This window comes from Phacochoerus africanus, chromosome 8 (genome assembly GCF_016906955.1).
Source record: "Phacochoerus africanus isolate WHEZ1 chromosome 8, ROS_Pafr_v1, whole genome shotgun sequence".
Lineage (NCBI taxonomy): Eukaryota > Metazoa > Chordata > Mammalia > Artiodactyla > Suidae > Phacochoerus > Phacochoerus africanus.
In genome coordinates, this window is record NC_062551.1 from 146,505,413 (window position 1) to 146,739,085 (window position 233,673).

Genomic DNA, 233,673 nt, shown 5'->3' on the forward strand with positions numbered 1-233,673 from the left:
GAATGCCTGAGGGAAGATAAGAAGGGACAACCAGGCAGAAAGGGAAACATGTCCCTCCCGCCTCCCCCGAACTTTTTTCATTTTGTTAGCTGTATGCTGCACTTAAGAAAGGCTCCCTGGCTGCATCTGACCTAATCTCACATCAAATATCACTGCTGTATGCTGTGTGCACAGGACAGACATGGGTTTCTTCCTTTCAGCTGCTCTGGATCAGTGCAGTAATCCTTGGAGGGGTTCAAGAGGCACCAGAAGAGCAGTGGGAATGAGAATGAATCTAGGGTTTGCTTGCTGTTCTAAAGCTGGGGTGCCCTTGGGAGCTGACTGGGCCCACATAGGCCAGCCCAGCCCACTTAGAAAGGTTATGTATGTATCAAGTGAATATACAAAGCCAGAGACCCACACTCTCTTTGGCTAATTGTTATTAACAGGCACTGTTACCTGAACCCGATTTTTCTAACTAGCCTCAGTATATTAATTTACTCTTTCTTTCTCTTTCTGGCTAGATATCCCAGGCGTTAATGCCAAAGTCCACCGCATGGCGCCTGATTTCTGCTCTGTGATTTTTCAAGACACGCGGCAGATGGCCATTAGTTGCCAACAGCATAATGTCCAAATGCCCAGGCCCATCCAAATCCAGCTCCAACCTAACTCTCTAGCCCAGTATCTTCTCTTCATAAATCTTTACTCCAATCATCCAATCCCCTAAACACACCCTGTGATGCTGTAATACTTGACCTTGGCTCCTGCTACTTGCCATCAAGGCCATCCAGCTGTTCTCAACACTGTCCAAAATGTTCAAGGAGATTAGACATGTCTTCCCACAGCTTGATCTTGTCACAGCCCAGGACACAGTCAACTCCACGCTTTATCCACATGGACTAAGCCCTGGCTCCCCTAGATTGGCCCATGTGGCTCAGCAGACCCCAGGTTTAGAGAGAATCGTCACAAACCAGGAGGGCGAGGACCATGTTTACAGAAGTAGCCTTTGGCACAGTTTGGGTGTTCATGAATGTTAACAAAAACTTTCTGAATTAGCTGCCAATGTGCAAAAAGTCGATTAATCCACATTATTTTTTTAAGCTCAATTTCCAGCTTCTTTTGAAATATCAGCAAATATGGCATCTGAGCTTACCTTCTAAATAGCAGAAGCCAACCAGCACTGAGTAGCATCTGTTCATCTGAAGTTTCATCTAAGGCTTGTCTCTCTCTCTCTCTCTCTCTCTGTCTTTTTGGCCAGACCCAAAATGCAGAAGTTCCAGTTCCAGGGACTGAACCCGTGCCACAGCAGCCACCAGAGCCACAGCAGTGAAAGTGCTGGATCCTTAACCCACTGAGCCACCAGAGAACTCCCCAATGCCCTTTTTCTGTTCTCAAGACCCTATCCTTGTTACATTTCATCAGCCTGTCTTTGTAATCTCCTCTTGACTCTGAGAATTTCTCAGACTTTGCTTGTTTTCTATGATTTTAACAGATTTGAGAAGGACTGGGCAGGTACGTTAGAGAATGTCCCTGAACTGGGTGATGACTAAGATTTTCTATCGTGATCAGACTGGGGTTATGAGTTTCTGTGAGCAAGACCAGCGAGATAAAATGCCATTTTATCACAGCAGACGGAGAAGAGGAACTATTGATGAATGCAAATCCTGATCACCTGGCTGAGGCCGTAATGGTCAGATTTCCACACTGTGAAGGGTTTCCTTTTCCCCCTTTCCATGTACCTTTGGGAAAGAAATCACTGTGTGCGCCTGTACATCAGGAGTAGGGAGTTATGCTCCGCTTCCTTGAGGACAGAGGACCTACGTAAATCATCTGGAATCCTGCACAGACTTGTCTATTCTCCCCTAATTACTTATTTATTTATTCAATCACTTATATCAGTATGAACTCATGGGTATTTATTTTATACCTTGGATCATAATCCACTATTACTTTATTTACTTTGTTGTTCAAAATTGGCCATTGAGAACTCTTTCCTTCAGCTCCTGCTTCCCTCTAACACATCCCCATAAATTTTTTTTTTTTTTTTGGCCGCATCCACAGGATGTGGAAATGCCGGGGCCGAGGATTGAACCTGTACCATAGCAGCGACAGGAGTGATAACACTGGATGCTTAACCCATTGGGCCACCAGGGAACTCCTGACACATGCCCATTATTGTGGGGTTTGTCTTTTTCTGAGCACTTCCTTATATTCTGATGCTTCAGGCATGTCTTCAGGCACAGCAGGCTTATCTTTTATTTCCTTCCCTGATGCCAAAATCAGCCTTTTCTCCTAGAAGACCTGGCTCTTTTTACTGGAGAATGGTATAGAAAGAAAGGCGTGGTTGCCAGTCATCCATGTTATATATTTTACTTATTGACAATGCCTTAGACTGGTGAGGGTGCAGAACTGGGACTCATTTATTGCCATTGGGAATCCAAGATGGTATAGCCATCGTGGAAAACAAAATGGGGCACTTCATTTATTTTTTTATTTTTTTAGGGCCGCACCCATGGCACATGGAGGTTCCCAGGCTAGAGGTCGAATCGTAGCTGTAGTTGCAGGCCTACACCACAGCAACATGGGATCCAAGCCACATCTACAACCTATACCACAGCTCACGCAACGCCAGATCCTTAACCCACTGAGCAAGACCAGGGATCGAACCTGAGTGCTCATGGATACTAGTCAGATTCGTTAAAACCACTGAGCCACAACGAGAACTCCAAAATGGGGCACTTTATTACCAAATCAAACACACACTATTCAATGCAGAAAAACCTCTCCTCAGTATTTAACCACATAAAAAGACTCAGTGGCGTCTCAGACAAGAATACAGCCAGTGCCCCTGCTGATATCTCTGGTCATTGTGCAATGTCACTTGACTAAACAGTGTCTCTCTAAATTACTTGAGAAGACATAATTTTTTTCTTAGTAGGAAGACAACTTTATCCTCAGAAAGATTTAAAATTAAGCACTGAAATGTTGAAGAGAATCAACCCCATAATATCAATGCTTTATATTCAATCTTCATATTCATGTACTTACAGTGTTACAAGAGTTTCACTTGTTAGAGTGAGCAGCTTAGTTTAAAAAATGTCTTTGAGCTATTGAATTCGTTTCCTACTTTAAGTTGATATTTTCTTATTTATTAGTAAGAATGGAACACTTCTCAAAAAAAAGAAATAGGTTCAACATCTTTACAGGTTAAAAACTGCTAGCCGTAAAACTGCTAATATACTGAAAGAGTTGCAGTTAAAAAAACCTTGCAATTGGGTTAATATAATCACCAAGAGCTCCACAGGAAAACAAGTATTGACTGCTCCTAGTAATAGTGAAAACAAGTATTGACTCATTATCTTCACATTATAAAAGACTTCGAGAAGGAAGATAAAATTACTGTCAAATCCGCTGTTATCTTACCCAGCCTGTGTTAGATACATGAACAAGAAATGTCATTTGGGAGTTGCTGTCATGGCTCAGAGGTTAACAAATCCAACTAGGAACCATGAGGTTGCAGGTTTGATCCCTGGCCTTGCTCAGTGGGTTAAGGACCTGGCGTTGCCGTGTGCTGTGGTATGGGTCTCAGATGCAGCTTAGAAGCCAAAAGACAAAAAAAAAAAGAAAGAAAAAAAAAGAAATGTGATTTGGGGTTAGGAGGGCAAAAGAAGAATAATACTTGGCAGCAACTTGGCCTCACATGCCAGGGTTTTAAACTCTCTAAGCAAGTGGCATTTCTTTTACCAAAAGCAAAGTTCGATTCTTAGTTAATTTTTTTTTTAATAGGGCCACACCCATGGCATATGGAGGTTCCCAGTCTAGGGGTCAAATTGGAGCTACAGCTGCCAGCCTACACCAAAGGCACAGCAATGCAAGACCCTTAACCCACTGAGCAAGGCCAGGGATCGACCCTGTAACCTCATGGCTACTAGTCTGATTTGTTTCCGCTGAGGCACAATGGGAACTCCAATTAAACTTTATTATTTGTTTATTGGCTTTGCTCAAAAGTGCAGTAAACACAGCCAGGGGCATCATTTAGAATCTCTAAGGCTTGGTAAAAGGCGTCAAACCTGTGCACCTCTAAGGAGGGTTAATTTATACTCGGTTTTCATCCATAGAGTTACTGTACCTCAGATGTACCTGGGATGCCTCAGTTACACCTATTATCCCGGCATAATACATGGCACCTATTTCCACTATCAAATCGTCCCTGTTAGGATGGCAAACTCTACCCTACATTTCTAGCTTGCTGTATAGGTTGGCATTTGTAGAGTGCAAAATTACTACACTGGAAGTTAGAAAATTTTGGTCCAAATAACAGCCCAATTAATTCTTATCTAAAGTTGGAAAGCCCAGATATTTTTCAAGGGATGCTGCTTTTTTTTTTTTTTTTTTTTTTGGCCACCCCAAGGCATATGGAGTTCCCCAGCCAGAGATCAGATCTGAGCCACAGTTGCAACCTAAGCCGCAACTGCGGCAGCAGATCCAGTGGGTGTGCCTGGCCAGGGATCAGATCCAGGGGACTGTGCCAGCAATTGAACCTGCATCGTAGCACCTGCAAGACAGCATCCATGCTGTTGCTGCTGCTTTTTCACAGTGTTACATGGACCACAGGAAGGCAACAGCTTTTGAATCCATAAAGAACTAAACAGACACATTATTATAACAATAAAGTAAGTGGGTAGTAACTCAATGACAATTGTAATAGAATACAAAGAATTTTAAATGTAGCTCAAGTGACAATTGTAATAGAATACAAAGAATTTTAAATGTCGGTTAAGTGACAGTTGTAAGGGAGTACAAAGAATTTTCAATATGAATAGTTTTTTGACCCAATACCACATCTCTCACTTAAAAGGATTCATTCTTTCCTCCTCTCCCCTCCTTCCTTTGTTTTCTTCCTTTCCATATGTTTGAGTCCCTACTCCGTGCCAGGGGCTATTCTAGGTGCTGTGTGAAGAAAGTATGCCAAAACAAAAGACTAAGAGGGAGCCCTTTTCCACCTCCATTAACCCATTCAATCATTTCTTTTTTTTTTTCTTTTGTGTTTTTCCCAGGCTAGGGGTCCAATCAGAGCTGTAGCCACCGGCCTGCACCAGAGCCACAGCAACGCGGGATCCGAGCCTCGTCTTTGACCTACACCACAGCTCACGGCAACACCTGATCCTTAACCCACTGAGCGAGGCCAGGGATGGAACCCGCAACCTCATGGTTTCTAGTTGGATTCCTTAACCACTGCGCCACGGCGGGAACTCCATTCAATCATTTCTTCAACATTATCAAGTATTTATACCCTATCCCTAATACTTAAGTTTTATATCTTTTATTCCTTTAGAACTTGTATGTTCTGCAATGAAATTTTGAAGTTTTTCCCCAAGGAAGTATTGCACATTTTTGGTGAGATCTATTTTGCTAAGTATAGACTATATACATATATAGTAGATAAAAATATTCAATTGAAATTTGGAAAATTGTATGTCTAAGTATTTGTTACTGGCATGGAGGCATGCAGTTGCTTTTCATATTGATCCTGTATCTAGTAAGCTTGATAAATGTGATTTTTTTCCTAATAATTTATAGATGGTCTTGGATTTTCCTTTCTTTTTTTTTTTTTTTTTTTTGGCATGGCATGGGGCAAGAGATCAAACCCAAGCCACAGCAGGGACAACCACAAACCCTTAACCTCTAGGCCCGGGGAATTCAATCTCTTGAATGTCCTAAGTAAATAATGCCATAGGCTGCCCATCATGACTTGTTTATTCCTTTTTGGTCTTTCTACCACTTACGTCTCTAGGACAGCCACAAACAAGTGCTAACATGGTTAGTCATGTGGTCAGAATGGAACTGTTGCTATTGTTTGCGTGTCTATTCCTGCCTTACAATACAAGGGCCTCAGGATCAAGGCTGATGCCTCCTCTTTGAAGGCCAGTGATTCAGAAATTGAAGGCCGGTGATTCAGCCGCCTATGTCCTTGTATCACAGTCTCCAGTCTCTGGTCTCCGTGTGCCATTGTCTGTGTAGAGCAGTCCCTCAATGATGCGGGCTGCATCTGTGGAGCTGTTCTCATCTTCCCCAGGCACATGCACTTGATCGTTACACTCCCAGAGTGGTTTTTTATTTGCTTTCTTGTTTGTTTATTGAGGCACATCACAGTGGGAGATAATAGGAAAAAAATATTTATGTATCTGCTCCTGGTTCTTGGCACAGAGCTCCTAACACCCTTGTAATTTCCTAAATGATAAGAATCCTAAGAATTATCTCTTGGTTTTTTGGTTTTCGGTTTTCCCTCTTCAGCTGCACCCACAACATGTGGAAGTTCCAGGGCCAGCAATCAAATCCAAGCCACATCTGCAACCTACGCCACAGTTGCAGAAACACTGGATCCTTAACCCCCCCACCCCACCCCCCAGCACTGGGTCAGGGATCAAACCAGCAACACCCCAGAGACAAGTCAGATTGTTAACTCACTGTGCCACAGCAAGAACGCCTGTTTTAATATTTGGTCTTTGAGGAGTTCCCGTCATGGTTCAGTGATTAACGAATCCAACTGGGAACCATGATGTTGTGGGTTCCATCCCTGGCCTTGCTCAGTGGGTTGAGGATCTGGCATTGCTGTGAGCTGTGGCGAGGCTCAGATCCCAAGTTGCTGTGGCTGTGGTGTAGGCCAGGGGCTCCAGCTCTGATTCTACCCCTAGCCTGGGAACCTCCATATGCCGAGGGTGCAGCCCTAGAAAATACAAAGAGAGAGAGAGAGAGAGAGAGAGAAAGGAAGGAAGAAGGAAGGAAGGAAGGAAGGAAGAAGGAAAAGCAAGTAGCTCCCAGGGCTACTGAGAGGGGGGAGAAGAGCCCCCTTCTTTACTGTCCTATAGGGATTTTTATCTCTTAAATGTGGGGAGGGGCACCAATGTGAGTCCAGAAAGGGGTGGTTTTCTCGCATTGGCCTTGCTCGATTACCTATATCAGTCCTTGTCCATTAGGGGTTTTAGGGTTGGAAATGTCCCATAAGTCTTATGGTTTCTTTGTCCTTTTCTTTTCTTGGATTCCCATTCCTCTCATTCCTTTTTTATCAGTTTATCATCAAATTCACCATTCCTCTCATCCCTTTTTTAATCACTTGAGGAGTGGGGTAGAGATCGGCATTTCCTATAGTAAACAAAGCCTGTGGGGAATGCGCCTTTCCTAGAATAAACAAGGCCCCGTGGGAGTGTTACTCCCTGGAGCCCTTAAGCCACGATTGTTAATCAATATCCATATCAAAGAATGTATTGGAGCCCACGTTCCTATACTGACTACCTGAGTTAATAGTCTGCCTCACATTAAACGGTTTACATAATCCAGATCTAAACATCATCTGGCCCCTTACCAGATCAAAGCGGAATGTTATCTTTAAGGAGTTGTCTTGTCGATGCAGGGAGAATCCTGCCTTTTATGGTTGAGCAGGTATTTCTGCCAGTGGGGAGGTTTGCTCGAGGCATAATGCAGATATACAAATGCACAATAGGGGGGGAGAGAGGAAGCCAAAGGGGAGAAAACACTTTTTCATGTTTAAAATTTTCTTATCTTGAGTTCCCGTTGTGGCTCAGTGGTAATGAACCCAACTAATATCCGTGAGCACGTGGGTTAGATCCCTGGCTCTGCTCAGTGGGTTAAGGATAGGCATTGCCATGAGCTGCCCTGTAGTTTGAAGACTTGGCTCAGATTTGGTGTTACTGTGGCTGTGGTGTAGGCCAGCAGTTGCAGCTCTGATTCCACCCTGAGCCTGGGAATTTACATATGCTATGGATGCAGCCCTGAAAAAAAATTTTTTTTCTTGTCTTGCTGATAGGGATGGAGTAGGCACAGGTAGTTGTGAAAGTCCCAGTAAAGGATCATAGATAGAGAGGGAAATCTAGGGGATGCTGGGAGATCACTGGAAGTTAATAAATGGCTCCCAAAAGCTCTCCGAACCAGGCAGGATCGCTTGACTAGTGGAAGTGCGAGAATTGCCCCAGGTCATTGGGTGGGGGATGGCATGAGGCCGGCATTCAGATTCAGACCTAGGGCAGGAGTTGAGGACCGCCCTTCTGCTCATTTGAATACACACCTTACCAGATACCAAGGAGGAGCTTCTACTCCCAGAAAGGAAGAGGCGGTCTTTTCCAAACCCTGCTCCCCTTGGATGATAAACCTGTGGGATCTTTGGGGCAGAGCTTCCGTTCCTGCCCGCTTGCATCTCTCACCAGTGTCCTCTCTTAAATCGATTTCTTGCCTATCACTTTGTCTCTCATTGAATTCCTTCTGTGTGGAGACATGAAGAACCTAAATCTCAGTGAGTCCAGAGACAGGGTGATTGGTTTTTGTTGCTGTTGTTTTGTCTTTTGTCTTTTTAGGGCCACACCCGCAGCATATGGAGGTTCCCAGGCTAGGGGTTGAATGGGAGCCTACGCCACAGCCACAGCAACACCAGATCTGAGCCAAGTCTGCGACCTACACCACCGCTCACAGCACTGCCGGATCCTTAACCCACTGAGCAAGGCCAGATATCGAACCCGCAACCTCATGGTTCCTAGTCAGGTTCATTTCCACGGCACCACGATGGGAACTCCAGGATGAGTGATTCTAATTTAAATCTAATTTACGGGTTCAAGTCCCAGTCTGGGTTTAGGCTGGGTTCAGGACGTTAGCACTGTCAGTTTCATTGCCATAAAATATGAACTCTCTTTCACAATCACATATGGCAGACTTTCCCCCAAAAAGTATTTCCAAGACTTCCACTGGCCTCATTGTCCATTTCACTCTGAATTCTTTATCTTTACCTTGTGACTTACACCAGCCATTCGCTCTCTCTTGACCCACATTAACCTTAAAGACATGCAGGTCCCTGTGGGGCTCCTGGGCACAAAAGCCTTTCTGTGTCCCCCATTTCTATTTTTAGGATCTGGGCTTCACTCAGCCTTCCCTGAGTTCCAAGGGGCAGGTTCAAACAGTTGCTGATCAGGGAGGAGAGGGGATGCAGAGACAAGGAACACTCCAGCAACAATAGCAAGCTTGGGGCAGGGTCCTGGTTCCCCCTCAAGGGATACTCATAATGTCATAGGCGTATTATACTCCTCAAAGAAAAGATTGTATTCCTTATGCTCCTTTTGTTGTTTTTTTTTTTTTGTCTTTTTGCCTTTTCCAGCGCCACACCCGCAGCATATGGAGGTTCCCAGGCTAGGGGTCGAATCGGAGCGTAGCCACTGGCCTATGCCAGAGCCACAGCAACTCGGGATCCGAGCCGCGTCTGCAACCTACACCACAGCTCCCGACAATGCTGGATCCTTCACCCACTGAGCAAGGCCAGTGGACCGAACCCGCAACCTCATGGTTCCCAGTCGGATTCGTTAACCACTGGGCCACCACGGGAACTCCCTCCTTTGCTCCTTTTGGAAATGAACAGCCTTGCGCCCTTTTCTTGTGCTTCTCCCTCACTTGATTAAGAACCTGTGAGTTAAAGATAAAAAGCACCTGATGTTTTTCAGGAACTTTCCTAGTTTTTTCTAATCTCTGATCAATATGCCCTTTTCACAAGTATCGTCATTCTAGAAAAAGGCAAGATGTGACAGCACAGAGGACCGCCGCCAGAATCACACTGAGAACTCCCGATACCAGTTTCCATGACTAAGATTCCCTGAGAGAAAGAAGACTGCGTATTTGCACCAACCCTGATTTTTTTACCTGAAACCCTGTTTTTCTCCTTTTAGTCTATGAAACTTCTAGCAATTCTTGGGGGGGGGGGCAGAGGGAGGGAGGCACAGTCTTTAAGGCACAAGCCAGCTGCAGCCTCCTTTGCCTGGCAAAGCAGTAAAAGCTGCTTCACCCAATACTCTGTCTCCGTTTTTCTTTTTTTTCTTTTTTTTTTTAATCTTCTTAGGGCCGCACCTGCGGCACATGAAGGTTCCCAGGCTAGGGGTCAAATCAGAGCTACAGCTGCTGGCCTACACCACAGCCACAGCAACTCAGGATCCCAGCTGTGTCTGGGACCTACACCACAGGTCACGGCAACGCTGGATCCTTAACCTACCGAGCGAGGCCAGGGATTGAACCCGCAACCTCATGGTTCCTAGTCGGATTCGTTAACCACTGCGCCATGACGGGAACTCCCTGCCTCTGGTTTTCTATTGAGGTTTCGGCAGCAAACCCAGCAGGCAATCATTCTCCTTTTCTTCAATCCCCGGTTCCCGAGATGTACTAGGACACCCGTCAGAGCCAATGACTGTGTGTGGCACAGGCTTGAGTGAGTCTGGGTGAGGGAGGAAGAAGCCAAAGGGTTTCACCCCTGCCCAGCAAACAGCTGAAATGGTATTCTTAGTTCTCAAAGTCCTTGGACTGTCATCTTCAAAGGAGCACCGCCCTGGCCCTGTTTTAGCCTCAAGCCCCAGCCTTCCAGCCAGGATGTCTCACCTCCTTCCCCCAGACTTCCTCTCTTCCGGTATATCCTGGAGGCCCGCCTCCCCCCCCCCCCCCCCCATTCCCGTACTCAGCCCAATTTCCTCTCGTTTTGCTATGCAAAACCTTTCAAACCCCTTCCCCTGTGCTGGGTCCCCGCCCTCGACATTCAAATGGCTAGAGTTTAAATAAACAAAAAAACACTTTCTCCTCAGAAAAAATGGGCCGCCAGCCACTAAAAGAGCAATTTGCCCCTCTTCACTAAGGAAATTAAATAAATGCAGTCCAAAGATAAATACAACGAAATCACGTTCCGTTTATTGGCAGTTTATGCGTAACCAAGTGTGAACCCTTATAACAAATAAGCATAAATCACACGGAAGTTACTTTAGAGTCGCCACCAGGGGGCGGTAACACCAAAGCATTTGTAAGTTTCAGGACCATCTCCTACCTTCACCCTCCACAGCATCCCCGCCCCTCCTGCTAAATCAAATGTTAACCTCCTCAGCCCTCCGTGTCTCAGGAACAGACAACTCAAGTGGTCGCTGCTGGGGATGTGGAACACCAAGTGCATCATTATTAGGACATGGTTTGGGTTATTCTGGTTTTAAGTAGCATTCTTTGCCAACTTTATTGAAAACATGTTTTCATGAGAACCCATCCCATTCCACCTACTGCCGGCTAAATTTATCTCCACAGAGTTTAACAACAGGGCATGATTAATTAGGGACCCAGCCATTTCCTGAGTACTGTGGACATAACTGAGTCTGTAACGGTGATTCACCATCACTGCTTTAACCATCTGTCCCTGAATAACATGCATTTGTTTATGTTTTTGGGTTTGTTGATCTCTTTTTTTCCTTCTTTCAAAGACAACACAGTTAATTTGGAAAAGCAAAACTGCTTAGTCCTCTCTTTCCTCCAAAAATTGTTTAAATTAAAACACAAAAGAATCCCATTAAGAGTTAAGTCATCTTATTTTACTTCTGCTTTCCTCTCATTTTTAATTCCTCTAGTGGTTTCTCATCTCTAAGCAAGAGTCAAATCCTCACAATGGCCCGTAAGGCCCATAGGGTCTGTGTATCCCCTCTGCACACTATCTTATCTGCTTCCATCTCCCCCTAGGTACCCCTTGCTAGCCAACAGGCATGCTCTACCTCAGGACCTTTGCACCTGCTTATCCCTCTTCCTGGGTCATCTTTCTCCAGTGCCACCCCATAACTGCATCAGTCTTCCTTCACTTCCTTCAAATGTCATCTTCTAAGTAAGCCTTTCCTGGCCGCTGTATCTTACATGAAAACTACCATCACTCGCTCATACCTATGTGTACTCTCTATCCCCTTCCTTCCATTTTTCCCTTCTTTGGCCACATCCACAGCAGCCAAAGTGAAAGTTCTCTGGCCAGGGATTGAACCCACACCCCAGCAGCAACCCAAGCCACAGCAGTGACAATGATGAATCGTTAACCCACTGAGGTACCAGGGAACTCCTTCTCTTCCTTCCTTTATTTACTTTTTTTTTTGCCTTAGCATTCCTCATACCTTTTACTTATTTTTATAATTGATTCCCTTTTTCTCTACAAAAAAAAGTGAGTTGCCTGGGGGTAGGCTTTTTAAATATATTTTGTTCAGTGCTATATCTCCATAATTTTTGGCACAGAGTAGGAGCTCAACAAAAATTTATTGAAAGGGTGAATAAACAAAACAAGCAAACAAACGAAAAACAGAACTGCATGCTAAAATAATCCCATCATGTTTGTGCCTTCTGGTGAGCCACATCTCTGCTCAATTGTCACCTCAATCCACCCTATTTAAGTAGCCCTTCCTGCAGGTCAATCTCCATGCCTTTATCCTGATTTATTTCTTCATAACATTCACCATTGTCAAGTTTTGGTACTCAAATGTTTGTTTATTTTAAATAAATTAATTAAGGATAATGTTTGGCCAATTATCAGTACATCCCAGGGCCAGTCAAGTTAACACATATGATGATAACCATCACATGAGATCACCGTTGTGCCTTAATTTCTGGAATAAAATTCATACTTATGACCTTAGACTCACTTTTCCAACCCACTGTTCAAGACACATCCATCAGTAAACCTGATGGATGAAAAATGGAGAAGAGAAGGAAAAAACTTGAAGTTTTTTCATCATTTATCCAAAAAAAAAAGAAGAATGAACCCAAGCATTCTGTTTTTAAAGCAGTGCTGAAGGTAAGGGAATATGCTTTTTTTAAAATTATTTTTCATTATTATAGTTGATGTACAATGCTGTGCCAATTTCTGCTGTATGGAAAAGTGACCCAGATCTCACACACACACACACACACACACACACACACACACACACACAGGCATTCCCTTTCTCATATTATCTTCCATCACGGTCCGTCCAAAGAAACTGGATATAGTTCCCTGTGCTGTGCAGTAGGACCTCATTGCTTATCCATTTTAAATGTAATTATTTGCCTCTGCTAACTCCAAATTCCCAGTACATCCCACTCCCTCCCCGCCTTAGATACCATAAGGCTGTTCTCTGTGTCTGTGAGTCCTTATGTTTTGCAGATAGATTCATTTGTGCCATATTTTAGATTTTACATATGTCATATTTTACGGTATGTATCTTTCTCATTCTGACTCACTTCACTTAATATGAGACTCTCTAATTGCATCCTTGTTGCTGAAAATGGCAATATTTCATTCTTTTTTATGGCTGAGTAGTATTCTTTACATATAGGTACCACATCTTTTTTGGGCTTTGTTTTTTGCTTTTTAGGTCTTTTTAGGGCTGCATATAGAAGTTCCCTAGCTAGGGGTCAAATCAGAGCTACAGCTTCCAGTCTATACCACAGCTACAACAACCCTGGATCCTATACCACAGCAGCTCACAGCAATGCCAGACCCTTAACCCACTGAGCAAGGCAGGAATTGAACCTGCATTCTCTAGGACACTAGTCCAGCTCATTACTGCTGAGCCACAACAGGAACTTCTGGATACCCAGCCCAGCACAGTGGTTAAAGGATCTGGCGTGGCTACTGCTGTGGTGTAGGTCAAAACTATGGCTTGGATCCCTGGCCTGGGAAATCTATATGCTGCAAGGCAGCAAAAAAAAGGGGAAAAAAATCTCTGACATAGAGCATGCAAATATTTTCTTAGGTCCCCCAAGGCAATAGAAATAAAACAAAAATAAAAATTGGGAGCTAATCAAACTTACAAGCTTTTGGAAAGCAATTGAAACCATAAAAAAAAAAAAAACAAGGAATGGGAGAAAATAGTCACAAATTGTGAAACCGACAAGGGCTTAATCCCCAAAATATAGAAACAACTCATACAAGTCAACAACAGAAGACTAAACAACCCAAACAAAAAATGCGCAAAAGATTTAAATAGACATTTCTCCAAAGAAGATGCACAGAATATGCATTTTTATTTTATTTTATTTTATTTTTCTCTTTTCTAGGGCCGCTCCTGTGGCATATGGAGGTTCCCAGGCTAGGGGTCCAATCGGAGCTGTAGCCACCAGCCTACACCACAGCCTCAGCAACTCGGGATCCGAGTCGCATCTGCGACCTACACCACAGCTCACGGCAACGCCGAATCCTTAACCCACTAAGCAAGTGCAGGGATCGAACCCGCAACCTCATGGTTCCTAGTCGGATTCGTTAACCACTGTGCCACAACGGGAACTCCAGAATATGCATTTTTAAATATCAACAAGACAGTGCAAGAATTCTATCTTACACCATTCACAAAAATTAACTCAAAATGGATCAAAAACTGAAATGTAAGACCTGAAACCATGAAATTCCCAAAATAAAAGAGAGACAAAATCCTGACATTGGTCTCGGCCATGATTTTTCAACTAATGTACCAAAAACACAGACAACAAAAACTAAAATAAACAGTTGGGACTACGTTGAGCTTCTTTACAGCAAAGGAAACAATAAATTGAAAAGGCAACCTACAGAATGGAAGTAGATTTCAAGTGTTCTGTGCACGCGAACACACACACACACACACACACACACACACACACACACACACACACACGGTTAACTAGGGGAGGTGGTGAATGCCGTTACTGAGGTTGATTGTGATAATCAACACACCATGCAAACACATATCAAAACATCATTTTAGGAGTTCCCATTGTGGCACAGTGGTTAACGACTCCAACTAGGAACCATGAGGTTGTGGGTTCGATTCCCAGCCTTGCTCAGTGGGTTAAGGATCTGGCATTGCCCTGAGCTGTTGTGTAGGTCGCAGATGCGGCTCGGATCCCATGTTGCTGTGGTTCTGGCTTAGGCTGGCGGCTACAGCTCTGATTAGACCCCTAGCCTGGGAACCTCCACATGCCGCAGGAGCAGCCCTAGAAAAGGCAAAAAAATAGACAAAAGAAAAAGAAAAAAAATCATTTTATACCTTAAATATATGCAATTTTAATTTTTGAGGAATAAGTATATTTTAAAAATCTGAAGAAAAGAAAATATGCCAAGTGCAAGAAGCCAGTCACAAAAGATGATATATGGTATGATTCCATTTATATGAAATATCCACTCAAGGCAAATCCATAAAGACAGAAAGCAGATTACTGGTTGCGCAGGGCTGGATGGAGTTGGGGTGGGGTGGGGGCAGGATGAGTGGCTGTTATTGGGTACAGGATTTCTTCTGGAGTGATGAAAATATTCTAAAATTGATTGCAATGGTAGTTGCCCAATTCTGAGTATATAATATTAAAAACTATTGAATTACACTCTAAATGGGCAAATTGTATGGTAGGTGAACTATGTCTTAACAAAATTTTTTTGAGAAAATTTTAAAAGTTTAAGAAAATTAAAAAGCACAACAAATATATATGTTATGTATAACTATATATTTATATAACTGTTTTAGATAGATAAATATCTGTCTGTGAGTTAATTCAGTTATCAAGGCACTTTTTTTTTTTTTGTCTTTTTAGGGCTGCACCCTGGGTTCCCAGGCTAAGGGTTGAATCAGAGTTGTAGCTGCCGCCCTATGCCACAGCCCCAGCAATACCAGATCCAAGCTATGTCTGCAACCTACACCACAGCTCAGGGCAACGCAGGATCTTTAATCCACTGAGCAAAGCCAGGGATTGAACCTGCGTCTTCATAGATATGCGTCATATTCACTTCCACTGAGCCCTGACAGGAACTTCTTTTTTAACAAGTGGCCACACCTGCAGCATGTGGAAGTTCCCAACCCAGGGGTCGAGCCACAGCCACTGTAGAGCAACGCCGTGTAGTTATGTCATGAGCCACAAGGGAAGTCCAATTCAGGCTCTATTTATTTCCCATCTTGCCAAGTGTCAAACCCAAAAGAGTGCAAAGGAAAAACTTGAGAATTTCTCATTGGGTTGAAAGAGGCAAACTTGAAAATCAATTAAAAATACCTTTAATAAGAAGCCACAGTCCTAAATTACCAGGGATTGAAAATCACGATCTAATCTCTTCAAGGAAAATAAACCTATTTTTAGCTAAAGCTACTTAATCTTCTCCACCAACCCTTCTCTAAGAAAGTCCTTATCAATTAAATTGTCATTTCATATTGAGTTCCTACTATGCGCTAGCTATATTTGTGCAAATTAAAACATTTCTCAGTCCAAATAAATGCCAACCAAAATCAATTCCACCTGATAAAGCACATGAAGTTAAACTCTATTTGCTAATGCTGCCCAGAAATACATGCGTTCAGCCGTTCTCAAAAAGCTTTTGAGCACCTGGATAATCATTTGGGTTAGCTCCAGTGCAACGGGGTTTATAATCCCACTGATCTGGTTTAGAATAAGACTCTATAAGAATTGACCGTCTCGGGAGTTCCCGTCGTGGCTCAGTGGTTAACGAATCAGACTAGGAACCATGAGGTTTCGAGTTCAATCCCTGGCCTCTCTTAGTGGGTTAAGGATCCAGCATTGCCGTGAGCTGTGGTGTAGGTTGCAAACACCGCTCAGATCCTGCATTTCTGTGGCTGTGGCTCTGATTTGACCCTAGCCTGGGAGCTTCCATATGCCATAGGTGCGGCCCTAAAAAAAAAAAAAAAAACTGAGCTGGATATTTCATTGTGTTGCCCACCTAAGTGTAAAGTTAAATTCTTAGTAGCAATTTGGTAATACCAACAGCATAATGCAAAATGCCCATAAGAAAAAGTTCCCAAGGAAACTTCTCTGGTTTAAGTGTCCATCTGCATTTTCATTTAGAAAGCACGCTGGATGTATGGAAAGACCTCATCTGGAGGCTGAGAATGGATATATCTGAAGAAATAATGTACCAGAGTTCCTGTTGTGGCTCAGTGGTTAACGAACCTGACTAGGATCCATGAGGATATGGGTTCAATCCCTGGCCTCACTCAGTGGGTTAAGGATCCAGCATTGCTGCGAGCTGTGTTGTAGGTCTCAGACTCAGCTCGGATGCTCAGATCTGGCATTGCTATGGCTGTGGCATAGGCTGGCAGTTACAGCTCCAATTCGACCCCTAGCCTAGAAACATCCATATGCCGCAGGTGTGGCCCTAAAGAAACAAAAAAGACAACAACAAAAAAAGAAATAAGTCATGTACCTGATATTTAAACATAACATCTTCTCTCTTCATATTTAAAAAAAAAAAACTTTCCTTTTTACTTTTCTTTTTTGGCCAGCTAAATGTAATTAAAAAGTTCTTTTCCAGTAATTAGAATTGGGAAGTTATTTTCTTCTCTGTGCTTCCTAAATGGCTCTTTAAAAAATTTCCATTTAGGTGATCAGTCAAGTTTCATCTTCCTTTTTTTTTTTTTTTTTGCAGAAGTAGAAAACAAATGTCTGTTTTTTTTAAAAAAAGAACTAAACTTGAGAAGAATTTAAATTTCAAGCCTTTCCCCACATTGAAAAAAAAAAGGTGTAACTTTGTAGAAAATAAATTTCAATTCGTTTCCCTATGGTCATCGGGCATAGTGCAAAATTAGTAGATGACCATTTTGAAACAAATATTCATCTTCAGTACTTGGCATGTAGGCAGAGTGGCCTTAATCTTGAAATTACTCACTTGGGAAAGAACACACTTGAAGACCTGGCACAATGGCTCTCCTCTGTTGACTTATCTCTTTACTAAAATTGGATAATTACAGCTGTTTCATATACTTCCAAATTAATTATTAGATATTATTAAATCAAAAGTTGCACATTCACTTTTTTGGTCCTCAGTATAACTAAATAATAGAACCATATATTCAAACTTAGCTGGGTAATTTATGTAATAATTTAAAGCATAAATGCGTCTGTGCTTCTGCCTCAATACTTACATATCCTCTGCAGTTAAGAAACACATTTTATCACCATCTTCTGTAAGTTGCACCATTCTTATAGCTTTCCTTCCAAAACTATGCTTGTTCCACTGACAAATCTAGAATTCTTCAGTGCTTCTCACTCAGCACTGCTGCAGCCTCACCCTTTGTGGTTCCTTGGCAATGCTCTTGCTACAATCCACTTGCTGCTGATGGAAATGAGTCAAATGAGCTTTAGACACAGGTTTTAATGGGATGCTTAACTTATTTAAGGTACCACACTTAGTATTTGCTGTGATTCTCACAGTGGGACCTAGGCTGATGCTCTCTGGTCCCATCCCAGATGGGATGGATCACCTCTGTGATCTACTCACTTTGCCTGTGCTATGGAGCGCCTCTGTGATCTACTCACTTGCCTGTGCATGTGTCTCCTGTTATGGAGGTTTTCCGTCACTCTGAGACCATCTAGGCACAGGCTCTGAAACAGAGTCCCCACCAAACAGTGGCATCAACACTTATCTCCTCTTTTTCTGTAGCTGAACAATAAGGGGAAGTTGAAGGTTGTGGAGGAGATACACTGGCTGTCTGAAGGTGGAAATTTTGACCTGTCTTTGAGGGATGAATGCAAGGTGTCACATAAAACATATTTATGAGGGCTAATTAATGGCATAAGTAGCTATAGGATTAATATACTTCCCATAAATTCAAAGTTTAGTTAACGGAAAATTATTTTAAATATGTATACATATATAAATTTATGTGTGTATATGTGTTGTATGTATATATGTATGTAAATAAAACATACATCAAAGAGTAAACTTTATTATTCAGCAAAATAAATGAATTTCCCTGTCCTGTGTCTACACTCACCTACTTGGTGATCTCATGCTGTCTCATGGTTTAATTACCTTTCGTAGGTAGCTGACTCACACATGTTAATCTCTAGCCTAGATTTCTCTAAATCCTGTCATCACCTCTCCACTTGGATGCCTAATAGGCATCTCAAACTTTGCATGTCCAAAATCAAAGCCTCTGACGCTCCCTATTGTTCTCCGTTTCCCGGAACAAAAGACCTGGAGCATTTCAGAACTTCATATTACTGCACATCCCACAGGCGCTCCATCAGGGAATCCTGTTGCTTCTAGTTTCAGATTATATCCAGAATCAAGACATTACTCATACCTTTGCTGCACCAGTGGTTTAAGACATTATGGTCTTACTTGGGTCATTGCTCTAGCCTCCTAACTGGTCTCCCTGCTTTTGCCCATTTCCCCCTTCAGGCTAGTTTCACCACAGCAGTAAGAGTAAGAGCCTGTAAAATATAAGTCAGATTATGTCACCTTGCTGCTCCATTGACTTCTCATCTCACGTCAATAGTAAAATGACAACCCACTTGAAAAATGGACAAAGGATATGAATAGGCATTTCTCCAAAGGTATACACGTGGCCAATAACATGCTCAACATCATTAGACATCAGGGAAGCACAAATCCAAACCAGTACAAACTGTCACTTCACATCCACTGGAAGGGCTCTACTCAAAAGGACAGACAAAAGAAGTGTGGGCAAGGATAGGAAAAAGTCAGAGCCCTCCAAAATTGCTGGTGGGAATATAAAATGGTGTAGCCAGCATTAGAAAATTTTGGGAGTTCCTCAAAACGTTAAATATTGAACTACCATATGACCCAACAAATCCATACCTAGGCATATACCCGAGAGAGATGAAAACATAGAACCACAAAATAACTTGCATATAAATTTCATAGCAGCACTATCCATAATAGCCCCAACGTGGAAACAATACAAATGTCTGTCAACTGATGAATGGATAATGTGGCCTATCCATACAATGGAATAGTTTTCAGCCATAGAAAGAGATGAAATATTGATAAAGGCTACAACATGGATGGATGAACCTTGAAAACACCATGTCAAGTGGGAAAAAAAATCACAAAAGGCCATATATTGTAAAATTCTATTTATAGAAAATGTCCAGAATAAACAAATCTATAGAAAGAGAGTGTAGATATGTAGTTGCCAGGGGCTGAGGGAAGGGGAAATGAGGAATGACTGCTCCTGAGTATGGGTTTCTTTTTGGGGTGATGAAAACGGCTCTGAAATTAATGGTGGTAGTTGGTGGTGATAGTTGCACAGCTTTTGAATATACTACAAGCCAGTGGACTGTACATTTTATTTATTTATTTTGGGCCACATCTATGGCATACAGAAGTTTCTGGGCCAGAAACCAAACACCCACCTCAGCTGCAGCAACCCTGGATCCTTATCCTGCTGCACATGGGAACTTCCTGGATTATACATTTTCAAGGGGTGAATTGTGGAGCGGGGGAGGAGGTGAATTGTGCAATAGGTAAATTTCATTTCACTAAAAACACAAAAAACAAACCAACTTGAAGTGGAAATAATCTGAATTTTTTTTTTTTTTTTCTGTGTAGGGCCACACCCCCGGCATATGGAGGTTCCCAGGCTAGGGGTCCAATGGGTGCTGTAACCTCCAGCCTGCGCCACAGCCACAGCAACTCAGGATCTGAGCCGCCTCTGCGACCTACACCACAGCTCACAGCAATGCCAGATACTTAACTCAATGATCGAGGCAAGGGATCAATCCTGCATCCTCATGGATGCTACTCAGATCTGTTTCCAGTGAGCCATGACGGGAACTGCACAACTTTTTGATTATGCTGAAAACTACTGACCTGCACATTATAAAGGGGTGAATATTATGGTATGTGAATTGTATTTCAATAAATCTGCAAATCATAATGAATGAATAAATTCTTTGACTACAAAAAAAGTTAAAAGTGTATCAGTTATTCCCAGGCTTATCTTTTGGAATACCTTAGAAATCCAGCCAATAACAAAATAATTCAAATTTTAGGGTTTAATTTACCAGCATTGTCATTCTTCTAGACGTTATTTATTATTTTAAAAGTTATTTTCTGATATTTTATTTATTAGATTTTTTTAAGTTTAAAATTTGGGGGGAGGAGTCCCCAGGGTGGCTCTAGTTGAGAACCTGACTAGTACCCATGAAGATGTCAGTTCGATCCCTGGTCTTGCTCAGTGGGCTAAGGATCTGGCATTGTGGTGAGCTGTGGTGTAGGTCACAGAAGTGGCTCAGATCTGGCATTGCTGTGGCTGGCAGCTGCAGCTCTGACTCGATCCCTAGCCTGGGAGCTTCCATATGGTGCAGGTACTGCCATAAAAAAATAAAATAATAAAAAAAAAGAAATTGGAGGAGTTCCCGTTGTGGTACAGTGGAAACAAATCTGACTAGGAACCATGAGGTTGCAAGTTTGATCCCTGCCCTGGCTCAGTGGATTAAGCATCTGGGCGTTGCCGTGAGCTGTGGTGTAGGTTGCAGACAAGGCTCGGATCCTGCATTGCTCTGGCTGTGGCTTAGGCCAGTAGCTGTAGCCCCGAACCTGGGAACCTCCCAATGTCTCAGATGTGGCCCTAAAAAACAAAAAAAAAAAAAAAAAAGGAGGGAAAACACTTCTTTTTTTAAGAACTCCTACATTGTGTGTAGAGACCCATAAAATGTAGAACTGTCCCTGATTACAGCAGTGATCAAAACATATAAAATACTTGCCACACAGAACATGTTATGGGGTGAAAAGAAAAATTAAAACTAGACAAAAATAAACTACATGATCTATGACAGGTGCCATGGGGGGAAATACAAAAGGGAAGAGGAATAAGCAAGATGTGGTTCCTTTTGATTTTAGATTGTGTGGCAAAGGCTTGGCTGTGAGATGTTTGCGTTCCGACCAAAGAGACATGAGAAGGAGAGCTGTGTGGATGTGAGGGATGAGTCAATCTCTCTGCACATCCTTAATTAGCTCTTTAAGATGTTTTCTAGAGGCGTAAAGTTGGGTGGAAGAGGATGCAGCTTTTTCATGGTGCTAAAGCATCTTTCTTCTCACAGTAATGTATAGAATAGGTGATTAACAAGAACCTCCTGTCTAGCTCAGGGAAATCTACTCAATAGGGTGTAATAACCTAAATAAGCTAGATGGGAAAAAAAAGAGTGGAGATATAAACCTGCAGCTATATATACAGCTGCTCTCTTTGCTGTACATCTGACACTAAAACACCAAGTCAACTATATGCCAATAAAACTTTTAAAAAATTATTGAGACTGCTCTTCCCCTTGAAAATATGTTTTCATCTTCTTTAAAATTGCTAATTTATTCAGAAAAAAACACCCCAATCTCATTATTATTTTTAATCGAATGTATGTTTAAAAACTGATGATACTGGGCATTCCCATTGTGACTCAGCGGGTTATTTATATATATTTTTTAAAACCGAATTTGTTTTCGCTTTTTTTTTTCTTTTTTTGGTCACCCTTGGGGCATGCAGAAGTTCCCAGGTCAGCAATCGAACCCACGCCACAGCTGTGACCAGAGCCACAGCAGTGACAAGGCCAGATCCTTAACCTACTGAGCCACCAGGGAACTCCTGACAAGGTTTATTTTAAAAGGAATCATTCTCTGGAAGCCTGGCTGGAGGAAGAAAATAAATAAATAAGAGAAATAGTTCCCATCATGGCTCAGTGGAAACGAATGACTCGTATCCATGAGGACGCATGTTCGATCCCTGGCCTCGCTCGGTGGGTTAAGGATCTGGCCTTGAAGTGAGCTATGATGCGGGTCGCAGATGTGGCTGGGATCTGGCATCGCTGTGGTTGTGGTGTAGGATGGCAGCTACAACTCCAATTGGACCCCTTGTCTGGGAACCTCCACATGCAATGGGTATGGCCCTGACAAAAAAAAAAAAAAAAAAAAGGAAAAGAAATAAACTCATCCTCGTCATATACATATGACTGAATTCTAAAGCAGTCTGGGGGCTCTTTCACACCATGCTTGGTGTGTGTCACTGCTCTACTGCAGGAGCATGACCACCTGAAAGCAGATTGTAACTCATGAGTTACACTGGAATTCTTGCAAATAAGGTACTTCACGAGGCAGAATGGCAAAAATTTAAATGCACCACTTATATTCAACTACGGAAATAATATTCCCCAGTTGTGAACTAATTACTCTACTTTAAAATTACTAGCGGAGGTCTCACCATGGCTCAGTGGTTAGCAAACCCGACTAGCATCCATGAGGACTCGGGTTCGAGTTAAGGATCAGTGAGTTAAGGATCTGGTGTTGCCATGAGCTGTGGTGTAGGTTGCAGACACAGCTCAGATTCTGCGTTGCTGGGGCTCTGGTGTAAGCTGGCGGCTACAGCTCTAGTTAGACCCCTAGCCTGGGAACCTCCATCATATGCTGCTGGTGTAGCCCTAAAAAAGACAAAAAAAGAAAAGAAAAGAAAAAAAGAAAAGAAAATGACTTAGCATGCTTATAAATATTTTGGTTAAATTATGGTGCAAAATCCGAATTTGTCCAACTTTGAAAAGGCAGATTTTTTGTGGTATCTCGTAACTATTTCTCCAAGAGGCTAAGAATGCTATTAAGGTCAGGAAACATTTCAGCCTCTAGAAGAGTCGTTATCCAGGGGATACTTCCGAGGTAAAGATTTCTTGAGGACTGTACAGAAAACTTGTGGGTTCTAAGTGAAGGGAAAGAAACAACTATGAAATGCGGGACCAGCCGAGAACACATCCTGCATAAGAGGTGAGATGGGATGGGGTCGCCACTGGCCCAAAATATTACCATCCTTCTACAAAAGGCTGGAAAGCTGTTTTCGCTTTACTTTGAAACACTGCCTTTTGCCCTTGTAAAAATGCAGCTGCAGCTCTGCACGGTAACTGCTCCAGGCAGGCACGGCTGTGCTCCAGATGTAGAGAAGACGTCATGGTCATTCACTCTTTCTGGGAGAGAGTACAATCAGCCTGCTTTCTCCTTAAACACCACAGATCAGCTGTAGTAAGACACGTGCAGTAGGGGGAGGAAAAAGGGTGAGCTGGGAATACGAAGAGCCTCGGGAGGAGGGTAAGGCTAGGAGGAGGCTTCCAAGTCAGGAGAGGAGGCCAGAAAGGAAACCTGAGCGCCAGGAGCAGTAGGGGATGGAAAGGGGTGCAAAAATTGGAGTAAGAAAGACCTTGGGGGAGTTGCCGTTGTGGCTCAGTGGAAGCGAATCTGACTAGCATCCATGAGGACGCAGGTTCGATCCCTGGCCTTGCTCAGTGGGTTAAGGATCCAGGGTTGTCATGAGCTGTGATGTAGGTCACAGATGCAGCTCAGATCTGGCATGGCTGTGGCTGTGGTGTAGGCCGGTGGCTGGAGCTCCAATTCAACCCCTAGCCTGGAAACGTCCATATGCCACAGGTGCGGCCCTAAAAAGACCAAAAAGAAAAAAAAGAAAGACCTTGATCTTAGGAAAGGAGGCGGACATTCACACTTTCCTTTCTTCAAACTGGGGTCACCCTACCCTGTGGCCAAGACCCAAAACTCAGGCAGGTACCTTGGGTGTTAAAGATCAGCTATGATAGGTTTAGCCTTCCTCGGAGGGCTTGGCCTGGTCATCTACTCGCCAATTCATGATATTGTTTCTGTGGGAAAAAGTGTTTCGACGTGTAAGCCAGTCGTGTGGAATGTGAGAGAGAATCCTTTCATAGGATGACATGCTTGTGGGCAACTCTTTATGGGCGTTCTCAGTTTTAGAGTGTAATCAATGTCCTTGGAATTGCCACAATACCTTCTATGGTGCAGAGGAAAAAAACAAACCCAACTTTTTTAAGGAAGAAAAATGCTATTTGTGTTACCAAGATGAACCTTCTGTACTGCTCACTCACCTACAGCCATCCTTCCTACTGACCTTGATTACGTCAAGGATATTTAGGTGCTGCAGAATGAACGCCCCTTTCAGACACAGAGCAAATCCAATAGTCCATGGCTTCAATAAACCACTTCATGAGGAGGGAATAACGATGAATATCCTATATGCAAGTACTTTGTATCATTCTGGAAATCTCTCTCTTTTTTTTTTTTCTTTTTTTGTCTTTTTACCATTTCCTTGGGCTGCTCCCGTGGCACATGGAGGTTCCCAGGCTTGGGGTCCAATCGGAGCTACAGCTGCCGGCCTACGCCAGAGTCACAGTAACGCCAGATCTGAGCTGCGACCTACACCACAGCTCACGGCAATGCTGGATCCTTAACCCACTGAGCAAGGCCAGGGATCGAACCGGCAACCTCATGGTTCCTGGTCAGACTCATTAACCACTGAGCCATGACGGGAACTCCATCATTCTGGAAATCTAATCAAGAGACAGAGCTTTAAGACTACACATTAAGGTTACCTTGGTTATTTAAAATGTGTATAAGCAAGAAAGACAGTTTTTGTAAAAGACAGTATACATGAAAAAGTATTTCCATCCTAGGAAAAGAAAAGCTATCACAAGCCAACTACACATCCAAATGGGATCTTACAACTAACTTATTGCTATTATTCTAATGCAGGACAGATTATTGCTCAAAATGGCATGTTTCAGAACACGAAGATTTTTCGTTTTTTTGTTACCTTAAAGCAAGGCAACATCAGAAGAAAGACTTCTAAAATGAAACTTTTGTGTTAAAAGTGAAATTTATTACAATACAGCAAGTGCAAGTGTTGTTAAAAATGCTGGTTAAAATTATAAAGTGTCCATATGATTTTTCTAATATAAATACTGGAAATGACAATGTCAACAATTTTACACATACATGGAGTAGAGAAAACATAAAATCATGCACAAGGCTAAAATACCACTTTGCACATTCTCCTTTCAGGTATCTCATCTATCGTCTCATCCCAGCATCATTCCAGAAAAGGAAGGGGTTACAAATGTCAAGGTTTCAGTGTTTTGAATGAATGTCAGTTTATACATTAACAACGGTTTGAAATCATTGCTTATATTCTGATCAAGTGGTGGTTCTATTTCCCACATTTCCCTTTCTCCATAGGTCTTAGACAAAAAGCTGAGCTAGAAAGACTGATTACAGGACTCAGCATGCCATGAATTCTCAACGATTCACTTAAAAGTGGCATCGAGTGTTGTATTTTTTAAAGCCACAGGACACAAAAGACAATAAGTACATCAACATGTAGATAAAATTAAGCAGCTCACCCTCCGCTTGCTTACCTGGCCTCATGTCTCTAGAAAGGAGAAGCCAGAGCCACGAAGAAGTGAAGGCAGATCAAAACTGCTGGGAGAGTGTGTTTGGGTAGGGAGGGAGTTGGTGGGGTTGGTGGGTGAGTGGGGACCAGCATAGCCAACTGGGGAGAAATGTCAGATTATAAAGGGAAACTAAACAGTATCACTAATCCACTCTTCCCTGGCCTGCTAAAAAAGGGGGCTGGTTCCAGCCCAGTCTCCCTACCCTGTCTCCCAGTGGGGGCTCTGGGCCCCCAGCCACGTGAAGACAGCTACGGCCTTTCAGACAATGAGAAGCCACCGCTGCTCCCTCCCGAGAACACTTCACAAATTGAGGAACAGCCTATAGGTTATAGTTTGGACATTTCGTCAATGCCAAGGAGCCTGAATGAGGCCTCAGCCTAAGGGGCCGGGGGAAAACAGTTCTAACAAGCAGCTAACGACCAGAAAGGTTACGTGTTTAAGCCAAGGGGAAGGCCATGCTTATTCCACCAAGACAGCGCTTCTCCAACTTCAACGTGCATGTGATTCACTTGGGACTCATAGCAAAGTGCAGTGGGTTGGGGGCGGGGCCTCAGGTGCTACATTTGTAATAAGCTCCCAGGGACCACACTTCGAGATGCTGATGATCTTGGCCTATGGACCACACTCTGAGAAGGAAGAGCCTACGACACAAAGAGGGAGCCACCTCTGCCTCTATGGGCCACAGGTATGTCTTGGGAGTCCCGAGCAGAGCTGAGAGGGCCCCAGTGTTACGTGCCTACTCAAGCACATCCCTGGGCAAAAGGCAAACAGGCATCACAGGACGGGAGCAGCTGTCTTTGAAGCTGTGTTAACATATTCTCCGAGAGCACCTGTGGCTATGTGACTCGCTTAACAAAGAACATAAATTCGACTTGAGTAAATGGAGAAGTCTATTGGCTAGGACTCAAACTAACCTTTTCCCCAGGGAGTCCTTCTTCATGTGAACATGATTACAAAGGTATAAAAAACCCAGCATATTAAATTCCATAGTAAAAGGCCACATGTGCACACATATACATATAGTATAAATTCTAAGAAATTAAACGCATTTTATCAGAATAAAGCACGTGCTACCACTGCTCCCAGCTAAAATCATCTCCTCTTCCAAATACAAGGAAAAAACCTTGAATTGTAAGGAAAATGACTGCATTGCCCGCCAGCACAAGACCACAGGCTCCCCATTTGATCTGAAACACAAGAAAAGAGGATTAAGTCTTCACTTGCTTTATACCGTATTCTTTGCAAACCTCTTGTTATTTTCCGCATTAGAAACAGCCAATGAAATGTTACATAAAACTGCTAAAAGGCTTAATAACATAATAGGCAGGCGACAGTGAACGGTTCGGTCATTAGTGTAATTACTTTGTGATGCTTGTTAATTAAGTCTGGAATCATCCTTAACATTTGCCCCATTAGATGTATTTCTCTACTTGTTTTCAGTAGACAATGACTGCCTTAAGTAAAATACACGAAGCAAGATTACAAAGAGTCCAATTACAATACTGGATATCGAAAGTTCTGCAGACATTGCCTTCTTTTATGAAAATAGGAATTGCGGAGTTCCCGTCGTGGCACAGTGGTTAACGAATCCGACTAGGAACCATGAGGTTGCGGGTTCGGTCCCTGCCCTTGCTCAGTGGGTTGACGATCCGGCATTGCCGTGAGCTGTGGTGTAGGTTGCAGACGCGGCTCGGATCCCGCGTTGCTGTGGCTCTGGCGTAGGCCGGCGGCTACAGCTCCGATTCAACCCCTAGCCTGGGAACCTCCATATGCCGCGGGAGCGGCCCAAGAAATAGCAAAAAGACAAAAAAAGAAAAAGAAAAGAAAAGAAAATAGGAATTGGAGAGTTATGGACTGACTTGTTGTTTTCTAGGCAAGGAAAGATTTTTAAATAACACTGTGGGCAAAGAAAGAGAGCCTTCCAGCCTGGCAGATGGTTTTCCCAGACACATGAGGATGAGAGCACCCTCTAGCGGGCAATTTTTTAATTTAACCAATAGAAAACATCAATGAAAGTTTCTTCCTAAAAACCCTCTTTGGAAGGTAAAAATAGAAATCTTTAGAGCACAAATGAAGTACTAGTCTAAGGCACAAGGAGAATAAGATCACGACAGTCCTACATTCAAACACCTTCCATGCTTCCCTGCTATCTAGACAGTCCAAACCGGCCTGGCATTTCAGACCCTTCCTGACCAGGCTTTCCCAGCCTTTCCAACCTCAATCTCAACCACTCCCTTTTGGATCCATCATATTGGACTGCCCTTTATTCCATATATTGCATTCTCACAAACTGCACTTTCACACTTGGGTGCCATTCCATATAACAGCCCTCCCGACTTTAATCAAAACCCTAAGTATCCTCAGAGGCCACGTCAAATGGCTGTTGTAATTTCTCTCTTCGTGGTGCTCCTGTGGCTTTCTGATCATTTCCATTTCTTTTCTGGTCATGTTTCAATAACCACACAGATTACATATATCGTATACTTACCCATCGGGCTAGTTTCTGTGCTCTTTGAGAACAGAGAGAGTATCCGGTTCTTATGCCTAGTTGCCTAAAAATAGCATGTGTTCCAAAGATGTTGACTGTATGAGTAAATAACCCCAAATAAGAGTTTCATGTAATTGGGGGAAATAAAAGCAAACAGTATGGAAGACAGTGAATGTCGAAGAATTGAATAAATTATACCCCTAATGTGCATTTTGGAGACAAACAGAACAATTTTATATTGGATATGGATGAAATAGAATGCTTATTTTAAGGCAAGACAAGAAAAAGCTAAACATAAAAACACATACCCCTAATGTGTATTTTGGAGACAAACAGTACAATTTTATATTGGATACTGATGAAATAAGATGCATATTTTAAGGCAAGATGAGAAAAAACTAAACATAAGATTTTACTCCCCTTTAGAGTGTATGGTGCACTAATCACACCTTAGGCGATGACCTTCCTTCTTAATCTCTAAAGGGTCACAAGTGCTTAGGAGATAACCTTCCTTCTTAATCCTGTAAGGGGCCACGAGGACCCATGACCCACTACTCCCTTTATACCTGCCAATCTGGAGTGTGTAAACTGTCAATAATACATCATTGGACATGTAATCCTTTGTCTCAAATGTTTATGTAACTGTGCTCTGACCACTAACAGACTAGTCCTCAGAGCTTAATGCAAGACTGTCTCCCAAGTTGTAATCCTCAGGTCAGCTCAAATAAAATTTTCCATTTTCTTTCCTAGGCTAACTATTGCTCAATTTTTTTGGTCAACATTATGAAGATGTCATCTTTTTCTGGCTAAACCTCTGGCCCACCGAAGTTCCCGGGCCAAGGATCAAACCCATGCCACAGAAGCAACCCGAGCTGCTGCAGGGACGACATCAGATACTTAATTCGCTGAACCACAAGAGAACTCCTAAAGATGTCACCTTATTCACTGTATCTTCTAAGAGCTATACAGTTGTTCCTCAATACAGGCTTACTGCGTCGAGTTGACCCCTGTGTCCAGGATCCTATTTGCAGAAGAATCTGGTATTATGCAGCGTGATGCTGTGATTTATAATAAGAAATATATATTTGGGGAGTTCCCTTCGAGGAGCAGTGGAAACGAATCCCACTAGCATCCATGAGGATGCAGGTTCACTCCCTGGCCTCACTAGTTGAGTTAAAGATCCAGCGCTGCTGTGAGCTGTGGTGTAGGTCGCAGACACGGCTTGGATCCCGCAGTGCTGTGGCTGTGGTATAGGCTGGCAGCTGTAGCTCCAATTAGACCCCCAGCCCGGGAACTTCCATATACCATGGGTGCAGCCCTAGAAAAGAAAAATACATTTAGTCTTCATCTTCATTTCTTGCACAGAGCTTCTAAAACTCCTGGAATTTCCTAAGTGATGAGACTAATAAAGGTGACTTTTTTTTTATCTGAACAAGGTGACTTTTGGAAAGCATCTAAGAATGGGAGTTCCCATTGTGGCTCAGTGGAAATGAATCTGACCAGTATCCATGAGGATGTAGGTTCGATCCCTGCCCTCGCTCAGTGGGTTAAGGATCTGGCATTGCTGTGAGCTGTGGTGTACGTCACAGATCCAGCTCGGATCCCACATCGCTGTGGCTGTGGTGTAAGCCAGCAGCTGCACCTCTGATTCGACCCCTAGTCTGGGAACCTCTGTATGCTACAGTTGTGGCCCTAAAAAGACAAAAAAGAAAAGAAAAGAAAAGAAAGCACCTAAGAATGGAAACCAGTTTCGTGAGGAGACAATCATGCGATGAAAGAGAACTTTCAGTCCTGCCCCGCTAACTTCCAAGGCAGGGGAGGAGGGAGGAGGGGGGAGGAGCAGCGGCTGGAGGGGGACCTAATCTCCACTGGCCAATGGTTTGATCCATCATACCTGTGTAATGAAGCCTCTGGGTTGCTGATTTGGGGATTGGTGATTTCATGATCGTACACTTGGAGAGGACATGGAAACTCCACGGCCTTCCCCCCACACCTTGACCTCTGCATCATACTTCCGGGCTGGTTCAGAGTTATATCCCTTTATAATGAACTGGTAAGCTAGTGGGTAAATGGGTTTCCTGAGTTCTAGCAAATTTATTGAGCCCAAGGAGGGGGTCATGGGAACCTCTGCTGGGGAGCCAGGCAGTCAGAAGTATAGGTAACAACCTGGGCTTGCAATTGGCCTCTGAAGAGGCAGGCAGTCTTGTGGGACAGAGCTCTGACCAGTGGAATCTGCTGCTACCTCCAGGTAGTCAGAATTAAATGCAGTTGTGGGACACCCAGCCAGCAGAGAATTGCTCCTTTTGGTGTGGGGAATACCCTCGAGACACACACGCGCGCGCACACACACACACACACACACACACACACACACACACACACACACTGGCATTAGGTGATCAGGATCCATGTGGATGTTTGTTTTGGAACGAGAAGAGTATTGTTATTGCAGTGTTTGGGTTGCCCTACCAGAAGAGGTAAGGACAATGGCAGAACTATTGCAGCAAACAGCTTGAAGGAGAAAAAGCAAGAAATCACTTGGTCTGGCTAAAAATTGCACGAGGAAAAAAGAAAGCCTTCTGAAAACCTGGCCCAGATACTGACAGGTAGATGTAGAACGGGAGAATAAAGAAACTAAAAATATGTCTGGCTCTGAGCATTAAGTCGAATAAGCAATGGAAATGAAACCGTGGTTCCAGACACAGGCAACAAGCGGGGCAAAAGCAATAAACAAAACTTACCACAGCCACACGAGCAAGAATAACGGGAAATCCAAAGGCAGACACAACAATTCCAGTAGTGAAAAAATAAGCCAGTTCCCGACAGGCACTACTTGTTGCATCGGAGTCATACGTTGCTCTTTTGGCAATGAAATGGGGGATGGGAGAGAGTGCGTGGAATACCAGGACAAACAAGGGCCAGTACACACTGTTGGTTGGACCCAGAAGAAACCCAAAAAGAAAAGTTACAGTTACATCATAATTAAAGATACACGACTGTTTCAAGGTTAAGATGGTTTTAAATGTCTAGGTCAAAAACATCTTCAGGAGTTCCCGTCGTGGCTTAGTGGTTAACGAATCCGACTAGGAACCATGAGGTTGCGGGTTCGGTCCCTGCCCTTGCTCAGTGGGTTAACGATCTGGCGTTGACGTGAGCTGTGGTGTAGGTTGCAGACGCGGCTCAGATCCTGCATTGCTGTGGCTCTGGCGTAGGCCAGTGGCTACAGCTCAGATTCGACCCCTAGCCTGGGAACCTCCATATGCCCAGGGAGTGGCCCAAGAAGTGGCAAAAAGACAAAAGAGAAAAAAAATTTCGTCTTCGGTTGTCAATATTAGTCAATGAGATGATTTCTACCAGGAACAGATAAGGCGTAGCGATAAATAAAAATGACTAGCCTATGAATACACGGGTACTTTATGTTGTGTTAAGAAACCACTACACTATGTAAAATCGAGAATCTTTACCGTTTTCTGTATTACTGAGCTGTAATTTCTTTGGGGGCAGAATCTTAACTTGGTCCTCTCTGCTGTCCCTGCTGAATATAAGCACAGTGCCTTGCACATGCTAAGCCCCCAGACACCTTCTGAGTGTGTGTAGGTTGAAAATCTTTCAAGTGCTTGGAATAACCCCTAGATTCCTTGCCCCCAGCGACAGTCTCACCAGATCTGCCCAACTTCTTCCATTCACTCTGCACCACCTTCTCTTCATTGAGTGAATCTGTAGCCACACCAGCCTTTCTGTTCCTTAAACACTCCTTCTGCCTGCAATGCCCTCCCTCCCCTCATCAGCCTGAGAAACTTACTTATCCACGAAATCTCAGCTTAAAGACAACCTCTTCTATGCAACCCTCCCTGGCTCTCCTAGGAGAGCTCAGTTTCACTTTCTCCAAGCTTTCACTGTACTTTGCACATATCTCTACTAGAGCTGTCATCCTACGGACTGGACTGTCTGCCTGTCTCTGACTCATGACTAGAACTGAAAGCCACTTGACGACAGGACGGTGTCTCCCCATTCTTGTATCCCCCACTGGTCCAGAGGAGGTTTTCAATGAATGCCCATAGCAGTTTTAGTTTTATTTTTTAATTTTTTTAATTTTTTTGTCTTTTTGCCTTTTCGAGGGCTGCACCTGTGGCATATGGAGGTTCCCAGGCTAGGGGTCGAATTGGAGCTGTAGCCACCAGTCTATGCCAGAGCCACAGCAACGCAGGATCCGAGCTGCGTCTGCCACCCACACCAGAGCTCACGGCAACGCCAGATCCTTAACCCAGTGAGCAAGGCCAGGGATCAAACCTGCAACCTCATGGTTCCTAGTTGGATTCGTTAACCACTAAGCCACGACGGGAACTCTTCATATCAGTTTTAAAAAGAGCTTTTCTCTGCACAAACACAACTGACCCAGGAAGGGACTGGGTTCAGAATGTGGGCTTCATTAATTCCTTGGTTAGAGCTTGTAGATAAACTGACCAAACTCTCTAACATCCATATGAACAGTGACAAAGACACAAAAAGAATAGTTCTCTTTGAAATGATAACTTACCCATAATCCTCTAAGGCACATCCCAGCATAAGAAAAGTCAGCCCAATAGCCCCACTGAAGGATAAAGCCACAAGAGCTGTGAAAAATAAAACCAAGAGTTGTAGGTCCCAGGATTGTGAGGGGCTGGGGGGAGGGAGAGAGGAATTGGGAGTGATTCTTTTGGGGATGATGAAATATTCTGGAATTAGGAAGTAGTAATGGTTGCCCAATTTTGTGAATATGCTAGAAACCACAGAATTTTTCACTTCAAAAAGGTTAATGTTCTGGTATGTGAATTATATTGCAACTTTAAAAATGTTAATTAAAAAAATAAAAGAATGCCATGATTTCCTTATTTCATTAGGTGATGCTACATTTGCTTAGGAAATGACTGCCTATGTCCATCACTTTTAAACCATCAGGTGGAGGAAAAGCTCAAGCATCTCCCCTACTCAACCCCTAATGTATGAACCCCCTCAATATTTGTCCCAAGAGGCCAGCTAGCCAGTGGATACAATTCCAGGGAAGGGAAAGTTACTATTACCTGAGGCAAATCATTTTATTTGGATAGTTTTTATTTTTTAAATTTATTTTTAATTAAAAAAATTTTTTTTTTCTTTGTTAGGGCCAGACCTGCAGCATATGAAAGTTCTTGGGCTGGGGTTTAAATGGAGCTGCATCTTCGACCTATGCCGCAACTTGTGGCCACACCGGATCCTTAACCCACTGAGCGAGGCCAGGGATCAAACCTGTACCCTCATGGATGCTAAGTCGGGTTCTTAATCTGCTGAGCCACAACAGGAACTCCCAGACAGTTCTGAAATGCTGAAAACTCTTTCCTTCCATTGTAAACCAAACTGCCTCCCCAAACCACAGTGCTGCAAGAATTTGAAGACTGCTTTCATGTCTTCACAGAAAATGCTTCCCAAATGGGATCCACTGGACATTTTGAGGAGGTAGGGACGTGTTTGTTTTGTCATGGGGCTGAGTGGGAGATGGCATATCAGAATTGTTACATAATCTTGGGCTCTGAGTCACCAACATGGGTTCACATCTTAACTCTGCCACTGACCGGCTGTGTGACCTTAGGTAGAGGCCGAAGCGCTTTCAATCTAATTTTCCACCTGTAAAATGAGAATGATGGTGTCACTGTATTAGGGGATTATAGGAATTAAATGAGATAATCTATGTAAAGTGCTTGACAAAAGGAAATGCTCAGAAAGCAAAGCTGGGAGTTCCTGTCGTGGCGCAGTGGTTAACGAATCCGACTAGGAACCATGAGGTTGTGGGTTCCGTCCCTGCCCTTGCTCAGTGGGTTAACGATCTGGCGTTGCCGTGAGCTGTGGTGTAGGTTGCAGACGCGGCTCGGATCCCGCGTTGCTGTGGCTCTGGTGTAGGCCGGGGGCTACAGCTCCAATTCAATCCCTAGCCTGGGAACCTCCATATGCCGCGGGAGCGGCCCAAAGAAATAGCAAAAAGACAAAAAATAAAATTAAAAAAAAAAGAAAAGAAAAAAAAGAAAGCAAAGCTGATTGATGTAGGTATCTGCTTTTTTTTTTTTTTTTTTTACTGTTAGGGCCACATCTGCAGCATACGGAAGTTCCCAGGCTAGGGGGCCAAGCGAAGCTGCAGCTGGCGGCCTACACCACAGCCCCAGCAATACTGTGGGATCCAAGGTGCATCTGTGACCTACACCACATCTCACGGCAACTGAGCGAGGCCAGGGATTGAACCTGCGTCCTCACGGATACTAGTCAGGTTTGTTATCACTAAGTCATGACAGGAACTCCTCTGCTCACTTTCACAACGCTCTTTGCTAAAGGTAGCAATCAAAAGCACAGTACAGTCTATTATCCAAATATCCTTCTGAAAAAAAAAATCCTTAATGTTCAAAATTGATGAATTTTGATTGCTTCCTTTCACTTTAAGAGGCCATTTGGGAGACTTCCTTTTTTTTTTTTTTTTTTGGTGGTACTTATGGCATGTGGAAATTCCCGGGCCAGGGATCAAACCCATGCCACAGCAGTGACCCAAGTCGCTGCAATAACAACGCTGGGTCTTTGACTTCCTGTGCCACAAGAGACTTTTATAGGACAACACCAGGGTGATTTAAAAAACATCTGGAAATATACAGAAAAGCAAGATTGTTATATTTTATATCTGTTTTCCATTTAGTACCTGACATTTTCGGGGGAAAAATGTACAAAAGTAACTTTTCCCATAATATGTCACTACAGATGATCTCGTCCTCCTTGGCTTTGTCGCCTCCCTGTGCCTGACAACCTGTGCTGGTACCTCCTCTGGGAGACCATTCAAAGCTAGCAACCCTGACCTCTTCTCGCTGTTCAGGGTCCCCAATCTCTCCAAGTCCACGATCGAATCTCCAGTTGAGCTATCTACCCCTTTTTTCTTTTCCAGGACTTGCATCCTTTGCCATCCCTTAAACTTGTAGCTAGCCAGGAATCCAACTTCATCTCTTCTGTCACTCCACACTCTTGCTGGAACACCGCATTAAAATCAAAGCTCCCCAGTACCACAAGGGCCCGGCGACACTGATGCTGCAGCCCAGAGTAGGTCCTAAGAACTAGGGCTCTCCCTCCAACTCCAATCTGGACTTCTCTGTCTGGGTAGCCAACCAGGACCTCAACTTCAACATGTGCAACACTGAAACCTTCCCACCTTCTTCTCCCCACACATGTCTTTTCTTTGAAGGTTCTATCTTGAAAGACCAACATCAACCCTATACTCTATTTCCTAGAAAATCAGTAAGTCAGGGGCACTCAACCTCCCAGTCTCACTCAAACCCACTGCTAAAGACTGAGTGATTGCGTCCCCTCCCCAACCCCACAAATTCATATATTAAATCCTAAGGCCCAGTGAGATGGTATCAGGAGGTGATGAGGTCAAGAGTGGGATTAGAACCCTTATAAGAGACTCTATAGAGTTTCCTTGCCCCTTCTGCCATGTGAGGACACAGCTAGTTCCTGTCTAGGTAGTAGGAAGCCAGCCTTCACCAGACCACAAAGCTGCTGGTCCCATGATCTTGGAGATCCCAGCTTCTAGAACTAAGAAATACATGGGTGTTGGTTAAGGCACCCGGCTTAGGGTATTTTTGTTATAGCAGCCCTAAAGCACTGAGACCACCACCTCTTCTTCTCTTAGACGCCCAGCTGCTGCCCCTGTGTAGACCTCTATCACCTCGTGCCTGCCTTCATCTCATGACTCTTCCAACCCACCCTCCACACGGCAGTGATCTCTCAAGTGCATCAAGCTGGTGTCAACCCACCACAGTTGCTTTCACAGCCCACGAGCTATTCTAGCACTCGAGGTGCACCTCGGCCCCATGTCACATGGGCTCTCCACTTCGAATAAACTCTGCCTTCCCTCCATCCTTTACCCGTTGAAGCCTCATTGGTCCTTTGAGATTCAGACCAAGGATGGCCTCTTTTGTGAAAGTGGTCCTCTTCCTCCCTGGAGCAGGGTTCAGGAATCCCATCTGTATTAGTTTCCTAGGGCTGCTATTAATAATGAACCACAAACTGGGTGGCTTCGAAGAACAGAAATTTATTCTCTCACAGTAATAGAGGCTTGATATCTGAAACCAAGGCGTTAGCAGGGCCATGCCCCCTCTGAAGACTCTAAGGGAAGTCTCCTTCCTTGCCTTATCCTAACTCCTGGTAGCTGTCTGCCTTCTTTGGTCCTCCCTGGCTTGTAGATGCATCATTCCAGTTTCTGCCTGTCTTCATATGGTGTTCTCCCCATATGTCTCCATGTCTAATTTTCCCTTTTCTTATAAGGATACTAGTCATTGAGTTAGAGCCCATCTAACCCAATGTCATCCTAAATTAATTACATTTGTAAAGACCTTATTTCCAAATAAGGTCAAGTTCACAGATCCAAGGTAATTAGAACTTGAACACATTTATGTAGGGGCATCGATCCACAGCTATTTGTGTTCTCATTGTACCCTAGCACACCTTAGGCATTTAAACAGGAGCACAATTACTTCCAGCTCTGTCACCCAACAATAACTTCTCATTTAACTCTTTACCCCAAGCCTCAGGCATAAAGGCATACAGTAGTCCTTCTTTAAAAGATGAACTGAATTACCTGCAAATGCTTCCTTTTCGCAGTCCTTTTTCATTTCATAGCCTATCTTCCTTTGTACCGCATCACAATTTCTAACACATTCATAATAAGTAGTATTATTTGATAGTTTTCACGCATGACTAAACACAGTGTAGTCCTGATACTTGTCACTTGTCATCTGTTTTCTGCACTGGCTTACTTTTTTTTTTCCTTTTTTGGGGGGGGCTTTTCAGGGCACATGCCATACTAGTGGCATATGGAAGTTCCCAAGCTAGGGGCTGAATCAGAGCTACAGCTGCCAGCCTACGCCGCAGCCACAGCAATGAGGGATCCTTAACCCACTGAGCCAGGCCAGGGATGGAGCCCACATCCTCATGGATACTAGTTGAATTCATCTCCGCTGAGCCACAATGGGAACTCCCTGCACTAGCTTCAAATGGTTATATTACACAGAGGACAGTGTCCAAGTAAATTATGTTTACTAATTAATGCCACATGTAAAAGTCAGCCATAAAATGCGTCTTCTGCTAACAGCTTACACACACAGATAAATTTCATCGTAAACTCATGCCTGGGTACAAATACACCCGGACGAATGTTTAGGCACATGCCGATTAACTGGAGAGGGAAGATCTTTGGGTATAAATTTCAAGGCTAGAACTCCAACGTAGAAACAAGTTATGCTACTCTATTCAAAAGATCAGAAATCAAAAGGCGTCCTACCAAACCAAAAGGATGACTTCCGACCTCTCCCCAGTCACATCCCCAGTCCCTCTGAAGGCACGTAGATGAGGGAACTGGTGTTTTTGGTACCCTCTTTTTTAAAATCAAATGCCCCATCCAAAAGCAAGTACAGCGCAAACACTATCTTCTTGTCTGTCCATAAATGAATACACACTGATAAAAGAAGCGATCAACGTGCACCCACTCTCTACAGTTACGAGAAACATAGCATTTCAGGGTGCTTTCTGCTGACACCCGCTTGAAGCCAACTCTGCCCAACTGGAAAAATCATTAGGAACAACATATTTCAGTGTCCCAATTCCGGGAACACTGGAGACAATGGCTCCTCTGGAAGAAATGGGAAACTCAGCGAAGTTGCAGGAAAAGGGAAGAGAGGCGTTAGGATGGACATGTCAGGAAGTGAAAACCTAGTTTAAAACTCGGCATAGGAGCGGGTGGGACGACGCTCCAAGGAACTGGGACGGAGCAGGGAGGTGATGCCTCCGCGGCTAGCCAGGATCTCCCAGCGAGGGCTCCGCGTGGAGCGTCCCGGAGACGCGGGAGAAAGCACTCAGGCTAGCAGTCTTGCAGAAAAAAAGGTGAGGTTGCCCGAAACACGCCTCCACCCGCACCCCAAGGGGCCAAGGGAGCAGGAGAGCTCCTTCCCACCCAGAGAGGCGAGCAGGGTGACTGGTCTGGGGGAAGCCGTTCCCCGCCCACGCGCTGAAGGCGCAGCTCCAGGCTTAGCCCGGAGCCGAGGCACAACCCCACCAAAGGACCAGCGAGCCGGGGACCTCCGATGTACCTTTAACGCCAGCCATGTCTCCCGAGTTGGGGCCGCGGCTGCTTCCGGTTTCCTGCCGCGGCCGTGGCCCCCGCCCAGACCCGGCCCAGGGCCGTACCTTAGGTCCCAAGCCCGCCCCGCCACGCATAGCCCCACCCCTGCTGATTCTCCCTCGGCCCAACCACTCAGAGCCCCGTCCTTGATGGTCTCCACCCCCAGCCACTCAGAGGACCTTCACTGCTGGTCCCGATCTCCTCCCGCCCGCCACTCAGGGCCTGCCCCTGCTGGTCCCTATCTCCTCCGGCCGGACCATTCAGAGCCCCGCCCTTAATGGTCTCCACCCCTCCGCCTCGCAAAGCCCCGCCCCTGCATGTCCCCCCTCCCCCCAACCATCAAAGCCCCGCCCCCGCCGGACCTCGCTCTGTCCAATCAGAGCCCCGCCCCTGCAGGTCTGGCTCTCCTCCCGCCCAGTCACTCAGAGCCCCGCCCCTGACAGTCCAGATCTCCGACGTAGCCACACAGAATCCGCCCCTGCTGGTACCTATCTCCTCCAGCCGTGCCACCCAGAGCCCCGTCGCGCTCTCTTAGGGTTACCCCGACCTTGATCTCCGAGCTCTCCTTCTAGGTCCTGAGCTTCTGCGTAATTCCCGCCCTGGTTCATCCTTTACAGAAGAAGGCTCAGAAAGGATAGGACTTGCCTACTTCACACAACTCTTTGCGGGAGGTTGGATTATGGGCCACTTATCCCTCTTTCTAGCTGAGAACCCCACCATCTTACGGTGCTGCTCCTCTTCGATTACTTTTTCTTAATTTTACCAGGATTGAAAGATCAACGGGTTCGTGGGGAATCCGGCTCCCCTTGCTACATAAGTACAAATTTTCACCACCTTTCAGGCTCACTGCTCTGCTTCCTTTCTCAAAACTGTACATTGAGCACATTATTGTCAACTTCTCTTTCCCTATGTTGAGTTAAAGCATTCAGGGAAAACTCTCCACGGCCCCAAACTGGAAGCCTGGATTTCTAGCTACCTTACTGAAACGCAAAGCTGCACCCAGGAGGAAGCCTCTTTCCCCTGATTGGTGAGAATTTCCTATGGGGTCAAATCTCCTGTTTCCCTTTTCATCCCCAAGCACCCAGCCTTGTCTAGGAAAACTATGTAAGGGTTTCTTGGAACCTTCCACGTCAGCCTGAGGCCAGTCTCATGAAGGAGAAATGATTTTGAAGAAAAATGACCTTACTTCAGAGGCACAGCTTGGTCTGAATGCCTCAGGCTTAGAAGAAACTGAAAGATGGTGAGATGCAAAAAGATAAGGTGTTTGCTCCAGGGTAATGACGAGAATCAGAAAAATGCAGAGACAGTATTTGTCTCCAACTCTCCTTTTCAGTTTATGAAGCTCTTTAGAGAGAAAACCATCTTGCCAGAGGTTTTAGCCATCTCCTGAGAAAATCTGTTTTCCTCTCGCCAGTTCACTGAAAAATTGTTCTTCCACTTACCCATTTTACGTTTCCCCAAGAATAAGTCACCAAAAACAGAAAGTAAAGCCTTAGAAGCTGAGTCCTATCCCTTAACTTGCTGTTAGTACGTTACTTGGAAGAATAAGATCCATGTCCTCCGTCACACTGCCTAGGACTACAGAGGACTTTATGGGTAAATTTTTATTTATTTATTTATTTCTATTTTTTTTATTTTTAGGGCTGCACCCGTGGCATATGTAAGTACCCAGGCTAGGGATCTGATCAGAGCTACAGCTGACGGCCTATACCACAGCCACAGCAATGCAGGATCCGAGCCGCCTCTGCGACCTATACCACAGCTCATGGCAACGCTAGATCCTAACCCACTGAGCAAGGCCAGGGATCGAACCTGCATCCTCATGGATACTAGTTGGATTCGTTTCCTCTACACCACAACGGGAACTCCTGGATAAATTTTTATATTCTCTCCTTCCATCCAGTTCTCTCACACTAGGAACCAGGTTTTACTATCTCCACTTTACAGATGGGAAAACTACGGCTCAAATAGTATCTCATCGGTAGGGAAGCTGAGCTCAAGCCTCCACATGTTAAATCTGAAGTCAGACAGGCCAGCACTTGAACGGTTCCCCATAGTAGATCTTATGCACCAAGAAGCCAGGAACTGCCATAGTGATTAGAAATAATAGTCCTTAATGTTTAACAGGACAGTCAAATCCATTCAATCATTTATTTCCCTTACATATCTATCAGTGTTTTGCATGCAGTATGTACAAAATGCTGGTCAAATTCACAAATACAGTTCACCTATGTAGTATAATCTTTCCTTAACCTTCAGAAAAGATCTAACTTCAAACCTTAGCTCTGGGTAAATCTCTCCAGGTTTCCATTTCCTGAGTGAGGATTTGTAAAACCTGCCTCTCAGAACTTTTTGAAAATTAAATGAGAAAAATTTATATAGGTAAGAGCACCTAGAGCAGTGCATGCAAGATAGAGGCAGTGGCTCCCAAGTCACTGCTTAAGTTAAATGCAAGTATGATGCGGCACTATCGAAATCAGTCAGTGTTGGTTTTCCTCCCTCTCAACCACCATTTCTTTACACACAGCCAACCACTCCCTTTACAGAACTTACAGTGGAAGTCTGCTGTTTTATGTATGCAGCTCTCTATCAGCCCAGGGAGAAGAAAAAAGGACCAAAGCTGGAGTTCCCATCGTGGCTCAGCGGTAACAAACCCAACTAGTATCCATGAGGACACAGGTTCGATCCCTGGCCTCGCTCAGTGGGTTAAAGATCCGGCATTGCCGTGAGCTGTGGTGTAGGCCACAGGCACAGCTCAGACCCCGTGTTGCTGTGGCCGAGGCGTACACCAGCAGTCACAGCTCTGATTGGACCCCCTAGCCTGGGAACTTCCATAGGCCGCGGGTGTGGCCCTAAAAAGACAGAAAGAAAACAAACAAAAAAAAAGCATAAACCAAGAAATCCTGTCAGATTATGTTTTGGTGCAAATATATTATAGGTTTTTCATATTTTTTCCTCATAATTTTTCGTAAAAGTGAATCATGTCAGAAAGTATAATTCAAGCTTGTCATCATATTCCTGGGTGCAAAAATAACTTACATTTCTACAAATATTTTCGAGCCTTTTAATATACATTACAAATATTTTAGACCGATCACATTTTGAGTGTAACATATTTACAAAACAAAAAATATATTACAATAAATATGAATGAAACAGTGAATCTGATCAACAACAAGCTCTGTCACAACCAAGATATTTAAAAGGAATGCAAAGACCTGTTGGTCTGCACATGTTAAGAGTTTTGAGATAAATAGAGGTCCAGAATTATAGTGTATCTGGAGAAGAGATAGGGAACATCCCAAATTTAAGTTAGGTAAGATTCTTTCTCATTGCTAATTATATAATGTTTAATGATGTTTTAAACTGTGAACATTGATGAATTATCCAAACATGATACAAAGCTAATATAGTTCTATCATTTCAAAATGTACGTGACATTCACATAGCCTTTTAATTATTATCATTATATACTGTAGTTCACACAATATCTACAAATGTGAATGAGAAAAAAAAGTCACAGCAACGTGTCTCACATTCCAGTTTTACATAAGACAAGCACATACTGCATCAAACATTATTTTATAATATGTTAATAAATAACACCTAGGTTTTTTTTTATGGTTCCTTTGAACAGTTTGCAGCTGTATATTTAAAAAGAGAACATTTTCTGTGAGTTTCACATTGTCAGCAAACCGTAACATAAATAATGAACCTTTTAATCAAAAAAAAAAAAAAAGAATTAGAAGAAGAAAGGGACAAAGAAGAGAAAAAAAGCAGAGTTGTGTAGAGAACATAAAATATTTTTGACATGCTGCTTTTCCAGTAGAGTTTGCAATAAGAAAGAGAAAATAGAAACAAAAATGATTGTCTTTGAAAAACAACCTTTGAAAGCTTTACACGATATTGAGCATGAACCTTTCCAGATTAGCATGGAAATCTTTTTGCCCACCTGCTTTGCATACATACCCCCTGCACCCTGCATATACACACACCCAAAACGATCTACTAACGTCACGGGGAACAACTGCTTACCCCTCAAAATGAGAAACAGTCAGAGCACTGAACTGAAATACAACCAGTGTGAAGTCTACAAAGGTTTCATTCTTGCTTTGCTTTCTGTGGACGTCCCTGTGTCAGCGATGTTCCAGTAGACCCCCAACAACTTTTAAATAAACGCCACTGTCATGACTTCAGGGGTCGAATTTCATCGGGTGAGAAGAGGAACCTGGCCCCTCAAAAAGGCAAATCCTGACAAGCCATCAGACATAAGATCAGCTCTCTGACTGCAACTGCCGAGTCTGGTGACCAATAGTCAGTGTTGTCATCTGTTCTCTTCCCACAGCCGCTCACAAACCTGGAGGACCGTGGGTTCCTATGAGACACCCCCCTACCCCGATCCATTGTGAATGTGCGGAACTGCTTTAAAACCTGCTCCCAGCGAAGAGCGTTTTCTCCGCTGAGCCAAAGGAAGAACGGAAGCCTTATGGCAAAATTAGAAGTAGAGTTGTTAGGAGATTAAAGACTTTTTCTTCAAGCAACCGTGAGTTTTTCTAAAGGGAAAAGAAGGCAGCAGTCCAACTTTCTGACCAGGAATACAGATTCCTACATCCTCAGGGTCCAGGTTTTCTTTAGTCAGCATTTTCACTACCTTTCAGCATATCCAAGAAGTGTGGGTAGGAATCCCTGGGTTGTAGGATAATCACCTCTCCCCATGCATGTTCTTTTACACCTTTAGCCCTCCTCTTGACCAAAACAAGCATACAATATTATGCTATAGGCCATGGGCAATTTCCACTAAAAAAAAATACCTAGTGGTAATGCTCCTGGAGTTATTTAAATTACATCTTTCCAAGAAAATCTAAAAACCATTAGTTAAAATCCATCCCATAATCCTATCATTGCAACTTTTGCTCATTAATCCTATCCCAGACCACGAGATGGGTGTTATGCCTTTGGGGGCCTCTATTTTCCATCCCCCACCCCCCAATACTGAGCAGGCTCCTCAAAGGGCAGGCTGGAATGTGGCAAAACTCTGCAAGGTCATCTAACTAAAAGTTCTTCCCTGCTTTGGTCCTTTTATGCTGGGGACTTGAGAAAACAAACCTCCTTATCAATGAGGAATTAATTCGCAAGGAACTTAATTTAGTATTACCTACACGTTGCTGGAGTTTTTGGTTCACCTGTGAAAAACCTCAGAACTGTGACACACACTAGGCATTAGCACAGATCTGCAGCAAAGATGGAAAAGCTCATAAACTAATACAAGGGCTTTTGGCCTTGATTTTCAAATTCGGACCAGGCATCATTGAGCTCCATGAAAATCATCTTCGCATATTGTTCATAGGGTTGCCCGGTAGCCTGTAGAAGAAAAACAAACACATGCAGTAGATACCAGACCAAAGGTTTGTTTACATTAAAATTTTCACTGCTAATATGTGGGCTCTATGTAATTGAAATGTTTTTTTTCTATTAGGCTGTTTCTCTCTTTTTAAAAAAAATGATTTTATTTTTTCCATTAGAGCTGGTTTACAGTATTTTTAATTTTTCCATTAGAGTTGGTTTACAATTTTCTACTGTACAGCAAAGAGACCCAGTCACGCATACATGTACATATTCTTTTTCTCACCGTATCCTCCATCATGCTCCATCATAAGTGACTAGATATAACTCCCAGTGCCATACAGCAGGATTTCATTGCTTATCCATACCAATGACAACAGCTTACAACTTTTTTTTTTTTTGTCTTTTTGCCATTTCTTGGGCCGCTTCCCAAGGCATGTGGAGGTTCCCAGGCTAGGGGTCTAATTGGAGCTGTAGCCACGGGCCTACACCAGAGCCACAGCAATGCGGGATCCGAGCCATGTCTGCAACCTACACCACAGCTCACAGCAACGCCGGATCCTTGACCCACTGAGCAAGGGCAGGGATAGAACCGCAACCTCTTGGTTCCTAGTCAGATTCATTAACCACTGCGCCATGACAGGAATTCCCAGTTTACAACTATTAACCCCAGATTCCCAGTCCATCCCACTCCCTTCCCCTTCCCCTCCCCCTGGGCAACTGCAGGACTCTCCTTCAAGTCCATTAGTGTCTTTTCTGTGCAAAGGTTCATTTGTGCCGTATATTAGATTCCGGATATAAGTGATACCATAGAGGCTCTTTCCCTTTTTATGGTCCAATCCACATGATCTTAATTACTACGGCCCCCCACAAAGCCCTCCCCCTAGAAATGCACAGATGGTAGGAGTAACCAGTCACCGAGTAGGTAACAAAGAACTTACTGGGCAGCCTAAGATGCATCTCCTTTCTCCAGAATTATCCCCCACATGAGAAAGGTACATGACAGCCTATCTCCAAGTGATTAGCTGTATTCTAAAAAACCCATTTTCTCATTTCTAAAAAAAAGGTTTTGGTGACCCACCACAAAGGCATACAGTTTCTAGATTTTTCTGGGCTGTTTCTCTTGCTCTTTGATTCACCAAAACACATGGTCTCTTTAATTCTCCTCAGATTAGTCACACAAAAAGTGTGGAGAGATGAAAATCAAATACATCAAATTCAAGCATGTGTTCCCAAGTCACAGCCTCACACCATGGGACTGGTTATCATCCATATGACAGCAAGTGACCCAATTCTGTCCGGGAGGTTTCTGGGTATCATGGTGACCTCACCTGGGTCACCCAGTAGTTGAAATTTCTGACGATGTAGAGCCTGTGTATGTGTACATACTTCGATGAAAATATAAACTGGCCCTATCAATATGGTGATGAATTTAGTTCCATTCTGAGTATTCTGTTGCTTCTCGCCAATTTTCCCAACGACATTCTAAAGCTTTTTCACTGTCATCCTAGCTAACTACACTGCTGCGTCTCTGCAGGAGGAAATTTTCCTCTGTCCAGCCCTTAGCTCATCCTTAAGTCAGGATACACTTCGTATCTGATCCTTAAAAATTAGTCAGTGGTGAATCTTATACCTAAGGAAAGCCCCCACACCATTACGTGCAATACATAGTCTGATTTCTTTTCTTCTGCTTCATAAAGTATAACTATCTGTTTAAATACCTGATTTGAGCCCACAGAATTTAATTTATATAAATGGCCTAAGAAGCGGCAAGTGTGATGGAAGTGTGATGTTTTGAGACGTGCTTATAACCTCATGACAGGAGCGCCAGAAGAGCGATGTGTGGGGGCAGGTTCTACTCACTTTATCTGGGTGCACCACCAGCACGGCCCTCCTGTACACCTTCTTCACCTGCTCTGGCGTGACCAGGTCTGCCATGCCAACTGGTTTCCACTTCGTCTCCCCAGCCCACAGCACGGTGTGCATCGTGGACAGAAGGGCTCTGATATTTCTCTCTTTGCCTTCAATCCATTCCAAGATCTGTAAACAAGAAGAATAAAGAAATTCAAATGCTGGAGTTCCCTTCGCGGCTCAGTGGTTAACGAACTCAAGGTTCAATCCCTGGCCATGCTCAGTGTTAAGGATCCAGCGTTGCCGTGAGCTATGGTATAGGTCACAGATGTGCCTTGGATCCCACATTGCTGTGGCTGAGTGTAGGCTGGCAGCTGTAGCTGGGATTTGACCCATAGTCTGGGAACTTCCATATGCTGCAGGCATAGCCCTAAAAAGCAAAAGAAAAAAAAAAAGAAATTCAAATGGTTTTGAATCCAGAGGGTCTCCTCTCTGACTCTGAAAACCCCTCCTGCTGCAGCAAAATCTAGTACTTATATACTCCAACCTTCCCGCTACCTGGAAGGCTTTTCCTCCTCTACCTCCTTCCTGCCCCATCTTGCTGGTTAACTCCTCATTATCCTTCAAAATCCTACTCAGGAATTTCATATTCTCCAATCTTTCAGGGTTTGAATTCCTTCCTCTCTGGCCCCTGAGTTAATGACTCGCTCCTAAAATATAAGCTCCATGAAGGCACATACCATGTCTATTTGGGCCACTGCTATCTGCTCTGACTAGCACAGTGTCTGACACTTAAAAAAAAAAAAATGCCTTGAGGAGTTCCCATTGTGGCTCAGTGGGTTAAGAACCTGACTTATATCTATGAGGATGTGGGTCCAATCCCTGGCCTGGCTCAGTGGGTTAAGGATCTAGCATTGCCGCAAGCTGCAGTGTAGGTTACAGATGTGGCTCAGATCTGAAGTAGCTGTGGCTGTGGCATCGGCTGGCAGCTGCAGCTCTGATCCGACCCCTAGCCTGGGAACTTCCATACGCTGCAGGTATGGCCCTAATAAAAAGCAAACAAACAGGAGTTCCCGTCGTGGCGCAGTGGTTAACGAATCCGACTAGGAACCATGAGGTTGCGGGTTTGGTCCCTGCCCTTGCTCAGTGGGTTAACGATCCGGCGTTGCTGTGAGCTGTGGTGTAGGTTGCAGACGTGGCTCGGATCCCACGTTGCTGTGGCTCTGGTGTAGGCTGGTGGCTACAGCTCCGATTCGACCCCTAGCCTGGGAACCTCTATACGCCGCGGGAGCGGCCCAAGAAATGGCAACAACAACAACAACAACAACAAAACATAAAAATATAAAAGCTGTGGTTGAAAGTAGAAGGAGTCAGTGGGGGAAGCCAGGAACCCCACCTCCCTCAGACCTCCTCTCCTCTGCCTTCCCAAACCTCCAGGTCTAGCAGGAGCGAGTAATTCCCAGGCACATTAATATTTCTCTATCAGCAAAGAAAAGATCCTGGGGGCTTCAGCTCATCTGGTGTAAGCAGGGACCCAATGAAATACTGTGGATGCTGGAAACCTCACACAGCCCCTTCTACAGGTTCATCCCACAGTGACAGCTCCGCACGCATAATAATCGCCCTGGGTCAGGGGCGCACCCACCTTTAGTTTCTCAGGATCCATCTCCTTAGCCATTTCCTCCTTTCTCATCTCAGCTATTGTTCGAGGCCCCTTTTTGTCTTTGTGGGCATTAAAACCTTGACCAGAGAGTAGGTCTTCAAAGTCAGCTGCTTTTTGTTTCCCTTCTGCAACATAATAATTGAAAAAGTATTATAGCTTTTACTCTTAAACACAATCTATCATTACATTACCAGACACGGTGTCTTCAAGATGCTTTCACATCCATTAAGCACCTGAATCTTCTCACTGACCATGTGAGTAGGGCATGAGATTGTCATGTCCACTTTACAGATGAGGAAAGTGAAGTCTAGGGAACTTGAGATCTGTTCACAATCAATACCAGGGCCATGGCAAAGCCAGGCCTCAAGGCTGGATTGTTAGTAGACTCGATCTCACTCCATAATGTCATGTCCACTGTTCCACGTTTTTATACATGAGGACACACATGATTCTACCCCCGTCCCCACTCCCTGCCAGCACCAGTCATACAGCTAGTTAGTATCAGTGACGAGACCGAGACCTGCGTTTGGGTACCTAACTTCTATGCATGCCACTGCTTTCCTGCCCACACTCAGATGACACTTTTAGTCTAACACGGTGCTGGGTTTTGCTAAGTCTAGTTTTGGCTTCACGATCTTTCTCAGTCTTTTAGGAAAAGAGGCCTAGGTGGCAGCAAAGAGCAAAGCCTCTGGAGACAGACGCCCCAGGTTTGAATTCCAGCTCTGCCACCTATTAGGGATGCGACTTTGGGGCAAGTTCCTTACCATCTCCATATATGTCTCGGTTTCCTCATCTGTAAACCAGGCATGGTGTTACTACTGCTACTACTTACCTCATGAGGTTGTTGTAAGAACTGATATGTTAATATTTTTAAAATTAATTTTTTTTATTCAAGTATAGTTGACTTTCACTGTTGTGCCATATGAAATTTCTGCTGAAGAGCAAAGTGACCCAGTCATACCTATACGTACGTTCCTTTTCTTATATTATCTTCCATTGTGGTCTATCCCAAGAGATTGGATATAGTTCCCTTTGTTATACAGTAGGATCTCATTGCTTATCCATGCTAAATGGAACAGTTTGCACCTACTCATCCCAGATTCCCCATCCATCCCACTCCCTTCCTCCTGCCCCCAGCAACCACAGGTCTGTTCTATATGTTTGTGATATATAGATAGATTTGTAGATAGATTCATTTGTGCCATATTTTAAATTCCACGTATAAGTGTTATCATATGGTATTTGTTGTTCTTGTTCTCAGATAAGTTAATATTTTAAAGTGCTCAGAACAGTGCCTGGATATTTAAATGTTAAACAAAACCAAACTGAGGCAAAACACAGGAGTCCATGCAGTCCATACCCATCAGCCAAAGCTGTTCTCTGAATTGAAACCCACCTGCCATCTCTATACTATGAGGCATTCTGAACATAATTCTCACACACACACACACACTATAAGCTGAGTGCTCTGACTAGGGGTTTTGACTGTCTTGTTCACTGCTATATCCCCAGTGTTCTCTACACTGAAGATGCTCCATAAATTTCTGCTGGTTGCAGATGCTCACCCCACATCTACTCAAAATAAAAATGGAGGGGAAGCCACATGACTCTATGGAGTTGTCCAGTAATATCCATTGCTAACCAAAGAACAATCATGATGTTACCTTGGAGTTCCCATCGTGGCTCAGGGGTTAGTGAACCCAACTAGTATCCATGAGGACGAGGGTTCGGTCCCTGGCCTCGCTCAGTGGGTTAAGGATCTCGTGTTGCCATGAGCTGTGGTGTAGGTCGCAGACGTGACTTGGATCCCGTGTGGCTGTGGCTGTGGCTGTGGCGTAGGCCGGAAGCTACAGCTCCGATTCGACCCCTAGCCTGGGAACCTCCACATGCCGCAGGTTTGGCCTTAAAAAGTCAAAAAGACCAAAAACAAAGAAACAAACACGATGTCACCAAAAGGAATCCCAGTCATGTTAGTGTTGTGAGAAGCCGCCTGTGGCACATCCAGTAGAGTGTGGTGGTGAAGGGCAGGGGTTTGAGAGCCACAGTGCCCAGGTTCTGACCTTGGCTCTGTCACTGCCCAGCTGTATGGACTTAGGAAATGACTTTGTTGGTCTCTGTCACAGATGCTTCAACCACAACGTGTTGGTTTTGAAGATCACATGGAATAATACATGACAATTGCCTAGAATAGTACCTGACTCAATAAATGTCAGCTACAGCTACTAGAAAAAAAAGTAGAATTTCCCTTTTCATATCCCATGGAAAGGCCTGTTTCCTCTTGGGTCCCTAAAAATTTCATTCCTGGGTATAATCAAACTAACTGAAAGCTAAACTATATCATAAATAGGGCTTTTAACAAACTCAAATTCAACCATCCCTGCTATGCAATATATATTCTTTTTCACTCATTATCAAGAATCACATTTGAAAAAAAAAAAAAAATCCCATCCAGAGTAGCCTCCAGCCTTGGATGTTGGGCCATTTTCGGTTCTTTTAACTTTCTTCTCAGAAGAGAGGAAAAAACCCCATCACAGGAAACACAGTGATCTCAGGCACATCCCCCAACTACTGAATAATCAAGATCAAGTGTCTAAGACATGTCCACTCCTTTAATTGGGGTCCAAGGGCAAAGGTGAATTTTGTGCTTGAAGGGGTCCCAAACTTTTCCGTCTATGCCCTCCTCCAAAGGGGTGATAGCTTCAAGATTCATCCCTCCCTCCCTCTCATCCATTCAATTTTCATTCGGTGCCTACTCCACGCCAAGTACTATGCTAGGCACTAATGGGAACAAAGCAAAAAAAGACCCAGTGTCTGCCCACCATTTGCTCTCAGCCTGGAGACACGTGGACCAGCAGCACAAACCCAGGAGCTCCAGGCACAGCTGGTGGAGAGATCATGCTGTGTCTCTATGATGAAAAGACTGCCTTGGTGCCTGATTGCTGGTCCAGCACAGGTTCAACCCCTGGCCTGGGACTGTTCACATGTTACAGGCATGGACAAAATAATTACGTAAATAAATAAATAGAGTTAACATTTTAAATACACCTAGCAAATATTTATATTATAATAAATTTCCCATATTAAAAAAAAAAAAAAGACTGCCTTGGAATTGTTTTCAATCTTCTTCAGACACACATACATCCGGGTACCCTACAGTCAGGCTCCCTGCCGTCATCCTTACCCACATTAGCTGATCCTTTCCCACGTTCGTTCTGGCCCCCAGGCATGGATGAGAAGCTCACGTTGTAGTTGGGCCGGTGCTGGGGAGAAGCGTGGGGCATGCTGGGCTGAGGCTTAGACTGTGTCTGCTGCCAGTTGTAGCCACCTCCCTGCTGCCACCCTCCACCCATAGGCTGGGGAGATGCTTTCTGTGGGGAGCTGAGGGGTGGAAATCCTCCACCCAATCCAGTTGGTGTGGAGGGCTTGCTGGCAAATGAAGAACCACCTACAGAGAAAAGAGAGAGAGAGATGGTCATGCTCTTTTGAGTCGCCTCTAACTCCTGTGGCCCGAGATACTGTGTGCAACGACTTCAGTGGAACATCCCTTGACTGGTAGCACAATTAGCCTTCCTCTTTTTTCCTTCTGTCTTTTTAGGGCCACACCCACGGCACGTGGAAGTTCCCAGGCTCAGGGTCAAATCAGAACTGCAGCTGCCGGCCTACACCACAGCCCCAGCAATGCGGGATCCAAGCCACATCTGCGACCCACACCACAGCTCACGGCAATGCCGTATCCTTAACCCACTGAGTGAGACCAGGGATCAGACCCATGTCCTCATGGATCCTGGTCGGGTTCTTAATCCACTGAGCCACAACGGGCACTCCTAGCCTTTCTCTTAGTTAAAGAAATTGCAGGCATATATTTTCTTCATCCCCACAAAGACATTTTTAGGTATTAATAACCCCATTTCTTCTTCAGAGGAACAAACTGCAGCTCAGACCAGGTAAGTGATTTTCGCAATGTCACACAGCCAGAAAGTGGCAGGACTGGAACTTGAGTCTAAGTCTCTGACTGCCGAGCTGGAAGAGTCCTTCCCCTGTGCCACTCCCACCCTCCTCCCAGATTTTACTTCTTCACTGGAGTAAAGCTACCAAGTGACAAGAACTAGGAGTAAAACAAAATACATTCACTCATGAAGGTGCGACTTAAACCGTCAATGATCAGGATTATTCACTGTCTGCTATAAACACAGACATGGTTAGTGCCCAAGAGTAAACAAAGATGTTTTGAAATGTCATCAATAGGTTTCAATTTCACACGACCTGCATTTCGTTGCAGGAGAGTAAACACAGCCTACACTCTGACACCTTTGAACAAGGCAAAGAATCTTTAAAAAATGATACTACTTTGTGCTGGGAATTTAAGTAGAATCATGAGCCTGTAACGCCTAACCTTTAAGTACTCACTGAATATAGGCTGGGCTGTTTCCAAAATATGAAGACCAGTTTGGGCTCATGTTTAAGGAGATAAAATAAGAAACCGAAATGTGGTGACCTCCAGGAACCCTTTCAGGCACCAAGCCCAAAGGAACAGTGATAATAAAATAACATGCATATAGCTCTCTAAAATTTAAAAAATATGTTTATGAATATTACTGCCTACAATCTACACAACACCGTAGGGAAGTAGGTAGTATTACTGGCCTCACTTTATTTATGTATTTTTCTTTTTTTGTCAAAATTACCTTTTTTTTTTTTTTTTTTGGCTGTGCACGTGGCACACAGAAGTTTCTGGACTAGGGATTGAGCCTGAGCCACAGCAGTGACACTGAATCCTTAATTGCTAGGACACCAGGGAACTCCTGAAATCACTGTTTTTTTAAAAAAAAATTTTTTTAAAAAGTTTATACAATTTTAAAGGTTACTTTCCATTTAGTTATTACTGGTTGTAATTACAAAATATTGGCTGTATTCCCCACATTATACAATACAAAGCCTATCTTACACCCAATAGTTTGTACCTCACTTCCCCCCCATATTGCCCTTCCCCCACTCCCCACTGGTAACCACCAATTTGTTCTCTATGAGTCTGCTTCCTTTGTAGTTATAGTCACTGGTTTGTTATATTTTTTAGATTCCACATAAAAGTGATATAATACAGTATTTATCTTTCTCTGTCTGACTTATTTCACCCAGCCTTTCAAGTCCATCCATGCTTCTACAAATGGCAAAAATCCATTCTTTTTTATGGCTGAGTAGTATTCCATTGCATATACCACATCTTCTTTATCCATTTATCTGTTGATAAACATTTAGCTTGCTCCCATATCTTGGCAACTGTAAATAATGCTGTTATGAACACTGGGTGCATGTATCTTTTTAAAGTAGTGTTTTTGTCTTTTTTCAGATATATACCCAGGAATGGAACTGCAAGGTCATATGGTATTTCTATTTTTGGTTGTTTGAGAAACCGCCATACTGTTTTCCATGTCTGGCCCCACTTTATTTTATTTATTTTGTATTTTTCTGTCTTTTGTCTTTTTAGGGCCACACCAGTGGCATATGGAGATTCCCAGGCTAGAGGAACTCTAATCAGAACTCTCTAATTGGAGCTACAGCTGCCGGCCACAGCCACAGCCACGCCAGATCTGAGCCACGTCTACAACCTACACCACAGCCCACGGCAATGCTGGATCCTTAACCCACGGAGAAAAGTCAGGGATCGAACCCGCAACCTCATGGTTCCTAGTTGGATTTGCCTCCACTGTGCCACGATGGGAACTTCTGGCCCCACTTTAAAGATGAGAAAAATCAAGGCTCAGAGAGGTATGCTGACATACTCATGATCACACATCGAGTTTATGGTGATGGGACTGACTACAGGCTTCTCATTTCCAAATGTCATGTTTCATTTGCTGCGTCCATAATCTCTGACTCCTCCCCAAATCTCTGAGTCTTTCACTACAATTTATCCCTTCCTTACTGTATCTTCTTTCTATAGACACTGTTCTTCTGTTCTGATCTGGGTTCTTCTTTCCTTCCCCACTGGGAATGTGTGTTACAACCACAAGACTTGGAGCCAATGTGAGGTTGAGTCTCTGCTCTAACACTTACTCGTGCATTCTTGCACACATTAATTCATTCATTCGAATATTCATTCATCAATATCTGTTGAGCATTACTCAGTACCAGATACTGTGCACTGGGATGATAGCTGAAAAAAGTCTATAAAGAACCTTCGCTCTTCTGAAGTTCAGTGAAAAATTTACCTCCTTGACCTCGGTTTTCTCACCTGTGAAATCAGAACTATGTCTGCATCACAGGTACACCATAAAGGTACACCATGGCTCTGTGAAAGTTCTTCCAATCCCTGAACTAGGAGAAGAAGAGGCATTAGTTTAAAGTAATGTAATTTCATATGCCCAGAATGCACCACTATACCATAAAGGCTCTACAAATACTTAATAACAGGAAAGGATAATGACAGAGTTGTACTTTGGTTTTGCCTCCCATCAGTCTCTAACTTAGATCATGAACCCCCTCTTTCTTGGCCCCAGGCTCTTCTGCCAACAACCCATCAACCTATACCTTAGGCTGGGAACGCATTCTGTGTTGGGATTTCATGTTATATTTTAAGGTTGCTTATGATCTTCTTTCCAAATATATATATGTTTCTTATGTTAAGATTTAATAGTATATAGCACAGGGAGATCTACTTAATAGTCTGTAATAACCTATATGGGAAAAGAATCTAAAAACAATGGATATATGTGTAACTGATTCACTTTGCTGTATGCCTGAAAACAACATACCATTGTAAGTCAGCTGCACACCAATAAATTTTAAAAATAAAGAAATAAATAAAATTCAATATAAAAAAGACCCTAAGAACTTAAAAAATACTTCCATATTCCAACGACACTGTCATTTATTTGTTCATTTATGAACCACTACTGAGCATCTTCTACATGGCAGGCTGCAGATGAAAAGGCAGATGCTGACTCTGACCTCAAGCTGCTCATCAACATTAAGCCCTTCCACGGAGTTCCCGCTGTGCCTGGAATGAATATGACTAATATCCATGAGGATGCGGATTAGATCCCTGGCCTCGCTCAGTGGGTCAGGTTTCCGGTGTTGCCACGAGCTATATGGTGTAGGCTGCAGACATGGCTTGGATTTCTTATTCTATGGCTGTGGTGTAGGCCAGCAAGCTGTAGCTCCGATTCGGCCCCGAGCCTGGGAACTTCCATATGCCATGGGTGAGGCCCTGAAAAAAAGAAAAGAAAAAAGAAAAAACAAAACAAACAAAAATGTGCCCTTCCAGAAGAATATTTCCTACCCATGTCTAGAAATGCCAATTTTTAATGCCACTGAAACAGAGAACTGACAGAAGTACAAAACAGCAGCTAAACCCACAGGTCCCTGTTATCCTCATTAAAAGCAAAAGCAGCGGTGGTCAAATTTGGCTGTGCATTAGACTCACTGGGAAACTATAAAAACTCTCTACACCCAAGTTACAGCCAAACCAATTAAATCAGAATATCTATGAAAGAACTAAGCTGTTTGTATCAGAATTGTTCCTTGTGAAAATTCCTTAAGGACAAGGATACTATCTTTCTGAATTGCAGCTATCTAAGTTGGAAGTTTAATTTTTATTCTAAAGCAATTGCCCTGGGGTCAAAAATTCTAGCCTGCAGCCTTGCTTATATACCTATATTCTATATGGCTTGAGGAAAGTCACTTCTCTTTCCTAAACTGTGTGACTTGAAAAATGGGGAAAGTTAAGAAACTATTTTCAGAGTTCCCATCCTGGCTCAGCAGACAACCTGATGTTGTCTCTATGAGGATGCGGGTTTGATTCCCAGCCTTGCTCAGCAGCTTAAGGATCCAGAGTTGCTGCAAGCTTCGGCATAGGTCCCAGATGTGGCTCAGATCCGCTGTGGCTGTGGCTGTGCCTGAGGCATAGGCCTGCAGCTGCAGCTCCAATTCAACCCCTAGCCCAGGAACTTTCATATGCCATAGGTGCAGCCATAAAAAGAAAGGAAAAAAGTGGAAAAAAAAGGAAACTAGTTTTCTCCAGTAGTTTTTAAGTTATTACATTTCAAAAACAACAAAGAACTCTTGAACTCCTCCTAGCAGGTTTGTTGTTGCAGTGATATGGATGCAGTTATTCTGAAAGTATTTTTATTATCTCTTAATGTTGAGATCCAAGGAAATGGAAAATACACATATGGAACAGGGGAAGGCAAGAAAGAGCCCTGTGAAAGTGGATTTAACTCTCTTTTTTTGGTCTTTTTGCCTTTGCTAGGGCCGTTCCCGCGGCATATGGAGGTTCCCAGGCTAGGGGTCTAATCAGAGGTGTAGCTACCAGCCTACACCAGAGCCACAGCAATGAGGGATCCGAGCCGTGTCTGCAACCTACACCACAGCTCATGGCAACGCCAGATCCTTAACCCACTGAGCAAGGCCAAGGATTGAACCTGCAACCTCATGGTTCCTAGTCAGATTTGTTAACCACTGTGCCATGACAGGAACTGCTGGATTGAATTCTATATATGTGTTTCTATCCACTCATCACCTACCTCCATTTCCTGAAAGGCAGAGCAATGGTACCCACCTCAGTACCAAGGAGTATACATTCTGGCTTCTAAATACCCACAAAAAGGGATGAGGATGCTTGGAAACGCCTGATTCCAGGACTGGTGTGTGAAAGTTCAAAACCAGCCTAGAACATCTTAGTGAACCATAAAGAAAGTTCTTAAAATGATAGAATCGACTATAAGCTTTCGGAAGGCAGGAATTTTGTTTTGGTTTGGTTAGTGTGGCGAATTCGTTTTTTCTCAAACAGTGTTCGTCCACAGAAGGCAGTTAATAAATAGCTATGGAATGTAGAAATGGGTAAAAAAATGAAGCATGAATGAGACTTTATTTGAAGGAGAACTTCATCTATTACATATGATGCTATTTTAAAATTTGAAATTTATATTACTATAGTAAAAAGTGAAAATAATTCTGAGCGTTCTTAAAATAAAAAAAGATCTAAAGAGTATAAAAAGGAAGGGTCATGACTCTGACACGATTCTGGCAAAAAATAAAATGGTAGCCACGTTCTCATTCCCTGCAGCTAATCTGGCTCTAAATGCCTCCAGAGGGCTGAGAAACTAAACCATCGACACGGCTAACTTAAACCTTTGTGTCAAAGCGATCCCATCCTTATATAGCAACTCTGCACTGCCCAGAGCAGGAAAAGGAAGAAGGAAAGGTTTCAGAACACGCTCGTTCAGTGAACTACTCCTTGGTGAAGTAGTGGTGAAACAGTTTGAGAACCTACATACTGCATCCCCGGGAGCAGCACCACAAACACTGATACTCAGAAGCATTTGCAGTGTCTGAAGCCCAGGGAACCCAGTGTCTCTAAAATTACTGCTCTTGAAACATGTACCCTAAAACAACAATTCACATAGGATGAAAAACAGTTTGGATACACTATACAGAGAGCCCATTTTCTGTACTGGAATTTTACAAACTGAGCAGAAAGCACTGTTGTCAATGTGGGGCGGGGGGGGATATAGTGTGGGGATCTCATGGCGACTTCACTGTCAGGCAGTGCACGGTTGGCCCCAAGTGGCACAAATCTACCTGACCAGCCTCGTCTCTCTGCTTTTCCTGACACATTCATTACTTCTGCTGCAGCCAAACTGTATCACCAGAGGCTCCTGGAAGTTCTAACTTTATTTATGCTACTTCTCCAAAAGCAGGCATTGAAGAAACAGATTATTAGGGGTGGATTCCAACCCAATATTTGAGGCCTGTTTGCTTTTCTTAAAAGTCAATCTCAGGTTTTAGAGTAGAGCTTAAGAATACATATGATTTTAGATCTCAGGTAGCAATACCAGGTTATTTTAACATCAAAGATTTAGATTTGAAGCTTTGGAGCCAGAAGTAAATGTTCTTTGGAGTTTCCATCGTGGCTCAGCGGTAATGAACCTGACAAGTATCCATGAGGACTCGGGTTTGATCCCTGACCTCACTCAGTGGGTTAAGGATCCAGTGTTGCCATGAGCTGCAGTGTAGATCACAGATGCAGGTCAGATTCTGAGTTGCTGTGGCTGTGGCGTAGGCTGGCAGCTGCAGCTCTGATTCAACCCCTAGGCTGGGAATTTCCATATGCCATGGGTGTGGCCCTAAAAAGAAGGAAAAAAAAAAGAAAGAAAGAAAATAAAGGTAAATTTTTTTTATATCTTAACTTGCTATGTTTATACCTAATGTCCCAAGGTCGGCAAAAGGATCCAGAGTCTGGGGTTTGTTCTGATGGGTGGGAGTACCATGTGATGAGCCAGTTGGGCTGGTGGCAGCTGACTTGCTTCCCATTCCAAAACCTCCTGAAAAAAATAATATGATCATTGAAAATGAGTTTATCGTCTGAGGCTGAATTCTGAAGGTCAGAAATCCAGAGTTCTCGCTCAGCTTGTCTCTAAGGGCAAATTTGGACAGGGTTTGCAAAGACGTTAGACCTTGCTTCCCTCACTTAAGTGAATACTGGCCTGGAACGGGGACAGGGAACAGAGAAGGCATGTCATTTCCTGGCCACCCCTGTAAACTATTATGCTTAGTGTTTACCTTACATGCAATCTGACTTCATTCTTTCCTATGGGATTTGGAATCAGGTCTGAACTCAAGTTCGGCCACTTCCTAGCTGAGTGACCTTTGCATGTTGCTTAACTGCTCTGAGCTTCAATATCTTCTCATTGGTTAACTAAGGAAAGAGCAATTGCTTTAGAAAGTTGCTGTGATAAACATATTGTGTGTGTGTGTGTGTAACTTACACTGTGTCAGGAACACAATCACACTAGATGACTCTCGAGAAATACACTACTAGCCACGAGAAATAGAATTTCATATTACAGACAAATCCAGCCCTAAAAAAAAGTCCTTGGTGAAGAAGGAAAACAATTTAATTTATGTAGCACCTACTGTAGGCCAGAAAATTTCATATAAGTCATTTCACTTAAACTTGTACACCTGTGTGGGATAAGAACTATGAACCCCATTTCACAGATAAGAAAACTGAGGTTCAGACTTGTGAAAAAAATCTAAGAGTTCCTAAGTGGTTGAGTTAGACATATACCTAACTCTATTGTCAAGGCAGACATTTATCAAATGAGACTTAGAAAAGCTAAACAACCTATAACATGCAGCATTATCATGGCATCAAGGCCAATGTGAAAAGCCCTTCCAGAATGTAAGCCTCTAGGAAATTTCTTGGAGGGGCTATTCCACTCTGTAAGTACTCACTTCACCTTGGGTGAGGGACTCTGCTTTAGCAACTGGTTAAATGTACACAAAATTAATCTGCTGACCTTTACCTGGTTTAGTATGCCAATCCCAACCTCCTGCGACATCTGGCTGAATGTTCACAGCAGGTGTACTCGAAGCTGCAAATGGGGAGAAAAAAAAGAATCAGGACAAGATAGCTCAGAATCCTCTTTTCTAGTTCACGCAGGAAAATGCTCCCTCTCTCACGAGGCCTCATGACCTGTCAAGGTCCCAAGCGCGTCATTTCTGCCTCTGAGCTCTCCCCACCTCCTGCAACATGGACAGTTTGTGCCTTCATCTATAGTTACAGGGAGACCACACACTCTTTGTCTCTGTTCCTTCTTTGGTTTACCTTTATTTTACCTCCGTTTCCACACTTTGAATTATAACAGTGCATATCTGTCTCTAATACATTGTGAGTTTCTTTCTTTCTTTTTTTTTTTTTTGTCTTTTTGCCTTTTCTAGGGCCACTCCCGTGGCATATGGAGGTTCCTACGCTAGGGGTCTAATCAGAGCCATAGCCACCAGCCTACACCACAGCCATAGCTAATGCCAGATCTGAGCCACGTCTGCGACCTACACCACAGCTCACGGCAACGCCGGATCCTTAACCCACTGAGCAAGGCCAGGGATCGAACCTGCAACCTCATGGTTCCTAGTCGGATTCGTTAACCACTGAGCCACGACGGGAACTCCCGATTGTGAGTTTCTTGAAGGCAAGAAATAATCTTATTCATCTTTGTGTGTCCCACCTTTACACTTAACACAAATCAGTGGGCAAGTTAAAAAAAAAAAAAAAGTGAAAGGGAACTTAAACTCAGTTGGCCTTAAGGTGGCATTAATAAGTGTATGAGAGGTACAACAACTGAGAACGGAAGGTTCATTTTCTCCTCTGCTGTGACAAGAATGGAGAATGAGGAGTCAATCAGAACATGTACTGGGGACTGACTAGATACCACCCACCATGCTGGTGTCAGGGACGTATCCACTGTCACTCAAAACAAGCTCACAGCGGCTTCAAAATAGATCATTTGGACCCCTCTGAAAGTTACACGTGTAGAATTTAAAAGAAATGTTCAGCTAAAGAGAATCAGTTGTGTTAGAGGAGTGTATACCGGTAGAGTAAATTTTTTCTGCATCTAAAAAATCCGAAGAAGAAATGGGATGCCATGAGAAATAACCTCTTTCTAAGGCTCTTCTAGGTTCAGTTCATAAAATCAATGAGTACAAGGCAAATACTAAACTGACATTGTGAGTAGGATTTAAGATCCAATATAGAACCCACTACCACCACCCAAAGGGTCACCAAAGCACCAAGATTCGCATGACCAAGCCTTACCTTTTCCCGTTTTGTTTGCTTAGTACCAAGACATCGTGCGCCTTCTCATTACTGAGTTAGAACACGCCGCTGGCAGAAATAACAGTTCTTTCCCTTCTGTTTCTCCCTTGTCTTTTTTTCCCTAGCAGCCCATGAAAACTGAGGTGTACATTAGACAATTTTGCTAACATTTGCTGTTGGATTTCCTTTACACTCTGCCCTCAGTCTCATACCCAACTAGGATGCAGAACGACGAATCAGTACTTCAATCTAATTACTAATCCAAACCATAAACCCTTATGACCTCCTACCACATGCAAGGCACCACACCAGGAAACAGAGAACTAGAGGCCACGGTGCCTATCCTCAAGAAACTTAAAATCTGTTGGAGAGAAAGGAGTAAACAATACAAGGGTAATTACCCAATATTTTCAACCTCTATTCTGCCTTTTATTATGGTTACTTATTTAGCTTTCTTCTCAATTGATGCCCCACATGAGTATTCTGCTCAGAGTAGATGTCCAATAAATATTTGTAGTCAATACATATTTGTAGAACTCAAAGGCAATATTCCTTGATTGTCAGAAGAGACTGCTGGTGCCTTGTAGAAACTGGAGGTAGCCCATGTAACCATCCAATCCGACATCTGAGTCTCCCTTGTACATGGAGATGATGCAAGGGACCCACTAACAGTGGAATAAGTCCCTTCTCAGCAAGGATAGTGGAAAATTCTTTCACTCACTAGCATTTTCACTCAGATCAAAATAAAAAGTATACCACAAGGTAGTAAGTCAACCATACTCTCAATAAAATTGGAGAAAAAAAAGAAATGTAGCAACAAGATAAAGGAGCGCTAACTGGCTGAAACTGGGTGCAAAACATCTTCTAACCCGCTCACAAGAAAGAACCTCGTCCAGCACAGCCATGCCAATGTATGAACATCTATACCCATAGGACATAAAAGGTGGTACACATATGAAATCAGTAAATTCAAAGTATTAATGTCAGGAAGATAGATAACCCTATTCACAGCATCATTATGCATCAAAGAGACCTGAATAGAAAAAAAAAGGACTTAATTTATTTTATATTTACTCATTATATGGAAAGACAGACAGATAAAACCTACTGCGTGCCCATAATTCTTCTAGGCACTAGGGAAACATTCATCAACAAAACAAAAACCCTGCCTTTGTGAGCTCCTGTTCTAGTGAGAAGAGATAGACAACAAAAGAATAAAAGACACACAAGAAAATTAAGTATACTGGGAGCTGACAAGGACAATGGAAAAGAAAATGCAAAGTAAGGGCACAGGGGATGGGTTTCCATGTGAATGGAGCAGTCAGAGAAGGTGACAGCTGATCGAAGATCAAAGAAGTGAAGGAATGAGCCATGCTGATGCCTGGGGAAGGGGACAGCCAGTGCAAGAGCGGAGAGACCAGTGTGTCTAGAATGGAGAGCGCAAGAGGGAGAGAACAGCAAAGGAGGTCAAAGCCCTGGTCACAGAGGGCATACCCAGGCCATTTTGAGGACACTGGCTTTCATGCTGCGTGAAACAGAGTCATTGTGAGCACAGCAATGACGTAACCTACATTTTAAATACTTTGTGAACAAAAACATCAGCTTTAGGGAGTTCTGACTGTAGCTCAGTGGGTTAAGAATCTGACTTTTATCCATGAGGATGCAGGTTCGATCCCAGGCCTCACTCAGTGGGTTAAGGATCCAGCATTGCTGTGCGCTGTGGTGTAGGTCACAGACATGGCTTGGATCTGGTGCTGCTGCGGCTGTGGTGTAGGCTGTTGGCAGCTGCAGCTCCGATTTGACCCCTAGTCTGGGAAGTTTCATACGCCACAGGTGTGGCCATAAAAAGGAAAAAGAAAAAACAAACAAACAAACAAACAAATACGTGGGCTTTAACCCATCTCTCTGCATCTTTCCTCGCAGGGTAGTCAATTTCCAATCAGGAGATTCTTTTCAGTGGGCACTAGTCAAGGATCAGCAGTGAATTTCTTATATGCTGTCCTGTGAACCACTCCAATAGTTTGAGATTTAAGACCAATAGGAAGTCAACCATAAAGGCTGTTCCTGGACTGCTTTCTCATTTTCAATCATTGCAGTTTGACCAGTGTTGCACAATTCATCTTCCTTTTGCATGTGCATGGCTTCCGTGAAGTCAAGCTTATGACTGGACTGCATTCTCCAGGGTGGCTCAGGGTGCCTTCCCTAGTAAGTACATTGTCCTCAACATTGAGTGGAGGCCAATGGGGTTCAATATCCTTCCATATCAGGAATGAGCTTCGGTTCTCTAGCCTAAAGCCATCTGTCTTTCACTGAAGAGCTTCAGATTTTGTTTGTTTTTCTTTTCTGCAACCTACACCGAAGTTTGCGGCAACACTGGATCCTTAACCCACTGAGCACAGCCAGGGATCAAACATGCATCCTCATGGATACCATGTCGGGTTCTTATCCACTGAGCCACAACAGGAACTCTAAGAGCTTTAGTTTAAATCAGTGTTACCTAAGTGATAGCTTTTTGCTCTTACAAATTTTCTTTTTTTCTTAGGGGGGCACCTGAAGCACATAGAGGTTCCCAGGCTTGGGGGTTGAATTCGAGTTGTAGCCGCTGGCCTATACCACAGCCAGATCCAAGCTGCATCTGTGACCTACACCACAGCTCACAGCAACGCTGGATCTTTAACCCACTGAGCGAGGCTAGGGAGCAAACCTGCAACCTCATGGATGCTAGTCAGTTTCATTTCCGCTGAGCCACGATGGGAACTCCTGCTCTTACTAATGGATGTGACTATGATTCTTTCTATAAAACCCAATTCTCTAACATAGAAATATAACGTGGGCCATGTATAACTTAAAATTTTTCTAGGATTCATGTTAAAGTAAAAAGACACTGGTAAAATTAATTTTAATAAAATATTTTATTTAACTCAATATACTCAAAATAGTATATTAAGTGACCAATATAACAAATATTAATGAGATATTTTACACTCTTTTTTTGTATGAAGTTTTGAAATCTGGCATGTACTTTATGCTTAGAGTGCATTTCCAGTCAGAATGGCCACATTTCAGGTACTCAATAGCCACATGTGGCTAGTGGCTTCATATTAGATAGAACTAGCATAATGTATCAGAATATTGTATTCTAAACTGTTCTGTGGAATATCAATTTTGTAGAATGCTCATCATATCAGATTTTATTAATTTATTAAGACTTTTTCACTTTTCAAAGACTTCAATGAGTATGTATCATTCAATCAACTAAAAGTGGCAAGTTTTGTCTTTTTTCACTGTATATAAAATAAGGTAATGTCCTACAATCGGTGGTGCCCTATAATTCTGTGCATGCAGCTCTGACGCAAGGAAAAAAAAATTCCATAGTCAAATTAAATTTTAGGAAAGCTGCGTAAAACAAAATTAAGCAGGCTTCTTTACTATAGAATATCCCAGAAGTTTTAATACGTTAATGTGAATTTCCAAAAGAGAGACACATCATGTGGCTTTTCCAAAAAACAAACAAAAAAATCCCAAAACCACCTACAGGATGCTTACATAGCTGAGCACCTACTGATATCTTGTGGAAAACCATGTAGCACTGAACACAACATAAAATACTTCCTTACCATGCACTGTAGGTGAAGGACTTCTCGTGGGCTGAAGAAATGGGTCACTGGATGCACTGCCTGTGTTCAGAAAAGAACCCAGCAAATCTTGACCGGATGGCTTAGAAGGTCCTCCAAAGGGGTCAAACGCTGCCCCTAAACAACAGGAAACAGGTGTTTCTTTGTCTTATAAGTTTGTTCATTCAATAAATATTGACAAGCTGTCACCTTTACAAGGCCCAAGGCCAAATACTTGAAATGTCAGGATGATGTCTGCCTTTCGGGGCTGCTCCATGGGCCCATCCTATCCTTTTTTTGGGGGGGTCTTTTCGCTGTTTCTTGGGCCGCTCCTGTGGCATATGGAGGTTCCCAGGCTAGGGGTCGAATCGGAGCTGTAGCCACCGGCCTACGCCAGAGCCACAGCAACGCGGGATCCGAGCCGCATCTGCAACCTACACCACAGCTCACGGCAACGCCGGATCGTTAACCCACTGAGCAAGGGCAGGGACCGAACCCGCAACCTCATGGTTCCTAGTAGGATTCGTTAACCACTGCGCCACCATGGGAACTCCCTATCCTTTGTTTTTAGGGCCACACCTGCAGCATGTGGATGTTCCCAGGCTAGGGGTTGAACTGGAACTGCTGGAACTGCTGGAACTGCTGCCAGCCTATACCACAGCGACAGCAACGCAGGATCCAAGTCACGTCTTGGACCTACACCATAGCTTAGAGCAACACCGGATCCTTAATCCACTGAGCAAAGCCAGGGATCAAACATCCTCATGGATACCAGTTGGGTTCATAACCTGCTGAGCCACAATGGGAACTCTACCTATCCTATCCTTAATAATTCCTCCAGGGTTAAAAATGGAGCCCAAGGATAATCTCTTTGTGGACAAAGGAGAACTCTGATTTACCTGTTGGCTGAACCATAAACATAGGCCTTTGGCTATCTTAATAAACATGAAATAAGTCAGGCAAGCTTACGGACTAATAGATGAATGATGAAACCATGCCTTCACCATGGGAGATGCTCAATGAATGAATTGTGCTCATATTCAGTGAATTAGTGAACAAATACCAGGCAGGGGACTCTGTTGTTAAGGCTAACAATAGAAAACCTCGCTGTCCAGATTTTGTTTAGTTTTGATTGTGTTTTTAGTGGTCTCTGGCTCATTGAAGTTAAAAAGAGAAGAAAACGAGTGTGACAAAGCCTGAGCTCTCATTCCACTTTATGTCCTATGAAACTAAAATGTTTCCAAAACATTGCCTGTCAACCACTTGCTAGAAACTAGATGCAGATGTAGTGAAATGAGAAGTGTGTGCACGAACCAGACTAGAACAAAGTAGGCAGAGCTGAGGATTCCAGCAACAATTGCATAACATGAATATTGTATCATTTCTCTAGGGTTCACAGTGCCTTGCTCAAAGAATCAGCTGATCTTTAATATCTCTAACATCTTGCTGTCAGAGCCGTATTATCTTCATTCTGTAGACAACGAAACTGAGATTCAGAGAGCAAAGTTTCTTGGCCAATATTAAGTAAATAATAAGGCTGGACTCATGCTCAAATTTTCTGACACCAAATTCCAGGAATTACCCAAAGGCATCTTCCAGGCGTGGAATGAATGTGATGAAAAATCACTCGGAGCAGCGTGTATTTAACTGGCCTTTAATTTCTCATTATTGGACAAGGGACAAAATTCCCCTTAGCTCCCTGTAGTAAGATGTCAAGCTAATGGGCTGACTGCTTCCTGGAGTGGGAGTGACCTATTTTAGGATGAGATAACTAGAATCAAACAAGTTCATGAATAAATCCCATTATCAAAACCCAGGTAGGATATACAATTTAATATGTGTTTGGCATAATGCTATCCCAACTTCTGCTGGGCAGCAGATTAGCCTTGTGTAGCAGCAATGAGTCATCATCTGTCAGGGACTCTGTTACATGATTTATATCCCTTACCTCATTTGATATTCACAAAACTTTATCTCTTCTATAAGATGAAAATACTGAGATTTATAGAGTAACTGTAAGAAGACACTGGGTAAATCCCTCTTTACCTAAGGCTTTTGTTTCATTTTGTTTGTTTAGGGCTGCACCTGCAGAATATGGACATTTCCGGTCCAGGTGTCAAATGAGAGCTACAGCTGCCAGCCTATATCACAGCCACAGCAACGCCAGATCCAAGCCATGTCTGCAACCCATATCACAGTTCACAGCAACACCAGATCCTTAACCCACTGAGCGAGGCCAGGAATCGAACCCACATCCTCATGGATACTAGTCGGGTTCGTTACCACTAAGCCACGACGGGAACTCCCTTATCTATACCTAAGTTTGAGGTCAACAGTAGAGGATGCTAAAACCTTCTATTACTTGGTACACTTTTAATAGCAACATGAGTTAAATTAGCAGCATTCTCCAATAACTGAAAGTAAACTTCCCAACACGAGAGCTCAAAGTGGAGTCTTTACAACAATGCTGATAGATAAGTATTACCCCAATTTTACGACTAAGAAGGCTGAGATTTTCCAATAAGGCTACACAGCTGGCATTCTACTTCTTCTTGGAGGACAGAATACTTGAGTTCCAGCTCTCAGGTGGCACTAAGCAGTTGTGTATCCTCGGACAAGTCAATCAGTATATCTAGGTCTCAACTTCATTGCCTATAACTTGAAGCACAGATTGAACCAATGTCTGAAAGGCCGCCACAAGCTCTGACACTGGAACACAACCACCTGCCTGGGACTATGACGAGGTCACTGAAAGTTACACAAGGTGCATGGTTTTAAAATGTGACCATCAGAGTTCCCATTGTGGCGCAGCAGAAATGAATCCGACTAGGAACCATGAGGTTGTGGATTCACTCCCGGGCCTCATTCAGTGGGTTAAGGATCCAGCATTGCCATGAGCTGTGGTGTAGGTCGCAGACACGGCTTGGATCTGGCGTTGCTGTGGCTGTGGTGTAGGCCAGCAGCTGTAGCTCCGATTAGACCCCTAGCCTGGGAACCTCCATATGCTGTGGGTGCAGCCCTAAAAGGACAAAAAGATGAAAAGAAAAGAAAAGAAAAGAAAAGGTGACCGTCAAATACTACACTATCTTGATCTTGGGGACTTTTTTTCCTCACAGAGCTTCTGTTCACTTTGGTGAGTAAGAACCGCTGAAGTATAAAGGAAACAGCCTGGGATTCAGGGTGCCATCACTCTGGCTCCATCAATGATCAGGGTAGCAGCCTGAGACTTAGCACCTACAGTCCAGGATTCTGAAATTCATTCATATAAAGAATGTAAGCAGTGAGGTCCCACCATATAGCACAGGAAACTACATATAATCTCTTGGGATACAACATGATGGAAGATAGCATGAGGAAAAGAATGTGTGTGTGTGTATATATATATATGTGTGTGTGTGAATGACTGGGTCACTATGCTGTACAGCAGAAATTGGCAAAACACTGTAAATCAATGACACTTTAACAAATTAAAAAATGCCTCCAGTTGAACAACCATAATTCAAGACCATCCCCAAGCCTTCTGAGAACACCAAGGATGAGTCTGCGAAAGAAAGTTTCTAAAGGTTATCACATGCCTGGAGAGTTGAGACATTCCTCTTTCCTCTTCCTAAGAGGATGCCATCTTGGTTACTGGCGACAGTAACGAGGGCAGCTGGTTCTTTAGAGGCTATAAGGGACCTCTGCTTTACCCAACTCCACTGTCTTGTAAATGTCAAAAAAAAAAAAAAAAACTGTGGATGACAAGTCACAGAAAGGGTGACTTGTCTGCGGCAATGAGCAGAGTGAAGTGGACTGAACCTCTTGGGCTGAAACTCTTTAGCTGGCACTAACTGTTCTGCTCTACCAGCTGTGCTGCTGGCAAAAGTCCCTTAAATATACGGAGAAGTAACCACGTACTTCTCTGTTCAAAGTGTACTTGGAAAACTACAATTCCAGGAAGGCATTACAGGAAAACCAAGGGCAACTGCTGGAGCCAAATGGTCTAGTTTTGGACCCTGGCCCCATCAATTTCTAGCTGTATAAAAACATGCTACTAATTTGACCCTAAGCTTCTATTTCCTCAGTTATCAAATGGAGATAATAACAACTCATATTTATTGTGTTTTTATAAAGACTAAATTCATGGCTCCAGTTAAATTCTAGGTTTGGCAAACAGTGAGTACCCTACAAATAGTAGCCATTTTTATTAATAATAACTCATCGACCTGCACCTCCAAGCAGAAATAACTGAAGCAGTGCAGGGATTAAAGCCCTGAAAAAAAAATTTAAATAAAGTAAGGGTGAGGCGCTCCAGTATTCCCTCTCAGACTGGCCTATCAAAATGGACAATATTTCTATTTCCTCTTGGGGTCCCTATTTATTTATTTTTTGTCTTTCTGCCATTTCTTGGGCCGCTCCCGCGCATAAGGAGGTTCCCAGGCTAGGGGTCTAATCGGAGCAGTAGCCGCCAGCCTACGCCTGAGCCACAGCAACGCGGGATCCGAGCCGCGTCTGCAACCTACAACCACAGCTCACGGCAACGCCAGATCGTTAACCCACTGAGCAAGGGCAGGGACCGAACCCGCAACCTCATGGTTCCTAGTCGGATTCATTAGCCACTGCACCACGACGGGAACTCCCCTTGGGGTCCCCATTTAAATGAAGATATAGACCTTTCGGGGACTTTCAGGGAGATCAGGAAAAAATCCAGATTATTATTAGGAAAGTTCGATTCCACCTGCTTGGCCCCAAAGCTATAACTCAACCCTGAGAGGTAAGCGCAACAGGGAAAAAATTACCTTCTCCGGCTCTTAGAGTTGGAGATGCGGAGGTGGAGGTGGCCGACCGGCGTGGGGTCGACTGGGTGGACGTCGGTCCGCTCGGATGAAACACGTCTTCCATCCCCGACGGGCCCGCCTGAACGGGACCGGCCGCGCCTCCACCCCCAAACAGGTCACTGAGAAGTTCGGAGTTGGTGGGCGGAGCCGCCGCCGAAGAGAAGTTCTTACTCACTGCAGACCCTTCCAGACCCAGAAGGTCCACATCCTCAGGGGGCGGAGGGGCTGCTGGCTCCTGATGCTTTTTGCTGGGCTTTCTGGCTCCGTGAGCTTTGTCGCCATTGGCATTGCCATGCGGACTGGACAGCGTCAGAAGTTCATCATCCGACTGCTCACTTTCCTGATTCACTAGGGCAGCGTGGTCCTCCTCGCAGAAGGATTTCTCCGATTTCTGATCTAAGGAAGACCAGTATGCCAGGACACAGTTAGTGAGACACCAAAAACGTCTGCCTTTTGTTAGCATCTATGCACATAACTTCAGAAAGAGAGAAGGAGCAGCCTGAAAAAAAAAAAAAAAAAAAAAAAAAAACCCCAGTGCTTTTAGACCCTTAGCAATGAAACACAGGAGGTATTTCACCTTACACGGCCACTACTGTCTGTCAAGCATCTGAGAGGCAGTGTAGCATGGGGTGAAAAGCACAACCTCTAGAGGCAGCCGGAGTTTGAATCCCTTCTCCAATACTTACTGGCTCCGTCACATGGAGAAAGTTACTTTACTTCTCTGTGCCTTGGTTTTCTCCACAGCGAGATGGGGAAAAAAATCAATAGAACCTAGCTCACGTGAATATTGCGAAAATTACATAAGATGATAGATGGAACGTGCTCATATCAACAGTAAGTAGACTTAAGTGGTTTTTATTTTATTCTTTTTTCTTTCACAGCCACCCCTGCGGCATTTAGAGGTTCCCAGGCTAGGGGTCAAATCTGAGCGGCATCTGCCAGCCTATGCCACAGCCACAGCAATGCCAGATCCGAGCTGTGTCTGTGACTACACCGCACATCGAGGCAACACAGGATCCTCATCCCACTGATCGAGGCCAGGAATCGAACTTAAATTGTCACAGAGACAATGTCAGGTTCTTAACCCCCTGAGCTGCAAGGGAATTCCTTTTTTCTTTTTTTTTTTTTTTTTTTTGATCTTCTTTTTCCCAGCACTACACGAGGTGCTTTGGGAAAAAAAACCCATTATTTCCTAGTCCTTTGCTGCCTTCCTTCACTGTCTTTTTCTTCTCCATATGCCCTGCAGCCAAAAGCAAGGCCTTTCTCCCATAGTCTAGAGCAGTAGCAAACTCCACACCTAATAAGGGAATAGAGGAATGGCTCTGCTTAGCCTGGTCCTTACGCCAACCAACCGGGGAGAAGATACTTTCTGCATAAAATGGGCAGCAAGATAGAGGCCTCATCTGGTCCAGGAGTAGAGAGGCTGGTGAGTGACTTTCCAGGCCCTCTCAGAGAGAGGTCTCAATATGGAACTTGGTTATTTACTGTCAAGGAGACCCACATTCCAAACCGAATGCAGATCCACATCCCTCATCCCCAACTCCGAAAGGCAAAAAGCTATAAAGAGGAAAGGTTTCCCCAAGCGTGGCACAAACTCAGTGGGAAAAAAAAATCCGACTGGAAATGATGAGAAAGTATTTAGATTTCATTGATTTCACTCGAGGTTATGTTTCACTGCAGACATTCTAACATGTTTGATTAGATGTTTCTGAGATGCCACCGTGGGGGCTAAGTGATACGCAGTTTGTGCACCAATTTGCCTTTCTAACGTGCAAAAAAAATCTGCACTCCTAAACCCATCTGGGTCCGTGGGGTTTATCTGAATAAAAAACTGTGCAGTTGTGCCAAAAACCTATTTCTTAGCCTGATAAGAATGATTTCTAAATTATTCACTAAAACAGCAATGGAAAGTAAAAGTGAAGTTCGATTAAAAGTTATGTGAGGGACTTCCCATTGTGGCACAGAGGAAATGAATCCAACTGGGAACCATGAGGTTGTGGGTTTGATCCCTGGCCTCACTCAGTGGGTGAAGGATCTGGTGCTGCTGTGAGCTGTAGTGTAGGTAGCAGACGTGGCTCAGATCCCGTGTTGCTGTGGCTGTGGCGGAGGCTGGCAGCTGTAGCTCCGATTCAACCTCTAGCCTGGGAACCTCTATATGCCATGAGTACAGCCCTAAAAAGAAAAAAGAAAAAAAAAAAAGTTACATAAGGAAGAAAGATAGATGAAGGGGAAGCCAAGAGGGGGCTGGGAAATCCAGAATTCACCGGGTTTTCCAATATTTTTAAATGTTTTTGATCCCATTTCTCAGTAGATGATTCTGAAAATAAGTCTATCAATTCAAAGGAATTCCATAAACAATTTTTCTACCAAACACGGAAAACGCCGAGTAGGCAATGGGAACATTGTCTTATGTTTATACAACAAAGGAGGGTCAAGCAAGAGGATTTTAAGCACACCATCACCCCAGCCAGTTTCCTACTCTCTTCTTAGAGGAAGTCCTTACTATGGAAGTCTACAATGAACCTTGCAGTTAACCTCAGCAAACTCTAAAGCAAGGATGGCAAATGGGTACCGATCAGGACACCAGTGCCAGCTACTGATGGGAGCAGTCTGAAGTGACATGTGGGGAAAAGATTCTAAACGCAGCTCCAGGTTTGGCAGAAAAGGATGCTGTGTTTGAGCCCTATTTCTGCCACAGCAGTCAAAGCAAGTAGCAGATGTGGCGTAGGCTTGTAGCTACAGCTCCGATTCGACCCTTAGCCTGGGAACTTCCATATGCCATGAGTGCGGCCCTAAAAAGACAAAAAAAAAAAAAATTAAGTAGCAGAGATATGCAGACAAAGTGTTTGCCTTCCCTGCACCAGGGAGAGCTCAGCTCTTCCTTGCTAATGGTTAAAGCCCTGCTGTGGTGGTGGGGAAGGACGGGAATGCCAGGTTTTCTATTTTTAGAGTATTTAGTTAATGGCAGGAAATTGAGTCCTTTGTTAATTTCTTTGTGCACCAACAGTGTAAAGGGAGATCCTAGAAAATACCACAATTATTCATAAACCCAGGAAAGATGTGATCCAAAATACTGCCTAGACAGGAAAGGTTGGGTTAACCTAAAGATGACTCAGTCTAAGAGCATCCATGAAGCTGAAAGTGACTCCAAGGAATAATCATCTTTAGAAAAGAATCATGCAACTTAACCATCAACCATGTAACTTAAAAAAAATGCTTGGAAGTACCTTGCCAACACAGAGTGGAAAAGAAGCCACCCTGCCCAAAATGTCTGGGGTTGTCTGGAGGAATATCTATTGGAGCCTGTCCTGCAAAAGACAAAAGACATCAATGAAACACAGGAAAGAAACAAGTCAATGTTATAAATAACACAGAGGCTTCATCCTGGAAACAAAACCACCAGGTTACTCATACCTCCTAAGACCAGAGTATCTTGGTGCTCCTGGTGAGAAGAGAAGAGGATGCTGGGGTTGACATCTTTCGTGCAGTAATGTTCCCACGGTGGGGTTAGGTCTATCATTTTGTCGTGGGGCTGTAGTTCTACATCCAGAGTCACCTGAAATAGCTGAGGATATTTTTCTGGCACATCACATGCATCCAACTCAGGCCTAAACAGGGATTGAAAAGAATAAGATCAGTGAAAAACAGTGGAATGGGTCCAATGTTCAGCACGGAAATGCTTGAAGGCTGGTTTGTGGGTTAACTCTCAAACTCATTTCTATGGAAAAAGCAACCATTCGCCTGATATGAGACTTTACTTTTCTGAGCCTTGGTTTCCTTATCTAGAGAAAACAGAATAATGCCAATTCCCAGAATTTAGATACTACTGCATGTGAATGTGTTCTAGCCAGCAGGGAGGAGAGATTCAGCAGATGCACCAGCATAGCCAAGGCAGTTGTTAAAATAGTGAAATAGGTCCATAGCCACCACTGTGAGCTCTTGAATGTGCATCTCTCACCTGACCCCAGCAACTCCCACCCAGGACGCCAGCTTCAGCCACTCCCTTGAGTTCCCTAGACTGCAACATAGTGTAGTAGAGCTAATGTCTGGTACACGGGGTGCCCCAGGACCCCACTTCAGTGCTATGGCGGTCATTCTGATGGGTCACTGCTCATATCACATGGCTGACTTCCCTGCCTCCCCTGCTGTAGAACACAAAGGGATGTGCAGACGCAAAGTATCACAGCAGTGAAACTTTGTTCCCTCTTTGTTCACTCTTGTTCCCTCACATTGCGTTTCACATATTTTACACCTTTCCATAAGAAGTCTGATCCACTTGTGTTTAAGACAAACCACACCCAACTGAAAGTTATATAAAGCGCAACCAGCCTCTGTAAGTTGCTAAACCACTCTTCACAATCCTGGACCACAAGATTGGGGGGGGGGGGGCGGTTGGCGGGTAGGGAGCTGCAACACAGTACTAATGAGCCTTGGACACTTGACTCCCAATATTCATAGCTATTTGGATTGAAAAGGGGTTTGGGCCCACGGAGAACTCACTTGGTGAACTTTAAAACTGTTGTGTCCAGTGGAATAAACCCAGTATGAAACTGAAGCTGGAATATCTGAGTGTTGGTCACCTAAAAATAGGAGAGAAGCTCATTACAATCAATCAGTGAAAAGGGAGTCTGACCAAAAGATTTTATTTTGGGGAGTCATACACCATCAAGTGCTTCCACATCCAAATCTTTGTTTACTATGAATATTAAACAAACTCCTCATCTGGAGCTGGTCCGGCTGCATCTCTAGCCTCTCCTCTCCATGAACTCTGCCTTGGCAAGACCTGTCCTCATCTGCTAATGCCCTATGTTCTTGCGCGTTGCCAAACCTGGACTCATTCCATTTCTTCTGTCCAGAATGCCCCTGCTCCAAGCTGATGAAGTCATCCTTAGAGGCCCACCTTGAACGGTCACAGCCTCTGAGGCCTTTCTGAGGCACTTGCTGGATGAAACGAACTGCTCCCATGATGGCAACTCCTCCTACCTCTACAATGGAAATGGATATTTTACACTTGTGAATTTCCTCTGCTACGCTAGGCTCCTTAAAGGCAGGGATGCAGTCTTATTCTCATCAATCCTCACTCCTAGACAGTGACTGGCACAGAGCATGCACTTCGCAAAAATTTGATAAATAAAAACACAGTGACTTGCTATTAACATAGGGGGCTTATATCTTTTCAAGTTAGTGTTTTGATTTTATTCAGATAGATATCCAGGAGTGAAAGTGCAGGATCATAGGACAGTTCTACTTTTAATTCGGGTGGGGCACGGGGTGGGGGAGTGGGGGTGGGGGGTGGACACCATATCAGTGTAGCAATTTGCATTCCCACCGATAGTGTAGTAGGGTTGCCTTTTTTCCACATCCTTACCAACACCTGTTATTTCTTGTTTTTTTTGACAAAAGCCATTCTGATAGGCGTGAGGTGATTTCTCATTGTGGGGGTTTTGTTGTTGTATCTTTAATTTTTTTGGCCGCACCCGTGGCATGTACAAGTTCCCAAGCCATGAATCAAATCCGAGCCACAGCTGCAACCTACACCACAGCTGCAGCAATGCTGGATCTTAACCCGCTGTGCCAGGCCGGGGATGGAACCCCAGTGCCTCCATAGAGACAAGCCAGATGATTATCCCACTGCTCCACAGCAGGAACTCCCTCACTGTGGTTCTGATTTGCATTTTCCTGATGATTAGTGATGCTGAGCATCTTTTCATGTGTCTGCTATCTATATTTTCTTTGGAAAAAAGTGCCTATTTAGGTCTTCTGCCCTTTTTTTTTTTTTTTGTCTTTTTGCTATTTCTTTGGGCCGCTCCCGCGGCATATGGAGGTTCCCAGGCTAGGGGCCCAATCGGAGCTGTAGCCACCGGCCTACGCCAGAGCCACAGCAACGCGGGATCCAAGCCGCGTCTGCAACCTACACCACAGCTCACGGCAACGCCGGATCGTTAACCCACTGAGCAAGGGCAGGGACCGAACCCGCAACCTCATGGTTCCTAGTCGGATTCGTTAACCACTGCGCCACGACGGGAACTCCTTCTGCCCATTTTTAAATTGGGTTGTTTGGTTTTTTGATACTGAATTCATAGCAGCATCATTCACAACAGCCAAGATATGGAAGCAACTTAATTGCCCATTGACAGATGAATGGATAAGGAAGATATGATATATATATGTGTGTGTGTGTGTGTGTGTGTGTGTGTGTGTGTGTGTGTGTGTATACACATATATATGAATATGAATATCATCCAGCAATAAAAAGAATGCAATCTTGCCATTTGCAACACCAAAGATGGACTTGAAATGTATTATGCTTAGTGAAATAAGTCAGATAAAGATAAATATTGTCTGTTTTCACTTACATGTGGAATATAAAAAACAAAACAAATGAACAAATATAACAAAACAGAAACAGACTCATAGGTACAGGGAACAAACTAGTTTCCACAGGTGAGAGGGGTTAAATAGGTGAATGGGAATTAAGAGGTAATTATATAAAATTACCTCTGCCAATTATAAAATAAGTTAACAAAGATGTAAAGTACAGCACAGGGAATATAGCCAATATTTATAAACTGTGAAATGCTACATAATCTGTAAAAATAACAAATCGCTATTTTGTACATTCAAAACTAATATAACATCTTAAATCAACTGTACTTTGATAAACTTTTTTAATACAAATACTTGTAGCATCATTTGTACTATCCAAACAGTGGCAATAACTCAAATGTCTGTCAACTGATGAAGAGATTAAGAAAAGATGTATAACCATACAATGGAATATTATCTAGTCATATAAAGAAGTACCGATATATGCTACCACATGTTTGAACCTCAACATATTAGGCCAAGTGAAAGAAGCCAGTCACAAAAGACCACATATTATATGATTCCATTTATATGAAATGTCCAAAACAGGCAAATTCACACAGACAGAAAGGAGATTCCTAGTTGCCCAGGGGATGGAGGAGGAATGGAAAGCAGCTGCTAATAGGGTAGAGTTTCTTTAGTAGGTAATGAAAATGTTTGGGAATTAGGTGGCAATGCTGTACCTAATTGAAAATACTGTAACTTTTTGAAAATACTAAAAACAACCGCGTCGTACACTTCAAAAAGGTGAATTTTATGTTTTGTGAATTTTATCTCAATTTAAAAATTAAAAAAATATAATTATCTCATCCCATATCCTTAATAGAAATATCTCCTCTCATATGGTAGTTCTATTTTCAGTTTTTTGAGAAATCTCCATACTGTTTTCCACAGTGGTTGCACCAGTTTACATTCCCACCAACAGTGTAAGAGGGTTCCCTTTTCTCCACACCCTTGCCAGCATTTATTGTTTGTAGACTTTTTGATAATGGCCATCCTGACTGTTATAAGGTGGTACCTCAGAGTAGTTTTGATCTCAAATAATTAGCAATTTTGAGCATCTTTGCATTTTTTTTTTTTTTTTGGCCATCTGTATGTCTTCTTTAGAGAAATGTCTATTTAGATAGTCTTTCCATTTTTTGATTGAGTTTTTTTTTTATATGGAGCTGCAGGAGGTGTTTGTATATTTTGGAAATTAATCCCTTGTACTCCTGGGCATCTATTCAAAGAAACCCTAATTCAAAAAGATACAAGCACCCCATGTTCACTGCAGGACTATTTACAATAGCCAAGACATGAAAGCAACCTAAATGTTCATCAAGAGAGGAACAGATAAAGAAGATGTGGTACTTATATACAATGGAATATTAATCAACCATAAATAGATGAAATCATGCCATTTGCAGCAACATGGATGGACCTAGAGATGCTCATATTAAGTGCAGTTAGTCAGACAATGAAAGACAAACATCATATATCACTTATACGTGGAATCTTTAAAAAGGATACAAATGAACTTATTTGTAGAGCAGAAACTGATTCACAGACTTCGAAAAACTTAAGGTTGCCAAGTGGTTGGGGGAGGGATGGCTGGGGGGTTGGGAGTGGCATGTGCACACGAGGTATATGGAATGACTGGCCAGTGGGAACCTGCTGTGTAGCACAGAGAACTCTACCCAGTATTCTGTAATCATCTATGTGGGACAAGAATCGGAAAGAGAATGCATGTGTGCACATGTATGACTGAATCACTTCGCTGTACAGCAGAAATGATCACAACACTCTAAGTCAACTCTACTTCAATGAAACTTTAAAACTGAAAAAAAAAAAATCTCTCTTCTCACACGGGTCCAAATGGCACACTATTAAAAAGGCACAGTTTTCTAAAGAGCAAGCTTTGTTCTTTAGTTGTATGGCTGCTAATCTTCTGGCAAAATCATCCAAGGAAGTCAAAACCTCTGAGTCTTAGGTTCCTCCCCTATAAAATGCTTTTTCAGATTCTAAAACTGAAGTCACTCAAGCCCAAAGTGATGTAAAGAAAAGACTCTGAAATACTCCTATTAAAGGATCAGCTTCGCTTATGTCATGACTCTTTCTGACACCGTACCTTAGCCTGCAGCCGGCTTCCAATGGTTGACCTCAAGTGATACATGGAAACGACCACATCTCCTTGCACAGTGATGCTCAAGGGAATAAAGATTTTCCCATCTTGGACACGGTATTCTCTTTAAACAGAGACAAAAACAGATACTGAAAGTCTGATTTAGCACAATAACACAGGTAAACAGGTGCAGTCCTCTGTGGCTCTAGCCAAGGCACCTATCTGCCCAGGTCTGACCCAGGAACCATTTCCATCTTAAACAAAGTCACGAGCACAGCCAGTGCCAACTGGGTGCAAACTCATTCTGTCTCAGGATGCCCCTGGGCTTATTAGGCCATCTCCTCCCTCTCCATCCTATCCCGAATTCCAGTTAAATCAACTGCCCATCTGCAGGAATCATTTTTCTTAAATGCATGTAGTCCTGATGTACTTGCCTTTTCCAAACTTTTAATTTATAGGTGAAATCAGCAAGAGAACAAAAAAATCCTGCCAAGATCAGTATAGAAACAGCAATGAAATGCTCTGTGAGGGTCTTAGATACCAATCCTGAAATTCAATCTATTCCAAACCAGTTTCATTTTCTGTTATCACCCACTCCCTTCTCTCCACACCCCCTACCACCCCACTGGCACCTGCTTTATTATAGATTCTATCACTTCTTTAATTAAATCACCATATACCTAGCTGCTCACCTAGAAACCTCACTTATTCCTAATTCTCCCATTACCCTCACCAATTCTTATCAAGGGCGTCTCCTTCTTAAATGTCCAGTCTTCCACCCCACACCACTGTCTGAACCTTCAATATAGTTCATGTTAGTCCTTTAGTTGATCTCACCATTTGAAGTGGGGGCTAAGGCATCCCTTCATTTAATTGTGCTTTTCTATGAGTAACACCCATGTTGAGGTTTTTTGTTTGTTTGTTTTGTTTTTCTTTGTTTTTTTTATATCAGCCATTTCACAGGATGTAGTCCTCAAAGGCAGAACAGGATCCAAGTTAAACAGGAACTGAACGGTTCACAAGAGTAAGTGAAAAAAAAGTATCATGACTTACTTCATTCGTTCAAAATCTGCACAGGTTGTATATATTTTGGTTTCTCCAATCAGTACATCACAGTAAGGGCGACATCCATTTCTCTGTTTGTTGAAGAAAGGAACTGGACTGACAGTGATCGACTTAATTGTGAGAGGCTTGAAGTGCGGACGGTAAGGTTTGTCCGCCAGAAGGTCACACATGTAGCCCAGGTACCTAAAACAGAAGACGGACATTCTCTTGGTGTTGACACACTAGAAGAAATAAGCCATCAATTTGCTATCAAGTTTGTTCTCATATATTATTAACCTACCATGAAAAATTTATTGTGTTAATTTCTCCAGCATTAACTGGCAAAAGAGAAAGCTGCCAATAATTTAAGAAAGCTTTTATCTAGTGACACTGTTGCACTTACCCCCCCCTCTCCAAGAGCTAATAAAGAGGTGTTTATTAAATGAAAAAGCTTATGGGAGGTTTATACTAGTTCAATATTTTAACATCTATTTCTATTTGATCTAGCAGATTAAATTTACGTTAACTGGCTCTGGGGAAAAAAAATCAGAATTTATCATCACAATCCTTTCTTAACCCAAAAAGGAAATAAGGAGATGCAATTTAAATAAGAGAAAGAAGAAACTTGGACTAAAGAGAAGATATTATGCCAATTATCTTAAAAAGTTTATTTTTTCCTTTTTTAAGATACACGATGCCTAGTAGATGCAAACTATTGCATTTGAAGTGGATAAGCAATGAGGTCCTGCCGCGTAGCACAGGGAGCTATAGCCAATCACTTGCGATGGAATATGATGGAAAACATTATGTGTGTGTGTGTGTGTGTGTGTGTAACTGGGTCATTTTGCTGTATAGCAGTAATTGACAGAACATTGTAAATCAACTATAATAAAAAATCATTTTTAAAGATACGTGATACCAATTAGACCACATCTGCACCTACCCTGAATCTAGGTACTTTACCTCCTGTGGGATGGCGAAAGTCCGATTCCTGGTCGCTTTGCGTAGAGCAGTCGAACAGCTGGGCCAGGAGTAGAGTAGAGATTACAGAAAATGAACATAGCACCAACCAGAATTGATGATGCTGCCCGTCCATCCTATCAAAGAAAATGTATAAACGTGTCATAAACAAGGACCAGTCAGCCACTCGACACTGAGAAGGCTGTCCTTGCAATTAAAAAAGAAGATTAAGGGCAGGGAGTGGGGAGGCTGGTGTGAAGGAGAGACATCTTCATAACTGGAGGTGCTGTGAATTCAAAACTGTTCATTTGAAAACCATAATCTGTCCCAGCTATTCAAATCCCAAAGCAGCAAGGCAAGATTTATTCTTAGGACCCAATTGACTCTCTACTAACTTAAGAAGCCCAGCAGTATAAATTTGATTTGTATATGTTTACTAAAAAATAATCTAGTAACTAACAGTTGAGATCTCAGGAATTCTGACTGAGGTCTCCGAAATTCCATCATGGCTCGGCAGAAACGAATCTGACTAGTATCCATGAGGACGCAGATTCAATCCCTGGCCCTACTCAGTGGGTTAAGGATCCAGCATTGCTGTGAGCTGCGGTTTGGGTTGCAGACATAACTCAGATCTGGCGTTGCTGTGGCTGTGGTATAGGCTGGCAGCTAAAGCTCCAATTCAACTCCTAGCCTGGGAATTTCCATAGGCCGCGGATGCAGCCCTGAAAAACAAAGAAAAAAAAAATTTAAAGAAAACACAAACAGTTGAGATCTCTAGGTTTAGGGCAAAGGTAAAGAGTTCAGGAGTTCCCGTTGTGGCTCAGTGGGTTAAGAACCTTACATAGTGTCTGTGAGGACGCAGGTTCAATCCCTGGCCTCACTCAGTGGGTTAAGGATCTGGCATTGCCACAAGCTGTGGCGTAGGTTGCAGATGCGGCTCAGAGCTGATGTTACTGTGGCTGTGGTATAGCCCTGCAGCTGCAGCTCCAGCTCCTATTCAACCCCTGGCCCAGGAATTTTCACATACCACAGGTGTGGCCATAAAAAGAAAAAAAAAGGCAAAGAGTTCTCAAGATAGGCAAAGAGTGAAATATGCTGTGTGTATATTTTACCCAAAGTATGCTCCTAGATTGATATAAAATAAAGAACCCTCACCTGACTCAACCACATTCAATAAAGAAATACATGCAATAACATTCCTGGGAATTTGGGGTTAATAGATGCAAACTAGGAGTTCCCGTGTGGCGCAGTGGTTGGCGAGTCCTACTGGGAGCCATGGGGTTGCGGGTTCGGTCCCTGCCCTTGCTCAGTGGGTTGACGATCCGGCGTTGCCGTGGGCTGTGGTGTAGGTTGCAGACGCGGCTCGGATCCCGCGTTGCTGTGGCTCTGGCGTAGGCCGGTGGCTGCGGCTCCGATTCGACCCCTGGCCTGGGAATCTCCATGTGCTGCGGGAGCGGCCCAGGAAATAGCAACAACAACAACAACAGACAAAAAGACAAAAAAGACAAAAAAAAATAGATGCAAACTATTGCCTTTGGAATGGATAAGCAATGGGATCCTGCTGTATAGCACTGGGAACTACGTCTGGTCACTTGTGATGGAGCATGATAATGTGAGAAAAAAGAATGTATACATTGTATGTGTGACTGGGTCACCTTGCTGTGCAGTAGAAAATTGACAGAACACTGTAAATCAGCTATGATGGAAAAAACAAAAATCATTATTAAAACAAAAACACACACACACACACAAAAACCATTCCTAACCAATGATGAGCCAACTTTTTCTAAAATATTTTATTTTTGGCCATGCCTGTGGCATGCAGAGGTTCCAGGGCCAGGGATCAAACTTGCACCATAGGAGCGACCTGAGCTACAGCAGTGATGATGCTGGAGCCAACCCACTGAGCCACCAGGGAACTCCCTAGAATACTGTAAGTGACAGGGAGCTTCCTGCTACTTGAAGGAGCCCAGCCCCATTCACAAAGTTCTTTCTTATACCCATGTTGAGTGGCCGTCTATCCTACTCAACGATCCTCATTCTTCCGTCTTTCAACACAAAGAGTAAACCTAGTCCCTTCTCCCCGGGACAACCTGTCACATATTTGAAATACTCAACTTTGCTGTTTTTCAAATTGAAAACACATCTGATCTGTGCTGGTTAATTTTTTACTTTTTTTTTTGGTCTTTTTTTGCTATTTCTTGGGTCGCTCCGCGGCATATGGAGGTTCCCAGGCTAGGGGTCAAATCGGAGCTGTAGCCACCGGCCTACGCCAGAGCCACAGCAACGCAGGATCCGAGCCGCGTCTGCAACCTACACCACAGCTCACGGCAACGCCAGGTTGTTAACCCACTGAGCAAGGGCAGGGACCATACCCGCAACCTCATGGTTCCTAGTCGGATTCGTTAACCACTGCGCCACGACGGGAACTCCTGTGCTGGTTAATTTTATGTGTCCACTTGATTGGGCTAAGAGATGCCCAGAAAACTGTAAACCATTATTTCTGGGAGGGTGTTTTTGGAAGAGATTAGCATTTGAATCAGCAGCCTGAGGAAAGAAAGCCAACCTGTTGAAGCCCAAACAGAACAAAAAGGCCAATAAGGGGCACATTCTTTTTGTCTTCTTAAGATGGGACCTCCATCCTCTCGGGTCCTTGGACATCAGAGCTCTTGACCTTGAAGCCTACACCAGCAGCCTCTTGGTTCTCAGGCCTTCAGACATGGACAAAATATTACCACTGGCTTTCCTGGTTCTCCATCTTGCAGGAGGCAGAATGAGGGATTTCTAAGTCTCTGGAATCACTTGAGCCAATTCCTATAAGAAATCACCTCCTATATACATATGTCTCTACACCTACCCTATTTGCTCTGTTTCTCTAGAGAACCCTAAAACTCAATCTCTTCAATTATTCCTCATTTGATGTTTCATTTCCAGAGACATCATCATGTGGCGCATTTCCTCTGAACAGACTTGTTTTATGACAGTAGCTTAAATGTGCTGCCCAGATGGGACATGTAAGATATAAGATGTGTTCTGAAAAAAAACTAGAGGGGAAATATCATCTTCCTTAATGTGGTCAGAACACTATGCTTTTATTAACATATCTCCAGGCCAAACTAGTTTAAATGCAATCTAAACCACACCATCAGCTCTTATTGATCTTTCTATCCACTTAAACTGTTAGTTCTTTGTTTTGTTTTGGTTTTGGGGCTGCACGTGTGGCATACGGAAGTTTCCAGGCTAGGGGTCCACTTGGAGCTGCAGCTGCCAGCCTACACCACAGCCACCGCAACGCCAGATCCAAGCCATGTCTGCAACCTACACACAGCTCACAGCAATGCCAGGTACTTAACCCACTGAGAGAGGCCAGGGATAGAGCCCACATCCTCATGGATACTAGTTGGGTTCATTACCGCTGAGCCCAACGGGAACTCCTAAACTGTTAGTTCTTATTCAGATGATGTGTTAACAGGCAAATATACTTCATCTTTTAGAAGCAGAATTCAGGACTCTACATTTATCTTGTATTCAATTTCATTGGTGGTTTCTAGGAAATGACCAACCCGCAAACATGTTTAAAATCCAGATTCACTATGTGACCCTCCCAGTCTGAGAAAGCTGCTAACTTTGATCTTCACATTTTCATCAAAGTTGTTAATTAAAGGGGCAACCAAAAGCAATCTTCTCCTGGGAGGATGCTGATCCATTAATCACTTATTTTTGGAAGCAATATTCAGCCAAAATTTGATTAAATATATTACAAACTGGCTCAAATTTCTCCATCTTAATTATCAGAAATTGGGAAATATCTGCCAGGAATCCAATAACTATCTCTACTAATCTATTAGTCGTGTTCTAAAAGTTCAGTTGGTTTGATCTAGGTGTTCATAATGAACCGATGTGGATTCCTTTTTTCTAAGAGTTTAAAATCATCTGTGCAAAAATTGTTTTAGAATTTCCCTTTGAATTGCCATCAGCCTGTAACTTTCTGGGATAAATCTCCACCAGAAGAAATTTTCCTTCTTCTGGGGAAAATTCCTCTCCTTGCTTATCTGGCATCTTCTTCCTGTTTCCTTATATGACATAAGGAACCCATAATCACTTTTCCGTGCTTTTAGCATTCTGCCACATAATTTAAGTCTAGAGAGTGGATTATTTTTAAGTACTGTGACACTCTTTTACCATCTCACTACCTCTCAGCTTGGTCTTAATTTCATTGTCACTCCCTTTCTATTGACATTTGATCCCCCAGTGAAGGAGCAAAGTAAAGGATTTAAGCCTCAAGCTTTGCTGTTGTCTTTATTCCAAAGACACTTTTTTAAAAAAGACATTTTCCTCAATCTTAATTCTTTTTTAGAATTTAGCCTTTCAACACTCTTTTTTTCCCCCCTTTTCTTTTCTTTTTTTTTTTTTAAAGGGCAGCACCCAGAGCATATGGAACTTTCCAGGCTAGAGGTAGAATCGGAACTACAGCTGCCAGCCTATACCACTTCCACAGCAATGCCACATCCAAGCCTCATCTGCAACCTATACCACAGCTCACGGCAACACCAGATCCTTAACCCACTGACCAAGGCCAGGGATCAACCCAATGTCCTCATGGATACTAGTCAGGTTCATTACTGCTGAGCCACGATGGGAACTCCTCAACACTCTTAACAGGTTTCGTGGCTCTTGGATATGTATTCCTTACTTTTTTCTGTCACACAGCTCTTTTTTAAAGTTGCATTAGTTTTTTGAAATTAAAAGATGAATATATGCTGTATTTTTCATAAAGCAGCAGTATATATAGGATAAAAATAAAACCTCCTACCTCCAGCTACAATTCCATTTCCAAAGACTTGGTGCAAACTTCCAACTCATGCATGTCCTTTCTCAGTAAGCCCAGAGAGGAGGTTATAATGTCTTAACCCTTTGTCTGCCTCTCCTTTTTTCTTCTTCATTGAGTTTTTATTTGCTGTGATTGTAGCATTAGAAATGGAAGTCTCTGGTCTCTCTTAAGCCATCTTCCCTTACAAAGACCTAGGCTCTCTGAACTTTTAGGAAGTTCTTGCGTGAAGAGAAAAATCACCAAAGTGCCTAAAGGCTGCTTAGTCTCTAAAAATAATCCATCCTATTATACAGTCTGTTCTGCCTCCAAAAGGAAAGCCCTTTGGCCTTTCATATTAAACTTCGACAAATACCAAGTGTTTTTCCTTTATTGCAAGAGTGTGGGGATGTGAAATGGAAAGAAGAAAAAATGTTCCGCTTTCATCCCTCTCTTAGCCAACTGGCTCTCAAGAAAGAGGGGGGAAATCAGCAGCGAAGACTATAGCAAAAAATACATGCTAACATTTACAGAAGTAATAAATAGCTCCAATATTTATGCTCCACTTCCATTCCTATATTTATTTGTTCATGTATTCAATCACTTATTTAGATCTTTCATATCTGGGGTATAAAGGTAAAAAGGCATGGTTCTTGCCCCCAGGATACTCATAGTTTTTTGGGAAAATAGACAGGTCCCTGGATTATGATGATGAAGTATATTAAATGCCACCAAAGACATTTAGCTAGACAGAGGGAATGATCATACTCTGAAAACACTTGAAAAAGTTAGCAAGATTTTTCCTAAAGTTGATTTTTAAATAACAGGCAAGAGGCCTCCAGAGGGAGGGTTGGGGAAAGGGACTCTAGGAAGTCAGTGGTCAGAAAAATCATCAGTCCCACAGCACAGTGACAGAAAACACAGTCAATCTATGTGACTACTTACAAGGCGTAGATGCCTTTTCATTTTTATTCAAACATAAAGGGAAGGAAAAAATATGCCCATGTGTTTACGTCAATTCTATTCATCCAAAGCTCAATGGCATTGTTGCCTGGGCACCCACAGCTCTTGTTTCTACCTCTTTTATGACAGCTAGTACATTCCAGAGCCCTGTATTATGTGGGTTGTATAGGGTGCTGCCTCTCCCTTGTAGTCAAGCTTTAAGGCAAGAATAATTAAGTTTTCCCCTCATTTTTATATCTCTCACCTAATCCTTAAGTAAAGTCTTGATAAATGCTTATTCAACTTAAGCATCATGTGCCCACCAGTCTATGAAAGGTCATTTGTAGTTGACCAAACCGCCACAAATGACAGCCACAACCGCCGCAACCAAAGGTTACTCACCAAGCAGTGGACAACACAGACGTTTTTGGGATTCTGTAGTAGCCAGTTATACATATTCCGACACACAGCAAAGAGGTTGTGCAGACTGGGGGCCTGCCTGATGGGCCAGCTGCATTCTGAGACCTAAAGGAACACAGCAGAAGGAAGTTAATTCCCCTTGTGACTTCCTCTGCACGAGCAGGTATCATATGAAACAACTTCTGTTACTGATACTACATTCCCCTCCAAGAGAGCCAGGAAGAGTTGGGAACAGGGTCCAAACACCAAGGAAGAGGTGTTTAATCCAGTACTTTTTAAAAACTCAATGAATTTTATTACATGTATAGTTGTACAATGATCATCACAACCCAGTTTTGTAGCATTTCCATCCCAAACCCCCCAGCCCATCCTCCCTACCCCCCAATCAGTCTCCTTTGAAAGCCTTAAGTTTTTCAAACTCTGTCAGTCAGTATCTGTTTTTCAAAGAAGTTCACTGTATCCTTTTTTTAGATTCCACATTTAAGTGATAGCATATGATGTTGGTGTCTCACTGGCTGACTTCACTTAGCATGATAATTTCTAGGTCCATCCATGTTGCTACAAATGCCATTATTTCTTTCCTTTCTATGGCTGAGTAACATTCCACTGTGTATATGGAATCCAGGTTTCTTTTCAATTAAAAATTATTTTTCACTAAAGGTGTGAAAACACATTTTGAAAGATGCTTTAAATTAAGCTAGATAATTAAACTACATACTTGGATTTTCAAAAATTCAGCCAGGTTACACTGAGTTTAATTTCTACTTAGTATAAAATGTTATGACCTGCCCACTAGATGCTTCATTATACGGTTATATTATAAACCCTGCACTATCCCTAATTTTATCCCAGCTGATAAAAGTGAAGACATGAAAAGTACTGCTGAGTGAGTCAAAGATATGCTTTTCCAGGAGTCTTTATTTCTTTCTCTTTTAATTAAGGAATCCACAACTGCATGGGGGCAACCTTCAGCATTTTCATTCATCTAACATATGTGTTCATATTAATACATTATAGGACATCATCTATGTTCCCAGAATTTTGCTAGGATCTGAGCTGTACAACTATCATATAAGACAGGTACTAATACGATCCCCATTTTGCAGATGAGAAAACTGACTCTTTGAAGTTGTCTAAAATCACACTGCTGGTCAGTACCAGCATTGCAACCCCTGTCTTCTGAATATAAGTCTCTCTGCTCCAAGAGTATGCCAATTAAGATTATTATTTGTCCACAAATAACAAATGCTGGAGAGGGTGTGGAGAAAAGCGAACCCTCCTGCACTGTTGGTGAGAATGTCAATTGGAACAACCACTATGGAAAACAGTATGGAGGTACCTCAGAAAACTATACATAGAATTACCATATGACCCAGCTAGCCCACTATGTCATATATCCAGACAAAACGTTCCTTGATAAAGACACATGCACCCACATGTTCATTGCAGCACTAGTCACAAGAGCCAAGACATGGAGACAACCTAAATGTCCATCAGCAGATGAATGGATTAAGAAGATGTGGTATATATATGCAATGGAATACGACTCAGCCATAAAAAAGAACAAAATAATGCCATTTGCAGCAACATGGATGGAACCAGAGACTCTCATACTAAATGAAGTAAGTTAGAAAGAGAAAGACAAATACCATATGATATCACTTACATCTGGACTCTAATATTTGGCACAAATGAACCTTTCCAAAGAAGTGAAAATCATGGACTTGGAGAACAGATTTGTGGTTGCCAAGGGAGAGGGGGAAGGAGTGGGATGGACTAGGAATTTGGGGTTAACAGATGCAAACTATTGCCTTTGGAATGAATAAGCAAGGAGATCCTGCTGTATAGCACTGGGAACTATATCTAGTCACTTATGATGGAGCATAATGTGAGAAAGAGAATGTATTCATGTATGTGTGACTGGGTCACCTTGCTGTACAGTAGAAAATTGACAGAACACTGTAAACCAGCCATAATGGAAAAAATAAAAATTATTTTAAAAAGATTATCATTTGTCTCAAAATATTAGGGATGAGCCTCAATTAGATATTTCCTAATTTAACAATAAGGAGAAGTTTAGATTTAAGCAAACTTCATGACTTCTCTAAGCATTTCTCCATAAAATGTTGTGAATGAACCCACCTAGCTCACAGGGTTGTAGCCATTACATAAGAATGTATTTCAGGGAGTTCCCGTTATGGCGCAGTAGAAACAAATCCGACTAGTATCCATGAGAATGTGGGTTCGATCCCTGGCCTCACTCAGTGGGTTGGGGATCCTGTGCTGCCATGAGCTGCCAGTGTAGGTCGCAGACTCAGCTCAGATCCCATTTTGCTGGGGTATAAGCCAGCAGCTATAGCTCTGATTGGACCCCTAGCCTGGGAACTTCCATATGCCACAGGTCCAGCCCTAAAGAGCAAAAAAAAAAAACAAAAACAAAAACAAAAAAACCCAAGAATGTATTTCAGGGACTTAGCTGCTTAGCTTAGTATCTGACATATACAGAGTGATCAATCAATATTGGCTATCATTACTACTATTATTTTATCAGGTGACTGTTGAAAGCCTTAAGGTCAGATAGAAGTAGCTATGTTTGGAAAAATGAATGTAACTCTATATGGCAATGGTGTAGACGGAAGGGTCAGATCATACTAGGCCTTGTTAAGAACCGAGAGAAGTATTTAAGGAGAGTGACTGCCAGAAGTGCATTTCCCAAAGACCTCTCAGGTCCAGTATGGAGAATGGATGTGGATGATAGAAGATGAAGGTCAGAGAGAAGAGTCAGGTGGCTACTGAGGAATCTAAGTAAGAAAGGACCGTAGCTTAGGCTAGAGGAGTAGCGATGGGACTCATGAAGACTTGAGAGATTCAAGAAACAGAGAGGAAGTAGAAGACTTGAACACAAGACTCGGTGGTTGATCACAGGGGGACAAGTGTAAGGGTATGCTTAAGAAAGAGATGGGAGGAGTTCCCACTGTGGCTCAGCAGTAACGAACCCAACTAGTATCCATGAGGATGCGGGTTGGATCCCTGGCCTCGGTCAGTGGGTTAAGGATCTGGCATTGCCATGAGCTGTGGTGTTGGTCACAGACACAGCTCAGATCTGGCGTTGCTGTGGCTATGGTGTAGGCCCGAGGCTACAGCCCCGATTCGAACCCTAGCCTGGGAATTTCCATATGCTGTAGATGCAGCGCTAAAAAGACAAAAAAACAAAAACAAAAAAGAGAGAGAGAGAAGAGGAGGAGTCAAGGATGACTCCCAAGTTTCAGGCTTGAATGGCTGGACAAAAGGATGGCAGGTCCTACTGACGGATGTAGGGAATTCTGGAGGAAAAAACAGGTTTTGTATGGATGGTGTCGTCAGAAAATGCTCTAGAACATCAACACCACTGGCCTAAGAAAACCCAAAAGTCACAATGGTTTTTTTCCATTTAATAGTGGGGAAAGAGAGGCACCGGCAATCTGTATGGTTCACCCCTTTCTAGTAACCAGATAATAATTCATCAAAATATAAATGAGCTGTGGCTGTGGTGTAGGCTGGCAGCTGCAGCTCTGATTTGACCCCTAGCCTGGGAACTTCCACATGCCATGGGTGCGGCCCCAAACACCCCCCGCCTCAACCAAAAAAATATAAATGGGGAATTATCTGTGGTCTCTGTAGAGCTGACATCTGAAAGAAAACAAATGGAGTGTCTCTCTCTTTGTGGTTGCCAAATGGGAGAATGAGGTTCCCATTCTTTTTTGGTCAGTTGGTAACTTTTTTCCTACAAATCGATTGTGGGTAGTATCAGGGGACATTCCAGGTTACTAATTTTTCTAGACCTATGAGAATGACAAGGTATAGTTTGTTAAACAAAGTAGCTGAAATGCCTACCAAAGCCAGCAAACAATCCAGGGTGATCCAGTATTGGGCCTCTGTTGATTTAAACTCCAAAACTGTCTGTGCTCCTTTCATCCAACAGGATTTAGGGCTGTTTCTGACCCATTCTTTACCCTCAAGTAGATTCCCCCTTGATGTGTTCTCAAAGAATGGAAATAATCTATTGATTAAAAATAGAGTAACTACGAAGATACATTTTGCCCATCAGGAGAATTGCAAAACATACATTTATACAAGCTGTTTCCTGCCTGTGATGTTCTTTCTTCCCTTGGTAAATTTCTCCCATGCACCAAATCCCAAGTTCACGTGTTTCTTGTCTCTGACAGTTTCTCTGACACCCACAGGTAGAAATGCCTAGTCAATTTAGTCATCTTTGTCCATTTTTCCCTATTATAGCTTTTGTCAGTAGAGCAGCATGGTTAAACCCACAGGTTGGATTTTCACCTCAGCTTTACCACTTACTACCTGATTAACTCTGGACAAGTTACTAACCTCTCCAAGCCTCAATTCCCTGGGAGTAAAGTATAGACAGCCATCACGAGGTAGGAAATAGGCGTTCCCGTCATGGCGCAGCGGAAACTAATCTGACTAGGAACCATGAGGTTGCAGGTCTGATCCCTGGCCTTGCTCCATGGGTTAAGGATCCGGCGTTGCCGTGAGCTGTGGTGTAGGTCACAGATGCGGCTTGGATCCCACGCTGCTGTGACTGTGGTGTAGACTGGCGGCTACAGCTGTGATTAAACCCCTAGCCTGGGAATTCCATACGCTGCAGGTGCGGCCCTAAAAAGACACAAAGGACAAAAAAAAACCCCAAAAACCAAAAAACAAGGTAGGAAATAAGGAGCACAATGGAAACACACTAAGTCCCAGCTTATTGTCAAGCTCCACTCAAATTGACTGTTTATGTCCCGTCTCCCCCTCCAGATGCTAAGCTCCAAGAGAAGAGAAGCCATTTTCCATTTTTGTAACCCAAGCCCAGTGTCTACGTGCCAGTCCAATGGCAAGCAGGTGTTTGCTGAGTGAATGAATGAGTGAGAGAATGAAGGAACGAACTCTAACTGGCAATCGCATAGGAAGATTTGCCTTTGTCTACATGTACAATATTTTGAGGAAGGGATATCTTGAGAATCAATGTTGTTGTTTTTTTAGATTGCAGCCATGTAAAAGTGTAGGAAATTTGTTTCCCCAGGCAGCATTGTGCAACCTTTTAGAGACTGTGTGTCACCCATGCAAACACTAAATGTCAATATTTATCACGAGTCTCAGCTAAAAGCTGGCTAAACTGTTCTTAGTACAATAGGCTAATTGTTCAGAATCATTAAATCAATCAAGTAAATAATATTAATTTAAAGCACTCCATAATTACATATTTACTTGATATATAATTATACACCATTAAGCAAACATACAATTAGAATTTTTTTTTTAAGCATGTGCTCTGTCTAGAGGGGAAAAGCACTAAAGCATAAATATCGGCAAAAAAAATTTTTTTAAGGAATTCAATCCCTGCAAGCTATTTTTGTAGCTCTGTGAGGTTCGTGGCTTTGTGAAATAAGCACAGTCCTTGGGCAGGTGATACTTATGATGCCGCCTCCAGTCTCTCTGAACCCCTCCTGGAGCTGCAGAGCATCAGAAACGCCATATGGATTACAAGCTGCCATGAAACCACCCAGTGGGAAAAGAGGCCAAAGCAGCACGAGGGCCGGCTGCCATTCGATTTTCATCTTTCTGTCTCCCAAGCAAGAGAGGAGAGGACTGAAGCATCCCATTGGCTGAGCAGAAGAAGAAAAGGTGCTGTGGAGAATCAAGCTGAAGAGCCACAGCCGGTGTTCTAAGAATCTGACACCTTTTTGGGAGGACAGGAGTACTTCAGACAATCATTTATTTGTCACTGTATTACTAAGAATGTCATCATTGCTTCCCCTTACTGAATGCTTACTCTAAGCCAGACACTGCTATCAGATGTATTTCTTACAGCAAACCCACAGAAAAATGTTCTAAGGATTTGTGAGATAGACATGCTGATTGTCACGTCATACGGGAGAAAACTGAGTTTCCAAAGAGGTAAAGTGACTTACCCAGGAAGAGAAAGAGCTGAGGTGTGAATCTAGGGTCATATTTAAAATTCGAAATGTGTGCATATTATATGAATTTCACCTCAATAAAAAAAAACAATAAAAATTTGTATACTGTTTGATGATGATTAATTACAATTCCACCTTACATTTGTGAGATGGTTATGGTATCAAGTGATGGCTTTTTTTTTTTAACCAAGGTTAAGATATTCAATTCACTGAAGCCTACAGAACTAGAATGGAGGTGCTTTCTGAACCTCTGGCCCCCACGCCAGGGATTTTTTTTTTTCTCCTCCATTATTTTCTGTCCTTATACTGCTGCAAAGTAGCAGAGGAGAGATGAATATAATCTATAAAATCACTCCTCTATGGCCGATTCCCTTCACCAACCAGTGAACCAAAGCAGAAACAACTGGGAGCTATGGTGACCTCTGAAAGAAAAAAGAAAAAAAAAGAAAAAGAAAAAAGGTGACCTTCAATCAATCGTAACCCCTTTTAAGACACCCAAGTTGACCATATATTTTCCTAAAATTAAGTTGTTTGCAAAAGAGAAAAAAAAAATCCCACAAGATTATACCATTTAGAGCTAGTCAAAAATGAAAGAAGATTCTAACAGAGCCAGCTGAATTCTCTTTTCTGTGCTATGAACAGGGCTCCCTCAGCATCCTTTCCTCCTGGTTGGGGAGAGGGAGAAGGAGGCTCAAAGGGGCACTGGAATAGCATTACTCAGAAAGGAAGAACTTTAGGGCAAGCCAGACTTGCTGGTCATTCCTCCACTTTCCATTTACTGCCAATAGCAAAACTAGGAAATGTGTAAAGAAATAGTTCCTGACATTCTAGGGTGTCGCTATTACAAGCCTTCTGTGCAGAAACAGAACTAGTGCTCGTGCACATACACACTCGAATGAATGGGTACAGTGTTTATTTGGGGGATGATGAAAAAGGCTTGGGTGTAGATACTGGTGATGATTATACAACACCATGAGGGTATTTAATGCTGCCGAAGTGTACACGTACAAATGCTTTAAATGATATGTTTATGTTATGTGTGTTTTATCATAATAAGGAAAAAACGGGAGTAGAAGAAGAGGGCTAAAGTCTCTGAAGCCCATGCATGGACCTAACTACACCGTGCTTCCATGGCTTTTGAACTCAGATTCAGAACATCTCGTTTAGATGATACATCTCCATTGGTCTCCAGGACTTGATTGTCAACATCAGGACTTTTACTTCCTCAGGGTGGCTACTGGCTAAGAAGAAGCAAAGCCCCCCTGATATTCTGTGCCTCCTCTGCAGTCCAGAATAGGTATGCTAGCCCTCTGAATGCAAGGCTACCTGCCAGGTTTTGTTTTGAGTCAAATCTTTTCCTAAAACTGAAAATAAACACAGAGTCCTATTTTAACATTCTGTTACATATGCAAATATTGAAAAAACTGCTACTTAATTATTTCGTGAGTCCTGTCAACTCATGTGGCTTCTCAGCATAAAAACTAATCAAAATACAGAATGATGCCGCTCAGCAAAGTAGAATCTTCCTGGAAACAGCCTGTCTTCGTTACCACCACCCATGTCTCCAAACACACATAACATAATACAAAGGTAAAGTGAGGAGTTCCCATGGTGGCTCAGCAGAAAGGAATCTGGCTAGCATCCATAAGGATACAGGGCCAATCCCTGGCCTCGCTCAGTGGGTTAAGGATCTGGCATTGCCATGAGATGTGGTGTAGGTTGCAGGCCTGGCTCGGATCTCACATTACTCAGTGGCTGTGGCATAGGCCAGTGGATACAGCTCCAATTTGACCCCTAGCCTGGGAACCTCCATATGTCACAGGTACAGCCCTTAAAAAAAAAAAAAAAAAAAAAAAAAGACCAAAAAAAAAATTAAAAAAGTAAAATGACTGAGTTCAGGATTTAAGGCAGAGAGATATATAGACAGAGCTGGACTCCTGCCAGTCTTGTGTTTGGTGTTTTCAACACTGGTATTTATAGAAGCCTTGGCCATCTATATTATTAAAATAAGATTTAACTCCAGACCTAGCACTCCAGTGGTCTGGAAGGAAGAGAAAATGGTTTCAGTGCTTATACTCTGAAAGATGAGAATCAAGAAAACTTTTCTACATCATGCAACAAGAGGCAAATCAATTTGCAGTGTGAGTGCTGAGGAGAGAAAGGATTAGGTGCTTGAAAAGAGATGGAATCACATCAAAAACAGAGCTAGATGAAAATACTAATATTAAGGCTGTAGGACTATCTTCCTGAGATGCAACTGAGGATTGAGGGTGCTAGTTCAGAGGGTCCAGTTCCATCCTGCAGAATTCGAGGACTATCTGGCTAGAGGTGTGGTGCAATCCTGCATTTTGGAGGAAGAAACTGGAAAAGTCTATGGCACGTGGCAGTCCTCCCCTTAGCGAAGTTAGGCAAACAGAGAAGCGGTAGGAGGTGTGGCATGGGTGGCCTTTCAGGGAGTGGGCGCAGCTCATGCCAGGAGACTATGTGTCTCCTCTGGTGAGAACATGGGTTCTTGGGCAGTGGAGAACAGTGAACGATGAAGCCAGAGAGGCTCAGAGGCCAGATCGTGAAGAGCCTGGTAAGACCAGGTCTACAATTCACACGGAGAAGAAATAACCCTACTCCTTTCACCTAGACAAGACTTATTCGTGCTTCAAGGTCCAGCCCTCACCACTGTCTCCCTTCACTAAACTCCCTCAGAAGGTACTGTGAATATTATTTGCACCTGTCTTTAGAACATCCTGGCTTCTCTCTCCAACTAGGCTTAAATACCTTGAGAACAAGAACCAAATATTTATTTGATATCTACGTGCTCAACAAATTCTTGGCACATTCGTTCTTCTGAGAACCATTTCTTAGCCATGCCAGGCTCCATTCTAGATAGAAAAGAAAAGAAATGTGCTCCTGCTCGTCTAGTGCAGGTGAGAACAGTCCAGGGCAGGTGTTCAATATGCAATTCCTCATCCCTTTGGTCAAAGTCTTGGGTCTGGTCACAAAATATGTAGCTATACTAATAGATGCCTTTCTTCAAATGTCTTTATTGAGATTGCAATCTCTTTATAGAGATTGCTTTTATAAGCAATCTCTTATCTAAATAATATGAGACATCTTTATATGCATGAATGCTTCTATCATGATATTAAGTTTTCTTTACTTTCAGAGGGAAAATTTTCCAGACTATCACAAATATCTCAAGATTAAATGAAATTTCTATGAAGTATGGTGCAAGATGTTCCACAGCCCTTCAGTTATGAAAAATGATGGTGCTGAGTCTCCAAACAGGACAAAAAAAAAATCAATTCAAAAGATTTGCATCCGAGTTAGAAATAGAACATCTACCCACATCTTTGTTTGATGTTAATTCACTTGCTCTGAATTAGGTGCTAGATGGAAAGAGTGGGGAGGGCAGTTAATTACAGGGAATTTTAAGGAGCTGCATTTAAAATCTCCATTATAGAGTAGGAATTTAAACCAAACCACTTCAGAATGGTTTTACCAATGCTTCTCAGAGAATGGTCCCCAGGGAACAGCAGGAGCGGCACTCAGGAAGTGGTTAGGAATGCAGCTTCTCACCTCATCCTGGGCTGCTGAATCTTTCCCAAGTGCTGGGCCCCAGTGTTTCCAAGCCCTCCAGAGGATTCTGATGTACACTGACGCTTGAGAACCCCTGGCTTACCTCTTGCCTCTTCTGGGAAAACGCCGAGAAAAGAGAGTCCTTCACAAAACTCTCCTTTATCCATTGAACACGAGGGTAGGAAACAGTCCTAGAGAACCTACAGACGAACCTCCTTATAGTTTTTACAGATCAGGAAACTGGGGCCCAGAGATGACCAATGGCAACTGACTTTGGGGGCAAAATGTGTTCTGGCATCAAGGCTGAGATCCTAGATACACGGTATGTATGCAGAACCAGCTACCATTTTGCATATTTGAAATCAGGCCCCACTTTTAAAGGTTCTAATGTGTAGAAAACCCTTTCTACTTATCAATAAATCCAGATGTAGCTGCAGCATCAGTCATATCTGAAAGCTAAGTCAAAATATTTGAGAATGTTCTTGAGAGAGAAAAAGCCTTCTTTTACAGAGTAAATCAACAATTCAATGGCCAGGAGTTCCCAATGTGGCTCAGCAGAAACGAATCAGACTAGTAACCATGAGGGCATGGGTTCGATCCCTGGCCTTACTCAGTGGGTTAAGGTTGCCGTGAACTGTGGTGTAGGTCACAGACGCAGCTCAGATCCCATAGGCCGGGGGCTGCAGCTCCAATTCAACCCCTAGGCTGAGAACCTCCATATGCCTTGGGTGCAGTCCTAAAAAAATAATAATAACAACAATAATAATAATTCAATGGCCAGAAATAATCAGGCTCGATGTCAAATTCTAATCAAAGCCAGCACTCATACCTCCTTAACTAGCCTGGAACTAGAACTATGTCTCTGCTGTAGTTCCAAAAGCTCCTTCAGAGAATAACCCAGGTTTCCAGGTAATACTGTCAGCCCAGAATAATGGCTACGAATACAAGCCTGTGGTCTTGGGCAAGTCACATTACCTTTCTGTGCCTCGGATTCTCCATCTACTGCAGAGAGCTGTTGAGAGTTAAGGAGATGCGACGCTACGTGTAAAGTTCCTGGCATGGTGCAAATGTCTAAGAATGCTGCTGCTGCTCTCACCGCTATAAATATCAGCAAGAGTATCACCAAACGTACAGTGTGGACTGTGTATGTGCTAAGCCTCACTTACGAAAGACAGACCTTTACCAAGTGGCAGGAAGCTGTGTCCACCAACACTGGGGTGTCTCTACTAGTCTAGCCCCACTGCCTCACTGTCGTGCCTAATCAGCAGTAAAGAAAGGTTAAAGGCACTGCGCTCCAGAACAGAGGCGGCCATCTGCCCTATGGAGCAGTTCAATCTCCATCTGAGCCTCATGGCAACCAGCCCTAACGGAGCAACCAGCCACCACTGATTTGAGGCCCCCAAGAAGACAGTATCTCCTTGACAGAGAAAATATCCTTACAACCAAGGAAAAGCTTCAGAACACCTCATCATAGACTAATAAAATGTTGTGGACAGAAAAGGGTCCAGCATTCACAGTGCTTCAGCTCCATGTGTCTAAGGACAGAGGCTCTGAGCTCTTAAGGGGGAAAAACACCTTGGTATGTCTTCAACCTGGTGATCAGGGCTAAGATTCCTTACCCTGCTGTGAAACTTGGCAGTTCGATAAGACTTGGGCGACAGGTTGTACACCGTGTAGTGGTCAAGATGTCTGGAATCCAAAAAGCTTCGAATGTCATCAACCTGATTCCTGAATCCTATGTCAACACTGTCCAGAGGAAAGGACATCACTGGGGAGGGTCACACAGAAAGAAATTGGTTAAATGAGTCTGCTGTCACCATGGGCAGCCACTGAAAGCTGAGCTATGGGGCAGGTAATAAACATGAGAAACTTACCAATAATTCTGGAGGTAACATAAGTGAAGTCTAAATCTCCCTTCGTGTAGCTAAAAGCAAGACAGGAAAGGACACTGGTTAACATGATCCAAATGGGCCAAGATTTCTCTCTCAATCACTTGCGCATCGTGACCTGGGACATTTCCATCCAGGAGGCATATCCTGACTTCCCTCAAGGCCTCCTCTCTAACGAGGGGGCACTGTTGACAGAAGACAAACCACACTCCAAGCAAGGCAGCCCAAGACCCCTTGCAGATGCCACTTTACGAAGTAATCCTTCTTGGAACAGAAAACACTGCTCATTTATTAACACGGATTGTACCGGCCACTTTGCCTACAGGAAAAGTTCCCATAAATGTCAGTAGCTACAGGGTGGGGGAACGTGATGGAAAAAGAACAAAAGGCCCTTTTGGGGTCTATTCATCCCTAGATGGGGATGGACAGTAAGGGATAAAATTACCTTTGAATAAAGACTAAAATAGTGATTAATATATCAGACTTTCACATTTGAACTTAGAATTTAAAACCGCAAAGAATATCTATGAATTAAAAAATGAGTTCAGAGTTCCCATTGTGGCTCAGCGGGTTAAGGGACCAACACTGTCTCCATGAGGATGCAGGTTTAATCCCTGGCCTCTCTCAGTGGGTTAGATGCAGCCATGGCTACAGCTCCAATTCCACCCCTGGCCTGGGAACTTCCATACGCCAGAGATGGGGCTGTAAAAAGAAAAAAAAAATTAATTCGTATGGTCTGCTTGTAAAGTTTTATACAGTAGAAGAGTAGAAAACCTCTTGCAATAAATAAATGTTAAAGGGCTATTAAGATACAAGAACAAAATTCTGTTTTGATTACAATCCTTAACTCTTGCTTATTTGGATTGTACATGCATGATTACCTCATTTAATTCTCAAACCACTTAAAGACATAAATCTGACTAGGGTTAAAAAGGCAAGCTCAGGAGTTCCCATCATGGCGCAGCAGAAACAAATCTGACTAGGGACCATGGGGTGGTAAGTTCGATCCCTGGCCTCGCTCAGTGGGTTAAGGATCTGGCGTTGCTGTGGGTCTGGCCTAGGCTGGCAGTGGCAGCTCCGATTCAACCCCTCCCCTGGGAGCCTCCATATGCCAAGGGTTTGGCCCTACAAAGACAAAAGACAAAAGACAAAAAAAAAAAAAGGCAAGCTCAGAGTTCCCATTGTGGCTCAACGGTGATGAACCCGACTAGTACCCATGAGGACTTGGGTTCAATCCCTGGCCTCGCTCAGTAACATGGTGATGCCATGAGCTGTGGTGTAGGTTGCAGACATGGTTCAGATCTGGCATTGCTGTGGCTGTGGTATAAGCAAACAGCTGTAGCTCTGATTCAACCCCTAGTCTGGGAACCTCCATATGCTACAGGTATGGCCCTAAAAGACAAACACACACACACACACACACACACAGAGGCAAGCTCAATGAGGGTAATTAATTTTCCTTAGGTCACATGGTTAATAATGGCAGATACTGCATAAGAATCCAGGTTGCTAGATTCAAAGGCCAGGGATGGACGACTGTCCTTTAATGTACCAATGAGCTGCGTCCTCCAACCTGTGCTTGTAGCTTCTGAAGGATTCAACTTTTTGGCTTCAATGGCGATCCTCAGGCAGTCAGATCCCATGCAATTACATCACAAAATTGACAGTCTGAGCCAGAAAAGCAGTGGGTCGGGTAACCAGATCCTTTAGGAGCGGGGAGGTCCATTAACTTACCAGGGAAGGACGCACATACCTGGTAACAGACTGTATAACTCTGGAAGAGGTGTCTTTGAGGGTGTCTTTCAGGTTGTCCTTTAGGTTACTAAAGAGCCTCCCTGCTCCGCCCTTCACCATGTCAAAGAGACCTCCCCCATAGCTGGGCTCCATGTCTGGAGACGAGGCACCTGCAACAGAAATCGGAAAGAGAGGTAATGGCACAGACTACACAGGAGGCCAATCCCTCTTTGTTCCTAAAACACATGCAGACCATCTTCGGGAGTCTGGGTCAGATCTTCCTGGAAGTTCTGTCATGCTCCCAGAACTGATGGACTCTGGGTTACAGCAGTGTTGCTGGTCCTCAGAGGAGACCAAGGAGAGTCCCAGGCACAGAACCCTCCAGAGCTGCACGTCCAATTGCCTATGTGCCAGCTGAGCACTGAAAATGTGGCTGAAAATGTGTCTCGAATTGAGACATGCGGCGAGTATAAAATACATACCCAGTGCAAAGACACGGCAAATGCAAAATATCTCATGACTATTTTAACAATGATTAGATGTTAAAATGATAATATTTTGGATAGGCTGAATTAAATTGATTCTACTATTACATTAATTTCACCTGTTCTTTTTTACTTTTTTCACATGGATACTACAACATTTTAAATGGCATACATTTTAAATGGCATACGTCATCTGCATTATGCTCCTTTCAGGCAGTGCTGATCCAGAGCTTCTGCAGACAAAAACCAGTGGTCAGCTGAAAAGTGAGTCCAGGGGCCTCCCCTGCCCCTTGACGATGTTAAGTGTGTTGGAAGACTCCTTCCACAGCTGTCCCGCAAAGTAATAATTCACTTCCATCCTGGGAAAATATCTTCTGAAAAGCCTTTACAACAGCTTTTAGGCTGGATGATGCATGGTGGTTACTGGTGTTATTTGTCAAGGATGTCAGGGTTGTCCTCCCTGAAAATTTCATAAAATTGCACTTTCTGGCTCTTTGTGATTGGCTCTATCCAGAGTTTCTCAACCTCGGCGCTATTGACAGTGAGGCCACATACTTCTTTGCTCTGTGTGTGTGTGTGTGTGTGTGTGTGTGTGTGTGTTGGGGAGGGTATGGGGGGGCAGCAGGGTGGGTCCTATGCATTGTAGGATGTTTAGCAGCATCCCTGACCTCTAGTCACTAGACAGCTCCAATAGCATCCCCCCTTCTCCCAGCTGTGATAGCCAAAAATGTCTCTAGACATTGGTAAGATGAGCCATTTGAAAACCAACACTCTAGCCTGGGACATGAGTGAAAGTGTTGTGAGTCACTTTCAGGATGGAGCACTTACCTGTTAGTAAGAGATTCTCCACTGCTCATATCCTCTCTCTCTCCCCCCCTCCCTCTCTCCACAGCAACCAGCAAGTCTTGAGATTGTGACTGCTCTGTCCAGGACTCCTAGGTCCCAGAGTAAGGAGCCTGTGGCAGAGCTCTCAGCTGCTCTTTGATGAACAGGTTGCCTGAGTAAGGAATACCCCTTTACCGTTAGAAGCTCCCCCGTTCCCATTTTGAGACTGTTACCATAGGATAACTTCACTTGTCAAGACTGATACAAGAAGGAGAGGTCCCGTCATGGCTCAGTGGAAATGAATCCGACTAGGAATCATGAGGTTGCGGGTTCTATCCCTAGCCTCGCTCAGTGGGTTAAGGATCCGGCGTTGCCGTGAGCTGTGGTATAGGTCGCAGACGCGGCTGGGATTCTGCATTGCTGTGGCTCTAGTGTAGGCCGGCAGCTGCAGCTCTCCGATTAGACCCCTAGCCTAGGAAGCTCCATATGCTGTGGGTGCAGTCCTAAAAAAGACAAAAAAAAGAAAAAAAAAGGTTGATACAAGAAGGAAGCAGGAATCTGTGAGCAGAAGCAAATGTAAACAACAGCCAGGCAGGCTGCACAGACCAGCAGTCAAGGGCATGAGTTGCTACTCCTAACTGTAAGGTCTTGGGAAGTCACAGTCTTTCTAAGCCTTTTGCTTCTTGTCTGTAAAATAGGGACAAAAATGGTGCCTACTCCACAGGGAAACATTAAAGGAGTTCATCTTAAGCTATTAGCATAGGACCTACCACATTTAGGGGTCACTAGATTGCTGCTATGCTATTACTCTGCCACAACCTGAAATTCCTATGTTGATGATATTTTTCATCTTTGTTCACTTTTCAACTCTATGACGACAAAGGGCAAGAGGACATCTCTTCTTCTTAAAAAGTTGTGATGTTTGTAGTATATATACTTTGAAATATGCTCGAGGCAAGCTCTCTGGGTCTCAGGTATGGTGGAACACAGGAAGTTACTGAGCTCCCAAGAGCATACCTCTATGACTTTGACCCTTGCTGAATGTGGTTCCCGGGGACAAGGAGGATGCGTAACTATCTTCAAAGGTGATCGGTTATTTTAAGTGCCAGCTAGATGCATGCATGTGGACACTGGTTAAATGCGTTTGTGAACAATCTAGAGAAAATTTAAAAACAAACACAAAAAGATGGATCTTGGAGTTCCCAATGTGGTGCAGTGGGTTAAGAATCCAATAGCAAACGCACCCTCACGCAATGCATAAAAATAAACTTAAAATGGCTTAAAGGCAAATGTAAGACAAGATACTATCAAACTCCTAGAAGAGAACATAGGCAAAACATTCTCTGACATCAACCGTACAAATGTTTTCTTAGGTCAGTCTCCCAAGGCAACAGAAATAAAAGCAAAAATAAACCAATGGGACCTAATCAAACTGACAAATTTTGCACAACAAAGGAAACCATAAAAAAAAAAGACAACCTATGGAGTGGGAGAAAATAGCTTCAAATGATAAAACTGACAAGGGCTTAATCTCTAAAATATACCAACAACTTATACAACTCAACAGCAAAAAAAACCAACAACCCAATTGAAAAATGGACAAAAGACCTGAATAGAAATTTCTCCAAAGAAGATATACAGATGGCCAACAAGCACACGAAAAAATGCTTAACATCACTAATTACTAGAGAAATGCAAATCAAAACTACTATGAGGTACCACCTCACACCTGTCAGAAGGGCCATCATTAACAAGTCAACAAATAACAAATGTTGGAGAGGGTTTGGAGAAAAGGTTGCCCTCCTACACTATTGGTGGGAATGTAAATTGGTACAACCATTATGGAAAACAGTACAGAGGTACCTCAGAAAACTAAATAAAGAACTATCATATGATCCAGAAACCCCACTCTTGGGCATATATCTGGACAACACTTTCCTTGAAAAAGACACAGGCACCCATATGTTCATTACAGCACTATGCACAAGAGCCAAGACATGGAAACAACCTAAATGTCCACATGGATGGATTAAGAAGATATGGTATTTATACACAATGGAATACTACTCAGCCATAAAAAAGAACAAAATAACGCCATGTGCAACAACATGGCATTCATACTAAGTAAGTCAGAAAAAGAAAGACAAATACCACATGATATCACTTATATCTGGAATCTAATATACGGCACAAATGAACCTTTCCACAGAAAAGAAACTCATGGACTTAGAGAACAGACTTGTGGTTGCCAAAAGGGAGGGGGGAGTGGGATGGACTGAGAATCGGGGATTAATAGATACAAACTACTGCCTTTGGAGTGCATAAGCAATGAGATCCTGCTGCATAGCACACAGAACTATATCTAGTCACTTATGATGGAGCATGATGAAGGATAATGTGACAAAAAAGAATGTATATATGTGTGTGACTGGGTCACTTTGCTGTACAGTAGAAATTGACAGAACACTGTAAACCACTGTAATGGAAAAAATAAAAATCATTAAAAAAAAAAAAAAGAAGAAGAAGAAGACTAACAGCAACGGCTTGGGTCACTGCCGAGGCACAGGTTCAATCCCAGCCCAGCACAGGATCTGGCATGGGTTGCAGCTGTAGTTTGGATTCAATCCCTAGCCCAGGAACTTCCGTATGCCACAAGTTCCACCAAAAGAAAGAAAGAAAAGGAAGAAAGAAAGAAAGGAAGGAAGGAAGGAAGGAAGGAAGGAAGAAAAGGAAAGATAGATCCAATGTTAAGTATTCTTACAAAACAAAATACAAACACAAAAGAACACAAGAAAAATTTTGGAGGTTGTGGTGACAGCATCGCAAGTATATATATGTCTAAACTCATTGGATGTATACATTTCAGTATGTGATTTTTTAATATCAGTCATACCTCAATAAAGCTAAAAAATTAATTGCAAGAGAAGGGAAAGTTGGAGGAGGAATCTATAGGTTAAGATGTCTTGAAAGACAAATCAACCAAGGACAATGCATGGACCTTAATCCAAACAAACTATAAAAAGTTAGTAACATTTATGGGCAATTGGAATTTCAACAATTAACTGGGTATTCAATACTAGGAAGTTACTGTAAATTTTTAGGAGTAATAATGATATTGTAATCATGATATTGCTACATGTACCTTTTGTTCACTCAAAGTAGGCATTCATTACCCCATGGGGTAGTGGCTACTAAGGTTGTTTTCTCTAACAAACAAGATGGTTCTGAACACATTGGCTTGACTCCCTGTGAGAGATCTCCCTAGGTGACACCTAGGAGTGGAAATCTGCTAGTAGGTAGGATATGCACATTTTCAAACTTCTGGACATTAACCCATCATTTTCCAAAGTAGCTGTATCAGTTTATACTCCTGCTAGCAGTGCATAGGAGCTCCCCTCATTCTACGTTCTCTTAAAATATTCAGTATGTCGACTTTAACATCTTTATCAGTCCGGTGAGTATGAAAATATCTTCTTTTGAGATTTCCCCAACTTCCAGTGAGGTAACTTTTATTGTGTTTACTGGCCAGGCAGCGGTTCTTTAAATCATACTTCAAATATCTACAAAACCCCTACAAGCCATTTAGAGGTTCAAACATATACCTATAAATATATGATGACAGCTAGGTATTTACATCCTGATCACAAGCGCTTCCGATGCCTAAGTCACCATGAGGCATCTATTTGAAAATGAGGCTGTATTAGAAATTGCAAAGAACAATGCAGGTCAATAAACAAGTGAACAAATACATGGACAAACACTGATAATGTCTACACTTACAGAGCTCGCCCATGCTTGGAAGGAATGGAGGTTCGAAGAAGAAAAGCCACTCACCTAAGATCTCAGCTAACGAGCAGGAGAGCCAGGGATTCAAACTCAGGTCTGTACAGTTCCAAAGCCTAAGCCGCTTCTACCACTGCACAGCCTTCCCCGGCTCCGTGTCAGCCCGCAATTCTCCCTGCTGGACTCAGGACGATCCTTACCTGCCTCACACGCAGCCACCCCTCTCCTATTCCTCACTCTCCTCCACCTCCCACATGTACGCCCTTCATCTGGCTGCTCCCAGCAGATGTCCTCTCAACAAGCTCTCTCATAAATCATTGCATCTGTCAGACCAACCAAAGCAACCTCATTACGCAGGCAGCCGAGCCTCGGTCACCCCAACCGCTTCACAGCCCTAACTAATTGCTAGGAGCTAGTTTGATGAGCAGCTCCACAGGCTTGGGCTAGAGCTACAGATCTGAGAATGTTCTCTGGTCTTCTGCTTTCCTATGACATAGGGAGTATTATTTCTCTTTAAACACATCCACGTATAACAATGTGTATTGTCTTCATTTTAAATATCGCAAGGAAAGAGCAGCATCAATGCCTGTAATTCTTCACATCCATCTTGTCACCCCTCAAGCCTGAACACCCTTCTTATATATTATTGTTCTCAGATATGACACCAAATTGATCATCCAGACCTCTCCCTGACTCTCAACTTCATGCTGGAACAGAACTCCTAGGCCCTAACCTATTAAAAGATATAAATATCCTGATTATCTGAAAATCAGACTCTCACCATCACTCAGGCTGCATGCTCTGTTCATTAGAGCCTTGGAACCCTGCAGAAACCAGAATCATTTGCCAGAGTTACAAAGCCTGTAACCTCCATATACCCAAATTATATGTCAAACTAGTCAGGACCCAAAAAAAGAGAAGAGGGACGCAGTCTGATTTTGCCCTAACCGTTCTCTTAGGTGGGTATTCTGCCTCTCCCTAATGAGGTGCGTGAGTGTCGGAAGGACAGATTCTCAAAAGGATACTGGAGCTCAGCCAGTTGAGGGAAAGGACAGAAAGGCTTCAAAAAAAATGACACAACAGAGGGAAACAGAGGAGTCAGAGCGTGATATGCAGGAGAAAAATAATGAATAGTAGATCAGGAGTCGACAAACTAGGGCCCATGGGCCAAATCCAGTCCACTGCTTATTTTTATATAGTCTATGAAATAAGAAGGGCTTTTACATTTTTAAATCATTGAAGAAAGTCAAAAGAAGGGTAATATTTAATAAGGTGAAAAGTATATCAAGAGCAAATTTGAGTGTCTATAGTTAAAGCTTTAGTAGAATACAACTACATACATTTACATATTGTCTGTGGCTTCTTTCTTGCTATAATGGCTGAGCTGAGTAGCTGTGCAGAGACCTGATGGGCCACAAAATCTAAAGGACTTACTATCTGGCCCTTTACAGCAAAAGTTTTCTAGCCCTTGCACTAGATGTTTGAAAGATTTGCATCCTTAGGAATCCCGATCTTGTCACCTCTGACACTTTTCCAAATGCTTCAGCTAAAATGGCCTCTAATAGGAAGAAGACACGCTGCACATATAAAGGGTCTTTGGGGACTTGAAGGCCCAAGAGGGTGGGAGTTGAGAGGTCAGAGTTGAGAGAGCATGAGAATGCCACCCAAAGACAGAGAGTCCAGGTCTGTGCCTGTAAGGCTCCGGGTGTTCTTGTTCTGTGATGTCATTTAAAAATCGAAGCCCATCAAAGACAAGCACCACAAAACCGCACTCTGCCCCATGTGTCTTTTCTATGGATGTGATACACAAAGTTTTTTGTTGGGATTCCTAATGTTTAGCACACTAGAAGCGGCATCCCATGTCTTCCAAGTCATGGGAACTCACCTGCTAGGACCCAACCTGTTCTCACTCACAGAGTGACATGAAATTTCTATCTCCTGGGAGAGAATGTTTCCCACTGAACTGTTAGTTAGTTGTTTGCTCATTTACTTATAAGCTTGATCCCCAAAAAAAGATCTGAGATGATTCCTTGGTTATTTGGAAGAAAAAAATAAATACGTATTTTAAGAAGACTAGCAAAATGTTAAGGCTGGTCTTACCTGCCTTAATGTAGCTAGAAATATAAGAAGAGGAGTTCCCATCGTGGCACAGTGGTTAACGAATGTGACTAGGAACCATGAGGTTGCGGATTCGATCCCTGCCCTTGCTCAGTGGGTTAAGGATCCAGCGTTGCCGTGAGCTGTGGTGTAGGTTGCAGACACGGCTCGGATCCCACGTTGCTGTGGCTCTGGCGTAGGCCAGTGGCTACAGCTCCGATTCAATCCCTAGCCTGGGAACATCCATATGCCGCAGGAGCAGCCCAAGAAATGGCAAAAAGACAAAAAAAAAAAGAAAGAAATATAAGAAGAGTGCATCTGGCCACTTTTCATGAACATCTTACTGATTTGTTGGCTGTGGGCAAAACACCATGAGAAGGACTGTGAAAGAGGAAGGAAGATGTAGACAAAGTTCTTACCCTGGAAAAGTCCATGATGCCCAGTGCTCATTGCCCACACACACTCCCACTGCTCATGCCACATATATGCTTGTGACACCCTAGGCTGCGTATAATTTCCCTTGGGAATCCTATCATGAGCTGCCATTAAGAGAAAAAGAAGGGATGCAACAATTTATCAAGAAAGATGTTCACTGGAGTTCCCGTAGTGGCTCAGTGGTTAACGAATCCGACTAGGAACCATGAGGTTGAAGGTTAGATCCCTGCCCTTGCTCAGTGGGTTAAGGATCCGGCATTGCCGTGAGCTGTGGTGTAGGTTGTAGACGTGGCTCGGATCCTGCGTTGCTGTGGCTCTGGCATAGGCCGGCAGCTGCAGCTCCAATTAGACCCCTAGCCGGGGAATCTCCATATGCCGTGGGAACAGCCCAAGAAATGGCAAAAAGACAAAAAAAAAGAAAGAAAGAAAGAAAGAAAGAAAGAAAGGAAGGAAGGAAGGAAGGAAGGAAGGAAGGAAGGAAGGAAGGAAGGAAGGAAGGAAGGAAGGAGGAAAGAAAGAAAGAAAGAAAGAAAGAAAGAAAGAAAGAAAGAAAGAAAGAAAGAAAGAAAGAAAGAAAGAAAGAAAGAAGTTCATTGTTGCTTACAATGCAAGAGACATTTAAGGAAATACTCTCCCAAAGTAAGAGAATTAGTTAAGCATCTCTAACAATGCCATATAATTCACTTTTAAAATCACTTTGTAGACGAGTACAGATGCTCACGAGAAAAGGCAAAGTGAAAGGTAAATAGGTTATAAAACATGCAGAGTACAATCTAATTTTTGCAAAAGAAAAATATTTCAGTTTGGAGAAAGAATTCAGATGATTTGGTACACATAAAATAAAAACAATAGCAATTCAAACTTACTGAATGCCTACTATGTGCCAGACACTAGTCAAAATTCTCTACAGGTAGTATTTAATCTTCACCGCCACCCTATGAAGGTGATACCATGGCTACTTCTAATTTCCACATGAGGAAACTGAAGCAAAGACACATCAGCGACGCACCCCGGGTCCAACAAGTAGAAGCCAGGATGTGTACCCAGGTCAGCTGCTCCAGAGACCAGGCTATCAGCTACTGCACTTTCAAAATGGTTACAGCAAGTATATCTAAGTGGGAGAATGATAGTGATTTTCGTTGCTGGATTTATGATGCCCAGAGGCCTTGAGTAGCCCCAATGCAGATCTTTAACTCTAAGCAGGCTGTGAATTTGCCAGGAACACCTTTCCACTTGTGACTCTTTATCTAAGACCTGAGACCCTGCTTTGTCATGGTAGTAACTGCCTCAGCTCTGGTGTAACTACTCAAGAGAATCCAGTACCTTAAGAGCAGGGAAAAGACGGCAAAGGACCCTTGGCAACAATTTCAGTTCTTGGGACCCTCGGCGGGGCCTCGGGGCCTCCACAAAGACAACTGCACAGAGCATCACCCTTCCCATTCCTAGGAAGTCTCTGTCATCTAGTTCTAGCAACTGTCAGTCATTGCTCCATAGTGTTCAGGATCGGCCTGTACAGGGATAACTGACACTCTGAATTTTGGCACGATGGTCACACTCAAGCTCATTCACAACAAAGAGGCACGTTCCTCAGTAGTGATTTAAGTGTCATAAAGCTACACATGTCCTTTCCTGGCTTCTCCAAAGTTGGCAATTACGGGATGGAAATTCCCAAAACTGGAGTTCCCATTGTGGCTCAGTGGGTTACAAACCCAACTAGTATCCATGTATCTGATTCGATCCCTGGCCCTGCTCAGTGGGTTAAGAATCTAGCACTGCCTTGAGCTGCGGTGTAGGTCGCAGCTGCAGCTCGGATTCCATGTTGCTGTGGCTGTGGTTGTGGCATAGGCCACCAACTGTACCTCCAATTTGACCCCTAGTCTGGGAACCTCCATATGCCGCAGGTGCAGCCCTAAAAACAAAACAAAAAATTCCCCAAACTAAAGAGGGACCTACAGAGATGCACCATTACTCCTCTGCTAGGAAAATACTATTTCTCCTCAACAGCACTTGGCAAGGGTCAAAGAACCAGTGTCGTCACCACAGAAGGCTTCTTCATCCCTGTTTAGAGCAGATTCTTCAGCTCTTGGCTTCCCACAATTCAAGAAATGGATCGCTTGGGGATAATCACCAGATACATCACAGAAAAGCCCACTAACTTGGCTTATAAAATCCAAGACTGTTCAGGAGTTCCCATTGTGGCTCAGAGGAAATGAATCTGACTAGCATCCATGAGGATGCGGGTTCAGTCCCTGGCCTCACTTGGCAGGTCAAGGATCTGGCATTGCCGTGAGCTGGGGTGTAGGTCGCAGACACGGTTTGGATCTTACGTTGCTGTGGCTGTGGCATAGGCCAGCAGCTGTAGCTCTGACTCAACCCCTAGCCTGGGAACCTCCAAATGCCGAAGGTGTGGCTCTAAAAATAAAATAAAAATAAAACAGGGGAGTTCCTGTCATGGCTCAGTGGTTAATGAATCCGACTAGGAACCATGAGGTTGCAGGTTCGATCCCTGGCATCACTCAGTGGGTTGGGGATCTGGCATTGCCATGAGCTGTGGTGTAAGTCGAAGACACAGCTCGGATCCCGAATTGCTGTGGCTCTGGCGTGGGCCGGCGGCTACAGCTCCAGTTGGACCCCTGGCCTGGGAACTTCCATGTGCCTAGGGTGTGACCCTAGAAAAGACAAATAAATAAATATCAAATCAAATCAAAGACTGTTTAAATCTCTAGATTCCACATATAAGTGATATCATATGATGTTTATCTTTTACCGTCTAACTTCACATAGTATGATCATCTCTAGGTCCACCCATGTTGCTGCAAATGGCCTTTTTTCAATCTTTCTTTCATCCTAGTTGAAGGAAGCTTAGAGAAAAGAGTATGGACTTTGGGGAGAGAGGTCTTTGATTGGAGACTTAGTTTTTCCACTTCAAATCTGTGGGAACTGAAGCATGAAATTTTACTCCTTTAAGGCTTCTTATCAATTTATAAATTGGAACAAATTAAGAAAAAAAAACTTTTCCACATGTCTCATGGCATCAAAAGGACTAAATGAGATCATGTATGTCAACATGATTTTTAAGTAGTGAGATTTTCTAAAACAATCAGGAATTTTTATTTTAATTCTTAGAAATTCAGCTCTCATGTAAATGAGTCCTCGGACTGGATTAGAGATAATAATTTCACGGAAAAAAAAACTAAGTGAAAAAATCCAAATAACAAATGCTGGAGAGGGTGTGGAAAAAGGGGAACACTCCTACACTGTTGGTGAGAATGTAAATTGGTACAACCATTACGGAAAACAGTATGGAGGTACCCCAGAAAACTAAATATAGAACTGCCATATGATCCGGAAATCCCACTCTTGGGCATATATCTGGACAACACTTTCCTTGAAAAAGACGCAGGCACCCATATGTTCATTGCAGCACTATTCACAAGAGCCAAGACATGGAAACAACCTAAATGTCCATTGACAGATGGATGGATTAAGAAGATGTGGTTTATATACACAATGGAATACTACTCAGCTATAAAAAAGAACAAAATAATGCCATTTGCAGCAACATGGATGGAACTAGAGACTCTCATACTAAGTGAAGTAAGTCAGAAAGAGAAAGACAAATACCATAATATATCACTTATATCTGGAATCTAATATACGGCACAAATGAACCTTTCCATAGAAAAGAAACTCATGGACTTAGAGAACAGACTCGTGGTTGCCAAGGGAGAGGGGAGGAAGTGGGATGGACTGGGAATCTAGGGTTAATAAATGCAAACTACTGCCTTTGGAATGGATAAGCAATGAGATCCTGCTGTATGGCACTGGGAACTATATCTAGTCACTTATGACGGAGCACAATGGAGGATAATGTGAGAAAAAGAATGTATATATGTATGTATGACTGGGTCACTTTGCTGTACAGTAGAAAACTGACAGAATACTGTAAACTAGCTATAATGGAAGAAATAAAAATCATTAAAAAAAAAAAAAAACAGGGAGTTCCCATCGTGGCGCAGTGGTTAACGAATCCGACTAGGAACCATGAGGTTGCGGGTTCGGTCCCTGCCCTTGCTCAGTGGGTTAACGATCCGGCGTTGCCGTGAGCTGTGGTGTAGGTTGCAGACTCGGCTCGGATCCCGCGTTGCTGTGGCTCTGGTGTAGGCTGGTGGCTACAGCTCCGATTCAACCCCTAGCCTTGGAACCTCCATATGCCGCGGGAGCGGCCCAAGAAATAGCAAAAAAAAAAAGACAAAAAAAAAAAAAAGAACTCTAACAAAAGAAAAAAAATTAAGTGAAAAAATAAACATTTGCGGTGCCAAACAAGAGGTCAGGCATAGGACAAAGCCACCACAGTCCAAATATGGGGTTCAACTCAAAATATGGGGTTTGGCTTCAACTTCTGCTACTCGCTGGATATCTAGAGCCCAGCAAAGTTAAGTAACTGATCAGGTCTTGATTTCCTTATCTGTAAACTGGAAGCTTTAATAGAATCTCACATAGGATTTCAGCAAGGAATATATAAGACAAAGTTCTATGAACTCTTAGCACATTCATGGTATGCTGTGTACACTTTAAAAATGATAACTACAAGGTAGCTCAGGGGAATGAAAAGAACAAAGCCATGAAAATGCTGTCTCCAGCAGTTAGGCAGCCTCAGGGGAAAAAAAAAAAAAAGCCATACTGCTCAGTTTCAGGGTTGATGAAGACAGACAATAGGAACGTGTGTGACAAGGACAGAATCTCTTTCTGGAGCTTCTGCTACAGCACAAGTAAATTCACTTTTAATAGTTCAGAATCATGAGTGTTTCACAGGGCTGAACCTCTTTATAACTCTGGGGTTTCCTCTTCCCATCTTGAAGTGACTCGGTACTTAACACCGGGAATAATTATGTTCTGTTTGTATGACTAATATTCAGATTTGCACGAATGCTGGGTTTTGAAATACTGAAATACCTCTACGTTATTTGGCACATAATATGACCTATGAAAACTACAAGTCACTTGATGACATTTTGCACAGCAGAGGCCTTAGACATGGAGCGGTCTGGTAGCTGCTCAACAGACCATGGAGGCAGAGGCCTGGGTGTGTGAGGTGTCCACCCAGAGGCTCCGGAGGAACTCAGCACAGGCCACAAAGCAGGTGGCATCAATGATTTGGGCTTCGAGGGTCCAAACCACATAGGATCCTCAAAGTGCATCACAGTCCTGACAAGTCAACAGCATGCTCAGTACTCCTAGGGATGGAATAAGGTGCCAGGGCCTTTGTGACAGCCAATTTAACAGAGATACTGGAGTTCCTGTCGTGGCTCAGTGGTTAACAAATCTGACTAGGAACCATGAGGTTGTGAGTTTGACCCCTGGCCTCGCTCAGTGGGTTAAGGATCCAGCATTGCTGTGAGCTGTGGTGTAGGTCGCACACATGGCTTGGATCCAGCATTGCTGTGGCTGTGGTATAGGCCTGCAGCTGTAGCTCCATTTTAACCCCTAGCCAAGCCAGGGAACTTCCATATGACAAAGGTGCAGCCCTAAAAAAAAAGAAAAAAAAAAGGATATTGTTAGTTTGGTTCAACAAATATGTGAGGGACTCATGGCATGCCAGGGGAACAGATTTATCTCGAGAGAGCTTTACTCCCCAACACTTGGGACAAATAAAGAGGTTCATCCTTATGAAATCAAAATGATCAAATCTATTTACTGAGATTAGAATTCTTGATGGAATTCTGAAGAAATAGAAAAGGTTCTGCCCAGCACATGGCCTCTCAACTCCAGGAAGTGAGGGACCAGAAAATTTTTTCCCTTCTTTCTTTAACCAAAAGGTCAGGGCTTAAATTGCATTAGATGGACTATGACATTTCCCTCTAATGATTTAGTCTTGTTGCCTGGAACAGAGAAAATGTCCTCATTGTTATCTGACCCTGGCCGTGATGGAGGAGACGGAGACAGCCAAGGACTGATGGCCTACTTAACGAATACCCCAAAGAAAAAAAACCAGGAATACCCCAAAATCTTCCATTCACCATTATGGGTCCACTTAACAGGGAGAGGGGAGGCCATGGAGATCTCAAAGGGTGACGGAGACCTCTGACAGTCCTTCCAAACACCTCCGAGGTACACAGGGCATCTTAGGAAAGTACTGCTTGTTGTACAAATGCAGTCCTAAGAGGAGTCTGTCAACCTGCCTCTTTCCAACAAGACTGTCCTATCTTAGTTCCTCCTTGGTGGAAACTCTAGAGCTGCCACTGGAAGTAGACTCCTGAGACAAAGATCCCACCATTGCTCTCCAAAGAAGCAGCAGGCCTCACGGACGGATACTGTCTGTTGTTTACAAGGTGAGAGGAGATGTCTACATACTGCACACAACACACACACGTGCTGTGCATACACCAGAGGAGCCTCACGACAGGCAGAGTGTTATGGCAGGAATGTACAGTATCCCACATAATAAAAATGAAAGATATTTTTACTCTTAATTTCAGATTAGGCAAGTAGGTCTCAAAAAGGCAGATTCATTCAAAGTTTCTTAGCTGGGATATACAAATGCCTGTTTGATGCCAAGACCTGTGCTTTTTTCATTTCATTGGTTACAGTCAGGTTCATTCAACCACAGAGGTGGAAGTTCTACTTGAACCATGAGAGGAAGCAACCCAGATTCATAACATTTCAAAACTTGGTGGGATATGAGTAACCCATTCCCATGCCTCATAGGGACATACCAGGAGGATACAATTATTCTCCACAAAGCATACCTGTGATTCACTTTTTAAGAGAACAGCTTTATTGACACATACAAAATTCAGATATAATAAACTACACATATTTAAATTGTAAACATCCAGTATGTATTGATATACTATGTGTAGGGGTGGACAGGCACATGCTCACACTTGCACACACAGCACTAACTCCAAAGCCTGAACCCCTCTTGCCACGCCCATGAATAGAGGCCAGACTGGGAAAAGATAAGACATAATGCAGGAATCACTGCAAATTACCTTCCTTGGTCCCATGATGCTGGCCACCTTGGAGTTCCCGTGGTGACGCAGTGGTTAACGAATCCAACTAGGAACCATGAGGTGGTGGGTTTGATCCCTGGCCTTGCTCAGTGGGTTAAGGATCCAGCGTTGCTGTGAGCTGTGGTGTGGGTCGAAGACATGGCTCAGATCCCAAGTTGCTGTGGCTGTGGCGCAGGCCGGCGGCTACAGCTCCAATTCGACCCCTAGCCTGGGAACCTCCATGTGCCACAGGAACCACCCTAGAAAAGGCAAAAAAAAAAGGCTGGCCACCTTGCCATGGCCACTCTCTGCTAGAGCTCTGTGCTGTGCTAAGTAGGAACCTCACTCAGTTACTTGGGACATTTCAGAGAAAACACCATGCAAGCCACGCATCACAGAACTCAAGGGAGGGATCAACCAACAGATGCCATAAAGAACCCTGGAATTCTGGAGATGAAAGTACAACTGGTCAAGAAACCTTCGTGTGTGTGTGTGTGTGTGTGTGTGTGTGTGTGTGTTTGATGGTGAGGTTGAGAGAAGGAAGGGAAAGGGAGGAAGGAAGTACTAGAGAAACATCCTGGTTTCTCCTTTCTAAAAAAGTTTCTGTTCAGATTAAAATAATGTCTGCATAAATGTGTATGTGTGTTATATACACTACTTTTGTATCATATTTTACTACATAATATTGAAGACTATATGTTTTATTATGGAATAAAATATATGACAGAGGTCATTCATATTCAACACGGAAAATTTGGGCACATTTAAGGACATCTATCAAGTGCGTCAGGAAGAAAGCAAAGGTAAAGACGATAGGATGGGGGGTGAAAGGAGGAAAAAACATCTAGATTAGAACCAGGAGGGGCCTGCGCAGCATAAGCCACCACAGAGTAGGATGATTAAGTCACTTCTCCGCGCTTGGGGTCCCCTAAAACCAAAGCAAGTGGAATTAAAACAGAGACGAAAATAAAACAAGAAAACAAACAAAGGTGGCCACTGTTGACATCTTGGAGAAATCCTCACGTTTCTAGTTCTGTGTTTGGGGGACGTGCACACGTATGTATATATTATGCACACGTATATATTATGTTCTATGCACACGTACAAAGAAGTAAGATCATACTGTATACAGTCCAGACCCACCATTTTTTCTTAAAACCCTGAGAAGGAGTCTTCCAAGTCATGACTTTTTTCTCGAACATCTCTCACAGCGCTGCACTATGACTGTCAACTGCTTGTCTCTAGCTCACACTTGCCGGCTATTAACTACATACACACATGCATCAAAAATGAACAGCAGTCCAGAGGAGCCTTATTTCCAGCTTGAGGAGAGGGATGCAGGTTGCTGGAAGTAGGAAAAAGCGAGGCTTGATGGAAAAGGCAGTTTTTTGGTTTCGTTTTTTGGTTTCTGGGTTTTTTGTTTAGGGTCGTACCCTCGACATACGGAGGCTCACAGGCTAGGGGTCAAATCCATGAGTATGGCAAGAGCCACGTCTGCGACCTACACCACTGCTCACGGCAACACCGGATCCTTAACCTAATGAGCGAGGCCAGGGATCCAACCGACATCTTCATGGATACTAGTCAGGTTCTTCACCCGCTGAGCCAAAGAGGAACTGTGAAAAGGTAGTATGTGAATTGCAGTTTGAATAGAAACAGGCTGGAGTTCCCATCGTGGCGCAGTGGTTAACGAATCTGACTAGGAACCATAAGGTTTCCGGTTCGATCCCTGGCCTTGCTCAGTGGGTTTAGGATCCGGCATTGCCGTGACCTGTGGTGTAGGTTGCAGACTTGGCTCAGATCCTGCGTTGCTGTGGCTCTGATGTAGGCCTGTGGCTACAGCTCCAATTCGACCCCTAGCCTGGGAACCTCCATATGCCACGGGAGCGGCCCAAGAAATGGCAAAAAGACCAAAAAAATTGGAAAATAAATAAATAAATAAATAAATAAAAGGGAGAGGGAGGAGGGGGACTCGGAGATGGTTCGTTAATACATCTAGGGCACCAACTACAGTGCACACTGCAACCAGGATATCACACTGTCTCCTCAGGGCACTAGCTGGCAGGATGTAGAAGGTGTGTTCGAGAAAGTGGGGGGGGGGTGAGACTGGGAAGGTGAGGGGTCCTCCGATCTCAGAAGGACTAAAGGTCAAGCAAGAGTGAGAACGTTCGCCTGCTCTCTGAGTACCTGCCTGTGGGATTTGGTCCTCACACTGACATAACCAATGACAAAAAAAAAAAAAAAAAACCACGGCTGTCAGCACATTTCCAAGAAGCTGTTCACAGAGCAGAGCAGATTCATGCTGCCTTAGACAAGTGGAATTCCCCAGGGATAGCACACATTTGAGGACACATTTCAAAAGCCAGCAATCCCATCCAAAGGCACCTGAAGGAAATTTCAAGGCAGTACCTTCAGCATCTAATCATCAGATAAATGTCTTAGGCACCTCTGATGGGCAGTCTCTGGAGTAGGTCGTGCCAAGCATAAAAATGCTCTATGAGGCTCAGTGAACTCGATACAAGGATATCCCTAAAAGCTAACGAAACGGGGAATGCGGAAACACTCTGAAGGTGAATCCTGGGACAAAAACCACAGCACAACAAAACAAAAACCCACAGCAAGCAATCGGAGGAAAATCTGCTACCTGACGGCAAAGTGAACTTACAACTCCTCATGTCACTGGTCTCAGGACAAAGATTCAGGCGTGGACTGGTCTGGGAGACATTCTCACAAAGGTCTTACCACTGCCCTCTCTCAGAAGAAAACCCAACACTGAGCAAGTTCGATCAAAGTCAATGATAGGGGTTGACTTGGCCAGACGTGGGAGACCACCTGAATCTGGCCTCGGCACACAGCAGATGTGAGCTAAAGCTCAAGGGCACCCCTTTACCTACTGGATGGTAGGTTGGTTTCTACCTTCTCTTCAGACCCCCTCCACTCAATAAGTGCCCCTGCATGTGTCACTTGCTCCAAAGAGTCTCAACTCAACAATTAAGTACTCCTGGAGAACTAGGAAAAGAGAAGCACTTGGGACCAGCAATGATGTAATTGAGAGGACCTAGGCTCTGCACAGAAGCAAACCGAGATTCATGCCAGCGACCCTCCTGCTTTATACTACCTGTGCAACGAGGGGAAGGCTAATGAATCTAAGCCTTGGTTTCCTCGATTATAAAGCGGGGGCAGATAATATCTTCCTTTCATGTGTACAATGAGGTTTAAACAAGATACTAACAGATACACATCTGTCACCTGGAAGGCATCCTAAACAGTCTTTTCCTAAGCACGCCTATCTTCTCGTTCCCCTGTGGGAAAGTGGAGGAGGTGCTCCTGCGCAGAACCACCACAGACAGGGAGAGAAACAGGCGCTTGGAAACAATCTGCATCTGGAAACTGCCACGTTCTGCCTTCAATTCAGTGGAAAGGCTCCTTACTATCTATATAACCTTATGCAAAAGCCTATAATCCCTTCCTCAAAGAATCCTCACAAAGTTCCCATTGTGGCTCAGCAGTGACAAACCTAACTAAGATCCATGAGGATGTGGGTTCGATCTCTGGCCTCGCTCAGTAGGTTAAGGATCAGGCACTGCGCTGAGCTGTGGTGTAAGTGGCAGACGCAGCTCGGATCTGGCATTGCTGTGGCTGTGGCGCAGGCTGGCAGCTGCAGCTCTGAATGGACCCCTAGCCTGGGAACTTTCATATACCACATGTGCAGCCCTAAAAAGAAAAGAAAAAAAAAAATCCTGACAAAGATGAAATCCACCATCTATAAGGCACACTGCCTGTTACACTTACAACTTAATAGATGGTAACTGGAGGTGGAGGTGTATGTGGTGGCACCGAGTGAATTAGAACACTTCACAATGAGCCACCAACTGGGACTCTGAAATCCTTTCCTGGTCTGGAGGCTTTTTTTTATTTTATCATATAAGGATCTGCACTGCACAGAGATCAGACATGCAGGAAATGGTTCTCCAATAAAAGTCCTCCCAGGTGGGCCCCATGCTGCCTGGGGCAGGCTTACCAAGCAAAGGAAAGGGGTCCTTCCCTGGCTCCCACGTTAACCAGCTATTCTGGCTGTCTTTCTGGCTTAATTATGCTCCAGTAATCCTGACAAGACTGGCTGGGCTGCACTGTAAATCATGACAGTGGAAATCCTAAAATAAAAGCAAGATTAATGATATGACCTCAATCTTGGTATGAGGGCCAATTAATTGGAAGTCACAGATTTAATTGAATTCTGGGCATAGCGCAGCCAGCTGGATTTCATTTTCTGAAACTTGCTTCTTCGCCCACATGAAGATAACTCAAAAGCACCAAGGACAACTAAGCCGAACATTGGGTGTTGCTAAGGAGACAGATAATTGATTATTTTCCTGGCATACTCGTTCCCCAACCATCAGCAATGCTTTGGAGGGGCCATCGCCTTCATTTCAGCCACCTCCCTCTCTTCTACATGCTCAACCGTGCTCTGTAACCACCCTGAGCCTCAGTTTTGAGATAATTTTTAACTAAATACATATATATATACATATATGTATGTATATATATTTTTAACACATACAAAGTGCTCAAGAAGAAGTGGCCATTATCATCTTCCCACATTTGCCATCATCTACTATTATAAGGAGCTTGGAGGCAGGGAGGGGAACAGGAAAGAGCTGTGTGACTTTTCTTCTGCAAGCTGTAGAAATGGCACCACAAATGGCACAGAAGAATCACTATACCCAGAGCCTCCCCAATTTCAAGGCAGCATTTGGCTCTCCTTGGCATTTGACAGATGCCAATTCCAGTAAGTCTCTTCTTTCCTCCAGTCTGGCCTGTGTGAGGCTACCTCGTGAGACAAAAATTTACAGGCATGAACCCTCACCCAACACCGAGATGGGTGTCATAGTCTCTCTACTAGGGAGGAGGAAGGAGGAGACGCTTGAGATGGTGAGTAACGAGTCTAAGGCACTGCCTATAGAATATACTAGAGCCAGGATAGCAAGCTGTTTCCCCAGGAATTAGGAGGATGTGGAGAGTGTGTTAGAGAGGATGGGAGATAAGACCAGCAAGGCGAGTGGTCCTTAAAGCCCAGAAGGCTTGAAGGTCAAACTAACCTTCAACAGAACAGACAGAGTGACATAGAATTATTGGGAAGGGTAAGGGAATGCTTTTGTGGGAAGCTGCAAATAGACAAATTAATGTGCAAGAAAAACTTAGGGAGAACAGAGACAGTGCTTAATTTATGTCTGTACCAAGCACTCAGCAGGATGCCTCCCAGGGTGAATAGTCCAAAATAGGACACTGAATCAAACAGAATTGAATCTGTCAAGAAACCAAGACAGCCACTTCAGTCTTAAACCAACTGCAATTGCTTTGAAGTGCGGCATGGTAATACTGGCAATGGGTAGTATCTGTTCTCGCCTTGTGATTGCTAGGAACCAGAACTGTAAGATTTATGCTCATTCTCTCACTTAATCCTCATGATCATGCTGCCAAGTAAGCTCTATCATCCCCCTTTTACAGATGAGCACACTGAGGACCCAAGACACAAATATAGTCCCATAGCCAGGGCTCTTCCCCAGATCTGTCTCCCTCCAAAGTTGGTATTCTTCTCATGACATTGTATATGTTAGTTAAAAGCTTAAAAACATAAAGGAAAACAGTTAAACCAGCGAGCACTGCAGAAACAGAGAAGCCAGGTCCCATGACGTGTGCTCTGTATAGGATCCAAGGATACTCTTGACTAGATGCTAAGGAAGGGAAACTGCTCAACATCAGTTGCTGAGAAGGCACAAACGAATGAAAACCATATTCCCAGACTTTAGCAGGAAGGAAAGCCAAGGCCTGGCTATGCTCATGACGAGGTGGTCACACACCAGGATGCGGGCAGTACTTTTAGAGGCTCTTTCCTCATAAGTGGACCCTAAAAAAACCAGACTTATAAAACCAGAGTGAACTGATGGTTACCGGGGTCTGCAGCGTTGGGGAGTGTGATGGAGGTTGAAGGGTACAGACTGCAACGAGTGGTAAACAGGTCCTATGTACATAATAAGTCTAACTCATAGCATAGCGAACAAGAACTACACTCCTGGTAATCATCAAATCTGCTAAGAGACTAGATCTTAATTATTTCAACCACAAAAAAAAAAAGAAGTAGGACAGAAACAGGAGTTCTTTTTTGGTGCAGCAGGTTAAAGACCCATTGGTGTCTACAGCAGCTGGGGTCACTGCTATGGCATGGGTTCGATCCCTAGCCTGGGAATTCCCACATGCTGCAGGTGCAGCCAAAAAAAAAAAAATTATAATTACATGGCGTGATCGAGGTGCTAACTAACGCTATAAGGGCAATCACATTACAATATAGGCATATAAATGTATCAAATCAGCACATACATTTACATAACATTCCGTATCAAATATATTTCAATTAAAAAAGAAGATGCTCTTTCCTAAGTTGGCCTCTTCTCGTTGCCCAGTCCCACCCACACTGTAGGCACAGGCAATCTTGTGGGTCAGTAGCATCCCAGACGTTGGTTCTTCTGTTCACCAGTCACGTGGACAAGCACCCCAGCGATGGCAGCAGAGGTCACATGTCTCACAAACAGCAGGGTGAGACATGAAGCAGGTGTGGGCTCTAAATTCCACACCTTCGCCATCACATTCTTCATCTCCCCGTTAGCCAGACAGAAGAGCAGGGGTCTCCATGCACTTGCCAACAGTGCAAGGGTGGATGTACCTCTGAATGAAAACCTTGCCCAGTGTAAATCAGACATGAGAAATGCCTATCTCCAATGGGAGTTCCCGTTGTGGCTCAGTGGGTTACAAATCCGACTAGGATCCATGAGGATGCGGGTTCCATCCCTGCTCTTGCTCAGTGGGTTAAGGGTCTGGCGTTGCTATGAGCTGTGCTGTAGGTCACAGATGTAGCTTGGATCCTGCATTGCTGTGGCTGTGATGTAGGCCAGCAGCTACAGCTCCGATTGGACACCTGGGAACTTCCATACGCCACAGGGATGGCCACAAAAATGTCTACATCTGAGATACCCAATTCTTTCCTCAGCAGCCACGGTCACTGTGCTCAACATTGTGCTCAACACAAGAGCAGAAGCCTGGACTCACCAAGGACAGAGGAGGCAGCACGTGAGTGGAGCTGCCATCTCTCCTCCCCCGCTTACACACCTACACACTTGAGTCCGCTCCCTCCCAGGCAGGAGTCCAGGCATTCGGGAATCTGCATTATCTGACTCATGAGAGTAACCAAAAGAGTTCAGTTCCAAACACCAGTGTGCCCTGAAGCAGATGGCTTTCCCACTGACAGAGCCTCTTCCTCTGTAAAGTGAAGATGTGGAATTAGCTATTCCCTAAGGTCCCATAACACCGGGTGACTCCATGTTTCACAGACTCTATAAAACGTGAGTGTTAAATTGTGATTTATGCAGTTTGCTCCAGGGCAAGGAAGGCACTGGTTGGAGCCTCACGAAACTGGATATGGAGCCGAAGTCTTCAGTGCCACTAAAGGACGGCATTGGTCAAACGAAAAGCATCCCAGTCTCCATCATGGCTTGTTTTCTATTTCTGTCCGGGAAGCCCTGGTGAGGGCTGTTATGTAATAGGCTGGCCAGCTGTGAGCTCCTTCTGTCCTCTTTCTCTGCACTTGGTATTAATCTCAAAGGGACAGACCTCTCCCTGGCTGCCCTTTCTGGTAACCTTTAAACATCTGCATCTTGCCTTTGTAACTTTAAGCTCCTAGAAGGCAGACTGGGTGGGCTAGACGAGACTGCATCCCCAGTCCGGAGCACCGAGCTTTAGCAAGAGTATTCTAGGATACCACACTGCTACTGAAAGTAATAAACAATAGGAATTTCCTGGTGGTTCAGCGGGTTAAGGATCCGGCATTGTCACTGCTGTGGCACGTCTACAAGCTGCAGGTACAGCCAAAACAACAACAACAACAACAACAACAACAACAAACCCCAATAACTTAAATCAGCTAACATTTGAGAGGCTTCTCTGTACCAGGCATTGTTCTAAACACTTTACAGCTCTGTGAGGCATGTACTATTGCTTTCCTCTCTTTTGCGGGTGGGGAAACAGATATAGTGAGGCTCTTTCACCTGCTGAGGTCACAGTTAATAAAGGAAAAATGCAGACAGTCTCCCACAACCATTTTTTGAATGAAATTACCTAAAGCACAATTAGGAGCACAGTGTTCCTTTGGCATCAGACAGACCTGCATCCAAACTCTAGCTCAGCAACTAGCTATTTCTTTTGATAAGCCACTTAGACCTTTCTGAACCTTAGTTACATCTATAAAATGAGATAACAGCATCTACTTTATGGGGTTATCCTGAAAATTAGAGATAAATGCCTGTAAAAGAACCTGGTGTAGTCCTGGTCCAGTCATTTACTCATGTATTAGAAAAGGCTCTGGGGCAGGTGGTAGGTAAACAGAAGAAACCACAATCCCTGACCTCAAGCTACACAGTCTATGGAGCAGGCAAACATGAACAAAAAAGTACAGATCGTGAGGGAAGGACAAAGTTATGTAAGAGCCATCACTGGATGAAGTTATGCAGCGGGTACCACAGACAGCTCCCAAGGGCAAGGAAAGCTGAAGGGTCTGCAAGGAGGAGTGAGGGGGAGCCCAGCCCACCTGGGCAGATTAGTCCATTCCCAGCTGAAAAGGCTGTACCCCAGGATTCTGACCTTGACCCTGTTCTCATATCTCACGTTCAGTCTTTCAGAAAATAGTGTCTGTGCTGCCCTCAAACTTTGTCCAGAATGTGTTTAGAGCTTCCACTTACCTAAGAGAAAATGGAGTAGCCATGGGTGGGAGTGGGGATATATTTTATATACACACACACTTATATTTACTAAGAGAAAAGATAAACCCGAAACTACCTATGAGGAAGGAAACAGGGTATGGGGAACAGCAACAGAAGTTGAATGTCTTGTCTTATAGATTTGAATCTGGAATTGTGTTAACATTCTACACAATTAGAAATATAAAAGTAACCCATAAAATGTGAAAGCTTAAGGAAGCAAGTTAACCAAAGTACCAAATTTTTGATATAACCAGTGAGAAGCTATCTCAAGTGACTTTAAAGTACAAAATCATTGACTTTAAAACACAAAATCAAGTGAAATCTATCCAAACCCTGCCCCCCCACAAAATTTTTAAAACCCAACAACTTTGCAACCTTAAACCATTTGGGAGGTAGTGTTGGTATTGTTAATCTATGGTTGTTTATTGTGGCATAAAGCAAATAAGAAATTATATTGGTGTCATTGAGCACGGGATCTTGGGTATGGGAGAAAATGAGATACAGATATAAGAGGTACTGATATTAAAAAATATATATGGGAGTTCCCGTCGTGGCGCAGTGGTTAACGAATCCGACTAGGAACCATGAGGTTGCGGGTTCGGTCCCTGCCCTTGCTCAGTGGGTTAACGATCTGGCGTTGCTGTGAGCTGTGGTGTAGGTTGCAGACGCGGCTCGGATCCTGCGTTGCTGTGGCTCTGGCATAGGCTGGTGGCTACAGCTCCGATTCGACCCCTAGCCTGGGAACCTCCATATGCCGCGGGAGCGGCCCAAGAAATAGCAAAAAGACCAAAAAAAAAAATAAATATATATATATATATATATATATATATATGAAATTAAGTAAAAACCCCATGTTCCTGAATCTGACTTGTAATTATCATTATGAATCCATGATTTTTTTTTTCACTTTTTAGAGCCTCACCTGCCACATATGGAAGTTCCCTGGCTAGGGGCTGAGATGGAGCTACAGCCACTGACCTACACCACAGCTCACAGCAACACCAGATCCTTTAACCCACTGAGCGAGGCCAGGGATCAAACCCTCATCCTCATGGATACTTGTTGGATTTGTTTCAGCTGAGCCACAACAGGAACTCCGAATCCATGAAATATTTTAATTTAAAAAAAAAATGTTTCTAGTCCTGCCCACTGAAAAGGGCTAGACACAGAGACCAACCCAGTATCGTTGAGCACCCATTATATCAAGATTGTTGTCTTGAAACACCTACTGCCCTCTTAAAACAACCAGGGCCCTTTGCAAAGTGGCTGATTTTAAGGTTAGGCAGAAAACATACAAGGTGAGCCTGGTCTGTGATACCAGAAACCAAGGAAAAAGCAAATGACTATCGCATATGTGAAAAGGACTCAGACACCAACTTAAGAGGCTCCCGCTGGTCAAAGACAGGACCATGTGAACATCAATAAAAATGGTAACTGCAATGGACTGAAACATGTTTACCAACATGAGTACATAATAAGAAAAGGAGTTCCCTGGTGGCCTAGCAATTTAGGGAGCCAGCATTGTCACTACTGTGGCACAAGTTCAATCCCTTGCCCAGGATTTTCACATGCCATGGGCGCAGCCAAAAATAACAGCAATGCTAATAACAATAACAAAATAACAAGGAAAACAGAAACTTCATTAGTCATTTTTAGAAAAGGCTATGGAATCTATATTTTATTTTTGAAAATTAATAAATGAAAGGAAAAAAATCAAGCTTTTCCTGTCTTTGCTATATGAATTATACTTCAGGGTAAGTAAATTGATGAGGGAGGTTTTCTTTTCATGGAACTACTTCCAGCTAACAAAGAAAGAATGATGAAATTCACTATTTGCAATTCCCAATAAAATAATGAGGCTAGGTAGTGATCACAAAAACAGAAACAACCAGGCATTATGTACCCACAGGGTAAATATAAAACACAATCTATGAGACGGTTTGGCAAAAGTCTAATCTGAATCTAAATCTGATCAAGCTTCTAGATCAAACGACCAGGGAACATGGAACAGAGGAACAGATTAAGTACCACCACAGGGATACAGTCAGCAACATACCGACTTTGGGAAAAACCCACATTGCAAATTACCCAATGTAGTCAACAAAGACATGCAAGGGGACAAAACAGAGATGGAAAGGAAACGCTGGAGAAGAAGAAGAATTAAGAGACATGACAGCCAACTTCCGTGCATGGATCCTTGGTCAAACAAACTGCACAAAGGAAAAGAATAAGACTCTCACTTTTAAAATCCAGACATTTTGAACAGACTGGATATTTGATGATATTAAGGAATTACTATCAACATTCTAGATAAAATGAGGATATCATGAAAATGTTTTCCAAAGAAGCCCTTCTATTTTAGAGACACATTGGAGAAAATGGTTATTATGGCTGAGATTTATTTCACAAGAATCCAGAAGGTCAGATATAGATGTAGAAGAAATGACACTGATCATGGGTAGATAACTGTTGAAGCAAGGTGACAGGAACACATGGGTTCCACTTTCTACTTCCTATTTCTTGGGTTTTTTTGTTTTTATTATTTCCCCTTCATGTACAGTGTATACACACACACGCACACGTATATATCACATATATGAAATTAGAAAGTTATATATAGTTATATATTATACACATTATATGCTACAATACATAATGTATATATTTTTATACTCACACGTATACGGAGATAATTTACCCTTTCTCACTACCTGTACTGCTACCAGCCATAAATGTAATTCAGCACCATTTCTCACCTGAATTATTGCTACAGCCTCTTAGTTGTGGTCTTTGCCTCCACCCTTGCCTCTCTGCAGTCTGGTAAATAAAGAACAACAGATGTGTTCTTTTAAGAACAAAGGCAAATCATGTTACTATTCTGCTTAAAATCTTCCAGTGGATTCCTGTCCCACTTAGAGTAAAAATTAAAGTCCTCACGAGGGCCCAAAGGCTCTCTAGGAGTTGACCTCTGCATGCCTCTCCAGTCTTACCTCTCATCCCTGTCTCTATGCTGTAGCCAAACTATTCCTCATTCAACAAACACCTGCCTCAGGACCTTGGCATTTACTATCTGTTCCCACAGATAACCACATGGCTTGATTCCTCACTTCTTGCAAGTCTCTGCTTAAATGCTTCTTTGTTAGAGAATTTTTCAGATCACCCTATATAAAGTAACACCCCCAATCTTCTTATTTTAGTTTATTTTTCTTCGTGTTTTTTTTTTTTTTTGGCTGCACCCCACGGCATGCTGCAGTTCCCAGGCCAGGGTTCAAACCCACACCACAGCAGTGACCCAAGCCACAGCAGTGACAATACCAGATCCTGAACCCCCTGAGACACCAGGGAACTCCTCTTCATGGTACTTTTTAATCCTGATTTTTTTTTGTATCCGTCTTCTAGAAAAGGAGCTCTATAAGAATACCTGTAGTTTAATTTGAGCACTGCTATTTCCCAAAGGAGCTCTATAAGAATACATGCAGTTTAATTTGAGCACTGCTATTTCCCATATTGTTGATTTTGACCTTAACTTTTTTTTTTCCCACTGTACAGCAAGGGGGTCAGGTTATCCTTACATGTATACATTACAATTACATTTTTCCCCCAGCCTTTCTTCTGTTGCAACATGAGTATCTAGACAAAGTTCTCAATGCTATTCAGCAGGATCTCCTTGTAAATCTATTCTAAGTTGTGTCTGATAAGCCCAAGCTCCCGATCCCTCCCACTCCCTCCCCCTCCCATCAGGCAGCCACAAGTCTCTTCTCCAAGTCCATGATTTTCTTTTCTAAGGAGATGTTCATTTGTGCTGGATATTAGATTCCAGTTATAAGTGATATCATATGGTATTTGTCTTTGTCTTTCTGGCTCATTTCACTCAGTATGAGATTCTCTAGCTCCATCCATGTTGCTGCAAATGGCATTATGTCATTCTTTTTTATGGCTGAGTAGTATTCCATTGTGTATATATACCACCTCTTCCGAATCCAATCGTCTGTCGATGGACATTTGGGTTGTTTCCATGTCTTGGCTATTGTGAATAGTGCTGCAATGAACATGAGGGTGCACGTGTCTCTTTTAAGGAGAGTTTTGTCCGGATAGATGCCCAAGAGTGGGATTGCGGGGTCATATGGAAATTCTATGTATAGATTTCTAAGGTATCTCCAAACTGTTCTCCATAGTGGCTGTACCAGTTGACATTCCCACCAACAGTGTAGGAGGGTTCCCTTTTCTCCACAGCCCCTCCAGCACTTGTTATTTGTGGATTTATTAATGATGGCCATTCTGACTGGTGTGAGGTGATATCTCATGGTAGTTTTGATTTGCATTTCTCTTATAACCGGCGATGTTGAGCATTTTTTCATGTGTTTGTTGGCCATAACTTTTGAACTATAAATTAGTCAGCAACTCTGCAGAGGGAGTGTTGAGCAAGGGTGGTAAAGTAGGTAGGAACTGCATTGTGGAGGGCTGTGTGCCCCTTTCAGACATTGCATTCTATCTTGTAGGTGATGGGGAATTTGTGTATACAACAGTATACAACAGGCCTGCAAATTTTAGTTACAGAATTCTTAGCACCATCAGTATTATATTAAAGGAAACACGTGTGTTTTTGGTGTTTATATGGTATATGCATTACAAGGGTTATCACCTTCTATTTGAAGAAGCTGAATCACTTCTAGCTTGCCACTTAAAACAGCTGTTTCCTCCTGGATGAGAATAAAATGTCCCTGAATAGAGAGATGGGCAATCATTTGCCCACAAGATCCTTCTAATAAAAAAGCCCCAAGGATGTTAGCAACTTGGGGTGAGAGAAGTTATTAGGAAGAAAGCTATTCAAAACCCAACAAATCTCTCTTGTTGATTGGCCGCAAAAACTTTAGTGCCCACAATGATTTTATGGCACAGGAGGTTATGGGGTAAGAATGGGTGGATACAAAGAAATATGAGGAGTTCCCGTCGTGGCACAGTGGTTAACGAATTCGACTAGGAACCATGAGGTTGCGGATTCGGTCCCTGCCCTTGCTCAGTGGGTTAACGATCCGGCATTGCCGTGAGCTGTGGGGTAGGTTGCAGACGCGGCTGGGATCCCGCGTTGCTGTGGCTCTGGCGTAGGCCAGTGGCTACAGCTCCGATTCGACCCCTAGCCTGGGAACCTCCATATGCCGCGGGAGCGGCCCAAGAAATAGCAACGACAACAAGAACAACAACAACAAATATGAGTCACTTTGTCTCCTCCTCTCCTGGATTTCACAGAGAAGCCCAGGTCTATCCCTCCTTTCTAGGCACCCACTACCAGCACCTTAGTACAGGACACTTTCATCTCTAGTCTCCTGATTATCCTGCTAACCCATGTTCCTACCACCTACCTTGGACCCTTCCATTCTTTCAGAGGGATGCTGGTAAAATGCAAATGTGATCTCATCACTCCCTTCCTAAGAAATTCAGGTGCTGGGGGGTAACAGGGTTGACCAGCCCAAATGACAGACGTGGGAGCTGCCTGCTTCTACAGTCTCACCTCCTGCATTCTTTCCGGATCCTCTGGCTTCTTGTTCCGGTACCAGGGGACCACCTGCAGTTCTCCCAACAGCCCATGCTCTCACTTTCTGGAACTTTGCACGTGCTTTCCTAGGTATCCTTTTCTGTCTCACAAGTATTTTTGCTGTCTTCGCTCCAGCAACAATTCTGCATGTGTTGTATGTATTACATTTTGTGTTCCATCTCCAAAAAAGCTATTCTAAAAGACCTCACATTATTTATCACCTTGCCAGAGGCTGCCAGGCTTAAGGATTTTGTAGTCTATGTTCTCCTAGTTCTTGTGTCAAAAATGATTACATCTTATACTTGCAGGTTTCATGTCAGCCTAGAAAATTTTGCAGGCATAATCTCATCCGGGAGTCCTCTTTTTCTTTTGCTACAGTTTTGTTATTGCCCCCTCCCAAAGCAGGGAAGTTAAATTCACAACAAAATTGCTACCTTTGTCTCCATTACCTAGCCTAAGAGATTCAAAATATATCTTCAGAAGACTTTCTTATATTGACTGAATCAGATATGAACATGGCTGAAGCATGGGTTAATTGCAAAATAGTTTTATTTATTTATATTCTTATTTATGCTTCCATTTAAAAAAAAAAGGTCATTTAAACAACCTACAAATCCTTAAAAATCATTCTCAACGCTTTGCCTTCAACACAATTAAAATCAAACACAAGGTGAACATTAAAGACTGAAGCTTGGGGAGTTCCCGCTGTGGCTCAGCAGTGACAAACCCAACCTGTATCCGTTAGGATGCCAGTTTGGTCCCTGTCCTCACTCAGTGGGTTAAGGATCCAGCACTTCCGTGAGCTTTGGTGTAGGTCGCAGACTGGGCTCAAATCTGGCATTGCTGTGGCTGTGGGGTAGGCCAGCAGCTACAGCTCTGATTTGACCCCTAGCCTGGGAACTTCCATATGCTATATGGGCGCCCTAAAAAAAAAAGACTGAAGCTTGGGAAAAGGTCCGATAGTCCTGAAGGATTCTGGACTCAGGGATATTACAGAATACATTATTAGGGTTAGTATAGAACAGAATTTGCAGTTATTTCTTTAAAATATTTTAAATAATAATCATGGAGGAAAAAAATCTCTAAGTCATTATCCTAAAAATGGCACCAATGCCTTCCAAGATTTTAAAGCTACTATGTTTTTCAGGAGTTATGACCTCAGGCGCAACAACATCTGGTTTGGAGTCCTGATTCTGTTACCTGCCAGTTATGCTATAATCTTGGGCAAGTCACTTATTCCTTTTGAGCCTCAGGCTCCTCAGCCATAAAATGGAGATAATTATACTCAGCTCATAAGGCAGTTGTAAAAATGGAATAAAACAGTGTCCATGGAAGCACTCTATAAACTAAAAATAAGGCATTGATGGTGGGTACTGATGGCCAATGCCAAAGAGCACTCTGATTAAAATCTAAGGCTCTTCCCAGAACTTCAGTTCTCCACCTAAGAGTCTGCTCTTTTCTCCAAGCTGTTATTTTTATTGTTATTGGAAGAACATCAAAAGGATTTCTGCTGGGCCTGAGCAATACCAAACAAGTCCAGAATGTACTATTAAATGCCCACAATTAATTACTGGGCTTGTGTTCTTTTTGCTTTTTTCTCTTTTTACAAGAACCTCTTAGCATGTCACAAACCTTAATCTGAATAGCTGAATTAACCTTAGATTAGGAACCCAAGTGCCCAAAGTGGAACCATGTGTTGATCTGCTAGTGATGGATGGCCTGTGGCCAGTGGCTGCACATCTGTGAGGCTCTAGTCACTGTAAATAAAAGAAGCTGCCCTTGTTTTCAGAGCAGCTCAGCCCCTCTGCCAACAGAACACCCTTTGAGCACCCTCCGATTTTCTATAAATCTCAGGTTTGAGATTCTGATGTAATCATATGATTTCCAAACCTTTAAGTGCTTGAATGGATTTTAAGACGAAAAGGTGGCTTAGGAGTTCCTGTCGTGGAACAGCAGAAATGAATCCAACTAGGAACCATGAGGTTGCAGGTTCAATCCCTGGCCTCACTCAGTGGGTTAAGGATCTGGCTGTGAGCTGTGGTATAGGTCGCAGATGCAGCTCGGATCTGGCGTTGCTGTGGCTGTGGCATAGGCTGGCAGCTGTAGCTTGGCTTAGACCCCTAGCCTGGGAACCTCCATGTGCCGCAGGTGTGACCCTAAAAACAAACAAACCAAAAACAGCAAAAGGGTGGCTTGAATATTTTTACCAACCACTGCTAATATCAAAAACATCACACTGCTTTCTTTACATTCAAATCCCCTGGGAGATCTTAAAAAATTTCTGAAAGGAATGTTGTCAATGGAACCACTTCAAAAGGTGCTCTTAATGAAACCAAAAAACCCTTCATCAAGGAAGTTGTGGATCACTCTCCCACAACTTTCTAGACAAAGTAGAAATTGACAAACATGAAGGCATTTGCCCCAGCATCATCGAGGCTTGTCCAAAAATTGCCTCTGATTCTCCATGAGGAGGTGGGATGAGCAATGCTGACAATGAACTTCTGACTTCCCTTCTGTAACAAACTTGAGAACACAGAAGGCTCAAACACATTAGTTTATTTCTTGCCTCTTTTCCATTCCCCACTCAGAGCATTTGCCTTTGCCATTCCTTCTACTAGGAAACTCTTCTTGGCTCTCTGCATGATTGATTTCTTCTCATTCTCCAGACCATCCTACTGTAAACATTACCCATTCAGAAAGGTGTCCCCTCCCACCAGCTCTAAAGCACCCACCATCACCACCGCACAATTCACCACATATTTGTTATTCTGAAATATCCGGGTTTCAAGTGCCCCTCCTGTTGTCTACACATGCTGATTTAGGGTTGAGAAAGAGACTCGGCCATAGAGACATGGTTTCCTCATAGAGCACCTCACTGTTAATACTTGTGTGTATAAACCATGCACCGTATTGATAAGAGGGAAAAAAAACCAAATGATAAAAAGCAAGGCTATCCACAAATGGGGGCCTAGACATGTCTGTGATAAATCACTGCCTACAATCTCTAACCAACTACAGCAAAGATAGCAAACAGAGGCTTGGGACCAGGTCCAGGATATACTAAGAGATCAGAATATGAGGAAACAGTTCAGGCCCACCAAGGTAAGGAACATGAGGCAGCAGGCAAATCAGGATTTCCAGCTTGGCATCAGACCCACGTGGAATCAAATCCCAACTCTACCACATGGCATAAGCCCCGTGGTATCTCTGTGCATCTGTTTCCCCCAGCAAAATATCCCAAGCAACCCTGCCGATGGCAAGATGGAACCCAAGAACAACAGCTTTTGCCAATTTGGTCACCGAATTTTTTTTCTGACCTGAGGTCATACTCAGCTAACACGATGTAAGACCCATCCTTTCAACGTGGGGCTCATAACCTACTTAAAACAACACTTGCTCAGGTTATAATTAGGAGTGATTATGAGGAACGTGAGAGGGCTTTATGAGTGTTCATGACCAGCTCTGATTTGTCTGGCATTAGAGTGGAGAGTGACCTCAGGCTACCAGTGCAGTAAGATAAACGGGCAGCAATTTGATTATGTATCTGCCATGTGACCTTGGGGAAGTTACTTTATCTCTCTGGAAATTCTCATCTGTAAATTGGAGAGTCATAACAGTACTTGCCTGCTAGGACTCTTCTCAGAGTTAAATAACTTATGTTAAATATTCAACACACACATGGCAGATAAATAGTAAGCCCCAAACAAATGACAGGTTTGTTTGTTTGTTTATGGTGGGGTTTTTTTTTTGTCTTTTTGCCTTTTCTTGGGCTGCTCCCACGGCATATGGAGGTTCCCAGGCCAGGGGTCTAATAGGAGCCGTAGCCACTGGCCTACACCAGAGCACAGCAATGCGGGATCCGAGCCCCATCTGCCACCTACACCACAGCTCACGGCAATGCCAGATCCTCAACCCACTGAGTGAGGCCAGTTATTGAACCCGCAACCTCATGGTTCCTAGTCGAATTCGTTGACCACTGCGCCATGACAGGAACTCCAAATGACAGTTATTTTTGACAGAGTGACCTCATCATCAAAGACTCTGAATTTCAGTCTTTCATGAAATTCTGAGAATTTCTCTTGGCCACCCTGAGAGGTCTCTTGCTTTGCCATCTTTCCTAGAAATGCAACTCCACAAGCCCAGGAGGCTGGTAGCTACTGAGTGTCAACCGGGTCCATTTTCTTGGAGCTGAAACACTAGGAGGGATGTGGCAGGGACTGCTATTTGTCAAACTAATGTCTATTATCCCCTTCATGTTCCTTAGGAATATTTTTTATCCAGGAAAAAAAAGGACTACATCTCCCAGGCGCCCCTTCAGTGAGATGTGACTGTGTGATTAAATTCTGACCAATGAGGTGTGAGTGGAAGTGAGCTTGCAGCTTCCAGGGTGCTTCTTAGAGGGGAGAGGAATGCTAGAAAACAAACGTGTTAGTTGGCCACCTTAAACAATGTGGAAGAGGGTAACACCCTAAGGAGCATAAAGCAAACAGACAGAAGGAGCCTGGGACCCTAGTTATTCCATAGAGTAAAGCTGCCATTGTAGGTCAAGCCTTTACATGAGCAAGAAATAAGCTTCCATCTGTTTAAGCCATAGTTACGATGGCCTTGTTACCGGCAGCCAAACCTATAATCTCACAAATACTGTAGACAATGTGGAGAAAGGAAGAAGAAAGGCAGAATGTGATGGAGGGTTGCAAGAGGTCCCTGGTACACAGTAGGCTCTCATAGGTACTTGCAGAATTAAACATTCTCTCCAGAACTTCAGACAATCAAGCCACATTTGGAATATTGAGGTCAGCTCCAAAAACAAGAGGGCCAGTGGCCAGTTGGAGAGTAATCATAGGGGAATGACCAGGGCAATGGAAGGTTGAAAAACTTGTCTCACAATGAAAGACTATAAGAGAGAGAAGGAGAAAGGTAAACCAAAGAATCAGAATAAGGCTTCAATCACCCAAAGGTAGTAAACTGAACAGGGCTCCTCTCTTTGTACTCCACTTTCCCCATCTGTGACAGAGAAGAGCAGAAAGTTATTAAAACCCCTTCTGGCTATACCATGAAGGATCTACAGATTTAGAGGACTTTATGTTGCACCAAAGGACAGAACTACCATCCACCTAGATATAACACGGAGAGAGTGAAGGGCAGAATTCCACTGAAAAAGACAAAAGATACCTCCCAAGCAATACCGGCTGTCCAGCAATAGAATAGCTGCCTTCCTAAGCCTAGAGTTATCTATGGGAAGAGTTTAGTCAGAGGCTGGACAGTTTTTCAGAGGAAGTACTAAGTTCTGGAGGACGATGAGTTAAGACAGCTTCTTCTTACAGAACAGTCAGGAGTGTGGACTTGACAGCAGACAGTCCTGGATTTCAAACCCAATTCTGCCACTTTCTTGGCTACATGATGCTAAACAAGTCATTCACTTTTTTTTTTTCCATCTCAGTTTCCTCATTTTAAAAATGAGGAAGATAGGAGTTTCCATCGTGGCACAGCGGAAAGAAATCCGACTAGGAACCATGAGGTTGCGGGTTTGATCCCTGGCCTCAATCAGCGGGTTCAGGATCCAGCATTGCCATGAGTTGTAGCGTAGGTCGCAGATGCGGCTCAGATCTGGCATTGCTGTGGCTCTGGTGTAGGCCAGTGGCTACAGCCCTAATTAGACTTCTAGCCTAGGAACCTCCATATGCTGCGGGTGCAGCCCTAAAAGGACAAAAAGACAAAAAATAAAAATAAAAATAAATAAAAATGGGGGAAGAAAAAACATAATTTGAAGTATGCTGTGTTAAAAGAGGATAATACATATCAAACACATAGCACAGTGCTAAGCTCAAAGCTGCTTGTAAAGGTCGTCCACATCATATTAACTTTATTTTTCTTTTGTCTTTTTGTCTTTTTAGGGCTGCACCTGAGGCATATGGAGGTTCCCAGGCTAGGGATCTAATGACAGCTACAGCTGCCAGCCACAGTCACAGCAACACCAGATCCGAGCCATGTCTGCAACCTACACCACAGCTCACAGCAACGCCAGTTCCCCAACCCACCGAGTGAGGCCAGGGATCGAACACACGACCTCATGGTTCCTAGTTGGATTTGTTTCCACTACACCACAATGGGAACGCCAACATCATAACTTTAGAAATGGAGAAGGCAAAGAGAAAAATATGAGGAACTCAGAAGATGAAAGTTATTCATCCTGGTGGCAGCATTAGCAGGTAGAAGGCTGGAATTTGTGGAACAGGCAAGTAGTTGCACAGCCAGAATGAACTAGGGCTTGCCATCTGAATGCTGTGAAGTTCAAGCTGGATCAAAAACCACTCCAAGGGTAGGAGAGGCAGAAGAACTAGCAGTTGGAATCCCCCCCCCCGGGGGGGGGGTACTTTGAGCCAGACATTATCTACCCTTCCAGCATTGATTGATGAGCAATTACAAAATGAGAAAAATGCCACAATGAGCACTCAAAATACAGAGTATAATCAGGGCACAGAGGAGAAGCAAAAAGACCCAGAGCGAGAGAGTCAGATGAGGGTTCCCAGAGAAAATGAGAGCTAACTTAAGACCTGCAACACTGAGGCAAAGGTGTCTGGAGTGAAGGGTAGGGAGAGAGCTCAAGCTGATAATGTGTTTGAAGGAGGCCGGATAATCAGAAACCTCTTCTCTACCCCTTGAAAATGCCCACATTCTGAGTGACCAATCAGATGGCTAAGTCCTTTCCACCTCTAAGGTTCTGAGATCACAGCTTTGAATAAAAAAGCAAAATTAAGTAAATGCCCTACACAACAGAGCTGACTACATTCTTGAAAGAATAATGGCAGTGGTGGCTCAGCGGAAACAAATCTGACTAGCAACCATGAGCACACAGGTTCGATCCTTGGCCTCGCTCAGCAGGTTAAGGATCCGGCATTACCGTGAGCTGTGGCATAGGCTGCAGACATTGCTGTGCCTGTGGTGTAGGCCAGCGACCACAGCCCCGATTTGACCCCTAGACGGGGCACCTCCATGTGCCGCGAGTGCAGCCCTAAGGACAAAAAAAAGAATAATGGGGAGTTCCCGTCTTGGCACAGTGGTTAACGAATCTGACTAGGAACCATGAGGTTGCGGGTTCGATCCCTGGCCTTGCTCAGTGGGTTAACGATCTGGCGTTGCCATGAGCTGTGGTGTAGGTTGCAGACTCGGCTTGGATCCCGCGTTGCTGTGGCTCTGGCGTAGGCCAGTGGCTACAGCTCCGATTCAACCCCTAGCCTGGGAACTTCCATGTGCCGTGGGAGCGGCCCAAAAAAGACAAAAAAAAAAGAAAAAGAATAATGGTAGGTGTGGATATGGCCATAAAAAGTCAACATGAGGGTCCTTGTGGTGTGCTGAACTGTTCCCTACCTTGCTGTGGTGCTGGATTCATGAACCCGCAATGTAGGTTACAAACAGCAGAGAGCACACGCATGCCACGCACACGCACAAACACAAATAAAACCAGGGTAACGTGAGGTAGAAAGTATCAGTGTTAACACACTGGCTGTGATATTACACTATAGTTTTATAAAACGTTAGCACTGAGAGAAACGGGCAACGTTTACAACAATCTCTATTGTTTCTTACAACTGCGTGTGAATCTATGATTATTTAAATAAAAAGTTTAGCTACAAAAGTAGTCCAGAAAAACATACAGTTATATAAACCTACAGTTGTGAAATGTAAAGTCATTGTTGAAATGAGCAAAACACATAAAAACGACTATGTGTCCTGGAAGTTCCATTGTGCTGCAGCGGGTTAAGGATCCGGCACTGCCACAGCTATGGTGCAGGTTGCAACTGTGGTACAGATTCGATCCTTGGCCCAGGAACTCCCACATGCCTGCCAAGAGAGGGACCCAGTCGGCATCATCAGCTTCATCATCATCACATCATCATCATCATCATCATCATCATCATCACCACATCATCATCATCATCACATCATCATCATTATCATCACTGGTGCCCTATTATCCAAATATCATTTTATACTATTTTGATTTCATTCCTTCATCTTTAAACTATTATATATCTTTACAACGATTTTCCTGTGTGTATATACAAACATATGTGTGTTTTTATACAGTTTAATTCAGCACTTAGTTTTTTCCTTTTTCCATGAATTTTTTATTTTAAACATCTTCCCATTACATTAGAAATTCCTTGAACAATTACGTTTGTTTATTTTGGCCACACCCACAGCATGCAGATTCCAGGCAGGGATCAAACCCAAGCCACGGCAGTGACAATGCCAGATCCTTAACCCTCTGACCCACATAGGAACTCCACTGAATAATTACATTTAGTGGCTATTTCGTAATACCATTAGGCATACCATAATTATCTGAACCAATCTTTTATTTTGGCACATTTGAGGTAGCTTTAACTTTTTTTTCTATGCTAAACAATTCTACAATAAATTAATTCTAGCTGGTTGGGATGAACGAGAACAAGTCCCTGAATACCAAAATGTTAGAGTTAAGAAAGATTTTAGAAATCACCTGTCTAAACAATCCCCCTAAAAACAAACATACATCAGCACAGAAGTCATTTCATAGTTATGGAAACTGTGTGTCTATTTCTACTTCAGGAAGTAAGGACAATCACAATTTCAACAGCTATTTAAAAAAAAAAAAAAAAAAAAAAGCATGAGCCGCTAACCTTGCTCTAAGTCATTTTTGACCTTGTAGAATCAAGTGAAAGCATAAATGAACACTATAGAGAAAAAAAAATTTTAAGACGAAAACATTCTAGATATGGTTCATATTCTCCTTCTCTGTGACATTGAGGATGCAATTTATTTCAATTTTGTTTCTTCATCCATTAACATACCCTCATCCTAGTAAGCCCTCAGGAACTATTTATTATCCAAGTGAATGACTGAAGCTACTGACACATACAGGTACTCAACGCTTGCTATTACCCAAACCTCCCAGGTTCAACCACCTTTCTAGTTGGCTCCGACGTGGAACAGCCCCTCTCAGTCCCTTCTCCACTTGAGGAGATCTTGCCTGCACTTCAGAGCCCGCACCTGTCCTCCTTAGAGAAGCCATCATCCACCTACAGCTTACGTCTTTCCCATATTCTTTACCTCATACTTTGTGATAGATACACAGATGCATGTCGCCACTGATGGTAAAGGAGCAACCTGAGGGTCAGGCCATTCCTTCTTTAAGTGTGAGGAGAGCTTTTCCAACCAGGATGATACAAGACCGTCTCCTCACCTCCCCGACTCTGTCTGCAGCTCCTGATGAGAGGTACCCAAGTAACACCCATTACGACGCCAACTGGATTCTCTCTTGGAGTTTAGAGGGTGGGATTCAGAGACAGATGATCAGGGAATACCGAATGTCTGAATTAATCACACGTAAACCGGAAACGTGGGCGATGCCACAGACACAGAGAAGACAAGAAAGCTGGTCCATAGGGAGGGAGAGTGAAGGATCAAGCGAAGGCCCGGAAGGAAGCAAAGTAAGGACCATAAAGCACTAGAGAGAGGGCGGCCAGGGGGCTCTCAGCTTTGGAACTCTCTGAACCCAGGACTCAGCCTGTGACTTTATAACAACTCTTGTCCTTTGGTTTTCAATTAAGATGTTTGGAAACGGGCTTTTTTTCATTTGCAACCAAAGAAAATTTACTAAGATGTGTTGTCTTCACTAAAAACTCCAGTGATTTTTTTTTCCCCTCCATCCCATTACCTCCTATTTCTTTCTCTGAAAATATTCTTCCCAACTTTATCTGAAATGTTAAATTCTACCCATCCTTCGAGAGCACCAGCCCTAAATACAACCTAATCAAGGAGAAGTCTGCCACTGTTTCTGTGCTTGGCACAGGCACATCACAGCGATCAGGGTACTTGCCTTACACCCCCGCCCCTGCCCCCGCCCCCACCCCACCTTTAAATCACTTCCTCTCTCCAGGCCTCAGTTTCCTCACTTTTAAATGAGGGCCCAGATGAGATCAGTGGTGATCAAACTGGATTCTGCTCAGCCCCAGGTTCTGCAATTACGCACAAGAAACCACTGCTGGGGCAGGAGAGGCGAGTGGTCCCAAGACAGCAGTGTCCCAGCCTCCCATTCTTTCTCGAACCAGAATTGCTCTGTTCTCATGCATTTCATGTAATAAGAGTCTGAGTGAGGCTTTCCTGAGAAAAGGAATCTAGGACTAATCAAATGTGAAAATTCTAAACTAGATAATCCATAGGGCTCCAAGATTCCAGTAACAGCCATGAAACAAAAATAACAAGAAAATTTTACTCAGACAATTGTTCTAAACACCTTATGTTTGTCAACATTATAATCATCACAACAATCACATAAGGTAGATATTCCTTTTTCTTTTTTTGTCTTTTTGTTGTTGTTGTTGTTGTTGCTATTTCTTGGGCCGCTCCCGCGGCATATGGAGGTTCCCAGGCTAGGGGTTGAATCGGAGCTATAGCCACCGGCCTACGCCAGAGCCACAGCAACGTGGGATCCGAGCCGCGTCTGCAACCTACACCACAGCTCACAGCAATGCCGGATCGTTAACCCACTGAGCAAGGGCAGGGATCGAACCCGCAACCTCATGGTTCCTAGTCGGACTCGTTAACCACTGCACCACGACGGGAACTCCAGGTAGATATTCTTAACTTCATCTTATAAATGAGGACTTGAATCACATAAATTACAAGTGGCAGAGGCAGGATCTGAGTCCAGGACACAACCCAGATCCACACCTGAGTTCTTAACCACAATATGTCCCCTATGCTTCTCTAGGGCAGATACTGTGACTTTTGTTTGTTTCTCTTTTTCGTCTCACAACACAGGATTTGGGCTGATAGTCATTTCATAGTGTTTGCTGATGAATAAATGCTTGCATGAACAAAGGGAGTCTATCTTGGATTCTACGGAAATGAGGACACACACTTGAACTTTCTAGGACTTTGGTTGCCTCCAGGTAATAACTCCAACCAAATAGAACCATTTTCTAAGTTAGGCCTTTTCCATACCACCTCCCTGAAAAACAAAGGACCTTCTTGCAGCCAGGAAGAAATTCCTTTTAGGCCTATTTTGTTTTTTGGGCTTTTTTTTTTTTTTTGTCTTTTTGCCTTTTCTAGGGCCGCTTCTGCGGCATATGGAGATTCCCAGGCTAGGGGTCTAATCAGAGCCGTAGCCACTGGCCTACACCAGAGCCACAGCAACGCAGGATCCAAGCCATGTCTGCAACCTACACCACAGCTCACTGCAACACCAGATCGTTAACCCACTGAGCAAGGCCAGGGATCGAACCCGCAACCTCATGGTTCCTAGTCAGATTCGTTAACCACTGCACCACGACAGGAACTCCTAGGCCTGGTTTAATGTGTAGCACTGACCAGTACCATGAGCTGATGGGTCCATGGATACATACGTCACCACATTCCCCACCTTTAAACTCATAATCAACATATTCACTCCATTAATATCAGACTTTCTCAGCCCTCAAACTATTGACATTTGGGGCCAGATAATTCTTCATGGTGTGGAACTGTCTTGGGCGTTTTAGGATGTTTGGCAGCACCCTGGCCTTTAGCCACTAGATGCCAGTAACACCCCTTCACCCACATTGTGACAACAAAACTGTCTGCAGACATTGCCAAATGTTGAGGTGGGAGTTGCAGTACATAGCGTCATCCTTCATTGAGAACCACTGCTTTACATGAACTAGCTTCTGTAGCCACACTGTGAAAAAGCAAAGAAAAATAAGCAATGCCTAATCATGCTTAGAACACAAATAATTGTTTCCTTTCATCCTTGGAAAGTTCCTGGGTTTCATCCTCCACCCTGAAAATTCTCCTTAAACCAGGCTGTCCTAAACATCCCATAATGTACAAGCCTGTTGACCATCTTGACCAAGAATTCTGGTGATAACGCCCTGTACGTGTATGAGGACTACATGGTGACCGTACACTGTCTTAAAGCTTATGAATAATCCTGGAATGAATAGAACAAAGAATGCTCAGAACCTTGTAAAAGGAAAAAGAGTAAAATAATCTACATTGAATAAAACTCAGAATAATATAATATTCCCAACATGGGCTCACTTAGCTTCAAACTCTTGATGCAGCCATCACTTATCAAGCATCTACTATAGGGAATACACCAGGCCCTTTTCTATACCTTATCTCATTTGACCTTTCTCACAATCTGACAAGAAAGGCATTGCCCAAGGCCACAAAGCTGGTCCATGATGTCAAAACTTCAATCTAGAACAACCCCTAGCTCCAACTCCAGGACTCTCTCCACCGATATACTGCAATATTTTCCAGAAAAACTAGTGGCCACAATTAATGGGGAGCAAAGAAGTTAACAGAAGGAGTTCCCATCATGGCTCAGCAGAAATGAATCTGACTGGTATCTGTGAGGATGCAGGTTCAATCCCTGGCCTCGCTCAGTGGGTTAAGGATCCTGTGTTGCCCAGAGCTGTGGTGTAGGTTGCAGACATGGCTCGGATCCTGTGTTGCTGTGGCCGTGGCATAGGCCGGCAGCTGCAGCTCCATTCAACCCCTAGCCTGGGAACCTCCATATGGCTCAGGTGCTTCCCTAAAAAGACAAAAGACAAAAAAAGAAGTTAATAGAAAATCTTTTCATTCATACTGTTACAAGTAGATAGGACAAAAGGATAAACTCCAAAATGTTAACAATGGTCATTCACTAAAAACAAGTTTATTGGTTATTGTGTGTGTATGTGTATTTGTGCGTGTGTGTGCTTTTCTGCATTTTCTAAATTGTTTCCCCCAAATATGTATTACCTAAGTAATAAAAAGTAATTAAAACCCATTTCCAAAACCAAAATAACTCATGGCAGTATCGACATGTAATTCCAGTTAAACAAACCATTATTAACCATTTCTCACTTATGAGTCTGTCAAAAATTTAAAAGTTTGGTAATACTCAGCCTTGACAAGGATGTGGGAAAATAAGTAATCTCATACACTGTTCACAGAAATCAAAATTGGTACAAGGTTCTTAGAAAGCACTTTGGCAAGATCTATCAATGTGAAATGAATATGTTCTTTCTCCTAGCAATTCCATTTCTAAGAATTTATCCCACAGGTCTACCACATATGCAACATACAAAAATATATGCTCAAAGATATGTACTGCCTACTGATAGAGGACCTGGGACAGTGGAATTCAAAGCAAATGGATAGTGAGTTACATCCCTAGGTACGAATGCAGGACGTTATCCAAAGAGCAGCACTTGAGTAAAAATCAAGTTATATAACAGAACGTACAGCAGGATTCCAGGATATCCAAGTATACATTCCATATGAAGTGTGCATGTGTATGTGTGGGTGTTCAGGAATATGCATGTGTCTTTGTGGTTATGTAGAAGCTTGCATATGCTTGCATATTCTGTAAGTATATACAAGAAACCATGAATATTAATTACATCTGGAGAATAAGACTGCAAGCTGGGAGAAAAGAAATGGACTTTTCCTTTTTATATCACTCTCTGAATTGCTTTAAATTTTCTTTTCATAAACATGTAGCACTGCTATAAACAAAAGCAGGGGCTTTGGGTTTGGTTTGGGTTTTGGTTTTTAAGAGACAAGAAGCCCAGCTCTCACGCAAAGGCTTGAAAACAAAGCAACATATGAAATAGAACTGTCTTCTGTTACGACTGCAAATGCTCACAAAACAAGACAGTGTGAAAGCCTGCCAGGCTGTGTGTGCCAATGAGAAGCATAATGGAGACAGTTCTCCCCTGGCACACTGAGAGACAAAGCCAGCCACCTGCCCTGGGAGGGCACCGAATGGCTGGATTTGAAGACCAATAATTAAAGTGAAATCCTGCTATAGTTTTTTGAGGCGACCTAAGCCAATTTCCCTAACAGCTAAAACCCAATTCTTCTTGTTTTGTTTCCCCGGCTTGTCTTCTCCTAAAGCAGCTGATACATCTTGGCTATCGGGTACCCAAGATCTCATTCTCCTTCTTTGCAATCTCTGCCACACTCCAACATGTCAAAAGACCTGGGCCCTGCTACTGGCTTAGCTGCGAATCAGCTCAACGAACTTAGCAGAACTTCTCATCTCTAAAACATTTTCTAAATGCTACCCCCTCCAATGGATAATTGTAAGAACTAAATATGACAGGGTATAAAACATGTTGCCAACACTATGATGCTATGAAAATGTCACTTGAACTTGGGGGTGGGAGTGGGGGAGGCTGACTATTAATATTGAACAGTATACTTGCTAACCTCACCCATGGTGTACAAATCCTGCTACAATCTGGAACACTTAAGAAACCACCTCAAATTCTTTCTCAGCACAAGCAGCCAAGTGATCTCTTAAAAACACAGCTCTGACTTCATTTGTTGTCACTCCCTCCTGGCTCACTAAGTGCCAGTTATAGCCCTGCTCCTTTCTGCAAAGCTTTGTCCCTCTTCCAGGTCTTTGCATGTGTTGTATGATGTACTTAAAAGCTCCACATCCAGCTCTTCTTCTTTTCTTTCCTTTTTTTTTCTTTTTTTGTCTTTTTCTTTTTTTTTTTTTTTTTTTGTCTTTTCTAGGGCCAAACCCACAGCATATGGAGGTTCCCAGGCAAGGGGTCTAATCGGAGCTGTAGCCGACAGCCTATGCCAGAGCCACAGCAACGCGGGATCCAAGCGGCGTCTGCAACCTACACCACAGCTCACAGCAACCCCAGATCCTTAACCCACTGAGCAAGGCCAGGGATCGAACCCACAACCTCATGGTTCCTAGTCGGATTCGTTAACCACTGTGCCACGACAGGAACTCCATGTTCTTCTTTTCTTTTTTTCTGCTTGCTTCTGTTTCTTCAGGTGTCAGCTCCAATGTTATCTCCTCAGAAAGGCATTGCTGACCATGAGCTGTAAAACAGGTCCATCACCTTGTTACTCTCTTCTCACTCCGTGGCACTGAACACACCGTATGATACCTAATCTTTGCTTCCTGGTTTGTGGTATGTCTTCTGCCCTATAATGTAAGCTCATACGTGCCGAGGTCTTAGCACTCTCATCCTGCAGTGTATTCCTGTGCCTAGAGCAGTGTCAGCACATAGCAGGCAGTCCAGAGAGATTTGTGAAATGAGGAGATGAAGGGTTACTCACTACACAGTGCTTTCATCCCCATTCTCACATTTCACCTGGCCTGTGAAAGAGGCAGGGTCAATATGATTTTTCTCACTTGAATTACCTGCTCAAGATCACAGCTTGTAAACGACAGAGCCAGAGCTTCTATCTGGGTTTCCGACTCATGATTCCTTACTATCCCCGCTGCTCAACAGCATGGACAAATCGAACTTGGAAAGACTGAAAATAGAGCAATTTTTCTAGGCTCCAGGAATAGGAGAGGGGAAGAGAAAGATCTGCTTTGCTGCAGGGGTGAGGTAGGAGAGACCGAGATGGAATGGTGAGCTGTCACTTTGTACTCCCTAGTTGTGAAGTAGGAGGTAAAATTCTTTTCTTCATCTGAATGAAAAACAATTACCTCTGGAATAGAGGCTGATGAACCTCTCACTGCCAAGTTGCAACATGGTACCCTTCGCTAATTGAAACAGCAAGTGCAATTTTAGGGAGGTCAGATGCAATTACCCAAACTGGGAAGTGACACCACTGCTCATACCTATTGGACCACATGCGGCAGGCTGGGATCTAAGTGTCTCTCTCTCTCTCTCTCTCTCTCTCTCACACACACACACACACACACACACACACACACACACACACCCCAAAACTACAGTCATCCACACATACTCCTTTAGCATGAGGTTCCAAGTCTCCCAAACATGCTGACTCAGGGACTGGGGAGAAGGGAGGAGATCCAGACAGGAAATGGGAAGAAAGAAAGAAGAAGGGAGCAGAAGAGAAGCAGAGGTCAAGGAGAGAGGGGAATGGGAAGCTGACGATGGAAGGGAAGGATGCAGAGAAAGAAAGAAGTGAAAAGAGGGAAGGAGGACTGTGGAGGAGTAGAGAGCAGAAAAATGAGGGCTGCTCTCCTGCCAGGACTTGAGCTGCAATGCTCCCTGGCCCAATGCTGATACAAGGCAAGCCTGGAGCATTCCTAGGGTCAGAGTTTTTTTTCAGGCACTTGTTTGTTTCCATAGAAACCAAGAATTCCTGCTGCAGTGGTCACCTGCCAAGTTTTGCTGGTGTTTGAGCTTTCTTCCTGTGCCTCTATTACCAGGCAAGGAACCGGAGCTCACCCAGTGAGAATGAGCATCGGGGCACACTGGCTACCCTACACCATCCTGGCCTTTGGCCTTGGTCCAGGACTCAGCACAGTATCAGCTTTGGTTCAAGCATTTCCACTGATGACCTTACTCCTCCTCCAGGCAAACACAGGTTCTTTTTTTTTTCATAAATTAGTTTGCATTTTCTAGAATTTTTTTTTTTTGGTCTTTTGTCTTTTTTGTTGTTGTTGTTGTTGCTATTTCTTGGGCCGCTCCTGTGACATATGGAGGTTCCCAGGCTAGGGGTTGAATCGGAGCTGTAGCCACCGGCCTACGCCAGAGCCACAGCAACGCGGGATCCGAGCCGCGTCTGCAACCTACACCACAGCTCACGGCAACGCCGGATCGGTAACCCACTGAGCAAGGGCAGGGACCGAACCCGCAACCTCTTGGTTCCTAGTCGGATTCGTTAACCACTGCACCACGATGGGAACTCCCAAACACAGGTTCTGCTCCTGCTTCCTACCCGCTCCACAGCACTCTCCTAGAGACCTGCCCAGCCTAACGGGCAGCCTACCAAAAAGCTGAAAGCCTGGTAAAACCTTGTGCCAAGCAGACAGTATATTCAGCCTTTCCACAACCACACCCGTGGTGCATCTGTGGCAGGAAAAAACAGTGGGTCATATTTTCCACTTCTGGCCAAGTCCAGAGATCCTACCTCCTTTCCTCCTGCCACCTAAGCTAAGCATCTCTAGCTTTCCCTATGCTCCCATCCCACATCCAGTCAGCTGTCAATCTGCCCATTCTTCAATGCAAGGCTTTTGGGAGTGGCCTCTTCCTTCCAGTCTCACTGGCACTTCCCCGGCTTGGGCCCTAGTTATTTCTCAGGTCATCAACTAAACTGCCATGTAATTGCTGTCCCAGTCCTCCAGGGCTATGCCCGCTCTTTCAGTACACTTCCTTCCTTCCGACTATATCAGAAATTCCGGGAGCCTCTATGTTTTTAACCAGCACTTTAGGAAAATGTGATGCAGCCCGGTCATAGGTGGAAACTACAGATGGAATCCATCCCTTACACAGCTGCAGGAGTCACACATCACCCTCTTCTCTGGAGCTGCAGGAGACTTGGTGGGCTCCAGGCACTTCTGCTTTCCTATGCACATTCCCCATTCAAAAAAAAAAAAAAATTTACCTGTGTTTTTACTGCATCTCTCTTACTGTTATGCTCATTTATTTTACCCTGGTTTTTAAAAGAAATCTGAATTAAAAATTTTGTGGGCCTTAAAGTTATTGCGGTCACTAGGTGTCATGCCTGTTGGATAAGCGGGTCTTGCCTCACCCCCACTCCCCAAATCATCCCAAATCATCAGCACCCTCCCTCAGCCTAGAGCATAAAGTTCAACCTCCTCAGCAGGCTCACCCTGATATATCTTCCACTGCCATCCACTAGAGCACTTCCCACTCATCCAGGCTCCAGCTTCCAGGTCTTTAGACATGCCTGGTCTCTCAACATACCATGCATGATGATGCCACCATGTGTTAACCTTCAGTCCAAAACAATTTTCCTTTCCTTCTCCATCTATGGACTTCAGGCTCAAGCATCACTTTCCATCATGGCCTTCTCTAATCCTCCTGGTTCAAATTATGGCTCCTTCTTCTGTACCTCCATAGCCCTTCCCCTGTCTCTTATTTTACTTAGATGCCCAAAGCCAACACACATTTCTTTTTAAATTTTTTTAATTAACATATAGTTTATTTACAATGTTGTGCCAATTTTTGCTGTACAGCAAAGTGACCGAGTCATATTTCCATATACATTCTCTTTCTTATGTTATCTTTCATTGTGGTCAATCCCAAGAAACTGGATAGAGTTCCCTGCACTATGTAGCAGGATCTCATTGCTTATCCATTCTAAATGTAATAGTTTGCCTCTACTAACCCCAAACTCCCAGTCCCTCCCACTCTCTCCCCCGTCCCCCTTGGCAACCACACGTCTGTTCTCTATGTCTGTGAATCTGTTTCTCTTTTATAGATAGATTCGGTTGTGCATTTTTTAGATTCTACATATACGCGATATCATATGGTATTTGTCTTTCTCTTTCTGACTTACTTCGCTTAGTACCAACATGCACTTCTTGCACAGCATAACATTTCTAAAATCAGGAAGCAGCTCACAACGTGTGCCAAAACAAACTTGCCAGCCACCAGGTAGAGTACTAGTTGCAACATGCCAACAGTAAGTTCCTGCACATGCAAACCCAACACTGCACAGAAGGTACTGCTCATCTGATTGCTTCCATGGTGGGGTTATTTGCATTTTAATACCATGCACTGTTGAATTTTAATTTCTACCCCCGATACCTACGAAAATTATGTTTTGATGCATTATTGAAATAAGAAGATATCTGGATCTAGACTAGCCTGTGACATTTCGGGTAAAGCAATGAAAGGTAGTAAAAACTGCCAGATCTCTTAGCAAACATCATGAAATTTCCTAATTCCTTGAACCGTGAAGACTAACTCTTAGACACTGAACTGCTCAGTCAAAAAGCTTCCAAGTAGATTTCAAGAAAAATTGTTTAATATACAATAACTGTAATTAAGGGTTTTTTCCCTGAGTTTCAAGATTTGCCAACAGGGAAATGCACAATCTAAACTGCAGGATTCTTCAATGCACCTCAAAATTATCAATTCTTTCCAAAAAGAATTCAAGATGGTACTACAGATTATAAAAAGCACTAAGTCACCATATAACTATGCATGGCCAAAGGTGATACAAAAAATGTTCAACACTAAACCTGAAAACGGCTAAGATTCAAACCTTGTGATACTGATGAAGAAAGACACTGTAACACAGATCTACAGATCTCCTGTTAGTCTACTTTAAAAATTGTGTATATTTAGTGTTTCAGTTACCTTAGTGAATCATACAATAGACTTCATTTTTTGGTCAAGAAAGCACAGTCCTTTGTTAAGCTAATTACTTCTGCATTAGAAAATTCTTGGGAGTCTGGAATTATGTATTAATCATCCTCTCTCCTCTCTGGTATCCTTGCATGTGAAAAATGCTCGTCATTGAGTTGGTCTAGCTTTTTGCCAACAGTTTCATTTCTTTCAAGTCTGGCCTCATTTCTATGAAAATCTAGCTGTATGTTTATTTTTAGGTTTGGATGGGCATATTTCATTATAAATGCCCTTTTTACAAATTCAAAATCTATTCACGCTTTCCTTCATTCAAAGAGTATTTATCAGGCTCCTAATAAATGCCAAGCAGTGACAAGAATACAAAGGTGAATAAGACACAGGCTTGCTCTGAACTTTATTTACTCTCTAGAGGTAGAGACAGGCCAGGCAACCTATCACAACTCAGTGTGATGAGAGCTATGACAGGGACGAGAGGGCCACTGAAGGAGCACAGAGAACAGCTATCTCAGGCAGCCTATGGGGTTTAAGAACATCGAAGCCACGTTCTGAAGAATAAATAGGAGATAACCTGAAAAGTGGACATCTTGAGGCTATGGGATAAGTTGGCCTAAGCTGAGGAAACAGTGTTTGCAGAAGCATAGAGATGGAGGTGGGAGGTAGGGGACCAACCAGTAGAGAGGACAAGAAGTTCTACTGGGTTGACTTTCAGAGGTCCTACCTAGGCTTCTGACATCCAATTATGAAGACTCTGGACCTAATTCCCAGAGCAGTAGGGACCCATTTTCATTAGCAAGGTATCGTTCCATAAATTTATGAAGCTGCACCAATTATACTCTTTTTCTCAGTGTCATATCAGGTTGTACCATGCCTTATCCAGTACTTGTTTTGCTCTTTCTCCTTTGCTTCCAGCATTTAAAAATTATTCATGTTACAGTTAATACAAGAGGCGATATCCACCTTGTTTCATGAGATTCAACGTGAAAAACAACTACATGCATTTTAGCTCCCTCGGACACTCTTATTTCTTCTTGCCTTAGGGAAAGAAGCAGAGAGAAACATCACTACTAAATTCTTCACTCACAATTTTATAATCATTTCTCTATGGAATTTTACTCATGAGTAGAGCCTGTGTCACCTCAGGCAACTTGCTTAACCTCCCTGTGCCTCAGTTTATTCAACTATAGAAAGAAAATAACTATCCCCTACCTTAGAGAATTCTTATGAAGGTTAAATAAGATACCATATGTACAATGCTTAGCACAATGCTTGGATAGTAGTCATTAAATTGCAGCTTTTTTTTTTTTTTTTTTAGCATTTCTTGGACTGCTTCTGCGGCATGTGGAAGTTCCCAGACTAGGGGTCGAATTGGAGCTGTAGCCGCCGGCCTATGCCACAGCCACAGCAACGTGGAATCCGAGCTGCATCTGCGACCTACACCACAGCCCACAGCAACACCAGATCCTTAACCCAGTGAGCAAGGCCAGGGATCAAACCCTCAACCTCATGGTTCCTAGTCGGATTCGTTAACCACTGAGCCAAGCCGGGAACTCCAAATTGTAGCTATTTTTATCATTAAACATTATTGAACAATGTAGATAAAGGTACATAGTTACAACTGTGAATTTGTATTTTATTACAATTTTAATCGTATATATGCACACATGTTTACCCATACTTTCAATAGAGGTTATCTCTGCAACAAGGGCCTAAAAAAATCAGAGAGGAGAGAAAATACATTCCATTTTTCATTATGTTCCCTTCTGAAATCTTTTATTCTTTTTTAAGCAAAAGCATGGAAAACCTTTACAATAAAAACTGATGAAAAACCTTGCTACATAAAATAAATTGTTAAAGTTATTCTCAAAGCTTAGCATAGTTAAATGGAAATCAATGTACAGAAAAAAGTAAAGAACCAGGTTTGTTAGCACAGAAAAGAAGAGAATTGGGCTAAGAGGAGAAGAAGTATCTTTACTCAAAATTGATAAGGGTTGCCATGTGGAAGGGGATTGGATTTATTTTCTACCTAGTGGGTGGAAAGGCTGATTTTTGCCTAAATAAAAGAAGGGGCTCTATACCAATTAGAGCAGTCCAAAGGTACAACCTCAGAAGGCAATGAAGGGTCCCTCACAGAAAGTATATGTCATAGGCTGCATGGACTCCCCTTCTACGTCTATGAAGCATAGCTGTCTCCAGGCATTTGAAATTTAACATGAGTTAGATGAACCATCCTTGCCTTCAACTTTCAATACCCTTAAATGGGCAGATATTTCTAAGTAATACCAGTGCATATATGCTGATGATATTTCAATGAATTATGAATTTATCCAAGTAAATAATTCATAAGGTTAAAGCCAGATTCAAATGTGGACGCTGTGTTTAAACACTACCAAGAATGGTATTTGTTAAGGACAGTTTTTGTTTTCAATCAGATTCATATAAGGCAGGAAAACATTTTAACATTCATTATTTGTATACTTTCTAAAAAGCATTTTAGCACTCTTCATTATCCTTATACTTTTAAATTTCTGCTGCTTTATGGCTTGTCATTATGAACTTGATAAGTAAAGCCTAATGTTATAACACTTTAGTGACTCAAGATTGGGCCTTTTAGTTTTGTGGATTCTACTTTCTATGGAAGGTGAAATGCACACAGGAGGAATGTGGAGTCTCTGTGCTAATGAATCAGGATAGCTGCAGTGTCATTTGGGATGTGAGAGGATGACCTTCAAGTGACAATCTTCTAGAGAATAATTTGAATGAAGAGGAAGTGAGACAGGACAGGCAGAGAGCCCTGCAAGATAAGTTCAGCAAGGGGGCTGCTCTGGAATTTACCTTGAGTTTGTTGACTTAGGAAGTCATAACACTTCCTCTGAACATCTGCCACTCATCTAAGAACAGAGGGGAAAATCAAAGTAGATAATATTGTTTCTATTTCCATTATGATGTTACACTTAGTTGGGGGGGGGGGGTTGGTACTTAGACCTTAGAGTCAGAAGACTCAAATCTGGCTGTCACTAATTTGCTATTTTACCTTGAACAAGTCTCCTGCCATCTGTAAGAATGTTTCCTCATCTCATAAACTGGAAGGGCACAGACAGCAAAATGTAGAAAAAGCGTAAATGCATTCTCATATTGTTTTGAGCCTCAAACTTAAAAACTTAGGCTCTATGGTAAGAACAACTATGATGAGTCTCCTTTCTTAAATGTGGAACAGGCTTGAAACATTTCTAGGTTTTCCAGCTAGTAACAATAGTGCAGAGGTGGGATCCTAAGTCTTTGAGTACAGACACATGCTCCTTATCCAGCTAAGAGAATTCAGGGGAAATGAAATAAGAGAGATGTCCAAGTGTTCTATCTATCATAAATAGCAATACAAATATAAGGTATTTTTAAGACTAAGCTTTAAATTCTCTAAGGGACTTTGACATAGTTTTTCCATTCTTAAACATTTCTGTTAGAGCAAAAGCCCCATGAACCACCTACCCTATTCAGCAAGTCATTAGTACCATAGCTGAATACATGGGCAGAACAACTGTGGGTTTAGAAGTGATCCATGAGTTTAATTAACTATCTTAAATAAATGGAAATATTTACACTGCACAAAGCCACTCTTTGAAACTCTTATAAGAACTATAATGAGACAAGACAGATAAAGTTGCCTAGTAAATGAAAACCTGCTAAGCACTACAAAAAAGCCCACTCTGAGGACCCAATTCCTTATCCAAACAGCATTCTTCCAAAATGCAAGCTGAAACCAAGCCACAATATTCTCCCAGTCTAAAGGGGTTGGGTGGTGAATCCTGCAACCTCTTCATGGAATCGTCACTTGATCACTGGAAGAATCAGCTCCTAGCAACAGCACTTTAGAGATAACAGTATTCTTAATAAAAATGCTTTTTCATTACAACAATTTATCAAAGCAATTCATTCTTTCCTCTAAACCTATTGTAAAAGTCTGATTGCATTTCAAAAAATTCTCAAAAAGATAGGACTTGGCATAAACTGCTCTGTGTTCAAGTTACCGCCCCTATTGTATGATGCTCCCTCAAGGTCACAAGTGTCTCATTTACTACTGTATCCCCTACATGCTGAATTTATTCTAGAATGTAACATACTTTAAAAACAAATTCCAATTCTCAAAATGAAAATCTGTATGAAAATGAAAATATACAAAATTTAATACTTCATTTCCCTGAAGTGAAGCTCCTCTATACTCACTTGGAAATATTCGTTTTCACTTCAGTTACTTGTTTATATGCACACTATGTTCCAAAAAAGATTATAGTGGCATCATTTAGAGTACATGAAATTTTTTTAAGATTTAAAGAGTAACGCATTCAGTCAAAAGATGGCTTGTACTTTTATATATCACATATTTGTAAAAACATAAATCAAATAACCATGTACAACACCAATACCAAAGCCCCTGAAACCATCAGTCCCTTGGAGATAATTTTAGCTTTTAATTCAAAATGGTCTGGAGAAAACATCCCACAAATACTTTATTTAAATTCAATAAGAGCTTGTACAGGTAAAATTACTTTTCAGCCTGGATAACTTCACATTTGTGGACAATATTTCACCCCACTTATGGAATGAGGAAAACAGAAAATAGTAACCCAGAAAAAGTCATTACACAATTAAAAGAAATAAAAACTTGCTTGCAAAGTGCAGAAATTAAATTCAGTTTGATTTCATTACTGCCCAAACAACTCAACGTGAATCTTTCCTCTGGAGTTCTCAGTTGCCCAGTACTAAAGTGACCAACAGAGAACAAACCACTGAGCCCCTCAATTATAAATTAATCCTCCTGTTCTAGTTCCTTGAAAAGGTAAGCAAACAGCTATAATAACATTCCTGGCTCAACATGGATATATTAAATAACTGTTTTGCTATGGAAATCGCCAAAAGAGCATTTTCAAGAGAAAATCCAACTTGCTAAAACGCTTTCTAAAAAAGACAGTTGCAAGCCCAGATGCAAAGTTTAGAGGCATCTCCATTTTCCTTACAGGTAGAGGTTTATGAAGTATTAATACAATCGGTGGAAAAGTATAAAGATAAACGAAATAAAAGCCAACAACAGAGGAAATAAATTTCATTGTGCAAATCATAAACACTGTGTAAAAGAGCTCTAGATCCCAGGTAAAATGTGCTCAAGAAAGGTAACAGCATTAACCCTAGCAGACAGCAGGGAGACAAGAGGCAGAGCTTTACAGAATTGCAAATAACATCGTCATTACGAGAATAATTATTGCAATAAATACCGTCAGCAGGCTGCAAAAGCAATCAACACACTTGGTCCTTCACCTCTCTCCCTCCTCCAGCTGGGTAGTGAAAGCAGCTGCCTCTCCCCGCCCCCTTCCCAGCCGCTCCTCGCGCCACTCCCTCCCCATCCGGTCCACACCTCCCCTCCCCTTTCCCCTCCTCTCCCCGCCCCCAGCTGGTGTATTCAGCAGCCTAGCGAGATTAAGAGGCGCTCTCTACGGCCACTGGGCCTCCGGACTGATCTAACGTTTCCTAGCTCCCTTGACTAGAGAAATTAGAGACGCAAACCCTGGTGGTGTTAGGTGCCTTCGCCTTCATCCTGTCCTCTTCTAAGCTGGGACTGGGGTGGGAGCTAGCGGACTGGGCCGCAACTGGAGGGCCCAGCAGAGTTCCGCTGGGCAATGCCCGCCGCCGCGCTACCTGAGCTGTCCATGGTGCTGGCGCGGCCCTGAGACTGCCGGGCGGGACTCCGCGCCGCCGCTGCCGCCGCCCCGGCGTTCACTCTCGGCTTGCCGCCTCCCCCGCCGCTCCCTGCACTTAGGTCCCCGTTACTGTCCACCAGCTGCAAGGATTCATAACCATCGTTGCTAGTCTTTTTCCGGTAGCTTCCGAGGAGGCTCATGGACAAGCCCAGAGAAGAAGGGGAAAAAAAAAAAAAAACAATCTGGGGAGATGAAGGGGGAGGTGGAAGGTGGAAAAGGCTAAAGGAGAAAAAAAAATTTTAAGGGGGGGGAAAAAAATCAAGTGCCCCACATGACGCAAAGAGGAGGGAAAGAGGGAGCGGCCAACGGAGAGGAGCTTTGCCGGCGCGGCGAAGCCACCGCCCTGGGCAGAGCGCAGCTCTGGGCACCCGGCGCTAGGGCGCGAGGGAGGGAGGACGCGGGTGGGCGGGTGTGCGCGTCCCCGGGGCTGCCGTCGTGGAACCGCCGGCCCTGCTGAGCTCCGGACCCCGGGCCAGCCGCCCTCTGGCTGGGGAGTGCCCGGAAGCAATCCTATAGGTGTCGCCGCGTCGCCCCGCCGCGCAGCAGGGCAGCTCCAAGCGTGGCTGGCCCGCGGGGAGGGAAGGAAAGAGGGAGTAGGGAGCGGAGATTCTCGGGGAGGGGGGCTGAAGGCAGAAAACGGGGCGGGGTGGGAAGGGGAGGGGACTACTACGGCTAGAGTAGAGGGTGTTTTCGCGCAAAGGAGGTGAAGAAGAAAGGGGCTCGGTGTCTCTGCCTGGTAAGCTTTAGGGACGAGGGGGGTCTCTTGGTAAGATCCAGACACGCCCATTTTGTATACCTTAGCCTATATTTACTGGAAGATTCGGCGAGTCAAGCCACCCCTGCAGTTGCCCTCCTGGAGGACTGACTTGCAACTCAGCTGAACAGAAAAAGAACGCATGTTCTGCCAGGCTATATGTATGCCAAGAAAGAAAGAAACAGCATTGTCGTGCACATTTCTCAGAATGAGTAAGATCGCTGAGAGATCAAAGGCCTGGCTAGTTTAACGCTAGGAGGCAGTTAGAGTCCATTCCACCTAGTGAGTAGAAGTGACTGTTTAATAACTATTTGTTGAACGAAAAAAATTGGCGGAGTGGGGGAGCAAGGTTGAATCAGGAGCGATTTCAGTTCTGACATCATTTACCTTGGGACCTGGAGAAATGTCAATACCACTCAGCTGGCTTGAGGGGACTGGTGGGAAGCCAGCTAGACAAGGATTTTCCTTCTAGTCTCTGGCCCTTCCCTCTTTTCTTTCACAATTCTGAGCACAGAGAGCAGCCACTCATTAATCAGAGAAGAATTTATCAACAAGTTAATGAATCATAAGAGTGAGGACCCCGTTTTTGAAGAAGCCCCTTTCAAAGCCGTGCATCTAATTTTATATTCATGGTTTTGTATTCTTAAAGAGGAGCCCAACATTGTTATCAGTTTCAAGCCTTATGAAACCTGGTTTAACTCTGTTAAGTCTCCAAATACAATTACCAAATGTTCCTTTTCACCTCAAACAATAAGAGCACAGAAGTATCCTGCATTCTCATCATTTCAGGTGAAGACCAGGCGAAAACCTTGGTTTAAAATGACCTTTTTCGGAGTTCCTGTCGTGGCACAGTTCCTAACGAATCTGACCAGGAACCATGAGGTTGCAGGTTTGATCCCTGCCCTTGCTCAGTGGGTTAATGATCCGGTGTTGCCGTGAGCTGTGGTGTAGGTCGCAGACGCAGCTCAGATCACGGGATCTGAGCTGTGGCTCTGGCGTAGGCCGGTGGCTACAGCTCCGATTCGACCCCTAGCCTGGGAACCTCCATATGCCGTGGGAAGCGGCCCTAGAAAAGGCAAAAAGATAAAAAGTAAATAAATAAATAAAATGATCTTCTTCCCTATTAAGATTTGGGACAACTAAGTGAGATGCTTTTCAAGTCATCTGACAAGAGATTCATCACCAAAACAATAAAAGTACATGCGCATAACATTTGCTTAAACCCATGCACAAAGCTAGATTTGTCACCTCACCTTTCAAGAATTTCTCTTGTTCTTATTTTGGTCTCTTTAAGGACACAAAATCAAACTATAGCATCTAAGAATCTTCAGTCTAAATCATCTGGGACCCAAGGAGTATCCTGGAAGCTCTAGTTCTACACAGGTCTACAGAAAATGGATTGAGTCATTTTCCTGTTCAAGGATCACTCAAATGCAAATTCTTTTCAGAAGGGGATAAATCAGTAGAGGTCTAGAGTTCTTGCTGTCTTCTAGATCCCTCCAGTCCCTGGGAGAAGAGGTAAATTATCTGACCAGCTGTTTTCCTAACTGCATTATCTGATAAACATGTGGTCTGACCCAAATCACAATTAATGTTCATTTACAAGATCAAACAACTTGAGTGGTAGCAGCTAAAACTGTAATAAAATGTACACACAAATTTTACACTTTCAATTTTCCAAATTTGTCAGTTTGAACTACTTCAGAAACTTGAATAACACACTGTAAAGTCTAACAAATAAATCTTCTCCAGTAACATTTTAAATAACCTTTTCCCACACCTTTCCTTCTTTAATTCATTACTGACCCACAGGGAGAGGAAATACTTAGTATCTATCATGTGCCTTGACCAACTATGGATTTATACACTGGATTAAAACAATTTAGAAAAAACCATTTCTGGAAAGTAAACATGGTTATTTTCCAAAAAGGCACTCTCAGTTATTTTGCTCAACTGTTTTCAGAGTTGCAGACATACTACTGGAATAAATTATAGATTAAACATATGCCTTTGTATTTTGGGATATCTATTTCCCCAGTTTACAGATTTAAAGGAAAATATGAATGGGATACAGGGACCATTTTACTTTTTATCGTTACACTTAATTTAACAAACATAATCAATCAGAATAACTATTAATACTACAAAACTAAGGATATAAAGAACATAAGGCAGGAAAATACAGTTACTAGATTAAACAGTCTAAAACCAAGTTTGGGGCTTAAATTGTAATATACACCAATTTCAACACTAACATTTTCTTTCTTACCCTAAAGGTCAAACTCATAGAGTTCACAAACCCATGAAGATCTCACTGTTGTACTCTATAAAACAGAGCAACAGTAAGAGTACCATCATTATGTAGCTGAAGCAAGAATTAAATTAGCACCTAACACATATAGACTACGTACTTAATAAATATTCTCCACTGTTACTACCAGTACTCTGGCTTGGGCACAGCCCCAGCCTCTGTCTGGCAGTTCCTCTTCCTCCCATGAAAGGAGCTCAATAAAGGCTGAGGACTATGCTAATGGAAGCTTGTCTTTGTGATTCTGCTTATGAACTTGAGATTAAGGAAGAGAAGTGCCCATGGTAAAATCCAAGGTGAATATTTAGGTCAAATTCTGTTTTATCAAGATCGAGCTTTTTCCCTGATTTATTTTATCTCAAGAAGATCAATCTCATAAGGGAAAGAGCCAAAGGATTAGATGACTTCTTTGGGAAAGAGTTCTTTGCCTTTTCTATTGCTGACTTCAGTCACTTTTATGAATTTGGTGAAGATTATCTGCACTGAGGAATGGTTGAGAGCCAGGCTCCATTCCTCCCCATTCTCTCCACCCCCAAAATGCTCTCCTGTCATAGCAGATGTCGCTGCTGGAATGAAATATATTTATTATAAATTTTTGTGGTGTTGCTAGAAGATGAACATATAGCACAACCTACCTCGGATTATGGTCTGTGCTTTTTTTGTTTCCAGGAACTTAAAAACATTGGCTATAACTGAGATTCTAGAACCATACTGCCTGGACCGAATCCTAATTCCATGGACTATTAGCTTTATGAACTTGGGCAAATTACTTACCCTCTCTGCTTCACTTTTCTCCTCTATAAAATGAGAATAATAGTGTCATAATAAGGTTATAGTGAGAATCAAATTCGTACCCAACACACAGTAAGTGCTTAACAAATGCTATTATCATTATTATTGTTCTGGGAGAAGTCATTTTTTCAAAAACATAGCTTCCTATCTGTAAAATCAGGCTAAAATCTGTCTTATGTACCTAGATTCATTGTCATTATGATGTATGATAATATAAAAGCCTTATGTATAATGTGAAGGGATTATTCAGCCTTGAGTTTTTCAGCATTTTAATCCATGTCTCTCCTGTAAGATTTGGGACTCCTTAAAGACAAAGATGTATATTTTGCTCATGTCTATACCCCCATGACACCAAGAAGAGCATCTCGCATCATTAGATATCAATTATCTGCTGAATTAAAAAATTAATGAGGGGGAGCAAAACAAAAATTTCACTCACAGGATTCAGAAGAATATATATTTAAAAGCTTCCTCTAAATTGGTAACAATTTTTTTTTTCTACTTTTGATTTTTGTAAATAAATTTCCATGGGTCCCCCCCCCAAAAAAACATACTTTTATAAGAAAAGCTACTCTGTTATGATTGTTCTAATTATATATTAATTTTTAAAAATCTACCCTAAAAAAAAATTAATGAGGGGGAGTTTCCTTAGTGGCTCAGCAGTTAACAAAACTGACTAGGATCCATGAGGATGCAGGTTCAATCCCTGGCCTCGATCAGTGGGTTAAGGATCTGGTGTTGCCATGAACTGTGGTGTAGTTCACAGACACAGCTCAGATCCCTTGCTGCTGTGGCTGTGGCACAGATGTACCCCCGATTTGACCCCCAGCCTGGGAACTTCCATATGCTGTGAGTGCGGCCCTAAAAAGCAAAAAAAAAAAAAAATTTATAAGGAGTTCCCACTGTGGCACAGTGGGTTAAGGATCCAGTGTTGCCACAGCCGTGTAGGTTATAGCTGCGACTCAGATTTGATCCCTGGCCAGGGAACTTCCATAGCCACGGGTGCAGCTGAAAAAGACAAAAAAGTAATGAATAAATAAATAAACAAAAATGTATTGGCATCACCTAGCCTAGTGATTCCTTTTAAACTACATGCTGTGGTCTACAGTGGACTATAAGTTAAATTTAGCAATCCATGACTATTATTTTCATAAAAATGAAGCAGATCAGAAAACATCAGTTTTTAGCACATGGCTAAATGTTTCTTGAAATATTGTTTTGGGCTTGTAGGACAAAACCTCCAGTACTGAGACTGAATTCCCAACAGTGAATGTCCTACACACTGTGACATCTGAATTCACCCGGATACCTGGACAAGAAAGAATTCCAACTAACCAGACAGTAAAGGAGTACAGAGCTTCTGGCCTCTGTTGCAAAATGTATTATGAACTGGTTTCTAAAATAAACTCCTTCAATTTTCTGCTTCAACTAATATAAATCAATGAATTGCATTAAAACTTTCTTTGGCAACATGCCTGAGGGACATGATTCGATTATCTTCTTACTGAACGTGGCCTGTAGATACAGATGGTGCAAGGCATTCAAACTGGAAACCAGCAGGCCACATGTGGCCCCAGATATGTTTTCTTTGTCCTGAACTGTCTAAATATTCTTCAGCTTAGACGACTTTGCAAAAGGTACGCAGGCTCCAGTGTGAATCCTGAAGTTCACTTCCCAGAGTATGATCCCCAGCCCACCCAACTCTTCCCCACTATGTAAGCCCTGCAAGTGTATGAATTTGACACCTGTCAGGCAGTGACAAACCTGGAAGATTAACAATATAGAGATGCCAAAGCCACGGCTTCAAGCCACAGTCCAGAAGAAGGAGTAACAGACTGGAAATTCTCTTCTGACTCTATTATTACCTGACTCAGTAATGAATCAGAAGAGTGGCCTTGATTGCTTCTCCTTCTCTTAGCAGTAAAATCGAGGGTGATGCTTATCTGCAGCCCTATTTTTCACTCCCAAAACTATAAAACCACCTCCCAATCTCTCCTAAGGGGAGCACAGTCTTTAAGGCCTTAGCCTGCTGTGACCCTCCTTTGCCTGGCAAAGCAATAAAGCTGTTTTTTTACTCCTTTGCATCTTCCCCCCCAAAAAAACTGAGGGTGATGAATGACAAGATTCTCTCTAGTTCTTAAATTTTCCTATTTTTTCTCAACACTTGAGTTGTCATTTCCTTCTTTCTCCTCTAAATGAAGCCCACAGAGAAAAACCATGGCCGTTGAGGGGTTCCAGTTGCTACAGCCCATTTAATCAAAGTTTTACCATCGAACACATGCATAGTGGGAGCTGTCAAGTTACACATAGAGAAATACACAAGAGAGGAGAGGAAATATGTGTGTGTGGGGGCACTGAGTTAATACTTAATGGAAGAAAATCTCAATTATTCTTATCATATTTCTCAGGAATGAGGTGGTTTGTTCTTGGTGCCTGGTGGAGTGCTGGGTCTCTCAGAAGATGGGCCACATTTTCTAGGAAGGGCATATTTTTAAAGATAGCTTAATAATCTGAAGCCTGTGCCTCCTTGAAACTCTGGTCTAATAGTAATAAAAATAACTGCCATTGACTATTTACCATTTGCCAGTTACCTTACCCAACTTAACTCTCACCTTCCCAACAACCCTGAAAAGATGCTATCTTTCTTTGGAGGCAAACCTGGAGGGGGCATATTACCTGATGAAGCTCACACAGCTAGCTAGCGGCAAACTCCCATCTAGAAAGATCATGCTTTGGCCCCTGCACCAGTCCAAAGAAGCAATTCCAGCAGTCAAAGTGAAAGCTGGGGGACATTCGGATCATTCCGGCTCTGACCTACCTACTAAGTGTGGTCACTGAAAATGGTTTGGGCATCTTATGGGAGTTGCCCTTGCTTTACTGCCCCTACAGCAGGTTCTGCTCAGTGAAACCTGAAAGTTTCTAATTAATACAGCTCCCCAACAGGCAATCTTGTTTGGTAACATCTGAGTTAGAAGATTTTTTATGTTGTGCTCCTGAAAACAGATATGTGGCTATTGTTTGGCCTAATTTTAAACCACTGGAAGAAAAAAAAAAAAATCTTTGTTTTCATTTAAAGCAAGCTCCCTGCTTTAAAAAGAAGCTTGACCTTCATTGTGTTCACACATGCGTATGTGTGTAAGTATGTGTAGGAGTTCCCGTTGTGGCGCAGCAGAAACGAATCCGACTAGTAACCAAGAGGTTGCAGGTTCGATCCCTGGCCTTGCTCAGTGAGTCGGGGATCTGGTGTCGCCGTGAGCTGGGGTGTGGGTTGCAGACGCAGCTCGGATCTGGCATTGCTGTGGCTGTGGCCGGCAGCCGTAGCTCTGATTCGACCCCTAGCCTAGGAACCTCCATGTGCCGCAGGCGTGCCCCTTAAAAAAAAAAAAAGACAAAAAGAAACTGTGTTAGCAAGGACTAAACAAATGTTATTATTTGACTATAAGTTTACCTGAGAATAATTGTCAATTTATAACTCAGGTATTTTGAGCAGCTCTGGTAAGTAAAGTCAACATTCACCATGTTTGGCCAAGCCTGGCACAGTACCTGCCAAGTAGTGGGTGCTCAGTAAGTATCTGCTAATTGGATGAAAATGCCAAAAAAAAAAAAAAATTACTTGGAAGGCCACCTTTAGCTTACAGGGAAATTCACCAGGGGGTTCCTGAGTGAGAGCACTGAAAACACGGTTCCGTTTGCTAACATTCAACTTACCCTTGACTTTTCAAGGACATGCTGGTGGTATAACAACATTATACATGCATTACCATTTCAAGAGTAACTCAGGGAAGCACCGATCCCTTTTATCTGTCATCTTACAAGCCGGGAAACTTGAGCTTTCTGGACCAACACCGACAGACTACCATGAGCTGTCCCTATGCTCAATTACTCTCATTCTCAGGGAAAACAGGCTGAAAAAATTCTGTGGTAAATAATTCCCCAAAGTTAGGTGAAAATCTACACTGAAGTGAAAGTTTCTCTAAATGCTGGATATTCCCATGTTTGGCTCTGAGCTCATTATGTATGATTGTATGCTCAAGGTCATTAAAACATGGATGCTTATTCTCTGTAACCCGACTGTACCCAAAGGTTCCAGGCCCTCGAGCATGCAGCAGATCCTGCAGAGTGGGAAAGAGGAAGGCCGTGAGCACCTTCGACACCAAATAAGGCCAGGCGTCTGGGTGTTGAGTTTCCAGGCAGAGGTTCCTGGGTACCCAACCACATCTGCTACGCACTTGACCACATTTGCTTGGAGGGAAGGAAGTAACATGTCCTAAGCTCTGAATAAATGCCTTGGTTTTTTTCATGTATTTACTCATTTAAATGTGAAAGGTCTTTGGAGAAAAATGACCATGTCCATCTCACGCCCTAGGAGAGCAGACCTCTGAACTGCAGCTGAGTATGGGTTAAGCAGGAATTGCTATTAAGCCCCAATATTCATTATCATCTCCTATGCTAATAGAACCCCTGATTTTCAGCTGAGCACAGGGCCACATAATTTTATAAAAAATATACTTCTGGAGTTTCCTAGTAGCTCAGCAGGTTAAGGATCTGGCATTATCACTGCTATGGCATGGGTTTGATCACTGGCCTGGGATCTTGCACATGCTGCAGGAACAGCCAAAAAAAAAAAAAAAAATTGGAGTTCCTGTCACGGCACAGTGGAAACAAATCTGACTAGGAACCATAAGGTCTGGGGTTCGATTCCTGGTCTCACTCAATGGGTTAAGGATCCGGCATTGCAGTGAGCTGTGGTGTAGGTTGCAGACGCGGCTCTGATTTTGGGTTGCTGTGGCTGTGATGTATGTAGCTCTGGGAATCTCCATATGCCGAGAGTGCAGCCCTAAAAAGACCAAAAAAAAAAAAAATTGTAAGAGTGTAAATATATGTATAACTGAGTCACTTTGCTGTACTGCAGAGATTGGCACAACATTGTAAATCAACTATAATTTCAAAAAAAAATTTTACAGAGATAATTGGTTATCACGGAGAAATATATACATATTTTTCAGTCTTCATTCATGTCTTGGATCTGTCACATGCAAGTTTCCTACAAGCTACTAGGTACATACATGGGGTTAAGTAAAGGTCATCATAATATAAGCAGAAATGATGTGTGCAATTTCTGGTATGCATCCTGAAAAGGTAAAATGGGTAGTATGCCCTTCTTCCATTCCTTTTCCCTTTCTTCTGGTTGGAATATGGAGCCCCAGCAGGTATCTTGGACCATGAGGCACCCCTGAGGATGGAAGACTTTCCCAGTGAAGCAATAGCATAGAAGGACCCTGATCCCCAGAGAATCAGGGCAGCCTTGGACTTGTTATCTCCAGACTTCCAAACGGTAACAAGGAAACTATTTTGTTTTAGCCATTGTTATTCTGCTTTTTTCTGTTATATGCATCCAAACCTAATCCTCACTGGGATACAAAGTGCAACCTAACTGCTGGATTTCCATTATTTATCACATTTACTGGGAACTGCATAAAACAACCTATATAACCTCTCCATGTCTCAGTTTACTAATTTGTAAAACAGTGCATTGAATTAATAGATATAAAGCTATTAGAAACACATGATATAAAGTACACACAGAGCTTAATACAGTGCCTGCCGTACAGTGAGAGTTCAATGAACATTACCTATTTTGTGATTTCTTGTCATTGTCTGTGAACTGATAACATAGCTGAGTCTATCATGCCTGGTAGAGCCAGTGATCTCTCCACCTCACCCCGCCATCCAAAGACTACTTTCCTGGGTGAATCAAGCCCAGAGCTGCAGAGGCCTTGCCTATGGCATCAACAAAGTCCCTAGAAAAGCTGCCCCTTCCCAGAGTGTAACTCTCTTTCTCTGATCTACCTGCATAATCTCAATGCCGTCTGGAATATTTCAAGCCACCAAAGTTGATACAAACTGTAAAGCAATGTGCCAGTGTTTATGACACAGTGGTTCTGAGTCCTCTTATTTCAATACGGCCAAATGAGGGAGTCTGACTCTTTCTTCATTTGTGCCAAAAGTAGATAAAGAACTTGAACAATAGCTGGAGCATTTTTATATTATTATTCTATATTTTTATCACCTATTATGAAAATTTTCAAGCATATACAAAAGTAGGGAAAATTATATAATGGACCCATCACTGAGCTTCTATGATTACGAAGTCACAGCCAATCATGTTTTATATGTATAAACTCCTAACTACTTTTAAGCAAATCCAGGCTTCATCAGCAAATATCATTTCATCAATAAATATCTCAGTAGGTAGCACTCCAATTTTTAGAGAACAACTATCAGATTTCATCTGTACTAGAAGTGGGGCAAGGTGCCATTCCAGCTGTCTGCTGAGAAGCTAAAGCCATCCGCCAGTTCCCTTTTAGGAGAATGTCAGAGGAACCTGTATAACCTTTCCATTTCCCAGTGGAAATAAAAGTATCCATTCACCTTCCTGTCCCCACTCTTACCAACCCCCTTCTCCACAAAAATCACCTCTTTGGGCACTAGTTGTAATCACAGGCCTTGCTACCCAAGAGATCTGGAAATCAGCATTACGATTTAAGAATTGAGTTTTTCTAGGATAGCAGCAATTCGTGGAATATTAAAGTCAGAAGGAGTTATAAAGGGTAGACTATCCATTTAAATTTTAGAGATTAGAAAACTGAGACAGAGAAGTGAGCAAATTGATTCATGCATTTGAGCTTTCTAAAATGCAGATCCAGTTATGTAGCTCAGCTGCAAAACCATCCAAGGGTTTCCCATTGTCCTCTGTCTAAGGTATTCAACGCGATGAACCCTTCACACTCTAAGACCGGCTACTTCCCTCTGGAGACAGCTCTCACCACTTCTGCTTTCCCCATCCTCTTTCTAAGACCAGACGCAGAGCCTCTTTAAGATCCCCTGCCTGGAGAACCCTGCTTGCCCTTCAGGTCCCTACGTAGAAAGTACTTCCCGCAGGACACCAACCAAGTTCTCAAAACCAAGTTAGATATAATTCCATGTGGTCCCATAGAACACGACATGTCTCCTACCATAGCACTTACAACACATGACACTGAAGTTCCTGTTACATGTACAGCTTCCTGCATCAGACTGTAAGCTCCGTGATGGCAGGACCATGTCTGGTAACTAACTGCACGCTTGACCCAATGCAGACACCTGATAAATACTTGTTAAATGAATGACTACAGTCACTGGGAAGAGTCCATGAAAAACCTAAGGGGAAGGTGCTCTATATATTGTTTGGCACCCAACCAAGTTTGGTCATTGCATTTATTACTGCTTATTACATACTTGGGACTGGTTTTCTGTCCAGTCCAGGTCAGAGCTCTTAGCATTCCATCACACTGCATCAATACGAATTCAGCCAGTAAAGCTGTCACTTACCTCTCTTTTCCTATGGTACCACTCTTACTATTTCTATTGGGCTAAGAAAAGGACACGTAGACTTGTAAGCCTTTTGAAGTCATTGTTTGAAAGTATTTACTTTTTAACCTGATTCACATACCCTAGATCATTTTTTCTGAAAGACTTGCATGTGATTTTTTTTTTTTCTTTTTAGAGCCCCATGTATGGTATATGGAAGTTCCCAGGCTAGGTGTCGAATCGGAGCTGTAGCTGCCGGCCAATACCACAGCCACAGCAACCTAGGATCCGAGCCACATCTGCAACCTACACCACAGTTCATGGCAACGCTGGATACTTAATGACTGAGTGAGGCCAGGGATAGAACCCAAGTCCTCATGGAGGGTTCATTATCAATGAACAACAACAGAAAGTCCCAAGATGATCATTTTTAAAGAATATTACCTTTGGGACAAATATTGTTTATGGATCACAGCAAATGACTTTCATCTTTGCCTCTGAAATCACTACATCCATGTGGTACAGAATATAGGGAACCATGTGCTGGTGAAAATTGAGATGGGAAAGTTTTATAAAGAGGGAGACAGGAGTTCCCTGTTGGCCTAGAGTTTAAAGATTCAGCTTTGTCACTGCTGTGGCTCAAGTTCAATCTCTGGCCCAAGAATTTCCACATGCTGCAGGCTCAGCCCCTCCCCACCTCACCGCCCCCCCCCCCCAAAAGGTAGAGGATCACCAATTAAAATTACAGAAATAAAAATGCCTAAGTGATGGGAAGTATGTTTTAAGCTTATTGCTACTACAATAATAATTGCAGCAGAGCTCTTTTATGACCTAAAGCTTTGACTACTTTAGGTTTGGGTTTTCAATGCAAAGAAGATTTATTGGGTGTTACCATAGGGCCAGTTTCCTTACACTCATTCCCATCATAAGTTTCAACGGGAAGGAATCTAGTACAGGGAAAAAATAGCAAATTGTATAATTCAGTAAAACTTAAGTCAACACAACCCAATTTACCAGAACTCTCTCAGTGCAGTGTGAAGAACAGGGCTTGAAAATAGACCTGTGCTTCCAGCTCGATGTTTTTATTTGGACAAAATATGTAAGTTCTTTTTAGTTTCCTTATTTCTAAATTGGGGTATTACCCGCACAGGATGGCTACACTTATTAAATTAGTTAGGGTAGCTATAGGGTATATTTATTCTCTTATCAGCCAAGAGCAGCACTCCCTTTTCCTGGGAAATCCTCGTCCTCTGTGGTTGAAATCAGAGCTATCATGGCCCAGAGGTGGGTACCTGAAACCAAGCTAGGTCAACCATGGCCCTTTTCACAGGATTTTTCAATTTAAAACCAGAGAGCAAGGAAGTCCTTCCCTAGAGCAAGGCTGACAGGCTGGGGTTGTAGGAGACATGTTTTCTGACATGTGGAGATAAGTGATCTAAGAGAACAGAATTGCCAAGGAGGGAGAAGCAAATTTGAGAGAGGAAGGAAGTGACAGCGAGAGAAAACAGCATTTACATCCCAGGAATTCAGACGGCTCAGATGCACTCCTATCCTTTCCATGGTAACAAGATCCCCCAGTTTCAATGCAGTTAATTCAAATTGGTTCTCTGTCATGTGCAACCAAGAGAATCCTACCTGGTGCAGGACTTAGCGCAATCCCTACATCATCTTAGCTCAATGCACTGAGGTTATTGTTATTTGCTCACATAATTGGATTCTTACTCCCCGCCTCTACATCCCTACGACACATAAAGAGGAAATATTACGATGCCTAAATAAAAGCTTGCTTAGAAACCCAGTTAAAATAATAAGTTTCCTGCTATCATCCTGCTAGGGATAGAATCCCCGTCCATTCAATTAAAACTTCTACACTTTTTGGCTGTAACTAACATGTATTCTGCATGCTCTGTTCTGCAGAGAACCTCCATGTAGTGTAGCACTGTCCAATAAAAATATAATGCAATGGAATTCCCTTTGTGGCTCAGCGGTTAAGGAACCCGACTAGGATCCATGAGGATGCAGGTTCAATCCCTGGCCTCACTCAGTGGATTAAGGATCCAGTGTTGCCAGGAGCTGTGGTGTAGGTCAGCTGTGGTGTGGATGGGCTGGATCCTGAGTTGCTGTGGCTGTGGCGCAGATCAGCTGCTACAGCTCCTATTTGACCCCTAGCCTGGGTACCTCCATATGCCATGGGTGCGGCCCTACAATAGCAAAAAAAAAAAAAAATAGCAATAACAAAAAAAACATAGTGCAAGCCGCAAATATAAGTCACATATGTAACTTCAAAATTTCTAGTAGCCACATTTTTAGGAAGCTAAAAAATGAATTAATTTTGATAATACACTTAAATTCAGTGAGCATAAAACACTGCCATTTCAACATGCAGTCAACAAAAAAAGTAATCAGTGAAATATTTTATATTTTCTTCATACTAAGCCTTCAAAGTTCAGTGTATATTTTAAACTTACAGCCCATGTCAATTTGAACCAGCCACATTTCAAGTACTCAAAGGCTACATCCAGCTGGCTACTTCATCGGTGCAGATATAAAATGTCTCCATCTTCACAACCACCCTAAAAAGATGGAAGCTTGAAGTGCCTGCTGTGATGCATCAGGTTAAGGATCCAACCACAGCAGCTCAGGTAGCGGAAACGGTGCATGTTAGCTCCCCGGCCCGCAGCTGTGGCTTAGGGATCAGGCGTTGCCACAGCTGCAGCTCAGACTTGACCCCTGGCCCAGGAACTTCCATATGCTGCAAGTGCAGCCATATGTTTAAAAATAAATAAATTAAAATTTAAAGAATCATAAGATCAAAGCATTTGCAACTGAAACTCAAAGAAATTAAGTACCATTGACCCTTCAACAACTCGAGGGTGAGGAGCACCCACCCTCCACTTAGTCAAAAACCCACATATAACTTTCCAGAAAGCCCTCCACATATGCAGCCCCTGGATATCCACGGAATCAGCCGAACACAAATCCTACAGTACTGTAGTATATATTTATTTTTTAAAACCCATGTATAAGTGGACCTGCCCAGTTCAAACCTGTGTTCTTCATGGGTCAACTGTAATTAGTTCATAGTTAACAGCAATGCAAAACCAGACAGTGCAAAACCAGGCTCAAATTTTGGACTCTGGTGTCCTTTTTTTTTTTTTTCTTTGCCTTTTTGCCTTTTCTAGAGCCATTCCCGCAGCATATGGAGGTACCCAGGCCAGGGGTCCAGTCGGAGCTGTAGCTGCCTGCCTACGACAGAGCCACAGCAACGTGGGATCCGAACTACATCTGCGACCTACACCACAGCTCACAGCAATGCCAGATCCTTAACCCACTGAGCAAGGCCAGGGATCAAACCTGCAACCTCATCATTCCTAGTCGGCTTCGTTAACCACTGAGCCACGACAGGAACTCCTCCTTTTTTTTTTTTTTTTGGCTCTTTAGGGGTGCACCCACGGCATATGGGGGTTCCCAGGCTAGGGGTTGATTCAGAGCTGTAGCTACCAGCCTGTGCCACAGCCATAGCAACGTCAGATCCCAGCTGCGTCTGCGATCTACACCACAGTTCTCGGCAATGCTGGATAATAACCCACCGAGCAAGGCCAAGGATGGAACCCGCGTCCTCATGGATGCTAGCCAGATTCATTTCTGCTGAGCCACGACGGGAACTCCTGGCCTCCATATTTTTTGCTCCTTATCACGTTATGCTGATTGTACAATAACTGGTGTTCAACATAATCCACTTTGAAATACAGCCAAATCAATTAATTACATTTAAAATGATGTGGCTTCACCTATAAAAAGAACGGTTTGGACAGGTGGTCTCTACATATAAGGAGAGTATTTTCTGATTGGCCACTCAGGACAAAGAAGCTGCCCGTGAGACAGGGGAGCTCAAATGGAAACGGTGCTCTAAATCACACTTCTTCATATCTATTGGTTCATGAGACTCTTACTGTCACGAATCAATGTGTTCCCTCCATCACACCCTAACAAGCTATTACTCTAGTCACAGAATCAAAATCAAAGTCTTTGCAAATAATATTATTCATCGAAACACTCTGTTATGGCCATTAGCACAGCTTTAACATGTGAGCTTGTGCAGCAATTTAAATCGTTTCTTTAAGCAACAGGGAGAAACGGAAAGCACACAGCCTCATCTATTGCCAATGGCCCAACCCTCCCACCTTTTACCACAGGGAGACAGCCCTTTCCTAAACAGCTCTAGCTGACAGGTTAGGCTTTCAAGACAAAAACAAGCATTGGTGATATATCTTAATCATTATAATTTTATCTAGATCTTTTCACACAAAACAGATTGTTTTTTTCTCTGCAGCCACAAATGAATTCTTCGTTTGGTGGCAGGATGTCAATTCTGCAAATTAGCAAGAAACTTGTTTTATAGTCAAAATAACTGTGTGGAAGTGCTTAGCATACTGCCTGGAACACAGCCACTTATGTTGGTTTCCTTTGCATCACAAAGCAAACCACGTTGTCAAGGAATATGAATGCCTAAGAAATACCTACAATATAATATTAAGCAACATGAACAGAACACAAACCTGATTTTAAAATGTGAATCACATGCTTTAAAAGAAAGAAAGAGAGGAGTTCCCGTCGTGGCGCAGAGGTTAACGAATCCGACTAGGAACCATGAGGTTGCGGGTTCGGTCCCTGCCCTTGCTCAGTGGGTTAACGATCCGGCGTTGCTGTGAGCTGTGGTGTAGGTCGCAGACGCGGCTCTGATCCTGCGTTGCTGTGGCTCTGGCGTAGGCCAGTGGCTACAGCTCCGATTCGACCCCTAGCCTGGGAACCTCCATATGCCGTGGGAGCGGCCCAAGAAATAGCAAAAAAAACAAAAAAAAAAAAGAAAAGAAAGAAAGAAAGAGAAAGTCTACCTCTATATGTGCATAGACCAAGGTAGGAAATACACCAGCATATTAAGTGGTTATCCCTTGATGGTGGTATTAGGAATGATTTAAAGAATGTTTATGCTTGTATATTCTGGAAGATTGTGAGAATGGCTACAGCCCTTCGCCCCCTACCTCCCACCCCCACTCCTTGCCGTCCACAGGGCTTTGTAATGTTACCTCCTATTTCCTCTCACCACGAAGTAGTGCTTACCTCCACATTCCTAGACTCTGGGTTGGCCTTGGAACTTGCTTTGAACAACAGAGGGTGTTATAGACTGAATGTTTGTGCCGCCGGCCCCCCCAATTTATATCTGTTGCCCTAAACCCTAACGTGATGGTATTTGGAGGTGGGGGATTGGGGAGATAACTAGGTGTAGGTGAGGTCATGAGGGTGGGGCCCCCATGTTGGGACTAAGTCCTTGTAAGAAGAGGGAGACTAGAGCTCACTCACTCTTGGTCTTGAGAAGATACAGCAAGGTGGTGGCCATGTGCAAGTCAGGAAAAGAGCCCTCTCCAGGAATCAATCTGCAGGCACCTTGGTCTTACAATTCCCAGCCTCAAGAACTGTGTTAAGAAAATGTCTTTTGTTTAACTCACTCACCCAATCTATGGTATGGACTAAGATAGGGGGGAAGTGACACTGTACCAGCTCTGAGCCCAAGCCCAAGAGACCTGGTGGGATTCTGCTTGTCCTCTTGGCTTCCCTTCTCCTTCCTTAGGAGAAGAACCCGGAGCTAGTCTGCCACAGGATGAGCGATGGCCAGGAGGAGTTGGCTCAGTCATCCTGGACATGCGAACAAGCCTCACTGACAACAGGGGATTCTGGCCCAGATCAGACCTGCCCAGCCAAGCCCACCTTGGACAAATGAAGAAACATGAGCTGAATAAATGTATACTATCTTAAGCCACTAAGTTTTGGGGAGGGTTGTTATGCAGCAAACCTAATTGATAACTATACCTCTTCCAGAGTTTCTACAATGAAAAGCATAACACTCCTTTAAAATAAAAACCAACTTTCTTTGTAAAGAAGAAAAGGAGAGAAGGAAGTAAAGACAAAACAAAGATGTGAGCTCAAATCCTGACTCCATTATCCCACAACTACGTCAGCCAAGTTATCCAAAACATATTGAGCTTTTCTAACATTACCTACCACCTAGAGTTGCTTTTTAATTTTATTTTATTTTTGGCTCCACCTACGGCATGCAGAAGTTCCCTGGCCAGGAAGTAAACTCGCTCACAGCAGTGACAATACCAGATCCTTAACCACTAGGCCACCAGGGAACTCCTAGAGTTGCTTTTTAAATTAAAGGTGACAATATGTACAGCAGCTAGCACAGTAGCTCAGTGGGCTCTCAGTACACTGCAGATCCTTCCCTTACCATCTCCTTTATATTCCCAGCAATGCCTTAATTTTTATGGAAATAGCTTAGCTTTATCTCACTCAAGCAGGCAATGCTATAGTTCAGTTTTTGTTTTTTTTGTTTTTTGTTTTTTGTCTTTTTGCCATTTCTTGGGCCGCTCCTGCGGCATATGGAGGTTCCCAGGCTAGGGGTCCAATCAGAGTTATAGCCACCGGCCTACACCACAGCCACAGCAATGCATGATACGAGCTGAGTCTACAACCTACACCACAGCTCACAGCAACGCCGGATCCTTAACCCACTGAGCAAGGCCAGGGATCGAACCCGCAACCTCATGGTTCTTAGTTGGATTCGTTAACCACTGAGCCACGACAGGAACTCCTATAGTTCAGTTTTTATTAACTCATTGTCATCTCATTTCCCAGATCTAACAAGCCAAGTTACTCAAGATCCATTTAAGTATGTCTTTATGCTTACCTAACTTTGGACAAAATGTTAAATAATGGAATGCTTAACTTCATTAATAGCCAACTTGTCCCTGAATTTTATTACAAAAATTTCAAACTCACCAAGAAGTTGAAAGAATTTCACAATACCCACATAATCTAATACCCAGATTCAGCAACTGAAAACGTTTTAGCAGTCTGCTCTATCTATATTTTTGAGGTTTTTCTTTTTGCTGAACTTATTTCCAATGAACTGAAACATTATATTACCTTATCACTTATTTCATCACCATACATCTCCCAAGAAGGACATTCTGCTACACAACCACAAAACTAATAATTCCTTAATATCATCTAATATCCAGTCTGTATTTAAATATCCTAAATTGTCCCCAAAGTTTATTTTATAATACACAAACTTTTAATAATAGTTTACATTTAGATAGATGTGATGCTTACAATACTTTTAGGTAGATATTATTATTTCCATTTATAGTTGAGGAACTTAAATTCAGAATTATCAATTTGCCTTGCTAAAAATCATCAGTAGGGAATATGCAGAAAAGTCATTATTTTAAATTATTTAATATGTAAATACTTCCAAAAGATCAATGTAACATGTGGACAAATGCATTTAAATTTTTTAAAATCAATACACTCTAAAGTAATATAGCTTTTAAAAGAAAGCATAAGACAGTATCTTTATGGCATGGGGCAAGCAAAATTTCTAGACAGAGCTCAAAAGTATTAACTTAACATCAAAAACAAATGAAGTATATTATATTAAAGAATTTCTGTTCATCAAAAGACATCAAGAGGGTGAAAAGGCAAGCCACATGCGTGAGAAGATTTTTGCAATACATTCATCCAAAGGACTCATATCCAGAAAGTATAAATTAACAAGAAATATTCAAATCAATTATTAAAAAAACACAGACAACTCACCAGGAAATCTGACAAGAGCCATGATCAGGCCTTTCACACAAAAAGCTACATACAAATGGCCAATAAACTTGTGGAAAGATGTTTAACCTCGGATTCATCGTAAAACTTCAAGTTACAACCAGAGTTATCAGGCACTACCCACAAACCAGAATTATTAAAATCTAAAAGACTGACAGTACCAAATGTTGATAAAGATGTAGAGCAACTAGAAATTTCACAGCCTGCTGATGGGAGTAAAACCTGCTTCAATTACTTTGTAAAACTGGCAGTATCAACTAAAGTTTAATACATATGCTACACATGCTATGACCTAGTAATTTCACTCTTAGTGTATAACCAACAAAGATATGTACAGACGTATACCCAAAGGCACATAAGAGGATGTTCACAGCAGTACTTTTTGTAATATGCCAAAACTACAAATTACTCAAATGTCTGTCAAAATTAAAAAAAAAGTAAAGTGGTGTATTCATCACGTAGATGGAATACTGTGTAGCAATGAGAATGAATGAGCCAGAGATACCACACAACACGGATATAGCTCACAAATATAGCACAGGGCAAAAGAAACAAACAAAAAATATATATACTGAATATTTCCATTTACATAAAATTCATAAACAAGCGAAACTAATCTATCGTGATAGACCTCAGACTGACTAGCAGTTACTCTTAGCAGTAGTGGGAGTGGAGGCAGTGTCCAGGACTTCTGGATTGCTAACAATAACCTACCACGTGATTTAGACACTCGTTTCACAAGTGTGATAACTTTATAAAAACTCATCAACCTGTACACTTAGGAGTTGTGTATATTTTTCCATATACTTAAAAGTTTGCTTTAAAATTCAATGTTTTCAGGGCATAACCATACTCAAAAATCAACATGAAGAATTCTGGCACCGAAGTTTACCGGTTCATCTCCTGAAAAGACTCTAAATTACCTCTTTATGTAATTTCTTATTTAGTTTTATATACTACCAATTTGGCCTTTTCCCAGTGCTGTCACTGGTTATAAATCTCTCATGTTAGAGTTAAGCTTCTTTTAATTTTCAGGTGTACATTATAATTTGATATCTATATACACTACCTAGTGATCACCCTCAAAGGTCTAGTTACCATCCACCGTCATATAGTTGACCTTCTTCACCCCTCTTCACCCACACCCCAGCCACCCTCCGCTCTGTTAACCACCAATCTGTTCTCTGAATTTATGAGTTTGTTTTCATTTGGTTTTTCTGTTTTGTTTTGTTTTTTGTTTTGGGCTCTTTTTTTTTGGCTTTTTGTAAGGCCACTCCCACGGCATATGGAGGTTCCCAGGCTAGGGGTCTAATTGGAGCTGTAGCCACCAGCCTACTCCACAGCCACAGCAATGCGGGATCCGAGCCACAGCAACGCCAAATCCTTAACCCACTGAGCATGGCCAGGGATCAAACCCGAAACCTCATGGTTCCTAGTCAGATTTGTTAACCACTGAGCCACAACGGAAACTCCTGTCTTCATTTGTTTGTACATGTGTTTTTGATTTTCACTCCAAATATGAGTGAAATCATATGCTATTTGTCTTTTTTCTTTTGACTCATCTCACTTAGTATAATACCCATTAAGTCCCTCCACAATGTCACAAATGGCAAGATTTTACCCTTTTTTATTATTTCACTTTGTGTCTGTATGTACACACACACACGCACACACACTATATTTTCTTTACCCAATCTATCCATGGATGGACACTTAGGTTGTTTATATATCTTGGCTATAGTAAATAATGCTGCAACGAGCATAGAGACACAAATATCTCACTGAATTAGTGTTTCATATTCTTTGAAAAAATACTCAGAAGTGGATTAGCTAGATCATATGGTAGTTCTACTCTTGATTTTTTGAGCAATCGCCATACTATTTTCCATAGTAGCTGCACCAATTTATAATCCCACAAGTATAAAAAAGTTCTCTTTTCTCCACATCCTCTCCAATATTTGTTACTTATTGCTTTTTGATAATAGCCATTCTAACAGGTGTGAAGATATCTCCTTGTAGTTCCCGTCGTGGCGCAGTGGTTAACGAATCCGACTAGGAACCATGAGGTTGCGGGTTCGGTCCCTGCCCTTGCTCAGTGGGTTAACGATTCGATCCGGTTGCAGACGCGGCTTGGATCCCGTGTTGCTGTGGCCCTGGTGTAGGCCAGTGGCTACAGCTCCGATTCGACCCCTAGCCTGGGAACCTCCATATGCCGCGGGAGTGGCCCAAAGAAATAGCAAAAAGATATCTCCTGTGGTTTTGATTAGAATTTCACTAACATTTAGGGACACTGAATATATTTCCATGTGCTTATTGGCCATTGCTATGTCTTCTTCAGAAAAATGTCTATATAGATCTTATGGTAGCATTTTTAATTGGGTTGTTTGGTTCTTCATTATCCAGTTATATGAATTCTTTATATATATATTAGATATTAAGCACTTACTGGATATATGATTTGCAAATATATTCTCCCACTCAGTAGGCTGTCTTTTCATTTTGATAACTTGATATCAGATTTCTGCATATTAATTTCATATCCTACAACTTTCTGAATTCATTGATGAGTTCCAACTTTTTTTTTCTTTTGGTGGAGTCTTTAAGGTTTCCTATGTATATTTGCAAATAGTGACAGTTTTACTTCTTTTCTGATTTGGATGTCTCCTATTTCTTTTACTTTCCTAACTGCTATAGCTAGTCTTCCAATATTAGATTGAATAAAAGTGGTGAGGGTGAGCATGCTTGCCTTGTTCCTGATCTTAAACGAAATGCTTTCAGCTTTTCACTGCTGAATATGATGTTAGCTGTGGGTTTCTCATGATATGGGCTTTATTATGTTGAAGTACTCTATACCTACTTTGTTGAGAATTTTTATCATCAATGGGTATTGAATTTTATCAAATGCTTTTGAGATACTCATACGATTTTTTTTTTCTGTCTTTTTGCCATTTCTTGGGCTGCTCCCGCGGCATATGGAGGTTCCCAGGCTAGGGGTCCAATCAGAGCTGTAGCTGCCGGCCTACGCCAGAGCCACAACAACGCAGGATCTGAGCCGCATCTGCAACCTACACCACAGCTCACCGCAACGCTAGTGGGATCGTTAACCCACTGAGCAAGGGCAGGGATCGAACCTGCAACCTCATGGTTCCTAGTAGGATTCATTAACCACTGTGCCACGACGGGAACTCCTCATATGATTTTTTTAATCCTTAATTTTGTTAATAAGGTGCATCACATTGATTGGTTTGCAAATATTGAACCATCCTTGCATCCCTGAAATAAATCCCATTTGATGTGGTATATGATACTTTCAATGTATCATTGAATTCATTTTGCCAATATTTTATTAAGCTTTTGGATCTATGTTCATCAGGAATACTGACCTATAATTTTCTTTTTTTGTGGCGTTCTTGTCTGGTCTTTGTATCAGAATAATGCTGACCATTTCTTTGAACTTGTTATCATGTAGATTGCTTATCTTCCTTTTTGTAAATGCAGTTCCCCTTTTGTTTGGCCATCAGTCTGCAGTCCCTTTGGGTCTGCTAATTCAGTCCTTTCCCAGTCCCTAGTTTGTTGATTACTGCTGCTGTGTTAATATACACATGAGGTAAAGGCAATTGCTATTGGGGATCTCAAAACCAAAAAGATGCAAAATTGGTGGGTAAAGATTAAGCATTTGAAAGCTGCTGTGGAACACACATCCTAACCCAAAGACTCCTATACAAGGAGAAGTTGGTCATGGAATGGCTTAGATTGACACTAGGTCACTCTCCAATCTCAGTAAGATTTCTGTATCACACAATCCCTGACCACATGGCACATCCCTCTCAGGTATTTATTTGGCTCCAAGAGACCCAAAGATTTAGCTAAAACAAATGGGATCCTTAAAATCCAAAGAGTTAAGTCTTTCACCTTCCAGCACATCTGCTTATTTTATTTCTAATAATTACATGGTCCCAGAAGCTGTCAATAACAACAAAAATGGCAAAATCTTACTAAAAACAACCCAGGATTACAATAGCCATCATTCAAGATGTGCACTTGAAAGTGAGAGTTCCCACATAAGCAAACAGAATGGAATTCCCTTTTTTTGTTGTTTTTTGGTTTGTTTGTGTTTTTTAGGGCCACACCCACAGCATATAGAGGTTCCCATGCTTGGGGAACTATAGCTGCCGGCCAACGTCACAGCCACAGCAATGCAGAATCAAAGCCACGTCTGCAACCTACACCACATCGCATGGCAATGCCAGATCCTTAACCACTGAGTGAGGCCAGGGGTCGAACCTGCAACCTCATGGTTCCTAGTCCAATTCTTTTCCACTGCACCATGAAGGGAACTCCAGAATTCCCTTTATTTTTTGGCTGTGCCTGTGGTATGCAGAAGTTCCAGGACAAGGATTGAACTACATCAAAACAGTGGCCCAGGCCACAGAAGTGACAACACTGAATCCTTTAACTCACTGAGCTACTAGGGAACTCCTAGAATTCCTATTTTTTAATTGGTATGTACAAGTTTCCAAAAAGCTTCAAGATTGCAAAATAGCTTCACTGAGGGAGTTCCCTTGTGGCACAGCAGGTTGAGGATCCAATATTATCACCACAGCAGCTCAGTTCCTGACCTGGGAACTTCCACATGCCACCAGTGTGGCCAAAAACAAACAAACAAAAAATTTAAATCACTGAAAGATGTGTTGCAAAATGCTAATGAAAAATTAAAGATGTAAGAGGTACCCAAAGCAAGAGTCTAAGACTGATGTAAACACCTACTGCTCCCTTCTTTCCTTTTTTGTTTGAGTACCCATTCTAGTAATCCTTTGACTGAGTTGACTTTTCACTCTAAAGAGACTATAAAACAGTCACCTTTTAACAAAAAACCACCCAAGGCTAAAGGGGATTCTCTTCAGATATCTTTCACTCCTTGGTCAAAACCAAACTCAGGGCCAGAGTTAAAGAATTTCTAAAACCCAAGGAGGATACTCAAAAATTTTTTGTAAATGGATTATATTCAGAGCCAAAAAAAAAAAAAAAATTAGGCTCTCTTCCTTAAGCTAAAATAAAAACTAGTACCCAAAGGAAAAAATGTTCCTAAAGCCCTCGTAAAAGGATTTATGAGTAAACTAACCTATGACGTCATTCAAGTTGCAACCCATTCCTTCAAGACATTAAAAACAACTGTCCTTGTCTTACAAATTGAGTTTCTATGGGACCAGGGGTGGGGCTCCAGAAACAATTCAAAAATCCCCAAACTTCCCATATTTTGCTCAAAAGGCTACCTTAGTAAGTAACGTAAAAATTCTGGTCTTAGGAAATAAAAGTGCTTCTTAAAGGCGCTTGCATTCTTTCCCTGTGCCTGTGAGATATAAAGGTTCTACTCTGCCTTCTCAGGAAACTCTTACATTTTTATCTAGGTTATCTGTTTAAAATGCAAACTTCAGGAAAGAAATTCTTTTCAGAAGAAAAACAAAAGCGGGAAAGGTTATGTGGAACTTGGACAAATGAAAAATCTTTAGGAGTTCCCGTCGTGGCGCAGTGGTTAACGAATCCGACTAGGAACCATGAAGTTGTGGGTTCGGTCCCTGCCCTTGCTCAGTGGGTTAACGATCCGGCGTTGCCGTGAGCTGTGGTGTAGGTTGCAGACACGGCTCGGATCCCGCATTGCTGTGGCTCTGGCGTAGGCCGATGGCTACAGCTCCGATTGGACCCCTAGCCTGGGAACCTCCATATGCCTCGGGAGCGGCCCAAGAAATAGCAACAACAACAACAATAACAACAAAAAAAAAAAAAAAAAGAAAGAAAGAAAAAGAAAAATCTTTAATGTCCACTCTACAAATATTGGTAAAAAGCTGTAGCTCTGAGCAAGCGAACTTAAATTATTCCAACTGCCAGAACATAATCTGGATCTAACTGCTCTTTTATAAACTAGTAAATTTTGCATTATCATACCCATTTCCTGTCTGAACCTTTTTTTTATGACCACATCCACAACATATTGAAGTTCCCAGGCCAGGGATTAAATCTGAGCTGCAGCTGGTAAAGGTCAGATCCTTTAACCCACGGCACTGGGCTGGGGATCAAACCCACACCTCCACAGCGACCAGATCCGCTGCAGTCAGATTCTTAACCCACAGAGTCACAGCAGGAACTCCTCTTGCCTAAAATTTTAAAACAAAGCTATATGACTGGCATCTGTCTGTACGTTTATGTGTGTCTATATACATATTTGTGTGTGCTGTAGATATGCGATATTTTTCTACCTCTGAATGGCATTGCCAAAATTAATCTACAAAAAAACTTTGTTTAGCTTTGTTGAAGGGCAAGCGCTGGTAAGGATTGGGTATTCCAAAACGCTCAGAAGTACAGAAACTAACCCAAATGTTTTTCAAGTTCACATTATCTGGGAAAATCTTTTGTAAATAAAAACTAGTATAAGCTTGTCGGATTAATTAAAATAGGTCTGTCTTTAGAATTATCAGCATTAAAAATAATGTAGATGGGAGTTCACACTGTGGCCCAGCGGATTAAGAACACGATATAGCGTCCGTGAGGATGCAGGTTTGGTCCCTGACCTCGCTCGGTGGGCTAAGGACCTGACGTTGCCGCAAGCTGGGGAGTAGGCTGTAGATGTGGCTAGGATCTGGTGTTGCCATGGCTGTGGTACAGGACTGAAGCTACAGCTCTGATTCAACCCCTAGCCTGGGAATATTCATTTGCCATAGGTGCAGCCATCAAAAAAATAATAATAATAATGCAGATGTACAACTTTATTCTACCTGAGTTTATTAGGCAAATAAGTTTATGTCAGTCATCTCCGCTACAAAATTTATCAGCAAGAAAAACTAGCTTGGAATGATGGCTGAGTTTGTCATGAAGTTTTTGTGGGTAGCCTAAACATAATTAAAGAGAGCAAGTGAATTAAATAGATGGAAGCAGGACAAAGGTTTTAAGCTGAACTTTTTAAATAGTTTAAATATTTTTGGTAACTTGAAACTTTAGAGTTTTGCTAAGTTAAATGATGGAAATTTATTAAATATCTAGATAATTTCCAAATAAGATAAAATAATAAAACACCAACTACTGAACACAGATCTATTTTTTGGCTTCCTATGGAAAGAAACCAAAAATAAATTTGAGTTTATTGATAAAATTGCCCTGTGCCACATTAAAAGATTGTATATGAGAAGGCATATGTTTCCAGAAATTATGAAATGTATTCATAAATTTGCCACTCCAAATAATGCTGGTATAACATACAGTTTATAACTGTTTACTTCATTTTCACCAAAAATTAAGGTTTATAAGAGTTAAAAATTCTAGTATGTATAAGCTACTAAAAGTAATAAGAAAATCCACGACCATATACAAGGAAGTAGAAAGTGTGTTTTTGGTAGAAGACAGCATAAGGACTAGAGATGCATTTTTTGTTAAGGAAAAAAAAAAGGTTAAGAAAATCTTTTAAGCCATCTATGACTTACTGTAATTTAGTAAAGTATATCTTTGTACACAAAGATGAAACATTTCCCATTTCTCTCTACCTGATCCCTCCAGAATTCAGAAACTCTTAAGTATGCTTTTCATGGCAATATGATTATTTATTTGCGTAAGTTCAATAAGAATCTATCCTCCTTGTAACAGGACGCAATTGGAAACATTGGTTATATTAGCAAGGCTTTCTTTGACTAGATTGTTATATTTGAGAGAAGTGTGCATAGACTCAGACATGACCAGACAGCTTTAAGGAACTAAGATAGATGTTAACCGAGTCAATAAACCCCTCTGAAAAACTGACCTGTTACCCTGCTTACAAGATTCCCAGCAGCTTTACCGGGTCCTTGGCTTGGCTTCCTGGCTTCAAGAGGCTTTTTAATAGTTCAATTCCTTGGAGTTCCCATCATGGCGCAGCAGAAACGAATTGGACTAAGAACCATGAGGCTGTGGGTCGACGATCCCTGTCCACTCAGTGGGTTAAGGATCTGTCATTGCTGTGGCTGTGGCGTAGGCCAGAAGCTGTGGCTCCGGTTAGACCTCTAGCCTGGGAGCCTCCATATGCCGAGGGTGAGGGCCTAAAAAGCAAAGGGATCAATTCCTTATGAAAGGTTCCAGCAAAGCAGATTTAAAAGAACCTATAAGGTCAACTTCTATTCTTGCAGCTTTTATGTAAATAATCAGGCCAATCTGATACAATTACATTAGTTTTACTGCGATAATCTTTGGGGAAAAACGGGGGTAATCATAGAAAAATTATGTTTGCACCTTTGTAAATATTAAATTCTAATTGTCTTAGAGGTTTTGCTAGATACTTATAAAGTGGACTGATCCTGTAATCTTCCAGTTTCTTCAAATACCTGGCTGCAACTTTATGCAACTAACATTCCCAATTTTCTCCCACACTTCTGATTTGGACTCACTAACAGCAGACTGCCCGTGAGCCTCCTTGGAAGGGACTATACCAGATCCTCCTCATTACCCATATGACAGCCAAATTTCAAGGACTTGAACTTTGGATGCATGTCTCACAGCTGAGGAAGCCTCCACCTATGCAAACGCTGGAGACCTCCCAATCAAATCAAGGACGAAAAGAAGTAGCTGACACTGCCGTAGACTGCTTCCACCCAAGACAATGGATCAAAACATCATTACTTTAACCAAATAGGAAATTCTTTCTTCTCTTTCTTTCCCGTACTCTGGCACTGGCCTGGAAATAGAACAGCATCATCCATATCTCCCAGGGCATTGTGAAGGGAGACTGCTGAATTCATCATCAAAACTCTGATTTGCCCAATTCCCCTTTAGCGGAGGTGATTCAGGCCCTGATGGGATGTATCTCTGTGGTGGTTATCATTCCCCTTTGGCCTACGAATGCCTAGAGAGCAGGTGCATAATGGGCAATGCCTCTTGGGTTATCTAACTGTGCTCCCTAAGAATTCACAAACTGGGACACCTCACTGGTCAACTCCCCTGATTTGCATTATTGAGTTAGAAAGGACCTCCCCGGAGGCTTTTATGATTCAGGATTAGCTTCCTTTTGCAGGGCCCTACTTCCAAGGTTAGGAGTGAATGCAAATGAGGCTGTCATTAGGAATAGGTCCTGAACTCTTGAAACCATTGCAGAATCCCCTGCTAAAGCAATACCTGCCCTACAGAAATCCTTAGGCTCTCTGGCCAAAGTTATTCTTGATCATAGAATAGCCCTTGATTATCATTTAGCCGAGCAAAGAGGTGTCTGTGCTGTTGATCAAAACCACCTGCTACACTTGGATTAACGCTTCTGAGGAAGTTGTAACTCAATTACTAAACATCACTCAGCAAGCCTCTTGGCTGAAAAAGGTAACTCCTTCAACAGGGTCGACTTATTTGATTTTGATTGGTTTGGGTCAAGTGCATCCTGACATTGGGAATTGCCCTGCTTATAAGAGTCACAGCGGTCTCCCGGCTGTGCTGTATTCTCTCAAAAGCTTTAAAGGCATGTTTGTAGCTGCTCATCACCAAGAAAATGAGCTCTGTAAAACCAGAACATCAGAAAAGGAACAAAGAGTTCCTGCTGTGGCACTGGAACAAAGATTCCAACTGCAGCGGCTCAGGTCACTGCAGAGGTGTGGGTTTGATTCTAGGCCCAGCACAGGGGTTAAGGATCCAGTGTTCCCATCGGTGCCGTGTAGGTCGCAGCTGTGGCTCAGATTTAATCCATGGCCAGGGAGCTGCCATATACTGTGGGTGTGCCCAAAAAAGAAAAAAGAAAAATAAAGTCAAAACAAAATTCTAAAAAAATAATAAAACATGGAAAACAATATCCATATAAAATACATTTTTACGAATATGACCAGGAACCATGAGGTTGTGGGTTTGATCCCTGACCTCTTTCAGTGGGTTAAGGATCTGGCATTGTTGTGAGCTGTGGCGTAGGTCACGGATGAGGATCGGATCCTGCCTTGCTGTGGCTATGGCATGAACCAGCAGCTGTAGCTCCAATTAGACCCCTAGCCTGGGAACCTCCACATGCCGCAGGTGCGGCCCTAAAAAGCAAAATTGCCCTATTTTTTTTTAATAAAAGAAACAAAGAGAATGATTGACTTCAAAAATATAAGCCAGAAGTCATGACCTGTGAATATCACACAGAAGATCAATAAAAGCTGAAGTAACTTAGAATTACAGAGCAGTAGCTAAGAATGGTGCTAATCCCTTAAATTTTGATCACATCTCTCAGTTTGGCTAAGAGTCTGATCAAAAGGGTAGAATTATTAAAAAAGAAACAATAGAGTCACCTGTGCTAAGTCCCATGTCAACAAACCAAGATTGCGTCTAACCTACCTGCAGTTTCAGCCTCTCCCAAGAAAGTGACCTCTAACCAGTCAATCTGGAGTTAACTGGTTGGCACCAGTGAGGTAATCTGCCCAGCTGAGCCCCACCTTTCCCCAAAGGGAGATGACCCTGCCTGAAATAATCCACTCTAGAAACTTCTTTTTTCCACCCCCTTCTGCCTAGAAAAGGCTTGCTTTTTTTTTTTTTTTTTTTTTTTTATCTTTTTAGGGCTGCACCCATGGTATATTGACGTTCCCAGGCTAGGGGTCCAATCAGAGCTGTAGCTGCTGGCCTACACCACAGCCACAGCAACTCAGGACCCAAGCCGAGTCTGCAACCTACACCACAGCTCACATCAACGCTGGATCCCCAATCCACTGAGCAAGGCCAGGGATCAAACCCACATCTTCATGGATGCTAGTCGGGTTCGTTAATCACTGAGCCACAACAGGAACTCTGAAAGGGCATTCATTTGTACAGCTCCTGGGAGCTCCTTTCTAATTGTTAGATGGAATTCTACCTGATTCATGAATTACTGAGTAAAGCCAAATAGACATTTGAATTTACTCAGCTGAGTTTTTTTTTTTTTAACAAAATCAATTTGTACTCTAACTACTATATTATTTATTTGCCCTGGAATTTGAATTATCCTCCTAAATCATAAACATTGCCCCTGCTAAAAGTAGAGTTTTGGTTAAAGGACCAGTTTCTAGGTCTTCTTTTAAGAGCCAAAGGCCTGGTTATTATTACAAAATATGACTATAACAGTTATTTTGCAGACACTAAAATGTGGAAAATTGGCAGTCACATGAAAAAAAAAGAAACTATGATCTCAACAAGGTAAACCACATATAGGGACATATAAGATATGCACAGAAAGGGGATATACTTTCAATGGAGATACAACTGTTTTAACATAAATTAGCTCTAAGCATGTATTAATAGACAGTTTTATAGATTTCCAGTGTAAAGCACTGAATTTTCATAATTTCTTTTGGGGAATATATATTCTTTTTAATTACATTGTATTGAGTACCTACTATGTGTCAGCATGATACTAGGTGCTTTTTACATATTATTTCTAATCTTACAATAACCCTTTGAGTTGGGTGTAGGCATACTTGAGAGATGCCACAGGTTTGGCTGCAGGACCAGTGCAATAAAGCAAATATTATAATAAGAAGGTCACATGACTTGCATAGAAAAATTATGTTTAAACTATTCTGTAGTCTATTAAGTATGCAATAGCATTACGTCTTAAAAAAAACAATTGATAGGAGTTCCCTGGTGATTCAGCACACTATGGATCCAGCATTGTCACTGCTGTGGCATGGGTTCAATCCCTGGCACAGGAGCTTTCACAAACTGAGGGCACAGCCAGGAAAAAAAAAAAGTCTACATACTTAGAAGACACTTTATTGCTAAAAAATACTAACCACCGTCTAAGCCTTCAGCCTTCAGGGAGTTGCCATCTTTTTGCAATAGTAACATCACAGATCACAAACCACAGATCACCATAACAACTATAATAAAAATGGAAAATATTGCAAGAATTACCAAAATATGACACCAAAACACAAAGTGAACAAATGATTCTAGAAAAATGAGACCAACAGACTTGCTTCAATGAAGGGTTGCCATAAACCTTAAATATGTAAAACATAAAATCTGCAAAGTTGAATAAAATGAAGTAGACCTGTACTACTATTTCCATTTTGAAAATGAGGAAACTGAGGCTTAGAGACCCAACTTGTCCACCTTGTTAGTCTAAGAGGAGGGATTCAAACGTGCCTTTCTTTCCCTCCTTCTCTTCTTTCCTTTTTTCCCCCTTCCTCTGTTTTACAGTATATATGGAGGGCCTATCACGTGCCAGAATTTAATCTAGTAGTTAAAAGTATGGGAAGTGACATGAAAAGAAAAACATAAGATGCTTTGGGGGCATGTTATAAGGCAGATAGGGAGGGCGCCTGGAGTCACAGATGCCTTTCAGAGGAAGCTGCCATTTGAAAGAGGAGCAGAACGGAAAGCCATGCAAAAAGGAAAGTAAATACATTCCAGGCTTAAGGACAACATGTTGGTAATTCAAAATCAAAATCTAGCCTTAGGAGGAATGTTTCCAGGATGACTTAATGACCTACTACCAATTCCAAGCTATACGCATGTGCGCACGCACACGTACATATATCAGTGTGTGTGTGTGTGTGTGTGTGTGTGTGTGTGTGTGTGTATACACATAAAATACCCTCACCACATCCTCAGTAAGCCAACTCTTGCAGAAGCAGGAGGGAAAACGGAGATACCACCCACTGTTTCTTCTTACAGCCCCCATCCAAATTAAGACAAGTCCCCTCCCCTGCCACCCCCTCTCTTGAGAGCCCTCTTTTTTTAACATTGGTTCCCAGATTTCCCCTTTTATTTCACAGCAGCAGACGTCACAGCTGGGTTCAAACTCTGCACCACCACTCCCAGTTTGAAATAAGTATTCTAAATTTAAACCACACAGCACCAAACTAAAAATGGCTTAGAAAGGGGAACAAAAGTACCTTGTGCTGGGCTCCTGTTAGATTTCACAGGCACGAATTACCCTTTTTTCTAAGCATACACCGTCAAGTGATTCTTAGGTGATAAAAAAAACCAAGCCCAAATTCGAAGGAGATAAAAGTATCTGTTTTTAAATCACCAGGGAAGGGGCTGAAGAGGGCAGAAAAACAGTAGGGAGTTAAGTGCTGACTCACACAAGATGTTTGGGGTTCTGAGAATGTCATCCAGCTCCAACGTTAGTGCACGCTGCACTTTTCCCCATTGCTCATTTCCCGAACCAACCAGTAAGAAAAGACAGAACTAAAAGTCAAAAAGCCTGAGCGCCAGTTCTTATTATCTGAGAAACACTCCACCAAGCAACCATCAACTAATTTCCCCTTTCCAAGCTTCAGTCTTCTCATCCTTCATCATCTTAGGTACTGGAAGCTGAACTTGATCAAAGGTTCTCAAGCTTTCTTGTCCTATGCACCTTTTTTGCATTTAACATTAAAACACTAGTTCTTTTTAAAAGTGTTATTGAAGTGCAATAGCCATACTAAAAAGTGATCAAATCCTGTGTTCAGCTCAATGAATTTTCGCAAACTAAATGTACCTTAAAAAAAAAAAAAAAAAAAACAGCCAGCTCTAGGAAAAGAAGGTTACCAGCACTGGAACAGGGAAACACATCCACAAAGACTGAAAAATAAGCACTAGTTTGTTTCACTTTAAAAAAAAGTTTGGAACAACACATACTAAAGGAACTTCTCTACGCAGAAAAGAAAAGACGCAACAGGAAACAAAAATTCCGTAAATGACAAGGCTCACCAGTAAAGGTATATATACAGTAAAGATACGAAATCATCCATGCACAATTATACCACCAAAATCAGAAATCATGAAAAGAGGTGGGTACAAATGCAGGACACTGGAGATGAACTTGCAACTAAGAGAACAACTTAAAACAATCTCATATACATATAGACTCTTACATCAAAACTTCAGAATAACTGCAAACCAAAAATCTACAATTGATACACAAACAAGGAATCTCTGGAGAAGAAATATATCTCACAGTAAATAAATGCATAATCCACCATGAAGGGGGTCATTTGACATCATTCTTGGAATGCTGAAGTCTTCTTAGATCTGATTCTGATTTCCTCCCCATCAAAGAATTTATGATAATTATAATTAAATAATGCAAATGCACAATTAAATAATACAGTTCTACAATTGTATCATTAATAACCATTTCTCTCCATGGTACAATGTAAGGTCTATAATGTCTTGTTTATCACATCATCTAGAATGGTGTAATGCCTATACTGAAGAATCAATAAGATGTAACAAATTGTGAGGACATATTTATATAGTTACACTGTTTTTTAACCAATTTATGCATTTATATTTTACTTATTTTCAGAGGGTGTATTATTTTTGCTATTCTTACCAGTTAAATTATTCTTTTTATTATGCTATATAAAATATTTAATTGTATATAAGGCTTTCTTCCTTATAATTTTTAGTTGCATAATACACAATTTTAATATAATGCTAATTTTTAAAGAAAAAATTGAAATGTAATAGATAATACTAAATAGTAAAGATGAAAGCCATACAAAATGGGATAAAGTATAGAATAAATTTCCTATTTGTCTCAGCATATTTTCCATTCCATTTCTCCAAAGGGAGTCACTTAATCTGTTTCTTAAGATCCATGATATAATAATCTGTGTGAATGTAATTGTGTTTAAATATATGTATTTTATTCTGTAAAAAAATATAAAAATAAAACTCCAAAAAAAATAAATAAATAAAAGAAAGTTTGGAAACACATAAAAAACATTTTCACAAGTGGGTAATGTACCAATCATTTGCCACCTTCCAGTGTTATGTCACAACTGAATAGAGCTATCTATTGCCCTCGCCTAATTCCTAGAACTAACCTAGAGTATATCTGGAAAAGAAAAATCTAGTGCATACATGCTCAAAAAACAGGAAATGAACAAGTGGATGAACTGAACTTGCATTTGGAGGACATGGGCAGTGAAATGAAGGTCATGGGTGCAGCTAGTACCATATACAGCCCTGCATCCTGGGAAAGATGTTGGGGAAAAAAAAAAAACATACTCAACTATGGTAAAAGGTTTGAATCAAGTGTTCTAAACTCAATTACTCAAATTATTTTGTAAATTTTAGAATCATATTTGAACTTGGGAAGTGAGAGGTGTCAATTCCAAATCATACAATCACAAAAGTATTGAACAGTTGGATGGAGGACCAGACTTAGAAAAATGACAAAGGCATTTAGTATACATATTCTCTGGAAGAAAGCAACACAAATGTATACGCATTTCAGAGAAAATATGGGAAAAGAAGATATTCACAAGCTTTTAATAAGCAAGAAATAGAACTAGAAACCAACTGCACATAACTTTTATAATTTATATAAGATGTTTAAAATGCCATTGATATCTGGGAGATTTTGCTCTTTTAAAAAAAAATATAGTCCACATTAAAAACAAACAAAAACTATAGTCTGGTTTAACTTCCAGCTATAAGAGAGTGGAATGTAACAGACCAACATTTCTGTTGAAAGCAATCAGAAAAGCCAGATAAAATCCAAAAACATCTGTTGAAGTAACAGGAGAGTTACTGACCCATCAGTATTGAAGAAGCCAGATCTTGAGGAGACAGAAGGCTCACTGAGTAAGCCCAACTTTCTGAAAGCCTGTTTCTCCCTCTAAGATATTTGCTGATTCTTGGCACGGGGCAAGAAGTTGTTTTGGTTTTTTTTGTTGTTGTTTTTTGTTTTTTTTTTTTTTTTGTCTCTTTGCTATTTCTTCGGGCCGCTCCTGCGGCATGTGGAGGTTTCCAGGCTAGGGGTCGAATCGGAGCTGTAGCCGCCAGCCTACGCCAGAGCCACAGCAACGCAGGATCCGAGCCGCGTCTGCAACCTACACCACAGCTCACAGCAACGCCAGATCGTTCACCCACTGAGCAAGGGCAGGGATCAAACCCGCAACCTCATGGTTCCTAGTCGGATTCGTTAACCACTGCGCCATGACGGGAACTCCGGGGCAAGAAGTTTAAAAGCAAAGCAGAGAACAGCTGTGAAGAGGCAGATAAGCCTGCAGAACTTTAGTTACTCTTACAGGGCTGTAAAGACTCAAAGTGGAGTTCAGGACTGAAAAAGCACATTTTGGAGGGGCTCAGAGAAGTAAGGCTGATGTGAGCTTCTTCCTTGAAGTATTGCTAACTCATCTTCATGGGCCAAGGGCTTCAAAAGCCAAGGAGAAAGGAGATTAAAAGCAGAATAAGCTTTTCTTGCAGAGTTTTCAGCTGACTCACCATTTAGGAAGACAAAAACTGGAGTTTAGAACCCACTAAGCTTCTCACCACAGTCTCTGAATCACCACTACTGGGGATCTAGGGTTGGAGAAACCCAAAAATGGACCAAACCTTAAATGTCTGTAAAACAGCTTTAATCCTGATTGGATTGAGGTGATCTGCTTTCTACTGTGGGCAAAGAATGGGGTAAACACTCTCATGAGAAAGATGACATCATTCAGAGCATCTTCATAAACAATGCTGGACATTTAGTAAAAAACTGTCAGGAATATGAAGAAAGAAGCCAAGAAGAAAAACAGAAAAGGTGGAGTTCCCTTTGTGGCTTAGTGGTTAAGGAATCCAACTAGGATCCATGAGGATTCGTGGTGGACCCTGGGCCTCACTCAGTGGGTTAAGGATCCAGCGTCACCATAAGATGTGGCATAGGTTGCAGCTACTGCTCAGATCCTGCATTGCTGTGGCTGTGGCATAGGCTGGCAGCTGTAGCTCCAATTCGATTTCTAGCCTGGGAACTTCCATATGCCACAGGTTCAGCCCTAAAAAGAAGAAAAAACAGAAAAGGTAAACATACAAGTGACCCATATATTGGAGTTATTAGACATAGTCTTTAAAATTATTGTGATGAATATATTTGAGGAAATAGATGACAATGGTGAATCTATTTTTTAATAGTATAATAAAAATTATATTATACAAAATACAAAATGAAATTGAGAAATTAATAGAGTGTGTGATAATAAATTAGACAGCAAAGAGAGCTAGTGAACCCTAAAACAGCAAAAATTAATCAAACTGAAAAAGAGAAATAAAGAGTAGAGATAATAAAGTAAGGGATACATGGAAGAGAGTAAAAAGTTCGAGCATATAAAAGATCCAAAAAGAGAAAAGAGACTAGAGTAAAAACAATATTTGAAAATATAATGACAGAGAATTATGAAAATTACAAGAAACATCAAATCTCACAGATTCAAGAAGGACTGAAAACCCCAAGCAGGATAAACACAAGGAAAGATAACACCTAGAAAAACTGCTGAAGATCAAATACATAAAGAAAAGTCTTTAAAGTAGCCAAAGAAAAAAGACACAACATCAAATAGCAACAAGAACACTGACAGCCAACTTTTCCAGGAAAGGGTAAAAGCCAGAGACAATGGAATGGCATCTTTAAAATGTGTGTGTGTTGGGGAGGGTTGGGGGGAGGGGGCTGCCTCCCCAGAATTCTATTCATCCAACATTCAAAATTATCTTCAAAAGAATAGGCAAAGATAATTCATTTCAGACCAAAAAACTAAAAATACTGTTTTATAGAAAATATACACTACAAGAAATACAAAGAATGTCTTTTTGTTGTGCTTTGTTTTGTTGTTTTGTTTTGTTTAATTCAGAAGGAAAAGATCCCAGATGGAAAACACAGAAATTCAGGAAGTAATGAAAAGCAATGGATAGGGTAAATATGTGAGTAAATCTAAGTGAATATTGATTGTAAAAACAATGATGTTAGCATCTCATGGGGTTTAAACATAATTAAAATGAACTATAATAATGACACTAGGCAGAAGGTAGGGGAGGGAAGATTGATAAGGAGCTGCCACGGGGTAAAGCAAGTTAGCGTTCTCAAAGCCTAACACTGTGTGAAATGTGATAAGTAAAATTAACACTGGGGTAATCATACATACATAAAATGAAAAGTAAAATGGGAACAAATGTATAACATGCCAGGAGAAAGAAAAATGGGAAAGTTGAAAATAATGCTTGATTAGTTCACAAGAAAACAAAACAAAAAAAAAAAAAGAAGAAAGTGGTGCATAAAACAGGGGAGACACAAATAGGAAACATGGTATAGCTACAGACCTTAATATATGAATAACTATAGGAAATCCACTAAATACTCAAACTACAACTGCCAGACTAGATTTTTAAAAACTCCTTTATAGGCTGCTTAAGAAGATTTAGATTAACCATGAGGGCATAGAAAAACTGAAGTGTATATGTGGAAAAAGATATGCTATGTTCATATTAGCCCAAAGAAAGCCAGTATGAGCCTATTAACATTAGAAAGGTAGATTTTAAGGCAGGAAGCATTACTAGAGAAAACGAGAGATACTTCACAATAAAGAATACCAACTTTGAATTTATATGGTGTGTACCTCAAAACAGAGCCACAAAGTTTAATAAAAGTTAGCGAATATAAAAAGAGAAACAGACAATTCTAAAACCATAATTGGAGCATTGAACCCTCTCTCAGTAGATGAGGAAAAGAAATTAGTGAAGGTATAGAAGACTAGTACTACAAGATTTTAGAAACTGAAATAATTGGCATATATAGAGTGTGGAACCAAACCACCTCAGTATGCATATTCTTTTTTTATTTTTTTTTTCCTGTCTTTTTAGGGCCGTGCCTGTGTCTTATGGAAGTTCCCACGCTAGGGGTTGAATCAGAGCTCCAGCTGCCAGGCTACACCACAGCCACAGCAACACCGGATCCTTAATCCACTGAGTGAGGCCAGGGATCGAACCCAAGTCTTCATGAGTACTATTCCAGTTCGTTACTGCTTAGCCATGAAGGGAACTCCAGTATGTATATTCTCTTAAAGTAGACATGCAACATTCATACATAAAAATTGATAATATGCAGAACCCTAAAGCAAGTAGGAATAAATTTTAAACAACTAAAATCATCCAAAATATATTCTCTGACCACAGTAAAAATATGCAAGAAATAGAGGAAAAAGATAACTAGAAACACCCCAACTGCTTAGACATTAAGTACATTTCTACATGGCTCTGTGTCAAAAAAAAAAGAAATCACAATGAAATTATAATTTAAATTAAATGACAATAAAAAATATGATATATACTGCTCCCATCATGGCTCAGTGGAAACGAATCTGACTAGTATGCATGAGGATACAGGTTCAATCCCTGGCCTCACTCAGTGGGTTAAGGATCTGGCATTGCTGTGAGCTGTGATGTGGGTCTCAGACGTGGCTCACATCCTGCATTGCTGAGGCTGTGGTGTAGGCTGGCAGCTACAGCTCCAATTAGACCCCTAGCCTGGGACCCTCCATATGCTGCGGATGTGGCCCTAAAAGACATATATATATGACATACTAAAACATGCAAGAGGCAGCTAAAGCATGCTTAGAGGAAAACTGATAGCCTTAAATGATAATATTTTTTAAAGAAAATTGAAAATCAAAGATAGAAGCTTCCATCTCAAAAGTAGAAAAAAATTCAAAACTGAACTCAAGCATATAAAAGTAAATAATAATGAGAAAGAACTCATGACAAAAAAATGTATAATACAAAAAAAAACAAATCAAAAAACCTAGCACTTTGTAAAGATTAATAAAATTTATAAAACCTTGGCAATATGCATCCAAAAAATGAGAATTACTAGTATAAAAAAGAGATATATCAATATCAGGAATAAAAAGTAGAGACAATACCACACAACCTACAGATGTTAAAAAGAACATTAAGAAGACATAAAGAAAATCCTGGAGTTCCCGTCGTGGCTCAGTGGTTAACAAACCTGACTAACATCCATGAGGATGCAGGTTCTATCCCTGGCCTCACTCAGTGGGTTAAGGATCAGGCGTTGCCGTGAGCTGTGGTGTAGGCTGCAGATGCAGCAAGGACATCTGTGGTGTAGGCTGGTGACTACAGCTCCGATTCGACCCCTAGCCTGGGAACCTCCATATGCCGCAGGTGTGGCCTGATAAAGAACAAAACAAAACAAAACAAAACAAAAAATAGAAAAGGAAAATCTTACACCAATAAATTTGAACATTCACATGAAATAGACAAATTCTTAGAAAAACACAACATACTAAAACAAAAATAGGAACAGAAAATATGAATACATCTATACCTATTAAAATTAATGAATCCATGTATAAAATAGATGATTAGCAAGAACCTACTGTATAGCACAGGAAAATCTATTCGATGCTTTGTAATAACCTATGTGGGAAAATGAATGGATATATTTATATGAATGACTAATTCATTTTGCTGTTACACCTAAAACTAATAGAACATTGTAAGTCAACTACACTTCAATAAAATTAAATTTAAAATTAAAGTTAATGAATCCATATTTTTAATTTTCCCACAACAAAATTTCCAGGCCCAAATGGTTTTACCAGCAAATTCTTCCAAGCATTTAAAGAATAATTCCAATCTTACAGAACTCTTCAGGAGAACAGAATAAAGAAGAATTACTCCCTAACTTATTTTGTAAGATCACCAAAACCTCCATGTCTAAACCCAAGAAGTGCACCACAACAGAAAATCACAGGTTAATCTCTCTCATGAACAAAAACAATCCTCTACAAAATATTAGCAGGTCAAATCCAGCAAATATATGTAAAGGATGACATTTCACAACCAAGTTGAGTTTATTCAATAATTCAAAGTTAGTTTAGGAGTTCCCGCCGTGGCGCAGTGGTTAACGAATCCGACTAGGAACCATGAGGTTACGGGTTTGATCCCTGGCCTCACTTACTGGGTTAAGGATCTGGCATTGCCGTGAGCTGTGGTGTGGGTCATAGATGTGGCTTGGATCCCATGTTGCTGTGGCTCTGGTGCAGGCCAGTGGCTACAGCTCCGATTCGACCCCTAGCCTGGGAACCTCCATATGCCTCGGGAGCAGCTCAAGAAAAAGGCAAAAAGACAAAAAGCAAAGTTAGTTTAAGACTCAAAAAATCAGTGGAAGAATAAAACAAATAAATATAAAGAAAGAGACTCACAGATACAGAGAATACACTAGTAGTTACCAGCGAAAGGAATTGAAGCAAGATAGGAATAGAGAATTAAGAGGTACAAACTACTATGTATAAAATAAATAGGCTCTATTGTATACTGTACAGCACAGGGAATATAACCAACATTTTCTTTTTTATGGTCCACCTGCAGCATTTGGAAGTTCCCAGGTCAAGGACTGAATCCAAGCTGCAGCTGCAACCTACCCCACAGCTGCAGCAATGCCAGATTCTCTAACCCACTGTGCAGGGCCAGGGATTGAACCCATGCCTCTGCAGCGACCCGAGCCACTGCAGTCAGTTTCTTTTTCTTTTTCTTTTTCTTTTTTTTTTGCCTTTTTTGCCTTTTCTAGGGCCGCTCCCTTGGCATAGGGAGGTTCCCAGGTGAGGGGTCTAATCGGAGCTGTAGCCATCAGCCTACGCCAGAGCCACAGCAACTCAGGATCCGAGCCGCATCTTCAACCTACACCACAGCTCATGGCAACGCCGGATCCTTAACCCACTGATCAAGGCCAGGGATCAAACTCTCAACCTCATGGTTCCTAGTCAGATTCGTTAACCACTGCACCACGATGGAAACTCCTACAGTCAGATTCTTAATCCACTGCACCACAGCAGGAACTTCCCTCAGCCAACATTTTATAACAACTTTAAATGGAGAATGATCCATAAAAATTTTGAATCACTATGTTGTACACCTGAAACTTTCATAATATTGTAAATGAGCTATCCCAATTTTTTAAAAAGCTCATTTGAAAAGAAAAAAAAAATCAGTGTAATTCACTATGTTACTAGAAGAAAGTAGAACAGTCATATGATCATCACAAAACAGGAAAACGTTTGATAAACGCAGCACCAATTCATGATAAAAAACTTGGCACACAAGGAATAGAAGCTAAATTTCTTAATCTGTTAAGAATTATCTATGGAAATCCTACATCAAAGATTGTAGCTAATGGGGTTAGATGGATAGCTTTTCCTCTCAGATGAGGAACCAGATAAAGATACTCACCATCACCACCTCTAGTCAACACTGTGAGAGAGATCAGAACCAATGCATAGTACAAGGGATAAAAGGTAAAAGTGGCTTTATTCATAGAAAGTCAATGTCTACAAAAATCTAAAACCTATTGAAATTAATAAGTGAATTCAGCAAGGTGACTGAAATAAGGTCAACAGATAAAAAGCAACTATATTTCCATATATCCTAACAGCAAACAATTAGAAAAGGAAATTTTAAACTGCCAGCTAAAGTAGCATTAAAAAATGACCAGACATCACTTTTTAGAGAATTTATAACATCTATATCTCAGTATTTCTGCCCTTGAAAAAGGCAGTTTATGCTCAGCTTAATCTCCTTGTTACAGATTGTTCTAATTTCTTTTAAAGGAACTAGAAATATAGAATAGAATATATAATCTCCAAAAGTTTTACTGTTGGCTGAAATTCTTTTAAATTATTAAAGAGATCAAAGTCGCTTTGTACACTCTGAGTAACACAAGTATATACAAATATAAAAATTTCCTTGTTCAGTATCTCAAGATGAAATTTAAAGACAAAATAATCTACCTATCACAATTAAACATATATATAAAATAAACCAACAATAATGTAATAAAGGGAAAAATTTAACTATAAATAATAAAACTATGGATTTCAATATGCAAATACTCAAGAAAGATCATATTAGATGACATAATAAGTAGTCAGATAACTTTACCTGTACACAGACTGAATGAGACAGGTGTGTCATATTGATGTTTCAAACCAACTGGTGCTTTGGGGTAAGTGATTTTTTCCAAACAAAATTAAGTATAATCTTTCCTGAATTTACACAGCATTTTCTTTTTGGCCACGCCCACAGCCTATGGCCATGCCCACAGATCCCTAGGCCAGGGATTGAACCTGCACCACAGCGGTAATCAAAGACAGCAGTAACAACGCTGTATCCTTAACCCCAGAGCTACCAGGGAACTCCTGCACAGCACTTTTAATCCTGGAAATGTCAACATATACGTAAAACCAACTTACATTCTAGGCTCAGAAAAGTATAGAGGGTTTTCACTTACCTGTTCAGCAAACCATTTGGAAGTCGCACAGGACACAAGATAATTCATCACTGAATGGAACAGTCCAGAATACTGCCGGACATCTAGCATTGCTGGTTCTGCCCAGTGAAGCCTTCTAGAGCCCCTTGCATATTTCCAGTATGTTCCATAGGAAGCAGTATTATGCCCATTTGAGAGCAACTGGCATAGTCCAGGCTCTAAACCTAGCTCTATCACGTCAGTCCTGAAAACTGAGAACTCACTCAGCCATTTACAGATTACCCCAATCAATATACATCATTTCCCCAGTCCCAAGTAGCAATGACAAAACTCTTGAAAGAATCTGAGTTTTCTCTAAAAGTATCACTCTCTCTAAAACTAGTCATGGTTGTTTAAAAAAAAAAAACAAAAACATTTTTTAATTTCCTTGTCCTCATTTCACTTTGAATTACAGATTGGAGGGATAGTCTTTTAAGTATTTAGGGCTTAAAAGTCTAGATCTGACCATATTCAAATTCCCAATCAAATTTTATAATAATTTTCAGTAAAAAAAAAAAAAATCAAGTTCTTTTCAGGAGTCAGTAAGCTACACAATGCTCTAACCCTAGTTTTACCATGTTAAAAATGTTATGCCTAATTTCATTTGTTCACAGGATGTTATGTTTGTTATTTTGAGATAAAATATAGAAAAATAACAGAAAACTTGAAAAGACAACTATTTGCCCTCAACTCCTGCAGGGAAAAAAAAATGTTTCCACCCAAATTTTCAAGTTCTCCACTCCTCTTCTTTCTTATCTCTGCTTCTAAAATCTTCCTGCATAAAATACTCAGAGAACTTACTAAATAAAAGGAAAATGTGCAGCTGAACTTAAGACGCCTATTTTCCAAATAAACACGATCTAGAAAAATACACAAAAGCCATCGTGTTCTATGGTTCACATTTCCCTTTTTAAAAGAAGTAAATTAATTCTAGCAATAAATGATGTTGAAAATTTTGTTACAAATTCTGCAGTTTTCCCATGCTTATTCTCAAGCCCTTGCCCACAGTATGAATGGTCTGGGAGATAAAATGACCTGGGTTTTCATCCCAGCTCACCCTCACACTAGCTATGTGTCCCTACACAAAATTCTTAATCCATTTCTTTAAGTGTAAAATACCCCCAACTTTGTAGTGTTGTGACAATGTGTAAAGCACCTTGAAGAGAGCTTTTCACATACTACTTGTTCATTAAATAGGAGCTATAGTTGTTACTATAATTAGCTGTCATATTTGCCAATACCTACTTATTAACTCATTCAACTATTTTTTTCTCTGTTGCCCCATGCAAAATTTCTTTTCAAACTTGCAAAGCATTTTAAGATGTGCTGGGTACACATTAAACAATATATTTGTATTTAAAAGCCTCACTGGACTGTCTTAAGGTAAGATGTACTGAAAAGAGGAAAAATAAAGGCATTTATTAAACCACAGCTCAATATTTACGGAACATGAGTCATGTGATGTGAACTAGTAAAAATTCAGTTTCTGCCTACCAACATCTTGATTTATTTGTCCCTGTTAACCTCTTACAATTGTACCTGATTCTTATTTTCAGTCTTTTCAAGGAGAGTTGACTTTCAAATAATGTAAAAAAAAAATTTTTTTTTTTGTCTTTTGTCTTTTACCCTTTTAGGGCTGCTCCCGTGGCATATGGAGGTTCCCAGGCTATTGGTCTAATCAGAGCTGTAGCTGCCAGCCTATGCCAGAGCCACAGCAATGCGGGATCCAAGCCTCATCTGCGACCTACAGCTCACAACAATGCCGGATCCCCCAACCCACTGAGCGAGGCCAGGGATGGAACCCACAACCTCACGGTTCCTAGTCGGATTCGTTTCCACTGCACCACGACCAGAACTCCAATGTACAATATTTTAATGGCTTTTCTGTTGTACTTTTCAGCACAAAGACTCTAAATTTTAGATATTTATGTTTCATATTCAGGTCAGCAACTGGCACTCTGGAACCTACAAATAGCTTTCAGGGTCTGGTTACCATGGTCACAACTTCTCCTCAACATCCACACACACACACACACACACACACACACACTCCATCTCACATCTCACACTCTGCTTGTTGTGGTCAACACAATCCCATCTCCAAGCCCTGAAAGGATTCTTTGATCTCTAAGTAAAGTTAGCTTGGAACAGCCTTGGGGGAAACTACAATAGTTCATATCCTGTTTGAGGTCTTAGACCGCTTTGAAATTTTGAGGAAAACTACTGACATCCTCATCGTATTAAAAAAGGATGTTCATCTAAAACTGCATTTCATCGATGCCTTGACAAACTAAGAAGCCATGATTGATTTCAGTGTTCGTCAAAGTCTTCTGATTGGGATTCACAGTGAGAAACAGACCTGACAGCCATAGAGCCCATATCCGCATACAAAAACATAAATGTCTAAAACGGAAATTACAGGAAAGAATTATTTACGTGTCCCATAGGCAGTGGTTTCTGACATGTTCTATTCTATTTCATCTTTCTAAAATACTGCTTGAGTCTCACTAAACTGCTTTCTTACCACCTTCAAGCTGAAGAACAGTGATCTGGTCTAACATGTGTCCATTTTAGAGATAAGGAAACAGATCCAAAGATATAAAGGGCCTGTGCTGGGTCACTAATGAGTTAGTGGCAAAACAAGCCAGAAGGTGACCATCCTGACTTCCAACCAAAGGCTCCTTCCAAATGGAAGTGAAACAAAAATTCTAAATCCCACCCCCTCTCAAAAAAGCAGCTGGGATTGGAAGCTTAAAGCATTGTGATCCACTGAGAAACAGTGTTCAATTCCAAATCATGGTGAATATTAACCTCAACCTGGGCCTCCAGTTAAGGCATTCTTCACTTTTTCTAAACCCTGCCCCTGGCTTAGCCTGATATGGCACATAAGCACATTTTTTCTTTGCAGAAACCCTTTCTCCGGTGGCTTAAAAAAACAGGAAAAGCCAACATTCTCTGCGTTCATTTAAAATATTTTGATTACACACACAGTTTTATTTGTCCATGAGAGCCTGTCTTAGCAACAGCAGTGGATAGGCCCTCTTGGCCATTACCAGGGCCATGCAAATCTGTTTCCCTCTCTGCTAAGGCTGCTTAATTAAAATTTAAACATCAAAACCACAAAGATCGATACGTGGATGTGAATGATCCAGAGCATGTTCCATGTTAACACTACCGACACCAGCTACCACGGCCGCTTTTAAAACCTCAAAGTGGGATTGCTTCCTTACAAACAGCTTGGCAGATTAAAATACCAGTCTTCCTACTGACATCTGGCTGTGTGGCTATGATTTGTTTGCTTGGCTGCTTTTTGTTTCTAATATGGAATAAATACAAGGTGAGAATCTTATAACACGCCAGAGTGCGTGGCTGGGGACTGGGCTGCAGAAGACCCTGCTGGCTACCCTTCGTGCAGTGAGGACAAGGCGGGGGACCTGTGCGGTCTCACCAAGCTTCCGAACAGTTTAGCTCCGGCGTTGGGGAGGCTCGGAGGGCGCGGAGAACCTGCCCGCTGCTGCGTGCCACCTCCACCCGAGCACCCAAGTCTGGCGCCCAAGGGCAAAGTGCTGAGGCCTCCTCAACGCGCTGAGAGGAGAGGCTCCGGAGTCAGATCAGTGACCGCCCGCTGGGGAGAAGGGGAGGGGGGCAGGGCAAGCCCTAAAATTAGCGCAGGGGAAGCAGAGGCTGGGCCAGGAGGCGCTGAGATGGCGTCCTCTGCCGCAGCGGCTGCCCCTGAGCTTTCGCCCGGAGCCCGGCCGCTCTGCGCCCTCCTCCTGCACCCGGACCAGGAGCAGCCCCTACGCGGCACCAAGGAAGAGCTCCCTCCGGGAAACAGGATCCGGGAACACGTGCAGCCTCCTGAGACCTTGGGATCTATCGCTCCTCCCCCAACTGCGGCAGAAAATGTAAGGCGCCTCGGAACTTAAAACCCCAGAATCCTCCAGAACCCTTGTCGTTGAACTTAACATTTGGCTGGCTAATTTTAGAGAACTCTGTTCTTTCCTGAGTTTTCCTTTAAATCTGTTTCTCGCCTTCCCCTTGCCTCAAGCAGAATTAAGGATGGGGGGAGGATTGGGGGTGGGGTGGGGGGAGATGCCAAGGATCTAGGGGATGGAGGCTTGCAAAGTGGGGGAGTTGGCATCTGATTATCTCTGTAAGATCAACAGTTTTTGAAGGTCAGTGACGTCTTCCCTTTGGATCCACCTGAAAAGGTTAATGTTCATGAAAGGATTCTTGGGTCAGCGTTTTTCTTGAGAACACAAAATGTAAAAAGTCCTAAGTATTTCAGATGTTGCAGTTCTAATAATGCATTAAAAGTCTACATATCAATGAACTATTGTGAACACTCCCCAAATAAAAGGGAGCTATTATAAGGAAATCTATGAAATGTAAATAGTGTTACTCAGCCAAGACTAAATGAAGGATGCAAAGATGTTATATTTAGTAGCACAAAAATGGAAAACTGAATGACACAATACTTGGAAAGCAGAGCTGGTTATTTTTAAAAGTCATGTTTATTATATAACTAGAATTTTTAAATAATATCTGCACGGTAATTTTAAATCAGCCATATAACACCTACTACACATGTCTGTGGAGTGACATCTTATCTCTAGCATCTTTTAGCCTCCCTTCTGCAGTCAGCCCCTTACCTTTATTTTCAGAATCTTTCATTCTCTGCTTCCTCCCTCTGCTGCAAAGGAGCGGGAAAGTCCGGCTGATTCTGCAACCCTGACTTTTGATTTGTTATTCACATACAGTCAGCGGTCTCGGGGGCGAAGTCCCTCAACGGAGGAGCACCAGGGCTCTGATAATTGCCTGCAAGTCAGTGTGCGGGGGTTATAATTTTGCTTATGCTAGAGCGGAGAGGATGGGGATGAAGGCAGACGTAAACACAAATTCCAAAACATGGCATGGAACTGGATCTGGAGCCTAGGTTTGCCTTTCCTTGCAGTGGGTTAGGACACCAGTTGTTTAGTGCCTCCTTATCTCTGGAGAGATTTGATTTTAGTTGAAAGAGTAATGTGTTTGCCATGAACCAAGCTTATTCTCAAATGGAGACCTTAGCTTTGAGGGGCATTAAGAGCCCTGTGCTTGTTTCCTCTATATATTCATTCATTCAGCAAACATGTCTTTTACCTCTCTGAGGGCCAGGCTCTATGATAAATAAGTACTTGGGACTGAACAGTGAAGGAGACCAGCCCCAGGCCCCAAGCTGCTCCCAGGCCAATTCAATGCAGAGGCACACAGTGCAATACAACGACCTATGTCTGCTGCCTGGACCTGGGTTATCGAACCCATTTCACCCAGGTATGAATTGGTTCTCAAGGCTTTAGTGATTGGTTTTAAGCCACTGGATGGCTGACACAGAAATGGATCTGTGAAAGCCAGACCGAGACCCCTCTGTTAGACAGCAAGGAACACTCAAGCAGATTTTTTTCAATCATCCAAATATCAAGTTTACTTTCAATCATTACACAGCTCAGATTCACTTCTTTGTTCTTTCACTCAGCAAATGGTTGTTTGTGCCTGGCATGGTTCCAACCTGTTAGCGATTCAGGGGTGCAGGAAAACCAAATCCCTGCTCTCGGGGCTATCACATTTGGGTGGGAGGATTCAGACATGCCATAAACAAACAAATATATAATAAATGGCAGTGGATGCTGTGAAGAAACAGGATGCAGGATAATGAAGTAACAGAGGTGCCATTTTAGCGTGACCAGGGAAGGTACCATTTAATTCATTTTACGGAAAATGAATCAGAGACATCAAAGTCCCTTCCAAACATCTTCCCTCAGAAATTGTTTTTGAAGTTCTGAATGCTCACAACCTCCTCTGCTCTAAGTGCACTCACTGATGGGTGGTGTTTACATCCCATTACACAGATTGGTAAACTGATGTCAAAAAAAGATTCATTCACTGATGGGTGGTTTTACATCCCATCACACAGATTGGTAAACTGGTGTCAAAAAAGACTAACTCACCCAATCCAGGACCTCACCTGATTGGAAAAGGAGCAACAACAACAATAACAAAAATACATCCACTGGTTGTGCTCATCCCCAGAAACTGCTGGGTTAAGTACAATCCAGACATGGAAAATTTGCTGGATAAGATAAGAGATAAGAGGGTTAAAGTCCTATCTCTACCACTGTTACCTGAGGGATGTAGCGCAGGTGATTTAACCACTCTGGCACCAGTTTCCTCATCTGCAAAGTGGGGCTAATCATACCTGCCCTGCGTATGTTCAGAAGATCAATAGAGAGAAGAGATGCGGTTCTTTGTAAACTAAGTTCTGTATACGTGTAAAGTATAATTATCAACATATTTGGCACATTTAAGAGAACTAATTGCTAGTGTCTACCTGCTCATTACTGCAGCCCAAGAGTCAAATACAGCTATAGAATAAAAGCTTGTGGCCATTACGGGTCCTGTTGTTAATTTCTAGTTGCCACAATTTAAAGACTCCCTGAAAGTACGGCAAAATGTTAAGTATTTGGTTTTTGTTCCCATTTTTTCCTTGCCAGTGGATACTACTTTTAAGCTTGTCTTTGACAATTTAAGGCCAATGAGGAAAATACGCCTTGACTGGAACTCCTCCCTGGCCACCAAATGAGCCATGTTGGCCCATAACCATATGGAAGAAATGGGCATGTCCATCTCCAAGGACTGAGGCCAGGGCAGCCAAAAGATGGCCAGTTAGGGAAGTTCAGAGCACGTTGAGGGGCAGATGGGGTGAAGAAGGAAGTGGTGAGAAGCCACCATGCATTGCATGTACTCTTTCATCCAATTAATAGTCATTGTTCCAGACACTGCTCTGAACACTGAGAATGACACGGTGCTGAACGAACCATTGTCTTCAAAGAGCTTGTGGTCTCAGAACAAGAGGTTTCCACAAAGTATGCTGATTTACTAATTAGGCCAAGGCCTGGGTTTGAGTAGTAAGGCCAGGACTCTAAAGCAGACCAGGTTCAAACATGGACTCTGCCATTTTCTGGCTTCTAGAGGAAAGAGGGATGCAGTCTGGCACTTCTCTGTGTCTCCATTTCCTGGTCTGTAAGATGAAGATAATGATGGCACCTACCTCCTTGGGTTGGGTGAGGCTCAAATGAGTTGATGCATGTAAAGTACATGGCACAAAGCCTGACACATCAAGTAAGGGCTCCATAAATGCTGTAAGACTAAGATTATTACCTGCTGACTTGGATCAAGTTTTTCCCTCTGCACCTCAGTTTCCTCATAAAATGCAGAAAATAATAACTAGCGTATATGACTATTGTGAAAATTACCTATCAGGAAGAATACAAAGCCCTGGCATAAAGCATTAGCTCACCCCATGCCAAGCTCACTCCAGATCCTTTTTAATCAAATGGCTTCCCAGGAAGAAAGACTAAAGCTAGGAGGAGTAAGGAAGTGGGAGAGGGGCTGCTATTTATATTAACAAGGGAGCAATTTTTTTTCCCAGGAGTATGGTCATCTCTAGGATTACTTGCATTTTACCCAGAATTATATATATATATATATTTTTTTTTTTGGCCATGTCCATGGCATATGGAAGTTTCGGGGCCAGGGATCAAACACAAGCCACTGCAGTGACAACACCAGATCCTTAACCTGCTGCACCACAAGGGAACACCTACCCAAAATTGTATTTTGAAAAGTTTCAAATGTATAAAAAGTTGGAAGAATTGCCCAGCAACTGCCTTTAAGTACATTTTGCTAAATCTGCTTTATCACATATATGTTCATCTTTTTATCCATCATTAATTGATTTTTTTTTGTCTTTTTGTCCTTTTTAGGGCCACACCCACGGCATATGGAGATTCCCAGGCTAGGGGTCTAATGGAGCTGTAGCCACTGGCCTATGCCAGAGCCACAGCAATGCCAGATCCAGCCACGTCTGTGACCTACACCACAGCTCACGGCAACGCCGGATCCTTAACCCACTGAGTGAGGCCAGGGATGGAACCCGAAACCTCATGGTTCCTAATCAGATTCGTTTCTGCTTCACCACGATGGGAGCTCCATTAATAGATTTTTTTTTTTCCCTTTACTTTTCTAGGGCCGCTCCTGTGGCATATGGAGGTTCCCAGGCCAGGGGTCCAATCGGAGCTGTAGCCACCAGCCTTTGCCACAACCACAGCAACGCCAGATCCGAGCCATGCCTGTGACCTCCACCACAGCTCACGGCAATGCCGGATCCCCAACCCACTGAGCGAGGCCAGGGATCAAACCTGCAGCCCCATGGTTCCCAGTCAGATTCGTTAACCACTGCGCCACGACAGGAACTCCATTAATTGATTTTTTAAATTAAGTTGAAAGAGTTCTGAAGTCCTCTGCAAATAAAAAGAGCTTTTATTTTCCCTCATGAAACAAATTTTACACAAGCCTAGACTGCCTGGTTCTGTGGCAATTCCGAGCAGAGGTAGGTAAATTCTTAGAAACCTTGTCTTGCCCACAGTAAACCTCAAAGCCACACCCAGTTGAGGGTCAAGGGTAGACTCAAGTCTTAGAACTTTCCAGAACAAGGCAGTGCCTCTGGCAGACCCCATGCTTCCAATAATCACCTATTAATGGAAATGATGCTCTATCTCAATAACTGGGTTTAGGAAAAGCTTCCAGCAGGCTCCACTGTCCACAAGTCCCTTCACAGCTCTGCACAGTCCTTGTCTTGTTAGATGCCACTTCTGAGTCACTACCCTGGTGAGTCATGCCCAGCAAGGGAGGCCATCTTGAGAGCAAAACTAAGGAGAATTTTCAAGAACAATGAGTAAAAGAGAATAAGGCTTTTCATTGTCCTAGCAAAACAAAAATGAAAGAAAAAAAAATGCTGCTGTTAACACTGTGGGTTCGACTTCTGAGCTGTAAATTTCACTCTGAAGAAAAACTCAGCCCAAAAAAAAGAAAAAAAGCTTTTACAGTCCCTTGGAAATTTGAGAGCAAGAGATGTGAAGGATATGTCTCAAATGAGGCAGACCTAATGATCTTTCGGTAACTTGCCTGGACACTCTTTGGCTTAATCATTAATTTCGAGAACATGCCAGGATGGGGAGAGCGACTTTACCTGCACCACTACATTCCACCTTCCTCCAGCCAAGCCTCTGTTTGGTTTGCTCAGAGCATCCAAGAGGCCCTAAGAGAGAGAATACTGCAGACTGGGGTGGGGGACAGGATTAGGGTCACCGCAGAGGAGGACAGCGTGACCATAAGAAAAGCTGCGTTATTGGAGTTCCCGCTGTGGTGCAGTGGGTTAATGATCTGGCTTGTTTCTGTGGAGGCACTGGTTCTATCAGTGGGTGAAAGGATCTGGTGTTGCTGTCCCTGGCCCAGGAACTTCCATATGCCAGGGGCAGACCAAAAAGAAGAGGGGAAAAAAAAAAAAAAGCTGGGTTGGCTCCCATGAGGGCAAGCTACAAGGCAAGGAGAAGAGAATTAATACACAGAGTTCCTACTGTGTGCCAGGCAATCTTCTGATCATTACCATCCGTTCACAGAGAATTCATTAGCGGTCGAGCACTGCCTTTACAGTGAGGACGTTCACGGCACCGGGTCTGGGTTTGATTCTCTGCTTATTAGTTGTATAACTTTGGAAACATTACTTATCCTCTTTGTGCTTCAGTTTTCTATTCATAAAATAGAGATCGTAAAACAGGGTTACTGCAGAAATTAAGTTAAAATATTCACAGGTATAGGACAGTGGCTGGCACATGGTAAGCAGTACATGCATGCTAATGTTTGCTGGCCCTTCTTTTTTAGATGAGAAAAATGAGGCAGAGAAAGGAGACTTGCCACAGGACACATAGCTACAAAGTAGCAGAGCTGGGATACTGCCCGTTATTTACTTCTTATGACACCTCTGTGAGAGAAGTGACATCACCTTCCTCTTATGGATGAGAGCTTGGAAGCCCAAAAGGGGTCCAGTAACCTGCTTATAGCATATGGTGGCAAAAGGGGAGTTAGGTTTGAAGAATCCACATTTGCTGTCATGAAGGCCTTTGCACATCCCACCGGGCCAGTGGTCCTCAAACGTTAGTACACAGCAGAATTACTGCAGGACTTGGTAAAGCACCTCTGGAGTTTCTGGTTCAGTAGCTCTGAGGTGGTTGCCAAGAATTTGCATTTCTAACAAGTTCCAGGAGACACTGTTGCTGCTGATCTGGAGACCACACTTGGAGAACTACTGCTTTACAATCAGGCACCTGTATGCCAAACAGAGGGCAGGGGAAGAGATGGGACCTAAGGGTTATAGGTCCCACCTTGGCAAAGAGCTACCTACTTCACAGAGCCTAGCAAAGATCCTTTGCATTTATATGCTCATTTTATAGTTAGGACCTCATTTGATCTCTCCGAAAGCCCTAGGCAGTGATCATTACCTGCATTCCATGTGATCTGTTTGTAGAGACATGGCTAGAGCAATGGCAGTGAGAGAGTAAAGCACAGATCATCTGACAAGTGTTCTATCCTTTTCTCCAAGTATCTGGTCCTGGAAAGCACTATGCTGATGGAAACTGAGTCCAGTTCCAATCTGTGTCTCCCCAGGGAATAACTGCAATTCAAGAAAGGGCACTTGGGCCCACCAGGGTTTGGAGAAGGTCATTACTGGTGAGAAGAGCACAGGACCAGTTTTTTACCATCATTTCAAGGATTAGGAATGTTGACTGCTCACAAAAGGTTCCACCAACTATTTGCCCCCTTCTCTATAACCTAGAAGCTTTACAATTTGACTAAAATGTAGTTCTCTGTGAAAGAGGGAAGCAGTTGGGGGGTAAATTTCTACTGGGCACAGCTTGCTCATTTAGGACAGCTTGCCTGGCTAGGTAAATTTTTTAAAGTTCTTTGGACATATAAGCCAAAAAATCATTAGTACCCAGAAGATTTCAAGAATTCCTGGAGTTCCCTTCGTGGCTCAGCGGTTAACGAACCCAACTAGGATCCACAAAGATGCGGGTTTGATCCCTGGCCTCAATCAATGGGTTAAGGATCCGGCGTTGCCATGAGCTGTGGTGTAGATTGCAGATGCAGCTCGGATCCCGAGTGGCTCTGGCTGTGGCTGCGGTGTAGGCCAGTGGCTACAGCTCCGATTGGACCCCTAGCCTGGGAACCTCCATATGCTGCGCGGGTGCGGCCCTAAAAAGACCAAAAAAAAAAAAAAAAAAAGAAGAAGGAGAAGGATACTGATGTGGAAGGCTTCTGGTTGGTCCAGCAGGGATTGCTGCCCCTAAGGAGCTTCCAGCCATATTTTATTCCCATAGCTCACTGAACTTTCTGTATGTGGGGTGTGATCATATGGTGGAATATCTGCACTAATATTAATAAAAATAAAAACCAGCACTTTGTGAGCTACTATGTACCAGGCACCCTTCATACATTATACACCTTTTATACCTATTTAATCCTCACGGTTTATATCATCCCTGTTTTATACAGCATCTATAACTGAGTTTTAGAGAGATTTAGCACCCGTCCAAGTTCACACAGCTCATTAGTGTGCCTCTTATTAGTAGCAGATTCCAATCACAGTCTGTCTGGCACCAAAGCATATGACTGTAGATGTCCAAAGTGATGTTGACATCGTCATGAAAAAATTCAGGCCACCTTTTAAGAAAAATCAAATAAAACTGGGATATCGATTTCTTACCTGGCATATATTTATTAATTTTACTTCTTCCCTTCATGAGTACAGATGTTACGACATGTTTATTTTGGGCCGATGTGGCAGAAAGGATGCTGTGTGGGTAGTCAGTCCTGAGTTTGCCACCCACTGGTCACATGACCGCCTGCAAATTACTCTGTGTCTTCTTCACTTTCCTCATCTATAAAATGGGGGAAATAAATGCCATCTGTCCTCCCTCTTTCCAAGGTGTTGTTAAGATCTAAATAAGATCGTCTAGTTGACCTATTCTATAAAGTGTAAAGCATCATATAACATAAGACATTGTAACGGCCTCATCTCCAGGTTGTACAAGGGAAAGGGAAGTAGGGAAATGTAGTGATCAGCCAAGATCCTGCTGCGAAGAGAGGTGTCGCATGACAATGAGCCCCAGAAGCCATGGATGAACCCTAGATGGGAACAAAGAAGAATAAGAGGATGGCTGTGTACACCATACATGCCTGATTTTAAAAATTATAAAACTAGAGGAGTTCCCTTGTGGTGCCGCACGTTAAGGATCCAGCATTGTCACTGCCGTGGCTTGCTGTGGCACAGGGTTGATCCCTGGCCCGGGAACTTCCACATGCCACAGGTGCAGCAAAAAAAACAACAATTTTTTTTTTTGGTCTTTTTTGTCCTTTTAGGGCCGCACCCACGGCATGTGGAGGTTCCCAGGCTAGGGGTCTAATCAGAGCTGTAGTTGCCCGCCTGCGCCACAGCAATGCCAGATCTGAGCCGAGTCTGCGACCTACACCACAGCTCACAGTAATGCTGGATCCTTAACCCACTGAGTGAGGCCAAGGATCAAACCCGCAACCTCATGGCTCCTAGTCAGATTCGTTAACCACTGCACCACGACAGGAACTCCAAATAATAATTTTTTTTAATAGAAAACTTATTCTAACCCAATTTACTGCAGTGGGAATATCCATTTATTCCTCTTTGGTAAAACATTCACATAACATCTGGAATAACACTATGCATGTAATTATCACTCAAGGAAGACTTGTTGCAATTTCCAATCTATTCAGCTGCACAGGCAAGCGAAGGAAAAGGGGCGGTCAGCCTTCAGACCTACTAAGTTGCAGCAGCGGTTCCTGATGCAGTGGAAAAAAGAACTGAATTGGCACATGACTAAAAGTAAGAACACCGCCTTTGGAAGCCAGTAAGATGACAGTGCCAAGCCACAGGGTCTCCCTAACTGTCAACGACAGAAAAGCTTGTTTCTAACCTAATAAATATTTGAAAGATAATTGCTGCTCCTTGTCAAATTTCTCTTTAGAATGCTTGCTCTGTGCCAGCATTTTACAAATTATAAACTCATTTAATTCCTTAATTCATTTACTCATCAAAACAACCCTGGGGTGGGGGTGGAGGTGCCGACAACGTCAGTGCCAGGGCCCTGGTGCAGGCTAGCTTCTGCCCTGGCTCAGGTCGGCCATTTTAGAACTCAAGGCATGTCAGCCTCCCAGGAAAAACCCTCAGATGCTGGAAACAGATGGAAAGGACAAGACGGGACACACATACACACACACACACACACACACACACACAGCAAACAGGTATCTGCAAAGTACCAAGCCCGGACTTCGCCTGACTTAGCCTGGTGGGTCAAGTGGATGAGACTCTGCCCCCATGAAATCTGTAAGAGTAGGTGAAGAGTGACACATCCCCTAAGGATGGCCAAATACCAAAAGAGAGGTTACAGGTGGCAGGAATGCCAGAAAAGGCTTCACAGAGGAGATGGCATTTGTGCTAATCCTGATGGATAGGCAGGAATCAGCCAGCCGAGAGACGAAGGCATGGCCATTGCAGATAGAGAGCAGGCAGAGAGCCAGCCGATCATGTCATGTCCCTGCTCAGAAAACGTTAGTGGCTTCCCAGCTCACTTGGAATAAAATCCAAACTCCCCCTCATGTCCTACCCAGACCTTGACCCGGCCCCTGCCTCCCTCACCATCCCCCTGCTAAGCTCAGGCACACCGGGAACATTTCCACCTGTTATTGCCTCTAGCAGGAAGCTCTCCCCTGGCTTCATGCTGGAGTAACTCTGAATCAGTCGTGAGGTTCAGCTTCAATTACATGGCCTCTAAGAGGCCTTTCCCATCCAACGGCCTTGTAAGCTTGCGCCTCTCTACCTTTTCCCCTCTCTGAACAGGCGATCTGATTTGTTCCAAGCACACACAGCCATCTGTAACGGGAATGTGTACCTGTTTTATGTGTGTAATATGTTCCCCTCTCTCGAAGTAGTTCTGTGAGCTGCAGCCTTGTCTATCTTGTTCACTTCCAGCCCTGGCACACAGGGGAGCTCGATAAAAAAGTATGCAATGAATGCATGCAGTGAGTCAGTGATTGAACAAATGTGAGTTAAGGCCCTAGTGAGGACAGGGCGCAATGCGTTTGGGAAACAGTTGAGTGTGACTAGAGCTTACGAGGTAATAAAGGACTCACCCAAACGAGTTGGAAAGGGGATAGGTCCAGATGGGGAGGACCTCGAAAGGTGACTTGGGTCCGGATTAATTCCCCCAACGGGTACTGCATTGCAGGTGCCGGCCAGGTGATGGGGGAGGGGGATACAAATCTGAGTAAGGCTGTGTCCCCAAAGCTCCCTGAATTCCCTCCGTCCAGACCCAAAAGAACAGACAGGGACTTTTGCTGCAACCACCTGCGCCAAGGGAAGATGCTTAGAAAGGTGGAGAAGGGACTGTCGAGCGGCTCCGCAGGAGCTCGGGGACTGGTGAGTCCCCGCAGCCCAGGGTCGGGATGGAGGGACGCCCAGGCAAGGCCAGAATTTCAGGCCGCGCCGCCCTTGCCCGCGGGGCAGGGGTGGGGCGGTGAACCCAGCGTTGAGATGCCGCCTCGGCGCGGGAGCCACCGTCGGCCCCTCCGCAGCCAGAGGCCGGCGCCCGCGGCGCGCGGTAACAGGTCCCGCGGCCGCGCCCACACTCACCCTGAGCCGCCTTGGAAGCCGAACGCGTCCGCCACAGCCGCCGGGTCGTCTTCCACGGCCGCAGCGAAGAAAACAGCCTCCGGCTCTTCTTGCCGCCCTTCTCAGTTGCTCCCATCTGTGCTCCCGCGCCCCTCCCCCGCCGCCCGCCTGCCGCCGCCGCCGCCCGAGGGTAGCCGCCCGCTTCCTCTGCCTCCGTGCGACTGCCAGGTGCCGGGCCGTCGCCGGGGAGGACGCGGCCGCGGGGGGAGGAGCTTGAGGGCCGCGGGAGGCGGGGGGGAGCGCGGGGGGTACCGCGCTCGCGCCGAGCCTGCGGGGTGCGGCCTGCGGAGGCGGGGACGCTGCTGCGATGCGCCGGCTGGAGAGGCACTTCGCGCCCGGGAGCCCCCAGGTGAATGCTTTAGTCATTCGTGCATCCTTCCGGCGACGTGGATGGAGTGCCCAACTGCTGCTGGGCATCATTAATTAACACAAAAATCTCCCCCGGGATGTACGCTGATTTTTATCCCCAAATTCCACATGATAAAATTGAAGCTGCGAAAGGTTAAGTAATCGTCCCAGAGATCACGCAGCGGCGAAATCATGACGATTCCCAAGTCCTGGGCTCTAGCTATATTTTTTTCATTTCTTTCTACTGCCTAAGAATGACTGTACATTATGTTAGAATTTAAAAAAAAATGTCTGAGAGCTGTTTCTGTTCTCTTCATTCAACAGATTAAGCATCACCCTTTTATTCTTTCTTTCTTTCTTTTTTTTTTTTAAGAACCCATTTTATGTCCAGGCACTTTTGCATACATGCCATTAAAGCTCACAGCACCACAGTGGGACGGGAAGCATTTCCCCCTTTGCCAGATGAGGAAGCTGAAATGTCAGAGCTGAAGCTGCCCAGCCCCACAACTCTGTCTCTTGTGATTTTGCTCTTAGTTGGAAGAGTCTAAGAGGAAGAGAAAAATCAAGATCACTTAACACTGCCTGCCTACAGTATTAATAATTAATATTTATGGAGTGCTTTTTGTGTGTAGGATTCTACATGCATTACCTAACTTAACTCTCCCAGTGATACTCATAGAAGAAAAATCTTAATATCCTTGCTTAACAGATGAGGGAAATACAAGTTAAACCCCAAATGAGGACTTCACTATTAAAACCGGGGTGCCGGGAGTTCCCTTTGTGGCTCAGTGGTTAATGAACCCGACTAGGATCCATGAGAATGTGGGTTCGATCCCTGGCCTTGCTCAGGGGGCTAAGGATCCAGTGTTGCAGTGAGCTGTGATGTAGGTCACAGACGAGGCTCGGATCCTATGTTGCTGTTGCTGTGGCTATGGCACAGGCCAGCAGATGCAGCTCTGATTCGACCCCTAGACTGGAAACTTCCATGTGCTGTGGGTGCAGCCCTAAAAAGCAAAAAAAAAAAAAAAAAAAAAAAAAAACCTGGAGTGCCAGAGTGCAGGTGGAGGCAGGGATGTTATATTCTTTAAAAGTGTCAGTGGCATAAAAGATGAAGAAAAATTGTGGATATGTTCTAGATTAAAGGAGGCTAAAGCGATATGACAACTAACTGGAATCCCTGAGTCTAGAATGAACTGTATTGGAGTTTTGAAGAAAAACCCTAAGGGACATTACTCGGTCAATTTTTAAAATACATATAGGGATTCACTTTGCTGTACAACTGAAATTAATACAACATTATAAGTCAAGTATATCCCAATAAATTAAATATATATACATATAGAGATAGTGGATTAAATGAGAGTGTTTGGGAGTTCCTGTTGTGGCTCAGCAGTAATGAACCCAACTAGTATCCATGAGGATGTGGGTTCCATCCCTAGCTTTGCTCAGTGGATTAAGGATCTGGTGTTGTGGTGGCTGTGGCATGGGCCAGCAGCTGCAGCTACAATTCAACCCTTGGCCTGAGAACTTCCAATATGCAGCAGGTGCAGCCCCAAAAAGCAAAAACAAAACCAAACAAACAAACAAAAATAGTTTGTCAATGATAAACTATTGACGTTGTTAACCATGTTACCAAACTCATGTTCGACTGCTTGACGCTCCAAAGCCAGTAATTCAAGGGATGTCAATAGAAAGGAAAGATGCTTTAATCAGAAAAGCTGGCAATCTGGGAAAAAGATGGACTCATGTCCTGAGACCAACGCTGAAGAATCTGCTCATTCATGACAGTTTTAAAGGGGGAAAGAGAGAAAGGATCTCAGTGAATCATCAAGGCAGCAGATTGGATTCTGCATCATTCTCCATTGCCTCCAGACTGGCTACGTCTTTCTTTAGATGTTACCTTGCCTGCATGATCTGCCTATGAGATTGCCAATGCTAAGGTAGATGTTGAGGGTAGAGAGCTAGTTTTGTTTTTGTTTTTGTTTTGCTTTTTACGGCTGCACCAGCCTCATATGAAAGTTCCCTAGCTAGGGATTGAATCGGGAGCTCTAGCTGCCAGCCTATGCCACAGCCACAACAACCCAGGATCCTCAAACCACTGAGTGAGGCCAGGAGTCAAACCCACGTCTTCATGGACACTAGTTGGGTTCATTACCCCTGAGCCACAATAAGAACTTCCAGCGAGCTGAATCTGCAACCTACACCACAGCTCACAGCAACTCGGGATCCTCAACCCACTGAGAAAGGCCAGGGATCGAACCCGCAACCTCATGGCTCCTAGTCAGATTCGTTAGCCACTGAGCCACGACGGGTACTCCATCAACTATATTCTAATAAAAAATAATTAATTACTTTTTAAAAAAATGATGCTGGAGCAACTGGACAGGCATTGGCAAAAACGAAAAAAATTAACCTTGACCTAAACCTCACACCTTATACAAAAATCAAGAAAAAATGGAGTTCCTATCGTGGCTCAGTGGAAATGAATCTGACTAGCATCCATGAGGACGCAGGTTTGATCCCTGGCCTTGCTCAGTGGGTTAAGGATCTGGGATTGCTGTGAGCTGTGGTGTAGATAGAGGATGTGGCTCGGATCCTGTGTTCCTGTGGTGTAGGCCAGCAGCTACAGCTCCAATTTGACCCCTAGCCCAGGAACCTCCATATGCCTCAAATTCGGCCCCAAAAAGATAAAAGACAAAAAAAAATTGATTATAGGCTTAAATGTAAAATTATAAAACTTCTAGAGAAATAAAAAGAGAAAATCCTCTGGGATCTGGAGCTATGCAAAGAGTTCTTATTTTTAGACTTGTCACCAAGAGTATAATCCATAAGAGAAAAAATTGATAAATTGGACTTTATCAAAATTAAATATTTTTGTTATGTGAGAGAACAGACTCTGTTAAGAGAATGAAAATACAAGCTACAAAATGGGCAACAACAAAATCCAACAAAGGACGAGTATTTATAATATAAAAAGAATTCTCCAAACTCAACATTTTAAAAAATCCAGTAGAAAATGTGCAAAAGATGTGAGCAGATATTTCACTAAAAAGTATGTCCATACCGAGTGTGTCAACTGACTGTGTCCATTGTGAAATAAGCACATGAAAAGATATTCAGCATCAGTAGCTATTAAGGAAATAAAAGTTAAATCCACAATGAGCCATCAGTGCATATCTATCAAATGACAACACCAAAAGCTGGTGAGCGTGCAAATGAAGAAACTGGGTCATTCCTACATTGCCGGTAGGAATGTAAATGGTATAGCCACTCTGGAAAAAAGTTTGGCAATTTCTTCTAAAACTAGACACAGCTACTGTTAAGACCCAAGCAATTGCACTCTTGGGCACTTATGCCAGAAAAAAATGAAAACTTACGTTTGTGCAAAAACCTATACACCAATGTTTATAGCCGCTTTATTTGTAATAACCCCCAAACTGGAAATACCCCAGATGTCCTTTAATGGGTGAATGTTTAAACAAGGTGTGGTACTTCCTTATCATGGAACACTACTGAGCAATAAAAAGTAACAAAGCTATTGCTATAAGCAACAAATTATATGAATCTTCAGGGAATTATGCTGAGTGAAAAAAGCCAATCCCCAAAGGTTACATACTATACGATTCCATTTATATAATATTCTTTTTTCTTTTTTTTTCTTTCTTTTTTTCTTTTTGGTCTTTTTAGGGCTGCACCTGCGGCATATGAAAAGTCCCCAGCCTAGGGGTCGAATTGGAACTGCAGCTGTCAGCCTACACCAGTTCCACATATGCAACCTATGCTGCAGCTTGTGCTAACGCTGGATCCTTAACCCACTGAGCAAGGCCAGGGATCGAACCCACATCCTCATGGATACTAGTCAGGTTCTTAACCTGCTGAGCCACAATGCAAACTCTCTCCATTTATGTAATATTCTTCAAATGGCAAAATTATAGAAATCAAAGACAGGTAGTGGTTGCCAGGGAGGAGACAAATGGGCGTGTCTGTAAAAGTGCAGCTGGAGATATCCGTGATGGTGAAACTGTTCTGTACCTGTCTGTTATCAATGTCTACATAATGGTTGTGACATTAGACTCTGGTTTTACACAATGTTCCGATTGCAAGGAAAAGGTAAAACTGTACCTAGAATCTCCATAGTGTTTTTTTACAACTGCATGCAAATCTACAATTATTTTCAAATTAAAAGTTTATGTTTTTAAGTTATACACCTGCAATTGCATACAGTTCACTGCAATATCTAAAACGTGTTTCAGCCAAAATTCAGCCTAAACCCATGCCTTCACGGCTACACTCAACTTTCTCACGACCACTGGTTCACTAAAGGGCGGCCGAGGACCATTTGCTAGGCCTCAGGGAGGAGGCATGGAGGATTCAGAAAAGTCACAGGGGTATGGAGGCCCAGATCAGTCAGGGAGTACAAGGTTTCTCTCCTGTTTGGAATGAGCCCCTTAGGGGTCTAGACAAGTGACTTTTTTTTTTTTTTTTTTTTTTGCTTTTTAGGGCCACACCTGCGGCATATGGAGGTTCCCAGACTAGGGGTCCAATCAGAGCTGCAGCTGCCGGCCTACGCCAGAGCCACAGCAACGCGGGATCCGAGCCATGTCTGCGACCTACACCACAGCTTACGGCAATGCCGGACCCTTAACCCACTGAGCAAGGCCAGGGATCAAACCTGCAACCTCATCGTTCCTGGTCGGATCCGTCAAACACTGAGTCACGATGGGAACTCCAAGACAAGTGACATTCTTAAAGTAATTATGGACCAGACTTTTTTGATTCTTTCACTAACCCGGGAAGGCTAGGAAGATATAAATACGAAATGAAGAAGGGAAATGGGAGAGACTAGGAAGGGGGTAGAAACGGAGGGGTGTCCTCTCTACAAGCAATCAGCTATGTTTTCTTCTAATCCAGCCTTCATGCTCCGTGGCATCCAGACTAAAGTCTAAAGAAATAGATTCTTAGAAGAAATAATCGAATTAACAAAGCTACTCCGAAACAGAGGCCACAGGCCAGCAGCAAATGCCCTATGCAAGGGTTGTCCTCTGCTACCTGGGCTTGGGGTTAAGACACCTAAAATCTAGTCCTGGTTCCCTGGACCATCTGTGAAATATTGGTCATGTCCCTTCCCTTCCTGCTTTACTATTTCCATCACCGCCACCACTGCAATTCCCATTCATGAATGGAGTTTAGCCAGATGACCCAGAAGTCTCCTTCCAGGGTCTCCCGCCATCCTTCTTTGCATGTCATCACCCCCACTAACTGGTTTTGGAATACTGCAAAGCATCAATACCCCAGGGGGCCTGGCTTGAAGACTCACCTTTTCTCCTGTTGTCCTGGCACATGCAGTGGATCACAGTAGCACCTTGGAAGGGCCCATTTGCTCACTGCTCAGATGTCACTGGTCAAGGCAGGATGAGAGAGACACTCTTCAGCTTACCCTTTTAGTCCAAACATCATGTGATTTCACGGCACTCCTCTAGCTTGGAGCTGAACCCAGGCCAGATGTCTCTGGCTCTCACAGTCACAGGCGGTTCCAGTGGGATCCTGCTCCAGGCAGAGCCAGTGGGAAGCCTTCTCTGCAGTCCCTGGAGTCCATGAGAAAAGAATGCAGCCTGAGAGATCTTCCATTCAAGTAGAAACACCCATGTGCCCTGAGGCACATTCGTGAGCCTAGCAACATGGAATTTCTTTTCAAAAATGCAAATAGAGGGCATGACAAAGAGAAAAAGGAGAAAACAAACAAACACACAAAACCTGAATTCCATTCATGTCATTGTGTTTACAAAGCTAAGTCTAGAAATTCAAAAATGGCAGGGCTTAACGTCAATGGGATACAAGATTTTGTGTGAGCGTGTGTGTGGTGTGTGTGTGTGTGTGTGTGTGTGTGCATGCACGTGTGTCTTGAGAGAGAAATAGGAAGGTTGATTCTTGGTGAAAGTGTCATTCTTCAAATTTCATGATTTAATTCTGTGTCTGTCGTCTATTATGCCTGAGGTATCCTGTTACTCACCCTTCCAGACAGTAAGTTCCAGGGTATAAACTAAACTACATAACCTAAGGCATCTCAGGTGCTGTTGGATGCTGTTGCTTTTTCATGCTACCCCAGTGGCAATGCCAACAGGACTACTATTCATGCAGGAAACAACTCAGGGAAATCTCCACTTTAAACTTATTTTTCAAGAGTTCCCATCGTGGCTCAGTGGTCAATGAATCCGACTAGGAATTATGAGGTTCCGGGTTCAATCCTTGGCCTCGCTCAGTGGGTTAAAGATCTGGCGTTGCCGTGAGCTGCTGAGCGTTGCTGTGGCTGTGGCGTAGGCTAGAGGCTACAGCTCGGTGATTAGACCCCTAGCCTGGGAACCTCCACACGCCGAGGGTGCGGTCCTAGAAAAGACAAAAAGACAAAAAAAGAAAATACGTGTTTAAAAAAATCTGTCTTTCCTCCGTAGAATAGAGCTCCCATGTTTACACCTGGTCCCTGGTTTCTTATTAATCACAGGGTTCTCCATACTCAGCCCAGACTTAGCCAAGTGGAGTTTGCATTAAATATCTATTTATTCTGTTTTTGGTTTACATCAGAACAAAGGGACTTTATTGCAAGGGAGTAGTGATCATGAGGTGGTCCAGAAAAAAAAGAAAAAAGAAAAAAAAAGCCACAGTAAAAACTCACTACCAGTCTAGGCTGGAAGGGCAGAAGGAGAAGGTGTTACAGCAGCCCCGGGGTTGGGGTCACCAGGTAGAAGCTGGAAGCAAGGTGATGCCTAGGAGAAGAAACAGCCCCAGCAGAGATGCGCAGAAAATGTTTTCTGATCTGTATGGTGACATGCAGCCGCGCCTAGCCTAGACATCCCTCACTTCCAAGGAGCTTTTCCAAAAATCCTTCCAGAACCTGGGGTTTAGGAGCAGTGGAGAAGAGTAATTAAAGTCACAGACTTGATCACTTCTGGTTGGCAAGTCACCAGCCTCTTGCACCTTTGTTTTCTCCTCCAGAACAGTGGAAAGGTAATATCTGTCTCAGAAGCGTACGTTGAAGATGAAACGTGAGATTGCCTTGACCAAGCATCTAGGCTTGTCTGGCATAAAGCAAATGTCCAAATTACACTAATCCCCCCCCTCCCCTTTTAAATGACACAGAACATACTGTAACAAAAGGTTTTTGTATTCAATGCTTTTCTATGAGAGAAGAACTTTTGTGTGGAGCCTGGAAAATCTATCAAAGGGCCAGGGACCTTTCTGGAAATGTTGGCCCATGGCTCAGAGTTTAATTGTAGGCCTTGGCGGGTAGGAAATGAAATACCGGCTGAGGGGTTATCTCGAGACACTGAGTTGAAAAGCCTTCAAGGTAGAGAAGGACAGGACCAAGAGAAGGGCTAACGGGGACAGAGGAAGGGTGATGGGGGTGATGGGGGGTGATGGGGGGTGATGGGGGTGTCCCTCTCCTTCTTTCTTCAGTCTCCTTGTCAGAGACCTTTTTGAAAATGACAACCTAATTGTGTAATGATAAATGAGTTTTTTCATGTCTTCTTTTTTTTTTTTTTTGGTCTTTTTGCTATTTCTTTGGGCCACTCCCGCGGCATATGGAGGTTCCCAGGCTAGGGGTCCAATCGGAGCTGTAGCCACCGGCCTACGCCAGAGCCACAGCAACGCGGGATCCGAGCCACATCTGCGACCTACACCACAGCTCACGGCAACGCCGGATCGTTAACCCACTGAGCAAGGGCAGGGACCGAACCCGCAATCTCATGGTTCCTAGTCGGATTCGTTAACCACTGCGCCACGATGGGAACTCCTCATGTCTTCTTTTTTAAGCTTTCTTTCTTTCTTTTTTTTTTTCCGAGGGCCACCCCTGAGACTTATGGATGCTAGGGGTCGAATCAGAGCTACCGCTGCTGACCTACACAACCACAGCAACGCCAGATCGGAGCTGTATCTGTGACCTACACCACAGCTCATGGCAACGCCGGATCCTTAACCCACTGAGGCCAGGGATCGAACCCACAACCTCATGGTTCCTAGTCGGATTTGTTTCCACTGTGACACGATGGGAACTCCTTAAATAGCTTTCTATGTGTGACTCTTACTGGATCATGAGAAAGAAAAAAATAAGCATCAAGTTTTAGGCCAACTGAAAAAGCTGACTCTGTTGGATGGGGTTTTAGAATGGGTGGTATGGAGTGCCTGCTGTGGCGCAGCAGGTTAAGGATCCAGTGTGGTCACAGCTGTCGTGTAGGTCGAGGCTGCTGCTCAGATTCGATTCCTGGCCTGGGAACTCCCATAGGCTGATGGAGCGGCCAAAATAAATAAATAAAATAAAAATAAAATTGGGTGGTGGAAAATGAAAATAAGGTGGGCTCGACGGGGGACTCAGAAGCAGCTTCATGGATCGCAGTGGCCATTTCAAACCAGTCTCAGGAGTCTGCAACCTCACATCCTTTGTTCTCCAGAAGGATACCTTCGCAATACTTGGAATTGCGGTGTAATTCCTTCAGGGAACGCCCAGAGGGTTCTGAATCTTCGAATGTGTACATACACCTCTTTTTTTGGTTAAGATATAATTATAGTTAAAATTGGAGGTTTTACCTCTCTTTTCGTTGCTGTGCGTCTTTGGCATCATAGTGTTCATCTGCCTTTGGACAGAGATGGCTGGTGGGCACCAATATCCGTGTTGCTCTTCCTCCTGGGCACACAGATGACTGCTTTCCCAGCCTAACCTGCAGTGCGTCCTGGCTGTGTGACTGAGTCTGGCCGAGCGAGTGGAGAGGAATGACGTGTACCACTCAGAAGCCTGGCCTCAGAGACTTCCCACGTAGCCCTCCAAGCTCTGGTTCTTCACACATCAGCTGGCTGGAAGCTGAAGATCCAGTGGCTGATTTCAATACCCAAAAGGATGGCAGATGGAGGGAGCCTGAGTCCCTGAATGACTGCATGAAACACATTCCTCCTGGTCCTCCATCAGTCTCACTGGGAAGTTCCCACTGTGGCTCAGCAGGTTACCAAGCGGACTTGTATCCGAGAGAATGCAGATTCAATTCAATCCCTTGCCTTGCTCAGTGGATTAAGGATCCGCATTGCCGTGAGCTATGGCATAGGTCACAGATGTGGCTCAGATCTGGTGTGGCTGTGGCTGTGGTATAGGCCAGCAGCTGCAGCTCCAGCTCTGATTCGACCCCTAGCCCAGGAACTTGCATATGCCACAGGTCAGGCCATAAAATATATATATATATATATATATATATATATATATATATATATATATATCTTATTGGACTGCAGTGTGAACAAGAAAACAGCTTTGCCATGTCTGACATTGATATTCTGCAGTTGTTTGTTACAGCAGTCAGAATGCTCTTACTAATACACCTATAGTGACTGCATACGGGGGGAGAAATACCTGACTCTGAGTCATAGCCCAGGCAACATGAAGCCAGATGGACACGTCCAAGGAAGATTAACTGGAGCTGTGTATCCACAGCTCCCAAGGGGCCACAAGAAGCAAATGAGGTCATTGGCTATAACCTCTAAGGACAAATTCTCTCAGTGACATTTGCTGGTTTACAATTCTCTCTTCCATGAGTATCTCCCTCTGCTTCTTATTTTCAACTGTGGGTTGTTTATGATGATGGCGAGAGCTGAACCAGTAAAAGGTGAGAGAAAATGGAGAAGGCTTTTGATAGTATAAACTTTGAGAGAGTTTGCTTCTGTGAGCTTGGCTTGAAATATTAGATCGCCTATCTCCTGTGATACTAACACGCCTCCATCAATTTCTTATTTCATTAAACAACTACTTTGAATAGATATCTCGCTAATCCCTTAGGATATAACTCTGAACAACTGAACCACTATGGTTTTTTTACTCAAGGACATTTAATAACCAATCAACTAAACAGATAATCATGCCAGGGGAGCAGGTGCTGTGAAGGAAAAGCCCAGTGTATCTGCACATTGTCCAGAGGAGAAATATATAAGGTATAGGAAGCAAATCTTTTTTTTTTTTGGCTGCACCCACAGCTTGCAAAAGTTCTTGGGCCAGGGACTGAACCCAAGCCACAATCCCAAATCCTTAATCACTAGGCCACCAGGGAACTCCTAGGAAGAAAATCTTAATGTAGGGAGACTACTATTACTAATAATATTAACCAATACTTTTATAACACTTATTACATATCAGGTAGTGATCTTAGCACTTTACATATACTTATTCATTGAACCCTTTCAGGTACCTATGAAGTACTATTATTATTTTCATTTTAAAAATGAAAAAACTGAGGTACAGAAATGTTAATAAGTTACTAATAAATAGCAAAGAGAGTGGAGTTCCTGGTGGCTCAGCCACTTAAGGATCCGGTGTTGTCCCTGCTGTGGTGCAGGTCACGACTACTGTGGCTCAGGTCGCTGCTATGGCGCAGGTTCAGACCCTTGTCCTGGAACTTCTGAATGCTGTGGGCATGGCCAAAAAACCCCACAAAAAACAGCAAAGAGGAGTTCCCGTCGTGGCGCAGTGGTTAACGAATCCGACTAGGAACCATGAGGTTGCGGGTTCGGTCCCTGCCCTTGCTCAGTGGGTTAACGATCCGGCGTTGCCGTGAGCTGTGGTGTAGGTTGCAGACGCGGCTCGGATCCCGTGTTGCTGTGGCTCTGGTATAGGCTGGCGGCTACAGCTCCGATTCAACCCCTAGCCTGGGAACCTCCATATGCCGCGGGAGCGGCCCAAGAAATAGCAACAACAAAAAGACAAAAAAAAAAAAAACAGCAAAGAAAGGATTTGCACTCCAGCAACCTGGCTCCCGAGTTTGTATTCTTAGTCACAATGGTCTACTAAAATTTGGTGCATTCTTGGCAGGAACAGAGACCTGTATGGCTGAAGCTTGGTGAGCAATGGAGAAAGCGGCACAAAGTGTAACAGGAAAAACACAAATTCGAGATGCCTTTGGGGTTGGGGGAAGCTATGGCAGGCTCTATAAGGTAAATAAATTCTCCTAAAATTCCATACGTCTTCTGGTCTTTGTTTTCTCCGCATGAATTTGGTGGCACATGAACTTTGGGGGCCATGAGCATGGGGCGATAGGGAGGTGGTCCTGCCCTGTTAGCAGCTGGCACAACCTATCAGCCGTGAGTCCTTCCTTCACTATGGAGCTTAATCATTCCCCTCTGGCTGATCTGCCTGAAGGCTACCTGGACATCCTACCCATAGGCTCAAAGTTCCTGCTGCTTGGAGTTCCCGTCATGGCTCAGCAGTTAATGAACCCGACTAACATCCATGAGAACACAAGTTCGATCCCTGGCCTCGCTCAGTGGGTTAAGGATCCAGCATTGCTGTGAGCTGTGGTGTAGGTCGAAGACGCAGCTTGGATCCTGAGTTGCTGTGGCTGTGGCATAGGCTGGCAGCTGTAGCTCCAATTCAACCCTTAGCCTGGGAACCTCCATATGTCACGGGTATGGCCCTTCAAAGACAAAAAGACAAAAAAAAAAGTTCCTGCTGCTCTGAGAAGTGTTTTTCTAATGCTGCCTGTGACTCCTCAGGCAGCCTGATACACCTCCCAGGTGAGCCCAGGGCAAACTGACTACATCTCATTCAGTGCAATCATTACCCTTGTGTGACCTCCTCACCCAGTTCACCCCTCTTGCAGTCAAGTGCAGAAAATACAAAAAAAATCAAAGCTTCTCAAGATATGCTATTCAATAGAGTATCCAGTAGACTAATGTGGCTATTTGCATTTTAATTTAATGAATACAATTTAATTGAAAATTTTAAAAGTTAGTTCCTCAGTTGAGGTAGTCACATTCAAGAGTTCAATCATTACACGTGGCTAGTGGCTATTATATTGAAAGAATAGTTAAAGAATATTTCTAGGAGTTCCCATCGTGGCTCAGTGGAAACGAATCTGACTAGTAACCATGAGGACGCAGGTTTAATCCCCAGTCTCACTCAGTGGGTTAAGCATCTGGAGTTGCTGCTGCTTCTTTTCATTCTTTTCTGAATGTTTTCTTCTTGCACAACATTTTTCTTAAAAGTAGAACCCAGAGTCTCCCCAAGTACTTCAGGTATTGCTCAAACACTAAATATTTGATGTCTACCAAGATACATGGCCATGTAGAAGGATTCATTTAAAAATGTTTTGACATTGGAGTTCCTTTGTGGGTTAAGGATCTATATTGCGACAGCTGTGGCTCTGGTTACAGCTGTGGGGCAGGTTTGATCCCTAGCCCAGGAACTTCTGCAAGCCATGGGTGTGGCCAAAAAAATTTTAACATTTAAAAAAATAATTTTGAAGGTTTACTCCTACAATTGAGTTTTGAAAGTTAAATATAAGACTTAGTTCCTACCCACTGCACACATACACAAACACACATTTTTTTTTTTACATAAAGGGTATCATAGTCTATGTATTGCTCTTATTTTTCATTAACAATATATCTGGAAATATTTCCAATGCTGAGCAATGATAGGACACCTCTATTGATCTGAACACAAAACTACATTTCTATAATAGGAGCTAAGATCATGTTAGTTGCTTTTTAGAGAGCAGGGGATTTTTTAACATTATATTAGTTTGTGTATCATCATCTAAAATCTCAGATTTTCATAAAATTGTAATCAAGCCAAGTTCCTCCCCTTCTGCACTTCTGCAACTGAATTTTTCAAACCTAAATGTAGGACTTGGCATTCATTTCCATTAAATTGCATTTTGCTGTTTTGACCTAGACTCAAGGTCTTATGAAATCTTGAGGTTTTTTTATCCAAAAGGCAATCTCTTGCAGCTGTAAATCTAATTAATGTAATGTTACTTCCACTTAAATCACCAAAGTATCCAAGGCCAAGAACAGAGGCTTGTATATAATAAAGCAGGTGTGACCTTGTTCCAGATACAGGTATCTGCTTCCCCTTCCACTGATCTTTGCAGGCGTCTTGTCCTGGTTCTATGTGTTACTGGACCCTGACCCTTTGCCTACCTCCTCCTTCCATTTCAGGTCTTCCTCTTTATTTATTCGTTTTGTTGTTGTTGTTGTTTTGCTTTTTAGGGCCACACCCACAGCACGTAGAAGTTCCCAGGCTAGGGGTTGAATTAGACCGCAACGCTGGATACTTAACCCACTAATGGAGACCAGAGATTGAACTCATATCCTCATGGATATTAGTTGGGTTTGTTACCACGGAGCCACAACGGAAACTCCATGATTTTTTTTTGTCTTTTTTTTTTGTCCTTTTTAGGGCCGCATCCTCGGGAGGCTCCCAGGCTAGGGGTTGAATTGGAGCTGTAGCCGTTGGCCTACACCACAACCACAGCAACGCCATATCTGAGCCACATCTGTGACCTACACCACTGCTCATGGCAACGTGGGATCCTTAACCCACTAAGCGAGATCAGCGATCGAACCCATCCTCTTGGATGCTAGTTGGGTTCGTTAAGTGCTGAGCCACCATGGTAACTCTAACTCTGTGAATTTTTAATTTTGATGTGTACTAAATTTCCCATTACTCTGTAACCACACAATCCTGAATATTATTAGCGTTTTTACTTTTTGAGGGTTTGGCATTTTACAATGTTTTTCGTTATTTTTAACTGAAATATATTGACTTACAATATTTAATATTAGTTTCAGGTATACAATTTAACAATTAGATTTTTTTTTTAATGGCCATACCCACAGCATAGTTCCCAGGCCAAAGACTGAATCCGAGCTGCAGCTGTGGCAACAGATCCTTTAACCTATTGTGCTGGGCTGGGGATCAAACCTTCCCCTCTCCTCAGCAAGCCAAACCACTACAGTAGGATTCTTAATCCACTGTGCCATGGTGGGAACTCCTAATTAGTTGTTTTTTTGTTTTTTTTTAATGGCTCACGCTTGCAGCCTGTGGAAGTTCCGAGACTAAGGGTCAAATCAGAGTTGTAGCCTATGTCACAGCCACAGCAACGCCAGATCCTAGCTTCATCTGTGACCTACATCGCAGCTTGTGGCAACACTGGATGCTTACCCCACTGAGCAAGGCCAGAGATCGAACCTACATCCTCATGTTACTAGTCAGATTCTTAACCCGCCAAGCCACAATGGGAATTCCCTCCATATTAGACATTTTTATCAGTTACATCCACACAAATTTACAATATTATTGACTATATTCCCTGTGCTGTACAATCTATCACTGTGAGTTTTTTATAACTTGTAGTTTGTACCTCTTAATCTCCTTCACTTATTTCACTAAGTGAAAATCCCCTCATCCCTCTCCCCTCTGGCAACCAAAAGTTTGTTCCATATATCTATGAGTTGTTATATTTGTTCATTTGCTTCATTTTTTAGATTCTACATATAAATGAAAACATACACTATTTGTCTTTCTCTGTCTGACTGATTTCACTTAACACAACATCCTCCATGTCCATCCATGTTGTTGCAAATGGCAAGGTTTCATCCTTTTTTATGGTTGAGTAATATTCCATTATGTAGATATACCGCATTTTTGTTCTCCATTCATCTGTTAATAGGCATGTGGGTTGCTTCCATATACTGGCTATTGTAAATAATGCTGCAATGAACCTTGGAGTACATATGTCTTTTTGAATTAGTTGTTTTCTTCAGGAGTGGAAATTCAGAATCATATGTCAGTGCTATTTTCATTTTTTGAGGAGACTCCATGTTGTTTTCCATAGTGGCTGTCCTAGTTTACATTCCCACTAACAGTACATCAGGGTCCCCTGAGTACATCCTCATCAATACTTGTTATTTCTTATCTTTTTGATGGTAGCCATTCTGACAGGTGTGAGGCAATCATCTCATTGTGATTTTGATTTGCATGCCTTGATGATGAGTGATATTGAGCATCTTCTCATGTGCCTATTGGCCATCTATATTTCTTCTTAGGAAAAATGCCTATTCAGGTTCTCTGCCCATTTTTAAATGATATTTTCATACCATTGTTCTTTTTAATTTCATTTGTTTTTTTTTTGCGGGGGGGTGGGGAGGGGGTCATGCCTGCAGCATGCATAAGTTCCCAGGCTAGGGACAGAACCAGCAACCTGGGCCTCTGAAGAAACAACGCTGGATACTTAACACACGGCACCATGCAGAACGCCTTACTTTAATTTCTTTAATTGAGAGGTTTAACAACTATTCGTATATGTACCACTTGTATTTCTTTTGTGAATTACTGGTCTCTGTTCATATTCTTTCCCATTGTTCTTTTGACTTTCTCTCTTAGTGATTTACAGAAGCTCTTTATACATTACAGATACCATTCTTCTATTATGCATACAGTGGAGTTTTCTTCCCAATAATTTTCAAGAGTATTTCCCTGGATATAACATTTAAATCTTTATGTTATCAAGCCTGTTGATCTTTTATTTTGTGAATGGCTTTTCACTTCAGTATTATAAAACTAAATTTTTTATACTTTCTCTTAATACCATTATAGATTTAAATGTCCAAGTCAATTTAAAGTAGACTTTCAGGGGTTCCCATTTATGCTCAGCAGGTTAAGAACCCGACTTAGTGTCTGTGAGGATGCAGGTTCAGTGCCTGGCTTCGCTCCATGGGTGAAGGATCCAGCATTGCTGCAAGCTTCAATGTAGGTTGAAGACTCGGCTCGGATCCCATGTGGCTGTGGCTGTGGTGTAGGCTGATAGCTGCAGCTCTGACCCCTATCCTGGGAATTTCCATATGCCACAGGTGTGACCTGAAAAAGGAAAACAGACATAATAAAATATACTTTTCAAAATTCAATGGACTCTGTTCACCAAGTGTTTTCCTTGGACCAGCCGGTGGCAGTCTGGTGCCCACACTGCAGGAATACTTCACTCAGGCTGCATGCAGAGTGATAAGTACAGAAGTGAGCAGGGAAAAATAGTACTAAGTGCTGTAGGAACATTCACAGGAGGACTCAGAAATGCCTGTGGGGACAAGGTGACGTGAGCTGGACTGGAAAAGATAAAGAAAGGTTTAACAATGACGAAAGAGAAGAAACATTCTAGGAAGAAGGAATAGTATATATACAAAGACATACAGGTCCCAGAGAGCCAGACATGTTTGAAGATTAATGTAGCCATATCTTTGGGTTTTTTTTTTTTTTTAATTTATTTTCATCCTTTGTCTTTTGAAGGCTGAACCCGAGGCATGTGGAGGTTCCCAGGCTAGGGGTTGAATCGGAGCTGTAGCTGCCGGCCTATGTCACAGTCACAGCAACGCCAAAGCAAAGCCACGTCTGGGAACTACACACACCACAGCTCATGGCAATGCCAGATCCTTAACCCACTGAGCAGGGCCAGGAATTGAACCCGTGTCCTCGTGGATACTAGCTGGGTTTGTTAACCACTGAGCTACGACGGGAACTCCATCTTAGTTTGAAACAGCTGGAGCACAGGGGCTCATGGGGATGTGGCAAGATACGCATTTGAAAAGTTAGTCAGGGGCCTTGAAAAATGCACATGGCTTCATAAACTTCTGAGTCATCACTGGCCCCAGGATTCACTTGAAAATAATCTGAGGTTAGGGAAGTGGGTGAAGGATGAAACAAGACTGGCCAAGAGCTGATAACTGTTGAAAATGAACGATGATTGCATGGAATTTATTGAACCATTCTCTCTCCACCACTACGTATGTTTGGATTTTTTTTTTTTTTTTTATGGCCACACCTGAGGTATATGGAATTTTCCAGGCCAGGGATTAAAATCCAAGCTGCAGCTGCTGCAGTGCCAGATCCTTTCATCTACTGCCCTAGGCTGGGGGTCGAATCCAGACCTCTGTAGCACCCTGGGCGACTGCAGTCAGATTTTAACCCACTGTGCCACAATGGGGAACTCCTAGAAATTTTCATAATAAGTATTTGAAAATTGTCACCTTATACTGCAAAGACATTCTTGATGTAAAATAATATTGCAGAGTTGTCATTAATAGTTTTGCTGAGCATTTAAAAATCAGGTTATAAATCAGTAAACTATGATTGCATGTATGATAAGTAAGGAGATACTCAGAAAACGGGGCACCAACAGACTAACAGAGTTCCCCTTCTAGGCAGAAGAATTTAGGGCATCATTCTATATTTCATTGCACTGTGTAAATGTTATGTATCAAGTTGTATTCATTTTAAATCATAAAAATAGATTTTCACTTAACAAGAAAATTAAAAATCCAATTATATAAGAATAATTGATATACGTACATGATGGACAACTGTGCCGTTACTAAAAATTGTATTTAGGAAAAGAATACATTATCAGAGGGAAATTCTTATCCTATAATGCCAACAAGAAGATAAAAATCTATAATATTATAACTATACATAATAGAAATGTATACACAAATGGCAAGAAATTGAAGGATAATGCCAAACTATCAGCCATGGCTCTATGTGGGCAATGGGATTATTACTAATTTATACCTCACCGCTGATATGAGGGCTGTTTTTCACACTTGTAAAGTCATAGAAACAATATGTGCTTAGCAAAGAAAACGGGGGCGGGGTGTAAATTAGTGATAGTTTCCTTACCCATCTTTCATTGAACTCTGTCTTTTTGATTCCAGAAAAAATACAACCAAGGTATAAGTGACGGAACATAAAAAGGAAAAACACTTCAAGGTAATTGTAAAATGTGCAATTGTCTTCCTCTTTCCAATTTTGGCCAATGGGCACATCCCATCTTAAAGGTTTATGAAATACAGATGTCTAACAGACAAAAGTGATTCGTGAAACCGGTTTTCTGGCAGAATCGTATGTTATATATGGCAATGTAATCCTGATTAAGAATTTCACTTCTTAGATATAACACTTAATTAATTTAATAACTGAATTCTTTTGCAATTGTCCCATAACTTAAATGCAGATACGCAGTAATAGAGAATACACCTTCTTTTCAAGCATACATGGAATCAAAAAACTTGAAAGATATAAAATAAAAGCATATGGAGTTCCTTTGTGGCACAGCGGGTTAAGGATCTGGCGTTGCCACTGCAGCAGCTCGAGTCATTGCTGTGGCATGGGTTCAATCCCTAGCCCAAGAACTTCTGTATGCCAACTTCAGGTGGGGCCAATAAAAAAAAAAATAAAAAAAAAGGAGTATGGAAAAAGTCTGTAATGTTTAAATTTGAATTAGAAATATCAGTGTGTTGGAGTTCCCGTCATGGCGCAGTGGTTAACGAATCCAACTAGGAACCATGAGGCTGCGGGTTCGGTCCCTGCCCTTGCTCAGTGGGTTAACGATCCAGCGTTGCTGTGAGCTGTGGTGTAGGTTGCAGACGCGGCTAGGATCCCGTGTTGCTGTGGCTCTGGCGTAGGCCGGTGGCTACAGCTCCGATTCGACCCCTAGCCTGGGAACCTCCATATGCTGTGGGAGCGGCCCAAGAAATAGCAACAACAACAACAACAAAAGACAAAAAAAAAATCAGTGTGAACTTAGAATTTTAAAAAATACATTTTTCTTAATTCTGTCTAATGTCATCACACAGCAAAGAGCAGACTTGGTGCCAAAATCTTTTTTTTTTTGGTCTTTTTAGGGCCACACTCGTGGCAAATGGAAGTTTCCAGGCTAGGGGTCGAATCAGAGCTTTAGCTGTCAGCCTACACCACAGCCACAGCAATGTGGGATCCAAGCCACGTCTTCGACCTAGACCAAAGCTCACGCCAGATCCTCAACCCACTGAGTGAGGCCAGGGATGGAACCTGCAACCTCATGGTTCCTAGTCGGATTCATTTCCGCTGCACCACAACAGGAACTCCAACCATTATTTTTTTGCCACATTTGCTTGATAACTAAAGGTCAGCTTGGTTAGAAAAATTCATACATTCTTTCTTTAAAAATATTGCTCCATTGTTGTTTTTTTGTACATTGAATCACTTGGTCTTTTTACCCAAAAGTCTAGAGGAGATTTCCTGGACGTATAAGAATGTCTTGGAGTTCCCGTCATGGCGCAGAAGAAATGAATCCGACTGGGAACCATGGGGTTGAGGGTTCGATCCCTGACCTCGCTCAGTGGGTTAAGGATCTGGCGTTGCTGTGAGCTGTGGTGTAGGTCGAAGAAGCAGCTCGGATCCTGCATTGCTGTGGCTGCAGTGTAGCTCCAATCTGACCCCTAGGCCTGGGAACCTCCATGTGCCAGGGGTGCAGCCCTAAAAAGACAAAACAACAAAAACAGAATGTCTTAAAGTTGACTATTCTGAGTCCATTTTCAAAGTTTCAGAGTGTACTTTCAATACACAGTGTCCCTTTCAATATATAGATTCAGAATTTATTTATTTATTTATTTACGTATTTTCAAGGGGTTGTTGTTTTTTGTTTTTGTTTTTTGTCTTCTTAGGGTCACACCTGAGGCATGTGGAGGTCCCCAGGTTAGGAGTCGAATTGGAACTGTAGCTGCCAGCCCACATCACAGCCACAGCCACACCAGATCTGAGCTGCATCTTTGACCTATACCGAAGCTCACAGCAATGCCATATCCTTAACCCACCGAGCGAGGCCAGGGATTGAACCTTCGACCTCATGGATACTGGTTGGGTTCATTACCATTGTGCCACAGTGGGAACTCCTATTTGTAAGTTTTTATTGAATTATAGCTTTAAACATTGGCTTCGATTTATTGTTTTTCATCTTTATAGAATTACAGGTGTATTAGATCTTCTTTGTCTTCTATAACCATTCTTTTCTTTCCAGGCTTTTCACTTTTTAATTCTCATGGAAATTTCCATTTCGCTTTTCGGTATCTCCTTTGTACACTTTGCTGAGTCGATTCCCACTTGTGCATCTTGTAATTTAGTCCAAATTTTGGAGATAATTGCCATGTCATTCATTTTCTTTTCTGTATTCAATTAATTCTTATTTCACACATTTTCGTTTTGTGCCCACTTATACATTTGCGAATTTCTCATTTGTGATGTTTTTTCATACCCTTTATGGCTCCTCTAACCATGTTTGATTCATATTGGAGTGTGTGCTATACCATCTTCTGCTGCTTTACGGTTGAGTCTTGAGGGTTTCATCAGCTGAAGAATTTTGATTTTCAGTTTTTTTTTTTGGTCTTTTGTCTTTTTAGGGCTGCACTGGAGGCATATGGAGGTTCCCAGGCTAGGGGTCAAATTGGAGCTTAACAGCCGCCAACGGTCTACACCACAGCCACAGCAATGCAGGATCCGAGCCCTGTCTGCGACCTACACCACAGCTCATGGCCACACCGGATCCTTAACCCACTGATCAAGGCCAGGGATCACACCCACATCCTCATGGATGCTAGTCGGTTTTGCTAACTGCTGAGCCACAACGGGAACTCCATTTATTTCTTTTTAAAAGTAACTTAGTATAGATGTCGGCTGCCTTCATGTGTTCATTTTCAAAACTTTTGGATTTTGCTGGGCCAGATATTTCTACAGATGGTGAAGGATTTGCATTGTTTACTAATTTTTTAGTTCAAGTGTGCCCTCTTCAGTTAGTACAGTGAAATACAATTTCTTTAATGAATAGCCTCTTGGGAGCGGGTAGGGGAAGATTACAGAGATTACAGAAGACTATCAAGTGTGTTTCAGATTTAAGGAAACTCTTATTTCTGTAGAAAACTTAATTTTCACTAACTTCTTTTTTTTCCCTTGGCCACACTCATGGCATGTGGAAATTTCCTAGGCCAGGGATTGAACCCATGCCATAGCAGTAACAATACCAGATCTTTTAACCACTAAGCCACCAGGGAAACTCCTCCACCAATGTGTTTATTCTTCCCTCTTCATCACTCAATCTCCAAGTCCCTTGTTCTTTCCCAGAAGCTACACCTGTCAGTCTTTAACATGTCTAGACACATTTAGACCTATGGGTTTTTGTTTTTGTTTGGGTTTTTTTTTTGGTCTTTTGGCCATTTCTTGGGCCGCTTCTGCGGCATATGGAGGTTCCCAGGCTAGGGGTTGAATCGGAGCTGTAGCCGCAGGCCTACGTCAGAGCCACAGCAACACAGGATCCGAGATGTGTCTTTGACCTACACCACAGCTCACTGCATCGCCGGATCCTTAACCCACTGAGCGAGGCCAGGGATCAAACCCACAACCTCAGGGTGGATTCGTTAACCACTGCGCCACGACGGGACCTCCAAACGAGGAGTTCTTGATGATGCAGCAGGTTAAGGATCTGATGTTGCCATTGCCATGGCTTCAGTCATTGCTGGGCCCAGGTTTGATCCCTGGCCTAGAAACGTCTACGTGCTGCAGGCATGACCAGGGGGAGGGGGAGAGCATGTTAAATGAATCCACTAGTTATGAGCAGAAGGAAAAAACTTTATTTCTATCAAATTAAAAAGTAGGAATCAATCTTCAAGCAAGATAAAATAATCAGTAACACAATTAACAGGTAACAGCGCGAGTACAGATTGGACTACAGGTTTAGAGACTTGGAATTAAGGACATTCACCAAAATTAAGAGGGCTGACAACTCACTGAGGAAAAGCACTGATTCGTCGTAAACACACAACTTCTGGGGAAATGGAGCTGACATTTCACAGGACAGTAAACCAAAGACAAGGCGTCCTTAGGTTAGAGAACTGATGTGAGCTGGAGAGGGATCACAGTGAAACGCCACTCACTGGAACTCAACAAGTCCCCGAGATCTGTTCATCTCAAAAACAAGAATATACAAAAATCAGTAGTACAAATTCTCATAAAATGTGAAAAGCCCTCTAAGCCCTGACACTTGAAGCTTAACCTAAAGACTGACTTTTCATTTTCTTCCCTTTATTCTTCTCTAAATCAAACACAACACATTGTTTTTATGTAGCACATTTCTGACTTTATACCCAAAGCTTTAAAACGAGGGGTGGAAAAAAGGTTTTATGCAATGGAGTTAGACGCACACGTCATCCCCGGGGAAAACCTTCGAGGTGCGCTGCTCTTTTGACAAGTTTTTAAGCAGGAGATCTTGTATTTCAATCTTTTATTTCCAGCATGACACTGTGCTTCCTTATCACCAAAGAGGGAATGAACATCCATGTCACACAAAAACTTTCGGCCTCTTGGAAATGTTTTAACCATGTCTCTAACACACACTCACACACACACACACACACACCCACACACACACACACACCCTGATTCGGCCTCTTGGAAATGTTTTAACCATGTCTCTCTCTAACACACACACACACACACACACACATACACACACCCCCTGATCAAATTACGCAGTTCCCTGAAGCATACAGATAATGGCATTTATTTTGGCAAGAATTGTGCAGTTTGCTAAAAGAAAGATAAGGTATGGCATTTAGTAACAATAGTAATTAAAACATGTCTCAACAGATGGAGGAAGCAGATTTTTCTTCATAGTTGAAATGAACCATGGAAAGGGTGGTCTTGCCACACTTTCATCTGGAAACCCGACTGGATCAGTTATATACACAAACGGGTGATAACTTATATATATGACCAAACCACATTCCATATTAAAAGAAGTTTCTAGCCCTAGCCCAGGAACTTCCACATGCTGTGAGTGCAGCCAAAAAAATTTTTTTTATTCAGTCACTGGGTTCTTCTTTTGAAACACAAAACAGACATGAGAGGTGGGCAGCGGCAGGGGGTGGGGGGAGCCATAGAGAAAAAGCTATATCATACTACAATAGAGAAAAAGCAAGAGCATGCTACACGCACAACTCTGTCTTATGAATTGCCTTTCTGGCAAAATTACTGCAGCAAGGAACATATTGTCTAGTCAAGGAAAGCTACGAAATGAAATGCATCAGGTAGCTGTGAATGCGTCCCCAGATCCTGGGACCCAGCAGAGCACAGATGAGACAGATGCCTCTGTACATACAGTGTGCAACTACCACCAGGACCCGTTTCCTGTCTCAGCACCAGAGCGCCAAAAGCAAAGATTCCAGGTAGGAGCAGATATTGTTTTACCTATTCATGAGACTAGGTGAACTAGGCAAACATACTAAAAAGGCCCTTTGAAATTTCCTGATTAATCCCTGTAGGCATATGAAAAGATTAAGTAAATGGGATTGTTTTTAAATACTTGAGGCAAGATAACAGAGAAAGTATTAGCTATTCCATAGGGCAACTGAGGGGATTTAATTAGACAATGGGTGCAGTGCGCTTAGTACCAAAAAAGAGTAACTACCAAGAAGGCTGATACCTTATCGTATTTAGAAATGTGCTCCCTTTGTGATCTGAGCAATGACCTCCCCCTCCCCCCAGCAGAGGGTAAAGCCTCTTTAAACAAACAGCCAAAGACAACATTGAAATCTGGTTCCAGTGAACTACATTGTAGAAAAAGGCTTATTTATACATTTGCATAGGCCTGTTTCTGAATGTATCCTGTCATTGACATTATAAACGACAGGAAAGCCACAGCAGCATCTCTCTCCCAAGAATCCTCCATCACCTATATCTATTCTTATCACCTCCCCTGCCCTGCACACCCTGGGTGTAGCTGGGGCTCCCCTGAGCTTGGCAGCAGGAGGGTGCTGGGGGTGACCCTGGCAAAGGCAGGTGAGACATGACTGTGCATGATGAGCAGGGCCACCACATCAGAGGATGGGCAAAGGCGTGGCTGTGGCCTTGAGGATCCCGTTAATGTGTGACGGCACACGGGGAAGACGGTACTCTGTATTGGGTACCACTTGTTGACCTGCTAGCTCTTTGGGAAGGTCAGTTATCATCAGGGCCTTGTCTGCGGGTAGGAGGGAGAGATTTGTTCTGACATGAGGGAAGCAAAGTGAGTAGTGTCTAGATGGCTCCCAGGAGCCCAGGACTGTGTGTGAGCACCATGCTGGGGCGGGGGGGCAGGGGCACACCTCAAGCATAAAGGTCCCTTCAGCGCCACAAGACTATGGACACTGAAAGTGTAGGCAGGTGAGGACCATGAGCTTGTCTGCTCCACAGATTAGCCGGGACCCAAGCCAGCCTACCTCAACCTCAACAGCCTTTCATTTATACGTGAGTAGTTGTGGAGGAGCAAAGGCTCAAACTCCTCTAGCAGCTTCTTTTGCTTAAGAAAAAAAAGGGGGGGGGGAGGAAGAGTCCCACACAGAGCTGAATACTGCCATGGTGAAGTCTGCTGTTCTTGATGTGAGGCCCCCTAGAAATACAAGTGAAACCAAGCAGCTCAGCGCCATGTGTTGCTTGGGACAAGACGTGGGGAGGTAACGTCCAGGAGCGGAGTCAGGAGAACATGGGGGTGAGTCCTGTCTACACTGCAGCAGGAGCCAGGGCATGATGCTTCACGATTCTGACTCTTGAACTGTCTATAAAAATGGGATCGTGCCTATCTCAAGGGATGCTGGAAAGATGAAACGAGCTGTTTAGGAAGGTCCTAAAACGGAACCGAACACTCTGGAGACCTTTGGGAAGTGGGAAGCCTGTCAGGATGAGGGAAGCCAAAATGAATGAAGGGCAGGCTAGAGGAAGAAGGTGATTGGAGGCAGGGATCTTGGAAATCTCCCAAACTATTCTTTTTGTTTAATCGTGAAAGAACGTCCCACGTGGCGGTAGAAGGCCAACCCAAGAAAGATGTCCCTTTAATTTCACCTTGGCCAAAATATTTTCGAGATCATTAAAGGAAAAACTAGACTTTGTTGTAGAAAAACACCAGAAAGAGATTTTGGGGCCACTGAACATGAAACATCATCTTTCAAAGATCACGGAGTCAGTGTTTGGTTTTTACTGGTCCAACCCAGCAAAGTTGACGGCCCTCAATACAGGGCAACCTCCTCCGAAACAGCAGATGCTGTGGAGACACACTGATGACCAAGGCTGCCTACAAGTGTCTGTTTTGCTGGAAGGGAGAAGCAAGGGAAGGACAGTGGTGTGGAGAATGGAGTCGGGGGTCCCCAGGCCATGTCCCACACCTCCATTCCAAAAGCAGTGATTACCCTGGGACATCCGCTAAACACTAAGAAAAAGGTA

General features: G+C 42.8%; 2 protein-coding genes across 3 annotated transcripts; both read right to left on the reverse strand.

Annotated features, from left to right (window-relative positions):
• Positions 1 to 25,198: 25,198 nt before the first annotated feature.
• On the reverse strand, positions 25,199 to 38,549 carry LEPROT (leptin receptor overlapping transcript). Its single transcript, XM_047788759.1, has 4 exons — positions 38,413 to 38,549; positions 32,817 to 32,892; positions 31,021 to 31,207; positions 25,199 to 26,978 (listed from the first exon to the last, which is right to left on the reverse strand). Exons 1-4 carry the CDS (start codon positions 38,537 to 38,539, stop codon positions 26,862 to 26,864), a joined length of 507 nt encoding a protein of 168 aa, XP_047644715.1. The 5' UTR covers positions 38,540 to 38,549; the 3' UTR covers positions 25,199 to 26,861.
• A 2,945-nt stretch (positions 38,550 to 41,494) lies between these two features.
• On the reverse strand, positions 41,495 to 208,620 carry DNAJC6 (DnaJ heat shock protein family (Hsp40) member C6). Of its 2 annotated transcripts, none has more exons than XM_047788760.1 (19): positions 208,425 to 208,620; positions 98,146 to 98,296; positions 96,378 to 96,427; positions 96,123 to 96,271; positions 84,950 to 85,072; positions 78,802 to 78,935; positions 77,848 to 78,042; positions 76,801 to 76,918; positions 72,828 to 72,907; positions 71,742 to 71,935; positions 71,555 to 71,635; positions 68,289 to 68,723; positions 63,514 to 63,648; positions 58,608 to 58,676; positions 57,504 to 57,623; positions 50,483 to 50,746; positions 47,284 to 47,426; positions 45,651 to 45,827; positions 41,495 to 43,805 (listed from the first exon to the last, which is right to left on the reverse strand). In XM_047788760.1, the coding sequence occupies exons 1-19, from the start codon at positions 208,537 to 208,539 to the stop codon at positions 43,704 to 43,706; spliced, it is 2,835 nt and encodes a 944-aa protein (XP_047644716.1). In that variant the 5' UTR covers positions 208,540 to 208,620; the 3' UTR covers positions 41,495 to 43,703. The 2 variants fall into 2 exon arrangements, with proteins under 2 accessions (XP_047644716.1, XP_047644717.1); XM_047788761.1 differs by lacking the exon at positions 208,425 to 208,620 and adding an exon at positions 198,478 to 199,553 and having other exon boundaries at positions 41,604 to 43,805.
• Between the last annotated feature and the right edge of the window lie 25,053 nt (positions 208,621 to 233,673).

Coding starts and splice junctions, on each gene's coding strand:
- LEPROT (XM_047788759.1), bottom strand. CDS start 38,539: ATGCGTGGCGGGGCGGGCTTGGGACCTAAGGTACGGCCCTGGGCCGGG. Junction 31,208..32,816: donor TGTGCCTTAGAGGATTATGG/GTAAGTTATCAT, acceptor TCCAACCAACAG/TGTGTACTGGCCCTTGTTTG. Junction 26,979..31,020: donor TTCTTGCTCGTGTGGCTGTG/GTAAGTTTTGTT, acceptor CTTGTGTTTCAG/ATCAAATGGGGAGCCTGTGG.
- DNAJC6 (XM_047788760.1), bottom strand. CDS start 208,539: ATGGGAGCAACTGAGAAGGGCGGCAAGAAGAGCCGGAGGCTGTTTTCT. Junction 96,428..98,145: donor GTTATACAGTCTGTTACCAG/GTATGTGCGTCC, acceptor TCTTGCTTTTAG/CTACACGAAGGGAGATTTAG. Junction 96,272..96,377: donor TGTTACCTCCAGAATTATTG/GTAAGTTTCTCA, acceptor GACCCTCCCCAG/TGATGTCCTTTCCTCTGGAC.